Here is a 288358-nt window from a genome sequence, read left to right as displayed (position 1 = left end):
AGATCTAGTCTAGCTGGGAGTTCAGACATTGCCTTGAAATGACAGCCAAGCTTCTGTTCTTCATTAGATCTCATACTTTTGTTTTGCTTTGTAGCTCTGAAAGCTCTCAATGAAGATGAAACTTTTACCATCCTGTCCCTATCTGCAAGGAGCTGCATGTTCACCCAGTGCCACCCCTGTGGATGTAGCCTCCAACAGCCAGTCCTGCTCACTGGTCTGCTAGGGTGAGGAGCACAAGTTCAGTACACAACTGGTCTAACAGGTACCTGCTGCCAAAGTGCTCTCACCTCACCCAGGTCCTGGCCACACATTCACCACACTTCCATCAGATCCATCTAGTGACTACAGAGCAGGTTGATTTGGCTGGCAAATCTGAGGGAAAACAAAGGCAACAGATGAAGATGAGTCTGCAGCTGGACCAGAGGGGCAAAACTGCCTTTGAAAAAGACTACTAGTTTTAAGCCCATTTTAAAGGCAACACAAACTGATACCTCTGCCTTCTCTCTGCATATTTAGCTCCTTCCTAACCTCTAGCCTCCATGCATAAGTCCCTGCCCACATGTTTTAAGTTGCTTGGTTTTAATTATTTTCAGTAGTTTTCATTTTTAATCTACAGTTTAAAGTTCTGTGCTCCATGACAAATGCAGCCTTGGCTTTTCCCTGGCATCTCTAGCAGAGCATCTTTTTTAAAGCAGACACACTCGTTTGGTCTTTGCTACAGCAGTGTGCACGTTAGTCTTCCAGTCAATTTCACGGTGATTTAGATTATCAGAAATTAATTCCAAACAAAGCTAAAAACATTCTGCTTATTCTCCAGCTCAGCCTTGAAGGACCGTGTTACTGATGGGGATGGTGCACTGACCCTGGTAGTAGGGCTGCTGTCCTACACAAAGTGACTGATTCACCTTGTGACCTCTGATAGGCAAAAAGTTAGGTCTTCCTCGAAGATAATGTCCCAGACTTCCTCTGTAGTCACCAGCGGCCAAGTAATTCACCTATTTTAGATCCAGATTTGACAATCTGATACATTGCCCTGTGGAGCTGACACCACCTACTCATTCTTGTGGGGCGTGCCTAGTCAATCAGCTCTGACCAGCTGCAAAAGGGTGGAAGCTGAGGGAGAAGAAACTCAGATAATGGAGTTTAGTCAGAAGGGATTTGTTTCTGCAAAGCACTCCGAACTCTGATGGTGGTTTTGGACAGAGCGCCAGCCTTCAGGCTCGTTTCCAAAACCTGAGGAGAAACCAAGCATAAAAAGAGCAGGGTGAACCACTGCACCCTACATTTGTGAAGGCTTAATGCTTCTTTTTTGACATTTAATGACCTATCCTGTTCCATATTTTTAAAGGAAAGAGGTAAATATTACAAAGGAAAATACAAAAGGAAAATTAAAATATATCCTAATATTGCACTATCCTTACAGATAGCATGTAGATCTCAAGAAATCCAATGTTTCTAGCTTTCCAGCCGCCATTAAAATGAGATCATGAGACCAGCAGTTCAATGCTTAGCAGTTTTCATACAGAGAAACACAAACTACTACACAAGGGAAAAACAGGACCAGCTTCAAAGATACTTTTTGCACGTATCATTGGCTGGAGGGATGGCAGGCTTAGTCTGTCAGTAGTATCAAATGTATTTTCCCTGTGACTAAACTGCAGGTAAAGCTTTCGGTGCCTGTGCACTGCATCACTGCTACAAGCACTGCATTGTCAGAAAAAAATCCAGAAAAGGAAACAACTGAAAAAAAAAACCCCGTGAGAGAAACAAAGCAGAAGTGAGAAGAGCTAATCAAACCTCTGGTTTTTATCTTCCCAAGGTCATTTGCTGCCTTGGACCATGCTATCATGGTCATGATATAAATCACAGTAAAGAGGTATTAAATTGCCCATTGTCTATTCCACAACTTTATTTACACAAAGAACACTTCTACAGCAACTGCTGAAAAATATCCAGAGCCCATGAAAAAGAATGGAGAGTAAAATCCTCTTTACAGAACTGTTGTGCCATCTGGTTGATACCATAAATGTAAATACTACCCTTTAACAAAAAATCCCCAGCACATCACAGGTTTTTCTCAGTCATTTCTTCCTTCAGGGCTTCTGCCTTAAATTTAATAAGCAGTACAGGTTCTGAGATTTTTTCACATATACATTATTTAATAAAACAATATATATTATTTAATAATATAATTATTAAATAAATGTATAGAAATATAAATATCCATAATACAATATATTCATAAATATAATTTATATTTATCATATTAGATTTAATTATATTTATATTATGTATTTATATATAGTATATAAATTTATATAATATATAATATATGTAAATATATGATATAAATATATATTTATTTCATAATTATATATAGTATATAAAATATATTTATTTAATAAGTATATTATTAAATAATACATATTATTTCATAAAATAATATGTATTATATATCCTCTAATATAATCATATATAATATGTATAATTATTATAATATGTATTATATATAATATGTCATTTAATAATATATTATGTTAGTTAACAGTATAATTATTAGATTAATTTCTATATTTATATAAATATATATATATGTAGACCGTCAGCACCTTGCATTTTGCCCAGCATCATTATTAAGAAGAAAACTACAACGTCCCCTTTGTAAGAAATTCACTTCCCTACTTACACCTGTGTTTTTATAGACCTGGGACATTGCATGTAGGCTTCAGCTTAATGCAATTAACAGTCTCCGGAAATAAGAGCACAACTAATTCTGTGTTCCAGCAGGATTCCTATTTTTTATTCTCCCTTTATTTGGAAGCAAATGCAATGCTATTTGCAATAATTTTTCCCTACCTTTTATTTTTGGAAAGCAGGCAGTTCTCTGCTTATATTTAATTCTCTTAACTGAAGCTCAGCCTGAAGGGCACCATTCATTCATTCTCTACTGCCAGGTATGCCTGCTCTGCTCAGATGTTACACTGTCCATGTTTCCCCCCACCCCCATCACCGAGGGTCAGCTCTGACCCTCCATACCTGTATAAAAGCATGGCCTCCTGTTTATCCCATTTCTCATGGCCTCTCACTTCTCTCTGCCTACATGGCATGTCAGGGCTTCAGACCCAGGAAGGGTCACCCAGCCCAGCCCTTTGCTTTCTGTTCATCACAGACCATAATGACTGTGGCAAAGTTCAGGCAAAAGGATATCCCTGAACACTTTTGTTGTTTGCTGTCTATATGCAGTGCCCAATTTTATAACCAGATCTCATGTTCCTAAACTTGCCATGACTGAGGCACCAGTGTCCTGTAAGTTATTCCTTCCATAATGTTAATATGGAATGATGCATTTCTCTGAAAAGGATCAGGGAGACTTGCATTGCAGTTACAGAGAAACTGTTAACTGTGCTGCTGATGGAGCAACAAAACACCATGTCTCTCAAGCCTAGCACCAGAAATGCTTACACATTCATTTCCTTTACTGTTCAGAAGTTATAACAGCATTCCTAAACACAGATTTGAGTCTAGCTTTGCAGGATTCATATTCTGAATTCAGAATACATAGTTCATATGTGAACTATGGCTCAAAAATACAGAGTACTTAACTATAGTTCATAAACACAGAATTCACAGCTCATATTCCCCACTTTAGTCTGCAATGCTCAGCTGTACAGAACAATCCTTTTTATTCCTGCTTTCATCAGTGCCGTAATTTTCTTAGGATTCAGTAAACATAATACTGGGATGCATATGGGAGGAAAACATGGAGCATTAGAAGCTCTCATTAAACATTTATATTATCAGATGTAGATTGACTGAGACTACGGGCTGTTATGACAGGCATTTTTTAACAATGGTAAACAATTCTTGCTCTGTATTGTTTACAGCGTGTGTCCAAAGACACAGGCTGTAAGACACTGTGAGACACTCTGTCTCACAAGCACAGAAGCCCAAGCTGGGGGAACGGATACCTCACCCAGCTCTTTGGATATACATGATAACTCAGCCTCTGAAGTCTTTGTTGGTCTGGCTACCCAGCTACAAACAGTACAGTGTGAACATACACAGGTAAATCTAAATATCTTGTCTTTCCAGGGTATAAACTAAAACATTATAGCATATACCCCTTTACAGGATATAAGCAAGTCAATATATCCTCTCCTATCACCAAAGGTTCTTCTCGCCTTGCTTTTGACAGAAAAATATCTGTATTTTAATCAGAGATGATATGTTGTTACAAATTAGGGTTATAAAGGAATCCAGCCAAAGAAAAATCTCAAAGACTACTTTCCTGTAATAAGAAAGGAAAGAGTAGCAAAAGCCTCACATGACCCTTTTCGCATCTTCTCTCCTCCTGTCTACAGGAAAAGTGCTTTTATCTGTCCAGAAATGGGAACAGAGAGCAGACTCCAAGCCCCATGATGCAGGAGAGCTCTCTGCAAACCATGGTGATTGTTATACTCTGTAAGACAGTGTACAAGTCAGTAAAAAGTGCCTGATAGTCTGTGATAGTCCATGTCTATACATGGAGTTCGGGCATTCGCTTTTGGTTCAGTTCAAAGGTGGTTCTTGTCCAAGTTCCTTCTCTGGCACAGATGAAGGCCTCATTTCTCATGAGGTACCAAAAGAGGACTGCCGGGATGTACTGATTTTTGGATACTGTATAGGCTTTGGATCTTGAGAGGACAGTCACTGGGCCATCTCAAGGTGATAAAATGCTAGAGATGAAGATCCTCTCCTGGGGAGTGGCAGCCTATCAGCCTCTGTGGAAAGAGTATAACCACAAATTACAGTCACAGGCAGCATCTGCTGAGCCAGTCCTCCTCTCCTACCTGTCTGCAGAGAGCTGCTCACTGAAGCACAACCTAAAGCATGAAATTAAATAGAAAACCCTAAACCTCCTATGTGTTGTCACAGCTAAGTTGGAATCAAGGCCCGAAGCCTCCCAAACTCTTGGTTGGCATCCTGAGAATAACATGAGAATGGAAAATCTTTCAGCAGTCTTCATATCGCTCAACATACTATTTAATAACACTTTCCAAGGCTTTCAAGGAGGATGGATCCTGATACAATCTTGCTTGTCACAGTATCATTTATGGTCATGCAGTTCTTAACTACCCCAAAGATAGCAACTAGGGCTGTGTAAGCGACTGGTCATGAATTTCACAAACCTCCTGAAGAACATCTCATGGCAAGGATTTTTGTAGTTTCGTTCTGAAATGGATGAAAGTACCCCCTTCTCTCTGCTTTTTTCCATTTGTTGTCCTCCCTTTTCTTTCAGCACTCCTCTGCTACTGTACTTAGGAAGCTCACAAAGGACCCACATGTACTTTCTTTGTATTACTTAACACTGTGCAAATCACATACACTGTAACTCATCTTCTCAGTAAAATATTCAGGCTTCACCTTCTCCATCTGCTCTCGTATGGAAATCTTGCTGTTCTGCAAATTATTTTATTACCTGTTTTGAAGCCATTCTATGTTTTCTGATTGGTAGCCAGAACTGAGGAGAAGATAAGGGGTTTTTCCAGAGGCAGCTGTATTTACTATTCTTTGCTCTCCCAGGAACAGTATCTGTGTATGTGCTGCTAGTTCGTACTCCAAAACTCTTTAAGATCACTATTTTCTTTCTCTTTCCCAGTTCCTGGCTTTCCAGAGCCAGTGGGAGTTTTCCCTACCAGTAAGGGGAGAAGCCTGGGAACAGCTAAGATGGGACCACAAGGAAAAAGAACTTCAGAGCTGGGAGAGACAGTGCCACATCACCTCCTTACTGCAGCTCCTCCAGAGATGCCACAGCTCTGGGATATAGGCCAAAACAGCACTTACCTTGCAGAGACTGGCAAACTCCTCACATTTCCTGACCTAATGAGGAACATCAGCAGCTCCACCTGCCAAATGCAACACGTGTGTCCCTGCTTCCTGGTACAAGCCTGCATCTAAAACCAAACTGCAGCTCCAGTACTGCAAACCAGTATGGGGCCCTTCCTGTCTAAAGGGAGGGGTTTAAAATGATTGTTAATTGCAGAAAGACTGGCAATCTCCCCATTAACCATTCTGGGGATGGGGGAATGCAACCAATCCCAGAAAAGCTAGTGTTTACTATTTCTGAGACTAATTCCCTGCTTTGTGTCTCAACAGGAAAATAAGTTTTCTCTCCTTGATATGGTTAGTTAAGTATTCTAGTTTTAATGTCACAGAAAGACACGTTTTAGGCATCCTGTACTGTGCTAGACTTGTGGGGAAATACATTTTTAAAAGAACTTTACATGCTTCTCTTCATTAATGCAAGGCAATATTTCTTTAGTACTTCAAGTTGCTGGAGAGAAGAAAAACCCATCTCTCTTTTCCTCTCAGGGCCCCCAATCTCCTCCCAAAAGGGTAAATATAAAACCATCAGAAATAATGATCCATTTCCAACATGCTTTATTACTTATAGGGACATACGCAGTCAGCTTTCCTTTGGATTTATTTGGAGATTAATTAAACTTAACATGTAATCAGGCATTAAGTCTATGAGCATCTTATCACTCTACTAGAGGAGCTAAGAACTGGAGTACATGTGTGCTATTGTGCTCATTCTTTCACTTGGGGAAAGCAGCAGGACCTAAAAGAACGGACAATCTTATCCCAAGGTTCAGGTTTCCTACAGGAGCTTGCAAAAGCTGTCATCAGTCTTGCTCTAGACTCAGCACCGCTTTGACATTTTGTGAAACTTCAAGCTGAAAGAAACTAAAATTGCTTTTCTGCTTGCTAAAGGAGATGTATCAACAGTACGTTGTCATAGTAAACCAAGGATGAGAAATGGCTGTATTCTTATCTTACAGACATCATTCATCCTGACTGTATTTCCATTTTCTTGAAGTGCAAGAATGCACTTTAAAACACAGAGTAAGAGAAAAAAACGTAAACAACCAGGAATGCCATAAAATGACCTGATTAAAGAATTAGCATCTTAGCACAGCTTCAGTTGAATGTGAGATCAGCCCCATAGCTCAAAGAAATGCAGCAGCAGCAGCAGCTGAGAGGCCACTGTGGCATTGTGCTGAAGCAGCATGCAACAGCTGGGCAAGGAAATGCAAGTTGATGACTGTCTTGATATGCACCACGTGGCCCAAATGAAAGCCCGATTAACCTCATCAGGAAATAAATGCAGCTTTTTAATTTACTCAAAACATACATATTGGAGCAATGACTCAAGGACTGGGTTGGTTTGATTTTCACTCAGCTGTCAAGGAAGGCACAAGTACAGGTGATTGTTATGGCTGGTAACTACTAATTCTGATTTGTGCAAAGACACAAAAATCTGTGCTCCAAGGAAACCTCTTTGCCCCTTGCTGTTGTAAGTGGGCAGAGCTGTAAGGTCTCATCCTGCTCACAGCACCTCAACCCTGTGAAACCAGGCACTTCCCAGGCACAGCAGTTACACCTAGTACAACATCCCTCCAAACCCAGTCTGTGCAGCCTCCAGTGCAGATACATATGGGTACACACTTTGTCCCCTGCTTTGTCCTACTCAGGGACTGCATCAGTCATGGTGCAAACACTCAGTAAATGCTTAATAATAGTAATAGGACTGATCTATCAGGTAAAATATTGAACTTGTATTGGAGTATTGGTGGTAGCTTCTCTCCAAAACTTGAACTTCATAGGAAAACATAGCTAAGTGTCACTGACCAAAGTCCCCATAGCTTGGTGACAGAGCTTTGTAACGAATGTGATGGAAGACTTTTTAAATGTCAACCTTATGCGAGGTGAGGTTGCTGCCAAACAGAACTGCGTTTGGGTAAGCACTGGGGGGCCTTGCGGTTTTGGCCATCCCTGATAAAACCAGGGTAATTTAATAATTTAGAGAGTCCTGTGTTTCCTTCTAACTTGGTTTTAATAGCTGAAGCCCTTCAGAACATAATGTTTATATATCCACTTACGAAAGCAAATTAACCAGTTCCTCAGAAAGACCATTTACTTGATCTTTTTTCTACTCTGTGCATTGTAACTAATTATGAACCCAGGATTCACAACTATTAAATTCACCTATAAATTCAGAAGTTGCCAATAAATGAATTGTAATTTACTAAAGAATGAAAGATGGACAAATTTATTCAGATAGATAGAATAAGAAATGATCCAGTTCTTTGCTGAAGTGTTTAAACTAACACAATGAGTAGTGATGTCTGAGTCAATCTCATCTTTAAGTAGTTTTCACCCCATTCAGTTTGACTTGGTATATCCACTGTATTCCACAGAAAAATCCCCACAACTCTGAAGCACAGATGGATGGAGCTTTTAACTGCACATTTTAGAATTCATAGATGGTGTCAAGCACAGCAGTTCTGGCTCCATGTTTGGGGACCTGTTATCTCCAGAAATCCAAACTGCTAATCATAACAATTCAATCACTGGATCACAGGAAACATGAAGGAAAAAATCAATAGATCTTGGAGCATCTGTCCTGAATAAGAGATGGAAATGTGCAAGGAAGAGTGTGCATAGAGATGCCTTTTGTTTTTTCTTAAACTGATGTCACTATGTACAGTGTATGATGTCAGAAAATACCTCTGCTAATACTTGTTTCTCCGTTAAGATTTCCTGGTAACAGATGACAATATCAACATTGCAGGCCAGGTCCTCCATTTCCGTATTCTGGTTTTGCAATGAGTTGATCTATGCCTGCTTCCAGTTTAGGATCACACTTCATGTTTTCCCTACCTTCAAATATAATAATATCATCTAAGTTGTGTTTTAAGGTATATAACTGACTGGTCAGTGCTTATTGGAGAGTGAAGTGCTGTGTTGCCTTTCCAAGGTGCCACCTTTTCTCTTCCCTGTAGCATAGTTAGTTCAGTACTGCAGTTCCCTGTTTTTTTCACTATGGTGAACATCAGGAGGCCTGAGTGATTTCAACTTTGCTGTCCTTGGGAACAGAACAGAGGCTCCTTCACAAGCTGCAGGACATGGATGCACAAGGACCAGTTTGGACAGATTCAACAGATTTTTAACTAAGTTTGTGCCATGAACCTGACTCAGCTTCCTTATACATTCCTCTTTAGGTTTCCTTCTGCGTTTCATTTCCCCAAGCCACTCATAATGGCCACTGGAGTGCAAATCATGAATAAGGTATTTGATGGCTATAGAATAAGCATAACCATTCAAAAAATCCATCTGTCTTCCAGTACTGGAGAGCCAAAGATTGAATGGACTAGTGGTGGCACCAAATGAGACCAGTATAGTGACATACTAACTCTTCACACTGTCATTTTCCCTACAAAACACAGGCCAGAGAGTGGCAGGTCGGCACTCGGAGAGAGGAAGAGAGTAGGAGAGAGATTAAAGAGCCTCTGGTATTCAATGCCTGTGGATGACAGTTTCAAAAATATTTCTAGGGATATACTTGGCAGCCACTTGCCTGCGATTTCCGTCTAGATACAAATAAACAGCAAAAGCACATAAACGGCCTCTTATTAAAAGAGATATAATTATCTTAATTTTCATACACATACAGAGACAGTTTACAAGCCGGCTAAAGCATGGCTCCCATCACGGACCCTTCCTCCTCCCCACACCCCAGGACAACCTACCCGTCCAGCAGCTGGTACTCACCCAGCAGAAAGGCAAGAATTGAGGCCAGGCCCTTTGCCATGGCAAAGTGAAGTGGTTTGTGCTCCCCTGGTCCTTTCACCAGGCACCTGCCACCCTAAGGTTTCAGAGAGGGTCCTGGAGTCATGGGACATTTAGGGGATGTGTTCCCAATGTTTTTAAAGAGGTGTGAGTGCCTCTGTACTCCAAGATCCTCTGAAAATCCTGCAGTCACAGACCCACAAATATAAACCAAGTGACAATTTCCTCCAGTGTGCAGAGACTATTCATCTCTGGGTTTGAAACCTAATTCCTCAGGAGAAAAATATTAGGTTATAAAGAAAAGCATAGATAAATGAATGGAAGAGTGGAAAATAGCAGAAGAAAATTACAAAAGAGGGAAGGATGGAAAGAACAGAAACAGGGAAGCAAGGGGGAGAAAGGAAAAATAAAAGCTGGAAAAAACTCTTTCAGTGTCTTTCTGTTGCTTTCTACTTGGCTTCTAATACCTGTGCTCCTTATTTTTGGCTTTTTTCTTTGCCTGAAAAAAAAAACAAAGCACTTATAGGCGCCCAAGGGAGAAGAAATTGAGAGTTCTGACTCAGAATAGGTGCAATCGACTTCTGCTGGCTCCATGGTCCAATGCCAGCTATGCACGGCCACCCCTCTTTGTGATCTCTGCTGGACACCCAGGTTAGGATGCTGGGGGAAGCAGGGAAAAGAAGGAGCAGCAAAAAAAGGAGAGAGCGAGGTGCACAGGGCTTTGGAAGGAGGTCCTGGCATGGGGGAAGACAGTCAAGCAGGTGAAAAGCATTGGACTGGCCATGCTGCAGTGGCTACAGGCTGGCTGAGGAAGCTCTTCAGCAATGTATGGCAGACCACTGCTGTCTGAGCTGCTGCTGGTTCCAGCCAGCAACTTTATCTGGAGATAAAGAACAAAGGCAGGAGAGGAGCGGAAGGAAGGAAGCAGGGAACTGCCTCCTGCCACCTTCTAACATCAAATGGCCTCAGGACTTCAGCTTGGGAACCCTTTGAAGTGTGTCATAAGCTCATAAGCTATTAAAGTGGGCAAAACCTTCCTATTTAAAACAAAAAAAGTTACATCAAACTAATGACACCATGGGAATGTAAGCCATAATCCCTGAGCAAAAGAGAAGCCCTGCTGACTCCAGCAGAAGGATACCCATGCTCTACAGAAGGGGTGTGAAGGAGTACAGCAGTGCCCTTCATGATTTTTCTCCTGATTCCAAGGATTTGCCATGTGTTGTGAGCCTTGCCAATCATTTGAAATGTGGGCAGCTCTGGACCACCTCTAAAGCAACACACATAAAACAAGGAGGTTTGTAAAAACCAGAGTCAACCCCACTGCCCTTCTCAAACTCTTTGGCATACACACGTTTCAGCAGGGCAGGGATTTCAAGTAAGACTACGCAGCATGCATTACCAATCTGAGTATTGATTTAACTTCTTTAAATGACCTGACATACTACTGCCACACAAACTAATACCAGGTACTTGTAAAACAGGCTGAACTCAATCACAAGCTTAAAATACAAATGATTGTCATACAGTCAACCCTCAGATACAGGTGCAGAAAGTACCATTGCAATTGAAACGTGAGATAGTAGCTCAGAAAGTAGACTGATAAAAGTAATTCATTCACTGAATTAAATAACATCCTACCTACAGAATGAATAGTAATTATAGGTATCATGAAACAGAGTCACACAGTGTCACTGAGCTGTAATTATATTTGCTATATGAATGCATGACCGTGGTGTTGCAATGATAAATGAAGAAGATGAAAAGCAAGAGTAAAATCCCGGCTCAGGAACCGAGTGGGTGGAACAAAGGCAGGATGATACCTATTCAGCTTTTGCCATTTCACCATCTCCCTGCCGGAGGCATATTTCACATGTTTCTGGAGTGAAAGTGCTGGTGTGTGTATCTGTACCAGGATGATGCACATGCTGCTCTGGCTTATTATTATCCCTGGAATGTCTGCTCCGTGCTGTTACCAGTGAGAGGCAACCTCCATAACAGGAGTAAACTGTCAGCCACGCAGATTCTGCATTTCCCCTGCTGTATATTTGGTTCTAGTAGGCTTAATGTTAAATGCACATATACTGGGCTGGTGCCAATGCACTCTGCCCCTCCTGGTCCTTTTCTGCCTAAAGCTAAAGAACTGGAAGGAGGAGGGGAGATTGTTTTTGTTGGGTCTATGGTTGTTGGGGCTTTATTTATTGCTTTTGCAGTGGCAAAGCTTGCTGATTAGCTCTGTGACCTTTCCAGTGCCCAGTCAGCTCAGAAGAGGCATGGGAAAGGCACTAAGAAAAAGAGAAAGAGAGCTGGGAGGAAATAAAGCATGGGAAAGTAGTCTGCAAAGAAGAGAAACAGGATGGGAGAAGGAGATTCAGGGAATCTGGTCAGAAAAGCAACAAGTACACCACGGTAGGCCCTCTGTGAAAAGCTCACCTTTCCAGTCACAGACATGGCATGCTTTGTCTTTATTCCCAAACCTGGGAGAAATAAAATGTGGCTGAAGTTGTGTAACGCTGCCATCAAGCGCTGCCAGTGCCCCAGGCTGCAGACCCACCTCTGCACCTTAGCATATCCTACCCCGGAGCAAGATCACCATCCCAGTGGGACCTGGTTGTCACCAGCCTTTGGGCAGTCTCCTGAGCTGTATTTCCTTACCAATGGAAGTCCTGGCATGGCTTTACCCTACGGGGTGTGGATCACTCCTCCATTTTTGGTTGGGTTTTTTTTAACAGCTCTAGAAAGAAGTTTTCTTATTTGCTAAACACATTGACACCCAGTTGCTTGCTCTTGGGCTTGAGAACTGTGTGGCAACTGGTGTCTCCTCCCTGGAAATGAGATATTGTTCAGCCCACAAGGGAGACAGGGTCATAGGCCAGTCACAAGGATGCTGGTCAGGTTTTGCTCTAACAGTCAGCATAGTTAAATTTGAGGAGAGGCAAATTTACTATGTTTAAAAGCAAGTGGAAAGTTTCATTTCCTTCAACCAGATAGAAGGGATGTTCTTAGAAAATTTTCAGACTTGCCCTGGTTTTGTTTTGGGTTTTTTAACTGGATAAAACCATCAAATTAATATTTTAAGACCCTTTTCAAGACCTCCCTCATAAAAAATACAATAGGTTGAATAATACAATACCAAAAAACATACATTCAAAAGTCTCAATATACAGAAAAAACCTTCATCCTTCTCTTGGTTCAAAGCAGAGCTTTTCTTCCATATGATTCTAGTTCAGAGATGTGTGCAAGCCTCTCCCAGGCCAGCTCATTCCCTTCTGCGGGATAATGCTTTTCTTCTCAATCCATTTATCAAGCTTCATTAGGGAGATGTCTGAAATTTTTTCACTAACTAAACTGATAGATTTCGTAAAATCAGAGAATCACAGAATAGTTAGGGTTGGAAAGGACCTTAAGATCATCAAGTTACAACCCCCCTGCCATGGGCAGGGACACCTCACACTAAACCATGTCACCCAAGGCTCTCTCCAACCTAGCCTTGAACACTGCCAGGGATGGAGCATTCACGACTTCTTTGGGCAACCCATTCCAGTGCCTCACAACCCTTACAGTAAAGAACTTCTTCCTTATATCCAATCTAAACTTCCCCTGTTAAAAGTTTTAACCCATTACCCCTTGTCCTGTCACTACACTCCCTAATGAACAGTCCATTCCCAGCATCCCTATAGGCCCCCTTCAGATACTGGAAGGCTGCTATGAGGTCTCCACGCAGCCTTCTCTTCTCCAGGCTGAACAGCCCCAACTTCCTCAGCCTGTCTTCATATGGGAGGTGCTCCAGTCCCCTGATCATCCTCGTGGCCCTCCTCTGGACTTGTTCCAACAGTTCCATGTCCTTTTTATGCTGAGGACACCAGAACTGCACACAATACTCCAGGTGAGGTCTCACAAGAGCAGAGTAGAGGGGCAGGATCACATCCTTCCACCTGCTGGTCATGCTCCTTTTGATGCAGCCCAGGATACGGTTGGCTTTCTGGGTTGCGAGAGCACACTGAAGCTGGCTCATGTTCATTTTCTCATCAACCAGGACCCCCAAGTCCTTCTCCACAGGGCTGCTCTGAATCTCTTCTCTGCCCAACCTTTAGCTGTGCCTGGGATTGCTCCAACCCAGGTGTAGGACCTTGCACTTAGCATGGTTAAACTTCATAAGGTTGACATCAGCCCACCTCACAAGCGTGTCAAGCTCCCTCTGGATGGCATCCCTTCCCTCCAGCTTAGCAGCTGAACCGCACAGCTTGGTGTCATCGGCAAACTTGCTGAGGGTGCACTCAATCCCACTGTCCATGTCAGCGACAAAGATGTTGAAACAAGACCGGCTCCAACACCGATCCCTGAGAGACACCACTCATTATTGGTCTCCAGCTGGACATTGAGCCATTGACCACAACTCTTTGTGTGCAGCCATCCAGCCAGTTCTTTATCCACCGAGTATCCATCTATCAAATTAATGTCTCTCCAATTTAGAGAGAAGGATGTTGTGCGGGACAGTGTCGAATGCTTTGCACAAGCCCAGGCAGATGACATCAACTGCTCTACACCTGTCCATCAGTTCCATAGCTCCATCATAGAAGGCCACCAAATTGGTCAGGCAGGATTTCCCCTTAGTGAAGCCATGCTGGCTGTCACCAAGCACCTTGTTGTTTTTCATGTGCCGTAGCATGCCTTCCAGGAGAATGTGCTGCAAGATTTTACCAGGCACAGAGGTGAGACTGACTGCTCTGTAATTCCCTGGGTCATCCATTTTCCCCTTCTTGAAAATGGGGGTTATATTTTCCTTTTTCCAGTCTTCGGGAACTTCACCTGACTGCCATGATTTTTCAAATGTGATGGCCAGTGGCTTAGCAACTTCATTCGCCAGCTCCTTCAGGACCTGCGGATGGATTTCATCAGGTCCCATGGACTTGTGTATGTTCAGATTTTTAAGATGGTCTCGAACCAGATCCTCTCCTGCAGTGGGCCCAAGGTCTTCATTCTCACATTCCCTGTGTCTGCTTTCCAAGACTTGGGTGATGCAGTCAGAGCCTTTGCCAGTGAAGACCAAGGCAAAGAAGTCATTCAGAACCTCAGCCTTCTCCAAATCCAGGATAGCCAGCTCTCCTGATAGCTTCCTCAGGGGGCCTACATTGTCCCTATTCTGTCTTTTATTTGCTACGTACCTATAGAATCCCTTCCTGTTATCTTTCACACCCCTAGCCAAGTTTAATTCTAACTGGGCCTTCGCTTTCCTAACCTGGTCCCTAGCTTCCTGGAAAACATCCCTGTATTCTTCCCAGGCCGCCTGTCCTTGCTTCCACCTTTTATAACACTCTTTTTTCCCCTCTAAGTTTCCTCAGCAGCTCCTTATCCATCCCAGGAGGTCTCCTGGCCCTTCTGCCGCACTTCCTTCTAGTTGGGATGCAGCACTCCTGAGCTTGTAGCAGGTGATCCTTGAATACCAATCAACAGTCTTGGGCCCCGCTGCCCTCCAGGGCTATATCCCATGGAACCTTACTAGCAGGTTCCTGAAGAGGCCCAAGTCTGCTCTCTTGAAGTCAAAGTTTGCTACTGAATAATTACAAAAATAGCTTCCTTCAACTTAACAGCAGCAGAACGGACTGAAATGAGTCACAAAAATAGTCAGGCTGGCTTTTGAACGTGCTTCAGCAAGAAAAGTGCAGCTGAATTTGATAAAATACAGCCACTTTCTCTGCTGACTTGCATTCTCAGGAGAAACTGCCTTTCAAATCAGGTGAATTTGAAAGGAAATCTTTGATACAACACACGGAATAATGTCCTGCATAGCTGAGGGAGTATAAACAAACAAATGCTGCTTCATTATTTTACTGTAGCTATATTTAGTTAATATTGAATGGATGATTTGAAAATTTAATGTAAGGATTGATAGTGGGGATTGTATTTTTAGTCTTGATCTGCAGAGATACATCATTACTAATTAAATGCTGCACCTGCTGAAGCCAAGTAGATAGTATTCTCCTTTTCTTTATGCTTAAGGTTTTTCAGTCAGATTTCTGGAATACTCAGAGTAATAACAGTTCCTGGGGAAAAAAAAATAAAAATCTAACTACTGATTGACGTAGATGGAAAGATACAACTATTATTATTTTTACCTATGAAAGCAAACCCTGAAAGTTTAATTTTGCTTATGTGGTGTTTCTGGACATTTTTTTTGGCTTACTCTATGGAAAAGCATTAAACTCCAGAAACCTTCCAGATGAAAGATTTCAATGAAAAACTACTAGGAAGGGATCTATGTTCAGTTTTCAGTCTTCCCTCATCTTCCAGGCTTTTCCTGATCTGTTTATGTTGCTTCCACCTGCTCTGAAAAATTTCAGCCAGTATTTCGCATTTCTGATAATTAGAGGCCTTTCTTTTGGCACTGGACAGCAAGTGAGCACAGCACTGAGCAGCACCTGTGATCGCCTTCCAGCAACAAACTTACCTTGGATGCATATGGACTATGCTGTCTGTGCTTCACCAACACTGGCCACCTTCAGATGAGGATAAATACCAAAATCAAAAATCCATAAGGAGCATTCAATGCAGCCCATTAGAAAAAAAACTATGTTTTTCAAATGCAGTTCATTACTAGTAGCACGCCAGAGGGTCGTTATCTTAGTTTTTCTACTTTCCAACTTGGAAGAGCATCTCCACTTGGGCACAGTGACCTCTGATAGTTCATAACTACAAAAAGAACAACATGGGAGAACTGCAGATCTTTGATACAAATGCGTCTGGAGTGCCAAAGCACAGTAATGAAAAGGTGAAAATCCTCACCTGCAGATAGCTCACCTTTAAGGACTGAAATGGAAACTGTATGGGTGTTTGTATAGAAGAGAGTTGCTGGTCCCTGTTAGTATGAGCCCAATATGGCACTGCTGTCAGTGTAGGCAGTGAAACCTGCTGGCTCGGTTTCCACCATCACTGGTTTCCTTATACCTACTAGCAAACATGGCAGAGAAATATTTTGTCTTAACCATGAAGATGGGCCCTTCTGTTTTCATATTCCTAACATCAGTGCCTAGGCGGGACCCAATTAAGAGAAGTGCCTCTCCAAAAACTCTGGTGTGTGAAACAGCTCAGCTGGGCAACAAGCGGTCAGAAGCCCCAAGGACTCACCTTAAATGAAGGTCAAGTCAGGCATGTGCCCAGGGTAACATACATGCATGAGGGAGAGATCCTCAAGCCCCACAGCAGCTGGAGGGTACCACTCCAGTGGCAGGACCACTTCCTAGGCAGCAAGACACCATGACCAAACAAGCTCGCCTTGACCCCTCCAACTATCCATCCTGCTCTGAGAAGGAGCAGGCCCTCACTGAGAGGCCTTGAGCTGGCCCTGGTTATGGATATCTCTAATGGGAACCAACAGGTATTTTATCTGCTTTAGCCCTCTTTTCGTAAAGAATCTACTAAAGCCTAGATTTTGGACCTCAGGCAAATGCCTCATGAAAATGAGTCTTTCACATACATGCTTTTTGCCATCCTCCAGAGACCATTGGTTGCTCTTCCCACCACTTTTTGTCCCCAGTATAGTACTATGTTCCAGAGTTATCTCCCATAGGAATCCAGGCTTTCATACTCTGTCTTTGTATTAGCCCTTAAAGTCTTTTGGTGTCAGAAGTGGTCCAGTTCAATAAGGCAATTACATTGAAAGACACAGGAACAAAGGAAGTAACTAAGTTTCTGTGGAGCAGAATCAATTTGCAGCAGATGTATGTATTTCAGCTACACGTAGTGCTTACCTTGTATCGAGACCCAGAGTCAGAGGGTCACAATGAGAAGTCCTGTTCATTTCCATCAGTCAGTTCTCTGAGGTTCAGGGGAGCAAAGCTATCCACCATGCATCTTGGAGGACTTTGTCACATGCATTTCTAAGTTAAATGGTGTTCAGATACTGAACAAGAACTCTGACAAGGAGAAGAGAACTAAGGGGAGTTTTAGGTTTCACTTTGCTCAGACTATTAATATAATATAATCCTAGCTCCCCATTTTCTCCCATTCTGCATAGTTACAGAGATTTTTTCTTCATTCAAAATGCAAATCCTCAGAGCTCCCTTTTCAGCTCTTGTATAACTTTGGAGCTGGCTGAAGCCCCATGACACCTAAGATCCCATCAGTAAAGCTCTCTGGTTGCTTTAATTTCTGCCTCTGGGCCTGCCCAAGTATACTTAAGTCCTGATAGCCCTGAATAACTCATTACTTCATTCCTACAGGGATTCACAGATAAGGTGTTCCTCTTCTAGCAGTGGTATCTGCTAACTGGGATCCCATGGGAATTTTGAAAACCCAAAGCTAGCACAGACCATAGCTGCAGGAAGGGGATGGTGGGGCTGTATAAACTGCCACTGCTATAATAAGGGGGGGGGGGGGGGGGGGGAAGGAGCAGGGAGAAGAGAAAGAGGGGCAAAGTATTTCCTAAGAGCTGGTTTTGGTGGTTTTTTGCCACTTCTGGGTGTACCAGCAAATCCCTAGTCTAAATCTCTCAAAAGGAGGATTTCACTTCCCAGATGAATATTACAGACAACAGCTGGGCAGCCACACAGGTAATCAATGCCTCAGATGACCAGCACGAATGAAGGGAAGTGTCCCTGTTATTCATGATTTCACATTTGCCTCCTGTTCCTCTCTTCACATTTGTTGCTGACCATCTCAGAAAATCTCTGACTCTGCATGGCAGCTTTTGTAGATCTAATTAGGCACCTAATTAGACATCACTTAACCAGATGGTTCATTTCACTGGGCATCAGGGCACCTAAGAACTAAGCACTGAAACACTAAAATCAAGTTCTCTGCATGACTTGGCCTGTGCTTTGCCAGTGAGCTTTGCCTGGGAAGCCCTTGGATGATAAAAAGCTTGCAAAGCAACAAATCAGCCCTCTAGATTTGATTATGCATATGCATTAGTAATGGGAGTAATTGCACTGTCTCTGTCACATTGCACGGTGTACTCACTTGAAACTAAGCTGAAGAAATTCCACCAGCAGCTACAGGAAGACAGACTAGATAAGTAGACACCAGGTGCAATGATGCTACAAGTCTGTCATCTCACCTGCTCTGGTAATTAATGGCCACAACACTCACCATTCAGATCATGATCTTCTCCGTCACTCCCTTCTAATGAACACTTACAATCAGACTGTCATCCCTCTGCAGGGCATACTCCTGTATGAAAACTAAAGAGCTGCAAGAGGAAGTTTATTTTCTTGCTGTATATTCACTAAAACCCTTGAATTACCTGACTGCTACCCTCATAGAACAGGAACATGCATTGGGTACTCACAGTCAAGCTGAAACAACCCAGAACTCACATCGGCACTGCTAGTCCTGTGCTGCTGTGCAAAAGATAAAACAAATATGCAGGGAAAAAAATCCTGTTCTGTTCACTCAACAAATGATTTAAGTTGAACTGAACTTGTAAGGCAAACCATAAGTGTTCCCTGTAGGCACTGTGTAGTGTTACAAAGTGCTGGAGATGGTTTGTATGTGTGACTGGCACAGGCTTAGAAAGAGAAGCTTGGTTCAGTTCAGATTTGTGGAGAAAAGTAATTTTTCCTTCCTTGCTAAACACTTGCTAAGGCAGAGCACTCTCTGTTGGACGTGGTTTTGCCCATTTTGCTGTCCTCTGTGGTCTCTCAGAACAGTTGGTGCTGCCACCTTGTTTCAGAATAGTCACTTACCTCCCACAGCCTTCTCCTTTCTGAAGGCCTGCAGGTGTTTTCATCTTCTTTGACACCATGCCAGGTTTTAATTCCTTGATCCCAGCAGTAGCCTTGGAGGTCTCCAAATGCACCCAGTGTCCTCCAAGCTCACCCTCCTCCTGTCTATGATTTTATAATTAGTAACTCAGAAAATAGCAAATAAAGGGTATCTGGCACAATTATTCTGTAACTTTCCTTCAGAAATACAGTCAAGTTTAAATATCCATGACAAACTGCTGAAGAAATATATTTTCAGATGACACAAAAATATCGCATTCAGAGAAGGATGTGTAATACCACATAGGAATTAAGAAAATACCCTGAACAGCTGAAATGACAATGCTACTTTCAACTTGAGGTTTTATTTAAAATTACTAGCAAAATAGCAAAACTTTAGGAGTTTAATTCCATTAGTATTGACAACATAGAATCATAGAATAATTAAGGTTGGAAAGGACCTTAAGATCATCTAGTTCCAACCCCTCTGCCGCAGGCAGGGACACCTTCCATCATAGGCTGCTCAAGGCCTTGTCCAACCTGATTTTAGACCAGGAAAAGAACATGGAAGAGAAATTCTTGACAAGGTCACAACCCTATGATTTGAACATGATCGAAGTTAGCTGTTGCTGGCAAAAGGGAAGTGTGTTTTGGAGTGTGTACATATAGGCTTGTACTGTGATCTGGAAGAAACACCAACCCTTTTGATAAAAATGGTGTGTCTATCACAAAGCATAGGTAGGTCTCACAAAGGGAGGTGCTGATGGTAAGCACTGGCTGATCTATGGAGCTGAAAGAACAGGGCAGCTATCATACCAATTGTAAGGACAGCAAGCAGAACACATGCTTCAGCCACAGGGTGTGTTGTGTACAGGTGACAGGGTAATAGAATGACTTGACAGAAGCTGCTTATGCAAAAAGATTTTACTATCTGACTCTCCATTGTCTTCCATGTTCTGCTGACATTTGTCTTGAGGAACAAAGTTCAAAATGAGTGTGTAACACAACTTCAGTAGAAAACTGTGAATAGTATGTGTGCTCCAAACCTATTTTTCATAAGTGCAAGCAAATATAAAGATTGTAGGACAAAGAAGAGTCAACACAGTTGTGTATGGAGCTTGAGTGAGTGACACCAACCCCAAAACAGAAAAGATCAAAGTGCCACTCTGCATACATACATGCTGACTGTGAAAAACACGTCACATTTATACTCAACAAACCTTCTAGAGCTGTTTACTTCAAGTAAAATGGTATGCTTGTGGATAAAATAAGTTCCTGCTACTTTGCCTTTTATCTGTCCTGTACAGCCAGGGCAGCCATGAGATAGTTTATCTGCATCATCAACTTAAACACTTTTGGCCAGAACACTGGAACTAACAGGGGATTTTTGAGGAGTACAAAATCTATTCTCCATTTACCTAAAACACATCCCTATGGTCGTAAGTGTGGAATGAGCCATACAGCAAACAGACTGCTCATGCAGATGCACACTCAAGATCTAAATAATGTAAGGGGCTTTCAGCACAATTAATTGAAGCATTGCGGTCATTATCTGCCAGTGTCCACCTATCACAATAGGGAATGCTGTCCTTCTGTCAAACGTCCCAAATTATATACAAATGCATTCTCTCCTTTGCTGTGAAGTTTTGTTTTTCTTCTGAGAAAAACATCTATTTCAACATCTACTTTTAAATATTTATTGGTGAATTTGCTGTTCTTCAGTATTCTTTAACATTTCAGCTGCCCCCATCCTTTTACCAGAGCACATTAGTCCTGATTGGTGGAAGACTAGGAAAATGTTGTGTTTGGGTTTGGGGTTTTTTTTATACCCTTGCTCAAATCAGTGTGATATAAACAGTGTCAGTAGCCAGTGAAGCCTGTGGTTCCTCATCAACACAAGGAGCAAACACAGGCAGGACTTACTGGCCTGTGGGAAGCTCCAGCTGAAACAGTGACAAACTGCTGCTGCTGCACTTGGCAACCCTTGAAGAGGGTAAATATACATATATGCATATGTATGCATGTTTGTATGCATATACACACACATATATATGTGTGCACACACAGAGTAAAAGAGGAGGAGGGAGACAGGCGAGTTTGTAAAGTGAAGGCTCTCCCTTCACAGAATTATCTGAATAGTAGAGAGAGCTTTGTAAAGCTGAAGGCAGTGCTGGTTGGAGGGATGAAGCTGGTGGGGTCTGCTCTTTAGCAAGTTCATTGCAGACATAAGAAGCCACAATCCGAGAGTGAGGCAATACATAGGATGAAAAGCAGGGCAAAGAGGGGCAGAGCAGGCATGTGTTGCCCTCAAACTGGTTCTTTTTATCCCCCTGCTGAACATGTTCCTGACATTTAAGTGCTGCTGCTGCTGCTATTGCCAGTGCTGGAACAGGGCAGAGCCTACTCCCAAATTGCTAGGAGAAGATAACTACCCTTTGGGACTGCAGGGCTAAGCAGTATATGGAGGAAAAAAAGTCCAGTCATCCTTTTCCAGTTCAGGGAATACCTGTGAGCTCTCCTAAGAGGTGACCTAAGGATAATTTATTGTGCATTACGTGTTTATTAAGCACTAGTACCCTAATTAAAATGATTCACAATCCTTTTTTAGTTTTGCTTCTGTGTTATCCCAGCCGGTGGTGGCAAATGGAATGAAGGAGGGATTTTAATGCCTCTTTATATGTCTGACAAAAGACAGCTTATGTGCTCTAGCCTGTCCCAAGGGTCAGGTCCAACTTTCGACGCTGCTGCTGCCACTGGCTCATCAAACACCCTCAGCTTTTAGGGCCAGATTTCCTTTGCAGAAAAGATGATGAAGGACAAAAGGAACTTCTTCCCTCTCAGTCACAAGCTGGCGGGCAGCTCCAGCTCACCAGCACCAGCTTGCTGCCCAGTCAATTCCAGTGCCAGCATCACTCCCTGTGGAGCTGCCAAAAAGGACTGTGGTGACCCAGCTGTCCTGCAGTGAAAGGGTGACCCCATGGTAATGCTGTGCACCAGCCAGTCCTGCCACCTGCATCTTCTGCCCTGGGGCCAAAGTGTTTTCTATGCATGAAACAGCACAACTCAAGTTGCAACCAAATACTGCAGGTAGGTAGCGAGTACTATATCACCCTACTTAAACAATATCAGCCTTGGGAACTGTGTGTGTGATGCCAATGTGACATCCCAGGTTTTCCTTGAAGTAAAACCAAAATTCAAGACCTTGATCTTGACCCCGAAGGGAGCCCAAGCCCCCCTGCGTAGGCAGCCTACCTCATTACCACCATGACAAAACTCAATGACATCATAGGTTTTATTAGCTAGTTTGAAGCTCTGTACTTTGCCTCAGGTTGCTAAAGTGCTCTGTAAACACTTTACTGAGCCACTGAGTGGCTGATTTATAGTTCGACCTCAAACCCAGCCCAGATTTGAAATGAGATTCAAAATATTTCAGGCAGGTCAAACCCACAGGACTATACGTCTTGGAAGTTCTCAGAACAAATCCCTGGGGCTTTTATCTAAACAGTGGCATATACTGCAGTTCTTTGATGCATAAACTCTGGTATTCACCTTCCACCACCCCTTCAACTCATACCCTTGAAACACAGCTTTCAGAATGGATCCAGTAAGATTATAAATATAAAAGCAAATATACTAAAGTCCAAATGACTAAAGTCCAAAGCCTAAGCATATTTAAGATCACAACAAAATTAGCAACACTCATATAAAGCAAACTAGATGAAAAAGCAAAAAATAATTGTACGAAAGAGATGAGAGTAAAACAGAAAGGTTGGGAAGAGGAGTGCCAGTATGAAGTTTAAGATCCCTGCAGAGCTCAGTTTGAGTTGTGCCCTGGGATCTAGGCTCAGATGGAGCCACGTGCACATCTTGCTCTGCCTACAAGGAGCAGCAAAATCTCTGCTGACACCCTGCAGTCAGCAGCTATATCTATTCTGGGGCTCAGTGCAAACAGACTTTGTGAAGGAGCAATGAGGAAGGGAGCAAGAATAAAGGCTATCACCTCCAAAATCTACACGCACTTGAGTGGGAGATACTGCAGGAACAACATGGCCAATACAAATCCCAGCAGAAGTCCTGTCAGTTCTTCTTACACGTCCCTTAACCTGATTCTCTGCCCCACCTCCTCCTTACCCAGGCAATATTTAGCAATAATCTCGTAGTGGACCATATGGGATACTCACAGAGAATTTTCTATGCAGGAGAAACTCCCGATGATAGTGCACAGATTCAGAGGGGGTCATCTCTTGTTCCTACAGGGAGCTCCACTGAAGCAACGAAGTCAATGGGACAATGATGTTGCTGACCTAGCTTACATTTAAGAAATCAGCAGTGACCTTCATTGCCAACATTGCTCAGGAAAAGGCAGTGTGAACAGGGTGCTTTCTAGAAATAAAAAGACGTGTTGCACCCCCAAACTGTAGTGAATGACATCTCCAACTGCCTTCTGGTATCTTTATTAAGAAGTTACTCTGAGCAACCATATTCAGCAGAGAGCTTTAAGATTTTGGTGACACAAATAAGCAGCAGCAAGACGAGCTGTGGAATAGGTAATAATTTATACTGTAGATAATAATAATCTCTGTCTATTATAGCCACCGTAGAGTGTTACTAGGAGAGCATGAGAAATATTGATATCTAATTGAGTCACAGTGCGATGATTTCTTTTGCTACCATGGTCAGTTTGAATTACAGTAAGCTTTGTACATAAATTATTAAAGACAGTCTATGCCATTGTCCCTGTATTTTTAGGAAGCACTATTTTCATCAGCTTTCTTGGCCATACAGGAAAATCTTTCATATCGCTCATTAAATAAGAGGATGTCTTCCACTTCTTTAATAAGTACAAAGGAGGCCAGTAAATTGCAAGTGCATATCAGAGTTTAAAGGCATTTCATACTAACTCTGAAAGAGAGTAAAACCAGCCTATGCTCAAAATATTTCTGAGGGGTCCCAAGCAATGGCAGGCACATCAGTCAGGAGTAAACCAGTGCTACACATGCAGGAGTCCCTGCAATGGAGCTGTGGCAGCTGCTGGTCCTGCAGAATGAGGCATATGCATGGGGACACCTCCATATGACAGTGCCCAGGCTCTCCTGGCTGCACTGGGGAGAGTCAGCAGCATGTCTCCAAGTTGTCTTAACTCACAGCAAATAATCTCCCTTCCTGAATGGGGGTGTAGTTTCAAGGGTATGGAGTCTGCGCATTAATCCATCCCTCTCCATTCCTGCAGGGGGGACAGGCAAATGCAAAACTCCCCGGTTTAGCTAGGAGTAAGTAAAATGCTCTAAAGCTGCTCACCACGGTTCAGCCCTGCCAGGAACCTGCATTAGCCACTGGCTGCAGCAGTTCCCCCATCTCAGGGTTGGGGAGTAGAACACTGCCAGGGCTTTTTGGAAGTCTTTGTGGTTTCTACAGTTATTGGATCGTGCCATGAATAGGTCTGCATTTATTGTCAGCCTTGTGATGCTTTCAGCTCTCTCCTTGAACACAAGCTTTCTGTTGTCTTTCCAAAAAGTAGAGCTGCTAAGCAAGGAAATTACTGGGGAGGCCTCCATGAGTACTTCTATTCCTCGGCAAATCACAGCAATCAGTCTAATAAAGAGATTTAACAGAAACTTGCTAGTAACTTCATTGCATTAACTGCACACTACCACGGTTACACTAACTCTACCATTCTGTAAATCATCTCACCAGAAGACCCTGGATTTTCTGTCACCTGCCTTGCTCCTCTGGCATTAGCTGACATGAGGCTCAGCCATTCTGCCCTTACCCCACTTGCCACTCTGCTCTGGAGGTGAGGAGCAGACACAGCAGAGAGGGGCAGGACATTAACAGTACAAAAGTCCTAGAGAAAGCAGATTGGGAGCCACGTGTATTCATTTCTCTGCTACAGTAATACATGTAAATATAAATCTGACTTACTGTCAGCAGGCAAACACTGTATGCCAAATTTGCTGGCAATACATCAAACCCCCTAAATAGGAGAGACCAGGAGCCGCGCGTGGGCAGAATGGACAAGCTGCAAACTGGCACTGGCTCTTCAAAGAGTATGCTGCCAGGCGTGCAGCTCAAGATCAGCACAGGGGAAGGTAAGCTGATGAAGCAACACCATGTCTAGCCCACTGCACACAAGATAAGAGATTGATCCAGTACAGAAATCCTACACATATAAAATGTTAATGAAGTACATATTGCTTTTGCACAAAAGAGGAAAAAACTGAGACCTTGGAGAATTACATTAATTCCCTTAAGATTCACTTAATGTGTATGTTACAGCAGAGGCACTCACTATTAAATACAAGCCATTTACTAAGTTTTCCTTACATTACTGTAATTTGCTCTTTTTAATGGCTTTGCTTTATTGAAAAACTTTCATGTTAAAGTTGATGGTTGTAAGTCATCCTTCTCATGGAGAGAAAAATTTAGTCAAATACGCAAGGTGGGAGGATTACAACACCCTTAAGTTAAACACATGCTTGAAGCACTCTGGTGGATGGCTGAAGTGTTAACCAATTTACTGGGGCTGAGCCTTGAGCACAGGTAAACTTCCCACTCATCCTTAGAGGGTGAGCTTGGACACAGGTTCCTGTGACAGCGTCTGAAACACAATTCAAGCTTCTCAACAGTGATTATAGAACCAATTCATGCTTAGGTCCTCAGGAAACCAAGTCGTTAAGAAAACAATATCAGCATCAAAAGGCTTCAGTTAACAGCGATGATCAAAAGGAAACTTTACCTTTTTTCTTCTTTTTTCCTCAGCATGGAGTAATCCTGTAAGAATTCTTTTTCAAACCTGGCACATGGATGCAGAGTTTGTTTTGTGTGATGGATGCTGTGATTTTTTTGTAATTATTTACAACCCTGTAAAGGCATATGGTGCAATAGTTGCTCCACTGATGCTCCCAAAGTGGGAGAGGGTAATGCAGGAATTGGGTGCTGACAGCTGAGGTCATCTCATGCTCACACTGCTATTGCAGCTTGCTTGTACTATGCACCATCCTGCAACATGTGCCTCTCTTATCTCCAGGTATGGAGAAAGATGGATGAAATCAGGACAGTGAAGCACACGCTAAAGGACTGGATTGTTCCGGCAGCAGGATGGTTTTTTGCTATACCACACTGTTAATGCTGAATTTATTTGTAAACTCTGGGCTGGTCTTTGGTATATAGCAACTGTTTTGCACATACATAAGCATGCAACTTGCTAAAAATAGGTACAGAATTAAGCCAGTACTATCACAGTGTAGTCAAACCCGTCATTTGGCAGCATGTAGCATAGCTCCCCTGCCAATTTCAGTAGCTGGGACAGGGAGGTGAGGTGGACTCTGCGCTGCTGACCTGCACACGTAGTTACAAGTCGCCTTCCAACCTGCCTAATGATGAGAACTTAATCTGGAATATGCACAGAAGGAAAAACCACTAAGTGTGATTGCACCATTTCAATAAGCCTAATGAGCTAATAAAGGTCAGTCTCATTAGAAGCTCTTCAGGGAAGGATCCACTGAAAGAAATTAAACACCAACCTAATTTTAACAAGCTGTCCTCCCTCGCCTGCATCAGACACTTCAAGGAGGAATCGAGAAACCAAATTTCCTGCGATGAAGGAAGGTGTTGATAGACAGGCATTGTGACAATAAAAATGCATTTCTTAGCTGCCAGAAGATCATTCAGCATCACACTGAGGGAATCTGCTTACTTTCTGCACAGGAGATAATAGTTTCCTTGGGTCCATAAAGCAAGCTTGGCCCTGAGGTACATCTTCTGTTTGCCTCTCTGCTCCCCAGAACCCAGAATCTCATCTCCCTTCCTGTCCTGGGCAGTCAAGCTCCTACCCAGCACCCCAATATGCCATTTTCCTTTGGTTTCAGCACGCTCTGCCTCCTTTAGCTAAGTGCTACTAAAGACTGTTGTCTACTCATGGGTCTGCCATCCTACTGCCGGGATATCTCAATTCATGCATTCATTCACTAAAGTGAAGACCACTTCTGAGTTATGTCTACCTCCTGCTTCCCTCCTCAGGAAAACCTACCTCCAGAAGTCATAATGTGTCACAGTACAAAAATGTGCAACTAAGTTACACCAAATATTTTTTCAAAACATCAAACAGATCTCTGCCATAGCTCCACATTAGTCACCCCAACTAAAGGAATGCCTTCAGCTTTTTCCCTGCTCTGAAATAGCTTAGATGAAGGCTGTAGGTGGGTTGGATTTCCCCCCATGTTTCTAGAAATCCCTACAGCATAAAAGGGATAGGGAACAGGTCAGGCCTTTTTGAAAGCTGGAAGTTTAACTGAGAAAGGGACTGACAGCTCTGGTTTGAATCTGGCATTGGAAAAAAAAATAAAAATAAAATGCAGTGGTGAAGGAGGGGAAAATTATTCTCTGCTTTTTCCATAACTAGGCCAGAAGCAGCCACACTCCTGATGCTAAAGTATGCTCTAGTTCCAGCTGTCCTCCCATTTTCTATGGTCTTTCTGCCACAGCAGATGCCAGACACATGGGGAGTTGGGGGAAGAACGGGAGAAAGTTGTTGCTTTGGACCCAGATACCTATAACTTTTTAATAAATCAAGTTCAGGGACTCCAGAGGAAGAGCTTTACTATAGCTTCTTGCCTGAGATCAGCAAAAATTGTCCTGAAAGGCACAACCATTCCACTGAGGCTGGGCTAGTGCAGAGATTTTCCATATTGACAGTCACAGGATTGGACTCACCCTATCAGCCTTTACACAGATACACAGACATCTATTGCAGGTCTGTACAGGAGGTACAGGGATCTCTTGGCAAAGCAGAGTAGTAAATGCATAGGAAGGGTGTGGATTCAGGGAACCCTCACTTCCATTGAGGACCAGACTAAAACAGGATAAGCTTTCCCACATGGGCTGTTGTCCCTCTTGTGGCTAGATCCGCTCCACCAGAAAGGTCTGGAAGAAGTGACAAGTGGTCCAGGAGGTCTATACAAATAAGATGCATTTCTGCTGCTACACAGACAAAGAAAAGGAGTGTAATTACTTTACCAGTGCTCAGCAGGCCCTGGGGATCCCGAGTTGTGCTTTTGTGGGTTTTTTTTACTGCTGGACAACTTCCCCATGGGATGGAGCTGGTGGTGGCTGCTGCAGCATCATTCACTCCTGCTGGGCTCTATCTCTAGATGTTTCATGCAGCTCCAAGGGAAAAGAATTAAAAGAGACTGTAAAAACCTCACAAGCATCCTTTAAATGCTGCTGTCTGTGACAAGCAGCACAAGCGGGTGTCGTCCTTCCCCTACTGTGGAAAAAAGAAATACATTTTGAATTCATTCATCCTTTCATAGTAACCACAACAAAGATGAATAAAATACATTCAAGTTCATTTTTTATTTTTTTAGGTAGCCAATATTTTAAAAAATTCCCTGGAATCTTTTGGGGGTTATCAAGCAAATAAACGAAGCAACCTCCCTACATTCAGATTTTTAAATGATTTCCTGTCAAAAGGCTTTGGTTTTCTTTGCTTTGTCTATTTTATTTTTTTTTTTTTGTTACTAAAATAAAAAATTAACCTCCTCCTCAAGATTTGCCTTAATAACCAAATTTTACAGAAAATTATTTGAACTATCACAACTAACTCTTTTCAGAGCCACAGAGATCTTTCTGACTGATGCTCTGCCTTAGTGCACAGAACTAAGTTACTGCTGTCATGCATCTTACAAAGGCAACATTGGGAGGACTTTGGGTTTTACGTTTGTCTGTTTTTAAAGACACATTTTAAGGAGCTTTGAGGCCCTAAAGTGGCCCCTTTGCTCCCAATTAAGCAGTAGTTAATTATGGAGACTGTTTTTCCCCGTTTGTTTTTATGCAGAGATGTTTGCTAGCCTTTTCTTCCCGGTAAACTCCAGTTTTGAGCCTCGCTGGCCAGGGGCAGCTCTGCATTCAGTGTTGCCTTGTCGCTTCCCCGTCTCTGCCTACCTTTGTGATGTTTTGGAGCGGGAAGCGCAGCCAGCAGGCAATAGGCAGGGAGCTGCTCCACCCAGTGGGTGCAAGCAGCAGGTACCACACAGGCTTCCTTAGAAGAGCATAGGAAAACCCAAGGCGGGGAGAAGTTTGAGTGAAGGGTGCATACCCCTGTCCTCAGGGGGGGGATCACATCCCATCACATCCCACCTTCCAGCTGCTCCAACTCCAAGTGCGAGTGATGCAGTTGGTAAATCAGGTCTGAATCCACAGCAGAGCTGTACCCAGTACAGTTTGTTACTCGCAATGTTGAAGCAGGATACTGGTTTGTTGCCTTGGTCTGTCTACAGAGGCTGTGTCACCTGCATGAGCTCTGCCCTGGCCAGATGAGGAAAGTCAGGGTCCCCAGGATGACACCAGCAGGTCAGAAGCCTCAGCTGGCCATCCCACCTGGGAGCATGTGGGACCCACAGCCCTGGCAAGGGAATGATGGGACTTCCACTGCAGAAGGGAGGCAAGGCTCGTTATACCAACAGTAGCATGGTGTGAATGCATTTGTGGTAGTCTGACCCCATGAAACCTGCTGCAAATAAAAGCAATCGTCACTTTTAGTAGTCCCATATATCAAAGCTTGTGTGTTGAACACACATTTCCACAGAGCATAATCACAATGTACTGATAGATGAGGTCAAGAAAAAACACTTCTGCCCGTGCTCTGGCCCCTCAGTCTTATGCACTTAGCATTAGGCACAGTCAGGAAGGGGTTTGCATCAGTCAATAGAAGTGGTTCTGCAGCCAAATGATACTAAGCCCAGGCAGAAGTGCTCCTGCTCTGCTGACTCACCCAGGCAGGCAATCCAGGCCAGCCTCATTAGTGTCAGTTCTAAAATGTTAACAGCCCAATCGCTTGGGGTGGATCATGATCGCTCAAAGGATGGACAAGGCCAGAAGATATCCAGTTTAGAGAACTACTTTAAGGTTGAAACTAAGTACAGCACTACTCTGGAAGGAGGTAAGCTTGGACACTAAACCACTGAACACTAGAGGCTGCTGAAGAATAGTCGTAGTGTTGGATTTCTGTTCATCCCTTTCTGCAAGGGGATAAAACTAAGGGAGATTTCAAAAAGCAAGTTGTGACACAAACAGCTGTGAATGGAAAAATGTTTTCTATGCTCTTTACATAAATGGGCCAGTTAAGTCTTGACCCTCAGATGTACTTTGCAGGAGATTAAGGAGACTCTAGGCCACCCCAAGCCAAAACAGCTCTTAGTTCATGATCTAAAGCAAAGTGCTGTCACTATTACTATTTGATAGCTTTATACTGCAATGGCTGTAAGATCATCAGGAAAGTCCATCTGAATTGTACTGGGTGCCACTGAGATTTATAACTGATGGTGCCCCATTGAAGCATCTCCAGTGCCTCACAGCAGGCAGGCAGGACAAGCACTTGCAGAAGATGGTTCAGTTTAGTGCATAAAAAGGCATGTCAGGCACTGTTCTCTGCTGACCAGAAACTGAGATGGAAGCTCTTTGGTGCCTTCCTCCTTCAGGTGTGGGTGCAGGGAGGGCCTGGCACATCAGGCAACTTCTCTGCACTCATCTACCCCAGGCTGCTAGGAAGACACTGAACATACCACTTTAGAGGTCTCGGGGAGCATGGGAGCCTCGGGTCACTCAGGGTTAGGCATTCATGGAAGGAAGACTTCTCACGAACAAGAGGACCTGGTCTAGAGGAAGAGGATAAGAAGTCAGGGGAACCCATCCCAAGCACGCCTCCACTATGGCATTAAAACAAGCTTTTAAGCAGGATCAGCATCTCTTCACACCTCCTTCCGCATTCACATCAGGTTTTAACAGTTCTTCCAACTTGGGCTAGCTGGCCTCGTGCAGACCACACACTCAAGATGACTGCTGGCTTTGCATAATTAACAATGTACTCACCTTGGCAATGTGGACGCACTCAAAACACATTTATTTCAGACTTACAGTGTTAGGTTTTATGAAACTGTTCCACAGCTACTGCCCAGATGAACGAAATGGTTGTAGAAAGGTGTAGTTTCCCAATTGCAATTACACACGTACTTGTTCTCCACTCTGCAACACTGCACAGTGCTACCTGTACACTGACTGCAAAATACTTGTGGGACCGAGGAGCCTTTTCAACCTGGCTTCAAACCCTGAGAGATCTCCTCTGTGGGGCAGAGGAACCCCATCTGTCAGGCATGACCAAAGAGGCCACTTTGACCTGAAGGATGAGCCCAGCAGGAAGACAAGATGGTGTTCGTCAAGCTTTTTCCTTGAGTGTCAGTGATGTCCACACCAGCCTGGTTGACTGCATCACCTTTTGGCCACCTGACAGATCCTTTGGCTCTTCATGGTGCAGCTGATGGACTCCCTGAGAAGAAGAGCCTGAAATAATCTCCACTGCTAAGGACAGAGCAACACCTCAGTGTTTAATTATCCTGCATCCTCCTTGGAAAAGGAACAGCCTCATGTTCACGGCAGTAGTGATGGTGCAAAGTGCTGCAGCTGTCAGAAGGACAGGCAGGACTCTGCATGAGTTGCTGCAGTCATACTGCCTTTTTCCTATCACAGCATTAGCGGGATTTTGGGGAACTGCATTTGCTTACAGGGCATCGAGTGCAAAAAATCAGATTCTCAAAACATGTGTGCATTACAAGCAATAATATAACAAGGATGAAAGAGGCAAAATTCATCAGAGAAAGACACTAGCTTGGCAGGCTACCTGGTTGCATTCACTCACCTTCGTTTTGAAGGCAGGAGTGGAGTCAGTTTTAGGTAGTACCTCTACGGCTTTGCTGATCCACATTTCCTTTTAGCAAAAGTGAGACAGGTACAGGAGAAGGATGAACTCTGAGCAGGTAAATGCAGTTTTGCCTCAGATTCTTGCTGCTTGTTGCCAGAAAGGCTAAAGTGTACTACATAAAACCCCATTACCACATCTTGCATCCTGGCTTTACTCTGCTTGCCCTGGGGGAACTGTTGAGATAGACATTCTGCAGCCAAATCTGTAAGGACAAATTTTTCAGCACTCATCAAACTGCTTGTTCTTTTTCAGCTTGCTTAACTGAATACAGCTGAGTGCTTCAGCTGGGAGCCTGCTGCAGGAAAAGGGCTGAAACAATTTGACAATGATGGAAAATGACATACCCAGGAGGAAGAATAGGTTGGCCTTCAGGACTTTGCTGTGGCACAGGCCTACAAAGGATATGCCTCCTCCTGTTGCCCTTTATTCTTAATTACTGTGCTGAGTGTTGCTGCAAATCTGTGGTCCCAGGCAGCAGTACAGCAGCCCCACATTGCACCTTGGATCCAGTGAGCTGCCACTGCTCCTAGAAAAGAGCCTTCTACATGTGGCAAAAGTTGTGTTTCACAAACTCTGCGATCAAACCAAGTTTCCAGCTGCTCATGTACAGACAATACATTCCAGAACCATTTTCATGCTTACATAAGTTCACTGGAAGCATGAAAAACAGCAGGATTTGCTTTTAGCTGAGGAACACTTACAGCAGCAATTTTATGGATCATGCTTATAGGTTAAACTGACACCACCGCCACCTCACGCCCAGCTGAACAACTGAAAAGTTCATCCCAAGAAACACTAAGGCACAGACAGGGTATGTTCTGCATCTGCTGCTGCTTTCAGATTAACAACCACATCCATTAGCCCGCAACAGTGGATGTAAAAGCAGGAACTGCACATTTATCACTTGACAGCTGATTACACCTGCTGAGAAGCTCTGCTGTCTACAGCCTTGATTCAGCGCAGCAGGAGGAAAATAGCCTATGACAGCCACACTATACATCTAAAATCCTTCACAACTATAAAAAGGTAGGAGGAGAAACAGGGATTGAGCAGAGCTGCCACATATAAAAAGTTAAAGGAGTATTCTTGAGAAGAGAGCAGGGTTTGCAAGAAAAGCAGGGTATGCAATTCTTTTCATCTCAGCCTGCATCTGTGCAAGACGTGAAGCAAGAGAAGAGGGAAATAATGCAAAAAGAGCATTACATGCTTTCTTCTACCAGAACTTCTGCCAAACCACCAGCATGCTTCCTTCTTTATCGTGACAGCTATGCAGTATTAATGGCACTTACTGAGAAACACACAGAACCTCAGCTGCAGAACCAAAGATAAATCAACCATGATTCCTCACAGAAACAAATTGCAATGTCTATGCTTGAAATAACATACAGACACATAGATTAAAAATTGTAATTGCAAGCAATGAGACCTTTTTGCAGCAGACAGCATTGGGGCCCACAAAGCAGAACAGTTACGGTAACTGGGCTTCAACTCAGCTCTCAAGTCTGTGACTGCCCCACCTCTTCCCATGGGGCCAGGAGAAACTCAGCTCCCATGCAATGCTTTTCATTAGCAGAGGGCACTGTTGCTATACAAGGGCTTTTTATAAGCAGATTTCAAAACACTTCACAAGGGAAGCGGAGCTCCTGTGCAGGTTCTCCTCACTGGGAACCTGAGGCAGGGACATTAAATCACAGAATCACAGAATCATTAGGGTTGGAAGGGAGCTCTGGACATCATCTGGTCCAAACCCCCTGCCAAGGCAGGGCCGCCTACAGCAGGTTACACAGCAGCATGTCGAAGCAGGTTTTGAATGCCTCCAGAGAGGGAGGGCTCCACAACCCCCCTGGGCAGCCTGTTCTGCTGCTCTGCCGCACTCAACGTAAAGAAGTTCTTCCTCATGTTGGGGTGAAACTTCCTGTGTTTTAGTTTGTGGCTGTCGCTCCTCATCCTGTTGCTGGGCACCCCTGGAAAGAGGCTGGCACCATCCTCCTGACACCCGCCTTTGAAATATTTACGTGCATTAATGTGATCCCCTCTCAGTCTTCTCTGTTTTCCTCCAAAACGACCACACTGCTGGGGAAAAATAGCACAAACCTCAGGAGCAATTGCCTGTCCTTGTATACAAGAGGCCAAGCTTTTTGCTTAGCTGTGACATAGCAGGGCTGTGTCCAGCTCTGCAGGTAGAAGAGCCAGGAGGTAACAGTGTTTGGGGGCAAACAGCCTCCTGGATGCTAGAAGTGGATGACAGCTTTTGGGGAGTGGGGAGTTTAACCTCCGATGAACCCCAATGGACAGGCAATGAAAAGCAAAGGAGAAAAATGTTCCTGGGACTTCGACCGAGCAGCGGACTTTTTTCTTCTAACGTTTGGTTTTCCACCTCTCAAAATACAAAAACCCCCGGCTATATTTTTTAAAAAGTAATTTTTAGGAAAAGCTCACCCCATCTCATTTTTACAACGAGAGGGATGAAACCCTGGCACAGGTTGGCCAGAGAAGGGGTGGATGTGCCATCCCTGGAGATATACAAAGCCAGGCTGGATTTGGTTCTGAGCAACCTGATCTAGTTGAAGATGCCCCTTCTCCTAGACTGGACTAGGTGAACTTTGACAGTCCTTTCCAACCCAAACGGTTCCATGATTCTGCGATTGTCAGAGACGCCTCCCAGGAGTATGACAGTGAACGCCATCAGCACAGCCCTGAGCCCCGTGTTTGCCCTTTGGTTTTGAGGTGCATTTACATGCAACGGCCACCGACGACAGGAGGGGTGTTTGGCCAACGTTTGTTCCTCACGCAGGGACCGAGGAAAAAGGGACTGACGTTAGCAGAAGGCGGGGAAAGCACATAAGGAAGGGGGAGGCTGTACGTGAAGAGGCACCGGCAGACGAGAAGCCGCGGGCTGGTCCGGAGGCACCCGGCCCGGCCGCGCTGCCCTGCTCCGACCCGGGGCGGCCCCGGCTGGCCCGCAGCGGGAGGCGCGCACGGGACCAGAGCACGGCAGTGCGCGCCAATGGCGGCAGGCACCGGCAGAGGGCGCCCCAGCCCTGCCCAAGCAGCGGCGGCCACGGCGCCTCGGCCGGGGCCTGCCCGCGGGCAGCGGCGCAGGAGGGGCCGGTCCGTGCCGGCGGGCCCGGGCCTGCGCGCTGCGGCGGGAGCGAGGCCCCGGCAAGGGCTGGAGCTGCCCCAGCCCCGGCAGCGCTCAAGGCCAGGCCGGACGGGGCTTGGAGCAGCCTGCGCTAGTGAGAGGTGTCCCTGCCCGTGGCAGGGGCTGGAAGTGGATGAGCTCTAAGGTCCCTCCCAAAGCAGCCCGTGATTGTATGAATACAGCCCATCCTGCAGGCAAAGGGTCAGTCTAAGTCCTACAGACCTGTTATCAGGGACCAGACTGACCACAACACCTAATCAGCCCCTGAATCACAGGGGCAGTGTAGGCACCTCCCTCCCTTTTCTTTCATTTTACTTCGGGGGGGGGGGGGGGGGAATCTTCCAGTTAGCAGTGCTTCACAGCCCCTCCATGACACTCTCGACCCACAAAACATTATCTGTCTCTCTCAGACTGTTTCCATGCAGATGCAGACCCAGACTTTTGATTACCTGTGGCAGGTAAGAGGACAGAATGCCATGCAAGGCCAGCCAGAAAAGTCTTGGGAGGTGCCTGAAACCTCGGGGGGGCTGAATCAGCAACAGCTGAAAGTAGCCTGTTTCAGAGTACCATACCCACTGAAAACCATCTTTGAGATACGGCAGGCATGTTCTGGTCAAACTATGGGAACTGCCCTTATACAGAAGATTCAGATACACCTGGACTGGTTATTTATGACCCTGTGTTCAGTGGACTTTGGCTAGAAGAAGCTGACATGGGAATGAGAGAGCACATGACACCCTGTCGGTTGGTCCAGAGTGCCCACTGACACTTCTCCAACTCAGAACAAGCACTTAGAAACTTTGTTAGAAATGCTGGCTTTCCTCTACCTTCTCCTAAACCTTAGATATGCAAAAACTGCAGGGCAAAGGTCAGGTGTTCCTGAGGTGTTCCATTCTTCATCTTTGTAATGATCAAAAAACCATGGTACAGACCAGGCTTTCACGGCTCCTATCAGACTGCTCTTACATCCTTACAAAAGTTGGTATTCTCAGCCATGTCTGATCCCTCCTACTGCATCAGGCTACCTCCCAGCTGCCTGGCAGGCCACAATCTGCTCTACTTCTCCTAGTTCCTGTCTGCCACTGAAGGCACATAACATCACAATCTGACAGCCTTGCGAGTGCCAGAATCCCAACCAGTGTAAGCCAGCACATCCCAGCTCCAGTGCAGAGCTTCCTATTAACTTCAGCCAGCATGGACCATAAACCCTCTCTGCTGCTGAAAGTCCTTTCCAAGTCGTGGGGCTTTTACCCTACCTGAGCAGCTCTCAGCCATTGCAAGGCTGTTCCCAGAAGCGGACAGTTGCTAAGTGAAGTGTTGGAAAGTGGAACAGAAGTAGCCTTGTAGCACTCAAAGATGTTTGGATCAGGCTATTTCAGGAGTATTGAGTACATCTGAAGAAATCGTAGCATAAGGAGGAGCAGTTGGGTCAAACTTATTATCTGAGGCCAAAGAGAGTAGGAAAGTCCTGAAGTCAAGTTCCAGGCTCTGCCCTGGCAATAGCTTACCACTCACTTCTGCTTGCTTAAATATGGAGAAAAGGTGCCATGAACAAACATTTTTATCATTGTCTGTCAGTACCCAAAGTACCTGACACAGCAAGAATAAATCTCTCCACAGAGACCATGTAGCCCTAAAGCACATTTGGGAAATAGCTGTCAGGCCTCATGAATAAAAAGTGAATTACAAAGTGCATTAGAGTATCACTGTGTCAGCTAATACCCTACTAAGAGTTTCTGGCTTTGTCACAGATATCAGATAGAGAGAAGATCTTATTAGAACTAGCTCATCCTTTGGGAACACAGCAGGATTAGATTCTGTAGGATAAGCAGAAGTTCTTTGTTTTACATGGGCAGGAAAAAGCTGTGATTTCCCATCTGCAAGGTCCTAAGGACAGAAGTGCCCAACAGTTGAGCTGGACAAGTGCTTCTCTACTGTCCAGAGCTTTACAGCATTACTGCAAGCCCAAAGGGAAAACAGTTCCTTGCTGGTCAGCTGTCATTTGACTTGATTACAAACCTGCTATACCTACCTGGTTTCAGTCGCCTCCTTTTTTCCCCCATCACCTGGCAGCATTCATCCCTGGTTTCTCCACCTCTGCCAGGGACTTGTGAATATCCACAGTGAGCTTGCTCAGAGCAGTGACATCCACAAGAAAGGGAAACGCTCTGAAGAGATAACCCAGGCACTAACCTCTCCCTTCAGCCAAAAGTGGGGCTGAAAATTGGCTTGCAGTTTGTCATGGCACTGAGGAGCCTCACTCACAGTGAGGTGTTAACATGGGGGTCTCCCAGAACATCTCGCCAGCTAGGAACTTTTCTGGTCCCTCAATACACCCACTTACCCATTTTCTGCCTTCTGCCTTGTTCTTCATTCCAGAGATTACTTGCAGGTCCTTCTCCCTTGATAGCTATATGTGCCCCAAACCTGCCTTCTCCTCTTCCTGTTGTGGTCAAGGACACATTGGGTTTTCCAACTTCTTCAAGTGCACTACAAGATTTGGTAATCCTCCCCATTTCTGGGGTTTCTCCTTCCAACTTGCTGCCTAGTTGTTAGGTCCCCATTCCTTTCCCCGTTGTAGGAGCTCTGGGCAACCACATCCCAACAATGCTCCCACTTCCAGAGTGGAACCTTTTCCGTATACACATCATCCCTCAAAGCATTTGAAGACAAAACAAGACTGTTCAATAGTTAAGGTGTTGTCTGTGTGGAATAGGAACAGGTGGATAATGGAGGCTGGACTTCACTGTGAAGAAGATAGCTGAGGTCTCTATTTGGCAGCGCTGTAAAAGCCAGCTCTGGCCTTTTCAGGCTTACCTATCTCACTCTGTCTTAATAAACATCGTCCTGTGTGGGCTGTACACAATTCTGCTGTCAGTCGTTTTCATTGCCATCCATTCCACTTTCAGTTGGAGGAACCAAATATTCACTGAAACAGCAATGAATAAAAAGGAACCTAAATGACAGTCATCAGGCTAGAAATTCCCATCCTTGAGAGAATACATATTCTAAGCCAAATGAAAGAGATCTAAAGAGAGAAGGTTGGAGAATACACAAGTTAAGCTAGTAGTCTTGTAGTCAGGATCCTTCCCTGGGAGATGCAGTATCAAATCCCCTTAATGAAAGGAAGCAATGAAGCAGAGTTTCAGCATCCTTGACAAACTCCATACCCACTGGGCTGTTTGGTAAAAGGGAAGTAGTACTAGCACTTTCTTTCTCCCTTTCCACCTCCCGTGTTCTCTCCTTGCTGAAAACTGTTAGAAGTCTATGAAGCAACCGTCAGGTATGTGGACTCAGAACATAAACACCTGCTTATCCTTGGCCTTGCAACATGCTTCTTCCCCAAAGGTTCTCTAGGAATTTAAACATGAGGAGTAGATGAATAGTTAAAGGATGGGAAATAAAAGGTGGAAATAAGCAGTGATCTTTCATAATGGAGGGAGTTCACCAGGGCAGTATCAGAGGGATGAGTTTTGAAGGCTGCAGTGTTCAGTGAAGTTGGTAAATTATCTGGCAAATGAGTGGGTAATAAATGTGACAAACCTCCTGGTGGCATGAAGATATGCTGGCTAAAACCAAAAAGATTATCTGTGAAGAGCTGCAAAACAACCATATGCTGCCTGGTGACAAGGTGAGAAGACAGCAAAAAAACTGCAACCTAGAAATTCAGCATCATGGACATGAGAAAAGCAGTGTTGACCTCACTAGATCAAGACAGGCTCTTAAGCGGATTCTTAGATTCCTGGTTTTCTCAGAAAAAACATCAATTTAGATTATGTTCTGTAGCAATTAGAAAATGAAGTGTTAGGAATACTTTGGGAAGTGGTAGAGAACAGAACAGAGAAAACCAGGATAACACGGTGGTGCATCTGCATCCCAAAGACAGCATGCACTTCTGATCCTGCCAGCTGCAAAAGGATGGAGCAGAATGTAAAGAGCTCAGAGAAGAGTAACAGGAAAGATCTGAAAGTGCTTCCATACAAGAAGTTAAGACTAAGATTGGAAAAGAGACAACTGAAGGATGATACAATAAGGATCTTTTGAATCATGAATGGTTTGGTGACAGTAAATAGGGAGCGATCATTAATGTCCCTGCCTTGTATGAAACCAGGAGAGTCAGGTGAACTACTGGTGGAAACTCAGAATAAGCAAAGGGGGAGTTAAGTTGTGTTAGTCTTTTTAACTGATAAAACGTCTAGTTTTGTTGTATTAAGTTTCTGTTTCCATGCAAACGAACACAAGTCAGGCAGGTAAATTAATGAAATTTAAAAAAGGAATGCCTCATCCATTATTTTCTGACATAAGAATGTAGACATCAGAAATGTAACTTGTTCAAATACAATGCAAAGGGTCACACTGAGTTGCAAACCAGCATGATTCAGTGCTAGAAGACACACAAATTCAATATTATCTTTCTTCAGCAAAACATTTAAAAAGTCTAAGCACAGAAAAGAAAAACTCCATGTATAATGGATTTTGGTGCATCCAACAGCAGTTACGTTGAACGTCTAAATTCATTTAAGTCACTCTCCTGATTTATTTCTTATTGCCACATCATGAACACAGAAACGTTCATCCAAATCTCTCAGCACAGGGTGCTACTGCAATACAAGCCAGAGCCAAACCTGAGCATGAGGCCTCCCCAGCCCATCACTGCTGACAAGGAGAACAGCCTCCCCCAGCACAGACCAGCATGCTGCAGGGTCCATCTTGCTGGCTCAAGACATGGCCTGAGGACCCACATCCCATCTGTGGCAGCCTGTGAAAGCTCTCAGTGCATCCAGCACGGTGCAAATATGCAGGGGGAGCTTGTTAGTGGCTGCAGAGCTGATCAGCTCACTCCCCCAAGCTCTGCTTTGTTCCCTGACCCAAAGAGATGCTCTTCTGAAAGCACAGCTCTTTCCTTCAAGCCTCCTGTTTTGAACTGACCATGGCTACAAAGCCCACAGTTACAAAGCTATGTAAGAGGAAACCTTGCTGGCTTTCCCCCTCACATGGAGACAGAGGTGAAGTTCAGAAGCCAGCAGAAATTCAGCATTTCACCGACTTCAGCACCTTGTGAAACTAATACAGCCTTTATCTGTGTATTTGGATACTGCCACCTGATCTTTTCAAGTCTGCCCTGTGCAAATCCACTAAGATAAACTCTATTTGAAAATGGAGTAGACTGCAAGTGGGCAGTATGCCTTAAATCCTTCACTCGAAAACAATCCTCCTGAAGCTGAAGCAAAATTTTCTGTGTTCCCAGAGGCATGATCCAAGACTAGTTTGTCACTTCTTACTTTGGAAAATTCAGTAAGGGAGACAGGTGTGTGCTTATATGCAGGGCTTCACTCTGCCTCTCCCTTTTCTCATCATTAAATGGTCAGCATCCTGGATTTTCCTGTTCTGCTAGCCACTATGTTGCTGGGAAAGCACCTCAAGGGCTCTTGTCCAGGCTGGCTGTGGCTTCTCTATTGACTGTTGCATGAAGAACTTGTCTGCCTTTACTTGACCTCAGACAGGGATGTTTTCGCCTCCCAGCACTTTTCTGTGAGGCACTTCCCACCATTTCTGCCCATTCCAGCCACGAACATGACATGATGTAGGTGGCACAACTGAGACCTGCAGGAATGGCGGGACTTGGAGAGGGCATCTTACAGCAGACCAGAGACCCACACTGCATGCTCTGATTCTACTAAGTCTCCTCTGTGCTGGCTGAGGTATTACCCGTATTTTGGCTAGTAAAGATGGCTCAGTTAAAGAACAAATCTGGTTAAAAACTACAGGATTTTAGCGGAGAGCTTCAGCTGAGATCTAACTGGGAAATCAAGGCAAACAAATCAGAGCTGTGGAACTAACGCTAGTTTCAACGTTGCTTTTAGGCCATGGAAGCCTTGAAAGAGAAACCACAGACAAGAGGGAGACTCGTGTTTTCCAAGATTCCCAACATTTTGAGGCAATTTCTTGCTTGGTGCTTGAACACTTAGAATACAGTGCAGCTCTCAGATGTCTGCCCTCAACAAGTAACTTCAGGACATCTTGAAAACTTCACACATAAATAATTCTCCAATTTCAATAGTCCTAAGTATGGCAAAACACAAGCAAGCATTGAGAGGCAAAGAGTAGGCAAGAAGTTATATGTATTCTCTGTCCCCTTAAAGCAAGGAAGGACACAACATCTGCTAGACAGTAACACCATTAGGACTTAGAGGTTATGGTGACTGACTGGTCTACCAATGTTAAGCAGTCACAAGGGCATGTAGGGATGGGACAAGGGGGAATAGTTTTAAACTGACAGTGGGTAAATCTAGATCAGATAGAAGGGAGAAATTCTTCCCTGTGAGGGCAGTGAGGCACTGGCAGAGGTTGCCCAGAGAAGCTGTGGCTGCCCCATCCCTGGCAGTGTTCAAGGCCAGGTGGGATGGGGCTTGGAGCAACCTGCTCTAGTGGAAGGTGCCTATGGCATTGGGGTTGGAACTGGATGAGCTTGAAGGTTCCTTCCAACCCAAACCATTCTATGACTCTAAGAATGGAATTTATCAAATGCTTGTGCACAGCTTGAAAAAAAAAATATTAAAAAGTGCTGCAAATAATGTTAAAAGCAAATAGATGCATATTTATTTACATTATCCCACTATCAGGATCAAAAGTGATGGGTTAGGGAGGAAATGAGACTGAAATCTCACCAAACTGCCACCCACGGTATGCCTGCAGCAGCAGCGAGCTGGGCTGAGCTGATACCGTGGTGAAATGCCAGGCAAGCACGTACCAGTTGTTTCTGCTGCATGTGGGCAGACCCATCCCAGGTGTTACCACTGGCATATGACTCTTTGGGCATGACACAGCTTGTACCTTCCATACGGATAGGTTATCCCTGAGCCTCCCAACTCCAGCAAACTTAAGGTGAGATGCAAAAATCCAGTGAGCAGTCAAGCTCTTTTGTTCAACCAAGTGCTCAAATTGCTTGACTCAGTGTGCCTTTCGGCTCAGCCACAGGCAGCCACAGCATTGCTGCAGCCACAGCACTGCAGTCACTCCTGCAGCACAGTTGCAGTCACCAGGCAAAACAAACTGCTGGAAGGCGAGTGCAGGAGCAGGCAGGAGGGAGCAAGAGGAAAGAACAGGAATGCAGTTTAAAACAGCATCAGGATACCCCCGTTTTTTTTCTCCCATGGCATCAAACCTCTCTTTAGTTAGTAGCTGGCAGCATCTGCCACGATCACAACACGAGGTTAGGAAACCACGTCCAGTCCTTGTCCTTGACCATGCCCGAGTTTCTGTCTCCAACTTCTCTGTGTGCCAAGCACTGATGTGCCTCCTTCAGCTGCCGAGAGCACCATCTGCCCAGCAGCACTGCCTCCCTGCCTGGCAGCATGTGTCCTTCTTGCAGGCAGTGCAGAGTGAAACAGAACCTGAGGGCTCGGCCTTGGTTAAAGCTTAAGTGGTACCGAGTACAGGAATAAGAAACCTCTATAAAAAACCTCAGAGGTTTTGTGGGGGGAGGCCATGCAGATTGCTGCAGCACCCTGATTTTACTCCCCATAGCAGCTCCCACTTGAGTTGGCCACATTCTGCCATGCCACGAACAGCCCAGCGTGCTTTAAATCATTCAGACACCAAACATCTTGGAGAAACACAAGCTGTTTGAAATCGCCTTCTGGCAGGAGGCAGGTCCATGCAGGCACAGTAGAACCCAGAGAGAGGGACTTGCCTGCTGTGACCTTGCATATCAAGATCATCAGCTCCACTGCCTTGGGGAAATGGGACTTCAAACCCAGACCTTGGCCTCCAGCAAGTCTGACTCACATGAACTCTTCAGCCTCACTCCCGTCATGCCCAGCCAAAGCTAACACCACTGTGAGAAGGGGCTCTTACTGCAGAGCTCATAAGTCAGTATTTCTGTGAGCTTTTTCCCCCCAGCACTGCCTCAAACAGCACAGCAAGGACTTCCTCACCACAGTTAACATCAGGAAAAGGTAATGGCGTCTGTATAAGCCTCATCATCTCATTGCCCAGCTTCTGTCCATTAGTAACTGCCTCAGTAAAGCCCACACCTCTGCTCCACCTGCAGCGATCGAGGAGGGACAGTGTCATCTCTCCTCCAGGGAATCCAATTTTGGATTGCTGGTAAACAGCAACCGCCTCTGTTCCCCTCCTGTCTTGCAGCAAAGCAAGTTGCTCACATACAGGACTAACACCATTCTGAAGTGTCTGATAGGAGACAGTCAACTGCTTTAAAAGAAAATTTGTTAACTGTCAACCTAAAAGACGGGATTATGTAAAGGTTTTAAAAACAGACACAAACCCTCCCTGGTTTATGGGGACCTTTTCCACCAAAGGAAAAGCTGAAGGCTTTCTCACAATACCCATTCACAGGCTGCAACACAGCTTCCAACAGAAACAAAAGGCTACCATACAGCAACGATGCTTTTCGAGGAGTAAAGCCTGGATGTGTTCCATTTCATCCCCTCATCATCTTTCCCCTAACCCTGTTAACTAGCTCTCCAGGCCCTTTCCCACCAACCTCTCCTCTCACAATCCCAGCTCCTGTGTGCCCCACAGCTTGTCTCTTACTGGAGCCCAATACCCTCTGACCAGTTACCTATACCATGCTTCATTTCTGATAGCATTATCCATCATGCATGCTTGGCAGCAGCCCCTCCATGGTGACACCTTCCTCCCACCCCCAATTTGGGAATTTGGAGAGAAGCCACAGCTGGCTACCCAAACACTGCCACAGGAGAACAGCATCTTCCCACTGGAACACAGACAAAGAACACAAAACTTGTCAGGAATATAAAACATCACTTTCTTGGGAGAAATAGGTGAAACAGGAAGGCAGCCCCAGTCACCCGCACTCCTCCCACAGCCACCCACTTTCTGCTTAGGCTAATGATGACTCAGGCTGTAGGAGATGCTTGCCAGTTAGATCCTGCCCTGCTCTAGGCTGACCTATCGCTGTGTGTGGTGGCGCGTGGGAACCCCTGGCATGAATTTATCATGAATGTGGGCAGGGCAACTCCTTGACCTGCAGGAAACTGCTTCAACTCCCTTACCAGTATCCAACTACAAATGGTAAGACACCATCTAGTTTTCTTTCTGAGATTCAACTCCCATTTTTCAATCAGGTGCTACCACTTGCTCTTGCTGCTTCAGAGCTCTCTTGGTTTGATAACTTCACTGCTATAAAGAGATGGATTTTCTTGTCCCACATGCCTTTTAAGGATCCATTCAGTGAACCTGGAAGATGCTTTCCTGAAGACCAGCCTAGTTCCACATTTCTGAGCTGTGCATAATGCTGATCCACTGGGCCAAAAGAAGATTTATCCAAATCATGTCCAAGGTTATCTCCCAAGTCAAAGGAGATCTGGAAAACAAAACAAATGGAGTATCTGTCCCACCCCCTAAAACTAACACCTAACATTGCAAGCTCACAAGTTCGGTTCTAGGATGCTGAAAGCTGTGCGTGCCCTTGGGCAGATACTTCAGGCAAGTTTGGTTTTCACTTAAATCGGCTTCAGTTTTTTGAAGTAAGTTTTAAAATCCTGGTACATGATAAAAAAATCCATTGACTTCCTTTGCTGTATCAGCCTGGTGAAGATCAGAGTCACTATTAAAGGAGCAAACCCTTAGAAAAATACATTTGTGCAGAAATACAAATGAGAAGTCCAGGGATTAAATGCATGTATACATACCAAGTAATGGCCTTCAAAGGGATAAAAAGTAGAAATATATGACTATGATAGGGAATGGAAACATTTCTATCGCTAAGCACTGAGAAAAGTGATACAAGAAGAAAGCAGGGACTAATGGACCCTCTGAAAAGTCTTAAAAAAACAAAATCAGAAGAAAATTGTTTAGAAGAGCCTTTAAAATGAGTTTTATTGTCAGAATTTTACAAGTAGCCTTCAGTGGCATCATACAAGAACTCTGTTGCAAAACTCTAATAAATAGTCTGCCCCAAGTCCCAAAATATTTTTTGAAATAAAATAAAAACCAAACTTAAAAATAAAAGAGAATAAAAGCAAAACTTCAGGATGCTCAGAGATGTTAGCAATATTTCCCATTTACAAATAATATCAGGCATTATATAAATCTCCTTCATACAAGTCATTAAAAAACCCACAACATTCTAAACCTTTACAAAAGCACTCCAGAAATAGTTCCAAAGAGATCCATTTCCATGACAAAACATTAGAGGAGAACTCCATGGGGATTAGCATCACAAATTAAGTTTGAGGTTGAGGTGTAGTGTGTACTTGTGTGGAGCAAGATTAAGAGCATGAAAAGGGATTTGAAAAGAGCATGGAAGTTTTTCCTGACAAGACTATGCCTGATGATTTTAATCTGTCTATTTGAGAATGTGGCAAAGGGGAGGGAGTGGATGCTCTTGACGTTAACCCCCAAATAACACTGCACTTTATGCAGGGCAGTATTTATTAAGGTATTCTCAGAAGGGAGTAGAAAAGGTTTCTGAGCACGCTGCACAGTTTAATGCCTGTGCAGACTGCAGCGCTTAGAAGTTGTATTCTGACACCTGAAAGCTATTTTCTGGAGAGGTAACATGTTGTGGCAAGTTAGCTGTTCCTTCAAAGAACAAGAAATTAACTTTCCTGGCATGAGGCAGTCTGGGAAATCTCTCGCTAGACTGTTTCACTGGGGACTGGGGATTTCAGAGCTCCAATCCTATCACAGCGCTTTGAAAAATGCACTTCTCTAATTCACCTTTGCATATTCCTCTGTCTTTCATAGTAAAGGATTTTTAAGACCTCTCATATAATAAAACACAAATTTAATACACATTTCTCAAATCTGTTGTGATTTGAGAAGTCCAGAGAAATGGAATGGGAGGGCAGGTGCACAGAGATGCTTAATATGGATTTTCATAGAAACAGTTCAGGGGAAAGAAATCTTAATCTCTTTACAACTTCAGCTTAAGTCTTCTGCAGATATGCAAGCAACAGATTCCCCTGGAAGGGAAGGGGACTAAAGCGGTACAGCAACAGTACTTGGTTCTCTCTCAGCCTGCCTGACATGCTATGAACTGCAGCATGCCTACTTTTGCTGTTTGTAAAGGTACTTGCAGCCATTGTTTCCACGGGAAACAAAGGCAACCAGAAATGCTAATGCAATAGATGTGTTGATAATGTGCCTTGCCCATGGCTCACATCTCTAATCTCTCTCCAAAGGTTACGATGCTGGTTGTACTGTACCATACACTATGGACACACATTCTCTGTAAAGTATGGGAAGGTAGCACTAGCAATCAAGCGCAAATTGCTAAGGAGACACCTAAAACATTGCATTACATCCCCTTGTCTGTGGCATACTTCAGAAAACAATGTAAGTAGAGCAGTAAAATAAACATTTCCTTCTAATCTTCTAGATGTCATAATATTTGCCAAAGCTGCAAGGAAAAGCAGATTACCTGAAACAGAGAGAAAGGAGTTAATGGAAACAAAGGCAGATGGAACAGCAAGCCTGATCCCACCTCCAAATCATTTTGTACATAACAGGTAAAGAGACAATGTGCAAAAAATAGACATTCACATTTTAGCAGTTAAACTTTTATTTTACCTTTTTAAAATTATTTACTTTGTTTTTTCTACAAAAGGCAGACATTGATTGTTGATCTGCAATTGTTCCGAGTGCGCGCAGAGATGCAAAAAAGGGTCATTGGAGGATGAAGGACAGGGAAGTGCTCTGACTATACTTTCACATGTCATGATTAAGGTGGCATTAAAGCTTAAGTCCCAGGAATAATATAACAGATCATTTCCTTCCCCGTACACTGTTCTCAATTCATATCAATCGTGTTGAAAACCCATTCAGTGAATTTCTTCAGTTTCTCGGTTGCATTCTGGGATTCCTCCTGTAACCTCAAGTTGTCTTCCCGCAAATGTTGCACTTCAGCCTGAAGACTGGCCTTGTCCTCCTTTTCCTTAGGCATGAGGGAAAACACAGATCTTAGTAGAAATTTTAGATCATGCTTCTCACCCACTTAGAGAGGCAAGGATCTATTTAAGAGAGTACAAGCATCACTCTAAGGATTTTACGTGCAATAACACATGGTTTTATATCTAAGAGTAGTTTTTGACATTTCATTCCTCATGTTTTGCTTGAACGAGCAGAATTTCTCTATATTAAATTCTAATACAGAAGCTGGCTCCCCAGGTGGTGAAAAAATTGGGCATGTCCTGTTCTGTATGCACAACATGAGTGTACAACTGCTGAAGGTCAACTATATAAGGGATAGGAAATATTCTTGCAAATACTTCCCCAGCTAAAAGACTTTTCCTGTGACCACAGGTGATCCTTTCTGGACCAAGCAGGCAGTAATGCAATACAGAAAATTTCCACAATAGAAATTACACATTTAGAGAATACTGTCAACTTTGCAACAGCAGAAGGATATATTTGCATGGACTAGCTTTAAGCCTTTTGCAACACCACCTGAATAATGAGTGAAGGTACTCTGCATCGCCTTCCTAATTTAAGCAAAGGAATCAGATGCCTACAAATTTAGACACTCCATCCTGGCCTTGCATAATGAGAAGAACAGCCTAGAAAAGTAGCAAAGAAATGTCTTGTTCTCACACAAGGATAAGACTGTCACAGGCTCAGGCATGGCAAAGCAGGATTATGCAGTTATTAGCATCACTTATCAGCGCTAAATGTGTCTTACAGATTTCCTGTAGATGGAATTTTTACCTTTCGTAAATCCTCCTGCAGCATCTTCAGCAAACCTTCCAGTTGGTCCACTTTAGAGGCAAGAGTTGGGGGAGATTCTTTACTGTTGTAAGCAGGAAACAAGAACAGGTGTTGATATGATGTACTATCTTCACACAGGGTAGCTAAGAGCCCAGTGTGTCACAAGTGGCTTTATGTAGGTATGCGCTCAGGTACACTAAGAATTCACAAAATGAATACAACTTAACAGAGTACATGGAACATATGCAGCATGGTTATCAATAGAATGAATTTATCTCATGGTTAATTGGAGCCAACCCACCACTTGACTTCTCTCCACTTCTTTTCTACTTGTATGTGCCCTAAATTACCATTGCTTTGGACACGTTCATGCAGATCACGGACAAGAAACAACCTGCAAAAAAGGTTCCAACTGGACTTATGTTTCTTCTGTTTTCACCTCCCACCCATCTTCATAAAAACTTGCGAAGAGTTCTGTGAAGCCTGGAGATGGCTTCCAAATAAAGATGTTCCTGCTCTTTTCCTTCAGTTGTATCTGAGGAAGCCTGCATTATCTGGTGTACTTACTTACCCTGTATAAGGCTTTATCTGTGCAGTAAGCTGGTCCTCAGCCTGATCACTACTGGAGGCAGCACTCACAGGTCTGTGATTTTCATCAGCAGCAGCAAAGAATGAAGCTCGCTGAACTGAGAAGGCAAACATACAGCAAAAAACAATGACAGCAATAATGATTATTTGTTCATGCATAGCGCAGCAGCTACACTGCAGGATCTCAAAGCAATTGAAGAAGTCTGTCTCAAGCAAGATAAGGTGATGATGCAACATAACGATACCCTCTTGACAGAAGCAAACTGGCATTGCAAGTGTTTGCATCATGTTCTCCACTGTACTGGATTCAATAAGCAAGCACTAGCTCTGGCACAGCACTGCATGCTCTCATGGATCATGCATCACCCTCAGGCTAAGCAGCTCTCCAAAAGGGAGATGCTGCAGAGAGCAAAGCTGATACCCCAGTGGTGTTTGCACTCCACTCAAGGCCAGTCCCAGAAGAGGCAAGAAACTAAGCCAGAACAGCAGCACCATGCAGAACTTCTGAGTACAACTGCATGACAGTACCCAATAGCTCAGTAACTATATTTAGCTTCCTTCAATCCATAATGGATCTCTATCTTTAGCAAAGAAAAGCTCACTGTGCCCAATTTACATACGGAAAGTAAAATGACCAATGCAATTTTCAGAACCCAGAATTTTTTCCTTATGCCTTAGAAAACATTTGCAGACTGAAATGTGAGACCTCTTTCCTGCCTTATGTCTGTACTTTCTGTCCTGTCATTGCTCAGATGTTTTAACACATCTCTAAATCACTATCACATGTGGTGTGACTGTAAACTACCAACTGCCCCTAACTCTGGAGTTTGCTAGCACAAACAGTAACAAACACTTTTTCATTTAATAAATTAACATATCTCTCCCTCAGCAGCTGTTGGTCTCTCACCAGAAATAGAACACTATCATCTTTTTCTGCTCGGCAGATTTTTATTCTGTGCTTTCAAAAAGGCTAAAATTAACATGCCTTGGTATTTGATAGAATTTTTCCTGCTCCTCTCTTTTTTCCTTTGAATGAAAATATTGAAAGCTGGTTAGCTCAAGATCCAGGCACATTTTGTTTCGTCTGGTTGCAGATTACACTATTTGTGACTTTGAGGGCTTGTGCTGAAGACATCAATCAATGATACAGAAGAGGGGTGTCCAGGATCACAAACTGTAATTTAGGCTGCTTGGTACTTGTCAATCCCTACTGTCAGAGACTAGAGACTGGGATTATGTTGACATCAGACAGCTGCTCCCTCTCCAAGTCAAATCTGAATGTATTTTTACAGCGGTTAGATGAAGGTGTTACCCCGTTTTTCTTCATCTGAGCTACCAGTTTGTTACCTTCACCACACTGACACTGTTCACAATTCTAAAGATAAACACAAGTGAGTTTGGGGCCTACGAAAGTGAGGGATTCAGGTTAATGAGGACAGTCAAAACCTAACCAGAAAAAGGTGTTCTTTTAAACAGAAACTGCCCACCCCAGTGAACTGCATTAAACCCTGGGTTTCATCCCTATGTAATGCTGAAAAAAAAAACATCACTACAAATCCATTTCCTCTTGAAGACTAAGGCTTACTTAGAATACTCTATCTCAATTCTGCGCAGCAGAAATATGAGACATGCTGATTCTACAACTCCTATGGCAATAGATCAGAGCACACAAGTATGTCTTGAACATCAGCTTAGACAAGCACTGTCTTAATCATGTATATGGCTACTGCCAGAGAACAGCCAAGAATGCAAGTTACTTCAGAGCCTTCTCCAACCATGCAGAATAATGTCTAAAAGATTCAGGGTCAGTGAAAACAGTTTTATGAAGATGGGACAGCATTTATGCAGAGACTGGGAAAAGACACTTCTGTTTAATGCACCTAAAATGACTTTACCATTGGACTACAGTAACTGTAAGGTAAACTCCCTTTGGGCTGAAGGGTATTTAAATTCAAATACACCTAGTCAGCATACAGTTCAGTTTACTAGGTGACTGAAAGTGCCACAGGATCAAACGACACTTACGTGCAAGCTTATGCATTCAGAGCATGCAAAGGGAAGAATGGCAAAGTATATACCAATGGGGCATATTTCCCAAATTACCCTGGCAGCGTGCTTCAGCTGCACTACACTTCTTGCTAGTGCAGTAAGCAAGCAATCATTAGTGTGCTCATATGCTTCCCCCCTGCTATTTGACTTGACTTTTGCACTTTTGTGTCAGATGTCTTTTCCACCCTAGCTGTCACGTGTGCAACTGCTCTATATGACAATTAACTAGTTTCAGAGATTTGGTCAAACCATAGCACAGAGGAATTCCAGTACGAAGAAACTGCATTGGAGCGTTACATACAAAGCTTGAAGCTGTTAAGACCCGAGTTGCTATTTTAAATGGGCTTAAGCTTCAGACTAAGTGGAAACAGTAAAAACAAGAATCAAGATTTAAAATGCCAAACTAACAACAAAACCAACAAAAGAATCAAGATTTAAAATAACAAACAGCAAAACCACGCCTTAATGAAGCTTGCACAAAGATCGGCTTTCTCAGTACCATATTCTGAAAACTTACCTTCAAAGGCTTTGGCAGCATCTACCAAGTTTGACCAGTCCAGATCAGAGGCAGAATCAGGCAATGGCATAAGACCAGGGTCTGGCATGGGCTGCCGTCTGTGCTCCTGGATGTCTGTGAGGGAACTATCTGAGGCAGAAAATTCTCCTAGAGTAATGCAGAACAGATTATAAATTCCATAAAAGCCCTTCCAAAATTCCTATCTTAATACCAATGCATCCCTAATCTTTAATTTTTCTGGGATAGCACTTCTGGAACCAGAACTCAGTAGAATGTTTGATCAACTGTAGTTGACGAGATACGGCATGTTACAAGCAAGCTTTCTACGACAGTGCTTCTCAGTCGGACATTCAACTCCTTTCTAACCTGCCTGAATCTTTGCAGGTTAGCACTCAAAAGCCAGTCTCTGCCTCTTCCCAGCACTGGGGCTGTGGACAATACTCTTTTACCCAACAACTCTTGTCTCTGCACAAGCTGAGGGTACTTTGGAGGGATCTGCTGGGGCTTCTACACTCCCTTGCACCTATTTGCTCCTGTAAAAATACAAAATTGTGGTGTTTATTTCTCCTCCTCTCTTTACAATCTCATAAATCAATGGCAGCAGACTTAGACCTACCGAGACGAATCAGAAGAAAACTCTTAAAATGACCTCCAAAGTACTGCACATCTCCCAGCAGTTTAGTGAAACCTCTTAATCTCTATTGGCAAATACCACACCAACACATACCAACGTATAACGTAAGTTGGTACGTGGCCCACTACAGAAAAAACATTGGCAAGCTTGAAGGAAGGATCTAAAGTCCCTGCATATTTGTGCAAACTGGTGCCAGGCAAAGTGAAACACCTGAATTATTGCCATAATTGGGAAAGACCAAATTGTGAACAAACAATTATCTACTTTATCTCAATTTACTGGCTGAACAATTAAAAAAAAACATGCAATGCCTGGTCAGGTAGCACATGTGTAAGCTCAGAAGCAGCAGCGACTTGCTTCCTCATGCCTTCTGTCAGGGCATAAAGTAAGTTATGAAGAACCTGTAGGTGGTATTAGAAGTGCTAGAGATGTAGGGGTGAGCAAATGGACTGGGCATCCGGGAGGAAGCTGCGGAAAAGAGTGAAAAATCCATTTGGAACACAGAGAACAGACAGACAGCATGGTGTCTATCTAATAGCTTCAGCTATATAATACTGCTGCCTGAGAAGCAATGACACTGCATTCACTGCTTTGCTCCAATATCTTGAAAAAATATTTTTTTTGGCTCTGTAGGTGTTTAATTTTTGTAAACATAACTTCAGCTCAGTATTAACACTGAGGATTCTTGTATTATCTCCCCCCAAAGAGAGCAGTTATTTGGGAAGTTCTTAGCAAAAAAAATATATACAGTTAGTGGAAAGGTACATGCAATTAGAGGGGAAAAAAGTAACCATTTGAAAAATCACCTCTTCTAAAAGTGTGAGATGGATTGTTAGTTGAGATAGATCAGAATAATGCTTTTAGCTCACTGTTTTCCCTCTTCAAAAAAACTGACGGTGTTCTGGAATGGCTGGTCTTTATTACTAAGATATGTGAATTAAAAGAATTTTGAATAGCTGGAAGCCAACAAATACTTGTGGTATTAAATATCCAGCTCTACTTTATCTTTCTCTCAGCAAAGATAAGTGTGGGAGGAGAGACAATTTATGTGTCACTCAAATAGCTGGTCCTTTTATCACGCAGGCCCTACATGTTACAGAAAATGGAAAATCTTGTTTTGTTGACAAGTGTAGAAAGCTCATGTGCTAGGACAAGTAATTGGTTTGGTGTGCAAGGGAACGTGACAGTGAAGGAAGGGTTTGTGGTTTTCTTTTTGGAACCTACAGTCATCTACATGAAAAGAGACTTTCCACGCTACTTTCCACTTCTGCTCAGATGTCATCATTAATAGTTTGACCCAAGCCTTCAGAAGCCAAAAGCACCAGCCAGTTACAAGCGTAACCAAGTCTGCAGAGTTATTTTAGTGTATATTAAAAGCAGAAGTGAAGAGATCTCAGTTTCCTAACTCTTATGCAAGAAACATGCTGTACAGAAACAACAGCTCATGAAAATGTCAGGTTCAACACTGAAAACTGATGCCTGGTGATCACAGACAGATGAAAAGCATTTAAAATAGATTTCTTCAGCAGCCTTCACTGTCAAATGTATCCTGTGGATGCGAATACAGACTTGTGTTAGGGCCCACTATAGTGAGTTGAATCTATTGATAGCCTTGCGTTTAACTCTTGAAACATACTAAAACATGAATAAATCAGAGCAGATATGTACTTCAGAAAGTACTGCAGAATCCTACACTGCGAGATCTAGCTCTATTTCTGGAAAACACATTTAGTACACATCTAGTTAGGAGGTACAGTCAGAACTTGTGAAAATTCCCTTTCTCACCAAGTGAGACATTCACATGCAGCAGCACACAGCCTATCAGATAATCCTACTGAGGCTTTTCAGTAAACTCATGGGTGAAAGCTGAGTGCCTTCTTGACAGCATTTTACCAAGTAACTTTTTCCTGTTAGCTGTTGATATGTGACTAAAATAAGTAACTCAAGCCCTGTAAAGTGAATAGGATAAGGGAGTGAATTTAATATCCGGTGCAATAAAAGCTGTATCTGGTGTAATCGTACATCCAAATATCCACTAGTGTTTTATCCATTTTTGTATCATTATTTTCCTAACACTATTTTTTTCCCATAATCCCACACTAAACTGCCACCTGAAGCTGTCACTGATGGATAACCAGGTATACATTGTTTTGCTTGTTGGTCCAACTGGTCCAGATGACTCCTGGAAGAAATGTTTTTTTTCTCTCTCCACAAGGAAACTGCATGTCCAGTCCTGCAGTCTTATAACCATTGAAGCGAGGAAAAAAGAATTCCCATCCTGTTTTATGTTTTCAGGCATGTGACTTGACTCTATTGTAGCAAATTCAAGATGGAAGTACTACTTACTGTAACAAGCATTTTCCTTTAATGTGATTCACAAAAGATTCTTTTGAAAGTAGAAAAATGGGAAATACACCTACCATGTAGTGATTTCATTCCCAAAGTATATGATGGTCTCCGTAATGGCAGCGACTTTGGGAGAGAAGGGTACGTGCTGGTGAATAGTACATCATTTGGCATGGCTTGGTCCAAGAGTGAGGCCCGCGAGGTGAAGAAGTGGTCCCTTTGACCACTGTAAATACTCTCATCTGACAAAGTCCTTTGCAAGGCACGCCTTGTGGTAGGAGTGCTGGGAAAGGGAGACTGACAGGACAGAGTGTGTGACTATACATTCATAGAAACAAATAAAAAGAAATGAGAAAGAAAAAAAAAATCAATAAGGAAACTTCTGGAGTCTATGTTGAAACTTTTTTTTTTAACTTTTTGTAAAATAAGAAAGCAAGTGTTAACACAGTATTTTTTCAGTGGATAGCAAAAAGAACTAGAAGAATCTGCTTTTAAGGGCGATTATGACTAGGCAACATACATAGGTTTTGATCAGCCTATCTCACATTCTACCCTTTAAATGCCCTTCAAACTTCTCCTGAAGTGGAAATCTCAGGCAGCCCTTGCAGATTCTAGAGCTGATGTGTAGCAGAGATAATGCTTATAGAAACAGACTGAATACTGCATAAACCAGAGTTCTCCCTTGTGCCTGGGGGAGGCTGCCTACCTGCAGGCAGAGCACCAGCAAATGCTAACTAATTAAAAGTCTTGTATTATTGAACAACCAGGAACACCCACCACTGCTGTGATTCTTCAGGATTTGAATCAAAATCAAGTAAACAGTCACGTGAGTAAGAGAACTCATGTCTCACACCCACCATCATCCCAGCTTCCCTCATGTTACATATAGGTGAAAGCAATGCTGTGGTTAGGCTGGAGTTACATACTCTCCACAAAGTGCCAGTGAGCTGCTATCAAGAACCCATAACCAGTCTCATCAGTAGAGACACTGATTTTCATGAAACCTGTAACTATCTCTAAGACATCATACTTCTTTGTGGGTTGGTTGTAATGTGGTCCAAAGGCTACCATGGAGAAATGGCAAATAGAAAGGAAGATCTCACCATTCTCATTTGCTCTGTAAGCAAGTTTAAACAAAAAAGGAGCTACTACAGTTTCTGAGAAAAGTGATTAAACATTACAGAGTTGCTCATTTGCACATAAAAATAGTTCTCTCAAAGACAAAAAAAAACCCAAACATTTAAACAGACGGTACTCTATTCCTGTGATCAAAATCCCACACTACAACGTGGGAGAAAGAGCATGGAGGGGGCATTATTGGTACAGTACAGTTGGAAGACAATCTGCTAGATTCTCCCCTCCCCCCCATAGCATTACAAATGTTAATATTAAAAGACTACTGCATGTTTTGGGTTTACAATTAAGGATTAGAAACAGTTAAAATTACTTCCAAAAACCTGCTATCATCAAAAGACAAGGAAAGAAGGAGAAGCCATATCCCCATGCTGACTTTCTATTACATCAAATTCTCCCTTCTGCGTTGCCTCACTCAGGACACATCCGTCACACTATGAACCTTGCATACTCAATTAATGCTACAGAAATGACAACTTCTGGTATGCAGATGTCTCAGTATTACATTGAGGATCAAGCTGCTTCTTTATTCTGAAATTTAAAAGCTCAGTCAGAAGGGCCATGTTATGATCCAGTGATATCTCCCAGTACATGTCCTGAATTGGCAAGGAAAAGAAAGAGCTGCTAAGTCAAGCAGCAGTTACTCGAGGGTGGTATTGTTCACTTAAGTGTTAAATTAGGAGTTGGAACCACAAGTTAATACCAGATGTTGAGATTAAAAGGTTGCACAGGTATGAACATCTGAGTCGGAACAGAGGCAATACAAGTAGGAACTGTGTTCTGGGGATAGAGCAGAGGGAAGAAACCAGAGCTGTGACTTGTCTGAGAAGATATAATACATAAGTAATAGGTAAGGAGATAAAGAAGGCTGGGAAGATAATGAAAAGACGCACAAGACACAGAATCACAGCGTAGAACAAATTCTGCTAACAAACAAAGCCTTTGGCAGCCAACAAACAGGAAGGAGAAGGATTTATGGTCTTTATGCTGTCAACCAAAGAAGGCCATTATTTTTTTTTTTAAATGTCAAAAAAAATTTATGCTGCAAGAGCACCTTTTTAAGATGAAATATAAATCATGCAGTGGGCAGAAATGACAGGTACTCTTAAAATGGAAAAGATTTCATTTATTGGTGTGATAGAATGTTATTAACTTGCTGAAATTTATCAAAAGTGTAACCTGAGTTAACATACTTACTGCAGTTACCAAGAAACAAAGATCAGGGTAAGAACTGATTCAGTAACACCAAAGCAGAAAAACAACAAACTTGGGAACATACACACTTCCCAAGGTCTTCAGGTCACCTCTTTAAATAAAATGTAATGTCCTGGAATAAGCCCCCTGCTCAAAACAACCACCAGGAGATGCTCCCATCACCCGTGTCCCACTCAGAACTATCACAAACCTATGAAACAGGAATCTTGCCAGTCAAAAGTTTTTTGTCCTTCTCTGCCCTCAAAGGTAACATCTGAAATAATCTGTGTATGGAACCTAGCACTTACAAGTTTTAATAAGCCACCCTGTTTTCACAAGCAAAGAAGGAGGCTGGAGCTCTCTGTTCTGCATAGTTGCTGTGGAAACCATTTGGGCTTGAGGTGGTAAGCCTGAGCTGCTCAGTACATGTACAGTGCCTGTACACGGAGACCGTGGAAGTCAAGATGTTCTCTTCAAAATGATAGATGCTTCAAACTAACATATGCCCTTTTGTGTTACTATACACATTTAGAAATTTATCAGGAAAAGTTTGTAACCATTTATTCTGTATAAACATTTGCTTAAGTTTAGGGAGCATTCTTGATCCTTGTGCAGTTACATGATTAAGAGGCATGAAAGTGTGCTTTTTGCAAGGAGTTTCAATACTGTCAACATGTCACTGTCTAGCGATGTGAGTAGGGAAGAACAATTCAAATGCATAAGACAACACCACAGGATTTTCCATGAGCCAGCAGTCCCAAATGTTCTTTGCAATTTGGTGTCCTAGTCTCTTTAAATTTGCACACAAAACTAACAAGACTGCACTGACTACAGTAATGACTGTATTTCTCTAGTAAGCTAAGTTTGTGACAAACAGATGGATTTCTGTCCATGATGAAAATGTAGGGAATTGCCTTGCATTTTATTTTCCTGTTATGGGTGAGAATAGAAAAGATCCTACCTGAGCAAGTCTTGAGTCCAGTGCAAAATCCAACCAAGTAAGCACTGTATGAATGAGCACTTCAGCTTTGACTGCTTTGAAAGCACTCAGCATTTTATGCACCAAAATCTTAAAAACTTCAGGGCCTTCTATCCTTTTCCAAACTGTGAAGCATTTGCTGTATTAGTTGATATGCTTCAGGCAGCAATGAACTCAATCACCAAATTCTTATAAAGTGTAACTTTACACATCTTTATTTTGTAACAACAGAACTATGACTTGGATCATAAGAGAACCTGTGCGTTGCTCTTCAGGTATTCTAAGATTTCACTTAACTGTGACAAGAGATAGCCAAGGGACAGACTCTCTCTTTAACGTACCTTAAAATTCTTCTGGGATTCCGGTGTTGGGCTATCAAGATCTATCAGTTTCTTCAGCTCTTCTTCAACGGTGGACTTGGATGCTCGTTTCGGTGATGCTCGTAGATCCCTTGCTGAAGCACGCAGCCGAGGGTGGGCCATTTCATTGCCATCACTCTGGTGACGTCTTAAATGAAATGGAACAGACACATTCAGGTCTCAAAGCCCTGGGGCAGGAGGCATGAATAAAACAAGAATTATAGCACTCTCAAGATTTTCAAAGAAAAACCTTAGGTAGGGGGCATGAAGGAGGGAAAGAGTTTTGCTAATTGAGCAGTCTCATCTTTATGAATACCTGTTGAAGCAATAATTTGTTTAAAAAATATCAACTAGCAATACATTTAAAGATTATCGTAATACGTTTTCACAATACGGAATTGAATCTATTTAAGTATATTCTGTAAAACAATAAAATATACAAATGTCTTCAATGAGCTCCAAAGTAGGAAATCACTTTTTCTTTAATTGTTTACCTGGCTTTTTATAGTACAACTATCACAAAGTTTCACCATCTCCTTTTTACAGCCAGTTATTGGTACAATCTAGGGGATACTGTGCTCAACCCAATAAAATAAAAGTCAAGATGGGTTGAATAAATTACTTTGAAACAGGCTTTCTGAACCACTTGCTTTCAAAGTCACACTGGACTTAAAGAAACAGCATTTTTGCTAGTAAGTTCTTTCTCAATTTCTCTTCCAAAAGAGATGGTTGCATATTGTAATGCAGAGAGACCTTTGCTTGCTTTAAGCCAGTTAGACCGGATACTGGCAGCAATCTTAACAAGGCAACATGGAGTGCCACAGAACTAACACAAAGCATGTGCAGTACTACTACATGGATGACAGGCTTAAGGAAAACTCATGCTCTACATTAAAAGGATTTTTAATATTTGCTCAAAGGCCATTTTGAGTCACCTTTAAGAAGTCCCAAGGAAAGATAAGCTTTAACAGGACTGAAATTCATATAGCTCTCAAGAAATGATAAAAAAATCTTTTACAGTTTAACAGGGAATAAGATTAGCTAACTTTCAAATATTTAAGCCTAACTGCAGAACTCTAGATTAGAGATTAAGTTCTACAGAATAATAAGCATTCAGTAGTCTTGAGCTCTTCTATAGAGAGAAGTGTCACAGATTTCAATGCGTCTTTACAGTTAAAAAATAACGAAACAAGAGAACCAAAAAGTAGTCTTACTTTCTTGAATCCATAAACCCCACTGAGTTTATTGTCCCTTCGGGCTTTTTCCATCCGATCAGATACTTGCTAGTAGCACCCTGGCGAGGGTAGAAAGTTCTAGGGCCAGATGAGGAGGAAGAGGAAGAGGAGAAAGAAGGTGCGAGCTGGGGAGAAGTAGCAGGATGAAGCTCTTCTTTTGGAGAGCTTCTAGCACTGGTGAAAACAACCGGGCTGGCAGAGTGTCGTGAGCTCATGGTACTAGGAGAAAAACAGAATAAAGAAAAAATTTGCCAAGTGTGTATATATGCACCTCACTTAACTATTTTTAAAGCAGAACTCGAGGCACGAGATGTTACTCCTGTCAATAGTGAGTAGCATATCAAAACCTATTCTCTCTTAAGAGAGTGTTTTCCACCCATTTTTCACTAAAAACATCTCATACAGTAATAAAAAACTTTGTAAGCAACAAGATCACTGTCTCCTCATTCACCAATGGGAAGTCTAGGGTTTACCTTCATTAGGCATCTTAAAGGTTATACAAGAGATTGTAGCTGAACTAGCCAAAAAAAAAAAAAAAAAAAAAAAGGAACAAACCCATACATCTTTCAAAAGAGGGTTTCCTGGTACCAGTCACAAAAAAAAACACCCTTAAACTAAGAAGTGTGAGCAGGTCTCTAACCTATACTGCATTTTCTCCAGACAGAAAAAAGACTTGACCAACTGCAGCTTAATTGTTGGAAGAAGGAAGAGGGCTGTAGATAGGAGCTACTTTTTAGTTATGCTGATATTCAAACCTGATACAACTTGCACCATATCAGGAGCACTAGGACTTAAGACAATATTTACTATAACAACCTTAAAAGGTCAGGCATTTCTAAGTACAGTTACAGGAAAACTTTGTGTACAGCCTTAGCACTGAAATAGCATTATATATTTGGAGACCAGCTTTCTATCAGCTCCCTCTACACAACTTAGCCACATTTTCATCCCAGTATACAACACTGCAAGGCAGGAATTTGAAACAGATGGCCCTGTGGTAAAGAACAGCTTCTGACTGAGAAATAAAAATTAGCTGGGAGGCTGAATAAAGTCACTGAATAATCTCTTCTTTTTTAGCTTAACAGAAAATTATTCAGCACTCTTTTCATATCTTCATAAAACAATGCATTTTCACATCTCTCACTGACACAGAGAAAGAATTCAAGGTTAAATTTATGTTGCCACCTGGGAAAACAATCTCACCTACATTTAGCATTATAGAAGTCAGTTACTTAATCTATGCTACTTGTCTGGCTCCTGCTGCAGTCAATGGAGAAATATCCTTAGGAGGTGATTCTCCTCATCTTAAATTAGGTGTCTCAGATACACAGGGAGAATTAATGTTTTGGAGTTTCTCCTCTCTCTCCACTGACAACAGATGGAGTCTAAAAAAATCACCTTCAACTATGTTTTATTTTCATATGGTGCAAATTAAGCACCACCAGTCCCAACAGTCAAGTGCTGTGGATTTAATGAGGAGTCTAACTGGACTCTAGTCTTCCCACCTCAAATATCACCAGCTGCTGCAGCCATCGCTCCTCTAATGTACATGGGGATGGCTGTGAAGTCCTGCACATCAAGGCAAGATACATGTCCCCATATGTATGCAAATCAAATGACAATAATACAGATTTACGTATTATAAAATTATTCTCTCTCCTCCCCCCCCCCCATCTGTACATCTGAAAGGCCCATACAAAAACCAGCAGATTGGGAAAATATAGAAAAAAGGTTTTCCTGTCCATCAAGCCCATATATTTGGCACTGCACATCACGACCTTCATATTTGTAACAAATACAAGTAAACATAATTTATAACAAGAAAGCAGAGAAAATTGATAGGGGGAGAGGCAGTAAATTTCTTTTCATTCCCCCTTCCTTTTTTAGTATTGAGATAAAACTCCTACACATGCTGAGTAAAGAAGTCCATCTGTGAGGCATCACCACCAGAAAATTAAACCGCCAAGGTCTGGGGAAGATGCACATCTATAAAGAAAATATAGAGAGCTATTTTGTTTGGGTTCCCCCCCCCCCCCCCTTTCTAAATGCACTCAAGAAGAAGTCTTTTGCTTCAGTGTAGGAAAAGGGAAGTTCTGATCACATTTCAGAATTCTTTAACCCATCAGGTTTAATCCATCTACTTTTAATCCATCACATCCACATCCACTTTTAATCCATCCACTAAAGGAAGTGCAAGTTGTGAGAAAACATTTCTTGGTATAAACCAGTAACAACTCCTAGACAGGCCAGTAGAGTTGCTCTTTAATATTACTAGGGAAAAGAGGTAAAGAAATGATGTTCAGAATGCTCTACATAAAATTTATACATTAAATGCATATGTATATGCATTTAAGCACATACAATATAATAAAATAGTATTTTCTTATATATTGTATTGTATAGACACATATTAAGTGTTATTATTTTAATATTTATTATCATATGTATCATAAAGTAGATGCCAAAAGCACCCTAGCAAATAAGCAGAAAAATTAGCATATGGTTTTAAGTATATTTTTTCTTTGAAGCGTCTTGCATTTTGAGCTGCAGTTTTACAACACAGTATTGTGGGAGGATAACCTGCTTCAGGAGCTATACGCAAACTGTGGATATGACACCCTATAAGTAAACACAGTCAGGACAATAGGATACTGACGGACATACTTGTTAAGTGAGAGCATATTTGAAGAGCAAAAGGCTTTGGATAAACTCTAGAGAAAAAAAAAAAACCCAGTCAGAGCTGGACCACTACAGTAGTGATGGGAAATGAGTATCTGACACAGGAAGCATGCAGAGGATCCCTCATGCTGTCTTGTAAGGATGCCTGTATCAGCTTGATCATATCTGGAAGAAATTCAGTCCTCATTCTCAGGACACAGAGATAGCCACTGTTGGTACCCCACCTCCCACCTCAATTATTGAGGCATCAAGGATTAAGTTAAGGAAAAATTCAAATACCACATGACAATCTGCAACAACTGCAGGTGAACCATTCATAAAAATATTATACAATTATTAAATAATATTTTAAGTATCTTCAAATTATTAAAAATAATGAAAAAGATATTTGACTAGAAATAGCCACAATTTTCCTTTCGGTTTTGATAAGAGAACCATAAGAAACTCTGTACAGTTTAGGTGGAAATAAAAGTTTGATTATATTTTTTTCCCAGGGAATTCATGCCATCAGCACATATGGCTTCATTTAATGACATTCAGCTATAATGACTCTGTATAATTACTGGCCTACATAATGCAGTTCTCCTTGGATGCTATGAGAAATCTGCACAATCATCAGGAAGGACGTTTGGAATGGGGGTGGAGAAGAAAAATAAAACCCAGCCAGAAGCTCTGCTCTAGAAGTTAATCACTATAATTTACATTTTGCCACCAAATCTCAGGTACAAGTTCTTTCATGCACCATTAAATGATCTGAAAACTGATTATTGCTCCTGTCTTCTACAGACACACACACTAATTTGTGGTTACTTTCTTTTGTCACCGAGTTCTTTTTAGGACCGAATTCCTTTTCTTCCTCAGAAGCCTGACTCTAAAGACATTACAGACATTTTGGCCTCCACAGGCAAAAGGTAAAAAAGTGAGAAGCAACAAAGGATAACAATTTAGAAACTGATAGAGAAACACCAATTAAGCTGTTCATTTCTCATGAAAAGCAGCCTGCTCAGAATCACCCTTTTGTCTCCCCCCCTTCAGGAAGAGGCAGATGTGGTTACATTTTGGAAGTGCCAGTTTAACAAGCCTCCAGCTCCAAGCTGTTGTGCTTCCATAGAAAGAGCTATGAGAGAGCTGGAAGCAGACAGCTGGATCTAGGGTTTCCTCAGGTCAGCACTGGTGTTCAATGTGCAATCACCAACTGAGGATGCCATCAGAAACAAAATGAAAGCTTTTTAGCCCACTGTGCCTTTCCTTTACTGTGAGGCATCAAGCACATGTTCTAGTCTTCAAAAATAAGAAATAAAGGAACACAAGCATCTTTTTTCTCTCTCCACCAAAATAAACAATGTGGGTGCAATGACTGCAGTATTTCTCAAGTATCATGCCCCATGTGTTCTACAAATTGCTACTACTCCTCTTTGTAAAGAGCTGCATTTTTAACATCTGTTTTTTAAGTGAAACTGCAAAACAAAAAACAAACCCCAACTGTTTTTCCTAGCATAAAGCCTCGGGAATCTTTATCTGGAAATATCAGTAACAGCCTCAAAAAACATGTAGAGATTTTTTATCCTCAGAGAAGCATCACATAAATGAATCCAAACCAGCAACAGAAAATAACATGTTTGGAGACACAACGCTACCACATGATGACAACATCCTGGACTTAAGTTAGCAATCAAGTTGCAAAGTATATGCACGGAAGACAAAGACGAGAGCTGTCAAATGTATGGCTGCCCTTCCAACATATTCTCAGCTTTTATACTGAACTATTCCTATTTTGTGCTCAGAGAAGAGCAAACCAGAACTGTAGATGTACGAAGATAGCATTCACTTTAGGCACACCTCTATGGTAAAGCTTCCAAGAGTTACATCTAATTTTTTGAGGGTTTGAGTTGCTTCTGAACAAATCCTTCCAAATGGAAATGTTACTGAGAACTGTGTAAGAATCTCCCGTAAAGCTGCTGCTAGTTATATTCAGACGTATTGCAGGGCATGCGGTAAATTCTAATGAATGCTAAAAAAATGAACATGCTTGTCTGAAAAAGGTATAAAATTGTCAATAACTACCATACAGATTTTAATCTTCAAGGGGCACATGCTAAGATTACCCAAAATCTAAGTCCCTCTGCACAATGTTGTTTACAGATTTGCTAAGTCCTTCATGCAACAATTGGAAACACCGTTATCAAAGACCTGGCTGGGATTTATAGCAACTGAAAGTGAACTTTAGTGCCAAAAATGGCCAACCAGGAGAAGCAGAAAACTAGAGCAGGACCACCATTAATAGCTTACTTAGTCAAAATTGCTATTACAAAGTACATGGAGACCAGATCGTTCAGCACAGTCTCTATGACAACCCTCTATTTGCAGCTACTGTATGAGTTGTTGAAGTGTCTGATAAACATCTAGCCTTGCATAAATGTAGCCTTGCTCAAAACGATTAGTAAAAATTGTTTCAGACTCCCAGTCTGTAGGCATTTTAGCTGCATGCTCAAACCTGAGGTGCCTCAAGAATAAAAGTGCAATAGTGAGGCTCCACAAGGCCAACAATTTATCATTATCATACCTGTTCCTTGAAAGAGCTGTGGTTTTTTTCTTGTTGCTAGTATGACACAGTATCGAGTATTTTTCAAAAAGCACGCTGAATACCTTTTGGGAAATAGGTTATGAAAATGGTCTAGAATATTTTCTGCCTCTGGCAGCTCTGTTTAATGTGTATAGTGGGTATCTCCCATCTGAGGTGTTCAAGCACATTACACACATGTATTTATATGCCAATTTTACTAGTGGCAAAACTGAGGAAGACAGGGAAGGTGAGTGTAATGTCATACCCACAAGCCTGCAGCAAAATGAGATTAAAATCTACATGCTGGCAGTCCCAAGCAACCTCCTCTCAGCATTGGTCATACTGACTGCAAGCAGATTTCTAAACAAGACTGGGTAAAAAAGTGAGAAACATCTGAAATGTGTACCTGCAAGACTAAAACAGATGCCCATTTTAAGCTGTTCATTAATTAAATGTACTGATCTCCTTTCTGATCCATATATGAACTGCAGTTGTTGCAAGATATTCCTTATGAACATATCACACACATCTGTCTTATGTTAGTTTAGTAGGAGCTGTATGGAATATACTCTTAAAGACATTCTTTAGTTATAAGCAGTAGGAGAAGCAAAGACTAAAGGTGGTCTTAATATTCAAGCATTCTGCAAATGTGAGATCTTTCAAAACACTGATTAACATAACCAGTCTCTTCAACATCTACTTCTCACTTTTGATAGTTCAGAGTGAGAATAGGAAAATGAGTGTGGAGGGGTCAATCTCCTAAGAGGTGAAAATTACCTTGTATGTGAGACGGCATCACTAAGACTATAAGCACTGTTCTCCCGTGTTAGAGGATTGGAGGCTGGCTGACTTTTGCTGTGAATATCCAGGCTCAGTGAAGACTCTGTCTTTCGGTCCATGTGGCTGTCCTTTTCTAATGTCCTGTCTGCAATGGAGACCACTTCGCTGGAGCTATGCCACAGTGGTGCCACTTTTTCTTTTGTTAGCCCTGTACGGGGAGATGTTGCTGCTCCCAGGGAGGCAGTGCTGCCATGGCTAGGTCCGTAGGAAGTGGTATCTATGCCACTATCAGCGGAAGTCCCTTGAAGGTAGTTGTAGCTGTTCAGCTCTGATTCGGTGCGCTCTCCACTGTCATACCATTTCTCATCGCTGTGAGCACTGGAGGCATTGCTGGACAGAGTATTGCTGCTGGAATGGCTGGAGTAGTGGCTGTCAGACTACAGAAGAAACAACAATCCAAAAAAAAAGAAATAAACAGACTTGCAGGTTTATTTCAGAATGATGGCAGTAAAGAGGAGGAGGAAATAAATAGTTACAAAGTCACCACTGCACAACAGGAGCTCTTCTACCTTGAGGGATAGGATAGATACATTGAGGAGACTAATAAGCTCTAAAACTTTCATTCCAATGTAATGCATGTGCTCTTCTCTGGGTGCACATAAAGAGCTTTCATGCGGATTTGGAAGCCATGTCTTAACTGCTCAGGGAAAGTCAGAGTTGTTTGTATTTTGTCCCAAAATATTTCATGCTGTTTCCTTTCAAGCACAGTTCTCCAATGAAATTGGCTGAGCTGTGTAGACTTGGTTTATAACTACTATAATTAAAAAGATTCTTATTTTAAGACTCCAATGTTTTAGAACATAAAATACAACCAATCAGCAGGAAGCACATGTTATTTTAATAATCCAATTGCCTATCAACAGGTTAAACTAGGGTGAAATAACCACTGCTCCCTCCTACCCCTTTGTAGGGTATAATTCTTCCTCAGCAGGAGTGCCCTTTTCAAATGGCCACTGAAATGCCATTTTACTAATCTGAAATTGTTTTCCAAGAGGCACAATTGCAAGGAAGGAAGCATTAATGGACTGCTTTTAAATTGTCCCATGATGGCATGCTGGTGTCTGGCTGGTTTGTATGTTCTGTCCTTGGTTACAACCTGATGTTATGAAGAAACTGAATGCCTTCAATTTCATAGTGAGCATCACTAGACTATACCACTACAGGAAGAATTTCTTGCCATATGCTCTTCATTGCTTAGTATCTCACCTATCTTTGGGGTATTTATACCCATCTGAATTCCTTAATTTTAGTTTGCATCTACAGAATTTATTTAAGTTCTGATTATATAGTCAGAACTGAAGCAGTTTTTTGGTAGGCAATGGACTTGTTTGCTGACCACATGGCCTTGGAATAAGGGAAGGGATGGAAAGGAGACTTAGAACCACCTTTCCTATCTGTCTGCCCCTGGAGTTTTACTGAATAGGCATGCACAGAGATCCCAGTTAAATATAAAAAATTAGATGCTGTTTCTGTTTTCACTGGAAAAGAAGGAAAATAGGGAATGGATGTAAACTGTGAGCAAGAAATCTCAGCATCCACTTCTTATTACATTAAAGCAAGAATTGAAAGAAAGCCAGGAGGAATATTAAATGAGTTGATCTAGGCTTCTAGTTATCTCCAATTAAAGCTACCATCTCCTCATTAAGAACTGCATCACTCCCCCATCCATCTGTCCACATAATAAAGATTTACTTTAACAATGACTAAACAAGAAGAATGCAAGCAATAATAATTCCACTGCTATGCTCTGCACGCAAGCAATGAGTTTTATATGACATTATTATGCATTTAAACACATCGCATGAAAAGCAGGTCAATCTAAATATAAAAACTAGCTTGTGCTCGTAAGAATATGGACAGGTGTGGTGATCGTGGGTTTTTTTTAAGTAATAAAGATGTATTGTTATGAATTAAAAGAAACACTGCCAACTGTACTGAAAGAAGAATGCTGGTAAGCAGGAGCAACTAAGAGGAACCAATTAAAGACTCTCTCACACATAAATAAGTGCAACTAATACTTTCAGTATAATCACACAACAACTCTGTATTTAGACAACTATATAAATAAAAATTGATACAGCTTACTGGGTAATTTAAAGTTTAAAAGGTGTGGGGGTGTTTAATTCTAATTAAATTTAAAATGTCTTGAAAATTATTTATGAATATTTATCTCTCTCTGTACATAAATCAGGAAGTGAGAGCCTCCAAAAAGGTGTGAATATCTAACTCTGCAAAGACAGAAGGACAGAATTTGCTGTTTAGATCTTAAACAAGAATTAAACAAGAATGGGTTGTGGGTTTTTTTCAGCAGGACTCCAGCAGACCTTTCAGACAAAGTTTTTCACCAGTGTGCAAGGTAGGTTATGGAAAGGAAGTAATACAGAGGAAAATGGAGAAATACAAACCCAAAAGCAAGAGCACTATTTTGTTTTAAATAAGCTGCTTTCCAAGTGTTGCATTAAAAAATATATTAGTAACTTTAGGTCTCACATGTGAGGCCTATGAATAGCTGTGTAAATTCCCACTAACTCTCTTCTTATCACAAGCTAACAGACAAGAAGTTGCTGTTCAACTGGCAATAACTAATAAATAGTTCAGTAGGCTGTGCTTAGCTGCTGCAGAATTCAGGGAACAGCAGGTCTGCTCTATTACTTCCTCCATGTTCTAGTAGAGAACAAGGCCTGAGGATTTTTTTCTCTCTTTCTTAAGTCACATTAAATATACTTTGAACAACACTTCTGGTATTGAGAGTCTTTGGAGCAAAAGCAACATATAAAATAATTCCTTTTTTAGGATAACTTACATGACCCTGTTTATTTGGAGACAAGTGAACAACAGGATCCTGTCTCATCAGTCTTCCACTGGGGCTTTCTCTGAAGGATGGCAGTACCTTTGATACTGCTGGGAGATGGCATGTTGGTTCTGCAATACAGCACACAATGATGTACTGAAAAGTATATGTAGTGCAAGAAGCTACAAATACGTGTAACCTCATTTTACGCTGCTGTTTTTCCAATACTACCCCAAAACTTTGGATACCTAATACGAAATTAATTCCAAATAAAAAATAAGTATACTGTGACAAAACACAGGTGAGTGAGTGAGGGCTCATTCCTGCCTGGCGTAAATCAGTACAAGTCCATGAAAATCCAGCAGTCACCATCCTGGCATTTGTTAGAACCACCTGAATGGCATCATGGCATTGGTACAGACTTCCCAAGGAAGTGGTGGAATCACCATCCCTGGAAGTGTTCCAAAAACACATACATGAAGCGCTTAGTGACATGGCTTAGTGGTGGCCTTGGCAACCCTCAGGTAAAGGTTGGACTTGATAATCTTAAAGGTCTTTCCAACCTAGTTGATGCCCCCCTGTTGTCCAACAGCTTTAAAGCAGAGCATTAAAGCAGCAGAACATTAATTTTCACAGTGTATTGACGTTGCATCTCTATATGTACATCGCCTATGGACAAGAGACTAAAAAATTACGAAGATCCACATTTTGCTAAATCATATTCTACGCAAGGCAGGATAATAGCAAAAGTCTACAGTGATCATATATATAAACACATTTTCTGCAGTACAACTACTACACATATTTCTTGTCAAAGTTAAGGCACATTAAATAAACATTTTCTAACTGAAGAGCCAGCAAAAGATTTGTTGAAATCATGATATCCCCTTAAAAATTGCTGGCTGTGAATGTGAAAACTGCATAGGTGTACCAAAGGAACACTAATTAAACAAACCTGACAAAAGTGGACAGAATTCAAGTCACTCATATGGACAATCACAGGAGTGCTCTATGACAAACTTTTTTTTTCCCAGGAGAAAACTGTGGAAGTGTAGAGGGTGTTCAGGCAGCCCATCAGGTAGGTAATTGTGTTCTCAGAGCCCAAGGCCAGTATTTTTAGAAGAATCCCAGTTGTGACTTTTTACATGAATCTTCCCTCCTGTGGTTATGCAATATTCTGCACTTCTAAAAATGCTGCTTTTAAGTAGAATACATGCTTATAAACATTAAGTACTTAATATCCATGGTAATTAGCAGTGCTTTCCCCAACACAGCAACAGTTTTGTTCATCCTGACCTGCAGCATTGCTAGCTTTTTTTAATTAAACTTTGCCTTTTTAATAAAAAATCCCCAAAAAACTATATAGAAAAAAATAAATCAAACTTGAATCCCCCTGGCAAGTGGTAGCAAGCAGTGTTGGTGCACAAAGTTCTTCTGAAGTTAAGAACTGGCCAGAAAGAAGAAAGGAGTGAGTGTGTGGATTCACTGTACCTAATGCTTTTATTTACCTTGAGACAGGTTATCCCAAGTAGAAATGTGTTTATGTGTCATAGAACCAAACTTTCACCTAGATTCACCAGACTGGCAATAAAGTCTCCAGTCAAAGATGCAGCTTCCAACTGCGACTCTATGAATGCAGGACAATACACAAGAGATAAAATACAGCGATTATATGTCAGGTCATATTTCTCAGCCTTTGCCAAATGCTGGAGCCATCTCTTTTACCACACAATTTTTCTGTTCTTTTTGGCCTTATTAATATTTCGCTAATATGGTGACATCTGACATAGTAGAACAGAACTTGTTGGCAGCTCTGCTCAGAGCCAGCACTACCACCCAACTGTTGGTCTGCAAAAGTAATGCTAAGCAAAAGATCATTTTTACATGTGTTGTTACCATCACACAGTATCAAAACATATGCGATTAAAAATTGTTCTGTCAAAATGAGAACTGCAGATCAGTATAATCACAGCTTTTCAGTGAGAAGTATGGGGGGAGTTGTGAAGGAGGGACTGACAGATGGCTTCGATAACAAGGCACAGATCACTGAGGTTGTGAAGGTATGTGAATAAAGCGTATCTTCAGAACCTGAGGGTGTCATTTGCCTTAAACTCCAACTGATCTTACTGAACCTTACTCTGTGTTCAACATTAATCCATTTATATAGAACAAAAGCTGTGATGCAATAAAATTATGATCTATATCGAAAACAGAAAAAATATGGAATTGCTTAATTATGGTAACAAAGTCAGAAAAATCCAATCTAGCAATCTTGACCATGGGGGATTATGTAGGATTCAAGGCTGTTTCCAGACAGGACATTTCCACTGGTGTCAATCTCACTGGTATCCACACAACTCAAGCTATAGCTGTAGCAAAAGGTCTGTGTGCAAAAACTTCAAATGAAGACTTAACAATGCAAATTCTTAGTAGCCAGCTGTTTTATGCAGTTAGTATGTTCCCTCAGCTGACAGCTTAATTGCCAAGTGCAATGAAAACATATACACTGGTGGAAGGCGATTACCAAGCTATAGATTTACTTCACTATTTAAACTTTAATTGGCTTTTTTTTTTCCATTTTATTCATGGTATTTACAGCTTCAATGATCAAACAATCAATTTGCATTTCTACAGCACCATTCAAGAAGGAGCATCACAAGCACTTTAGACGAACTGAGCAAAAATTAAACTAAGCCAAGCCACTCGGAGAGCAGCTGAGGTCAAACTAGTCCTCAACAGCACAACAAATTATTAAGCATGTCTACCCAACTGCTTTTAAAAGGACAGTGTTTCAGGGTAAAAGCATTAAGGTAGATTTAGTCCCACAATCAAATGAAGAACCGAAGTCAGCTCTTCCTCAGGTGATACTCACAGGTCCCAAGGAAACAGACTGCACAAGCTAGTACATGTTCCAGACCTAATTATTCATCCTAATGAAGAAGGTTAACTTTCAAAGACACTGAAAACACAGTGCTTAAGAGGGTTCTTTCTCTGCATGGAGAGGTATTGCCAAAGTCACCTTGTAGTTAGTACCACTTGCTGATAGCAAAGAATTAATTACCTACCCATCTGGTCAGCGATACTATCCTCACTTCTTTGCCAGCTGGGTGTGGATTTGCCGCTACCACCTGTATCTGATTGCGTGTTCTGCCTGTCAATGGAAGCAGGGGATCTACGGCTAATTCCAAACCTGTTGTAACACCCCAAAAAACAAAGCAGATAATGATTTTAAATATGCATAAATCTCACATAAGGGGTAAAGAGCATTTTTAAGAAGCTAGTGTCAAACAACAGGGCAGACCAACACATTGCACAACTGCTTGAGTGAATTTATAATTCGTTTCCATTTAATTTTGTGGCAGCTTTCAGGACCCCTGTAGCATCTTTAGTGTGTAAGATTACAGTACGTATTGATTTATTGAGCTTCTTTCATCAAGAACATCTGGTTACAGTGTATACAATTAAAAACAGACCAAACTATTTGGAAATAAAATTATTAGTTTTCATTTACAGAGATACTTACATGGAAAGGTGATCAGACCATTACACAGTTACAGAAAATTGACCACAATGACTAAAACGTAAAAGTTTGGACACAAGCCACAGAGGGAAATGAGGTGTGTTTATTATGAAAGGATATCAAGGATGGATCCTTTTAACTGGGAAATCACTACCTCGAATTGGTCAAAGAGAGCATCAGAAAGTTTGTTCGGGCAGTCCCACGGATCTCAGCCACTTCCGTGGGTTCTCAGCAAAAGACTAAGTAAGGTTATACCTAGATGATGCAGATATATAAGCAAACACAGCATGGACTCATTTGGGACAATACTGCACTGCCAGATATTTTAAATAAGTGTTTATAAAGCTAACTGCATTAGATACAGATTCCCAAAACCTGGGGATTATAAATTCTGGAAATTATTAAATTATTTGATCACAAAATAAAGTGGACTAAAGCTGTAGGAAAAGAGCAAGACATGTATACCTACTCCTGTAGAAGAAAGCATAAGAGAGCAAAAGGAAAACTGTGTTCAGTGGACTTTGTAAATGTTGTTAGATTAGTCAGGTGGATTTTGGAAAGCTCAATGAAGATACAGTAAACTCAAAGAGAATAATCTAATGACAAAGGAGACACACAATCCTTCTGTGCCATACTGTCTATATGCCTTATATACCTAAAAGGCTGTAAGAATTATAATACTCTATTACATATAGACCACTTAACTCTATAAAAATTATATCTGGGTTCAGAATTTACAGGTCAATAATTAAGAATTACTCAATAATAATGCATTTTTGAGGTGGCTTTTTTTTCCCCAACTCAGACACACCCTGAAGGAAAAAAACTTCCCAAAACTCTACATGCACAGAGTAAAACCCGAAAGAATTATAACAGACTGATACATTCTCTATATATCAAGGAGTTTCACTAAGCATCTAACGTAAGAACAGAAAATAAAATACCCAAACTCTGCTTTCTACCCACTCTACTACCTACAGACTGCCTACATGACCTCCACTGTAAAACAGACATCTGCCCAACTGTCAGAAAAGCTCAGTGTGGTTATCCCATTTGAAAGTTCATGTACTTGTTACACCAAATGAACCCACCAAAGCATCATCACGACTCAAAACAACAAAATCCCACTCCGATCCTTAAAGACAAGCAGTGTTACACATAGCATAGCTCCAAAATGTCATGTTTTGAAATTTGTCCCTTCTAAATTTTACCCAAAGAAGACCCTATTTCCCTTTTGTTTGCTGCTCCCTGGTACAGTCAACATGAAGTTTGATGAACAGAAAAAATGTAATGAAAACCTGGATATATTTGCTTTCTGAATACAAACAATTTACATTGAAACTGCATGAAGTGAGTAATGCTGCTCTTTTTCTATTCACACAAACTAGGTAACATTTCACTTAATCATACACCTGAATTAAACAGGATGAATTCAATACCAATTCAACACATGCATAGGAAGTCTAAATACAGCATTTCAAAAGCTGATTGATTCTTTAAACAGTGAGCTGAGGTAATTTTTCAAACTTTTAAGGCTTGGGAAGTATTTTGGGAAGAATAACTTTTAATGATAAATTAACTAGAAGTTAGTACCTAAAAGAAAAAGCCAAAATCCCAAGAAACCTTGCTATGATAAAGTTGTGCCGCATCAATATTTTACTTCCTATGCATTGTCCTCTTACCTAAATGCCATAGTGATAATATGTATAAAAGAAGTCAATGTTGCATTTGGCATAATCTATAATTTGAGTCTTTTTTCAAGATCAGAGATACATAAACCCAACATGTTTCTAATTTTATTTCATTAAAATCACTATTCATTGAGCAGCAAGAAATATCTTTAGACTGCATTTCTTATATGATGTGGGCTATTCCAAAGCAAGAATAATAAATGCAGGTGGTGCTATATTCTATGCTGCTTAAATATATAGCCCATTGGGGTATGTAGGAATGAACCTAAAAAACTTGAAGGAGAACTAAATCTGGAATAAGTTGTTTAACTAGACATTTTATATATATGTCATAAGAAGAAACCCATGATTTCATTATTTTTGAATTTCATTTATACATTCTACAATAATGTATTATATATACATACCTTCAGATAAACACAGGATAAGTAAATGAAACAGACATATGTACATCAAGACCAATCTGGATATTCTTGAAAGCAGTGAAGTTTTTGCCTATACCCCGCATAGGATATGGACCAATAATCTAGAAGAGGCAGCAGTTACTGCTCTTACCGATGTCTGACAGAGGTTGGACGCACACCCATGCTTCCAGTCATTTAAGTTTCACAAACTTCCCAAATCTGTCATATCATGCAACAAGAGAGAAATATACACACAAATTATGCAGTTGAGATTTCCTGCAATGGGAAATCTCAGGGACTGGCACACCTAGAGCACACTGGAGCCTCACCTCAGGAAGATTACCTTCAGGATGTGGAGTCTGCTAAGCCCCTACTGCACCATCTTAACAATTAAATGCTACAATCTCTCTCTCCTGTTTTAGCAACATATACGGGTTTAATCACTGGCCAGCTCTACCTGGTATATCAAACATCACTACAGAGTTGCCCTGAAGCTGGTGTCTGAGATGAATCTCAACAGAAGATGCATATGGAACTGCAATGATTTTTAGTCATGTGACAAACATTAGTTTGCTTATCGAGGCAAGAAAGTTTCCTTCATAATTGCATTTTTCCTTCATAATTACATTTTTCATGCTTTCCATTTAGGCTGGCAGATGATGTTTGAAAAGTCTTGAGTAAATATGATTCATGTGCACAATGACAGTATGGGAGGCAAAGTACTTTTCCTATGAGAACAGAACATAACAGTCAAATAATTGGAGTTTCATGAGTGATATTTCTTCTTTTTAAAAAAGCATCCAATAAGGAACATGCAAAGTTCATGCATTAATTTCTTCCTCCATTATTCCATTTAAACAGTGTCTTCTTGCACCAAATTAAAACTTCAAAACCAAAAGACTGTATAGACAACATTCCTAGGACATATCTCTGCTGAACTTGCAAAATGCTCAAAGAATGCTATAGTGAACATGTGTGTATAATTAACTTGAAAGATGGAAAAGGGTTGGGTTGGGTGCTGGTATGCTCTGAAGCCAATTCAAAACAAAAAACGCAGCGTGTCTGAAAGTCCCTTTCTACTCAAGCAGTTATGATTGTGATGGTCTAAGGACATATGGCAGCAATACCTTTTTTGTAGAGCAAATGACACGGCTGGAAAAGAGCAGACAAGATATTGGGAGCACAAGATGCTCTTCAGAATTCAAGGCAATAAATAAGTTCTGCTGGCATAAATGAGCCAGGAAGTAAGCAGTGTGTAAAGAGGTTAAGTGTTTTTTTCAGCTGCAGAGCTCTGGACACACTTCTACTTCCTTACAGCAAAGTTTAATGGGTTCAAAGCAAATCTCTTACTGTCTGTGGGACTTAAGCACAAAGTTAAATAATGACCGCAACAGGTTCAATAGTCTCATGTATCAAAGCCTTCACATAGGTTCACAGCAGAAAGGAATTAAAACCTCAAACTGAGCTGCAAGGAGAAGGACAGGGAAGACAAATCTTCAGTGCCCTGGAGCAACAAGCGGCACTTGTCCAAACACATGGCCAGAACAGCATTCTCTAGACTGGCAGTCCTGGGATGAAGGTTGGACTTGATTATCTTAAGGGTCTTTTCCAACCTAGCTGATTCTATAACTTTATGACACAGAGCACTGTCCTCTGACAGGCACCTAAACAGGCAAAAGACAGTGCCTTGTGCAAAACAGTTCCTGGTATTTAATTTTATAAATAATATGTATTTTTTTAGTAGAAGATACTTCTACTTTATACAAGATCCAAACCAGAATGAGTTACACACAATGACCTGCAACATAGTTAAGACAACTTGAGAGGGAAGCTTTGCAGTGTGAGCTATCAGCAGTTTTGCCCCTTTATATTCTCTACAAGAAGCAATTTGGAATGTTGTATACAGCTCTCCTGCTGCCAATATTTTTTTTCCCTTCTTGGATATACTTGATTTATTGCTCCTTTCAGTGTCCTCTGAAAATGATACAGATTTAATTTCTTTCTCTGTAAGTTGCCCCTTACATTGATATTGGATCACTTCAGAGAATTTGAAGATTTCTGGAGAGCTAGAAGACAGCACCTTATAACAGGATGACTGTGAACATGCAAAAAAGATGCTAGCTGTGGATGAATTACCAGTTTCTGTGCCTACACAGCTGAAGTCTTAGTTGCACTGAACACTACTTTGCTCCAACTATAAGAACAGACTGCAAAGTCCCAAATCTATTACCTAATTTGTTGTAGAATCTAAACCTGTGAAATGAAGCAATTTACAACATGAAACCAGTACCTTTACTGAAGATTTTTAAGTACATAAAGGTCCCCTTGTATAGTAACCTAAGCAGTTGTAGACTAGAATCAGAGAGGTTAGGTCACAAAGGGAAAAGGGGGAGGGCAAGAGATTTTTAAAACTTGACTTTTCCAAAAAGCATGACAATAATATTTGAAAACAATCATGTTTTAATGTGTGTAAACAACAGCTGACAGGAGGCTGTGGAAGCACTCCTTTAGTTTAATGTACATTACAACAAATGGAACAGTGAACAAAAGACTTGCCTAAAAAGAATATGAAAAAAGTCTGGTGCCTACCCTTCTGGCATAGATTTTTGTCTGTATGTGCCCCCACCAGAGCCAGTCTCACTTGAGGATGATAAGTTGCTTGGAGAATTACGGCACTGTTGCGATCTTGCTAAGGCAATGGATGAAACCGTGACGTATACATCAGAACCAGGAGACAATCTGTTCAGAGCAAACCACCCAGTCAAATCAGCAATATCATAGTGCAAAGCTTGATGGACAACATCATGCAAATTCTTACACCAGCAAGGAACACAGCATCATAGACACAGGAGAAATGAAGTCAGCTGAAGGATCAGACATTTTCCCTTATTAATGGTGAAATGAAATCAGCTGTGAAAAGCTGGATGCAGGGGAGTAAATGAAGAGGCAAGCGTGGGAGAAAAAACCTGGCACACACTAGAAAAACATCCCAGATTTGAAAGTCTTCATTTTTTTTTTTACAGATTGCTTGTAAGAATAATGAAGTACGACATTTCTCAGCCAAATACCAAAGAGAACAAAATATTTCTAATTCTCAAAACAAACTCTTGCCTGGAATTTAAACTAACTGTATCGAGCTGTCTATGCAAACTTTTCCAAGAATATCAGGCTTATCTTTATGCCACCAAACTTGTCCACATTAAATCACAAGGACTAAATTTATAAATACCTTAAAATAGAATCATAGAATAGTTAGGGCTGGAAAAGACCTCAAGATCATCTAGTTCCAACCCCCCTGCCATGGGCAGGGACACCTCACACTAAACCATCTCACCCAAGGCTTCATCCAACCTGGCCTTGAACACTGCCAGGGATGGAGTATTCACAACCTCCCTGGGCAACCTATTCCAGTGCCTCACCACCCTAACAGGAAAGAATTTCCTCCTTATATCCAATCTAAACTTCCCCTGTTTAAGTTTTAAAATCCCCCCTAAAAACTAAACATTCTAATATCAAATTATCTCAACATACCAGAACTCTGAAAATACTGACCTGAGTCATATGAAGCCTTCTCCTGTCAGAATAACCATACAGCAAATAAATGGGCTAGAACTGCAACACATGCACCCAGGCAGAATGGCTGGAAGCAGCAGACTTACACTATTCCAACTCGTATATCCTGTTCTGCAGTTAGCAAAAGGCTTTTGTTTTTTGAGATCATCTTCTGGTTTGTGCATTTTGTTTCCCAAAACCCAACCAAATTCACTGCTGCTAAGCTAGTTTTATTCTACTTGGTAGTGACTGAAGCCATTCAAAACTTCAGCAGCGATTTCAGAGTTTAAATTACATCATGCATCAAAACAGATACATACATCAAAATCCTACAGTGAATGCAAATCTTGATAATGTGGTCTAGCAAAAATAACACAAGTTAAACAGCAACTTAACCTTTATTAATTACAAAATCATATTGACTTCAGTGAAACACAGTTATCTCAGTACACAACTTGGTTCTGGGGGTTTAGAAGGTCACAGCCTAGACACTTCGTATCTGTAGAGGAGTGGCAGATTTTAATCAGCTCTCACCACAACAGTGTATGAACTTTTAAAGTTCAAAAACTCTTTCGAGAATGATAAACCCCTCACATCTCACTGATTTATGTTACTTACATCTGTGTACATATATCCAAAGAGCGTATGTGTATATATATCTCAAATGTGCATTCGACCCCTGAGTACTTTGCACAAAAGCAGTGAACTAACAAAATCTTAGGATGGGAAGAGCAGTAGGACTGGACCAAACATCTTGACCATCTGGAATTTCGTAAAATGCATATGACTCTCTTTCCCAGACAAGAAAGGAATGATCTAACACCTGACCATTACAAATATCATATCAAACCCAGTAATTCCTTTCTAGCCTATCAAATTGAATTTAACTTATCTCACATTTATCAAGCAACAATTCCCAAATATTTGATTACAAAGAACATGGTTCAAGGAGTTGAAAACTTGGGGAACCACGAGCCAAGCAGTTAACTTTCCCAGTGGCACTCTTATAAAGAAGAAAAAAAAAAAGTTCAGCCAACAAAAATATGTGCTTTCAATAACATTCACTCACTTACATAGGCACACACATTTAAAATTCAGTTATGCTTGCTGAGCAATACACAATTTAAAAGTATGACCTTTTTTCCCCAGTACTAAATTAGAATTTATGGCAAGGAAACCAATTACTTCTCAAATAATTTCTGTAAAATGATTTCCTGTTGGAAAATGCTTACATTTTCACTCCAGATTCAGCTATGCCTTTTCTTTACTTCCTATGCCTTGCCAAAAAGTGACAGCACTGTTTAGAGGAAATGTCAAGATTTCAGAACTATGTCATGGAGTTATAACTTTTTTTACAAAGATGACAGTCCTCAAGGGCAAACAAAATTGTATTATAAACGTGGTTTGAACAACACTAATGAACAACCAGTCAGGTAGGACATCCTATTATTTAAAGCAGCAATACATTTTGTTGGTACAGTTCACAACTGTACTAACAGCACTAAAAAAAACATCAACAGTGAAATACATTTCATTCCTTCTATCTGAAACTTAAACAAAACAAAAGAACTTTAGAGTAAATTAGCTCAAATTGACTTTTTGAGCTGCTTTGAAATCTAGTGAAAGGCACTTCCCAAGACAAAAGGAGTATTGTGTTAGCAGTATGCCCCTATACTTAAGATATTCTGTGTCTGCCTTTTATTTATAATTAAAAACCAGACTAAAACAAGCTATTATCTATTTCAAAAGACAGCTTTAAGAACAAATTCTGAAATGGTTAAGTGCATGAGTCCCATAATTGAATTTAAAAATAGGCCAAGCATCCATTGCATTAAACAGATACAATTTCACTGCAGTCAACTGAACTGGGATTATACCATGCATGATTTAGTTCTAAGAGATCTAGTTCATCCTGAAAGGACTTGTTGAATCTTGCCAAGCATGGGAAGAAAACCATCTTTTGTGAAGGCAGTGAGTGGGATGGGCATATGTTTATTTTGTTTAGCATGACAACAGACATCAAAAGCATGCTCTTGCTCCTAATAAATTAATTTCCATGTCATTAGCTGTAATATTCCTCATGTCTTCAGTATGTATAGGTATGTAATATACACACCATAGGAAAAATGTCAGTCTAGCACGCTTTGTGCCTATGGCCTAAGGCAGTCTTTAGTTATAAGATCATATACAGGTGCCACCTTCCTTTAGGACCTCTGTCCCATGCAGTTTTATTTTGTGCTATCACTTCTCCTGTAATTACTGAACAGCTTGGACGAGGAGGCGGCACAGGCTGGCAGAAGAGAAAAGACAGCTTTATAGTCAAGGCATTTCAGTGCTGACTTAGCAAATGGAATTCTTGCACTTAACTGCAGCACTCCAATATGACCACTGGCATATTCGTTAAAGAAAACTTTTCAATCATGTCACTAACTGCAAGTTTCTCAAAAGCCTTATTTGATTCCAAGGCCCCATCTACTTCTGAGTTGAAAACTTACCAAAGCAGCTGAAGTCAAGTGAAGCTGTAATTTGAATATATAAAAACTTAACAATGCTGGGCACACTTCCAAGTATGAGATGCCCAATATAAGACACAGCAAATTATTAGAACATAATTTCTCTCTCTACTTTTGTTCTTAATCTGAAGAGGGCCAAAGACATCTCTTCTCACGTAAGAGTTTTGGAAATTAAACTTAATTAATACCCATGAAGCATTCAGAAACTATAGTAATGGGCACCACTATAGAGCTTAGAGAGGAATTAGTAATTACATCTTTACAGCAGGATTTGAATGCCATCCAGTAAATAAGGGATGGAGTAATGACGAGGAAAATAAAATATTAAATAGCTCTTCTTTAATGAGCTGCATCCACTGTGTGAACTGAATGAGGCAGATGTCCTCTGTTAAAAGACATTCTCATAATTTAATCAAAGGAAGCATCAGAAAATACAGTTACACAAGAGTTCTGAATAAAACTGCACAGCAAATCTTAATTCTGGCATGCTTACCTTCCATGTGATTGATTTCTGCAGTCCTAATAATACTGTAAGATGTGACAGTTCAGTGAAAACACTGAGTCAATGCTCATGTTACAAAGAAACCAAACCGCTCAAGATGGAAAAAAAGAGCATCAGCAATTTTGGGGAAGGGGATAGAGAATGAAACAGAAAATGCAATTATGCTGTTATGTTGTAACTTCTCATATACCACACTGTATACCTGTTCAAATATTTTCCTTCAATTTGAACACTGCTCTTCAGAAAACATGTATCATAAGAAGATATACAGAAGCAGGCAATGGGACAACAAGAGGTAAAGAATGACTTCCGTATGAAGAAACACTGAGTAGGCTATATGGCTCCACAGATTATAGAGAATTTTATTGTATCTGCTTCAATTCCTCCAAATGTGAATTATACTGGATCAAGCAAACAGTGATTATTCATTATCCCTCCTGACAAAAGAACAAGTAGTAAACCAAACTCTCAAGAGCCCCATTAGCAAGCACCTGGATGAAGAGATAGCATCCACAGCTGTTAAACCCAACAGTGAAACACATCGGGCTTCAGGCAATCTCCAATAGCAGACAGCCAGGAGACTGGCAGATCTGGCAAGAAGTCTTGCTTTCTACTTGTAAGCATTTCTTATGCTTTCCCCTGGTCCCTTCTGGTGGACTCTCAGACAAGAGACCAATTCTTGACATGACACGGCCTGGCTCTTCTCAACAGTTTTTGTTATACAGGAGCTTGGGTTTACAGCCAGGTGTACTCAGGAACCTTGGTTTCCACTGCTACAGCCAGTTCTAGGTCCTGGCACCAGCAGGGAATGTGTAATACATCATCTCATGCTAGTACATGCTTTAATTTGCAAAATGTTATGAAAACTTCAAAATAGCTAATCTTCAAGCCCTGTGAGTAGGCAACGTGTGTGCTACAATGCTTACTTGACAGGTAGCAAAATGAACACCGACACTTGCTTGTTTGTATTAGGAAAAACGTCACTGACTCAAACTAAACAGCTGCAGATTAGGATTTTTATATAATATCAGGACAATTTAATCTAGAATCTATCTGCAGGAATTAACGTACAAACTATTATTGGGGCCGTTACTGTCACTGACTACCCACAGGCATTGTTCAAAGAGTTATGAAGTTTCAGGGCTGTACTCCGAAGTTCTCAGTGAGGACTTACATACTGTGGGATTTTGCAGCCAATGTTTGACTGCAGTCATGCCATAAATCAGTTTTCCATTTGGTTGAAATTATTGACTGTACTTGGAAACTTTTTAGTTAGAGCCTTGAGCTTTCATCTGGAACAGTGCTGAACTGCACACTGAAGCGCACAAGTCCAGCCACATGCTTTGCCCACTGGTTTTCACACTTCAGATGTCTGTTGAATCAAGTTTTAGTTAAGACTAGTTCCAATGTAAGTTAACTAAGAAGAGATTATCATCTAACACTAGCTCATCTCCTTTGCCTGCATTTGTTTCTTAAGGTATAGAAACCATGCGTACACAAAACCTGACAATTGAGGTGGCAGAGGAGAATGCAATCAAGCTCTAAAATTACATCTTCTCCAATAACATTAACTCTGGCATACCTCATGTATATGTGGTTTATTGTTGTTTTCCTTAACGTATCACCTTGATACTTACTCTGGGTTATAGCCTATATTGTGTCCCATGTGGACTAATTAATGCTGTGAAATAAGCCATAATTCAGATTTTATTGCATTTAGATTATTAAATTTTTCATTCTCAGTGTTGCAATAACATTAGAGATACAAGATCAATAAAGTTTCAGCTTATTTTTCCTGCCTACAAATATGTGCATCTATCATGAATACATTCAAGGAGCCAGGTTACTATGAGGAACAGGGAGAATTTAAGCATAAGTGAGTGAGTTGGATACATGAAGATACTGCCCTGGACCTTCAGAAACAAGTCTTGGGGTGACACAGCACCCCAGAAAGAACAGAGTCAAACACTGGAACAGAGTCAAACACTGGGACTCATTTCCAGAACAACCTTGTAAACACTTGGGCCAAAGAGCACAGCACTGAGTGGGTATATCCCACCCCCTATCACGTACCAGCCTCTGGGATGGCTACAGCTTATTGCACATGGAGAAGCCACACCACCAGGATCTTGGTTCTGCTGATGAAAGATACAAGACAAATTTAAGTACTCTGCCAGTTAGGGATAGGACTAGCCATTTGCCACCTCGGAATCAGGGACTGTCAAGGGACTGTCAAGCAAGCTACTCTCCCACCTACAACAGAAGTCTTCACAGGAAGGCAAGATTATTTATATATACGAGGTGAAATCCTCCTGGTTCTCAGGAGCAGTAATACAGCTTTTGGTTAATTTAGCATGTTTAAATGGACTGAAGTTTCACTCCGTATGCGCATTTAGGGCCTCTAGCTACATAGAGTGATCATGAGTCAAGTATCACTGGTAGGCAATTCAAAGAGTTATACTTGTACTCCCTGTACTCTGAGAGCACTTTGTACTCAAAGGGTGAAACACCTGCCTGTTATGCTGGTTTTGTTTAAATTAAATCCCCCAAATTGTATGTCATGGATATACTGCTGATTTGTTAGCATTAAAGTGAATACAATATCAGGTCTGATATGTCAGAAATACAATGCTTCTATTTCATTCTCTGAAATCCCACCTGCTGGAGCTATGGCTAATGATGGTACCAAACTTCTGTGGTCCTGGGCAACTGCAATCAGTGTTGGTTTCAAAAAATCACCCCAGATTCAGAGCTCAAAGAGCCACATGGATCAATTTACTATGGGTTTTTCAGCTGCCATGTCTCTTAAAACAGATCACAAACTATAGATTGCTGTTCCTTAGAGGCAAATGAGATCTGCTGTCATTGCATCCAGCTCAATAAATGAAGAATGTGCAGTCAGAAGGCAGGAGCACAGAGAGATAAATGCCAGATCCAGCCCCAAACCAAGTATTAAGTCAAACATCAGCAAGATTGAACTGTGGCTCAGCACAGAAACACAAGTGATAGTGTTACCCAGACCACAACTAAAGATTAAAATTGAGGTTACAGCTATAATTTAGAAGTGAAATTATTTATGGATGGTGATCCTCAGAGGTTAGTTTCCACCCACACTGACACTTTTCAGAAGTGAAGCTCTAGTGGTAGCAAGGAAATCTAAGGTATCTGTGCTGCATTGCTACTAAGCCATAACAAAAGTGATTTTTTTTCTAAAACCCCTTAAAATTGTTCTACAGAACAAACACTGCAGATAGACTGAAGTATCTATCTGGTATATGGTGAGGTACTGTTTATAGTCATGTTAATTAGAAGACCTTTTTTGGATCACAGGGACCACCAGTACAGATCCTGGTACCTACGTTACCAGGTTACCCTTGGTCCTCCATTTCTCCAACCAGCTGACAGCTGAGCAAAGAACAAGCTGTAAAGAGCAAAGAACAAGCTGTAAAGAGCAAAGCACAGAAGAGCACCATTGCTGCTACCTGCACCAGAAACACAGAGATTCCAGCCCCTCCTGAGATGACTTTATGCCATGAAAAATGTGAGCTACTGGTAAAAAAAATAAATGAGACAGCATTTAGAAGGGCTATGAAAAGCTCACCTTTGTTGATTTTAGGGATTTTACACAGTAAGTACCTGAGCTTCTGCAAAAGCAAAACTACTTTTATCATGCAGAGAACAGACTAATGAGTCTTGGAGTGAGCTTATTGCCTTTTCCCCCTCCAGTATTCTGTTAAAATGCCAAAAATGTATTTTTCTTCACTTGAACTGGGAACACATTAACCTCGTGCAGCTGCTGTTATATTTAAATTTGATCCAGCCAAGACTAACATGTTTAGCAGACAAAAAAGACGTTTTTCAGGCCTCCAAAGAAAAAAAAAAATATTTCCAGCCACACTTAAAAGCTACTTTGATAATACACTTTTAAGGATGAAAAGATCCAACAGAGCCTTTTTTGAGTAACGATAAAAAAAATTGCTAACAGAATGTCTACAGGAGAAGCACCCCAGCTACATGCCTTGAAAATGAAGGGAATGGAAAGTCAAAGGTTCACATTTTGAAAATAAATATGCAATGTATATGGAAATGCAATTTTCACTTTGCAAACATTTGTCAGGCCCTAAACCCCTCTTTAGCAGCCAGTGACTCGATAAATCTTGGATGCTTTAGGTATGCAACGTTGCCCACATAGGATTTTACGCACAAGAAAAACACAGTTATTAAAACCCCGCCTCCCTGTGCAGCCAAAGGCTCTCTCTCCTCAGCACAAGTCATGGAACTGCCAGCTTGAGACTCTAGACAAAACTCTTTGATTAATGCCAGGAAAAGATGGAAGGGTCTGGAAAAAGCATCAGCTCAACTGAAACTGATCCTCTGCCACTGCCTTAAACTGTGCTCAGGTATTGCTATGCTTTCCTCCATAACTACGGAGTGAGAGTCCACAGCACCGGACAGAGCAGGCAAAAACCCCAACAATCCAAACTCCTATTCCTTTAAATTCAGCATTGGCCTGTCTACAGCTGTAACAGACAGATATAGCCTGAAGCCGTGTAATTGTTACGTTGGAACAAACATGCCATTAGAGAGCAGAGTCCAGTGTCTCCCTGACTTCCGCAACCTTTTTCATGGACAATCTTATCAGGCTGACTGTGGTATTATTAGCGCTTTCAGTGTGGCAAATTCTCTTTTGCTACTCACACTGATGGGAACTTTAAGTATACATCTACTGAACTTATACAAAGCTACAACTGGGGGGGCACTTTCCAATCAGTTTGAGTGCAGAATTATAACAGCATCTAATGAAAAAGTAAGTAAGAAAATGAAGTCCTTACCAACTACCAGAATTTCTTAATAATGTGTCCTACATAAGTTTCAATTTCACCTTTGTACTTTCTTGGTCTTGGCTGTAGCATCTTTGAACATTCTTTTTCTTTAAATTTTCTCCAATATGCATCTTATTTCACTGCTTTATATTTTTCAGCGATGCAAATCATGATCAGAATCTGTCTACAGCTTTTTTTTAATTTAAGAAACTGTTCAAAGTAAGAAATACAAGCTACAAGCTTGTTTCCCTCTTAACAGACTCTGTGATAGACTTGTTGCGTTAATTCAAACAATGACAGTTCATTTGAATGTTATCAAATACACCTTTTCCTGTGAAAGAATGAAAATGCTGTGACAGGATGTGCCTAATACTTTTAGCTCAAAAGTTTTTAGTTTTTTAGTTTAAGAAAGAAACAAATACAACAAAAACCCCCAAACCACCCTGCAATGCAAACTTAAAAACAATCCTTTCTCTAGCCTAAAAAGTTTGAAAACTCCCAAATCAGATAAATTTGCTTTCTATGCCGGTCAGAATTCTCTTGCTAAACATCCCGTTAGATGCTATTTCTGCCTTGAGAGCTTCAGGCAATCCCACCAGGCCTATAAACAACCTAATTCTTCAAAACAGAGAAGTTCTTCAAAATGTAGAAGTTCAGGAACACTTAGATCTAAAAATCTGACGGTAACTCATTTGAAACTTAAATAACTATTCAGCAGTTTTACAATACCATCCAACACAGGGAAGCATAGCCTGACAATCCTGTAACACATTTAGTGGTTAATCATGCCAGGATAGGTATTTCCTCTTGGCTAATGTTTCGCTCATAATCATGTTGCCTTATAACTAATTAAAATGAAGATTAAAAGCAATATTCAGATAACTCAGACAAATCTATTGTACTTTTTTCCACACAAGATTTTGAGCCATTTGTGAAGACGACACATACCTCCTGCTCTCCAAGGGGCGCCCATCACTAGAGATGCTTCGAGGGATGTTGGCTGCTCGTTCTGGAGGTGCGATTTTCCCTTCTCCTTTCCCAATCCTAGATGTTACTGGACTTTGTATCTGGGATGGTACCTGAGCCACGTGAGGTCCCTGTCCTTTGCTTGCATTTCGCTGCCATTTATTATTATTCCGGAAGGGAAATTTGAATTCATATGACATTCCTTCATTCACTTTGTATTCCATCACCGGCATACGGTAGTTTTCTGAAGAACTCCTGGAAATGAAGAAATTTAAGATGCTGCTATAAAAAATAAAATAAATATATCCTGCTCACAAGGGCAGAAATCTGAAGACAGAAGCTGAACCAATTCTATGAAACAGTAAATGTAAGATTTTGTTTTTTATAAACATATTTAACAAATTTTAGAATCCCAGATCTATAGAATTGTTTAGGTTGAAGAAGAACATTGAGTCGGATCATCAAGCCCAACCATTAACCCAGCTCTGCCAAGTCTGACACTAAACCGTGTCCCCAGGCACCACATCTACATGTCTTTTAAACATTGCTAGGGATGGGGACTCAACTGCTTCTCTGGGCAGCCTGTTCCAGTGTTGGCCAATTCTTTCAGTGAAGAATTTTTTCCTAATATCCAGTCTAAATCTGCCCTGGCTCAACTTGAGGCCATTTCCTCTCACCCTATCACTTGCTCTTCTTGGCAACCAGGGCACACTGCTGGCTCATACTCAGCTGGCTGTTTGACCAAACCCCCCAGATCCCTTTTCCACCAGGCACATTTCCAGCCACTCTTCCCTAAGCCTGTAACACTACATGAGGTATTTGTGACCCAAATGCAGGACCTAGCACTTAGCCTTGTTGAATTTCATACAACTGGCCTTGGCCCATTGATCCAGCCTGTCCAGATCCCTCTGTGGAACCTTCCTACCCTCAGGCAGATCAACACTCCCACCTAACTTAGTGTTTGTCTGCATATTTACTGAGAGTGCACTTGATCCCCTCATCCAGACCATTGACAAACATATTAAACAGAACTGGCCCCAGTACTAAACCCTAAGGAACAACACTTATGACCAGCTGACAACTGGGTATACTCCATTCACCACAACACTTTGGGCCTAGCCATGCAGCCAGTTTTTTTGCCTAGGAAAGAGTACATCCATCTGAGCCATGAGCAGCCAGTTTCTCCAGGACAATGCTGTGGGAAATGCCATCAAAGGCTTTACTCAAGTCCAGGTAGACAACATCCACAGCCTTTCCCTCATCTGCTCATTTGTTCACCTTATCACAGAAGATTAGGTCAGTCAACCAGGACCAGTCTTTCATAAGCCCATGCTGACTGGCCCTGATGACCTGGTCGTCCTGTACATGCGGCACAATGGCACTCAGGATGATCTGCTCCATAACCACCCCCAGCACCGAGGTCAGACTGACAAGCCTGTAGCTCTCTGGATCCTCCCTCTGGCTTTTTCTGCAGATGGGCATCACATTTGCTAACTCTCAGTCAACTGGGACCTCCTCGGTCAGCCAGGACTGCTGGGGAATGATTCAAAGTGGCTCAGTGAGCACTTCTGCCAGCTCCCTCAGTACCCTGGGTGGACCCCATCTGCCCCCATAGACTTGTGTGCGTTCAGTAGTGTAGCAAGTCCATGACCATTTCCCCTTGGATTACAAGGGCTTCATTCTGCTCCTCATCCTCATCTTCCAGCTCAGAGGGCCGGATACCTGAAGAACAACTGGCCATACTATTAAATACTATTAAATACTATCAAAGACTGAGGCAAAGGCGGCTAAAAAATGGAAATGCCAAGCCCAAAAGATGCCCATTGCTTCCCGAGGAGGTACAGGAACAGGACAGCATAAAAACTAAAGTAAAACAGGTTATTATGTGGACTAATGCAGTCCACATAAGATACAGGGCAAACTTCTGTATGCATTTAAAATGAAAGATTTTGGAAAATATATGTGACCTTTATCTTTGGTGAGGATAATTTTGGTATTTCCCTTGACAAATGTATATACCTCTATGTAAGTTAATTTCTTATTGTGATTACTTTATCTACACATCATTATCTAATGGGAAGGAAAACAAAACAATCAATGCAACATTTTCTACTTCTAAATCATCCTCTAAGTGATTACACCATTAATTTTGACAAATATCACTTATCTCTTCCCAGCTAAAATACAAACCAAAACAGGTAACTTGTTACCTGTCTATGCTGACGCTAGAAGTTGCACAGTCTAATAGAAGTAGGGAAAGTGTAACAGTTGGTTCTGAGGTCTTACTGTCCACAGTATTCACATTTTGTGGTTTTACTTTGGCCTACCCTCTAGCCTTGACATGCAAATCAAGTAACAGTCGGAAGGCATGAGGTGTGGTATGGCTCTGAAGCACACATAGTTCAGCTTCATCTCAAAGGAAGTGCTTGTGTGCTCTCAGGCCACTGCACAGCAGATGGGGATGAAAGGGAGATTTCTTTTTAAAATCCGCTCACAACCTAACTAAAATCTTTATTCCCTTATTTTTTCTCATCATATTTTGTGTCTGCTATTATTTCCCTACTGATTACATACTCTAGTAGTTTGTGTTTCTTTTCCAGACATAGTTACAGTTTGAGAAGCAAGAATACACAATATCCTCTTGCTGCTGTACCATTAACTTCAAGGTCAGCAATAAGTCCACTAAATGACTTCAGTAGCAATGTTAAAATGGTCATGTAGAGAGATATAACCATAACAAGGCCTGCCTCTGTAGGGCATTAGATTATGAATCAGAGTATTTGGATATAATTTTATATCTGCTACTGACCTTGTACATGTGCCTGCTGGCAAGACATCTTATTTAACTGCACCCCTGCTCTTTCTCCAACTTCATGCCAATCATTTCTTTGCCAACCAATTTATTAGGATAGCGACTGCTTCTCATCTGAATGCACTACACCAAGCAGAACTGATGTTCATTTCAGTTACAGCCTGTAGAAGTTACTGTAGCAGAAATACTAAATGACCTCCAGAGGACACAATGAAAGGACTCCAATTTCGGAAAACTGATTGCCAAAAGAGAAATTGCTCTGTGCAAAGACTTTAGTAGAATATCTAGTAATATATGTGGAATAGCTACAAATTCGAGACAGTTCCTAAACATTAATGATTTGGGATACAGCAAACACAACTGGGAGCTGCTTTATGAAGTTTTATAACTAGGCAATAACCCACCATGAACATTTGCTCACTTGTCACTACAAGACAACAAAACACACTGATGTTGAGTACAGTATTTCAAAAAGTGCAGTAATTTCTCTTACTGCCATTTGGATCCACTAAAGCTAAGCCTGCTTTTGGCTGTACTTAATTTAGTTCAGGAATAATAGGAGCTGTACTTTCCACATATATTTTTCTGCTCTAATCCTTTTGCTGTGATTGCGGCTGAACTTTCCATTTGCTTGGGCTGCTAAATACTGTACAAAAGCTTTCCAAATATCTCATAGGTGACCTTATGCCACTGCTTATTTTAATCCCTGACATGTATTCTATTTTCCACTGACAACTAAAGGACAAATAAACCACCATTTCTCTCCCCTCCCGCTTTGCTACCAGTTGCAAATGGAGTTAATATGGCTCACAGTAAAAGCAAACGTGGATTCTTCTCTTATGCAAGCACAAGGTCTTTGCTTGGAGACACAATTTCATAGCAATGTAATAAATATGCATTTAAATTCAGCCCAACCTTAAGCATATAAAGATTTAGCATCTACCCCTATAAAGACATTGCGTGATTAGAATATGCAGTGCAAAATGCTCTCTCAGTTTCTCACTGAAAGGAATATACTGAACTTTGATAACTGTACTTGCTGCTTCTTGGCAAGCCAAGCATAAACCTTGAGCTAGCCCATAGGCAAATTTAGTCTATTAAAGATCATCCCATTTTAATCATATAGCATTCACAAGATATTAATACAGGATGCCAGGAACACAGGAATCAGATTCAGTGATGTGGCTGAATGCTACAAACAACTGCAGAGAGTTCAGATGGGAGTAGTAAAAGTTGTAAAAAGCTTTAGTGTGAGTTCAAGAAAAAAAATAAAAGAGTGACTTGATGTCCAATGTAGAAAAAAAAAAAACCACACTTATTGCTGCTTATTTCCCATTAGGCCACATTTTAAAGCTATAAAAGCAGTAATACAATTGACACAAGCCTCAGGCTTAACACAGATGGGAACTGAAAGAGATGCAGCAAGATCTACTTCTAAGAAAGAACTACAATTTGCAGCGATTTCTCTGGGCAGATCCATACCTTTGATAAACTCTTATCATCTACAGCCTTACTTATTTGTGACAGTAGAACATAAATCTATTCATAGCGTTCAAGAATTACATCTGCAGACACTGAAAACTACCAACAAAAGGGAAAAGGAAGGAGGGAAATGTACAATTAATTTTGATGCATCATAAACACACAACTGTCAACAAAAGGTCGATTTCCATGTGTTAAATTCATGGAATTTAAAGGATACACAAGGTTCCTTGCACATTTTATTGAGTTACAATATTCGGTATTGATATTCTATGGGGCATGGAGTCTGAATATGGGCAGTTTTTTCTGTCCTTCACCTTACAAAACTGGATGCTATATTAAAACTACGCCATGAGTTTTGGAGCCTGCTTTGGGTTCTGTGGTGTTTGTCTCTACCACCCCCTTCCCTGACCCCACAAATCGAGATGTAGCTTCAAGACCACATGCAGCTACTACACAATACCTGCGTGGTGTGCAGTCCTCATATGGGGGGACAATGACGACCTTCACTGTGACTGATGTTCTGAGAAGATCAATCATTTGCTCGTGGCTCAGAGTGGCTACAGCCACCTTGCAAATTTCCACCAGCCGACTGCCTTGCCGCAGTCCTGCCTGCCATGCGTAGCCATAGGGCTCAACATCTGCCACAATGCCTTCATAGTTTACATGGAAACCAAGCTGACCCAGGCCATTCCTACGCAGCGTCATCTCCACTGTTTCACAGCCCTTAGTCACAAGCTATAAATTGAAATGAAGACAGAATTAATGCATTGAGAGACCATCAGCTCTAGTAAAGGTTTAAAGACTCCATTTCTGTTCAACCAAGCAGCTCCCCAAGACAATGGGGGGGACACGATCAAGGAATATATAGCACAGTCTTGGGTACGTAACAGCTGAAATAGGTCTTGTCACTCAAACTAGTATTTTCATTAGTCTGATTACCCAAGTTCTGCCTGAAAACTTTTACTGAAACCACAAGAAGTTTAGAAGATACATGGCAGCACACCATGGAAAAAACACATGAAGTTATACAAGCATCTCTTAATGCTTTAGTAACCAAACAACCATTTTACTTTTCTAGCTGTTTCAGTAAACTGCAAGATTACCTTCAACTATAATGTGCTGGCAGCTACTAAGCACACTGAGGTCTATGCCAACTCTTCTACACACTCATGATCATGAATACTGCCAAGAGGAATTTAATTAGGCCTGGCTTTCTCTTTTTTTTTGGTCATCATACAAATACAGTTGTGAAATTTTAGAAAAGACAGTGAAACATAACACATTCATTTATAACCGAACTGGATAAAAATGAGCATAGACAGATATTTTATAAAGAGATACCATGCTTCATTACATTTTTAGTTTATCACATGCATTCAGAGAATATCTGAATGTTGCAATAGGGATTGGGACTGCACCCTACTGCAAATATAGTAAGTCAGTCTCAAAGATATAACAGTTTCATTTGAAACAAGATAACAAGCCTATAAAAGAGAAAGGGGAAGAAAACAAGGAAAAGAAATAAGGTGACACTTCTGTGTTTACTGTGCGGGAGCAATTTATGCAATTGAAGGCTCTCAGTTTCGTTGTTTTTTGGTTTTTTTTTTTTTTTTTTTTTAATATGGAGTAAGTTTTGAGACACACATAACAACCGGCTCAAGCCCTTACAGATTTCATGATAATCAGAACAATTTCAGGGAACCCAAGCATTACTTAAGTTGAAGCCTTTCCTGGCAGTGAGGTGAGAGAAGAAAGCAAAGAACTGGAACCAAACAAGAGAACACGTTCTAACCTCCAGCCTTTTGACGATCTCTTTGATATCATCAATGTTGCTGATGAAGCTCTCCAAAGAAACACATTCACCCCTCTCATAGAATATTTTGATGTTTGTGTCCGTTGAAGTCCACCCTATCACATCTCGACAGGAGCAGTTGAACACCACACTTTTTGTGTCCTGTTCAATGAGGACTACAAACTCATTAGAGATGCCTAGGAGACAGTCTATTTCCATACCCTTGCTGTAGTCTTTTGCATGGACACTCCATACAATAGCACCAGAACTATAGATCTCTGCTCCTGGGTAAGGCTTGGACTTTTCTTTCTTTTTTGAAGCAAGCGAGATGAAGGGGAACTTGCCAGAAGGGTCAATAGGTGTGTTGGTGACATTCTTCTCTGCCAAGTCTTTCAAGTACTCTTGACGGGTCCTGGTGGCCATCGCACGAAACTTCTCTGATTTATGAGCAGCATTCTCTGCATTAATGACTTTGGCTAGTAAGAAGTCCCTGAACACATTTGATTTAGGAAAAGTGACACCTTTCGGAATAGGTGGACCAAAGGATGGTACATCTCTGGATCTTGTCACAGCAACACTAAAAGAAACCAAAGAACAAGGAAGCAGAGTCTTTCACTATATGCAAATTCAGCAGGTTCTGAATACAGAAAATACATTACCTTTTTTCCCTAAACTCTGAATTTTTCTTTTCTTTTTTTCAGCAATATGCGATATTTACATTTTTTTTTTAATGATGTCCTCCCTTTCTGTTTACTGTATAAACAGAAGGCCACTTATTTTTGTATCTAGGTATTTTTGAGTCATTCTCAGTACCACAGCTAAAAGAAAGCTTCAAGTCCAAAACTGTGAGGTTTTTTTGATAATCATTCAAGTATGGGAGTTCAGAACTTTGTTTGTTTTTACTATAAACAGAAAAGTTCTAGCACTATTACAAAGGCTAGCTTATAAAATTTAGCTACCTAAAGTTGAAAGGCTCATCTGGAAGCAATGTGAAGTCTGTGATCAATAGCAGAAATATAGATAAAATAGACACATTAAAAAGATAAAGACAACGTCATCTCACAAGGCCAGTTTCACTGTGACAGCTGTCTTGCCAACTGAAAGCATATATACATCACACTACTAAGTATGTTTTAAATTTCTGACTGAAAACTAAACTAGCTAATATGGCATGCAAGTGATAGAAGCAGAATCCAATAATACTATAACTAAGAAATTTCTTACAAGTTTGGAGACATATTAGAAATAGAGGCTTTCTTTTTCAACTCTTCCTTTTAGTTTCCATATGAAGCGACAGACTGACAATCAGACTGCCTTAGGGAATGCTGACAAGCTTAGCTACTCTCCCTGGTCAATTCTCTTGATACAGAATGGATGAGAGTTGTTTGGTAACACTGAAGATTCCACATCACTCAAGATTTGCCATCAGAGTCCAGTATCAATCACCTGGCAGTCTGTCCCAAGAAGACATTGTAGTTCCCCAGTTTTGTGACAAGAAATGCTCCAACAGTTCAGATATGATTTACCACATATCTGTAACTGCATCTGAAAAAACAACCAGAATCCGGCCAAAATACCATTGCAATGGAGTTTTATAAAGAAAAATGTTAGAGGACTTGAACACTAGTAATGTATGTGGTGTTTTATTTGGAAGACTGGTATTATTTTTAACTTTGTTCTAACTTACCTGAATTCTTAATCATAATTCTGCCCCCTTCTACACCTTCCCAAACCAATACCTACAGAATACTAGTGAAGACTGGAGGAAACACCAAAAATTAAAATTAAGTCACCCAATTTTTAACCATATCGCCCGGGTTTGGGTGGCAGAGTGTTTTACTTGCTTTGGATTTGTTGTTTGTTTTTTATTTTTAATTATGTTTTCTGGCAACTGATATTCAAAGATGTCATATTTCCTTCAAATGTATGCTAATGTATCTAAAAGTACACAACAGGGGGTGCTCATGATGCATAGCTGTGATCTGACTCTTGATCATCTTCAGTAGTCATAAAGGAAGTGCTATTAAGAGACAGAAGCCTACACATTAAAGCAAAATTACCGAATGTAATGAAAAACTACCAGTGACATTTTGTTTAATTAGGTTTTCATTATCACGATCACGGCAATAAGAATTTAATTTGTAACAATTGCTACTGAAGTTTTGAAATGTGAATGATGCTGACAGAGAAGCCAGACCTTTGAAATATTTTTTATTTTAGTTGGGAGGAAGAATCACTGGCCAAGACAGTGTATGATTTTATTCTTTTTATGTAGTTTTTAATATAAAATCCAGTGCATTTTTATGCAACAAGGCTTCCTGTTTTGTCTAGAATTATGAATCTATGAAACTGTTCCAAATAATTCAGTTAAAAAAGAGGTCAAACTTAGTTTGAACAGTTTCCTAGAAAAACTTTTCAAAATGGAGTTCTACAAATTTAAATCAAGCATCTGCACTAAGAGGACAAAAAAAGAAAAAAAAAAAAAAAAGAAACACTTTAATGCTAAAGACAGTACATACACAGAACATACAATGCTCTGGTCGTTTCCTACCTCAAAATGAAGCATGTCAAGTGTTTTTTTTTTCCTACCTGCTCTCCATCTCAGTAAGTTTTAAGCCTGTAGCTTCCCTAACACTGAAATTCTCAAATTTTGTTCACTAATAGTAACCAGTAAGGTTCCAGCCCTCGTAGTTGTGAACACTTGAAAAATGAAAGCAATTTACAAGTCTGAAGGTCAGAAACAGAACCCTGAGATATTCAGATTTATTACAGTATAAGAAGTATAAATCTTTCCCATACCTTTTAAAAGAAATTGAAAATATGCAGTCATATTATTTAAAGTAATAATCAAAAGCAGATCTTTCTCTGAGTTTGTAATACCCAGTTCAAATGGAAAATGCATCTGGTAAGCCCTTTAGACGTATTTTCTACTTTCCCTCTATTTCACAATCAGATGCTGTACAGAATAAGAGCTGAAACATATGTCTAAAAGTTTAAGAACAAGGTATGCCCACATAAATTATGTAGCTGTGAAATTTGTCAATAAGCTGCCTTAAAATGAGTAGCAACATGAATGTGCCTACTCCAGCAGAGTTTAATATATGTACAAACATCAGCATCAGTTCCACAAGTTCTGTGTGGGCTTTACCAAAAACTTATGGAAAGTGAAAAGCTTTTAAATCTTTTTATACGTACTTGAAAATAATGAGCAGACCATCTCAGATACTGCAGTCTTACCTCTTCCTCTAAATAAGCAGCTGACTGAGTGATACGCTTAGGTGAACATTTGTATTTCAGTAAAGACTAGTTAATCTTAAGGCTACTTCTTGCAATTCTTTATTATATGTTATTAGTGATTAGCATTTTTTATTTTAATAATATTAAGGTCACACTAAGTGCTTTTTTTTTTTTTTGCTACATAATGCTCTGGAATTTATTTGTCAGACTGAAATAAGAAATGAAGAAGCTCAGACAAAACATTTCAGAGAGCTTAGTTTTGTTCTGAAAGGTTAGTCATACTTTTTCACTGTCTTAACTTCAAAAATGGAATGTAAGCTCCTGCATAAATTATCTGAACAAAAAGTGAATTCATAAGAACCAGTATAGAAATACTCTTCTAGCACATTCTTAATGAAGAAGATAAAAAGGAAGTAAGAACAAATTTGAAAATAATTCCCAAATTTTTTATATATACATATATATAGAGAGAGAGTATGTGTGTCTGTGTATACCTATACCCTAAAAGCATTGATTTCATCATTAGGTGTGTTTCCTTTAGAAACTCATGCATCTATTTCCTTTTAGAAAGCGTTCTAAATTCTCACGAACAGCAATTCAATCCCTTGACCCCTACCTTTCATTAAGTTTCTCTGCTGAGAATTTAAAAGAGGACTGACACCTCCCTTTGCACTCAAATTTCATGTTTTCATTGAAATTAGCGATAGCTACCTGTAACAAACGCTGTCAGTACAGGGACCGTGCACTCTTACAATGACAAAGACATGCTGGAAGTGGGATCGAATGTTCTTTGGGCTGAATGGTTGTGCTCCAGGCTCCTGGAAAACTATTGTCACAATATCATTTCCAATATGTCGTTTTCTTAGAAGCTTTAACAAAAAAAGATGCATACATTAAAATGCAGTTGTTTCACAATTTTCAATTATTTATGTCTCATTATTATAGATACTGGTTTTTTTTTATTCGAAATGAAAGCTGAAACATGAAACAGTTGAGGATATGACAAGTACCAGAATCTTAGTTATTAACCTAGTAAATTTCAGTAAAAAAAAAATAAATAATAATGACATGGGCATTTTCATAACAATTTCATTTCTACATGTAATATTCAGTAAGATTGTTTGGAAAAAATTAAAGCTGAACAAAGAGGAAAAACAACAATGAAACCTGATAGAATCAGAGTAATCAGTGATACATGGAAGGTGAAAGACATTCCTCTCTTTACATATTTCTACAAGCCAGAAACAGGTTCTATTTGAAGTTGAAGATATTTGTCACTATTCTTAAGACACATTATAATAATTTTCTGACAGGATTATTTCAGTAAATCCAAGACTACAGGGAAAGAGAAAGTAGTATAACATTTACTGTACAAAAGCAAGCTGTAAAGGATGCTGTGTTACCTTTTATTGTCAAAGGACGTTTCTATTTTACTTGCAGAAACACAAAATAACATTGATTCTAGCATAAAATGCATGCATCTCATATGCAACAAGATGGCCTAGTATTTAACAAGATCAGGTACTTCAGAGTACCAAAGCAGGTTAGCCTACGTGTCTCTTCACTATAATAGAAAAAAATTAAAGCAAACAAACAAAAAAGGTATTTTGTCTCGTGTCTTCCTGTGTAATATGCTGGATAAACTGATTCTGTGCATATTTAAGCTCCTAAATGCAATCCTTTAAGTGCAATTTGTTTTGCTAAGGAAGGTTAAAAATCACGTCAAGTACTATGTCCCTTTTGACATAAGGCATTAACTGTAACAGAGATGCACTACTGACATTATTGTATATTTACATACGAGTTTCAGTAAATAATGCATAATTAAACAGAAAAGTGTCTTGGAGAAAAATCTACCTATGATGTACCTACAGTGATCTGCTTTCTCATCTTCCCAACACAGAGATGGCCAGTTTTGATACTTTTGATTCTTTGAGGGTTTTCTTTGCTAGTAATAAACAAAAGTTGTCAATACTGTTCAACAGCTCAGCTACTTCTGAGATGGAAAAAAAGTTAATTTTAACTACGCATGGTCTGTTTTACCTGTTGCTTGTTGTTTGGAGTATATGGCAACATAGTCGAAACGTGGAACATGATTTCATAGTCCTTGTACGTTGTGTATAGAGAGTGAGTACCCGTTGAATCAGCTGCAGTTAAAGAAAAAAGAGAGAACCAAAACATTATTTTAAAAAGTTTAAGAACAAAGAGTTTCCTTATTTTCAAAGAAAATCATCAGGCAAGGCAAGAATTATTACTTATACTTGATCCTAGCTGAAATGTTAGCAAGTAAAAACTTACACAGAGTTTATTCACCTGCCAAAGAAAATGACACACAGAGATGGCAAGTGTCATTTTGTCTACTTTTTCCAATTAAGAACTTGTTAGGAACAGGAATCTACCAGAAAACATTATAAAACAGCCTATTTAAGAATGAAAAGTGGTAACAAAATCTGAAATAATTTTCAGACACCACCTACTATCTCAGGCTAATCAGAATGAAACTGTACTGTAAGGAATGTGAAAATGGCTTCAGAAGGAAAGGTAGATACTGTGAATGAATACTATGATCTCATGCATAATTAAATATCAATGGAGACATAACCCACAGTATATGAAAGAAAAGAATGGGTTCTTTAAAACTGAAGTATCAGGACTCTAAATGAACTGTAATGAAGTCAGAGAAAACCTTCACTAAAACAGAAACAGTCAAAAACCCAAACAGGATGCTAGCATGCTGACAATACAGCTGATGACGGAAAAAACCCACAACAATGACATTATGATGCTAGTATATTAATCAAAGGTACCCTCACCTGTTTTGGTTCTGGCCACCCTGTTTTAAAAGATACAGAAGAAAGAGAAGGGATCCAGAAAAAGGCCACAAAAACCAATTATATATGGATAAAGAAATTTCCATGTGGAAAAAAAGTGATAAAAACTGGGATTATGAAGTTTAGAAAGAAAAAAAGAAGATGGGATATTATTAAGTTTACAAAGTGTTAGTTTTAGGCAACACTTTATTACAGACAAATTGGGAACTTTTTCTGCTTTTTCTCTCTCTTAAAAAAAAAAAAAAAAAGACCTTGAAAAACGTTCCATGAATTTAAGGAGTAACACATTTAAAGCTGAAACAGTGAACATGTTCCATTATATTTAACTTCTGTCCACTGTGCAAAAAGCCCGTTTTCAAACAATTTTTAAAAATAACTCAATTTATACATGGAAAAAAGCACCCTGGTTATTTGAAATTATAGAAACATCCTACTATATTATATAATCTCAGCTATTTGTAGCAAAGTATTTTTAAAAGCTGTTAAATACTACACCTTGGCATTTTTTATTAGCAGAGAGATTATGTTACTATGGTGATAATAGCTCTTAGAATGCTGAGGCATTTACAGTAAAATAAATATACAGTTCATTTACCCAGCTTTTGGGTATAAAGCTTTAGCAAGAAGTTTCACTTTTCTGTCAAATAAAAGAGGGGCAGTTTTGCTGTAAATGAAAAGCCACAACACCCTCCATAAAATGGATGGTCTTCTAGATTCTACCTACACAGAAATTTTGCAATTCCAAATTATCTATATAGAAAAAAAAAAGGGGGGGGGGGAGGGGGAGAGAAAAAAAATCCTGGAATTGTATTTGAAACAAACAAACAAACAAAACAAACAAAAACCCCACATATCTCAGTTCATGTTTCAGTAAGATTGAGTTGGGGCAAAGGGATCCCAAAGTTGCAATTATGAAAAACTAGCTAACTGCTAAATATTTTCTTTTTAATGCTAATTACAGCAGCAGGACAGCTGAAAGGGAATAATTTCATCTTACACTCAGTTCACAGCAGCCTCTATCCTCTGCCCAATCACTACACTGCACACTGAAGGAGACAGATGCACCTGAAAGTCACCTAAACATCAGCATCAGTCCTTACTGGCTTTTGCCCAACTGACAAATATGCTGACATGTGCATCATCTTTCATACTAGAGCACTACAAAAAATATAACAAAGAACTGGATAGGGGGAGCTGGTGCGGAAAGAAAGGGAAGTGGATAAGAGAGATGGGGAAGGGGCCTAAAAGGGGTTGTGGTGAAGAAAAAATAATAAAGCAAATCTGACAATATATATGCTACAAGAACACCTACGCATTTAAGCCAAGCTTTCAATGTTCCTGGATGGACTTCAGTTTCAGACAGAAGAAAGTTCTCAGAACAGCACTGGTTCTGCAAACTAAGCAATAAATGCTCCAATGAAAATGATTTAATGATTCCAATTATTTCCAAGTACTTCACAGCTTAAATCCCTGGTATTCAAATCCAGCTACAGAAGTCTATATCCACTAGAGACTACGCATCTTTCTCATCATTCAGATTTCTTCTTCCTTACAAATCCAGAATACTACTTCTGATGTATACGACAGTAATTACAGGTCTAGCATTATATCAAATCACTGCCATTGCAGTAAGATCCGAGACTGCACACTGGCATAGTATCCAGCATTTCGAGGTCAGAAGTGGAAGCCAGCACTGCAATATACTTTGATTTCCTTGCATTAACAGAGGCCCAAAGGATCTAGAAATTCATTAGCACCTTTTTATACTGCAGACATCCCCTCTTGCTCTCAGTTTACGGCATACCTATTGATGCTGCCTTCACAGTCTTGTCCCATTGCTGGATTTGGTTACTTAGCTGATCTTTTCCTTCCACCATTATTCAGTTTTTAAAATTCACTTTCTTCTCCTGTCTTTCCAGATGCTTCTCAGTTATCTTCACAAGGACTGTCTTAACAGCTTCCTGTGTGTTTTTTCCAAAACCAGCAGTGCTCAGGACTGTGACCGACACCAACAGCATATTGTTGATATTCACCTTGCTGAAGCCACAGGGCATTATCAGCCTGCCCCTACATCAGGGCTTAAAACCTTTGCACTAGAAAACTGTGTAAAAAAAGAGTACAAGTAAGAAATCTAACCTAGTGTTTCGAAGAACTTGCAAGGAATTGCAGGAAAAAAAAAAAAAGATACTGATGAGGCAGGAGAAGGAACAGCCATTGCTACAAACTGGAGCAGTGCTCACAATTAAAGACTCAAACCTAAGAAGTTTCAGAGCTTAATGTTCCCCGTTTACCTCTGCTCTTTAGTCCTGCTTTATTTCGAGTTTCTCGTAGTTACTGGCCTGTCAAAGCAGTTCTCCTTTCTGTTATACGTGAGGATTACACCAAGCACTCACATTCAGCTTCTAGTAATTTCCAAGTCATTTTCAGACACTACCCTTTATTTTGTATCATACAAAAGTATATGTACAACATAAACAGAGAAATGCAGATGGACTTCCACCCATTCCCATTGAAGCTTCTTAAGCAGTCAAGGGACCTCTGACCTCCTTTGACTATATGCCTTCCTCCCAGTGAATTTCTCAGACCCAGCAGTAAATTATTCCATGCAGTTGGAAAGATGTCAAGTAGTACAAATTAAGAAATTACTCTTATTAATCTGTATTATTTCATTAGAAACACTGGGACTTACTGATAACCCCTAATAGAAATGTCAATTTGGAGTCCAGTAATTCCCTAGATTTTAATCTTTAGTATCTTCTGTGCTGCATTTATATTCTTCTCATGTCTTGACCAGGAAGTCACACAGTATAAACATCTAATAAAGAAGCCTACCATTATTAGCCACCTTTATAATCTCATCAAATAGATAATTCAAATTCCTACAACTCACATTAATTAAATCTTCATTTCCTGTACCACTCTGCTGGACACACACACCAGACTACCAGGCCTAGCATTATCTAGCTGGTTCAATTTACTTATTTAAAATATAGAGAAATAAGACTAAGTGAGGGGGAGGGAAATAAAGCATGTATTACAACTAGGAAATAAAGTAACTGAAGTTATAATTTGAAAGATTGCTATGATGTTTATTACTTTAAAGTGATGCCCATAAACTTCCTAGCAACCGTGGGATACATGACATTTTCAAGCTCTATTTCCAATGTAAAGTCTGCAGGCTGCCAGGAGATACTGTTTCCCCTCTGGTAATTCCAGAAATATACAAACAAAACTTTAAAAGTGGCAGCTCTTTCCACAGTGGTACTGGCAGAGATCCAAAGCTAAAGCCCTTGAAGAATCCAATATACTTAAATAGGCTTTCAGTTAACAGGATGCATGAGATCCCTCCTTTTAAGAATTGTCTCTGTTTCAGATACTTACCAATTAGGCCCCCAATTCTAAAAATTACCAAGAATAACAACTGTTCTGGAAGTGACTTTTGCTGGAACAATTTTACTTTTCTGAATTTGCATAAATTAAAAACATCTTGTGAAAATTTGCAGAGTACATACACAAATCAGCTTCCCCCCCGCACTGAGAAAATCTTTCATTGTGCCTTACACCAACCATCTGCTTTTCATAGGTTGCAAAGTATTTTCAAAGGCACAGGAACTAACAAAGTAGCCTACATAGCTCTGACCTTTCTCACAAGTTAATGAACAGACATTTGTTTTCTAAGAGCATCTTTGCCATTAACTGTGCTGACACTGAACAGAATTTTTATGCAGGAAAACTTCCTGAGCAAGAGCTATTTCATTACAGTGATCTCTAGCAACAGAAGAGCACAGAGCTGGAAAAGGGAAAAGCTCGCTTCCTAGTTGCAGACCTAGCTGTTTCAACAAAACCCTATAAACCTAAGTCATGGTAAGGACCACAACCATATCCTGTGCAGGCCTTTCTGTGTTTCTGACAAGGGAGAAAGGACTGATTATTTAGTGTAGCTCTTGAAGATGTACTGCCCACAGAATCATAGCACAGTTAGAATTGGAAGGGACCTTAAGATCATCTAGTTCCAACCTCCCTGCCACCTACTCTGCTGTTCAAATACTCCCCATATGAGATGCAGCTGTTGCTACCATCTCTGGTCTTTAGGCATTTGCCTACTACAAGGTGACTCCCCCCCACTTTTCCTATGCAGAATATGCAATAAGGGTTTCTGAATGTAGCTATCCAAAGAGCTTAGTGCTGGGCCCCCTTTGCCCATTGGCAGAAAGGAAAACACCACCATCAAGATTAATCACAGAAGTTTGCTGCCATTGTTCACATCTGCTGTTGTCTAAACCTCCTTTCTAAAAACTCATGTATGCCTGTTTCCTTGGTAAGCCTGAAGACAACATAACCTGAAAGATTTCAGATAACTTAGAAGTTCCTAAGCAGTTCTAGCTGATGAGGTCCCATGTACGTGAGTGTGTAAACCCTGACTGAAAGAAAATATAGAAGACCTTTCATTAAAGCAGTAATTCCACTCAGAGCATCCCCTTTTCTCTCCAATTACAGTGAAGTGTTCATGTAAAGCCTACCTGTATTTTTAGATATAGAGCTGGTAGGTCTACTGGGCAACATGAAGACATGTCAGCTGTCAATACTGCGTAGAAAACATTTGTTACAAGACCACCACTCTTAAAACCATGAGAGATTCAGTCAAATAGAAGTTTACATACCTATCCATTCAATGGGCACTATATTGTAGTACATAAGATCAAAACCTGACCAATTTTTTTTTCCAAATGTAAGTGGAAAATTCTGCTGCTTAGAAGAAAATTTCCAACAAGTACTTAAGACACAGTTACACAGTTAAAGCTTTCATGGGTATATCTGAACAGATGAATCAACTCTTAATCATACAGTATTTACATGTACTAGAAAACTGTGCAGACTGACACCAAAAAAAGCTTGCTTTTTTTTCCTCAGATGTCTTAACCAGAAATGAGGGAAGAGAAGATTTTACTTTATCTACTGAAAGTAATCAAGAAGGTCACTATATAAAGTCAAAAGCTACGAAAAGATAAGTATTTTCTGTTTTCCATAAACTTTTGATTATTGACCTAGCTTATTTTCATAACTGATAAAATAACACTCGAGGGCTGCAGGAAAGAAAAACCCATACAATATATTTCCAGTAAAGGCAAGAAAATGTTACAGCAAACTGCCTGGATCTCATCTGGAATTGCGTATATAATCCTAGCCACTAAAATGTTAGAGACTGAATTAAAACTTGGATGAGTGGAGAGGAAAGTTACCAAGTAATACAGCGTATGTGTGCGTGGACAGCAGAGAAATCCATGCCTCATACCAGTAAGACAGACTTAGCTTATTAAGGATAACAGGACAAAAGTATAGAGGAGACACAACTGCAACATGTACATGCTCTCAAGGGAGTAAATACAGAGGGAATATAAGTATTGCAACTAAAGGAAACCAGGCTCAGTGGTAAATGTGGGAGAAATGGCTATTAAGTTAGGTTTAAAACCACAGGAAGTTTTATAACCCTCTGATGATTAGGGCGATCAAGAACAGCCCAAAGAGATGGCAACGTGATCCCTGTAAGAATGAAGGCCACAAAGTAGAACAGTGGAGCAGTAAAGCAGAGCAAATTACTCTATTCATGATAGGAGACCCATGACAAGAGCACGGTTTTTGCTGCACAGAGCTGATGAAAGCTTTTCAGCTTTTATGAATCAGCTCCTTATTGAATTTCCTTTGCTGCAAGTGAGCAAAATAGCAAAAGATTTCCATAGGAACTGGTTACTTTTAATACTCAGAGAAAAAGAGGACAGGTCAAAATTTCACTGCGTATTTTTAAATTGATTTACAAATTGAATATAGCACATGCTAGCTGATAAACAGGTATTTCACAAGCTTCATTCCAAACGCAGGGGGTTTCTTTTATAGATACTGTCAAAGATCATATTTCCACTGCGATATGGTTTGCAGTTAAAGCTGATAATATAACTGCCAATTCCAGATTAATTTCCATAACTCAAAAGAAAAATCATAAAGGGAGGAAAATATTTGATAGCACGAGTAAGGCAAAACTGCTTAGAAGGAAAACTACATGCAACAGACAACAGAAAAGCAATGGATCAGCTTGTCAAGGGCGTTACACAGATGGGTTCTCAAAACTTTTTTTAGTGACAGACAATTAGCATATCATTAAAAAAACTATGACCTACCAACTGTATTGATTACTTGTTAGGCAACACACTGATGATGGATTTGCAATGCCAATAATGGTTCCATATTTACTGGTTTATTGTTGCAGCTTTAGTGATAGCTTCATACCAAATTAGCACAAAAATCCAATAATGATCAGAGTTGAAAGACCGTATGAGTATGGATAAATTTACATACTTGCTCTGCTTTCACTTCTAACATTGAGCAACTATCTTCCTTTGGCAAAGAGGTTATCTTTAAGAACTCTATTAAACATCACTTAGTGATCACATGATGTATTTTGTTCACTTAAGGGTGAAAAAAATTTAAATGAAAAAGCCTTACTCTTTGTATCCAGCTGAGCACGATACTTTTCGAATCCCTTGAGTCGAACTCTTTCTCCCAAAAGCTGAAGAAACTCTTCAAAGGCTGGACCAGCTGATTCATTATTATACATTTCCTCTTCAGTGCTCTGCCCGGCTTTGCAGTACATGATACCCACTTTAAGTTGGTAACTTAACTGCAATGAGAAAAAGATTAAAATCTTACATGTATACCAAATGATGCAGCAACTTATTTACTGAACTCACTTAACATATTTTAATAAACCCATAACACACAAAGAAAAAAATACCTAATTATCAGTCTAATTTCAAATGTTAGCCTAGCTCCTCATTGTTTTCCACTATAATTGCCTTGATGACAGCATATTTCATCTGAAGATGTCAAAATGCTTTCTCAAGCAAAATAAACATTAACATTTCTTTTATTCAGGAGAAAAACACTGCAGCTTGCAAATGGTGAATGTCTTACATTGAGTCACATGGAAAGTGTTGGCTGAGAAACGCCAGGAACTTGACTCTCAGGCTGGTACCATGGTTACTATCCCATGCTAAACCTTCCACGCAGAAGGGTACGGCACAGCATGTGCTCGTTTCTATAATGAGTGACAAAATGAACATTTCCTCACTTCAAGGAGAAGATAAATATTTTTCTCATATTAGTGCATTCACCTGTTAGAAATTTTTAACATATCCGTGGCATTCAGTTGGCCTTCTCTGACTGAAATTCAGTAACAAAAAATAGCTAAATTGAGAAATGCTGCTAATTCTTTAAAGATACTATTTACTGGCAGAGATAGTCAAACATATTTGTGCTTTTTATGTCTATTTTCCCTCTAATTTGGTGCGTTATGTTCCTAATACAGCGGAAACTGAGGATCTGAATAAAGTAATTTTTCACCCAACCATAAGTGTGATCCTTCAAAGCAAACTGTTCCCACCCATTCCAAATTGATGCACACATAAGAAGAACCACATCTGTGCCTTTTATGTGTGGACTACATAAACAGAAGTTACAGAAGGGAAGCAAGCAGCACCCACAGCCACTTACTGCCATCTCCAAAACCAGTGTCACAGGCAGGAACTCTGACTAGCAGAGCACAAAGGAGAGCCATGGAGTAATTCACCAAGTAAAAATGCATACTTATTGCAAGGTAAATAATCTTTCCTCCCACACAGGAATTTCTGCAGACACTCCATTTTAAATAAATACCAAGCATATCTGCCAGAGCAAAATCACAAGCAAGACTACGAAAACTTGCATGGAATTCACAAGTCTGGGCTACAGGTTAGTGGGAACTGAAAACAGTGATTTGCAAGGGCACTGGAAGCAAAGTCATATGAATACACTGTGATTTGCTCTCAAAGCTTTTGTCACAGGTCATGAGACAGAAGACTCTGAAACTTGCAGGAAGATGTGGACACAAACTGGAACTCATTACTTTTAACTTATATTTACAGTGACATAATTTAGAAGCCCTCAGAAGTGGTCCTACCCTGCCTCTAATTGAAGTTAATTTTAAAATTAGACTCAAGATTGCAACTTAACTGCATTCTTCTTTTACTACAAAGGATGAATGATGACAGGGGTAAAGTATTAGCAGGAAAACAAGGAGGGGAAAAAAGAAGGGTAAATATCAACTTGGCATGATTATTCCTGTTAAAGCCAAGTATATGTAATGAGTCACAGTTCTAGGCTGTTTTTCTCCCCCCTACCCCCACCTTCAGAATGTTCCCTTATTTTATCATTTGACACAATGATTACCTGGCTTACATCTTCTAAATATGTCCAAACATCTCACAATAAAATGTGAGTACAGCATAGAATTACAGAACGGTTTAGGTTGGAAATGACCTGAAAGCTCATCTAGCTCCACCCCCTGCCATGGCAAGGACACTTTCTACTAGACCAGGTTGCTCCAAGCCCCGTCCACCATGGCCTTGAACACTGCCAGGGATGGGGCAGCCACAGCTTCTCTGGGCACCCTGTGCCAGAGCCTCATCACCCTTACAGGAAAGAATTTCTTCCTAATACCTAACGTAAATCTACCCTCTTTCACTTTAAAGTCATTGCCCTTCATTCTATGACTATACTCCTGATAACGAATCCTTCTGTATCTTTCCTGCAGGCCCCATTTAGATACTGCAAGATGCTCCAAGGTTTCCCTGGAGCTTCTCTTCTCCAGGCTGAACCACCCCAACTCCCAGCACATGCTTAAATCACTCTATTTCTTACAAAGGAAACATTCATTGGCCAACTTCCAAAATCACAACTGAAGGGGGAAAAGAGGGTGGGAGGAATCAGTTTTGTGCCTTGAAGTAATGTTTCTATTTCCTTTTCTCCCATTGTTAATTGTTTGAAATACTTTCTGTGTAAATATAAAAGAAAAATGCTCTTTCAGCATTCATCATCAAAAACATTGACCTTTAAGAATGAAACTATGTATTTTGGACACTGAAGTATTAGGTCTTGAAGCAAAAATATTTATTGGAAAAAAAGTATTGAGCATATGCAAATTAATGCTACAATTTATTATTATGATTATTTACTTCAACTCTCCAGTCACTAAAAAAAAAAAAAAAACCAAAAAAGACTATGAAAATTCACAACAATCATCAGTATGCACAATGCTAAATCCAGATACAAATAAATGCAGGTTTTATTAGTGAAACATTCTGCATGATCACAGACGCTAGATGAGGTTTGCAGGCACATCTATCAACTCTGCATAGCTAGCAAACATGATCGCACTCATTGAGAGCTTATTGCCGCACAGTAGGCCAAACTTAGTGCCTTTGTTGACAGGGCTATGTGCTCACAGAGAGCCTGGACCAGCTACTGCTGACACGCGGGGAGGAGAGAGGAAAGGTAATGAGAGGTGGCCCTGCTGGTGCTCCTGCCAGAACAACCGTCATCAGTTTCGTATCAGCAGTAGCAGGTCCTGTCCTGGACCGTTCTAGAAATGTTTCTTTCTCAGATATGCTCCCTGTCCACTCCCATGGAAATACGATGGGTAGAAGTGTTTCATGGGACCACAATACCTTAGCTGCACTGCTAATTACAACAGTTTCTAGTCATTTTATTTAAACAAGTTAGGGCCAATAAAACTATTCGTACCAAGCACACACATGCTGTTCAAGCTTCAATTTCAGGTGAAGGAGTTGCTTTAAGGGCATAAACATAAATGTGATCCACAGCATCGAAGAGCAACCAAACAACTGTCCTTTATTGGTTTGAAAATGTCACAGCCTAAGAAACTAAATAAGGACTATGCAAGGAACAGGATATGCCTTCTAGCTGCGTTTTATTTCCTGAACCATAGGAAAAAAGGGTTTTCATAAGGACAACACATGCTCATTTACTGAATCAAGAAAAGCAGATCCGGGGGAAGAAAGGCATGCAGTCCCCAGTACTACACCTTCTTCTGATAAATCTAGGATCCTCGGAAGTACATTAACTCCAAGGAAAAGCTAAAAAAGGAGCTGAAGGACAAAATGTGCTGTGGCAGAACTCCTAAAGTAGCAGCTTCATTTTAATAAACTAAAGGTATTTACATATTTATGTGGGAAAAGTGCACTTCAAGTATTTGTCAAGCACCCAGAGAAAGACAGCAGAAAGCATATCTTGGATTTAACCAGTCAGCAAGTTTCTATTATAAATGAGGATTTATATTAAAAGCCGAGTGACATCTCATAATATTTCTGTGAATGAGGAACTGCAATAAGGATAAACTTCTACTGGTATAAAACAGTAATTCTGTGATATTCAAATTTTTAAATCATATTTGGGAGCAAACCTAAAGTTGCCATGAACTCTGCATTCAATGCAAAGATTAGTAGATGGTAGTTAGTCAGGAAGCTATAGCACAGCCCTACGGAATGATCGGATTGCTTTTTAACAGAACCATTTTAATGAATGCATTTTAATAAAGCAAATAAAAGAACAGCTAGGTGACAAGCAATGTGGGCCACATGCACAGAAAAGCAGATGTTACCATGACTCCAGCAATTGAAGGGGAAGTAAAGAGAATGTAACTTATGTACATCACCAGTGCCAAAACTGGGACAAAAAAATATTCCCATTCTGACACTGGATGCCATATGCAGATGATGAAAGAGTACAAGAGACAGAGCTCAGCCATAAAAGTGATTCAGAGAAAATACATTACAGTGAGAAAATACATTACAGTGAGACCTGAAAAGTGCAATCTGTTTAGTTTATCGCAAACAAGACCAACAGATTATTTAATCACTGAGTACAAAAACCTCTGCTGGAAAAAAAAAAGTCACACCAAAATGACTTTTAAGATGTAGCGGAGAAAGATATCAGAAGTCTGGAAGCTGAAAGCAGACAAATTCAAATAAAGAAATGCAAATTCTTAAATATGAAAACAACCAACTGCTTAAAATGTGTCTCAAATATAAAATAAAGATAGCCTACCTTGATCGTAATAGGTGTATGTGAATTTGACTTAATGAAGGGGATTACTGGATGAAATTTAATGGCTAAGGCAGCTAATGTCACTTTATACGCTTAACTCTTTAATTTCCAAAACATCTTATTTGCTATATCAAACAGGCACCTGTTTATGCTGTAATGAAACAGTGAGACACTCAGCAAGAAGTGATAAACATTCTGTGTACCTAATTAGTAGAGCAGCTGTTACCCACATTCCTCTGTTAGCTTGGAATTGATAAAAAATGCAGCTTCTAATTAGTACAGTGTGCTTATCTTCTTCTGTTAGAAGTGTCAAACTGTTTCATTACCACAATACTTTGATGCAGATACTACAGTTTTAACTATCACTTATCCTCAATGATTTTCAAAAGTCTGAGTAGTAACAGAAAACCATACTACAAACCATATTGTGGAAGCAGTGACATATAGGATATGCAAAAGAAGGATAATTTAAGCTCACACTTTTATAGAAATAACCCACTTGCTAAATTATGTTTCAAATTAGGCATTTATTAGAAATAATTTGCAATTCTTTTAAAAAGAACATTCTGCTAAGGTTGTTTTTTTTTTTCTATGTGAAAATTTTCCCGTAAGTACTACTGAGATTGCAGGTTCTTGATGACCATATCTGGAAGGTACTGATCTTCAAAACCAAACCAATCACTTATGGAACCAGGCTGAATTAAATGCCATTTTCTTTCTTGCTGAAACAGAAAACATTGGAAAAAGACTGAAAAAATATATCCTTGAGTATTCAACTGCCTGACAAACTTGATTCTGGATGAAGGGCAGATTAGGTTTGTGTAACAAATCATTAAACTAAGTATGTGCATATTTGGAACCACTGCTCCAATCATCCAAGGAAAACATACAGGCCCTCCAACTTATAAGCATCACAGGATAACTTGGATTGGAAGGGACCTTAAAAGGCCATAAGAACAGTGACACTGAACAGCATAAGCATGTACAGATGCTGTCCTTTTAGCAGGCTACATGGTAAACCCATCTCCCCTCAACCTTACTTATTCACTGGCTTACTGCAGTACTTTTCTCTGGAGGAGTTGATAAATACATGGAAAAAATACAGCTTATACAGAGTATAATTTTTAAGAGACATCTAACAAAGCTTTTTCTTCATAAAGTCTTAAAAAAATGGCTTGGGAACAGAAAAAAGAACTCCCCTAGATACGTAACTGGCTAAAAGACAAAAAGGAGCTGAAGAAAACATTCAGTGCAGTAAGGCAGGGATCTGAATTTGGACATACAGTATTCAATACACTTCAGCAATCTGATAGATGCGATGAATAATAAAGGAATTAAGTTTGTTAACATTACTGAGTTGTTATTCCTCTACAGCACTGGAGTTGAAGTCTAGCTATGAGAAATACCAAAGGAACTTATGGACAACAGTCCATAACTGGGCAAAAGAACAGCAGACGAGCTTCGGTGCAAGTAAAGCTTCAAGTGACTCACGTGGTACAAAGATACTCAAATTTGTATTTGCAGCAATGAGCTCTGACTTGCACCCCTAAGGAACAGGACCGTAGGTGCTCATGATGCACGCTTTCAATGTTCAGTAGTAGCCATAAAGCAAATAAAATATCAGTGATTATTAGAGAAGGAGGAGATAAAGCATACTAAACCAGAATTTTCCCCATTTTAAAAACTACTGTTTTGAAACAACTGTGGGAGAGGAGGAGGAGGAAAACTGGAGGAATTCCAGAGAGGCAAAAACATGATTAGAAGTACAGAACAACTTCTATGGGAGAATGACTAACAAAACTAGGAGTCATCAAACTGGGAAAGCAGAGGTGCAGAGCCCTATAAAAGCCTAAAAGCTATATCAGGAGCTAGGAAAGTATCACTCATGCTCGTCCTGTTCTTGTTTCCTTAGCCAGGGACCCACAGTTGGTCACAGTCAGTCACAACACTGAACTGTACCTACCATGGGCTGACCACACACAACCAATCCTGTGTTAGTCTGGATATCCTGCAGTAACCACAGCTACTCATTTCTTCATCCTCTTGCATCATGATCTTGGTGAAATAAATGAGGTTCTGAAACTAACTAGAGGAGAAAGTGTTTTGCCCAAGTTTTGCTTCAGGTAGGTATCTATCCGGGGATATCTTTATCTGGTCCATATTGATAAGCAAACCACAAAGTTTGCTATCAAACCACAAAAAGCTATCAAAGTCTTCATGATAGTCACCTATAAACCTGTTTAGAATAGCTGTATTCTCTCCCTTGTGGGGCACATAATTAGACATTTTTCAAATTTCTGGTGGCAATGTTAGACTGACAGCAAAAAGAAATCACGTAGATGTTAATTTTGTGCAGAGCAAGCTAATCATGAGAAGCAAAAAGGACAAAAAAAGAGGGTCTTCGTACTCAGAACCGTTAAATGCCATTGTCAAAGTTCTTAATAATAAAATTCACTTTACTTGTGGAGTTTCATTTTGCTAAGTCTAAGCTATACAGTTAATGAGCCTTGGTTCCATCTTCAAGAGACCAGAGTGCTATCACCTAATCAAAAACCTCTTGTATGAAGAAGGGGCTTAGAATATTTTGCCATGTAGTTTGTTTCAGGGGAAAAAAACCCCAAACAATCAAACAAAAAAAAAAAAAAAAAAAGGAGAGGAAAAAAAAGTAGACAGGCAGCACCCTGGTAATGGCTATGCCAATATAACAGTACAAGACATTTAGAAACACGGGAAACTTTGATTCTCATGATAGTAGCAATGAGAAAACCAGAACAAAATTTCCCCCTCCCCAGTCTTTGAAAACTAATCAATCTTCTAAAGTAAATAAAAATGGACAACTGCCATAACATTAATCTAAAACTTCTAACTACTTAGAGCAATGAGCTTAGTTTCATACATACCAAGTAGTCTGCTAAACTTGGGGGAAGACATGCAACATAATTCTCCCCTAGATATGACAGGCTTTAGTTTAAATGAGGCGTTTTAATAGGCTAACTCTAATCACTTAAAGCTAAAAGGTAATTCTGCAGTTCATGGCTGTAATCTGACAATTGAAGACAATTTGTCTCATTTCATAACTCTGCACTTACCCCTTGTTCATCCAGCTTCATAAGCTGTTCTGTGACTTTCGGAGTGTTGAAGGCCAGCCTTAGGCAATGGATATTCAGCTCAGGAACCACATACTCCAGCACTTCTTTTAGGGGAAGTCCTCTGGCTGTGCAATGCTTTGCAGTTGAAGGGATAGCATCTTCTAGCACAGAACCTCTTAATGTCATAAGCTAAACATATGAACCAGAAAGAGCTTATATATTTAATTACGCACTGAGAAAAGGTTGATTATCAATAGCAGTGGAGCAAAACACACTCTGTCCCCAATTCTCAGCAGACTGAGGACATTAAGTAACTTATGCTGCGTGAAACAGACACTGATACACAAAATGTCACCAACTCTGATAGCTAACATTGGTCAGGGTATTTCAAATGATTCAACTGTTTTAAGTTTTACAAGAAACTAATGCTTGGAAAAGATTATTAGTATTATTCCTAGCACAGCAATTCAAAGCATAAAAGTACACTTCTCAGGCCTACCCAATGTGACACATAAAAGTGGAGGAAGTAATTGCTCTCATCTTTGCTTGCTTCTAGCTAATACAGCTCCTGTAAATTTCTGAAGCTTTACCCAAACCAACCTTCATCATTACCTCTGTACTGGACGTCACAGAGTAACTCACTCACTGATATACTGAACTGTAGTCTGTGTAATATAAACACGTGGCATAACTTTGTCAGATTTCTGGATTATATGTATGTAGAGGAGAAAATTCTGTTATTAGTGCTGTAAAGCACACAAGCCCCACTCATACTCCCTGGTTTTGCCTACTCACTTCTAGGTTCTTTTCTTGTCATTCCTGAACTGCTTACCTCACTGGTTCTGAATATGATCCGGTAATTGTACTGAGGTCCATTTTCTTTGATTTCATCTGGCTTCTCTCTTCTTATACTCACAGCTACTGGACCCAGGTTCTCATCTGCCCCAAAATAGTTCCAGTGTTCTTGCATTAAGAAAAAAAGAAAAAAAAATATAAAACTCCATGTTTTTTCTTACATTTCAACTATATTTTCATGCTTAGTTGTTACATTGGAAATAAATTGCCAGCTCTAATAGTCAATAAGGGTATGTCATGTCTTCAGTGGTACAAGGACTTTATTCTCGTGCTTCAGTTCTCTAATAAACTCTACTCATACAAAAAAGCTGAAATTCAACATGTCATCTCTGCTTAAACAGACCTAAACCAGGACACTCTTACATTGGCTCCTATATGGAAAACAGTTTCATTCACATCGAACTAAAGTGCAAACAATCCCACACCCCTTAAAAATAATAATAAAAAAAAAAAAGGCAGCCAAATGCATCAAAGTGGGAAGCTCACCACTTTACGTTAAAATAGGAGCAGCAAGCAATTGTACTTGCAAAGGATGTAACTTACTTATTTTTGTATGGAAAAACCAGCCAAACAAGTTAATTATAAAAGGGGGGGAAGTGATGAAGCTGAAAAAGAAGTTAAAGACTTGTTTATAGTAAAAGAAAAAAAAAAAAAAAATCAAAGCACAGTACCCAGAGGACAATAGAATGAAGTGTGAGAAACAAAGTGACTCGCAAAAATATTTAAAAGGGAAATGCTGAAGAACTCCAAGTGTTAAATTTAAAATATTAAGAGTAGAATCTAACAGTAGCCTAGTTGGGATGGTGGCAGAGAGAATACAGAGCTGCAGAAATTGTTCAGTAACTGAACAGCAGATTATGTGAGATACACTGAGACACATGTTAAAGCCCAGCTTTACATTAAAAATATTAGAAAAATGCATCTACAAAAATTAAAGCTCAAGACTTTAAGAGATCGGTGTTGAAGGCTCTTCTACTGAGCCTCCTGAGCATAATGAACTATCTTGACTCATTACAGAGGTACATCACCATGAAGGCATCAATATATAAAGCTGTTCATATCTCAAATGACAACTGAATTTAAACATACAATACCTGAATGGAAAATTTAAGAGAAACTGACAAAAAATAGAAGTCAAGCATTGTAGAAGAAAAACAAGTCCTAGGTCATCACGCCCCATATGCTGCATATCTGCATGTATGAATGAATTTATTCATGCACAAAAATAGAAAGTTAGAGCTATCTGAAGATTCAACAAGAAATGTGAAATTCAGTGAGAAAAAAAACAAACCACCACTGTCCTGAAAGGAAACGTACCCATCCTTCCTGAACTACTATATCAGATTACTTGTTATTCTTACAACCACCAGCGTTAAGAGCAGCCTAATATGAACTACTGTGCTATTGAGATAAAATGCAAAACATTTTGGTATCACCAATAAGAAATGAATCTTTAAAAATAACCAAAACCAGATCCTGAAATACACTCTATCCAAAGTGAAAGGCAGTCACTTCTCCAATGAATGAATCACTTGTGGTGTTAAACATTTGAGCGCCTCATTTTTTATTCTACTTATCTTTTTTAAATTATACTTACCACTATAGTTCTTATTATACTTTCCTCCAACACATTAAATGCCTTTCAAGTAGGTGCCCTCTCCTTAGGAACTTGCTTGTGCCCCAGAATTACACCTCTTAACACAGCTGTCCAACCCTTTTAAGCACTTGGAGGCGCTATTCTATTCCCCAATATCTGGTACTTCATTACTCTTTCCTCAATGTTTTCAATTTAAGATTTCAGAGCACGCAAGGCATAAAAGAAACATGCTCACAGCATTATGAATCCTGCTTTCTATCAAATTCCGCTGCAAGCCATCAAAAGCCAAGACTGTGCACAGAGGTAATTAAGATTCAAAATTCTTTTAATATCTTGTGGAATTATCCTGTAAATATTGGCATAAGTTTTGGGTGACTAAATTAGTCATGAGTGGGGAAATTATGAATAAATTAGACCATCCATATAAGCCTAATTAAATCTTTATACTACTCCACTGATACGAGCCCTGTAAATGTCACAGAGATCTTCTGTTGTTTAAAATCCCAAACCACCTTATTAGCACCCTAGTTTTAATTCTGCCTCTATCAAGTAACAGGTTCATTTATGGCAATTTATGGTCAGTGCAGAAGCACAGTTATTGAGAATGTGACATTAGTTTTCTATCAGCATGTTGCAGCTTCCAAAACCTGAGACAGCTTGGCCATCCCCACACTAAACAGCTAAGCGACTTAAAAACATTCATACCTTTTCTTACATAATAGAAAATTTTAAGGAAAAAAGGTATGTTGGCAATACATACTGGAAAGGTTCAAAAATTACAGTAGTTTTCTGTACTGACAGCTGCACAGATGATAAAATTTGTGTATCTTGTAACCAATGTAGCCTGAAATTCAGAGTTTTCTCAGGAGAAATGATTCTACATCTTGAAAACATATTTAGGAAGGCTGGTAAGAGGAACATTTGAAGCTGCATGAAAATACACATACAATTCTCTATCATTTGATTAAGGTTTTTGTCTAGCTCCTATTTATTTGGAAAAATGCACAATCGGGTGTGGAATGTGACACTTCTCTGCTAATCAGAAAAGTCTTTTATCATCTTTCCTTTCTTTCCACACCAGGCAGTTGTCCTTGCTCTCCTATGTACCACCCCCCCAGCCCGTCTTCTATCCACATTGCCCTCTCCTCTATTCATATTTACTACTTACACTTTCATTCTTTAGCTTCATCTGTATTCTCTTTGTCCTCATCTATCCCACCTCGGTATTCAGGCTACAGTGCCTACTGCCTTCATGTCTGACTACATCTCCCTGAGGTACAGAAGTTCTTTTATCTCCACCTCATTTACCACTACACCCTGGATTTCCTTGCATCCAAACATTTTTCTCTTTCCTGTAGCAGGAAAAGCAGTAGCAGAATATAAGAGCAAAGCTTACTATTCAATCCAAAGGTAGTTAATTAGGAGTTTCACTGTAAACGCCAGGGCTACTCTACAACTATACTTCTAGAATTTTTTGCCAAACATGAATAGCACAGAAGACAGCTTTTTCTTCCACCCTACACAGAACCTCATTGAGATCAACCATTCTCAAGCTCGACATTATTTAAAATACCACTGAAAATTATTTAATTAAAAGACATTCAGGAGACAACTAGCAACAGCCATAAATTTAAATATAAATCCACACAAAAAAAAAAAATTTAATTGCTTATATCTGGTCATTATAAGAGACTATATATATTTTATAAAATAGTTAAATAATATCATTTAATTCAAAAGACACTTGCAGTGGAAAAAATTAAGTGTAAATACTCATTTTCCTGGCAGATATTTATGAGTTTCCTTTGCAAAGGGAATCCAAATAAAAGCACTTGATTTTGAGTGAGAAGCTGCTTCTATGCTTTTATCATATTTACCTTTGGATATCATGCTCAATTGATGTATTTTGTGTAATAAGACTGGAAGTAAAAGTCTGAATCATTCTGAAGCAGAATGAAACTTAGCATCATTTTGCTCTTACCCCACCACAGCATTTATAGTACTGGGAAATTCTTCCCAGATGTTCTCTGGAAACGAAGAGGGCAGCATTATTAGACATCAGTCCTACAATGTCTTCAGAGTGTTGCTCATGGCCAGACCGATAACTAAATTTCTCTAAGTCTAGCCACACATCTGAAAGCTACAGATTTGGGGATAGAATATGCAGCAATTTAAACCATTACAGCAAAGGGGTTTTTTTACTGGCTGCCAGCAGTTGAAGGAAAGCTGACCAACAGCTCATTCATTCTAAAATCACTTCAGGAAACCATTTACTTCTCAGTCAAGTCTTTCATTCTAAGCCAGTAACTCAAACTTATCCTAAATAGTAACAATGTCAGCAACTACTGCCTGATGATTACTGCAGCTAAATGGATGCTCTTGGTTCTACCCATGACAACTGCAATTCCCAGCCACTACTGGGGGGACAGAGAGAACAGACAGCTCCTTTGGAATGATGTGCTCTCTCTCTTCTAAGCAGAACTTAAGCTGATATAAGGATGATACAAGGAAGAAGTTCTTTACTGTGAGGGTGATGAGGCGCGGGCACAGGCTGCCCAAAGAAGTGGTAAATGCTCCACCTCTGGCAATGTTCAACGACAGGTTGGGCAGAGCCTTGGGTGGCATGGCCTAGTGTGACGTGTCCCTGCCAATGGCAGGGGGGATGGAACTGGATGATCTTAAGGTCCTTTCCAACCCTAACTATTCTATGATTCTATGATCAAGTTATAGACAAGCTAATAATCATGGCTCTCCTTGAAAAATACTTGAATATAGAATCATAGAATAGTTATTGCTAATGATCAACCTGTTAACCTAAATGTACATTTAGATGGCTTCATCCAGAATACACACACAGATCTTTTACCCATGTATGGGAAAGGAACTGAAATCTTGGTTATAAGTTATGGCCAGACATTCAGAATTTTTAAGTAGAAAACAAAACATTAGAGTACTATGTAAGTCCGCGGTTTGCTTGTGTCTTGAATACTATGCCCTGTTCACAATTGGAAAAGGTTCAGAGAAGGGCAACAAAACATAATTGGGGGAGGAATAATATGGTTGAGGCTTTAAAAATAACACACAGCAAGGAAAGGGGAGAAAACCGAACACTTTCACACCTAGCAGTGAGATGGTTGATCTGATGACCCCAGTTTTCATTCTGGAAGCCAGGAGACAAAGACAGCAAAAATTGGCTCTTTATGCAGTCAAGCTGCAGAACTCCTTGCTGCTGCAGGAGTACTCTGAATGCTGAAAGTTTATTTGGGATAACAGATGACTGGATAAATGCCCACAGGAAAAGTCCAAAGACTACTAAATACGAATTACACTATCACCAGGTTAAGTGGCCCATTATCTACACATCTCCAGGTGGCTGGTTAAGTTTGCCTGGAAAATATTGCTATGCTTTTACCTACTCCCCTACTCCTTCCTCCAGTATCTGTTGTTGGACTTTGCCAGAAGATAGGACTATAAGTTTTGGGTTGACCTAAGACAACTCTTTTCTTCTCTGGGAACTATAATTTTATGCTCAGAAATAGCAAGTTCAAGGATTTTGCTTCTCTTTTTTTTTTTTTTTTTGTTTTAAATAAACTGAAGCATTGCACTCAATAGTATGAAATGAATTGTGAGGTGTAGAAAGTTATGCATTTAAGTAAGAATCTCACTTTCTCACACAAAAGGTACTTCTTTTGGTGGAAGGTATGAAAGGCTCCTCCTTTCTATCAAAAAATACATTATCTCAAACTGCAGTTCATCAGCTCTCTTAAGGTGCCTTTTCTTGGAAGATGAGTTGCAAGGTTTTATACTCACATTAGTCATAGGACAAAAAAAATAAATTCAGAATGCTCTAAAAGGTAAAATAGTCCAGAAAGGCCCAAAACAACTGACAGGTAGCTTCTTGATATCTTCTGTTTCCTCCCTCTATTGTCAAGTAAAATTCAAACAACGAACGTCTTCCTTTAGGAAGTTCCTCCTATGTCTAGTTGTCCTTTCTGGTCAAAGCTTAATTTTATTTCAAGGTCAAATTTCTGCAGCTTTCACAGATTTGTTCTTGTGCTGGCTTCCCCATTTTGTTGTGGGTATTTTAGCACTAGTATTACCACATATCATAAGTTCATGTGCTTATAAAAGTCTTAAACATTCCAATTTCAAGTCCCTCTATCAAATTATACCTTTCAAAACACACCTTTAAATAGTCACCTTGCAAATACACCTTTTGCAATATAAAAGTAGGATTCATCTCCTGTAAGTATTAATGTCTCCATCTGAGTTAGCTGTGCATGAACCCCCTATAGCGAACTGAGGAAAGTAAGGTGTATTGACCTGCAAGGTTTATTTCTCTCTGAGTACATAAGCAGTCTGCACCAATACCTCAGATATAAAGTAGAGGATCTGAACCCAGCCTTGGGAATTAACATTATGATGTTCTTTTCCCAATATCTGTACCATTTTTCTAACCTCCACTAAACTGTCGCTACCAGTATTTTCACATTTAGAAGTCTGGACACCAGGCCAGAACATTATTTAGCAATAGTTTTACCACTGCTCTGCAAAGAGACAACTAACATGTTGATTTCACCTTGGTATTTCCTTTACATAAAAACGCCCATCCACTTGCACGCATCGATGAACCTATGAGACTCATCCATAAATGTCACATGCAAATATTTTACACTAAAGATATTCCAATTAAGTTGGACCGCGTTAGTAATACTCCAGCTCCCCCATACACTGCTAAAGTTAGAGATACAGCCATTAACCACATAACAATACCGGTGAAGAAGAAATTACTACATCCATATAATTAAAGATTTCAGTCAAGTCACCATCAGCATCTCACCAAATTACCTTGGAGAAATTAAAATTGATTATATCAATGCAATGGATTTTTTTAAGACACAAAAGATTAACAGGGCAGAGATGTTTTGTGACTAGACCTACTTTTCATTGTATCATGCTTATTGACATCATTAATGAGTTTTAACTGACAGTTCTTTGTTGATACAGTCCCAAATTACCACCTTGGTTATTTCAAGTTGGAATGAAAATCTAAAGGATTACAGTTCTCTGGGTCATCGCTTTTTATTCTTTTCAAGCTCTAGGAGTGCTTCAGTAGTTCTCCAATTCTGTGACATTTTTCTGGCTTGAGATGTTTAAAAGTTGTCATTGCTGAATCAGAATCCTTTGCTTCATATTAAGACTCCAAAACTACCCGAGGCCTGCTGACTTGACTAGCACCACTGAAACTTGTCTTTTGCCACCAAGTATTCCATTCATATCATCAAGATCCAACCTCCTCTTCAAACTAGCAAGTTTCTGCATCATTACTTGCTTCATGCTATAAAAACTTTGAATTACAACTGGCTTCCTTGATCGTTTTCTTTTCTTTCCTATTACGCTGTTTCAAGTTTTATCACTATACCATCTGTTTCAGATTAGCCTGAAGTTTGCTTGGGGAAAGACGGTACACTGGGTGGTCAATAAAATGTGTTTGGTTCTTGTAGAACTGTGGGGCATATCTGATGAGGCTTCTGAAGTACACTTCTTTTCAGACAGAAAAATCTCTGGTAGAAACTATGCCCCTTGCATGTGCCTGCTGGAGTGAACATGAGCACAATGAATCTGAAATACAGTTTTAGGGCTGGATTAGGGAGGGAAAGAAAAATCACAGCTTTCTCTTTCAACCAAATCTACTCTATACATATACTGACATTTTTATACTCGACTGCCCCTCACCAATACCCTTAGGACTACGTTATGTCAGTTTTATCTAATTCATCTTAATTGCAACTAGAAAAAATGGAGATAAAATGGTGACTGCCATTGTAGTAGCATAAGGGTGTGATTTCCCTTAAGGATAAACCAAACTAATACGTTGCTGTTGCTTAAGGACTAAAATCCCACCCCTTTCTTCCACTGTTCACTCTCACTTCTTACCAGGCACTAGGTAAGCGCACTTCTCTGACTGCAAGGAAAGTTGATTTGACTCACTAAAACTAAAGAGAAATAACCCAGCAATAGACAACAAATGTATTGGAATGGAAAGATTTCTACTTGGTTAGTAACTGAATGGGCTTATCAAGTTTTCAGAAAACAAGAGAATTTGCACAAGGAAGGAGGATGGAATAGTCTTCCCCTTTTGTTCTGAAATGCTGTTAAATCAGGTCAGCTGTAACATGAAACTGCACCTTTAGCTGCTGATTGCAAAACTCAGAGTGGTAAGGAATCAAACTGTTCTGAAGGCAGACAGATCGGAAGGCAATCACAGGCAAAGCTCTCTAACCTCAGGCTCTCCCCAAACACCTCATCCTATATTCCACATATGGATTAGCTATTCTCAGGAAACCAGCATTTTTCCTCACTCCTCTGTCTCCAAAGAATGCAGATTAGCACTCAGAAACCACGCAGCAAATGCTACCTCTCAGCCACAGAAAGAATGCAGAAAGAGAAGACTATGGTGTGACAAGAGCCACCGAATCAAGGTATCATGAAGGGAAGAAGAGGCAAAAGATGGACATACTTTGAAGAAAGGGCAAAATGGGGGATGAGACAATTAGCTCTAAGAGTTAATAAATTGAAGATTTTTTTAAACTGACCATCCACTTATTATAACCAGACATCCCTGTTGTGTTAATCTGCAGGAAACAAGCTCTTTAGAGCTGCGTTCACTAAAGAGATGAAACCCAAACCTGGTAACTGGTAGCTAAGGAAAAAGCACTCTTCAGGTTAGTCATTAGACTAAGTTTATCCATCAGGAGACACCATAGGAAAGCACACAGTCCTGCAGACAGAACTCTCAAACTTTAAAAGGCTTTTTGATCATTTTCAGAATCAGAAAGAACAGGCAGTAAGATCTGCATCTCATGGTGCCAGCATCATTTTGGTGAGGGGAGATACCTGGGTAATATTTGGGCTTTCCTCGTTTCTGTAGGTCAAAAACCTTTGATCTGATTTGGAAATGATAAACCTTCATTTCAGTGGAACCATGTATTAAGAGAACTGTACTGTTTTTTCAGATACATTATTGCCATTGCAAAACACACGCGTATACAGAGAATATTTCTTTCTACAAAATATGACAAATAAGAGGTTTCTGTCTAGAACAATGGCTATAATGAAAATTGTGAGGACAACAGATTTTTATCTTTATATATTACTGTCTTAAACTAAATATAAACACGTTTTGAAATGGATGATTAAAATATCAAAATGTCCAAAGACTACTGTAAATGCTAGCTTTGCAAGTAGCCATTAAAGTCTCAGTACACCAAGTCTTCACGTGGAAGGAAGGAAGTTCTCATATTTTAGGATTTTATTTTCTTTTTTAATCTTTGTGAATAAAACACAAGGATAAATAAAATTCACCTACCTTTCTGATAAAAGAATTTTCGGTAATAGTATGCACCAAGGTCAACATGTTCAACGATGTATCTTTTCACTCTGTCTAGATGCAAGATCAGATTCTCCTTGGGAACTTCCAGAACTGCTACTCCAGCATTCGTGCAATGAGAACTCAGAGTCGACTCAAATGAGGCACTTTCACATCCACTGAAGGAACCCGAATTAGATTTGGAAAGGCTGATCTTCCTCTCCCCTTCCCCACCAATCTCATTACGAAAATAAGGACAACTCATCACCAGCTCATTGCTTTTATCGTCCCCCTGGTCCATATTGAGACTTCCTTTTGAATTCAGGTCTTCGGTGCTGCCCATTGGAGAATTGAAACTCGCAGAGTGGGACAAGGGTCCAGAGACAAGTGATGCTACCGCAGCAGCAGATGCACCTGTGGTTGTGTTCCTTCTTTTTATGACATTATGCCTGTTGATTGCAGCTTCATTTAAATCAAATAAAATACTCTGTACATCATAATGAGCAAAACACTTTGGACAAGTCCAAGGCTTGATGCTATCTTCTGACCTGTTATCTTCAAGATCTGAAGACTTCCCAAGCTCCCCTTCACCTTTGGCATTGCGCAGCTTACGAAAAATGGACGAATCTCCTGTCTCTGATTTTGAGCGTCTTTTGAGTGGCTTCTCCCTTTCCTTAAAGAGTCGCAGGTTTTCTCTTTGAGTAATAGGTCCATCTATCACATCTAGAGAGAACCCTGAGCCTTTGCTTCCACTGGCAATCAGGAGTTCACTGAGCTTACTTGTGGCTGGGCTTCTCTGATCAGACTTTTCATCTTTATAGCCCTTCAGTAAGTCAAAGAAACTTTCTCCTGAAGTTCCCTGCTTATCTATGGAAGATGTGCTGCCATACTCCCTGTGCAGAGATGGTCCGGATTTAAAAGTGGGTGAAATACATTCATCAAAACTATCCACATCAAGCTCACTTATGGTAATGTCGCTGTTGCTGCGCTGTCTTATTCTGCGAAGAGCTTTCCTTGGAGAACTGGGATAGCCATCAGGTGTAAGAAACCTGGAGTCTAGATTCTCAGATTGTCTGGTCTTGGTTTTAAGTGTGCTCTGGATGCTCTTTAACATGACAGAATCACTAGCATTCAGGTTAACAGAGCTTCCCTGACTCCCAGGACTGCTTTTAGAAGACATGCTGTCAAGGCAACTTGATGCATCAATATCTTGACTAGATCTGGTTGTTTCCTTGATATTCTCCTTCCTCGGGGGCCAATCAGCAATCCTTGCCCTGACCCCCATTTTAGGGACTCCAGGGGTAGAGGTAACATGATGGGGAGTTTCACTGCGAGGAGGTCCAACTGGCGCCATGACTGCAGAACCTAAGCTGCCATTCTGTGACCTAAAGCGCCTCATATAAAAGTCATCCGAGTGGACTTTTGAGGTGCCATCTGTCCCGACTGATACCCCAGTGGCAACAGCCCTTTCGGTCTGGGACCGCTTCAAGCTGGTCATGATCTTTCAATATGCGCAACTTTAGTAAGTTCCAAGAGAAAACACAGTCATTTCTGCTTTTTAAATGTACAGTTCTCTGCTGGAGAATAGACTCCAAAATATACAATGGTTGCATGAGATCTTAATCATGGATATTTAAGGACACAATTAAATGCAAGATGTCTAGAAAAATTCAGATATTCAATAGGGTTTGATAAGCAGTAATTCCCTTTAATTTCTGCATTTTAAGAAGTAGCCATGCTCCAATACATTCAAACTGGTTTAACATCACTTGCGTTCCAAACTGTCAGAGTTGTAATCCGATCGCTTATGCTTCTTTTAAGCCTAGAACAGAGAAAAATGGAGATAAAAGCATTAATCATTTCCTACAAAACTTTTTTGTTACTAAAGCTAGCAATGTAATTATTACACAGAATTAGTATTTCTAACACCCATGCTTTTACATCTCATTGATTGTCATCTCAAAAACACAGAGTTGTGTTAAACGGCAGTTAAGAGTTTTCCAGATATTGTTGGTCTGCTATGTAAAAAAAATATTACTCCATTTGGATCCCACAGCAAAATACATTTATTGGTTTCTCCTTATAAACTGGTTATTGATACTTTTTAGTTGGGTTAGTTAACAGATATTCAAAGCAGAAGTAAGGAACTGATTTCCTCAGCTGAAGGACACACAGAGCATTCATTTACTGCAGAAATTGTAGAAGAGTCAGATCAGGACTCCAAATTTTGTTTATAAGTGCTTTGAAGAACTTACCGTTTACAAGTCATACATCCTTGGCTGCAATTAGGTATTAACAATGCCTATTCAACTTTGTCTTTAATGTAAACAACTATGATATGCCAACAAATAAAAGGAAGAAAGCTAATTAACAAAAAAGATTACAAAGTGATAATAGAGAATGGCTGTCAATAACATTTATTCTGTGTTTTGCTCAGCCCTATTTGCAGATTAGCTGGATAGTCCGGAAGCATGTATTACCTCTGCCAGAATTCACAACATATAAAGAGACTCAAGTTAAATAGAAACACATACTTTCAAGTAACTTGATCTGAGAAGTTCCATTTATTTCCCTAGCTAACAAAATAATGTCTGCTGCAGCTCCTCTATAATCCATCTTTACGAAGCCATGGAAATTAAATGCTTTCCCATGCCTCATCAGGACTGAAGTGATTACAAAGCATTCAGTGCACTACCCTTTGAGGAGATAAAATGAATGATCCACAAATATATCCTTGCTGGTAGCAGACAAAAGCATGAGACTGTCAAGATACAATCTTTCATTGCTGTGTACATCCTTTAACACAAAGAAGTTAATAATTTTCAAAGGCTGAACCAATTACACAAAATGTGGTCTTTAAATATTTGCTAAATGTGTGCAGAGAGATGCTGCTGAACCAGCACCACATGGACAATACAGTATTGTCTACTAATCAAGGCTTTCTAATGCTTCTGGCAGAACCAATACTTTCTGCAGTCGTTTCTCAAAACTATGGAGTATTTTGCTCCACACTAGTTAAATATCAAGCCAGGCAGGACACTTTCTGCACCCAAAAGCAGCATGTTTTAACTTTATTTGCCATAGACAGCACTTCTTCGAAATAGCTTCTATGTATATAAAGCTAAACACATAAGAACACTTAAAATGCAAGCTGACTGCATCACATAGCAGTGCAAATGACCTAAGGTATTAATGTATTCGCACAGCTATTTACGTAAGCACAGTTACTTTCCCTGCAATTCTGCTACCATGTCACTGCTGAAACAGTAGTTTTTTCCTATGTATACAATTAGAATCGCTTTAGAAAGGCAGTCTATCTCTGCAGCTCTTGCAAAACCACTGAATTTTCAGCTGTAACTACACACAAATGTCAGACACTCTCCAGTGAGAACTGATCAAGGTGATGAAACAACTTCATGTACAATCAGATCAAGGAAGTTAAAAATGCAGCTGCTGTGCGCCACCACATAACCTGATGTTCTGCCCACGCTTTTCAACTGCGCCACAGCAAATATAGTTAATGCTCTATGAAACAGGAACAGTGCGCAGCCCTGTCTAAAGGGCTATGCAAGATTGCTTTAATAGGCAAAATGGAAGTAAAATAGAATTAAAACTGTTAAGGATTTAGGGCAGAGGGAAAGCAGGCTAAAAGGGATAGTGAAGGAAGAATGAAGTTGAGGGTGGAACACAGAACTGGCTGAAGTACAAGTGTCCACTACCACATGCTCCTTTTCACATCCTGCAATGAAACCCAAGATTACTGTCCCTCACCATTTCCCTTCCATCGTAAATATCTCAGAAAGCAAAGTATACATCTCTTCCCCATCCCCAAAGTGCTGGGACTTACAGAAACAGATAACCTACTAGTACTAGTTTCTCATTAACTTAAGGGCAGAAGTTCACAGAGCACTTCTACAAGTTGCCAAGCTTGGTGGTGACCGTAAGTGTTCAAATACCACTAGCTCTCCCCATCCCCAGATTATTTTCCTTTGAAACTTTCCAGAACGACAATCATAAATAATTAAGGATATATGTATATATCCTCATACATACAATGATATGAAAAAAAAAGTTTTCTGTGAAGCTTATTCTTGACCTGCTGTATGTATGGTACAGTAAATTACACGACCATACAGTACTTTTTCCAAGGGAAACGCTTGTTCCTGACACATCATTAGGGATGTCTCACTCTGGGGACCAGCTGTTTCATGCTCTGCAGGTTTCTACAACTGCTGTAGCAGCTGGAATATAGGCAATAAATGATTAAGGTAATAGTTAATATCACATCCTGAAGAACTGAACTCCACCCTAATCCACGTCTATCTTCGTATGAATTAAATCACTTAAGTCAACATTTTTTTGAGACTGTAACTACCCATCTATGGTGTTTTTCCTAGACCCTTTTGTCCTGGTGAGACCTGGTCTGATCTAAAAGGTTCAATTAGCTCTAATCAAAATAAAATAGAAACATTACATTTGACAACATTAAAAACTCCTAAGGCATATGTCCTGGGTACACTGGTCATCAAATTCAATGAAAAAGGAACAGTAATGGCAATCTGTATTTTGATATTTTTTCATATTCATTGCTTGCAAAACATGATGCAATGATAGGGTGAATTACACTTGATTTAAATGAGCATCATCTGTTACCAATAACCAGATGATATTATGAACTGGAAAACCTGCAGAAAGTTAAATATTAAGTAGCAGAATCACTAACACAGAATATGTAATCTATTCAAATTAGTTGTAACTGCAAGATAGGTATGGTGCCAACTTCTAAAGACAAGACCATTAATTATGAAGAGTATCCTATTTTGTTACTATTTCATTATTTTAAAAGTATTATTCAAGGTCAACCTATTTATATCTGTGTGAACAGAATATGGTGAGGACAAACAACAAAAAAACCTCTATGATTTTCCAAATCCATGTGAACTTAGTGAAGAGGCCAGCTAAATACTCAGATGAACAGCTACATCTAAAAAGCTGTAAATGAAAACCATATGCAAAAACTACAAAAAGAGGTATATGAACATTTACTACTAATTGTACTAACTAAAAATCAGTTAACACAGAACAAGCTTGGAAAGCCAACAATCTGCTTATCAGACTGCATGCAGTAACTAGCAAAGCAGCCTGTGTTCCAAATGGGTCTCAAATCCTTGAGACGAAGTTTACACATTGCTTTTTACGAACACTAGAGAACTTTGCATCTATTCTCAACTCAAAATGTACTACAAGCCTTCTTTCATTCTTTTCTATTTACACCTTTTTCATCATCCTGCTCCCTTCTCCAAAACTGGAGTTCCAGCTGTAGGACAAAGAACCATTCTGATCAAATTTCAAAGGTCCTTGTAGATGAATACCAAGGTAGTTTTGCAGTCCTACATCACTCCCAAAAAGGCTGGTAAGTCAAGAGATCTTGATTTCTTATTCCTTATAACTGAAGTTAGCCACCACAAAATGAAGACCTACCAGTCAAGACTCCATCCATAAGAATTTGTATTAGAATCATAGAATCATAGAATAGTTAGGGTTGGAAAGGACCTCAAGATCATCTAGTTCCAACCCCCCTGCCATGGGCAGGGACACCTCACACTAAACCATCCCACCCAAGGCTTCACCCAACCTGGCCTTGAACACTGCCAGGGACAGAGCACTCACAACCCCCCTGGGCAACCCATTCCAGTGCCTCACCACCCTAACAGGAAAGAATTTCCTCCTTATATCCAATCTAAACTTCCCCTGTTAAGTTTTAACCCATTACCCCTTGTCCTGTCACTACAGTCCCTAATGCGAGTCCCATCCCAGCATCCCTATAGGCCCCCTTCAGATACTGGAAGGCTGCTATGAGGTCTCCACGCAGCCTTCTCTTCTCCAGGCTGAACAGCCCCAACTTCCTCAGTCTGTCTTCATACGGGAGGTGCTCCAGTCCCCTGATCATCCTCGTGGCCTCCTCTGGACTTGTTCCATCAGTTCCATGTCCTTTTTATGTTGAGGACACCAGAACTGCACACAATACTCTAGGTGAGGTCTCACAAGAGCAGAGTAGAGGGGCAGGATCACCTCCTTCGACCTGCTGGTCACGCTCCTTTTGATGCAGCCCAGGACACGGTTGGCTTTCTGGGCTGCGAGTGCACACTGCCGGCTCATGTTCATTTTCTCATCGACCAGCACCCCCAAGTCCTTCTCTGCAGGGCCGTTCTGAATCTCTTTGACCAATCTGTAGCTGTGCCTGGGATTGCTCTGACCCAGGTGTAGGACCCTGCACTTGTCCTGGTTGAACTTCATAAGGTTGGCATCAGCCCACCTTACAAGCGTGTCAAGGTCCCTCTGGATGGCATCCCTTCCCTCCAGCATATCAACCGGACCACACAGTTTAGTGTCATCGGCAAACTTGCTGAGGGCGCACTCAATCCCACTGTCCATGTCAGCGATGAAGATGTTAAACAAGACGGGTCCCAACACCGATCCCTGAGGGACACCACACGTTACCGGTCTCCAGCCAGACATTGAGCCATTGACCACAACTCTTTGTGTGCGGCCATCCAGCCAGTTCTTTATCCACCAAGTGGTCCATCCATCAAATTGATATCTCTCCAATTTAGACAGAAGGATGTGTATTAGAAAGAAGCAAACAGAAGCAGTTGAATAAAAAGTGTTTTACTCAAATCAGCTCAGTAGAGTAAAAATCCCCTCAACTACAGCACACTAATCAGTTTCTACATTGGATTCAGGTAGCCAAATAAGACAATTCAACAACTACTGGTTCAGATAAATGGAAAAAAAAAGGAGATCAAGCCTGATACATGAATTCGTAGACCTGCTGTTACAATTATTCCTAGGTGTAGTCCATGTGGGATCATGCTCTTTCTCTTACAAAGCAAAGCAATTACCCACAACAGAGTCTTACTTGAAGAGATTAAATAATTATTGTTATCTGCTGGGAACATACTGAGACTTCAGATTGTAGGATCAGGGATGTTAATGATCCTAATACTCTGACGTTGACAGAGATAGATTTGGAGGCACCAAATTATTCATGATTCATAATGTTCCAGATGGAAGGCTTCATACTTCACCACTGGCCCTCATTAAAAAGCAGCACTTTACAAATAAAAATTTGGGAATGAGGGAATCAGTTTTTACATCCTAGAAAAGTCTCACTTTTGCCAAACCTCCTAACCACTCCCCTGCATCACCCTGAGGAGGGTTATTATAAATATACAATACAGGATGGTAAAAGCAACATATCACCAGGGGTATTTTAAAATAGGGAGAACTGTAGAATAAGGAGCTCAGAATAACATTTTATAGCCTGTAATTTTTAAAAGCATAAATTAAATCATCTCTATTCCACATGGTTTACTGAAACTTAGCCAACTTAGGAAATGCAGCGCAATACAAACACTACAAGCAGTAGCCCTTGTTAGCTTTTACAGGGAAAAGAACTGGCATTGCCATGAAAACTGAAAACTAGCAGCTCTTACGAAACCAAAAAAATAAATGAGAACAATGATAACTATTTTAAATATGAAAGCTTATCTATTTGTGTCACAAATTCTTACCTGAATTATAATACAGATCAAATCCCAGGGGCAGGGGGGAATACTCATTTATCAGCCAGTTATATTATTGCACGTACAAAATAATGTCTCATTTCATAAAACTAATTCCTCAGAGGAGAAAAATTCAATTTAATCTTTAGAAATACCTGGTTTTATGTGGCTACCTATTATTAAGGTAATCCTTTTTTTTTCCAGGATTTCTTTCATCATTATAATTGAAGGCAAGTTAAAAGGGTGACCTTTCAGAGGAAGTTCTTTTCAACTGAGAGGCTATTTGAAGAATAGAGTTCAGTATCTTACTAGCTTACAGTTTTTATTTTTATTACCCTTAGTGGAATTGCTGGTTTTGCGTTAACTGAATTCGTGACAATTGTCAACTCTGTGTACTAGGAAAGACAAAGTCCCCTAAGTTTTCTTTCTCTCCCCACCCCAACTGTTATCTACTAAATTTTGCCACTGATGTACATGTCAGCAAGTCGGCATTTCTGCCCTTTTCTCTGAATGTTTCTCTGCTCCCTAGCCTTTGGAAGAAAATCTTTGCTCTAAGGAAACTGAGTGCCATCAGCTGCCATATGCACAATGACCACTTGCACTGATCTGCTGATTTAATGATGCTTTATTCCTAAGTTCATTATCTGTTGAAGTAGCCCATGCTAAAATGCATGAACTTTAGCAAGGATACATGGATTTTAAGATGTAACAGTAATTAATGTGAATTACTACCATCAGTTTCTGCACTCCTGCAGGCAAACACAAGCTTGCTCTGCAACATGATGAAGGAACTGGAGGGCATGCAGTCACTAGAGAATGGTACAAGGTTGAGTTCATGATGTGGCACAGCAGGATGTGCTCCCTCAGCCTTTGAGCCTGGCTAACCGTGGTTGTAAACCATTGGGTGGCTCAGAGCACAGCAAACCAGCTGGCTTCCTGGTGCAGAAAACCATGAAGTTATACCCAATAACCATACTCACTTGCATTCAGTGGTAAAATGTTTGTGATGTAACAGGATGGTAAAGGAAGCATAATGAAAGCTATAAAACTCAGAGAGTTAAAGGAACACAGGGGACAGTAATACCCCACCTGTGCATTTTAATACATATTGCTCTACTGCTATTTCCCACTCATTATAGAATCATAGAAAAATTAGGGTTGGAAAGGACCTCAAGATCATCTAGTTCCAACCCCCCTGCCATAGGCAGGGACACCTCACACTAAACCATCCCACCCAAGGCTTCATCCAACCTGGCCTTGAACACTGCCAGGGATGGAGCGCTCACAACCCCCCGGGCAACCCATTCCAGTGCCTCACCACCCTAACAGGAAAGAATTTCCTCCTTATATCCAATCTAAACTTCCCCTGTTTAAGTTTGAACCCGTTACCCCTTGTCCTGTCACTACAGTCCTTGACGAAGAGTCCCTCCCCAGCATCCCTATCAGCCCCCTTCAGTTACTGGAAGGCTGCTATGAGGTCTCCATGCAGCCTTCTCTTCTCCAGGCTGAACAGCCCCAACTTCCTCAACCTATCTTCATACGGGAGGTGCTCCAGTCCCCTGATCATCCTCATGGCCCTCCTCTGGACTTGTTCCATCAGTTCCATGTCCTTTTTATGTTGAGGACACCAGAACTGCACACAATACTCCAAGTGAACACTACAGCATCTCAAGCCAGAATTTTGTCCTCTGTTTTCACATCAATTTTATAACTGTTAATCAAGACAATCATATCACAGTACTCAAGCAACTGCTGCTGAGGCAAACCCTTTAAAACTCCTTTTAACTGAAACAGAGGGAGAGAGAAAAGGCACTGCACGTGGTCATTCCAACTTCGACACTCAGGTTCCATTTCGGTACCAGTGTCACTCAGCTAATTAAATGCAGAATCCCTTTCCTGGAAGCTAACTTACAGGATCTGGGAAAGACAATCCTTACTGTATGCTATACTGTATTCTATTCCTGGAATGAGACTGTTAACAGCAATAGTTTATTTTTGAAAGCAGCACTTGCTCTCTAGAAAGCAATCTAAACCAGTGCCAAAACACAAGAGCAAAATACTCTAGCTCCCAGATACCATCTCTCAAGAAAGCTGATTTTCAGCAACTACAAAGAGTTCCTCTTACACCTCCCCACCCCCCACCCCCTTTTTTTTTTAAGGAGATGTTCCTCTTCAGTGTTTCTTTCTCAGTTTCTAGGTGTTGATGTATTGCATCCCTGCATAATGGTTCCAGGAACAAACAGACTGTTCTCCCTGGCATGCAGACTCTTGTAAAAGTTGCTTCTTCGCAAAGTGCCCAAGTTAACCAGTGACTAACTCCCAATACTGCAAGATTGGCCTATGAACAGTCACAAACCAAAACAAAAAAAAAAAAAAAGCTAAAAAACAAACCCCAAACAAAACGGGCTGACACATGCTATGGGTACAGTTCAGCGTAACTGACATAAATTACAGTAAGTATCACAGATGCACTTGCCTGAGGTTTGCATCCTCGTTCATACTTCCATAGCACAAAGGCTCATATGGCACCCTCCTCCTCCTCCAACCCAGCCACAAGTTTGTCTTGGCACCAAAGTTATTCCGGAAACAAAGACAGAGCTGAGCCTGTGGTGTCTTTGCTGCACCACTGGCCGTGTTCCCGCCAGCAGGCAACACCACGTGTCTTGTGACATCCCACATCATTTTGCCAGTGGTTTAAGATGTTTTTCCCCAAACCCGTTTTATTCCTTTGCTCTATCATGCTGCAGTCGCTTCTCCCTAAACTTCTGGTTTGCCGAAAGAATCGCAAGAAGCTGCTCTGCTGTCTTCATGAAAGTCATCAGTTCCCAAACCTCCACAGAGTGCCATCTCTCCACAGGTTGATTGATCACAGAGTCATGTGCTTAAGGGAGAAACAAAACCAGCTTTTCAGAAGTGAAAGCTAAATCTTACCTAAAAATAATAGGCCTTTTTTCAACAACCCCCATATTAACCATCTAGAGGGTGTTTCCTATTCATACACATTTCTGAACATGCTACTGCAACTAAAGGTCCTGCTTTAAAGGTCCTCCTGCAGTACAGAAGAATTAGAAGCACGGAGATTATTAGATGCCCGCATTATGTTTCCCATTCCTGCACCAGCATCACCCCTTCACCTGTACCCAGGCCTCCTCAGCAGCCTATCACATACTATCTTTTCCCTCTAAGCCCTTTTGAAAGTGAAAAACAAGTTCAGACTATTGCTGAAATACAGTATTGTGAAGGTACACAGGTAAAAAATGATCCCTTCCCATATAACCTATTAAAAAATGTCCACTGGTCTCTCTAAATGGTATTCTTTAATGATAGCACAGAATTAAAGCATTTTCCCCCAAAAAAAGGTGTTCTGCTTTTGTGCCTAGGTATACATACCATGTGTATTTTTGCATACATTTATCTACACATATTTACAGACAAGATGTTAATGCTATCTCTCAAAATCAAGTTTGAGAATACTCTTGACAGAACTACATAAATATAGCATAAACAAACTTCGTAATTAACCCTCACATCATTTCTTCAATAGTTTAAAAAGAAACTACTACTAATGGTTTACATGGCTGATAAATCGGCATTCACTACTGTTCTACAAAGAAAAGCAAACAAATTTAAACCTAACACCATCAAAATTTTATTGCAGATTTCTAGAGGAAATTTTGAATTACAGAACCTAATAGCCTGGAACAGGCTCCGTGGCAGAAGAGTATTAGGTATTCAGATTAATCAAGCTTTGGTCAAGTAAGGACAGCATGAAAATAATGATGCTGAAAATCACATACCAGACTATAAAGTCATACAAGGGCTACAGAGTAAGAGAGATATCCTTCTAACAGTTCATGTGTTTGAACAGATAAGGAAGAATGTAATCCTCAAATAATCCTTGCATGTAGTACAGTGGCTTTTGTTCCAAATGACTGACACACACAGTCAAGTGTGCAACACCAAGAATGGAAGTCAACTAAAAGCCTTAAAGGAAGATACAGACCTGTAAGCAAAAACTGGAACATTCATATTGAAACGCACTTAGCTGGGCTGTCCACAGCCTACTATTATAAATCTGTAAGGGAAAACAACCTAAAAACTCAGTCATATTCTTTTCAACAATGTGCCAATTTACTGGGTTTTTTTTTTTTTAATGACAAGTTTTGTATTACTGTACTTTTAACACCTCAAAACAATACTGATGTATCAGTGTGAAGAACTTGGTTTAAAAGAGCAGAATTAACTAAAAAACAAACAAGTCTCCCTTAATAATAAAAGTAGGTTAAAAAGGGGGTTAAAGAAAAATGTTAACTGTGTTTTTAGATACTGATCTTCAAATACCAAGCCAATAATTAGTAACCAACAGATTTTATACAAAAGTAGGAATAACTTCCAGCAACACTTCACTTTCTCATGTTTTCCATTATTTTCATTTCAGTTAGCCCATGAGTTCCATACTTCGCCTGCAGTCATTTAACTCTCAAATGTGCAATCCCATTTCCAAGCCAGGCTCTGACGTCCTTTCAGTGGAACACTGAAAAAGGCTTCAGAAGTAGTTATGTATTAATTTGCAAAGGATTCTAAAGCACTACCACTAGGCAAACATCCAGACCAGTATTTTACTGATGTTGGTAGATTACTGTATGCTTATTTCTCCAACATACTCCACCCCAAAGGGAGAAACTGAACATTGGGTGCATTCTTCTTTCTGGAACCATGTTTTGTGTTTTCTGAAGCCTACTTTATGCCTCCATGCAAATAAAAACTATAACCATATGAAATAACATTTTTCTTCATACAATTAAACTGCTCATGCAGAAGGTGTGGAAACCGATTCAGTAAGTCAAGACATATTCTTTGGGTGGTGCTTATGGCAACAGCTCTCAGTCCTCCAATATAATGGACATTTTTAAACTAAAAAAGTTATAATCTTTGTCCAAGGAATACATTATTTGGTTTCATTCAGAGCTAAGCATGGGGATCATCCCACTGACCAAAAAGGAAAACCATCTTAGTTTACTATGACACACATGAAGTGTGTATCTAAATTATAAGGCACTATAAATCTGACACAAAAAAAAATAAAATAAAAATCAACACTCAAAGCTTTAGGCTTCTAACTCTTATGTAACATAAGCAGGCGTATCAGAGATCCCCAGAGAATTCACGGTGCTATTTTTGAGAAAACACATATAAAGAGCTTTTTGTCCTTTTGACAACCACATGTATTACACAGTTATTTTCCAAAATACCATCTTTATGGCTATAAAGGAATAAACAGCTCAGCCTCCAGACAGGACTCCATGTAGCTTTTCTTGCTATTTTTCCTGTAAATACTTCCAACATCCTTTAAAATTAAGACTAAGAGAAACACTGTTTTAAGCAAGGATTCACCATTTTGCAGGGTATGAAGATCTATTAGAAAAATACAGATGGGATCTGAAAACAACTGAAATTAATTTCTGAGCATAGCATCTGGTGATAAATGTGTTACAACTGTTAATTATATTGCTTTAAAAATTGAAAGGGATGTCTGAAGCTTTCAATATGAAATGCAAAAGACTGATGGATAAATCAGTAATGAGATCTAAGCACCTAGCAGAGGACAATACAACTACACAAGCCTTGTACTCTGCTAAATGAACAAGTTTTCCAATGACATTCTCATTTTGCATATGGGAAAGCAGAAGAACAGGAGATGAAAGCCAGTCTGGTTGTACATAAATTATTATTCTACATCTAAAATGCTTCAAGTATTATCAAGGGTGAATAAACAAAGTGGAAAGAAAAAAAAATGCAGTTAGTCAGCAGAAATCTGCATACCGCACCATTGCAACATTTCTGGCTTAGAAAATAATAAAGCTAGATATAAATATTTTGGTTGATTCATTTCTTGGGAGCACTGCACTATGAGTGGGTGTTCAGGTTGGATTTCAGCAAACTGAATAGAGGAATAGAGGAAGAACTCTCTCTCTTTATATATATATATATATATATATATATATATATATATATATATATATATATATATGGAAAACTGAGGGAGGGTTTTCACTACTTAGAAATTCTCCCTTGTGTAGATACCTCAGCATTGGCCAACAAGTAGATGACACCCTTTGGTTTGATGATGTAGGTACATTATGTTCTATAGTTCTAACATACACTATATAATAAAAAGCAATAGAAAACATTCAAGTAGGCATTACTTAAAGACAGCTATAGAAGTTACCCACTGAATGCACAGAGTTATCTCCAGTAACTGCAAAGTGAAAAGAATACCTAGCTGACCATATGCATCAATTCTTAAGGAGTGACTGGGGACATTTGTGCACAATGCATTACATAAAGCAACCTACAGAGAACTGCAATACAGGGACAAGCAACATAAACAATTCTGGTCACGAATCCAGACAGTCAAGCTGGCAGAGCAGGATACAAACTGAAAAGAACAAGCAAGGTGGCACTGACACCTAAAAAACACACTTTGCAATTTAAATAAGAATCAGTCTATTACAAGCACACATATGCCAGCAGAACTGGCACTTCATCTAGCCATCTTTAAACATAAGAGGCAAATTTAGGTGGATGGCTGGACGTTGCCAGTTTTCTCAAAGCAGAAGTAACCTTGTATGTGTCTTAACTGTCCTTCCAGCCCAGACCAGTGAAATTTATTCTTTAGAAGTTTTACTGTCTTTTCTGTAAGCTGAGTTACAGTATCTGGCAAAAACAAGAAAAATAAACCTACCTCAGAGTTTCTGACTCCCAAACATGGTCCAGCATGTCTACTTGAGGTTTTTGCATTAAAAACTAAGGAAGTGCGATGCAAAAGCATTTTTGCCTTGTCTGATTTCTTTTTTTCCGGCCATGGTCAGTAAAAGGAAATATCTACATCTGTTCCTGGTTTACATGCAATGCAAAACACTTCATAAACTGAAAACAGATTTCAAATCATTTAGATTCCAATACCAAACCTTCAAAAGCAAATTACCTACAGAAAGTACATGTGTGGGTGTATTCCTGTTCCACTGCATCAACAGCCTTAATCAGCCTTGCATACTATTTCTGATTATGGTTCATTATATAAAATCACATTGATAACAGTTCAGCAAGAACGTTTCTTAACCCTTTCTGAAAAAGAGAAATACCATTCTTGCACCAGTTTTCACAGTGGCGGAGTGCATATGACTGCAAAAGCCTTAACAGACAACTTTAAACCCCAGGAATCGACTTGAACTACCCATCAGTATAGAGGCTGCGGCTAGTCACTATGCCAGGCATGGCACAATCCTCCTCGGCTCCACTTTCCACCACAATCCCCAGATCCCAAGAGCCTCTACAGAGAGTAGACTCTGAAGGCTAATGCTCACACAAAGTTGAAATGATTCCCAGTGCACCAGCTGAAGCCACATCTCCTGTTCACAAGCTGAAGACCCCGCTACAATTTTTCAGGAGTTTTTAGTAACACAAACAGAACTTTGAAGTCAAATGTGACTTCTTCAATTCACAGGGATGCATTCTCTTCAGCATGCACACTTCCTTTTTTGGTCCTGTATATACTCTTCTACTACTGTGAAAGGCGACTTTTATCAGTATCATGTATTATCTGTTAGGCAGATTGATATCTGAAAACTACTTGAGAATGTCACTAACTGTGAAACATCGCAAATAATGTCTTGGTAGGGTTTGTGATCAGAAAGGGAGTGCACCTGTGCTCTGCATTCTTCTTGTGACATTTCAGGATAAATTAGGTCTTGATTTCACCCTGTAAAGACTAAATGATTTTATACATCCTTCCATTGCTGTTGAAAGCAAATGATCTTTCTGCACTGGAACACCAAGCTTCTCTGGAGACAATTTCTAAGAAAAACACTAATCTTTCATGACAAATTCAGCAGCTGATTCAGTACCCAGCATGATGTTGGCACTACTGAGTCCTTGTCAAAAAGCAAAATCTCCCCTCTGTTAAGACAGTAGCAGTGTGGGGTCTATTTTCACAAGCATCCTCCAGCAAAACCTACCCCAAAATGGAGGGCGCCGGACACAGGCAAACGCAGTCACGTCATACCTCAGTCAGTGCTTTGCAAGTGCACAGAGACAGCACCACCACCAGCAGACTTCTAAACTTCAGATTCTACATACCTTTAAGAACTCTGCTGTGCTACCATTATGTCACTAGTAAAACACAGGGTGTCAAGCCACTGCCTCTGAACCCAAACAGAAACAAGAGGTGTCTCTCATGGGACTAGACTGAACAAAAGCTCCTCACTGCCAGTGGGGCAATTGATGAATTTCCACAGGCCTGTTGCAAAGGCAGACTTCCAACAGATGACAAACCCAAGCAGATGAGGAAACCAGAGCTCCCAAAACACAATTCATCCTCTCACTGAAGGAAATATTCAATACCCACAAAAGTCTAAGCCTCCAGGATTTTACACAAAGATGCCAGCGTAACTAAGCTGACTTACGGGCACGTATGTGCTTGGCAAAGGAAGGAAAAAAAAAAAGATAAAATCAGACCCTGTCAGCTCAGTTTGGGTTATAACCCTCACTGAACCTCCTCTAATCCTCAAGCCTAACATGAGCACAGCAACGAGATTACAGCAGACAAAGCTATTTGGAGCAGGTCACACAGCGCCAAAAGCTGTTCCACCTGAAAACATTGCATGGCTAGTTCTATGGATACTTTATTTCCCACTTTGTTCTTCATCATAGCCATCCAGTCATCCTTACTAAACTCAGTGAGCCAAAAAATTGGGTTTTGAGTAGCAAGAGATGGCTCAAATGAAACCAAAGTTTTAAAACTTCCTGGTGAGCATGGACCCCTAAGATCACAGAAGTACTCCAAAATACTATTTTTGTAGTGAAAAGATTTGCTTTCCTTCCAAGTAAAGATTTTAGATATATCTCTGCTCAGCTGTACTTTAATACAGGCTTGCCCGAAGTTCCACTGAGGATTAGTGATCACTCTAGATGCAAATTTCAAACATATAAACTGTGAGGAAAGAATAAATAATATCTCTCTGAAATTAAACACATGAAATTACTGATACTTGAGTAGTTCATTACCTCAGAAGTGGGAATAAAGTTGAATCTTTTCTCTTAATACAACAACAAAAAAAAAATTACTGGAAGGCAAAGAAATTCTGCCACGGCGCAAACCAGATTTTTGAGCCTTTACACGTCACATACATAATAGGCTGGTCACTGTAACGACTTCATAAGGTAATATAACATAGATGACAAGATTTCTCAGAAGACATTTGTTATTACCCAGGATGTTCTTGACTGGTTAAAAATGGTGCAAGTCTTCCATGTGATCATTAAACACTAGAAAAATAACTAGAATTAATGTCACCGAAAATAGTAGATCAAAACAGAATGATGTAATGGAGAGAGAAGTACTGCCTTACAGATCTATTACAATTCTTTCTGAACCATCCAGTATGAGACATGTCTGTTTCATATGTGACTGATTTCCCACATCCTGTAATACACCCATAGAATTATAGTATCAACTAGGTTAGAAAAAACCTTTACTATCATGTCCAACCACCACCCCAGGACTGCCAGGACCACCACTAACCCATATCATTGAGGGCCTCATCTACACAGTTCTTGAATTCTGCCAACCAGCAACCTAAACAGGCCAAAGTCAGCCCTCCAGAAGCCTAAGGTGGAGGTTTTGCTGACCTTCTTCCTAACTTCTTCAAGGCCTGAAAACACAATCGTTTTGTGATCACTTTGCCCATGACAGCCTCCATTACATCAAATACCAGTCCCTCTCTGTGAACAGCAAATCTGTCCAGGCATCTCCTAGTTGATTCACCAACCAGCTGGGATAGGAAGTTTTCTTCCACCACCTCCAAGAAACTCCTGGATTGTTTCTTCTCTGCCGTGTTGTACTTCCAGCAGACATCTTATAGGCTGAAGTCCCCCTTGAGAACAAGAGCAAGCGGTTGTGAAACTTCTCCCAGTTGTTTGAAGAACACTTTATGGGTAGCTTCATCCTGGCTGGGTGGTCTATAACAGACTCCTACCAGGATATCTGCTTGGTTGGCCTTCCACCCTTGATCTTCACCCACATTCAGCCTCCTCACTCACAACACTGAATTCAAGGCAGTCGATGCACTCCCTGACATACAACACAACCCCACCACCTCTTTTTCCCTGCCTATCCCTTCTGAAGAGCCTGTAGCCATTCACTGAAGCACTCCAGTCATGAATCATTCTACCACATTTCTGTGATGGTGTGTATGTCACAATTTCCCTGCTGCAAAATGGCTTCCAGATCCTCCTGTTTGTTGCCCACATAGCAGGCATTGGCATAAGCACACATAAGCTTCCAGCAAGCCTGGTATAATCTCCTTCCCCTTCAAACCCAGTTTAAAGCCCTCTCTAAGAGTTCTATTAGCTCCTGGCCTAGAACCCCTTCCTCACTTTGGGACAGGCGTACCCCATCAACCACCAGCAGGCCGGGTGCCATATAAACTGATCCATGGTCAAAAACTCCAAAAATTTGACACTGACACCAGTCACGGAGCCAGGAATTAGCAATAACTTGATAAAGACTGTGAAAGAAAAAAGCACCACCAGAAGACAAAGAAGGAAATCCTAATGAATGACTAAATGGAATAAGGACAGGATGTAACCAAAAGGACTTTCACATGATCACTTGCACAGAGAACGTTACCAATACTGGGGAACATGCAGCTCAATACTGTTATGTATAGTATGGAAAAAACAGTAAGACTCCAAAGTTTGATGATGACGATTTGAGGTGGCAGCAGAAGATTCAACAGCGAGGAGATTCAACAACAGCTAGTTGCAGAGGTCTCTTGAGAGAGAATTTGAGAGAGAGAATACTGAATTGCATGTATCATTTTTTTGCTTCTTCATTGTTGATAAATACACAGATGAGCAAGGGACATTTGCTAATGACACATACAGCATGTCAAATGCTAATCGACTTCTTGTAACTTAAGAAAATATTGCCAGATACTGCAGACAGATCTCTAAAAACCTTAGTTCAAGGCTCCTAGGCACCAAAAAGCAAAAAGAACCTCAGACATTCTGAAAGGAAGAGGGGGTCTGGAGGTGGGGTGAGTAGTTAATGTCCTATGAAGTCATGTCTACTGAAATGTAACAAGCAGTTCTGTTACCCTAGAAACAGAAAATCTCTATAAAGCAACCAACAAGTGTGCATGATTCAACTATGACTCCCATAACTTGCAGCATTAAAAACTTGGCTATTACTTCTGTCTTGAAAATATACCTCCCAAAATCAAAATGCTAACTCACTGAAATGGCTTTAAAGGAAACAGTCATCAGCTCAGAGCAGGCAATAAACCCAGGAAGAAAAAAAAAAAAACCAAACAAACAAACAAAAAAAGCGCCAAAGCAACCAAAGTAAGGAACATACTGTGAAGGGATGCCAACAGCAGGTTTGGGGAGTTACAGACTAATGCAGCTTCTGGAAAAATAAATTACTTTCAAAAAAAACTAAGTTAACTTCAAAATACTCATTTAAGACTTACTGCTCAGGCACCACCTACTCGCATGACTGACTGTCAAATCACAAAAATAAGCATTTTAATGTTTCAGTAATTTGCAAATATTTGCAATCACAATAAGAGGGCTGTATCTAACAAGAGTATTTTAAAAGCTAGTTTAAGGACCTTTCCTATCACAGCAACTCCCCTAATAAAAAGCTCTTTTCCTGAAAACCTTGTCTGTCTTTACCCTACTAAAACTAAAACACAATAATTTAAGTCAGGTTCCTCTGGTGAGACTTTGGCTCTCTCCCCACTGACTATATAGATGAAGCCTATAAAACCACGTTCACTAGGCTAACATTAGCTAGTGTGAGTGGGGCCTCCACCCACAGCTCCCAAACAGACAACATTTTGACAAAGCCATGTGAGATAATAGGAAGATGTAAATGAGAAACAGAAGAGTGGAAAGGTACCAGATTATTTTAAACAGTCTGAGAGGATCTGGGTAATAAAAAAAAATAAACAGAGCAAAAAGGATGTGCCTGAGGAAGACAGAAGCATAATAGCGCTTTTTTTATTAATGTTATTTATCCCATCCATTCATACATCACTTCACAGTGAAGCTACTACAAAGCTTTCTCTCTAAACCAGAAAGGAAACCTTTGATTTCATGGTGAAAAGCGTATTATACACCCAGCTACATCATCAGTAGTAGCTATCTTTACATGAAAAATCTGCACGTATTAGACGTTACAGAGCTGTGTGGTTCCACTATGCCACCGTACTGTATAACTGATGTTTTCAAATCAGTCTGTAACGCTGACATATTATAAGTGACCCTGTGCACTGGGAACAGACGGATATTGCCATTTTTCAAACAACATTATTTCAGAATTGGTATCAAATTGCAAAGTCATTGCATTAACCCCCACTAACTCTGTTTTACTTCAACAAGAAAATTCCCAAGAATAGCATCAGAAAATATTTTAGCTGCAAGTATACGTGGAATGGAAGGAAAGAGAGAAACAGCAGTAAGAGGAAAAAAGCAGAATATAAGCTGGATGTAATAATCTCAGTTACATGATGCTAAAATTTTCCAGTTCATTACATTTCACAGACCAAATATGATGGGTATTGCTTCTGTGAGTAGCAAGTTTTACTGAGCTTGGTTACATCTGAAATCTTTGTGAAAGCTACCCATGTTTCTAATACAGACTGAAGAAAGACAAAATAAAATTGGAGGAATAGAAGAATGTTTCAATTCTCCAGTTCTTATTTAGCACTGTGTTTTCATCTAAATTACGTACCCAAAGTTAATTAAAACAACCCTATCTGACTAAAGAATTTGCAGAAGGGATCAAATTAACTTTTAAAAAGAATGTTTATTTTAAAGTGCAATAATTCAGAAATTTACTTCATTTTTTGGATGCTATTTGCATTCTGGTACACTTTCTGCTGCAGTACATTAACCCGCAGCACTTCCAATAATTGCAAAACCGAACTCACAATAATGCATCTACCCCTACCTAGTCAGAGCTCCCTTAAGATTTATCTACAGGAAAAAAAAGCTTCAAGAACACAGGCCTAAAACTGAACTTTACAAAGGCGGAAGGCAACCCACAGTGCAGAGATTAAGTACAAGTCTGATAAACAGAATGTGAGTACATCCAAAAAGATTAGCTTCCAGTTTTCAAATCTAGCATGAAAAGTTAAGTTCCGAAATAGAAAAGTATTTAAAATAATAATAAAAAGACGTATTTTTTTTCACAGAAATAGTTATGTAACAGCACAGCAGCTAAAAAATAAGTACTATTAAAATACACCTTTACCATCATTCCTATATAGGAATTCTTATATAGACAGGCCAAAAAACATTACACCTGCATTGTGAGAAACAGGATCAGTGGCTAATGAATTACTATATTGGTTTTTGAGTTGCTGGTAATATATAATGGTATTGTAATCTGGTGAGTAGTCTGACCAGTTGATGACTGATAATGAGAATTAGTGGCATCATAAAGCGCTGTATTTCTAGGTTACTGATCCTAACAAATATTTCAGATCAACAGCCTAACTTCCAGCAGAGAAGCTGTATTAGCACATTATTCCTGCAGCTAATGATCAGAGAAGAAAATGAACAGAGACAACCCTTTGGTGCATACAGAGAACTAATCAGGTATCTTGAAATGCTTGTGCAACATTAAACATTTTAGCAACAAGAGTGAGGGAGAAAACTTGAGTAAAAGACAGTATTTTTATACATGAGCTGGCAATGTAAATAATTTCTTAGTATCAATATTGCTATTCAAAACAGAAGTAGACAGTACAGTACTAAAATATTTTGCAGTTAAAAATCAGTTCACATACAGTGAAAATGATTGGAAATACTCCTCTGCGCTCTCAGAAGCAAGGGCATATGACTGCACAACTGAGGGACGCTTCAAAAATGCAGAGTTCTTCCATTTGGCTTTAAAAGCCTTGATTTTGGTAAGACAAGGAAAAAAGAATTTAATTTTTTCCTGGTTATACTCATAACTGCATTATGACTTGGTGATCCTTTTAATTGACATCATTTATCATACATAGACAACAACTAGGAGCATCTTTTTTTGAGAGCAGGTTATCTTCACTCATGTCTGGGAACTAACAGGTTAAGATGACCAAATCAAACTACAGGCTCATAAGCATCTCTCTTTTAAAAAGTGGACTGATTTGTTGTCAGCCCATACTCACCCTACTCTTGTGCATAACAAAGCTTTATTGGTAGAACTTGGATTAATATAATTCATCTTCTAACTTGTTAAATCTTTAAAATGTAAATATGGAGATAGGGTGACGATGACGGAGGAGCTACTGTTAAAATGTTTTAAGGTAGGTTGTTTAAGTATAATAAAGATGACTTAACTCAAATAATTACTTAAAATAACTACTTTTATACATAAGCACATCAAGCAGTACTCTGGGTTATGCCACAGAAGTGCAATAGATTGATATCAAATTCTTTAAGCAAATGGAAGGAAAAATGTTCTAACGAGCTCCTGTTATCAACAGGCTACATTTCTGGCCAGAGAATACACTACTGGTATGCAGCATGCTATGCATTGCTTCTCTGATGAGCTCATTAGCAAAAATATAAATAGACTTCTTAACAATACGGATTTCTCTTCAAGATACGGGTCCATTCTGCATCTTTTTACATTGTAAATAGTAATAAAATAATGTACAGTCAACCACTAATGCAAGACTGAGAGAAATCTAGCATGAAATGATCAGTTTATCTTCCACCCAAGAAATAATCACACAGGTATATTCAACATAGTTCCATATGTTTCCAATAGCCTCCCCATTACCTCAAAACCAGTGCCAGTTTGTTGTTTTGCCTTTTTTTTCCCCATCCAAAAATCAAGGCCCAAAGTTGATAAAGATCCATAAAGTATTTCATAGATTCAGTTGCAAACCTCAGTAGAAAAAGCAAAACAATCAAGCCCTAGAAATGCAGTTGCCATATACAAATGTGCAGAAAGCATTAACAAATCAGTAATACTACGAGTTCTTTGTGAAGTAGAGACAGAAACTTTAGTCACTGCCTCCAGCAATCTGTACAGCAACTGGTTTTCTTTCCATGTTCCTTCCTGAGGATGCACACAGAAATGAATCAAAGCTTTTCACAATAGATGAGTGAATTACCCTGATTCACTTATCAAGTAAAAAACAAAATAGAAACATGACAGCCATGTATTTGAAAGATGGAACATCGAGTTGCAAACGTAACCACCTCCTCCTGTTACTTCTAAATGAGATTAACTTTTTAAATTCTACTAAATAAAGCACTGGAATGCACTAGCAATGAAACAGAAAATACTGGCTTGTCCAATAGCCTCTTACTAAACCATCTAAAGAAATCTCAAGAATCAGGTATCTCTTGCACTGAGAAACTGGGTATTTCAGTATATTGTAAATGGTAAATACTGTCAATATTTGTATCTCTACCTGATTACTCACATTATTTGATGAGCCTGAAAAGGTTCAAAACCAAGCTACAATTTGCAACAGGTTTCAAAAAAAAAAAAAAATCAATGAAATTTATGTTTTCAACCTTAACACGTCACTAGAACTAAGTAAAAATTGTATAAAATCCTATTACAGCAATAGGGGCATTAAGCCTCCTATCTATGTATCATGCCATCTTTATTTTTAGGTTCAATTTTTAGAGCTCCTGTACTATATTCTCAGCATCAGGCATCCACTATTTCAGTGACAGAAGATACGAAAGTTCGTAAAAGGCAGTGGTATTTCAAACATGTATGGCCCACATGGATGAACTTACAGTAAATGGGGAAAAAAAAACCCCACTGAAAGTAGAGAACAGTATGAAACTAAAATTTTTAATCAGTCTTTTGCAGAAGTTTACTGTTTGCCCCGGATTAGTATCTGATAGAGAATTTGCTACAGAGATTGAGATTGGCACACAAATCCTGTGCATCATTAAAATCCTACTCGGAACATTCCTGTGTGAAATCTCAGTAATGCACAGAACTTGTGCTAACCATTCAATAAATATACAAGTGTACAACGTAGTAACAGCTTGATCAGCCATTTTCAAATCTGATATCCTCAGAGCTATGGGGCATGACAACCATTTCTGAACTAAATTCTTTTTCTCCAATTTCTCACAAATTGAAAACTTGTAGATTTTCTAATTTGCAAAGTCCTGGAGCTGGTTCCATAGGCCAATTGTTTAACAACTGTTTATGGTACTTTAACAGCTGCTTTTCATTTACAGAAGTTGAGGCAATTATGATCTGGAGGACAGCATTAATCCTAATCAACTCTGATCCCACTGACAGAAAGAGCTGGATCCTCACTTCACTGAAGATTTCTCAACTTAGTGTTTGATTAAGAGCTGTCCTGCTGGGAACTGTGTTTATTTTCAGTTGTTGCCTTGTGCTGCCATGGGCCTCCTGAATATTCACATGCATGTAAGAAATTTCTCAGAGAAAGCAGGAATCAAGGAATCCCTAAAGTTACAGAAGTCTTCTGTCAAATGTAATTGGTCACGATTGTAGTACTCACAAAAAGAGGAAAGATTTGGGTAAACCGCAGGATTAGGAGCAAGTCTACACAGACCAAGGAGCCTGCATTCTGCTTTGTACAGTCTTTTCCTCTCCTGTCTTGCCTTTCTTAAACTCAGTGTTTTTTCTGTGTTGGTTTGTTTTTGTTTGTGGGGGGTTCTAGAACTGGACTCCAATGATTATAAATCAAAGATAACTGAGAAGTTCCCATGCAACCACAGCTTTATTTTAAGAAAAGCATAGGCTCCTCCTTTTAAGATAATTGAAGGAAGAAACTCTTCAAAGACCACTGGCTTTAGAAGAGTGAAGTGAAAAGTGGATTGAAAAAGATGGACAAAGCAAGTGTTGGTATGAAGAGAACCAGATGCAGCATGGAAAGAAACTAACCCATCACCTCCCTCCCTGCAGACCCAACCCACATTACAAATGGCTGCCGAGACCAACAGGCCCCTTTATTTGTACAGGCCTAGCACTCTCCTCTCCCACCCTTCTCAAACACTACAGCTATAACCAATCCTGCAGATGCAGAGTGCCTGGCAAAGCGAGAGGCAGCAGCACATTTGGCCACCCCGCATAGATCACCCAGCATAGGTATGGTATAGATTTTACCTAGCTTCTCCTCAGCAAACTTTTGGACTTTCCTACTTCACCACCAGTTCTCAACAATTTACTCTATCCAAGAGCTTTATACCTCTTGTCACCAATGGGAACTGGCAGTCAGTTAACACCCAAAATGTTCGTGGATTTTTGGGGTTTTTTTTTTTTCCTTTGAGCTTCAGAGAGGAGGGATTAAAAGAAAGGCATTGATGGATGGACAAGTCTCATCACAGAAGTCTCACTTCCTAGCAAGCCCAGGCTAAAAGCAGTCCCCGAAAAAAGATCTGCCCCAAGAAATGAACTGAACGACAAGGGAAAAGATTTACATAGTACAAATTCTTGTACGTTGATAAAAGAGCAGAAACTTCGAAAGGAATACTTGTCAAAAGACCCAATCCAGCAATGCCAAAAGGAAGGCTAGGAAATCTCTGCATGACAGGGCTGCTTTTCACATGTCTTTAAAATGTGAAGGCACTAGCTGGTAATTGATAAGAGTGAAGGAGATCCCACCCAACACCTGCTACAGCAATTCGGTTTAATAGCAGTCCTGCTCCAGCTTTGACAATTACTCCCACACTCCCCTGTGAGAGACTAATGGTTTGCTAAAAATAAAACAGAGATTAGCGTCTACAGCAAGCTGCCTGAGATACGCTATTTGACAGAAGGCAATATTCATCAACCTTGTGGTACGCTTCTGTCCGGCCTTCAATTCAGAGGATTTCATCCTAAATCTATGGATTTAGGATCTGGTTAAAATGGCAACATGCAATATTACTTTTTGTTCATTTTATTATGTTCTACAGCCTGCACCTTAGTATGCAGTAATAATGTTCATACTTATGTAGTGGGGAATAATCCAGTACTAACATCGGTTTGTGTGTAGTGGCTTCTAAAAGCTGAAATTGTCGAGTGACACAAGATGACAAAGCAGAACACAAACCCCAACTGTACCAGCAATTCACAGCATTTTCACCAGTATGCAAGTCTTGCCTTTAGCAAGCAGACGAAGACTTGTCAAGTCAGGATGGGAGGGAAGGATGACAAAACCAGCAGAAAATACCTTTTAATTTTTTGCTGAATATGGTATACAATATGGCTGTCAAAACCATCAATCAAGAGCTTGTATGTAGGGTACAAGTAATGAAGACAGCATCAATCTTCCAAGAAAATTGTTCTCACCCATTTTAAATTAAAGCTGAATAACAGACCATAAAAGCAGCCAAGAAAGAATAATATGTAAGAATGATCTAGAAGAAAGAATTTAAAGACCAATGTACCTAATTAGTTCTGTAAGAAAAAGTCTAACTTCAGAATAAAAAAAAAAAACAAAAATACACAGATGTCAAGTTTTGCCTTATGATAAATACTAAGAATCTGAATCTGTAGCAGGAAATCTCTCATCTTTTCTCAAATACAGAAAAAAGGCTCTATATGATGAGCCAGGTACTGTATACAAAAAAAAAAAAAAAAAGTTATCTCACCCCAAACCTACAAACAACCTTGAGCTTGTTTTATGGAGACAAGCCAAACGAACTCCATACTTCAAATCTACAAGATAGCTGACCTATGTCACTCAGAGAAGCACTTTGCATGAATTACAGTTGCTCTCAAAAAAGAGTGGCCACCATACAAAGTCGAGTGGGTTAGGCTTAAGAAAAGACATGAAGAACTACCGGTCTGGATTTCCGCCTCAGAGACAATCACACTGAAATTTCAGTCTGCCTAGGAAGATAAAAACGGGCAAAACTCCATTTGTTATTCATCTGTATGAAAAACTCGCATCTAAAAAAGGGGACATGACAGATGAGACTACTATCAACAAATACATCTTCCCATACAAGTAGAATGCCACCAGATCATAGGTGGTGTTGTCAAAAGGTGAGCTCAGACAGAAGATCTGAAGAACACACACTCAACTCCATAAGTAGAAAAAGGAGGTTTGATGGTGGTTAAGGGGCAAGAGAACTGCAGCCCAAAAGCCTTAACTCAGGCTCACTTCTGCCACACATTCATCTCTAGCAGGTGATGTACAGGTTAAGGAGGTAGTACTACAGCATTCCACAGTTCTTCTATCAGCCTTGAGATGTGGTGCCCAACACCTAGGTTTAATAATCATTGCATAGGAAAAACATCCATCACTTTCAAGTCACATTTTCTCTACTGCCTTTATTTAGTCTCATAGCTAGAAAATCTCTAGTATCTGTATACTGTCTCCAATATATTCATCAAATAGAAACCTGTTCAAAAATGACTAGAATAGAGATAATATTAAATATTAATGCATCATGGAGAGAGGATCTTTCGTTATGGTCAACCTTTGATTGAAAGATGAAGGTACCACATGGTAAGGATATTTAACCTATGGAGGCTTTAATCACACAGAAGCTTTTAGGATTTTATACCTCAGCATTTATACTTAGGCAAGAACCATCAAATAAATTGCATTAAAATAATACTAATGCCTCTTGGTATCGGGCCTTCTATTGATCTTTTTAGCCTCCAACAAAACATTACTGAGGAAGCTACAGTTGAAAATGTAAAGCACAGATTACACACAACTCTACTGTAAACTCAATGATAAACTTAAGAGGCAAAATAACAAGTTTTAAACTCAATTTTCTGTTTCATGATTTTCCTCTTCAAATCCTTTCCACTAAAGGGACAGAGATTTAAAAAAAAAATAAAATAAAGAACCCACCATAACAACAGAAAAACACGGCTTAAATGGTCTGCAAGACTAACATTCATACCTCTATAAAAGGATCCTCTATAGAATAACTGTGCAATCCCTAGCTGGACAAACTGCATTTTACATGGGGGGAAGAATAATTTAAAGATCAAATTGGCAAATGTCACTGTTGCCACAGAAATTTCTTTTAAGGATAGCAGGGAGAAAAATATTACCAGCTTGTTCACAATGAATGCCTCCCATGTGATTATTTAGCACACATGAAAAATAATTTGTTGATTCTAAAGCTTGTATTGATTCCAGATAATCTGCCTCTGCTTCTGCATCATAAAGTACTGATAAGTGCAAAGAAAATCCCTTTATTGTACTTTACTAACATCCAAATGGTGTTCTCAATTTCTATTTTTCACAGAAAAGCAAATGGAGACAGAATATACCAATTTATATTCAATTTTGTATGCAACATCACATTTTCTTTTAATCAACTAAGATTCATTTCAGTATTTCACACAGTGGAAAAAAAAAAAAGTTTATTTCAAACTTGATTGCAAAATTACAGAGTGACATGGATCAGCTTTTGATGGAGGTACTGGATGGGCCAACCAGGGCTGATGCACAGCTGGATCTGCTGTTCACAAATCAGGAAGACCCGGCTGGGGATGTGATGCTCAGTGGCAGCTTTGGCTGCAGTGACCAGAAACAGAGGTGGTTAAAGAGCAGTAAAGAAGAGGAATAGCAGAGCATAGGATCCTGGACTTTTTAAGAGGTGACACAGGAAATACAGACACCCAGGTAAATAAAAAAGCTGACTGAGCTCCAGGGCAAAGTAAAACAGTATATAGGAGGTAGAAGCAGGCAGAGGTTACAAAGGAAGAATCTGGAAACACTGCCCATGCACACAAGCAGTGTCAGGAAATTCAGATATGGTACCATGGTACCACCATCACATGGAACCATCAGTAACCTAAGACATCTAGATAACATGAGACTAAAACAGAATCACTATTAAGTGGAATAGGAAATAAATACTGATAGAGCCAAAAGAATGTAAAAGCAACCTTCCATCCTGATCCTTATTACTAGCATTTCCTCCAAATTTTATTTGTCTTCCTCCCTACAATTTCTTTCGTGCTTAAAAACCACAATGGAAACACAAGCAAACTTCCTAACCTAGTGATTCCACGTCTCATACTACTGAACTACCTTCCCTTATTTTTCTCTGCCACCCAGCTTTTGAGAGTGTTCCACACAGCTCCACAACATGCCCCAACTCTTCTTCTAATAAACCCTGGTATACAATGGTACATAATCCGCTTCAGAAACAGCAGACCAATAGGCATTACACCTCATAGAATAAGGCTCAAAAAAACAGGTTTTCCCTTTTCCTTCCATATTGCATTATCCAGTCATTTAAAAACATGGGTATACCATATTTCAGGGAAAAAATATAAAAAAAAAAACACCCTCAAACTTGGCTTCATGTTACATTGCCAACCTGTATTTGCTTAAAATCCTAAAAAATAAAGTCTCAGACTGAAAAGAAACAAAAAAAAAAGAATCTGCATTAGTGTTTAATCTCCAAGTGACTATAACTGACCTATAGAGAGAAAATGTCTGTTTGGACTTTGAAGAGCAATCAAGCCTGCTAAGAGGAAAGCCTGAAGTTCATAAAGGACATACTAACTCAGAAGGTGACATTGTAGCTGTTCAGATGCAAATTTCTGGCAAGTAGATAGAAAAATTACGTACACTTTTCTCCTTTCAAGAAAGAAAAAGAAAACCCAAACAAAACCAGGAAAGCCAGCCAAAACTGTTGCAATTACACTGGCAAATGTGGCATAACTAAGTTTTCAGAGTGAGCTGGCAGCAGTGAAAAACTTAATGTACAACAAAGTAATTTTAATTTTTGAAGCCGAAGATTACATGACTCAGCCTGTACTCATCATCTCTATAAAGACACTGCTCTGCTGCTGAAATGTCAGCTCCTCAGCTTCGGCACCCGGCAGAAACTGAAGCACAGCGTTTGCTTTCTTTCATAACTTAGCTTGCATTCTCAATAGCTATGTCCTTTCTGGAAGTTTGAAGTTAAGCCAATGCAGCACTCAACCCAACACAAAGTCACACAAAGAAGAACAGATGCATTTCCTACCGTCGCATTCTGCTCCATTCAGCTGCGTGGTAGATTCCTCTAACTACCATTAAATTTGGTAAGCAGTTTGTGCTCCTCTCACCTTCACCAGTACCGAAGACAGAGCTCAGTGTGTAAACAGAAGTTTTTCCTCATCAGCATCAATATGCTTACTGTTTTTGAAGACAATTACTTGCAGGTCCTCCACTTGCGCACTAAAGGGTGCAGACAGACAGCATGCACCGGAATCCAGAATAAATTTAGAAGTCTGCTTCATCACTTTTTTTTGTGTAGGTATTTCAGACCGGTGGTTTTCACCACCGGCTGAAAAGCAGTCACTGGGGTAAGTATTCAAGTTGCAATATATCGCAGTGTTCCATCTGCAATGTCACTAGGGCTGACACAAGTGGTTTAAGACTTAACCGTTTCGAAAGACTGCCAGACATGATATTTTGTATGCCCTTTTTCAGCCTCCATCAGTCCAGATTTACACATTAATAAGCACTACACCACTCATTAGCTTCAAAGTATAAAAACCAGAGTGCCATTCCTAAATATTTCACCATGTTTATCAATTCATTATTTTAGCTTCCAAACAAAAGCCATTAACGCAATTATCATATTGCTCCTCAGCAACAGAGGTTTTATTCTACATATGATACCCTTTCAAATATAAGCAGCAATTAAAAAAAATAAAAAAGGCCTCAGTATGCATTTAACACTTACCTTGTGTTGTTATGGTAACTAAATATCTCTGAAGAAGCAAGAACAAAAGGGGGGAAAAAATCCTACTGCAAACCCTCCTATAAATTCTGTAGATATATGTATTTTCTCCACTGTAAATTCAACCGAATGCAGTGCAGTATTGCTCTAAGCATCACATCCCCCCCCCCCGAGATGTAGGTAAACACTTTAAAATGCTAATGGAGATCCTGAAGCAGAAGCAAAATTTGATTCCTCTACAAGGAGGATGGCTTCTCAAATCAGTTGTTTCATGAAACCATTAAATTACTAAATCCAGGTGACCTCTAAGAGGCTTCCAAGGAATCTCTTCATTCAATTTCTCTGGAGCCACAACTGGAAAATGTCAGAAAACCTTAGACCAGCTAAAAGGGGGCAAAATCACTCTCTTGAAGGATACTACACAGGATAAAGAGAGACAAGCCAAGAACTCTCCTCCTACCTCCTGCATCCTCATTTCCAGAAGTTTTGGTGAATTTATCCCGGTTTAACTGATACCCAAAGAAAGCAGAAAGCCTAATAACAAAACTTAAAGCAAATCAAGTCTTTCCAGCAAGAATTGAGACCAAGTGTCAAGGAGATTTCTTTGACTATATACATATATTTATCAGCATTTTATGGATTTGAACAGGAATTTATGACTAAGTGACAACTACAGACTCAAATGTTTGCTTTAGCCAACCCAGAATAAGTCTGAGCATTTAGGGGAATGTCCTTTTCTGGAACTAAGTCCTCTGGTTTAAGTTCAGTATCCGTGAAGTCTCCTATCATAAAGTTTTGCCTTATAGCATTATTAGTAAACACATTGGCATGACTACACATGAGGAAAGTTGCTTAAGTTTTCCTGCAGAGGGGAAATCAGGTTAACAGTACTGTCAATAGTAGCAATCAAAGACAGTGCCTGCTGATACAGTGTTTCAACTTCTGCAAGTCCCCTTGTGTAAATGCGAACATTTTTAAGGCCTACAAAGATAAACCACTTTTCTTGGAATTTGCTGGATCATATTCAAAGTAAGTTGAAACAATCACACTCAAATGTCATTGCAAGAGCCATCTTACTGACCTTGTCAAAAATGCAACGGTAAATCAGTTGTACTATCTACAAAGTGATGTTTTAACTGTTCAACCTACTGCTAGTATGTGTATTACAAACTACCAATACAACTCATCAACGAGGGTTAAAAAAAGGCAAGCTACTGTTTTTAACATTTGCAGCATGTACCAGCACCCAACCAAACCACAGTTTTAGGAAGGTTACAATATACATGCAACTTCAGCATTTCATGCTGTCACTCAATGAATTGACTACAGAGCTATCACTTCAAGTACAATCGCAGTCAACTTTTTACAAAACATTTGGTATAATGTTGCGCACTGCAGATAAAATATGCCACAGAAAGCATATTTAAACAATGGGAAAGGTAAGATAGCATCTCTAATTGTGACCCTTGTGGTACTTTAAGCAATTGGAGCTCAGACAGAAAAATGCTAATGACAAATATAACCTTGAAACATGAGAATAAGAGACAACTATTAATAGATGGCTAATCTAAAGTCTCGCTTTACATAATACACAAAATTGCAGTAAAATCAAAGTTCACTAACACCAATGATGTACTTCAGAGCTCTATCTAGGCTGAAGATAACAAGCATGAAAAATTCTCAGAATTTTTAAAGCTCTTTTTATCTGAAGAGTTTATTCTTCACACCCTCAAAAGCACCATTTAATGATAATTTGACATTCCCAAAGGGAAGTGAAGTTTGTGCTGACCACTCGTGAAACTACTGAAGTTGTACTTTTTCCTCTCTTCCCAGAGACCACAATGAAAACATAAGGCTGACGTCTTCATGACAAAACAACATCTGACCCAAATCCTAAGCAAAATGTAGGAATTCAAGTGGCGGGTCGTAGTAATAGGGGACTCTACTTTGAAAGGGACGGAAGCACTCGTCTGTCGGCCTGACCCCGTCTCAAGGGAGGTGTGCTGCCTACCAGGGGCATGGATCAGGGATGTTACAGAGAGGCTGCCTGCTCTAGTAAGTTCCACAGACTATTACCCGCTCCTGATGATCCATGTGGGTGCTAGGGATATAGGTAGTAGTAGACTGGGGACCATAAAGAAAAACTACAGAGCCCTGGGAGAGGTGGTTAGAGGCTCCGGCGCTCAGACAGTCTTTTTGTCAATTCTCCAGGACACAGGGGAGGAGCAAGAATAAGCTAGGAGGATTGGCCAGGTTAATAAATGGTTAAAAGGGTGGTGTCATAATCAGGGGTTTGGGTGTCTTGAACATTGGACTGAAGTTTGTAGGCCAGGTCTACTGGGGGCTGGTGGAGCTGCTCTGGTAAAGAAGGGGAAGAACAGTTTTGGTAGGAGGCTTGCCAGACTGGTCAAGGAGGCTTTAAACTATATGTGTTGGGGGAGGGGGGCATCATTCCATCCCAACACACCCAGTCAGTTGCCAACACCTATAATAAATGCTCGGAACAATGTAGATATATTCCAGCTGCTCCAGCCAACGAGACAGCTTCAATTGGAGCTCATCTCAGATGCCTCTATACAAACGCCCGTAGCATGGGGAACAAACAAGAGGAATTAGAGATGTGCGCACGTCTACGGGGGTATGATATAATAGGCATCCCAGAAACATGGTGGGATGGCTCCTATGACTGGAGTGTTGGAATGGAAGGTTACAGGCTCTTTAGAAAAGACAGGCCCGGCAGGCGGGGAGGGGGAGTTGCCCTTTATGTTAGGGATAGGCTGGAGAGTATGGAACTCTGTCTGGGGACAGGTGAGCAGTTTACAGAGAGTTTGTGGGTCAGGGTTGAAGGGAAAACAGCCATGGGAGACATTACTGTGGGGATCTGTTACAGGCCGCCTGATCAAGGAGAACCTGTGGATGAAGCACTCTACAGACAGATAGGAAAAGCCTCACGCTCGCAGGCCCTTGTTCTCATGGGGGATTTCAACCACCCTGACATCTGTTGGAACAATGGCACTGCCCGGCACAAGCAATCCAGGAGGTTCCTCAATTGTGTGGAAGACAACTTCCTTCTGCAAGTAATAGAGGAGCTCACAAGGAGAGGTGCCATGCTTGACCTCGTGCTCACCAACAGGGAAGGGCTTGTTGAGAATGTGGTACTCCAGGGCAGCCTTGGATGTAGTGATCACGAGATGGTAGAATTTGAGATCCCCAGGAGAGTGAGAAGAGCGTGCAGCAAGCTCACTGCCCTGGACTTCAAAAGAGCAGACTTAGACCTCTTCAGGAGCCTGCTTAGTAAGGTTCCATGGGATATAGCCCTGGAGGGCAGGGGGCCCAAGACTGTTGGTTGATATTCAAGGATCACCTACTACAAGCTCAGGAGTGCTGCATCCCAACTAGAAGGAAGTGCAGCAGGAGGGCCAGGAGACCTCCTTGGATGGATAAGGAGCTGCTGAGGAAAATTCAAAGGAAACAAGAGGCTTATAAAAGGTGGAAGCAAGGACAGGAGGCCTGGGAAGAATACAGGGATGTTGTCCGGGAACCTAGGGACCAGGTTAGGAAGGCTAAGGCCCAGTTAGAATTAAACCTAGCCAGGGATGTTAAGGATAATAGAAAGGGATTCTACAGGTACATAGCAAACAAAAAACAGACTAGGGACAAAATAGGATCCCTGAGGAAGCTCTCAGGAGAACTGGCTACACAGGATTTGGAGAGGACTGAGGTTCTGAATGACTTCTTCGCCTCGGTCTTCACTGGCAAAGGCTCTGACTGCACCACCCAAGTCTTGGAAGGCAGATGCAGGGACTGTGAGAATTAAGACCTTGAGCCCACTGTAGGAGAGGATCTGGTTTGAAACCATATCAAGAACTTGAACGTGCACAAGTCCGTGGGACCTGATGGAATCCATCCGCGGGTCCTGAAGGAGCTGGCAAATGAAGTTGCTAAGCCACTGGCCATCGTATTTGAAAAATCATGGCAGTCAGGTGAAGTTCCCGACAACTGGAAAAAGGGAAATATAACCCCATTTTCAAGAAGGGGAAAACAGAAGACCCGGGGAATTACAGACCAGTCAGTCTCACCTCTGTGCCTGGCAAAATTTTGGAGCACATTCTCCTGGATGGCATGCTAAGGCACATGAAAAACAACAAGGTGCTTGGTGACAGCCAGCATGGCTTCACTAAGGGGAAATCCTGCCTGACCAATTTGGTGGCCTTCTATGATGGGGCTACAGAATCGATGGACAAGGGTAAAGCAGTTGATGTCATCTACCTGGATTTGTGCAAAGCGTTCTACACTGTCCCACACAACATCCTTCTCTCTAAATTGGAAAAACATCAGTTTGATAGGTGGGCCACTCGGTGGATAAAGAACTGGCTGGATGGCCGCACACAAAGAGTTGTGGTCAATGGCTCAATGTCTGGCTGGAGACCGGTAACGAGTGGTGTCCCTCAGGGATTGGTGTTGGGACCCGTCTTGTTTAACATCTTCGTTGCCAACATGGACAATGGGATTGAGTGCGCCCTCAGCAAGTTTGCGGATGACACCAAACTGTGTGGTCCGGTTGATATGCTGGAGGGAAGGGATGCCATCCAGATGGACCTTGACACGCTTGTGAGGTGGGCTGATGCCAACCTTATGAAGTTTAACCGTGCCAAGTACAAGGTCCTACACCTGGGTCGGAGCAATCCCAGGCACAGCTACAGGTTGGGCAAAGAAAAGATTCAGAGCAGCCCTGCGAAGAAGGACTTGGGGGTGCTGGTTGATGAGAAAATTAACATCAGCCGGCAGTGTGCACTCACAGCCCAGAAAGCCAACCGTATCCTGGGCTGCATCAAAAGGAGCGTGACCAGCAGGAGAAGGTGATCCTGCCCCTCTACTCTGCTCTTGTGAGACCTCACTTGGAGTATTCTGTGCAGTTCTGGTGTCCTCAACATAAAAAGGACATGGAACTGCTGGAACAAATCCAGAGGAGGGCCACGAGGATGATCAGGGGACTGGAGCACCTCCCGTATGAAGACGGACTGAGAAAGTTGGGGCTGTTCTGCCTGGAGAAGAGAAGGCTGCGTGAAGACCTCATAGCAGCCTTCCAGTAACTGAAGGGGGCCTATAGGGATGCTGGGGAGGGACTCTTCGTCAAGGACTGTAGTGACAGGACAAGGGGTAACGGGTTAAAACTTAAACAGGGGAAGCTTAAATTGGATACAAAGAGGAAATTCTTTCCTGTTAGGGTGGTGAGACACTGGAATCGGTTGCCCAGGGAGACTGTGAGTGCTCCATCCCTGGCAGTGTTCAAGGCCAGGTTGGATGAAGCCTTGGGTGGCATGGTTTAGTGTGAGGTGTCCCTGCCTATGGCAGGGGGGTTGGAACTAGATGATCCTGAGGTCCTTTCCAACCCTAACTATTCTATGATTCTATGAATTCCAGGCAACAGCCATTTTGCAAAACTTACAAAGAATCCAATTACATTCACACTTTACATTTACCATGATGGTAATTATTTCTCAGCGAGATGCGTTAGGAAAAGGATGTTATCTCAGGTGTGAGTAACAGCAGAGGTGTTGAAAGCAAGGTTTATGAATGTATTTACAAATATTTTACATCTTTTCAGTCTTTCGGACAAGATGATGTGTTACTGGACCAAAAACTGAAGGGACAAAAAGCATCAGATATTTTCCATCTCTTGGGCTCACAAGACAATAAACATTGCCCCAGCTGTAAAGTTAGATGCACTCTCTGACCATTGACAAACATTTATTGTCAGCATTTCTCTCAAATTTTGTTAAAAACTACAAGTTAGGCAAAGTTCTGAAAGCCCTTTTAGATCTGCTAGATAGGTCCTTCCACACCTTTTAAAACTAGCATTTTATAGTTTGCATTGGTAGCACACCCAGATTCCAGAAGGCATATTAAGTGAAGGATGGAGGGGAAGCTAGTGTTTAACTTGACACTAGTTTGGTGGTCCAGGCAATTAATACCCATACGAAATCACACAGGGTAAATTAAGCAAAGCTTAACAACTATAAAAAATTTAACTCAATCTATTAAACTGTTACTCAGTAACCTTAATATTCTTCCAAATTACTACTAATGACTCAAGCTCCCCAAAGGCAAAATCTTACAAAGCAATTATTTTTGAAGAATTAAGGTGGTTCTCAATGCTCTCAGAAATCAGTACACCAAGAAATGACACCATACATATTTTACTACCTCCCTATCACTTGGAAATGGGCCATATTTCTCATTTCATCACACTCCAAATATAAACTCTTTACCCTATTTTACTTTTTTTTTTTTTTAAATCCAGGAAGACTTTAATGGCAAAGACCATTTTTAAAAGAAAAGTGAAATAAGAGTTTCATCACTATTACCCACTTCTCCATAGAAACAATCCTTAGCAAAAATGGGTTAAGCCACTTAAACTTTGAACTGCACCATATAGCTTTCCCCAAACCACTAGAGTTGGATTGAAAATTAAAACACTGCTAACCTCAATGAATCATACTTTATCCCATTAAGTGATCAAGAAACCAAGACAACTCTAAAAATGACATTAAAAGAAAAACGGAGCATACAATTCAAAGGTATAAACCAATTTTGGTCCAGGAAGGAAGTATTTAGAAAAACCCCTAAGGACTCTTTGATCAGATTAGGAGAGTCACTTCAGCCACAACACCCAGGTCATGCCTGAATTTAAGTTGCTGGAATACTTTCATACAAATTTGAAGAGTGCTCACCATTGCCTAATGCAATGGAAGCTGGAAAAAAGCCATCAAGTTCAGCCATACTTGTCAGTCAAATATTAGCACTGCATTTGTTAAATAAAAATGAGCAACGACTTTTGCTCTTCTGTCAAAAACGTAAAAGCTGGAACAACTCATTGATTTTTATTGACTCTGTAACTTCCCCAGTGATCACAAAAAAACCCCACTGTGTTATTTTACATCACACATATTAAAAACAGCCTGGCTGATTTAGTTTGCTAGCCGAATACATAAGGAGGGTCTTCTCCAAGAAAAAGCAAACGTTAGAAACAGACTGAATTCTCTGCTGAATGACAAAACAAACTGATTTCCTGTGGCAGACAGATCTTATTCAGTCATATCATTTAATTTCTCTTTGTGAAATATTTGAAGGGTTATTACCTATGATGATCAAATAAAGATATAGCTCCAAAAACATTAATGTCTCACATGCTTTGTAAGGAGATCAAACAACAGATTTTCTAAGGCTGTATTAATAATGCAATAGTTGTATAACTGACTCGGCTACACCAGGGCATAAATTTAGGATTGAAATAGGCTTAGAACATATCAAAAAGATGAGAGAGAAATTCTTGGGAGAGAGAAAGAAGGTGAAATTTCCTCCAATTCACTTGAGGGAAAGGGAAATTTCTTCAAACTATGAAAGACAACTTAATGAGCCTCTGTAAACTTGATGTCAACCTTCAGAATTAAAACTAGTTTCATTAATCAAGCAGTCCTGAAGCAAAACCTTCAGACCAACTAGAAAAGAAACGGGGTTAAATGGAGCTAGTTGGGTAACTACACTATCATCCTCTGAGGTATCAGAGAAGTTATGACAGTTCATATGCTACAAAAGTAAATGTTAGGGAAAATGAGGAGACAGGGTAAATGCCTCCCATAAGCCTGGAAAGAGAGCAGAACCACAGCGTTACCAGGAACTTCTGAGACTCTTATCTACTGGAATACCAGATTGAAACTAGAAACTTAAAGCACCAAGTCAGAGGACTCTGAAACATAAGGGGGACAAAAATGCATTAATTTAAGGCATGCAAAAACGTTCATTATGGGTCTGTTTCTGAGACATTAACAGCAGTAACAATCCTGTTTAGAAAACTCAATCCTGACTCCAATCTACACCCTCCTGTTGGTCATCTCAAAGACCTGACAACCCAGATTATACAGAATTCCTGCAAATTGGGAGATTTGGGAATATTTTTATCTAATGCAGCTTGGACCAGAACAAGCAGATTTACTGACAGGGGAAGAAAAACGTAACAGATCCCTATTGTTAGAACAATGATCAAATTTAACACAGCAAGGCAGGAAGAGAAATTGCTTTCAAATCCAGCAGCACAAATGTTTGTTTTAACTGATAACAAATTACTAACAGTTTACATCAACAGAAGAATAAACTTCATTAAAAAAAAAAAAATCACACAAAACCACAAAAAAAAAACAACCAAAAAACAGAGCACAACCCAAAAACTATGCAATCTACATGTGAAATGTAACAGAGCAGACCATTGACTAGTTTAATGATTTTCAAAACATTCACAGACACAGGCATAGCACAGTACAATTCCTGTCAGAAAAGTCATCACAGATCAATTCAGACAGCTGATATTCCAAATTGGCAGCTGAATCCATTCAAACAGGGAGTATTTACCAGGATGAGTAACTCTACACCCTGCAGAAGTACTAAGCAGCAGCAAGAGATGAAGCCCAAAGATCAGAGTGCTTCAAAGCCATGCAGAAAGCCATGGGAAAGGACAAACTATATTGGCGTGGTAAGACAGAGAACAGGGCAGGGTGCATCCACAACAGTGGACTTGGCCAAGGATACTCTGCTCTAGCTAGAACAGCTATCACATAGCAGAAAATGATAAATCAGCTTGCTGGCTGTTTATTTAGCAGATACAGCATTACTTTCACACGAACATGAAATACTTCATCCTGTCTGTAGCTGCCTTCCAAGGCTTTTCCATGCAGTATGATCTACCCTGACAAAATCCATATGTATCAGGAAAAAAAGCGACTATGGGAACCTGAAAGTGAGTTTCAGTTTAATTGTGAAGCTCTACAAGCGATAGCACAGCAGAAGAGAGAATTAGGTAGATGTGAACTGCAAAACCATAAAATCCATTTAATCATGGAAGTTAACTCTTTGAAGTAAGAAAAACTCCCATGTAATAAAAATGCGCTACATTTTGAACTGGAGGAATCTTAGTTAAAGAGTGTGAAATGTTGGTAAAGCCATCTAGCCTTGTGAACCACCAAGCATATCAATATTTTCAACAAGAATAAACCATTTTTAAGAAAAGTCATCATGAAAGGCATTCTAAAAAACACATCTGCAGCTTCAAAAGCTGGGATATGAATACCATTTATTACTAAGACTGCCAAAAACTTCTACTACAGAACCTCATTTCAGTTGACTACAACTTCCAGTCTGAACAGACGTACTTGTAAACTCTGGCTCATTAAAGGAACGTGGCACAGTAATAACAGCTCAAAAAAAATTTTCTCTATATATTATTCTTGTCATTTCGCATCTTCCCACACACCAGATATTGACATTTATTGCAACTCCTGGGAAAAGATTGGGCAGGTGAGAAACAAAATTAATAACTGAAGATGTCAACTTCAGAAGCTTCAGAAAAAAAAAAACTTTATATTATACTTAAGAAATATATAAGATACATCTGTATAGAAATATAGTTGTACACCAATATAGATACCTCCATGTATCTAAGAAAGATCAACTATCTACATACAGGTAGATACCCTGTATAGCTCAGTGGATACCTGAAAGAAAATTTTGGCCAGGAAGGAGTCAGACAAGCATCATTGTGCAGCAACAGTTCTACAACAATTTCGGAACAGTATAATATTGGCAAAAAACCCACAAAAAGCAATGAATAAAATCCTGCCGAAGTGGAAAATGGTGGCAGATTTGACCAAATAAAAATCATATGCACAAAGCCAATTTAAGAACCTCTCAGATATATGTTAAACCATAGTTCTGTAAATATATTAATGCATATTACTTCAGATAACTAAATAAAAGTTAACACTGTTAAGCATCTTTGAATTCAGCCTTCTACAGAAGCGCTGTTTCATGGAGAACAGTATGAAGAATAAACCCACTGTTAAGCATCTTTGAATTCAGCCTTCTACAGAAGTGCTGTTTCATGGAGAACAGTATGAAGAATAAACCCACTAGCTTTTAACTAAAAACCTGCGTAATTTCATTCATATTCACCTTCACTTTGGTAGTCTGTCAGGTTACTTATTCATACTTATGCAAACAAAGATCAGCTAAAAGTTCTTGCATGGATCATAATTTTTTATTATAACATTTACACTAGAACAAGCAACTGTCACTTTTCATTCTTCCACTTTGCTGTGAATTTTACTGTGCCTGACTGTTGGAGAAGACCAAGTTATAACACTGGTACTACTGAACCAAATTTCCTTGCAAAAAGACTGCCTATGCAGTACTGTTATTAAAGCCATCACTGAATTTATCACTAAACCACGTATCTTCAGGGGTTCAACTATTACTTCACCACTCAACTGCCAGTGATGACAATGAGAAAATCAGGACACTGATTTTTTTTTTTTTTAAGACAGCTTTTTATTAAAGTAATAGCTCACTGGATATTAAAAAAAAGAGTCAAACACATTGCAAGAGAACTTAGATGTCAGTAAGGAGATTTAGTAAAGAACAGTGTTTAAAGGCAAAAAAGATATATTTAATTTTGCAGAAAACTCTAAGCTCCACAACTGTGCACATACACAACCCTCAAGACAACAACCACTTGTGGGGTGTTTTCTGAATACAGCAGAACCATGTTACAAAAAACTATTTCATAATAAAATGTGTCAGGAGAAATTCTGGGGTAGATCTGGATGGACTTTTTGATTGTTAATACTGTTTTTCTTCTAATGATCCAATGTAGTTTAAAAATGAACTCAGACCAAACAATTCTAAAGAGATACAGCCCAGAAAGAAATGTCAGATTCTTTCTTTAGTTCAAGATACCTAAAATACACCAAACTCCACCTTTCCTTTTACCACAAATACCTTCCAAGCAATTTGGGTGTGAAGCATAAGGGAAGCAGCAGCTGGAGGCTAGAAGACAGCTGAGCATCTGGTAGAATCGATTTCCTTAACACTGCGACATAACACGTGCCATCCATTATAGAGATTGTTCACTTCATAGAAGTGGTGTGTCTCCTTTGCTAGAATCTACAGTTTCAAATGCTGAAAATTCTTGTGGATGAGCATGTGGTATCTTTGGCAGGGTGGGAGTGAGAAACAAGCTTGAAACACGCTCTTAAGCGGCTTAAGATGCGCAAGAAGTTCTACTAACACACTTTCACCAGAGCAACCTATAGGGCTAACATAAGTAATCATTACAGCAGCATGACACTGAGCTAAAAGCAGAAAATGAAAAATGCCATTTCCCTACAGAGAAACAATAGTCTCATTAATTTTTTAAAAACTTCAAACATATAGATTTTAACACTTCTCTACAAGTAAAGAAAGGAATAGATGTAGAACAAGGATGATGTTTTCTCCACTGTCTGTAAGTATTAGCAGATGAAAGACAGCATACTGAATGGAGGACTGATGACAGCAAGACAAGGGTAAATGCTAAACAGCCAAGGGAGAAGCTTTAGGAGGAAAAAAAAAATAATCTTGCTTTTTCGGCAATATTTTCTTTAAATATTTGTTTTGAGGAATTACGCAAGTTTCAGTCAAGTATTTCCCCAATTTTATTGTAAAGATTAAAAGAACAAGAGTAATATGTGGCATGCCTCTTGTACATCATAAAGCAGCTAAAATTAGCCCTTTGCAGGTTAAACAGCTGTAAAAAGTCATGAGCATCTGATTAACTTAACAGGAAACAGACTGCTGGGACCAGTGCACAAACACTACAAAGCTCTCAGAGCCCCATCAATATGCCTTAGTCCTGACCTGCATATAATCACCTTCTGGATTTGGCATCACTGATTGACTTACTTTTGCTTCCACAAATTGCCAAAGGTCTTTCTTTTTAACCCACTCCATTAGGAAATTGTTGAACAGCTTTCAGCTGTAGCCATATTTTTTTGTTCATGTCTGTGGGTAACAGCATTAGTAAGAAAATATATTTTACTAACCAGGCTTCTTAAAAATAAAAACAAAACCCAACACATTAGTTTTAAAACTGTATAAAATTTTACAAAGACTTGTTAAAAGCACATTTCATTTAGCCATTAAAAAAAAGCAAATAGTATTTATTATACATTAAGCACTACTATGCCCTGAGGTTTCTGCTTAGAACTCTCACATGTAAATGCAACTGATAAAATGGATATGACTCGTTAGCCAAAGCAGAAGCAGCAGCTGAGGAAATGTTTCATCCTTGCTGTGATGCAGCATGGTATCATGCTTCTACTGTTCCTACTTATGGAGAATTAATTCCTGAGAGGGCATTTAATTAGCTCCAAAGGTATCCATGAGGTACTTATTTTACAATAATGCAAACGGTGTAGGTAACCCTATCCATGGGTCACCATAAAGTTGACTTCTTCACTGTACAGTAATGGAATGCCTTAAGGAGAATGACAAGGAAAACAGGCAGATGTGGATGCTGTGCCACCACAGTCAAGGTGAAATTCAAGACCTCAAGGGGACAACATCCTGTTACTCTTAACAAAGCAATGTTGCTTCACCAGCATTTTTATATGCATTTGACTCACAATTATACAGAAAAGATTGAAAATGCAGTGGTCTATCATAGTACTTCATATGACATGGATGTGTCATAAGAAATATGCTTCCCTTCTTGTGCATAATCCATTGGCATTTTCCTTTTAAAGACAGTATCCAGTAAAGTTCACCTTAAAGACAATCTCACTATCAACAGGAAAGCTTATGAAGTGCCCCAACTAAATATTTCTCTTCCCTAGTGATAACCTTATGCACATATCAAATAGCCAAATTCACAATCCTTTCAAAATGAGTTCTCTAACAGGGAAGACAATTTCCTCAGTGCTTTCTGTATCAGGGCCAGAGACACACGACTCAGAGCCATCATACAGACTATGGTTATGTTTTTGCCTGTAAGCCCACAAAAGATCATATAAGATATTGGGAAAGCAAAAAGGGATTGACTATTTTCTCTTAGCCAGCCTTTGACTCTTTCTGATAGTTCTTGCTATAAAAAAGTAAGTATAAAAGAGTAGTTTGTTTTTTTTTTTTTTGTAAACAAATGCTTTCTTGTCTGGACTAAGCAGAATCCAGATTCACACTGAAAGGTCAGCAGCAAGGGAAAAGTGCAAGAAAGCAAAAGGAAACTAACAACACATCACTCTATATAGCATTTTTCATAAGAGCAGCATTATTCTATTGTGTTTCTACAGCTGATGCAAGTTTAGAATAAAATCGCAGTCGCAAGTAAAGAGCAGGACATCATTGCAGTAAGATTACAACAGCTGGAAAGGAAAAAGGAGGATTTCACTGACAGAAAGACAGTAAGAAAATGATCACTCATATAACTTTAATCTCCAAATTCTAGTAAACAGCAGTAAAGACAAAATTTCTATCTACAAAGGCTCTGAAAGTTGACCAAACTCTGAGCTGCTTTAAATTTCCCAGTGTCTTGGCTGGATTTCAGGGCTAGCAATCCTGCTTGACCCAGCAAAACTCCTTCTGCCAGAACCAAAGTACCAAAAAGTATAGGCAATACCTGCTTAACAGCTGCAACATAACAGCTACAACATAACAGCTACACAGGACACAGGGGTCTGTGGACTCTTCCAAGTCCCCAGGATGCCACAACACCACATTTCATCAGTTGCTATCAGGGAAGCAATACAGCACCTGGGTGCTGCTGCCACACCAGCCCTTCACACCAGCACAGACCAGTGCTACCACCAAAAGCAGAAGCCAAATTATGTCTCCCCTCTAAGGCATACATAGAATACTGGGCTGGAAGGGACCTCAAGGATCACCTGGTCCAAACTCTCCCCACAAAGCATGACCTAGACTAGATGGCCCGAGCACTCTATCCAGACGAATCCCGGGAAGATTGAAGAACTGATGCAGATTTGAAGTATGCACCAAATTAACAGCTTGAAGACAAATTTCAGCTCATTTCTTACTCAACTCAACTAACCAGTGGCACCATTTCATAGGAGAAGTGGCCATGCAAGAGCGACATTGTCTTGCTCCCACAAGAAGTCCCTGTGTAAAGCATAAAATGTAATTAGTTGGAAAGCACACTGCTTTCGTCTTATCTGCAAACAAAGATGAAAGCTTGTGCAGAAGTAAACTACCTTCTGCGAAAGACAAGAGGGGAAAAGCATTAAACCTATACCATTACAGCTACTGTGCATGTTATAAATACCACTTATAGACAGACCTGCTCTCTGCCCTGTTTTACAATGTGAGCAGATAACCATCTTTCTAAGTGCAGGAATTTAACACTTACTTGAGAACTCTGTAGCATTCCCTAAACTAAGCTCTGTCACCAGAGGGCACGTGTGAACCCCATGTGCACCAATACACAAACCAGCAGATCAGGGTGCATCTGATATATTACTACACGAGTAGCATTCATGATTCAGACTAATGATTTTCATTCACCTACACAACACTTTCATGCAGGCAAGAGATCTCACATAACAGGGAAAAAAAAAAAAGGCAAGTTAGATATGCTTGATGTACTCTTTGTGGGGAGCACAGCAGTTTACTGTAGCCTAGCAGTTAATACTGCAATCCACCTTCAGTTTTCCCTAAAACAAATGATCAAATAAACCTTCTAAAACATCACAACCAAAAGACTGATCTGGAAAAGCTGTTGAATTGTTATTTTGACAATTTTTTCTTTCATGTACTTAGATTATTACTGTACAAATGCCAAATTAATTCTTTAGATAATCGCCACTTGCTGCAAAATCTCTGCCTCATTCACCACACTGATCTGTATTTGACAGCATTATACTTAATATGTTAATTACTAAAACTAACCTAGACAGCAGTACTTCTGACTTTGTATCAAAATATATATACCATAATCAAGACCTTTCCTTGAAAAAGATGCGTGCAATTTGAGATGCTGGTGCTCAAGGACAAAATTTAAGTTAGGAAGGGTAACCCCCACATGCCTTTACAAACTAAATATTCACAGCAGGAAACCACACCTTTCATAAAACTCAGTGTCAGTTTTATAAGGGAAATAACTGACAAGAACTCATCATCTATGCAAAAAAAAAAAGTTTATCAGTCCTTTAGTATAAAACTGATTTTCACAAAATGTATGTATTTTCTTTCAGAAAAGTTTTAAATATAAAGTGGACATTAACAAACTGCCATCAGACAGGCTTAGGGAGCCTGCTGTTCAGAGCTGGGGTTGTTCAGCCTGGAGAAGAGAAGGCTCCAGAGGGACCCTGAAGCAGCCTTCCAGTACCTAAAAGACTTGACAAGACATCTGGAGAGGGACATTTTACAGGCACAGGCATTGATAGGACATGCGGGAATGGCTTTAAACTGACAGAGGGAGATTTAGATCAGATATTAGGAAGAAGCTCTTCCCTGTAAGGGTGCTGAGGCACTGGCATAGGGTGCCCAGAGAAGCTGTGGCTGCCCCATACTTGGCAGTGTCCAAGGCCAGGTTGGATGGGACCTGGAACAACCTGGGTCTAGTTGAAGGTGTCCCTGCGGGTGGCAGGGGGTTAGAACAAGATAATACTTAAGGTCCCTTCCATCCCAAACCATTCTATGATTCTGCGTTGTGCTTATTATGCATGCAAGGGGAAAAAAAAAAAACACCAAAAAAACAAACCACTAAAAATAATGTAACACACTGGTATTCATCTAGCTGGCCACAAGCATTTTGCACAGTTTCTGTACTGAATAGCAGCCAATGAATCTCTTCTGACAGATGATCATTTTATTTTCATTTTGAAATTCCTCTCAGCTTTGAGGTTTCACTGGAATCTCCTTTACTGAAAAAAGACCTTCACTTTGCTGTCTGCAGTGAAGTTGGGAAAGCATGTCTGCACAACTTGAAGTGCTGACTGAAGCTCACTCCGCACTAGGTCACTCAGGTGCCAAAACCAACAGAAAAAAGGAGATTCTTCTTACCGTGGTCAGAAAGTGTGCCAACATGCTTTCACCATTTCTACACATATAAAGCCAAATTCATGAGAAAAATTAATAACTGCCCCTACACACTAGGTAATGTAACCTTCAGTAACATCTAATTGCTACTATTTCCCTGAGCTTTTATATTTTCAAATCTTTTTTCATGTTACTTGAGCTTTCTTCTATTATCTCAGCGTCCACCATTTATTATTCAAGCAAAGACGAAACTCTCATCACCATTTTTGCAGTTCAGATGCCTACTACTTTAAGAAATTAGTATAAGTGAAATATGCATTCCCAGAGAGATGGCGAAGATGTCCTTTTTTCTGCCCCAATAAAGTATCCTTTAATTGCTTCATACTCTTTACAGCTTTTACAATTGTGTGGTATGATTTCCCAAGAACAATAGTATTTGTAGGTGAAAATGCAGGTGAATCCTTCCTAGAATATTTAATAGAACAAAACCTAAGTCTATTTTATAGAATAGAGATTTTCGAAATATAAAAAGGTGGGCTCTTCCACCAAAAAGTTTAAAACAGTTTTTTTCTTACAGAGTAATTTTCTAATTATAATTTTTTTTTTTGTTGTTTGAAATAAATTGGTTATTCCATATGTCTATAAATGACATTACTGATGGCTTGTAAAGAAAACCCTTAATAACCCACAGAATAAACAAGAAGCAGAACTATGACAGCTGGGTATCCAACAATGCCATGGGTTGCTGGCTCCCCCAAGCAAGCAATACAGAGGAGGATTAATTTCCAGTAGACTTACAGTTTGTTGTTGATTAGTTTACTATAGTAAGTACACTTAAGTTGGAGCCAACATGCTCCCCATATCCATTAGATCTCTATTTTCCTCCTCCAATACTACCTAGAGTGCCCACTGCAGTTCTCCCAGGCTTCCAGCTCAAACTGTAATTCATGCTGCCATGTTTTAAATTCCCTGTACCCTCTCCTCCTGAATATCAGAGATTCCTAGTGAATCTCCCGACGCCTTCCGGCTCTGTGCCCTGTCTGCTCAACATGTCAGTCCTACAAGAGGTAGGCAAACAGTACTGCAACTGGATTGACAAGACACTGATCAGCCCATTTAGTGACAAAGTGCAAAAGAGAAACCACAAGAGGATTAAAAATAACAGATTAACTAGAAATATAGCCAAAATGACAACAAATCTACAACATATGACTAAAATAAATCTGAAGTCCAAACTGGCCATAGAGCAGCAAGTACATAATCTGCACTATGTAAGCACAGATGCTACTCATTCTTCTCTCCTGTTGACAAGTTGGCTGTAGACTTATCTAACCTTAACAATGCTGCACCAAATCATCCCATAACACAAAAATTGTGAAGCCACCACCAATATAGAAGTCCATCTCTTGGTAATGAACTCATGCTGTCCCTCATAAATGACAGCATGTGGTCAGTTAGCAAAATTAGCCCACTCTCCTGGTGGGGGACCCACCACAACTACCCTGACTTCCAAAGCATAAGCCAGCATCTGAATACTTTTTGCCTGTAAAACATAACAGCATGGAACTGGAAATTTCCAGTTTCCTCAAGAAGTTGACTCAAGCACTTTGCATAGTCTTATGTAGCTTTTAACATCCTAGACACAAAAAATTCCTGTATTGCCTAATCTGTGAGATCTGTTCACTAAACACTCTCAACACAAACAGCCAGCTCAAAAATCAGATCTCCAGCATTTTTAAACAAACTTCTTAGTAACGTTTTAGAGGCTTTGATCCCAAGCAAAGAATTCTTGCAGACTTCAGAGTAAATAGTATCTATTACCAGGCACTTGGTCTCCCCTCCAAGCAGTTAAAAATGAAAGGAATGTTGTTTATCATCCTAAAATAGCTCTCAGTTAAACACTAATCATTACCACTGGAGAAAAAGACAATTTCATTCGTATGGCATTTGAGTTCTACCCTTAAAATACTGTGCATTACAGGTCCTCCCTGCCACAGTATTTTGTGGTTTGACATGCATTTTAAAATTCCTCTTCCCATAATTTCTCAATTTCTCAGTTTCACAAAAATATCTTGCATCTCCTTGGAAACCTGAACACAACAAAGACTGCTGGCTCTAACACTTAGAAGCAGGTTAGAAAAAGAACTGTATTCCCTTACTAGTTAGGATAGGTTTCAACGCTTGATTTCTCTTTATAATTATCTAACAAGAATTTGTTTCTCTTCCCCCCTGCTATTGTTTTTCTTACTTGACTTCACAGCCACTCAAACCCTATTAACTCCTTCAATACTAACTTGCACTCACCTTGAAGTTTCGTAAGTTTCCACGCATCTATGAAGAAAAAAATGAGCAATTTCAGGTAGCTGGCAATACCTAATCAATACTGCACTAAGTAGGCCTACCCCTGCAAAACTGGCAAAAATGAAGAAAAGACCCCTTTTGCAGAGATACATAACTATAATCTTACATCTACATCTATTGGTTTCTATACGAATTGCTTTTGATCAGCAGAGGATACCAAAATACAGCAAACTATTTCTTGGGGTTCAGTGCCCATTACCTGCCAATACTGCAAGCTTCATACTTGCTTACATATTAACATTGCTGCTCTTGCCAGCAAACACTTGCCCCCAGTTCACAGAATCATAGTATAGTTAGGGTTGGAAAGGACCTTAAGAACATCTAGTCACAACCCCCCTGCCATGGGCAGAGACACCTCAAGCTAAACCGTGTCACCCAAGGCTTCTTCCAACCTGGCCTTGAACACTGCCAGGGATGGAGCACTCACAACTTGCCCTGACACAGGTGTAGGACTTGCACTTGGCTTGGTTGAATTCATGAGGCTGGCACTGGCCAATCTTACAACTGGTTCATCAAGCCTTTAAATTACCATTCTCACTGCAGTAAGAGATGAAAGTGGTGCTTCTCATTTTGGATGCAGGACTGCCAAGGGAAGCACAAACACCCCCTTATTCCCAAAAAGGGACTCACCCCCAGCTTTGTAATTCTGTGCTACGTTCTGCTCAGACCAGCACTGTGCTGCAGCACCGTTGCAGTTTAGACAACATTTGCCTTGCAGGGACACCTTTACCATCGCAACAAAACATATTTCTCCACTAAAAACTAATATTCTTCATACAAATTATACATCTTCAGGGCGTAAGATGAGAAAAATTCTCTGCACAGCAATCAAAATTGTTTTCTCAACTGAAGCATGGTGGGAAACTTGAATCATCCAGTTATTGGAGTTTAACTGAAGGCCTTGTAGAGACAGCAACAAAGAATAACAAGCAGCATGGAAATATCAAAATTAAGGGAAAAATCAGTAGGGTAACATTCCCCTAAAGGACAGAAAATAGCACATGAAATGAAGAGCATGAATTTCCTTCCCAGAATGCTGTAAGAGCAAGAGAAGGTGTTCAACTAAATGGAAAGCTGACAAGTTCATCATCAATAAAAATATTTAAAAACAAAGAGCAGGAAAAGATACAAATGTCTGAGTTTCAGGACACAAACCAAAGTAACAGGGTCCCAGAGAGCTATACCTTGGAGTATATTATTGTCATAGCATGATAGAATCATAGCATAGTTAGGGCTGGAAAGGACCTTAAGATCACCAAGTTCCAACCCCCCTGCCATGGACAGGGACACCTCACACTAAACCATGTTACCCAAGGCCCTGTTCAACCTGGCCTTCAAAACCTGCCAGGGATGGAGCATTCACAACATCCCTGGGCAACCCATTCCAGTGCCTCACCACCCTAACAGTAAAGACCTTCCTCCTTATACCCAAGCTTCCCCCATTTAAGTTTTAACCCATTACCCCTTGTCCTATCACTACAGTCCCTAACAAAGAGTCCCTCCCCAGAATCCTTATAGGCCCCCTGCAAATACTGGAAAGCTGCTACAAGGTCCCCACGCAGCCTTCTCTTCTCCAGGCTGAACAGCCCCAACTTCCTCAGCCTGTCTTCATGCGGGAGGTGCTCCAGTCCCCTGATCATCCTCGTGGCCTCCTCTGGACTTGTTCCAGCAGTTCCATGTCCTTTTTATGTTGTGGACACCAGAACTGCACACAATACTCCAAGTGAGGTCTCACAAGAGCAGAGTAGAGGGGCAGGATCACCTCCTTCCACCTGCTGGTCACGCTCCTTTTGATGTAGCCCAGGATACGGTTGGCTTTCTGGGCTGCGAGCGCACACTGAAGCTGGCTCATGTTCATTTTCTCATCGACCAGCACCCCCAAGTCCTTCTCCGCAGGGCCGCTCTGAATCTCTTCGCTGCCCAACCTGTAGCTGTGCCTGGGATTGCTCTGACCCAGGTGTAGGACCTTGCACTTCACAGAATCACAGAATCCCAAGGGTTGGAAGGGACCTCAAAAGATCATCTAGTCCAACCCCCCTGCAAGAGCAGGGTAACCTACAGTACATCACACAGGAACTTGTCCAGGCGGGCCTTGAATATCTCCAGTGTAGGAGACTCCACAACCCCCCTGGGCAACCTGTTCCAGTGCTCTGTCACTCTTACAGTAAAGAAGTTCTTCCTGATGTTAACGTGGAACTTCCTATGTTCCAGTTTACACCCATTGCCCCTTGTCCTATCACTGGATATCACTGAAAAAAGCCTAGCTCCATCATCCTGACACCTACCCTTCACATATTTGTAAACATTGATGAGGTCACCCCTCAGTCTCCTCTTCTCCAAGCTAAAGAGACCCAGCTCCCTCAGCCTCTCCTCATAAGGGAGATGTTCCACTCCCTTAATCATCTTTGTGGCTCTGCGCTGGACTCCTTCAAGCAATTCCCTGTCCTTCTTGAACAGAGGGGCCCAGAACTGGACGCAATATTCCAGATGCGGCCTCACCAAGGCTGAGTAGAGGGGGAGGAGAACCTCTCTTGACCTACTAACCACTCCCTTTCTAATGCACCCTAAGATGCCATTTGCCTTCTTGGCCACAAGAGCACATTGCTGGCTCATGGTCATCCTCCTATCCACCAGGACCCCCAGGTCCCTTTCCCCTTCACTACTTTCCAGCAGGTCAACCCCCAACCTGTACTGGTACATGGGGTTGTTCTTCCCCAGATGCAAGACTCTACACTTGCCCTTGTTAAATTTCATCAAGTTTCTCCCCAAACTTGCATGGTTGAACTTCATAAGGTTGGCATCAGCCCACCTCACAAGCGTGTCAAGGTCCCTCTGGACGGCATCCCTTCCCTCCAGCATATCAACCGGACCACACAGCTTGGTGTCATCCGCAAACTTCCTGAGGGTGCACTCAATCCCACTGTCCATGTCACTGACAAAGATGTTGAAACGAAACCGGTCCCAACACCAGTCCCTGAGGGACACCACTCGTTACTGGTCTCCAGCCAGACAGAGCCATTGACCACAACTCTTTGTGTGCAGCCATCCAGCCAGTTCTTTATCCACCGAGTGGTCCATCCATCAAATTGATATGGAACTTAGAGACAAGAATGTCGTGCGGGACAGTGTTGAACGCCCTGCACAAGTCCAGGTAGGTGATGTCAACTGCTCTACCCTTATCTGTCAGTTAAATAGCCCCATCATAGAAGGCCACCAAATTGGTCAGGCAGGATTTCCCCTTAGTGAAGCCATGATGGCTGTCACCAAGCACCTTGTTGTTTTGCATGTGCCTTAGCATGCCTTCCAGGAGAATCTGCTCCATGATTTTGCCAGGCACAGAGGTGAGACTGACTGGTCTGTAGTTCCCCGGGTCTTCCATTTTCCCCTTCTTGAAAATGGGGTTATATTTCCCTTTTTCCAGTCCTCGGGAACTTCACCTGACTGCCATGATTTTTCAAATATGATGGCCAGTGGCTTAGCAACTTCATTCGCCAGCTCCTTCAGGACCTGCGGATGGATTTCATCAGGTCCCACGTACTTGTGCACGTTCAAGTTCTTGATATGGTTTCAAACCAGATCCTCTCCTACAGTGGGCTCAAGGTCTTAATTCTCACAGTCCCTGCATCTGCCTTCCAAGACTTGGGTGGTGCAGTCAGAGCCTTTGCCAGTGAAGACTGAGGCAAAGAAGTCATTCAGAACCTCAGCCTTCTCCAGATTCAGGGTACCCAGTTCTCCTGAGAGCTTCTGGAGGGGGCCTACATTGTCCCTAGTCTGTCTTTTATTTGCTACGTACCTATAGAATCCCTTCCTGTTATCCTGAACATCCCTAGCCAAGTTTAATTCTAACTGGGCCTTCGCTTTCCTAACCTGGTCCCTAGGTTCCCGGACAACATCCCTGTATTCTTCCCAGGCCGCCTGTCCTTGCTTCCACCTTTTATAAGCCTCTTGTTTCCTTTGAATTTTCCTCAGCAGCTCCTTATCCATCCAAGGAGGTCTCCTGGCCCTCCTGCTGCATTTCCTTCTAGTTGGGATGCAGCACTCCTGAGCTTGTAGTAGGTGATCCTTGAATATCAACCAACAGTCTTGGGCCCCCCTGCCCTCCAGGGCTATATCCCATGGAACCTTACTAAGCAGGTTCCTGAAGAGGCCGAAGTCTGCTCTCTTGCAGTCCAGGGCAGTGAGCTTGCTGCACGCTCTTCTCACTGTCCTGAGTATCTCAAACTCAACCATCTTGTGAATGCTGCAACCAAGGCTGCCCTGGAGAGTCACATTTCCAGCCAGCCCTTCCCTGTTGGTGAGCACGAGGTCAAGCATGGCACCTCTCCTTGTGAGCTCCCCTATTACTTGCAGAAGGAAGTTGTCTTCCACACAGTTGAGGAACCTCCTGGATTGCCTGTCCTGGGCCGTACCGTCCCTCCAACTGATATCAGGGTGACTGAAGTCCCCCATGAGGACAGTGGCCTGCGAGCATGAAGTTGTCATAACTGCCTATTGTAGACTTCTTTGCATTATCATTCCAAGCATCTGTTACTACCCCTAATTAAACAATAGATGGTCTGACCCAATACAGCAATTCCTACGACCCTGTATTTATCAGCAGGTGGGGAAATTAACTTTTGAGGTTTCAAGCAAGCAAAACAATATCAAGAAAAACAGATAACTAAATAGGTCTCAAAGCATCTGGTACATGACACTTACTGAAAATAATGTTCTTTAGTATTATATACTATGTGTTTTCCACAGTCTCCATATAAGAAAACGGCCTTCCATAAACTCCACAAGATGCAACCATGACTTAACTCCAGAAACAGATATTCTCAAGCTACTGAGTCCTTTCTCATGTTAAACTAGTAAAGAACAGCTATTCCAGCTTGTCCTGGGTTTAACAGTAACAGTTAGTTTTTCTTCTTCTTAGTAGCTGATGCAGTGCTGTGTTTTGACTTTCAGTCTGGGAACAGAGCTGATAACACCAATGTTTTCAATTGTTGCTAAGTAATGTTTATTCTGACTAAGGACTTTGTGAGCCTCATGCTCTGCCAGGGACGAGTGGAGGCCTGGAAGAAGCAGAGACAGGACAGCTGACCCAAACTAGCCAAAGAGGTATTCCATACCACAGCACGTCATGCCCAGGGAGGTAACTGGGAGTTACCCAGAAGGGCACAGGCTCTCTTTTTTTTTTTTTTGGGGGGGGGGGGCAGAATTGAACTCATTCAGCAGTGGTATTTTATTCTCTTCCTTTGTTATTTTCTCTTATCAATATTATCATTGGCGGTAGCAGCAGTGATTTGTGTTGTACCTTAGTTACTGGGCTGTTCTTATCTCAGCCCGTGTGAGCTGCATTCTCTTGATTCTCCTCCCCATCCCTCCAGGAGCGAGGTGGGGGAGGGGAAGGAAAGAGAGAGGGAGAAAGGAGGGGAGTCAGTGAACGAGCTGTGTGGCTCAGTTTAAACCACGACACAGCTGTACAGTGAAATCTGTACAAGTGAAAGAAGTCAGCAAGTTCAGAGAGAGGCCTTTTTCAGTAAAGACTTCTGATAATGTCATCACACACCAGTAAAAGAAACAAAACAATACAGACAAAAGAAATAAAAGCATAAGAAGGTATCCATCTGCCGATATGGTTTAAGTGCAGGTTGAAAACACACAGGTGCACTGTCAACAGCTAAACTCCAAAACCTGGTAATACATAGAGAAGACAAAATAATTAATCCACACTATAAGACAATCTAAGTGAGACAGGTATTAGACAATAAGGCAGTAGTACCATATGAAAGTACACTTTAAATGTGTAATGTCCCTCCCTCCAAGTAAGCTTACAAGTTTAACAGGTGAAAAGGTCCCTTCTGGTAGTATGTACCTGTATGGATTTTTTTTTAATACTCTGTTGGGAAAAAAAAAAAAATTAAATGTTAAAACAGGTGAAAAGTTGTATGCTGATGAGTCATGGAAGCTTCTGGTAAGAGTATGTTCTGAAAATGTGCATTCCATTAGGAAAGTCACAGGGAATGAGTTAATACACACTTTCTTAAATTAAGAATCAACTGAAGGAGATTAAACAAGGAGGAGGCTGGTTACTAGGGCAATCTGCGTGAAGATACCAGAAAGATCCTCTTCAGTTTAACTCAGAAGCAGCATTCATCTGGCACCAGCCACAGCAACAACTAGTCAACAGAAGAGAGCCTCCCTGCAGCATGTAACAGGAAAGCACCTTTTCTGTGGCTAACACAATTTTGATACCATTACTAAGGAGAGTAAATTTCTTGAAGCATCCTATATGAATCTTACTAATTTTCTTTAAAAAAAAAAAAAAAAGACGGATGAGCCAATTTCTTGTACACAGCAAAAATCTCCAGGCAATTCCTCTAAAGGAAAGCTTAACTCTCCAAGGCATTCCTATGCTGCAGATCTCCAAGATGCGGAGAGGAAGATCACCCTCGCTTTCATCATCCCTTCCTTATTAGGGATGTGGACATCCTTAACCTCCATCACAGAAGAATTGCTCACAGCTCTCCGCACTTGTTCTGAAAAATTTCAGGATTTGGGAGGAGGAGTTGGAGTCAAGGTATTAATAGTGTTTAATTCAATTCATTTCTGCTGATTTTAAGTAATTTCCACCACAATCTCAGAACTGATTTGTAGATACATAGGTTTAAGGCTATATACTAATAAAGCCTTAAAATACACTACTGAAAGTTTTTTCACTGCTACTTTTTTTTTTCAGACCACTGTACCAGTCAATTACCTTGTCAAGCGTTATTCTCCTAAGAGTTACAACCTACTTCTACCATATCTAGTAAGCTGTGAAGTGCTCAACTTTTGGCAAGGCTGTCACTTAAAGTGTACTCCCACTCACAGAAAACCATTAGATGTGACTGGTTCAAGTCAAACTCCCCATCATTTGGTTACATGACATACTTACTAGAGCCACAGACTCTGTCGGTGATGGTAACTCACTAGGGTGCCAGTTAAAAAGCACATTTCATAGAATCATTTACTACTGAAGAATAACTTTTTCACTCTATATAGAAGTTTAAAAACCCCAAACCAAAGTAAAAGAAATCCATTCCATTGTATGAAGCTAAACATCCCCTTTGCGCACGACTAATGAGGGCACATGCAGGCAGAGGAGCAGAACAGGAATAATTACTTTTGGCTTGAACCCATTATGCAATTTCATTAATTGAAAAGTATTCAAAGGTATTCTTAAACATGGAAAAAGTGACATAGAAAAAAAACAGATCAAATGGATTTCTGGAAGCACCTTAGGGGAAAGTGAGTTCAATACATACAAATGACAACAACTGAATATATGAAGTCACCCTGTACTATGTTTAAGCAATGTCATCCCTGGGCGTGAATGCTCTTACATAAATTTAAGCCCATCGTTCAATTTATCTTGCTATTTACCATGAATATTTTTACTTCCGGACTTACCTTTTCTAAACTGTAGGAAAAGAAACACTAGACAGTCCTGTATTTTCTACAGTGGATTTATGATTTCACATTTCACAGTATGGAGACACAATTAACTGGGCACCTAAACAAGCTGGAGAAAATACTATTCAGAAATCAGCTGGTCGCCTACAGATTTCTATATCAATCTAAATATATCTGCATTAAGTATTGATTTGTTAGACGATATTAGTAAAACAGTTCTGATAATTCTGCATTTCTGAAATTATGAATTCTTTATTCCTCCAGTTCTTCTCAGTGAGTTTAAAAATAGAAAGTAAACAAGCTTAATGCATCCATAACAGAAAATGTTAATGAAACCCATAAAAAGGGGACTACTGAGAAAAAGCGAAAGCTGAGATTGCACATTTCAGGCAATCTGGTGCAGAGTTGTAAGAAAAGAGACCTACAGACTGCCCCTGAACCCAGGCTCCTTTCAGATAGCAGACTACACTCTCACCCATAACAAGGGTTTTCAAACTGCCACTGTACATCCCTGGTGACACAGGATTTCACTGTGGTCAAGTTCTGAGAATATTACACCACTTAACAGCATCTTTACCTCCTGCTCTCTCTCTTGAGGAGGTCAAGAGAAGCAAAGCAATAGACAATTCATCAAAAGAACTAGAAAACAGAGTTAGCAGGAGATGAGGTTTAACAGTTCTCAAGTTATTGAGGACACAAGAAAGCCCTTTAGATCTAACCAAGGAAAATAAACACTTGCGAAAGGGAGAAAGACAAAGTCTGCAGCATGCTCTTAAAGGCAATGCTTAAGAGTACTAAAAATAAAATATTCATAAGGCAATAACAAACTAATAAAATGCAACCCCAGCCTCATGTATAAATCTCCCATTTAATATACAAGTCACTGTGGCTTGTCCCTTCTGGGTTTTTTTTAAAGCTTTCTGAGGTCGTCCTCTTGTACCTACTGAAGACACGTTCTAAGATAAAGTGCATTGTTATGGCTGATGCAGAAACTGTGCTATAAAAATTGCATATGAAAGTTCTTATTGTTTCTCAAGCTTGTATTAGCCACAAAAGGTAAATTCTACATGTTTTTATAGCACAGTAGAATATAAATATTGTGACTGAATGCCCAGGAGAATTAAGTCCACATTTCTGATTTAGCCTACATGTTATTGCATTTGCTATTGTTAAGGAGGGTGCAATTCACGGGTACATTTTCACCCATAAAAAATTAAAAGGAAGTTCTCCAATTAAAATATTTTCCCTACGGATACAGTACATTTTAATGTGGACACATGAAAAGTGCTATGGTGATACACTGACAGGCATCTGAAAGGCTGACAGCCAGCAGATCTTTATAAAGAAGCAAGTATTTTACAGTGATTTAAAAAAAAAAAAGAAGAAAATATCCATACAGCAGGAGCATTTGCTTATGTCCAGTTACCTTCAGGAATCACTATAAGGTTGACTATCATAATAATGCTGAGGCTGCTTTGTTTTTCTGTAACAATTTGAATTGATGCCTCCAAGAACAAATGTTCTTATGAACGCTGCTTTGAGGTTTTGATGTAAACCTATCATACCCAACCCCTGTACGTTAAACATGGCTGTAAGCACTGAAATTTAATGATGGGTAAAGCAGATTACTCCAAAGTTTTTTTGAAGTTTCAAATCTTAACAGGAGGCTGACGGAAAAAAAATCTTACCCAAATAAACTTTATACTGGTGTTTGCACTTGCTGTTCTGTCAGATGTGTGTTTGTATATTGTTTCTTACAGAAACACTTTCAAGTTGTTACATCTGTAAATACATCCCCATTGGAATAAGTTTGCTGACATATTCTTAAACACACAGCAACTTTAAGCATCTGTTACATATATTTGATGTCTCTGCTAACGATAACTGGAAAGCAGAATCACTAGTATCTGTGATTCATACTAATATGAAAGAAAAAAAATCCCTCCTGGATCTTTAAATGCAAGGCAGTTTCTGTTTCTGTGAAGAAACAGGCAGTCAGCACCAGCTCATGAAAAACTACCTGCCTTCTTTCAAGACAACCCTTCCATGAAGCCCCAATGCAATATCCTTAGCCCCATTAATCAGACACACACATCTAAGGGCAGAGCTCTGAAAAGCTTAAAAGAGATGCAAGTGGTTGGGGCAGGAGGGGAACATGCACAACCTTCCACACCTCCTGCAACCAGAGCACCACGGGCACACAGAAAATGAGCTCTATGCCACATGAGGCAAAAACATAAATAAGGAAGGAGGTTAATGACTGATGCTAAATGGGGGCAGCCCCACTGATGAGAAGTCAGAGAGACTAGCTGTCATCCTGCCTGGTCTAGAGACCACCAAGACTACCAGATTCTTCCAAGTTGACCTTCAGGTTTTCCATTTTCTTTGTTTGATTATTTTGTTCAGCATCTTGTAAGGTACTCTGAATTATTCCTATACTATGGGTCAACTGCATAGTTATTCAAAATACTTTGGTCTACAGATGACTGACACGCTAAATTCCACTGGTGGTTCACACAGCACAACCTGAGAACAAACACCAGTAAACCATATGAAAACAATAGATGTTCTTCAATGGTTTCTTTAAGTAAATTTGATGGTTTACATCCCAGAGTTAACAAGCTGTTGGCTGACTTTGCTTTTCTAAACTGCTCCAGACAAGCTTGTTGCTAACCCATCAAATAATCTGCTTAGTCCCTTATGCCCCCCCCCCCCCCCCCAGTTACTTTACTGAAATGCAACAGCATATGCTCTTAAAAACACTACAACTCCATACTGGTACTTTTGGTGATGATTTCCCCAATCACTGGCCAGCCTACTTCTTCGTTGTCTTCAAGTCCATAAGACTGAACTTTAACAAACAAATTCAGTGCCATTTTTACAAACTAAAAGTAACACTGGATAATTAGATGAAATTGCAGGTATAACAATCATATTCATGAAATCAAAATAGTTTTGGTACAAGTACAGAGTATTTAGATGAAGCTCGTGGAAGAAAAAAGGCAGCTCTGTAGTTTTTGTTGGATGCATTGAAATCAAACATTTTGTTAAATCATCTACTAGTTAAAGTTCCTTCACATAAATTACTCCCTATACTTTTACATCTGAGAACCAGGTTTCAATAATCTTATTATCAGTTGCTGGATTTACCATTGAGAGGTTTATGCAGTAAGCATCTGTCACTCATTCCATGTATCAAATGCCTGATGAGAATTTAAAAAAACTGAATTATGTAGAACATAATAGAGGTCACAGCTGACATTTTTATGACACTACTACTAAATTCATACACTGCTTTCATAATCACAGGCCAGCTCCCTCTCAAAGGATATCTTGTACAGTCCACTTCCCCCCCCCCCCCCTCCCATTTTGAGTAGTCTGAAAAGTAATTCTGGTTTTCAGAGATGCAAGTCCTATTCCTTAACTATTCTCTAGGCCACCTGGATGCAGTTTTCAGATATAGGTGCCGCAGGAACTGCTCAGTTTAGTTCAATTATTTGTTTTTTTACATTATAATAGACAAAAATCTTCCCTATAAATAGATTAATACAAGGACCTGTTCTAGTGCAAGACAAACACACAGTCTTCTGGCCTTTTTCTACCTGAAAAACAGTATAAAGAACAGCCATTATTCATTTAGCTAAAGAAAAAGTCATTCACACAATTCTTTCCAAACATTAGCACATGTATAAAAACACAATTGGGTAGAAACTGTTAGTGAAAGGTAGGAACAAACAGGTAGTACACAACCACAGAAGTTTCAATCCAAGTGAGAAACAGCACAACATCAATCCGTTACCACCACAGTTCCCAAGACCTTCCCAGTCCAACCCATCCTCCCTCTCACACCATAGAGGAGGGAGAAGCAGGGATGTTTGTCTTGCCCTAGACCATTCAGACCCGAACTATTCTGTGATTCTATGATAAATCCCAGCCATCCAATCCCCCACAAATTAACAAGCCAAACAGCCTTCTGCATCCCTTCACTCTCTCCCACCCCAATCCCTGTAATTCCAGCTGAAGTAGCTCTGGTTCCGTCTAACTCAACTGCCCCTTTCCACACTCTGGCCCTAATTGTCTTCTCCTCCCCTCATCTCAGCATCATTTTTCTGGCTTCAGGAAGAAAACTAAGGGTTGAAGAGGAAAGAAGGGAAAACCCATCTCCAGTGCATGCTGTATGACTTCAGTAGGCCCATCATATGGTAAAAGAATTGTTGTTTTATCAAGTAAAGGCCATATTATTTTCCAGAGGCCACAATGGGGTCCTAACAAGAAGACGTGCATGAGCAGCTGGCGATACAGGAGATACCTACATCACAATCCCCACAAAAAAAGAATATAGTTATGGTACTACACACACTCTTAACTTTCAGTGGCCAGAGAATACAGTTCTTCACCTGGACAGTCTCCTAAAATGTGCTGCAGCACAGGACTTCTGAGAATTATTTTACAGTGGGAAAACACACAGCTGTATTCTCCTAGACTCATTTTTCTGCAGTGCAAAACAATGTCGACTGTATGTATCTATAGCCTCGGAGCTGTCGGAATGCCACCCCATTGATCTAACCAGTCTGTGTTAGGGACAAAACAGATATTGACATCTATGAGGCCCACAGGGACTGAGCTGGGAGCTCACGCCAAGCCCAGGGCTGCAGTTTAACATAATGGCTTCAGCCCAGCTGACATCCTGCTCCTGCCAGAACAGGGAGACTGAATCCTGCCATCTCCCCCTTTCTCTGTTTCTGGCCTGCAATCATCTTGCATTACAGATGCATTCAGCTTCCAAACCAGAAGAAAGCTAACCCAGCAAAAAAGCCTAGAGCAGTCTTTTTGCTGAGATGATGCAGAAGATCAACTTACAGTTAAGTGTGAGAACTAGGAGAGGAAGAGAAGAGAGAAGAGGAAGAGAAACAAGACTTCAAGCTTTCAGGGTACTGCTTACCTGTAATGCCAAACCACCAGCCATAACTTCACAGACATTTTCAATAAATTTTACTGTATCTTAAAGATTTTAAGATCATGTGTATGCTAAGTTGGAAAAGAAAAAGCAAAATAGAACATATATATATATATAAAAAAAAAAACCACCAACTTATGGCTTAACTGAATTAAAATTAGCCTGCATTAAAGCACTCAAAGGAACATCTCCTTGTGAGGGCAAACACATCTAGCTCAACTTAGCCCACATATTCCTATTGCTTAACTATTTGTGAAGCTGTTTATTTCCCTGAAATGTGTTTCTAAATTGAGAAATCTCTCACAGTTCCTCTTATTCAAGCCAAAGCAAGCTTTGTTACAAGCATGCATAGTCCTTCATTCATACTGCACCACATACTGCAAACACCATCTCAGTAGCCACTGCCTACTGCTGGCTTTATACTACGACTTTCAGAATGAAGACAAAACACAATTTTTAAGGAACTGACTAACATATACAATGCATCCAGAGTGTGAAAATAAGTATTTCTAGAAAAGAGGAGTTTTAAAGACTGGTCTTCACAGTATTCACGTCTAAAGAAGCAAAAGCACATTCTTCAGCAATTCCAGAAAATCCCTACTTCCACAATCCAATGTAAATAATGGATCTAAGTGCAAATGAAGATCTCACTGGGTGCCCATCTTCGTCTTGATACACCTAGGTATTCGCACAGATCCGGTCAGCCATACTCCTGTGCTGACCTATCAGGTTCTGAGGCTGCTGGCAGACCAACTTAAGCAGGCAGCTCAAGTCCCTCCCTTTTCCTCCTGCTCAAAATTTCTGAACCAGAAAAATAAATCAATCCCTTAACTCTCCTCCAGTATGTTCTCACAATCCAAAGTGGGGTTTTGGCTTTCATTCTAGTGCCTAATCCCAAAACACAGCTGTAAAGTATAAAAATCAATTAATAATGTTTTGATAGAAGACAGTGCACCCAGACACTACACAGGACAGATTTACTATTCTCATCATGAAATACAACATCCAGAAGTCTCCAGAGACTTGTTTTTCCACAAATGTTGACAGAGACAAGTACTGCTTTTATTATCAATGTCTAAGCTTATAATAGAAGTATACTATTCATTTCAAATGACCAAAGCCAAAAAAATAAAGCTTCCCCTAAGCATCGATCATTATTCTCAATTATGAATCATGAAAACTGTATTATGTGCTAAATACATCAAGCTTTTAAACTGTTCAGACTTCTCTGCACACCCACATTCCTATTACTGCATTCAGCTAATTCACATCATGAATTTTATGTTCACATGAAAGACCTCCACTTCCAGATAGATGGTTCCTCTTGGAAATAACACAGGCATTTGAAGAAGGGCATGGGACATCTCTTTTCAAAGATGCAGCAGCTGGTATAATAGAGACAAAACTAAACAAAACAGACAGATAAAATATTCTTGTTCAGCATTAACTAGTTCAAGACCTAGAGAGCCAGTGAACTGGAGAACAATATTCCTGAAAAAATACCTTCCACTAAAAGCTCAGCATTATCAAACAACAGTACTTGGTTCAAGCTATCCAGGACTTTTTAAAACCCAACAAGTGACTATCTGCATTTTCCCTATCCTCAGAACCTTCTTTTGTCACTCATTCCTCCTTGTTGATTATAAATCAACTTCCTCCCACCTTTCCCTGTCTTGTTCCCTCCTTCCTCTTCTTTCCCTTTTTATTTTAAACAGCCTCTGGCTCCTACAGCCTTCCCTTCCTCAGCTCTGAGAGCAGGCTCTCTATCTCCCAGCCTAGCATCTTCTCCTTCCTTTCTGTCCTTCACCCTCTGGTATCTGAACCACAATCGTTTCCTCCCTCCCTCTGCTCTGGATGCCAGCACAAACAGCCAGAACAGATTGTCCCTGCACCCTCATTTTGCAGACCCACAGCTCTCAGAGGGTGGTATCTCAGAGGTAAGTGATGTGAGGAGAAGACACACTCAGGCCCTGCAGCCACATACTGGGGTAAGCTCAGGCGCCCCACCAGACCCTGCAAGGTCCAGCCAGTGTTGCAAAACAGTGAATGAAGCAAAATTAGGATACTTCAGCAAAATTAGATGCCAGAACAGTAAACCCAAACTGAAAGTGTGAAATCTGTCCAAGCTGAAAGTCTTTCACAAAAAGAAAACTGGGACAGCACTTCCACAATAAAACAGCCCCTAATTTCCAAGGGATGGCACTCTTAAAGCTACTCAACAACTGTAGATTTAACTAAACAGAACACTGTTTTTTTCCCCCTACACTGCAAGTCCCAGAGCTCTGACAGATGAGTCAAGACAGCACTGACATTTAAAGAACGGCATCTAAGGCAAACCATCGCCAATGTAGACTTGCCCTGCTATGCCAGGCTGAGAACCTCAGCAGATTAAGGACGAACTCTGCCTCCTGTTCAGCAGAGCAGGAGAGGGCATGCAGCTGTGGGCAGTTACCCTCATTCATCATGCAGTCACTCCAAAAAGGATTATTTTAAAGTAGAAAAAGAATCTGTTGTTAAGAATTTGTTGTTAGGCAAAACCTTAACAACAGTTTCAAGAACTAAACTGTACAGTTGCATACTGTGTGGGACAGTTTTACCCATATGCATCAGAACCTATCCTGAAACACATCCCTCCATGAAATAATCTGATTAGCTGAACTAAAATGCCAGAGAGATGCCCCTTGTCCTTAACAAGGCAATACAAGCACATGTGCTATGCACTGGAGTTCAGAATTCACACACCCCTCCTTTTCTCAAGGGTGAAAGACCCTCGAATAACCATGAAATCAGCAGATGGGAGAAGCCATGACCACCCCCTCCAAAGGGGGCACCAGCTTAAAAGCATTCAGTGAATTAACATGTAGTCCAAACTCAAACATGTTCTACTTAGGTTTTTTTCCACCGTTTGCAGTTCAGTGGTATAAGCTGGATATACTTCATCCCTCGGTAGCAATAACAGCTGAGGTTTTCAGGTTTGCTTTTTAAGTCAAAAAAACAGAACAACTATAACTACAATTCAAGCAGCAGGATTTATTATTTCAATAGCTGTTCGCAAGTGAGATTAATTTAACTAATGATGGGGAAAAGAACATAAATAGCATGGAAAAAAAAGAAAATAAATCAACCTTCACTCATAAAGTGCAACATTTCCCTAAGTTCAGTAACATAATTCTGTTGGTTTAGGTCTTGCAATTTTTATTTTTAGCAAATATCCTCAAATTTTCTTTCTGGTTAAAAAAGGGCAAACTTGTGTAAAACTCTGCTGCACAACTACATATTCAGTCCTCTACCCATTTGGAATTATTTTCTACTTTTTTTCCCACCTAGAATGCCTTCCCAGACATAAAACAGATTAAACAGAAGTTATCAGAAAACCTACATGGAAAAATAGACTAAACCAGATTGAATTTACATCTGTTTGCCTTCCGTTGCTTTCTACTGTCCTGGTTTTACCAGCGTAGCCTTTACAGGGAATTAAATAAAGGAAGAGATACAATACCTTTGTGGAGCCGGGGTTTGTGTGCTGTTTGAACGGTATAATTGGCAGCACTAGCAAAGGATGTGCAATGCCGGTTCAGTAATTCACAGAAGAAATTTGTCAAACCATTCAGGAAAAGAGCCATGAGAGATCTCTGGACAGTCTCCAGCCACTATGACTTCAGCTTTCAGCACATGTAGCTGTGTTACAGCTATTTCAACAGATAATTTTGAACCATGGTCCTTGACTAAGTGATTCCAGTCATTACAGGGGAAGACCTATCAGCCAGGCCGTTCCAAGATCTATATTACCAAGTACATTAATCAGATACCTAGCAATACTTTATATTGCTGAACTTACAGGAGGTCTGCTCAAATGGCAAACATAGAACAATAAAAACAGTCGCATAAGCCACTCATTTGTCTGGCTTTTTATATCTTTGCAAGCCAAGAGCCTCCTTCTCTGCACTCTTTTATACTGCTCTGACTCAGGCAAGAAGACTTTTCAGTCCTAGTCTTGTCCAGACAGGAATGCAGAAGAACACCATACATGCAAGTAGGTGGTTTGCAATAACAACATGGGATTGGTTACTCCATCCAAGACTTCCTGAGTGAAATACCAGTCCAACAAAGCTCTCCAAGATAGCTTTTGGGGTGGTAGGCTACAAATCACACTCACATAAAACAAAAGATGTGGAGTGTCATCTTTTCAGTTTTGAAAATGACAACACTGCTTTCAGGTTCAGTAAGAATGAGTTACTTAATGGTGGCTTTTCAACAGCATCCTGACTTGGACAGCCTACATCAATTCTCGATCTCACCCAGGCCATCTCACCAGTTGTCTCTACAGAAACAACTAAACACGGTGGCACATAGCATTGCCAGCCAGTTTAGAATCTGGTTGAGATGAAGGACCCTGATACTGAGGGCTCCATAAGGAAGAAACAAAGTTTGCAAAAGTAACACTCAAAACATATTCTCCTGTAAAAAAAAAAAAATAAAAAAATCTGATTGCAGAATGGTTTGGGTTAGAAGGTACCTTAAAGATCCTCTAAATTCCAAACCCCCTGCCACAGGCAGGAACGCCTTCCGCTAGACTAGGTTGCTGAAAGTTCCATCCAACCTGGCCTTGAATAATATCCATGGCCTCTCTGTTCCTGTGCTTCACCACCCTCACAGTGAAGCCTAAACTTCTAAGCTATTACTGATTTGCTTTGAGAACTAGTAAAACACAGGAGATCTCAGAGCAATACAAAAGAGGGTCCATGACCTTTCACAGTGGTGAAGGAGTGGGAAATTACTTAAGAAATGGTAAGACAATGTAATTCTGATGCTTAGAAAGATTTTTATATGTTACTGGTGAAAGAGAAGAGGGGTAAAAAAATCAATTTAAGTTAGAGTAGAAAGACAAATAACAGTTAGGAAGCCACATCAAACCAACATAACACTCTCTTGGATAAATGTCTTAGTGAAGCAACAGGTGTAGTTTACATACCTGACACTTCTGACACTGTTCGATACAATCTGGAGACTGTACATCCAAAATAATCAGTGTATATCAGCATAACTATTAGAAAACTTACTTTCAGAGAACTAACACAGTGGCTCAGTATAAAAAAAACAGAAGGCATTTCACATTGGTTCAGATAGAACTTGTCCTGCAGCAAGTTTTGCTTAGTACTTTCATTATTAATTTGGGTGATCAAACAGAGGCCCCCCCCCCCGAAGAATCCAAAAATACCAAAGTGAGGGGCAAGAGTTGCAAGGACTATGGAGGAGGAGATCCAGATGAGCATGGGAAGTCAAGGATTCTAAAGCTGAAATGATCAAAGCCTCTGCAAGTGAAAGCTAAGAAAATGCTGTAAGTCTGAAAAGAAATAATTAAAGCAAAAAAAACTCACAAAACAAAACACCACACAGAAAATTAGCCATCTAAAGAGCAATAAAGCAGAAAAGTACTTGGGGGAGCTGTACTGGATCACAGACCAAGTATACATTATAAACCCAATGCTGTTCCCAAAAGCCAAGTATCAGTCTGGAATGTGTTAAGACTGAGGCACAAGAAGTCAAAGTATTTCAAGTCTACTTAACACCATTGTCCTTGCTTTAAAATACCATTTAGATCTTTCTTACATATTCTAAAGAACAGATCCTAAAAAAGCTGGTTCTAAGGTTACTACAACACATTGACAGCAACTGAAAATAAAACCTCATCTTCTTTATAAAGTTGTGTATATTTGGATTTCCAAGAGACATTAACAGTAAATAAATATAGTCTTCATGTATAAACTCATTTTTGTGAATTACTTTAAGTGACAGTGTACATGAACAGATTTGTCTTCCCCCTTGAACTCCCTTCCTCTAACACAAGAGTTCCTTCCAAATTCAGTCTCCTCTTTGCTTGGTCTTGTAAAAATAACATGAAGTACTTGAAAAATTAATTGATGCATTTACCAAAAAAGATACACATGCTACTGCTGATACCCATAACAATTCTACTGCTTTTTCACATTTGGCAAGTCACCCTAAGCAGTCACAGTTCTAAACCACGTTTCAATGTCAGGGTTTTTTCCATTACGGAAGTAGTTACATTCTGATTCCATCTCATGTCATACTTACATTAAAACAATTTAGACTTGACAGAGTTGTCTATGCACACTGATTTTAAATCTTATCATGCATGTATTTTAGCTCCTTTTTTTCAGCTTTCCTGTGAAACAGCAGTAATATTGCAAATCATACTTCACCAAACCCGACATGTATTTACAGCAGTACAGACACTGAGCATCTATCAGAGTTGAAGTGTCAACAGCACATACAAAAGTATGACACCATCTTTCAGCCTTTTAAAGAATTCAGACTTTCATCCAACTCTTGCTTAGATTTTACACCACCATGGCTCCAATTCCTCCATCAACATTCTTTTCTGCTAGAAATTTAATACTAATATGTTACTCATATAGACAGCAGTTTCTATGAACCAGTAGATCGAAACAAAGTCCAAACACACACTCATAATGGCCATAAAACTAGAAATAGACAGCATTCCCCCTTTTCCTTAAAAAAAAAAAATGCATGCCTATTTACCAGTTCAGAGATCTAAAAGCCAGAGTAACACGAAAAAACAGTCTGAAACCCCAAGACTCTTCATATATTATGTGAAAAATATTTGCTATATCATGTGAAAATATCTGCTGAAGGAGAGAACAAGATTTTGATTACATCTCCAGGTCTACTCTAAATCATCTGTGAAAACAGACCATGAAGTCTGGGTCTAACAGACACGCACGAAAAGGAATGCAAACCTCCTCCATCTACAGGAAGAATACTTGCAGTACTGCAAGAGTAAAGAAGGTAACGACTAGCATATATACAAAAAGGGGCTATTTCTCTGGTACTACAGACAAAATGCACTGTTTGCAGATACTCTAGCACCCACTTGCAAAAACACAACTCAAAACATCCCTATTATCTATTTGGTGTGTAGAATAGATTTTTATAAAGCTTTAAAAACAACCCTTCACATCTCTTTTGCCTTACATTTGCAATCACAGAGAAAACATCAAGAATCTAGCATTCAAGTTAGAGAAAAACATAAAACACCACAAAACAAGTTACTGCCACAAGTTATCACATCCACCTGAACAGGGAGGCACCATTACACCTGAAGGGAGATAAATGCTATCAAAAATAGGGAATAGCAATGATGTTATTCCCTATTTTACCCTACAGAAGTCTGGTCTCTGCACTAACACAGAATTTCCATCAGAAGACAATTCTAAAAGCGTCTATCACCTACATTTTGTTATTGTTTGGAAACTTGAGATAGTTACGAGCTCAGCACAGTTTGTTCTATCACAACACCAACCTTATTCACCAACAAGTCTCACAACCACCAATTCCCAGGTACAATAAAGAAATTTGTGAAGCCTCAATGCTTTTAAAAGAAAAAAAAAAAAACACAACAAAACAACAGAACAAAACTCACTCTGTATGGAGAAATCAATAATTAAAACTGACAGTAGTACAAATCACAGTGGTGATTTCTCACAGGTAAATACAAGCTCATGGTTCCTGGTCCAATATTTTCATTTTTAGATGACAATTTTTCTACACATCAGGTAAATCTTTATGTGTCCAACCTCTTAACCACAAAGCACAAATAAAGAAAAAAGAAATAAAATCACATTAGAGAGCATACAGCTGTCTAAACACCTGCTGAAGTCCAAAAAAGAAATCATACATTACTGTAAAGGATTTCAGTTCTTGAAAAGGCTAGCCAGAGGCCTCTCAGTATCATCAGTAAAACTGCCTAGCTCTGAGGTTTGTTTTTTGAGTTGGGGACAGGGACAGTTAAGCTGCTTTTTCAAAGTATTTTGTCCAAGTAAAGATGATTTTACATAAGGTCCCATTCCAACAAATTAAAAGTTAGTTCATTACCTGCCAGAATACAAAAAAGCACCATAAGGGTTTATATATAAACTACAAAATACTGGCCTATGTGTTACATTTTGTATTAATTGTACTGTTATGAGAAAGGTCAACGATGCTGGTTTCTCCTGCTCTTGACTGCCACAGATCTATCACTACCCTGTATACTCTTACCAAGATAATTCATGTACTAAAAACACACACAGCAAAAACCCTAACACTAATAAAAGGGACTTCAGAAATTAATTACTAGATCTAGTAAATAATACAAAGAATTTACAGGACTATCTTACACAAAGTCATCTTTGTTTCACGTAAACTCATGGCACTGGAGATATGAGCTTCTCAGCTGCTCAAAACAGGAGCAAGACTTCTCAAAACACCACATTTTCGTGTAATATGAAATATATTTTACACAAGATACCAGGTAATATATCTGTGCCCTCTACTTTAATATACTTTCATTCTAGTACTACAAAACCGAAAATAAACAAAAAAAAAAATAACCAATGTACATATGTATGCTCCTCTGCCAGAAAGCACAAAAGCATTTTGACGTGGCTGTTTCTGATTTTAGCTAATACTTACTATTAAAACACTTCAATAGAGTTTCACAATTTCTTGTCAGATGTACCTGCTGTACAAACACTATTTTTCAAATGCCAGACCTGAAATTGCAGGTCTGCTCACTTGTGCTAAAAATAAACTAATACTGTAAGCACAAAGTTAAAATGTAAAAAAGCAAGCAAAAACAGATTAAGATAAAAGCTGTGTTTTATTCCTCCATGGATCAACTGAAATAAAAAACATAGAAGACAGGTATTTCTAAATTCACATCAACCGTGATTAGGATGATCCTGAGCTGCACTGACAATCGAAATGCCAAGCAAGAAGTGATGTTTCAATACCTCACTGGTCAGTTTAGAACTGGAACATAATCACTGCACAGGTATTAACCTAGAATTATTTTTTTTAATAGGTAAAACTGCATCTGCAATCGGGATGACGGAACAGGCAGCAGGCTCTTCTGTAAAGCTCAGAGCTGCAGCACCAAACCCAAACCTCAGCCTCAAGAGTTTGTTCTGCTTGAGAAAGGGAAGAAAAGGGTGTCAGTTCTCCACAGTTTACCTAAGGACAAGGAAGAAAACATCTCATTTTTGCCATAATAGCATTATGCTCCACCCCCCCACGAAAAGTCTGTCAGGAAAACACCACCAGTAACTGTGGCCCCCTTTGGTTATAACATGCTAGGCAGCTCTTGTAGCACCTAAAAATTTTGTTTAACGGTCATACTTGTGGACACCTTTCAAAGCAGAATTTCAAAGTATGTATTAATACACTTTAGCAATTTCCCCCACACAGTAAAACTCTAAGGGTCTCTAAAGGTTTCTTACATCAATTTGATTCAGAAATGACTCATTTAAGGGAAATGCTAAATCTCCATTTTCATTTAATAGTCAGAATTAGAAAATCGCTTAAATCCTGATTATATAAAAATGTCAGAAGGTCAGCCACAATCCTCTTTGCACTGTAGATGAACAATTCCAGAAGTGTCCTTAGAGCACCCAGGCTATTTTGTTCATTGGCTGAACAAAGTACGGGCAGAAAGTATGTAACTGCATAACTATCCTCCACTAATGAAGAGCCATATTATTTGGTGAATATGGAGTAACAGTAAAAATGGTAATAAAAATGCAGCAGAAATGCCTTTAGACATGTCAGTAGAGGTTTTATTCATCTGGGGTAAGCATAGGAATGTTCGGGAAAGCCCTAGCCATGCAATTTTCCAAACCCTGGAAAATTTCACATGCTGCAATGATTCACAGCTCTGAAGCACCCACTGTTACTGTACCAAACAGATAATCATATATGATAAGCAGACTCATTACCAATACTACCTGACATTTCTCAGTTCTTTGCAGAATTATTTACACTGAAGATTATAAACTGATGGATATCAATACCCACATACTTAAAAGCTCATAAAGAAAAAGCCCACAACACCACCCACCTATAGACAGCAGTAACAATTATCCTGTAGGGAACACTGGTCCTTTACCATAAAAATGTAAAAAAAATTCTACCTTCAATACCAAAGCAATCCTACTCATTCCAATTACAAACTGCTGCAGAATTAGAAATGATAGGAGAATGGCAACAAAGAGCAAAAGGTACTGGATTTCCTCATTCAGAGGGTCCTGATCTGAAAGCCACCAGACATTAAGTAAGTCTACAGCTACCAATCTATCTTATATTCCTCCATTTACATCTGTTCTGTGCTGTCACAGGCAGCACCATGAAGACAGAGGAAACTTAGATTTGACAAAATACAGTAAGCTAACTGTAAAATTAGATTTCAGGATGAAAGACAACAGTTAAGTGTTTAATGTATGAGAAAATGCATCCAACTTGTACAAATATTTAACCAGCTCTTTTGAATATCTTTCCAGTATCTATAGAGATGGCTGCAAGCCTCAACATTCCTTTCTACATCCAAACCATTTTAATAAAAGCAAAGCTAAAAAACCCAGACCAGCCCTTACTAATAAAAGAATAACAACTGCTTTGCAGAATAATCTAAGAGACTACTTAGCCCACAATTTAATACCACAGCAAAAACATTTAATAGCCACTGCCTTTACCTGCTCTTCTCTCAAGTTTTCAGTATTACTAAATCTACCTCTGCTTCCCTTTTATAGGCAAGGACAGATGCAAGGAACCAAAATTTGCAAGGAGCCCATGTCTGACCCCTTTCACCCTCCCACAGCCGAGCATGTAAATGTTTAAAGAACACTATAAACCTCTGATTCTAAATTAATCCTAGCTGGGATGGCACTCAGGCCCCAGACATTTCGCAGCTCATCTTCTTTCAAATAACTCCTCCCAACAGCCACTTGTTTCCAGAGACGAGAAGCTGAGGCCTCAGATACTGCTTCGTAAAGAACGGTGCACTGGTTCTCAACCTGAATCTTTCTCCTCAGCAAGTCTCTGCAAAGAGTTCTATAGCACAGGTGCTAGAGGAGAGGAAGAGAGGAATAAAAAGACAAAGCTATGCTAAAGAAAATATATGCCTAAGAATAGTAGAGAAAATGAAGGAAGGTGTTCAGAGAAAGAAATAACACAACAAAAAAGAAATATTAAAATTAACTTGAAGTTCAGATTATTCAGTGCTTCCTCATATCCTGAAAAATCATGTCTATACTACTACCTGAACATATAAACACTGTACCTCTGAGCTATGGGCTTTACAAGCACATTACCAAGAGTGCAGCAGCATGAGGAAGCAAGAACAGCAGTGGCTGTTCCTCTAAGGCATGACTGTCGCACAAAGAAATAAAGGAAAAAAAAAAAATAAAAAGATGTCTTCTCCAGTGTTTCTTGTGTCACAGCTACACAACCATAAGCTTCCAAACAACTCAAGGTGTGCAGGACCAAGACTGGCTCAACAACCAGATGAGGAAACAGCTTTCCTGCTTTTGTTCTGCCCACATGTGGAGTGGAGGAATTGAAGGCACCAAGGGCTGGCCAGGCAAGCACTGATCTAAGGTGCACCTGAAAACAGTTAACACATCCAGACATACAGCTTCACAAATGACAGGACACTGACATGGACAAAGAAGAGGAACATCCTGAAATGATATGGAAAGTCTGCATGCACACAAAACACCTAACAGCAATAAAACCAAAAATTCCACCATACTGTATCACACCTTAGTTCTATTCAACCAATGTCTCAAAGACTTTTCCACCATGGATTTCTCAGTTTAGAGAAAATTCTCACGTATTTTCTAAAATACATAGATGTAAAACTTTAACTTGATGAGAAATCTTGCTCCTTCCCTTCTATCTCTACTGGAGATGGACAGGCATGGGAAACACTACAGCTCAAACACATGAAGACATTCAGGTTATTTCTGTGAAAATATCATACATAAAGCCAAAGCTGAGTTTTTAACTGCCCTGATGAGTTAGAAAATGGTTTAAACTTCTGCAAACTACAAACTTCCTTTGTTTAAAAAAAAAAAAAAAAAACATAAAATAAAGAGATGAGATCTTAGTGGTATCAACGGTCAATATAATAAATAGCATTGCTTTGAGGTCCTGAAGAACTGTGTATTAGTACTGAGTCTTGATATATGGAATATATGGAATGAACTAGTGACTGATGACATTCATCTAACAGCATATGCAAGGCAAAAAAATAAAGAGGCCAACATGCTAAAAAACCCATACAAATTAACAGGAAGCACTACTTACTAATTATACTACTGCTACAAAGAAGACAGACTTCCTTTATTCAAGGATTCATGTGGAAAAGACAAGGGTAATGGGTGCAAGTTATTCCTGGAGATTTCAATTGGACACAAGAGGAAAATTTTTCACAGTGAGAACAGTCAGACATTGGAATAATTTCCCCGGAGAAGTGGTGGATTCCCCAAATTTGGACACTTTTAAGATTGAGCTGGACAGGATGCTGGGACATCTTGTCTAAACCATGCTTTTGCCAAGAAAGGCTGGACCGGACAATCCCTGAGGTCTCTTCCAACCTGGTAAGTAAGAGTCTGTGACAATGCAAAAGCTATACAGCACCATTCACATTATGATGTTCATATACTTTTATGTTATGCTATATACATAAAAAGACATGACTAATGCCTCATGGTGACAAGATCTGTAAAGCTAGCATCACACTCTCTAGTAGATGCTGATCTTTATCTTTCATCAAGTAGAGCAGAGTCAAGTTGTGGTTTTGCATTATGCATAAGCAGTGAGTACAATTATACTGAAAAGGAAGCTGATCTCCTCTGATCTCAGGTGGAAAGTATGAACTCACATCTTCACAGGTGACACCTCTGTGCATTACTCCAACTTCCGAGTTCGCTTGCTTGAAACTGTGTACACAAAAGAGAACTCACACCACGCAGTTGTGGCTAATCTCACACAATCCGCTAACATTTAAACAAGCAAGATACCAAATAAGAGAGCAAAACAGTTACATTTGTTTGGCACAGAAAACTGTAATTAGTTCTTGATTTCACAGTTCAAGAAGGATGCTGAAGAACCAGGCAAAAGAAATTAATATCCCTACAGAAAGAATACAAAGAGCAAGAGAAGGAGGGAATTTGATCTTTCATCAAGCAGAGATACAAAAGAACCACCAATTACTAGAAATTATACCTAAACAAATTCAGGCTAGAGATAAGGCTTCTTTTGCTTTCAGACAGATTGAATCATTTAAGAATTGCTCATTTTCAAATTCCCAGAAATATTCTCATCGAAACTGGATGCTTTCCAAATAAATGCTGTATTTCACCTTGTTCGATCTGAAGCAGGTAACTTTAGGAATTCTAATAGTCAATACAGTTATAGTAGTAGCAGTTGCACATGTTCTCAAAACACTTTATAAAGGAACCAAGCATTTTCCGTCTGCAGGTAAAAAAGCAAAGCAGAGAAATAGCACTAAGTCAACAACAGCACATGAATGAAGTTCAGAGTTTCTAATTCTACTTTTGCTACTCTGTGGTCCCTTATGATTTTGGGGTTTGGGAAGGTTGTTGTTTAGGTTTTCTTGGAGAAGGGAGGTAGTCTGGTTTTTGTTGGCTTGTTTTGGGGTTTTGCTCTTTTGAGGTTTTGACTGGGTTTTTTTTTTCTGTCCATGAACTTACTTTTAGCTCCAATTCACAGATTCTCCTCTTGTTCTGTGTCTCAGATTTAATTGCAAATTTTTGGTACTAACCTGCAATGCATTTTAACTGCTGAAGTCTGTTGCTATTGAACTTTAAGCAGTACAACAGCATCCTATACTTTAACAATACACAAGCTGAGCTATGGAGAAAATCAAAATACCAGGGTTGCTCATTCTTCATCAGCCAGTCCCACAAAGTGTTAATATAGCAGGAACAACTACAGAAAACATCTCATTAATCAGTGTGCTTTTGTAATCATGCATAACACCAGGTCCACAGTTACTAGTTCTAAGTTATACTATATTCCACATTTTAAAGACAAAATTAGGAAAAATTCATACACACAACAATACATGCATTTAAGCTACCAACAGCTCTCCACATTTACGCAAGCTACAGAACTCATAATATTGAGTCTTACAAAATCCACTCTATTTCCAGGGCAAAGGACTGCAGCGATTAAGCATCCAGACTCCTTGCCAGTCTCCAGCAGGCTATGCTAAAATCCATGCTGTTAAATCCTTGCAATCTTTTCTAATTCAGGCTAGCTAGATTAAAGCTAACTTGGGTGTGCCTAACCATTCTGAAATCAGGAAGCGTGCACATACAGTCTATGTACCCTCATTCTTGGCCTGTGTAGTCAACAACTGCCTGCAACAGCAAAGAGCACAGATCATTACAATCCATACCACTAAATCTTCAGTCATTCTAAACTAGGAAAATAGCCTAAGACTCTTGCCAGTTTATGGGTAGGTAAGAATTAATGGAATCCAGGCTTTCCTCTTTTCACTCACTCATATAGATACGGTTTAAAGAACAGTACATTCAGAAGTCTCACGAACAAGGAACTGAAAATGAGACTTTTTTCCTGAAGACCCATTTCCTATTATAATGGACATATTTAGTTATTAAGAACATTATCCAAGTTTTTTTGAATGGTCCAACTGCAATTCTCTAGAACTGCACTACACTAAATTACCTCCAACTATGACACGCTAATTTTTGCCTATTTACTGCACTGGTTAAGCATAAAGGAAGGTTAAAATACACTAAGCACTTTTTATTTCTTTTCCGTTTAATGACAATATTGTAGTTATCATTGAAATACCACAAAGACATCACAGAAGGCAGTCACTAGGTTGGGAATGTTCACGCATGAGTAAGATCCAATACCCTTATCCCCTCTGTCTCTCAGGTACATGCATACAAATGAAATGCATACATGCAGTCCTCAAGCAGCATCCTTTCTTTACAAGAAGCCCAAGACTAAACACTAATTGCGGGGGTTTTTCCTAATTTTCTTCAGACTTCTCAGGGAAACAGCTTGAAGTACAGACCTACACAATCCTAGCAACACAGACCCTTTGTATAAATCAACTAAACCTTTGGACAATTAGGGCAGGGGGGAGGTAAACCTACAAAATATGAGAAAGGAACACAGCTCTCTAAATCTCCTCCTGGCCATGCAGAGAAAGGGTGGGTACCCATACCCATACCACTGCCATCTCCCATTACAGAGTATACAGCATTGTGTACTCAACCACATCACCTGAAAGGGCAAGAAATAATCATTGAGGCAAAACCTTTCCCACCCCAACCAGACCTTATCACCATGATAAATGAAGCCATAAGGCTTCAACTCGTCAACAGGAAAAGAATAGTTAAGATAAAACCAGCAGCTTTAAACACTATCCTACAAAAGAATAACTTAAGGTCAACATCAGCCACTTAGGCACAGTGAGCACCTCTTCCTGGTCCTTCCCCCTGGTCCTCCCCTCTTTATTTTAAGCATAGGTCAAGAAGACATAAGCTATCTCAGGTTAAGCTGTATAAGTTTCATTCCATCTATATTACCAAAAGAACTTGGGGAACCTAACAGAACAAAGTTTATGCTGCTGAGTCTTCCACATAAAGATCTTTTAAATTAGATTTAGTATTTGAAACATAAGCAAATGTCAGCTTTATTGGAGCACGTTATTGTTTCTAAAAAGGCTACCTGTTAACATGGATATGTTTTACTAAAACATTTTACTCCCAACCATAAAACCTGCTGTCAAGTTTCAGTAAACAAGACTAGGTCTATAGGACCTCTAGTTTACAAGCTCATAAACAACGAGAACAGTTACTAGTGAAACAAATTAAATTTTAGATACAACTTTGTATAAATAGATCTGTTATGAGCTAGAATTTCATTATTTAAAATAGTCCACTGGGAAACAATTTCCATTAATGAACAAAAATTACACATGTAATATAAAGGAACTTACCACCTTCACTAAGTACTTCAGTGGTATACCATGGTGACATCATCACTGGCAAAGTTAGTTTAATTACTGAGACATTCTTTATGGAAAATGTATGACAAAAACCCCAAACTATAGAATCCAAATATAGCGGGGGGAGCGGAGAGGGGGGAGTATTCCCTTACTTTCCACCAATAAGTTAAATTAGCAGCTGAGAGACTCCTTTTACTTCATCACTCAAGACAGCATTTTTTCACTGTTCATGCCCCACTACACAGCATTTAGGATCAAAGTATGTCCCGTGAGACCACAAACTTCAAAAGCAAAACAAGACAGAAGTTCTGTATGGTGTGCTGGGAAAGAGATGGACACAGTATTTTCTCCTCTATCTATAACTTTGAGAACTACATACCAAAGAAAACCACAATAATGACTGCATATAAAAGCTGACACTGGAGTGCCAAGTGAAGAGGTAAGATGATTCAAGGGGAAAGTAACTAAAACAGCTTTTTCCAAGGGCTCTGGATAAACAAAAAAAAAAACGTTTGTTTCCAATACATACATGTCCTCTGAAGGAAAGGTTTTGTTGTTACAATAAATCAAGCTTCAGGGGCTAAGCACTCCACTACCAACACAATGTAGCTTTGCTGACAGCATTTCAAAAGAACAGACTTAAATTGACACATTAGATACAACAACATTGTCCTAAAGGACTGCAACAACTACAGGGCAGGTTCTCTCAAATAAGAAACCTATTTGTTTCTTTAGACATAGCACACCGATGAACTTGCATTACAAGGAAGGTTTTTTCTTTAGTAGCTATGTTTATTGCACTGCTTGTCACTTCAGACAGGAATTCTTTTGCATATCCTGCACCTACAGCTTTCAACATCTGTTAATAAATAGATCATTAAAATCCATTAAACGGAGAAGGTTGCGTTTTTACTGCCTGGCTGCAAATCAGCGTACACACTGATCCAAGTTCAGATGTCAACGCTGCTCTCCCTGCAGTCCCCAGCAAGTATTACAGTCACCTCCCTTCAGGCAGCAGCACTACGGATTGCCCAACATGTGACATTAATTCAGGAAGCCCATCCGCATGAAAACAAATCCACCCCTACTCATTTTGCAGGGCCAACACCACTGCTCCCCATCCCTCCTCCCTCTACCCAAAGCCACACACTGCAGTTTTCCAACCTTCTTGATCCAGGTCATTACACATCTGAAAAAGACTTGCATTTGATACAAGGCAGAGGGCAAGCCTGCACAGGTGGACCCACAGCATCTTGCACTTTCACCATCTTTTTTATAGTTTCACAAGCTCCCTAAAAATGTATTTCTCTGTGAAAGAATAGATCATGTACTAAAAGATAGTCCTTTTCAAGAACTGGGCATGTTTAGTATAATCATCCCTTCCTTACAACATGAGTTCAGTTTCACACGTAGATTAAAAGAAACCACCTACAAGAACTACTGTGTTTTAGAAAATGTGACAAAACAGGCATTCTGTCACAGCCTGAAAAGAGTCCAACCTGCTTTTACGAACACTTCCACAAATACCTAGTAGAAAGGGGGAAGGAAATATTCATCTAGTCCCCTTACATCTCTCTCCTGAGAAAATCTCTTGCATATAGAGGATGCATTCAGTGACAGACTGGGATACAGTCTGGCACACAGCAGCAGCCAGCCTACCTGCTGGAGACCACCCCTTCCGTATTGTACAGAACACTACATGCCATCAGCAGTCACAAAGTCAACACTGATTTTTGTGGCAACTGGCACTACTCCAAAGGGTAACTGTCACACAGTACAGAAAGTGGAGCATGCACACTTACCTATCCAAATTCCTGAGAAGGCAAGTACACACAGCTTTAGCAAAAACTCCTGGTGGCTGTCACGATCAGCTTCAGAGGAATCATGCCATGGTGAGACCTAGAAGCAGAAAGACCACGGGTATGAACAATATTTGAAAGGGAAACAAACACGTTAAATCTTTTTCAAAAGGGAAATGGTATTGTGGAAACTGTGCTAGTTAGAAGTCAGAAGCAACAAAGACTTACAAAACTATGAACTTACTAAGTTTATGCAGCTAGCTTACTCATTTGAGAGAGCTTGCATGAGAAGTTTCTTAATATAACAATCCTAAGCTTTCTTTTATCACCCTTTTTCTGAACCACATTATTTTCTTCCAGAACACATTCTGGCAAACATTTGGTTACACCTGAAAGGGGACATTTCACAGCGCTGTGGCCCACTTTTTTCTCACCGTTTTTGACATAAAGGCCAAATGCAAAGGAAAGAGGGAGGTTAAGTCACTAACTACACTCCTCTAAGAAGTCCCCAAGTATAGCAAGGAAAAATGGCTCAAAGCTAGTCCTTCATATTTACCAGGTCCTGTAATAAAATCTGTACTGTTTCAAAATTAGCCTTAATATCTGACCTCTGTCTATTGCTACAAAAGATGACTGGAGCCCTCTAAAATTAGACTGGGCAAACAGATGTAACCATGGCGATTCATACTGCAGTCCCGAGAACTCTGCAGGGGCACAAACTGGAGGTAGAGCAGAGACAGTGAATTTCTGTCCTCTCCTCCCACCAAGCTCCAGCGTTACAGGAGATGTGTGGTGAATCATATCAAAAAGATGGATTAAAATCCAACTCTAAATAAGGAGACTTGAGGAGATGACCTAGATCATTTCTCCAAATCTGGTTTTCCCCAGTCCAGATCACTGCACAGCTACATAAGAATTTGTGCTGACAAAAGGCAAAGAAGGCACAGGTCAGGGTAAGCAGTCAAGGACAGCTGCTTTCAGCTGCAATACCATCATAAGCTGCACCTAAAACCATGGTACAAGCTCTATTTATTCTGTTATAGTGATCTCTGAAATTTGATAGTTTGATATGCAACTAATTTTTAGTCATCCATTACTACTATCCCAATAATATTTCCAGACAAAGTTGAATAAAGTTTGAATAGTTGGTGGCAAGAACATTAGTATCAACCAAAATTCTGTAAGAAATGCTAGACATCATTACAACAGAGCTCAAGAAAGTAATTGTTATCTTACTTTAAATAATTAAAATACAGCTTTCAGAGTTGGTTTTTTTAATTGCAAATTAAGTTTAGGCTTATTGACAAGATACTATGTGAAATTAAGACCCTGGAAAACTAAGAAACATCATCAAAAGAGCTGCAGTACATATCACATGCAGCAAAAGCAGTCTCCAAAGGTCAGAGAGAACTAAACTCATATTTAAAACAAGGTAACATTCCAAGAAGAATTGCTTTCTAACTTTCATACTATCAACAAACTGAGCCTGTCTCTTTCAAGTAGAATCATATTCTAACCTTGGGGCAGGAAAGTTCAATTATCGCTCAGTGTAATGAGGCAAGTAAAAGGTTTAAAATCTACCTGCTTGCAATTGTTACTGACATTTTGGCAAGTCATTTGGGCAGCAGGTAAATAAATCATTTCTTCAGGTGGTGGCCTTCTGCTCAAAAAAAGATTTCCTTGCTTTCTTCAGGGTGAAATTCTTCACCTATTCAAGCATTACTAAGATGCATCATAATTCCAGCCCAGAACTCTCCATTTTCTTTGGTGTTAAATTATAGACCTGCTGTGTAAAGACAACTTTTTTCTTTTTTTTTTTTTTTGGTAAAAGATTGCCTGTGAAGCTCAATTGTGATTGGGAAGGCCGCCTACACAGCACAGAGGGTGAGAAAAAACACACTTGCAGAGCTGAAAAAACATTGGTGTGGGCGTAAAGAGGGAGAGAAGAACAAACTTTGTTCTGCTGAAAAAGGCTATTTTCTTACCTCACCCTTGAAAGAGCTAAAATGTGTTCCTTGAAAAGAATTCAAAGGATTGTTTGCTAGGTTCCAGATGTCAATATGCAGCACAAACAAAATGAGGAATCCTTGCAGATTCATCCCCCTGGCTTCAGAATCTGCCACCTACCCAAGGAATGGTTCACTTCCCCCCCTTTTCTACTGCATCCTGCAACAGCTGTTCACACAGAGCAGCAAGTCACCTGCACATCAGCAGTCCAAAGCCTTATATAATTAACAGCATCAGAAAGCATTAAAATTGTAGCCAAAGCCTTTCCAAAAAGGGGAAGGAGAACGCTCTCTAGAAACACTAAGAATAACTTGTATTTATTCTCAGCAGAATCTATCAGTACTTGGAAATCCTGACAAAATAACTACAAGTACAGATGTTCCTTTCTCAGTTTCTTTCCCCCCTGGCCTACACAGCCTTCAGTCCATTCATCTTCCCAGAAAAGCAAGCAGGCCTTTGCAGAATGTCCTATTAACTACTCTAGATTTTCAAAGGAAAGAAGGCATGAGCATCAGAGGAAAATATCCATCTAAGTTTTCTTTAGGAAGGCACCACCTACACATGTACACTTTCTAAACAAGTGAGTCTACATGATGTGTTCCCGTGCCATCACAAACCTATGAAAATATTTTTAATAGGTCTGTCTTTCCCTTCCCAACAAAAACAAAAGGCTGTTGACATATGTGCATTAGCTGATTATTACTGTAATTACTACCAGAGGAATGAAGACAGCCAGGACAAGTTAGAATAGAATCATAGAATCATAGAATAGTTAGAGTTGGAAAGGACCTCAAGATCATCTAGTTCCAACCCCCCTGCCATACCCAGGGACACATCACACTAAACCATCCCACCCAAGGCTTCACCCAGCCTGGCCTTGAACACCGCCAGGGATGGAGCACTCACAACCCCTCTGGGCAACCCATTCCAGTGCCTCACCACCCTAACAGGAAAGAATTTCCTCCTTATATCCAACCTGAACTTCCCCTGTTTAAGTTTTAACCCATTACCCCTTGTCCTGCAACTACAATCCCTGACTAAGAGTACCTCCCCAGCATCCCTATAGGCCCCCTTCAGATACTAGAAGGCTGCTATGAGGTCTCCACGCAGCCTTCTCTTCTCAAGGCTGAACAGCCCCAACTTCCTCAGCCTATATTCATACGGGAGGTGTTCCAGTCCCCTGATCATCCTCGTGGCCCTCCTCTGGACTTGTTCCAGCAGTTCCATGTCCTTTTTATGCTGAGGACACCAGAACTGCACACAATACTCCAGGTGAGGTCTCACAAGAGCAGAGTAGAGGGGCAGGATCACCTCCTTCGACCTGCTGGTCACACTCCTTTTGATGTAGCCCAGGATACGGTTAGCTTTCTGGGCTGCGAGCGCACACAGAAGCCGGCTCATGTTCATTTTCTCATTGACCAGCACCCCCAAGTCCTTCTCTGCAGGGCTGCTCTGAATCTCTTCTCTGCCCAACCTGTAGCTGTGCCTGGGATTGCTCCAACCCAGGTGTAGGACCTTGCACTTGGCATGGTTGAACTTCATAAGGTTGGCATCAGCCCACCTCACAAGCGTGTCAAGGTCCCTCTGGATGGCATCCCTTCCCTCCAGCATATCAACCGGACCACACAGCTTGGTGTCATCGGCAAATTTGCTGAGGGCGCACTCAATCCCACTGTCCATGTCAGCGACAAAGATGTTAAAACGAAACCAGTCCCAACACCGATCCCTGAGGGACACCACTCATTACTGGTCTCCAGCCAGACATTGAGCCATTGACCACAACTCTTTGTTTGCAGCCATCCAGCCAGTTCTTTATCCACTGAGTGGTCCATCCATCAAATTGATATCTCTCCAATTTAGAGAGAAGGATGTTGTGTGGGACAGCATCAAATGCTTTGCACAAGTCCAGGTAGATGACATCAACTGCTTTACCCTTGTCCATCGATTCTGTAGCCCCATCATAGAAGGCCACCAGATTGGTCAGGAAGGATTTCCCCATACTGAAGTCATGCTGGCTGTCACCAAGCACCTTGTTATTTTGCATGTGCCTTAGCATGTTGTCCAGGAGAATGTGCTCCTAGATTTTACCAGGCACAGAGGTGAGACTGACTGGTCTGTAGTTCCCTGGGTCATCCATTTTCCCCTTCTTGAAAATGGGGGTTATATTTCCCTTTTTCCAGTCATCGGGAACTTCACCTGACTGCCATGATTTTTCAAATATGATGGCCAGTGGCTTAGCAACTTCATTCGCCACCTCCTTCAGGACCTGCGGATGGATTTCGTCAGGTCCCATGGACTTGTGTATGTTCAGGTTCTTGAGATGGACTTGAACCCGGTCCTCCCCTACAGTGGGCCCTAGGTCTTCATTCTCATAGCCCCTGCGTCTGCCTTCCAAGACTTGAGTGGTGTGGTCAGAGCTTTTGCCAATGAAGACTGAGGCAAAGAAGTCATTCAGAACCTCAGCCTTCTCCAGATTCAGGGTACCCAGTTCTCCCAAGAGCTTCCTCAGGGGTCCTATGTCGTCCCTAGTGTTTTTGCTTGCTACGTACCTGTAGAATCCCTTCCTGTTATCCTTAACATCCCTGGCTAGGTTTAATTCTAACTGGGCCTTAGCCTTCCTAACCTGGTCCCTAGCTTCCCGGACAACATCCCCATACTCTACCCAGGCCGCCTGTCCTTGCTTCCACCTTTTATAACACTCTTTTTTCCCCTCTAAGTTTCCTCAGCAGCTCCTTATCCATCCAAGGAGGTCTCCTGGCCCTCCTGCTGCACTTCCTTCTAGTTGGGATGCAGCACTCCTGAGCTTGTAGTAGGTGATCCTTGAATATCAACCAGCAGTCTTGGGCCCCCCTGCCCTCCAGGGCTATATCCCATGGAACCTTACTAAGCAGGCTCCTGAAGAGGCCAAAGTCTGCTCTTTTGAAGTCCAGGGCGGTGAGCTTGCTGCACGTTCTTCTCACTGTCCTGGGCATCTCAGTTTCACCAATGAAGTTCAACATGAGAGGATGCGCTGCAGGGAAACAAACAAGCTGCTGCTCCTATGGCACCAGACCAGCCTACAATCTATTTGCAAAGCTTACCTCAAATGGGATAGGACTCCTGCACCTCATTTCCTTGAGTGTTGAGGTATTTTCAAAGCCCTGCGCGCCTAGCAGTTGACTGAATTCCTGTACCCACATTAGACTGATGCAACAAAGCCTACAGAGCAGTACTCCTGAAAGGCCACCTCCAATCCAAGCTTTCACAGGGCTTTAACTTTCATCTCCAGTCAAACATATGCTGTCACTGAGGACACTGAATGCCGGAAACTGATAAGCAACATTACTACAAAGTAAACTTCATTTTTACAAATCTTTTCAACAATATGATTGCTGAGCACTAATGACTATTATTCATACAGAAACACAGGTAGGACAGGATTGTGAAAAGCACCAAGCCAGCTGACTTGTACAAACTTATATGGCAAGCAAAAAACAGCACAATCAGAAGTTACAGCTAAGCTCTTAAAATTACTCTTAAAAATACAATGTAGTTGCTCCTGAAACTGACTGAGGCACAAATTCTTCTGGATCAGAAAGGCAGATAATGATGGAGTATCAAAGGGAGGTATAAAAGAAGGATCTGAAACATTGAGTATAAAATGGTGAAAAACACAGAAGCAAGAAAAGAAGGCGATGTAGACACAAATACAAAAAAAAAATAAAGGCATATAAAAGGTAGCAAGAAATTAAATCCCTTCTTTTAGGAAAATTATAAAAGAAGGTATATAGACTTCCACCAAACTTAGAAATTACAGCCATCTTGACTTTCAGCCTAGTGAATAGCAAAATACTATGTCTGACACCATAATACAGCCTCTCTACATTCTAATACACATATTATTCTAATAAACCAAAACCCCATGAAAATATTACACAACAAATGAATCGCATGCATAGAATTTGCATCCTAATAAAGCATATCCTTTCACGCTCGGCTTGTCAAGCTAAAGAACATTTGCTTCAAGAGTCACTGACAGAATAATGTGATCTCTCATATCCTTCCATAAATTTCACTTTTAGGTAAAATGAAGTTTTATTTCTCCTTAGTGAGAACAGAAGAGCTCAAGGTTAAGAAGGCTGCCTTTTACCTCAGGCTAAGATCTCCAGTCAGACTAAGGCTATTACACAAGACAAAACCCTAGAAGAGCATGGAGGGCTGTCAGGGGATTCTGTCCTGCTGCTGACAGCAAAATTCAGAGAGAATATTTACATTTTGCTTTTCAGATACCAAGACCTTCAGGAACTTCTCAGAAATATGTCTTAACAAGGAAGAAAGCTGAACTAGTAAAACCTTTTTACCTGCTTGCATCTTCTTGTAAACCAGTAGTAAAGAGCCTTGAAATTGAGTTATACTTCCATTTTTTAATGAAGATTCAGCTTAGGTTGGGAGGTGTCTGGGTTCTCATTTTCTGTTTTGCCTTTTTTCTTCTCATCAAGAGTTAACTAGAAGTCCAATTAAGATTTACAGCCTGATACAAATTCAAATACCTTTGACATCATAATTATAATAGTATCAATCAAAATCAGTAACATTACATTTAATTCATTAACTACTCTACTGCCCTGTCTACAGGAGTCAATTACTATAATTCTTGACATTTTTCTTAAAAGGGGTAATGGAACAAAATTTTATTTAAATTAATTTGACCTGAAAAGGCTTCTTCTGATGTTCAGATCATCATTTTTGTGCAGTACACCATAAATTTTCCTGGCTATTCACAAGCACAATGGCTTACACACTTCCACACTGAGGCCAGTTTTCCAGCCACACAATGTATTACTGTAAGTGTGTAAGTGGCTTCATGTTTACCTTTAATATAATTGCATGTCCTACAAGTGAAATACCTATACCAAGAAAATACTCCTAAGTTGAAAGCGCTTCTAAACTATGAACTAAAATTTTTGTCCAGTCCTGAAGTAAGTGAAGTAAAACATCAAGGAATTTACAGAGCACAACCATGAAAATGGGACCTTTGGAGATACCCCTGACAACAGTAAGCACTCTAAAGTAAGGAATGCAAATACTTCAATTTGAAATGGAGAAAACCAACAAGAAATGCAAACAGTCCATTTTTTCCTCCCTTACATGAAGTAGTGACCCACCCTTTTTGCTGTCCAATATTCCCTCTTTAAAATCAGGTTCTCTCTTCAGATAAGTTATCCTATTGCTTTTGAGCCTGGCCTGCTTTCACAGCTAAGCTCTAAAAGAAGGATAGAATTTGCCACTTCAAGAGTTACTGCTGCTGAGTGAAGAAAAAATATCTGTCTATGGCAGAAAATACTGAAGGAACATGGATAACAGGCAAATTCAGCAAAGAATTTGCAAATTCACAATTTGAAAGCTCACTACTTTTCCATTTTGCCTCCCCCACCTAATTTTAATCCATTTTTCTCCTGCTGAAAGAAATGAAAACCTGAGCCAGCATCAAAACTGACTTCTATATTTGGAATTTTAAAGCTGTTTGCCAATGGAAACAGAGGAAGCACCACAGAGAATTTTCTGTGGTTAGGAAGCTTTCCACTGATAAGGGTTCAAAGTGCTTTGCAGATAAGGTAAAGATCATTAAACCAAATACAAAGAAAGGCAAATCAAGGAAAGAGAAAGAAAAGGAGTTGCTCAAGGTCAATCAGCAGCCAAATGGCAGTCAGAAATATTAGTCTTCCAAATTCTACCACCCATGGCTAAGAACCTGTCCTGGGTTGAGCAGCAGCAGTCATTTTTCTCCTTCTTAGGAGCTAGTACAGTGCTGTGTTTTGATCTTTTGGCCTTGGAACAGTGGTGATAACGCCGATGTTTTCAGTTGCTGCTCAAATGTTTGGTCTGGCCAAGGACTTTCTGAGCCTCATGCTCTGTCAGGGAGGAGGGGAGGCCGGGAGGAAGCAGAGACAGGACACCTGACCCAAACTGACCAAAGAGGTATTCCATACCACAGCACGTCATGCCCAGGATGTAACTTAGAGTGACCCGGAAGGGGTAGTGGGACTGCAGGGTTGGAGAAGATATCGGTCGGTGCTTGGCTGGGGGGAGTGGGGCGAGTTATTGGTCGGCTGGTGTTAAGGTGTTGTATTCTTTCCTCTTGTTATTTCCTTTATCATTATTATTATTGGTGGTAGCAGCAGTGATTTGTGTTATACCTTAGTTACTAAACTGTTCTTATCTCAACCCGTGGGAGTTGCATTCTTTTCGATTCTCCTCTCCGTCCCTCCAGGAGCAGGGGGAGGGCAAGAAGGGGGGGGAGTGAATGGACGAGGTTTGTGGTTGGGTTTAAACCACGACAGAACCGTAATGACTTCTCTTTATATGAAGACTTTAATCAGCACTTTATATGTATTTTCAGTTCCTCAGTGTAAACAACAACACATTAGCTAGAGAATTTGGATGTGCAAAACAGGAAGGCAGAGAACTGCCTAAGAATGGATAACCTAAAAGCCATGAAGCTCTGTTACTGAACAGCACAGCATCAGTGTACACTGATTAGCCAGTGGGTTTCCACTGGCAGGTACTAACTTCTGTCAAACAAAACCTGAAATCTCATTTCCTCAGTCTTTCACAGTATACCAGCCATTGTTTTACCCTTTGCCACAGAAGGTGTTTAAACCAGGACTACCCAGCTGTAGATGTCAGTTGACTGCATATATGCTTTGAGCACCACTTCTATATGCGTCCAGTCTCCTTCACAGCACACCAGAAATATACACCATACATCTGCTACAGAAGGAAGCTTTATAATGAAAGTTATATTGACGTGTACTGCCCATAAAATTCATTAGAACAAGCATTAACTATGTCACTATAGCTGAAAAGTATCTGAAATATGAAAAATTCCACTCTGTGGAGCAGAACTTACTCGTCTTCAAAAGCTTTGAAACTCTCTCAAACTGAAAATCCTAGTAATATCCAAGAGTTTCACACTTCATAAATCATATCTCCTATCCCTAACTCAAAATCCAGCTATAATAAAAAGACAGTTCTTGAGCTAGAAAATTTTTTTGCATATATAACCAAACAGACCTTCCGTCAAGGAAAAGAAAATATTCATCTATGCCGCCTTTGAGATAAATCAGAACTCATTATGTCAATCCTACAGGAAGAGACGAAAAGTAATTCAAGATACACTCTCCTGCCCCACTCAAGGTCTCAATTTTCAGTGAAGAAGCCTCTTTTATGCTTGCATTGTCTGGGAACTGATAATCTGCTATTTCATAAAACACAAGCACCTTGCGTCTTCATCCTGATTTGACTCACTCGGCTGACTTGGTAATTTCCATTAGAGCTGGGTTTCTCTACCCATTCAAAGACCTACATGCTCTTTGCTAGATTAAGATAAAACTTGAAAGGGTTCTTTTGCCTGTTTCACCAGTAAAATTACAAAGTATTTTGTACTTTTATCAGTAGGTAGCTCATTTATCCACATTTCAAGAAATACTGTTCTATACACAATAGTTCACAGTTGTGATCTTGGTCGTGCAACTCCTCAGGAAACAAACAAAAAAAAAAGCATTTTTCTGTCTCCTTAGATGGCATCAATATTCTTACAGCTCGTGTAAAAAAAGTTTGCAAAGAATTTATTGAAAACAGACAGTCTAGCTATTTGACCACATGTCTAAGAGCCCTGCATAACTCAAGCAATTTTACTTGTCTGTTCTGCAATTTTCCCATTAATGAAAATAATATTTACTTCACAGGGGTCAGAATGATTAATTTTCATGAACAGCTTGAATCTAAAACAGAGGGTGATTTGATAAATCTCTGAGGAGAGAGGGTGAAGGAAAAACGGGCTGGATTTTACACTCCTTTTCAAATGAAAAAAAAAAAAAATAAAAATTGAGTTGCAGAGAACCAGCCACTTCTGCATTTCCAGGAATATTAGCAAAATTATACAATTACACAATGCAGAAAATTCAATGCTTATATAATTTCTCAAACTACATGCCCAGCCATGACCAGCAGCAGACTCTTCAATGCCAGATTTTTATCTGAACAGACAGGTTTTGGAATCTGACTTGAGTCTTGGTCATTGCAAAGTTACTGCAGTTTCACTGATTAAATAAGATGTAAGATTTTGAGCTCATTTATCTGTGAGAAAAAAGGGAAGAGCTGCAGAATACTATGAACATATTACTTTTAATAAACCCAGGCGAAAAGGGAAATGTATAAAAGTACCTCATGAATCCAGAGACTATTACTACAGCTAACTATTAAGGATTCATGGAGGTCTACTCCCCGCTTCAACTGTTCAACCCAAGGACAGTAAAATTACCCAGCCCACATCAATGTGCTACTTAATTATTCACAAAAGCTATTTTTATGGTGGTCTCACTGTTACAGAAGCATTCATTCCCAGGCTGACCAGGTATAGCTGAGAATCTGGTCCACACATTCTTCTGTTAAAAATAAAGTGATTTTTAATGTCTGGTTCTCCACACAGGATTCTTGTATTTCTCTTTTTTGTCAGTAAATATGAATTCCAAATACATACTTTGCCTGCTTTTGTTTAGTACAAGCAGCACTGTGAAATCAGGCTCCTTAGGTAAGTTACTTTTGGTATTTAAAATAATTTCTGGAGTATGCCTGATAGAGAATAGAGTCTCAAGAAATACAGTCACTCTTAAAGCAAGTATCTGATGCACTGACAGACAGTGCATTGTACAATACATACCAGGTAAGCACAGACTAAAACCAGATACATCACCTGTAGAAGTACCATGATCTCAAAGTAAATGACTATTCACAAGATGCAAGACTGAACCCAAGAAAGGCAAGGTGGCTATTTTGCTATTAATTTTGGCAGGGGAGGGGGCTAAAATAGCCTGTTTGTGTCTCTGCAACTTTTGCAGTTAAAGCACTTTAACTAACACCCTCAGATGCAGAAAAAGTACACTGTTGAACAACTCACGGTTTTAACACCAAAAAAACTTGATACCCTTGTTTCTAAAGAAACTGCAATTCTAGGAAAGAAATTATAATAAGAAAATTGTTAATATGGGAAATTATGAAGAAACAAAACAGCAAGGTTACCCATTCTTAACAAAGTACATGAAACTCCATGTTTCCATGTTGCCATAAACTAAAATTATACACTTCAGTAAGTATTCATTAGTGGAAACACAATCTACACATAGAAAAGCAGAAAAAAGTGACCAATATAGCACAGCATAAAAGGTGGCAACATAGGTTTGGTTGAGGGTTGTCCGTTTAGATGCAGAAAACTTATTTATTTCACAAAATTATATTCTTCAAGCAGAGGTTCATGAATGCAGCACCAGGCCAATGCAATCAAACAGCAATTACAGAAGTTGCAGAAGCTACAAATGTTTAAAGAACATGAAACTAAAATGGAAGGCATAACACTGACAATTAGAGATGCCATTAAGTATTTTCTTTTGTCCCCTTAGGCCAGAACCACAGAGGAGGAGACATGACACCTCTGCCAGCGGCAGCCCTCCTGCAGCAGGCAACCACGATGCTTTCCAGCAGCTCAGCCATAGCAGAAACACCCAACTCACCCATCACACAGAAGCACCCACTGTCCACATCCATTTCTTAACCAAATGCACTCTGCATACTGGACATCGCCATTAAAGAGGAGAAAATTCTCTAATGTTACACCAGGCTAAAAGGTTCAAATGTAAAAGAAGAGTTAGTAAAAGAAGCATAAAACCAGTACCCATTGCAAGTGAATGTTTCTTTTTAAGCAATTTCACAATCTAAATAGCATCTTTTCCCTAGTCAATTTGAGTCACTGTCCATCAGTCAAGAATACACAGGAACAAGACAATTCTTCACCCGCCTCCCTGTATCCTTTAGGGCAGAACATGACTACTCCTCTAAATAAATGCCTTGAGAGAAGCCTGTTATAATGATTCATTCAAGTAAACATGCCAGCAAAGGTTTACATTCCACCAGTTGAATGTAAAAATAAGTAATGACTGTAAGTCTTGAGGAGAAAAATATTTTTTGTAAAAATACTTGCCCGTTCATATCAGACAACTGAAACACTGCACAGCCCAGTGAACTATCATAACAGGAGAGCTAGAAATCAGTACTATAAGGAAGAAGTTATGGACTCCACATAACATGTCATTCCTTTGACTACACAGATACAGGAACATGTCTTTGGCCAAAAACAATTCATTACCTTACATTAAATGAGAACAAACCCAGTGACAAGCAATTGTTCTGAGATACTGTCCACATTATTCCTACCTGTAAAGTTTGGCTGCATGCCTGCAGTGAAACCCAACAAGCTTTACTTGACTCTTTTCAATTTTTCAGTTGAGATTAACTCTAAAATGCACTGTCTTGAAAACACATGGACAAAGCTTCAAACTATTTCACAAGTAGGAAAACACTTTTCAGAAAAGACTCTCAGCTGTATTGTGGCGATGTGAATTACTCAGGAGCAGCTAATCTTTTCCTTCCTCCATACATCTGGAGACCAATTTTCAAAACCTATAGAGTTGTTATATGATGCCACTGACAGTGTCTACAAAGAGCCTAGGACAGGGCTTATATTACTTTTATCCAACTTCAACAATATGACAGCATCATTACTACAAATGGATGATGGTTTGCTTCCAATGGCATTTAGGAAAAGCATGGGAAAGAAAACATTACTAATGTATTGCATTCAATCCAAACAATCTAGCACACGAACATGGGGCACAAGCACAAATTTAACAAATCCTACTTATAAGAATAACAAATCCAGACATACCATAAGTGGAAACTGATTTCAGAAACATCCTATTAAGGCCAAAAGGGCCAAACACATTATATAGCACGTACATGTGTGCTGGTGGGGTAGAGCTCTCTTCCCCCACCTTCTTTGGAAGTGTTGGCTTTCAGCAGGATTGATCCCTCACTTCAGCCCACCCTGCAGCTGCACACATCTGTAAGCAGAGGAGGTAGGAAGCAGCAGCCAAGTTTGAGCACGAGGAAGACGCACCCTTCCAGGTACTGCATCGGCTCATGATGTGGCATGGCCTCACTGCTGCACCCTGAGCTTCCAAGGAGAAGTCTCAGTTTTAATGAGAAAATACAGATCCTGCCCAATACTGCTATTACCAAGAGCTGAGCTCAGACACCAGCACAAAAAGTCTCACCCCACTGGCTTTACTAGTTACCCCAGACAACTATGCATTGCTTTGAAGAAAAACACCTGAACTTCAGCTGAAATACTACTTTTATCAGGTACAGGCAAGCTTAAAATCTGCCAGTAAACTCAAAAGTTAGGTTTCGATGTAGTCTGACTCTTATTCCAAGAGACTCAGCAGAAGCATCTGGAAAAAAACTGCAGCAGATCTAGTTAACACACATGGCACAGTTTGGTTTTTTGCATGACTGTTGTACAAGGAAATAAAGATGAGCTTCCACAGTCCTGATGTCCTACAGATGGGAGACAAATCAAATAAGCCCAAACTGGTGCACTGTGTTAATTGATTGTCATGGTTTAAACCGAGTCAGCCTGGACCTATGACAAGTAATCCTGCAATTCATAGGCAAAAGTGCTCTGCTGAACTTGTTTTTAATGAAGGTTACAAAAGGTACTACCCAGTTTCAAATGCTTGGAGAACACAGCATTATTGGCATGTTCTATCAAAACATATTTGAAATCTAGAATAAAGAGATTCACCAGCCCATATGTCACTTCATTGTTGGGGTACAGAATAATTATCAATTGTAGCTTTGATTTGGTAAGCAGAAAGGTCTTTTCTTGATAAGGGAATGTTTCCAAATCTAAAGAGATGTATCTTTATGCTATTTAAGAGAGTACCACATACTTTGTAAGAGGATGACCTGAACGGATTTCATCAACAAGGTCTCAACCACCTCAACCACATAAAGCCAATGTGTTAGGAAAACAGTACTCCGCGGCACAGGGAAGACACCATACAGCGAAACCATACTGAACACAGGGTTGCCATCACCATGTTCATATAGCACTTTATGATACTCAGATTTTTAACACATTTCTAAGACTTTTACAGACATTTTGTAAAGATCGGTTGCACGCTGCATACGCAAAATAGCAGTTAAGATACCCTAGAAAAGCTGTCAATAGTAACACAAAGTTACTTTGTATCAAATTGTAACAAGCTTTTGTACAAGATTGGTTGCACGCTACATACACAAAATAGCAGTTAAGATACCCTAGAAAAGCTGTAACACGAAGTTTACTCCAGAGGCAAGGACCCCTATCACATTGCTCAGTCAGTTCTTTTTTTGCAACAGGGTCTCAATTTCTGGTCTCAGATTACTTCCAAACACAAAAATTCCTTGCTCATAAGTACTCCTCAAACCTCCCTGGCTCTCTGAAATATTTTTGTATCAATGAAGCACAAGTAAGTGTTTCTTCCCTTATATCTAGAGTCAACACACAAAAAACTCCTATCACCAACCTCACCTGAAAACCCACCTGCTACTTGAGTGCACTTCTCCACAATGGGAGTGTTTACTTTTACCCAAAAGAATGCTCCTTGCGATCCCTGCACCAGGCAGCAGGCTGCAAACATGGTTTTGCTGAGAAGATGGAAATACCAACACTGCAGAAAGCTCTGAAGAAAAACTACCTTCACCAAACCATGCCACTGGGATATCATGTGCTCAGAGATTCAGTTCTCTGCTGCTCTTCTCACTCAAGCATCTCAGTTTTGTGCTATACAAGTTACAGAAAATAAGTCTTAATATGTTGCAAATCAAATCTTAGCTAACTGTGCATGGTGATTAGAGGAAAACAGAGCTCATACAAAAGGATCATTTCAGGAAAAAGCAATAGCTGTATTTACAAACAGAGGTAAATAAAGAACATCAATGTAATGAAAACAAAATTGCCCTACCAAATAAAGATAACAACAAAAAACCCTTGAGACGCGTGATGTCACGACTTAAGTCCTACATCCCTTCCTCCCTGCAGCAGGCAGTGAGAGGAAGCACCAGAAACACCTGCGAGACCTTATCCTCTAAGCAAAATCAAGGTAAGCTATTCCAAGTCAGTTCACACCAAGAAAAAACATGCTGTGTGTAATGGGAGACTCATTCACATTCACTAATTTGCCAACAATTGTCCCTATATCTGGAAGGAAAAGGAAAGAAATGGGAGAAAAGCAAGATGCCAAACCCCTTACTTGAATACATTACTGGCTAAAGCCTGCTTTCTTTTTTCAGGTATTTTGTGGACTTGAAGTTTCTAAATATATCCTCATACTTGAGAAATAAAACCTAAAGCTTTCCAATAATTTACCTTTAGCTACAGTTCTTAGTATTGTCTTCATCATGCTTATATTCACAGCACAAATACCACAGTGCAGGACTCACAAAGGGATTTTTTTTTTTGCAGCTGTATTTTTTTGAGGTTCACTTCACAAACCATCTGTTTCTCAGAAAAATACATACATGATGGCATATCTGCCTGAAAACAAGCTCTCAAGTAAAAGATTCTGCCTTCTTCTTCCTTCCTTTCAGGCCTTAGCTGGCAGATGGTCAAGAGGATGTTTATAGTAATAGAGGATGTTTATCAACCAGCCTTCATAGGTTAAAGAGGCTGGTGCCTTAATAAAAACATCTGACAAGGCCTTTTAGCAATCAAAGCTACGGGATATGTAATGCATTCAAATAACTGTATTAAAAATACTTGGAAAATACTGCTCTTAAACTCACATCTGCAAAGCTGCCTTTTTACACTACATTGGTCTAAATCCCCAAAATAAGACCATTACTCAACTCCTGCCTTAATTAAGCTCTACTTCAATTCAGAGTAAGTCTCAGCAACACTCATGAAGTAAACAGTCCCAGTAACTTATGGGTTTGAGAACAAAATACTTATGAACTCCTGGTAGCCTTCATACTTCGATTTTGATTAAACATCCTTACTCTTTTCAAGATAAAGTGAAAGTCTGGTACACTTATTAACAAGGTCATAATCAGATTTGCGTAACATTGTGATGCTAAACAAATAAAAACAAAAGTTGCACTAGCACACTGCCTTTGCATGGGCTACAGAAGACATTGTTCAAGTCTACAGGCCAGGACTAACCCACATTCTACAAATAACTTTCTTATTGGAGTCTTTAAGCATTCCTCCTTACTGTCCTTTTGGGAAACAGGAATTGCACCATTTCAGAGAGTCAAAACTGAGCTAGGCAAGCTGAGGGTCAGAGGGTCTATCGCTGGACACACTCATTTCTCCCAGGGTCTCCACAGGGCAGCCAGCTTATAGCCCAGTACTATACATATGAGGCAATTGTCACTGCTACAGAATCATACTCCATTTTGTGCTACTGCATCTTAACAAAATTGCAGCTAGTCCTCCAATTACTCACTACTGGAAAAGGAACATCTTAACAAGTAAAACATACCCAACACCACCATCCCATACTGTCTCCCCCCCAAAAAACACCACCCAAAACACACCCACCCACAACGCACTAAGGCCCAACTGCCCAAAGGGATACACTTGTTTGAGAAAGCACTCTGACACATACATCCAAGTCACACACAAAACCTTTGCCCTACAGGGTTAAATTGTCAGAGGGCAATTCCAGCTTATGTTATCCTGGAGGAAGCAGGAACTGCAGAGGACAGGGGTCTTGGCTTCTCTCACTCTCAGCCCTTTCATGTGCTGTCACCAACAGCCAGCTGGTAAGATGGTGAACCAGATCAAGAAGGGCAACTCAACTAGAACCTGAAATGTCTTCTTTGGCAGGTTACTTTTAACAGAAAACCATTTCCATTTAAGGTTGCTGAATAGCTGTCAGAATGCCAACACCAGCAAGAGGCTACACAAGCAAGCACAAGAAGAGAAGACCACTGTTTTTGTCAGTAACTGAGTTAATTCTGGCTGGGTTAAAGTTACCCAGGGAGCTACAGTATTAATTATCTACATTCCCATAAGTCATTTTCCAAAGCTTTTGCTTCTATTGAGCATTTTTACTATCTTATGCCCAACACTGCCTAAACCAGGAAATCCTGTTTTCAAACAAGATACTCTTCCACCACACCACCAGGTACAGCAGGGCCTAATCCAGCACACCCAACACATAGCCATTAAACCCACTGCCCCATAAAAGTACATCTCACACAGATGAAGAGGATTATAATCCACATGAAACAGTTACTATAGACACTGCTAGTTAAAACTTCAGGAAAGGGGTGGTAGTACCCATGATAAAGGGTAAGTAAGCATTTCTCAGATTTGAGACAGTGCAACTGATTCTCTCCATGCACTTTTTTCTTTATATCAGCAGAACTGATCTAAGACTTACTATGCATATTATTATGAGCTGACCATTCACAAAGTGACTGCTCATGAAACTGTCTACTACTTTAACCTTTAAAAGATGTTAAACTGTATTTCAGCTCCTAAAACCAGCCCAATATTAATTCATGAAATATTTTTTACCATTTTTGTATGAAATTTTATTAATATTTAGGAGTTTCTTTTTAGATGTATAACTGCTAAAGGTCTAAAAATACTAATTGTAAATATCTGTTTCCCTGCAGGGAACAAATTCATGCTTTTAAGAATTTTTAATTGTCTGTGACCTAGCAAGGATAACTAGCGTACTTCTCACTGAGTACCATTCTTGCTGATTGAAATACCTGTAATTTCCCTGTAGACCAAAGCAGATCTTATCAAATGACTACTATGCCCTGAAGAGGCCATAAATTATTCATGATATGCAGTGACATGATACCATATGGGGAGAAATGAAGGTGGAAAAAGAATATACATGATGTCAGCGAATTGCAATTTGCGTTTAAATGGTATGCTATCACCGATTTCACCAGCAACACACAACTGAAACAGGTAAGTGACTTGAAAGCTCCCATGTGAACATACATAGTTCAAAGTTTACATGCAAGTCACATCACAGCAACACGCTCTTACCTAGAAGGCATCATTAGTTCTGAAGTTAAAGAGTGACTTGGCTTTACAAAGGCAAGCAAATTAATCTGTAGATTTTAAACCTTGCAGTATAAAGAACTGCGAGTGTAACTGCACCAACAAAGATACAGAAGGCTACCTAAGCAGCATATGCACTTTATCAGAGAACCAGAAATCTATTCCACAGATCAAGCTAAGCAGCAAAACCCTAGAACTATATGAAAATAGTAAAATCACTGCAGGAAATACTAGATAGGATGGACTTCGCAAGCACCACAGCTCAATGTCAGATCTCAAGAGACTACAGGAACTGAAAGTATGAGGTATGAACACATTAAAGCCCATAGCAGCTGGACAGAGAAAGAGAACAAAAGTATTGTTTCTCATAAAGCAGAGAAAATTGGGGATCTCAAGTAGACAACAGTAACTGCAACTCTACATATACTTCACTCAACATAACTAGAATCCCACGTCAGCAGGCACGCCACCCTGCCTAGCTTTACACATCTGCAGCAAGGGAAAGTTTGAGCTAACCCAAATTACCTATTTGTACGACAATGATATTTGTGCCTCTGAAGCTTTTTGCCTACCACATGCTGACCTTGACATTACCAGCCAAGGCACTGGTGGGAATAATACAATGCAAGGCAAGCAGCAATTTGGAAACATGCAACAGAGGAAAGAGACAAGAAGTGCACAGTAACAACTCTGCAAATCAGGATCAAGTAGCCAGTCTCAAGGGGAATACTAGTGATTAGAAATGATAAATTTGTACACTAATGTTTCTGTAAGTACCTTTATTTTGAACTAAGTGTCCAATCTTTCTTTGCCTCCAACTTACACCATGCTACATGCTGTCACTTCAAGAGGTATCCTAAACTCAGAGAAAAGAGGACAACCCTGAAAAAAGCAGGTTAAATTGGAGCAAGTTGTGAAACAGTAGATGGAGACATCTACTTGCTACTTAAGTGTGAAGACTACATCATAGATAAGTCCTTCTGCTTCTAACAAAGTGTTCATAAAAGGTAAACCCAAAGAAACAATCATCACTAACAGATTAGATTTCCAGGTCTTGCGAGAAAGGGGTAAGGGAAGAAGCTTTGCACTGAGTTCCTGAAACAGGCAAACAACAACAAGAATTACACAGTGTCATGCATGAATACAGATTAAAGGCTGTTGCAGGTTTTTGGCTTTTGTGGCTGGAAGAACTGGTCACTCAGCTTATGCCAGATTAAAATTAAAGCTTCAGACACAGATAACTTCCCTGCTTTGCAATAAGGGAAGCTAGTGCCCCAAGAGGCTTGCCAGTTGCTCTACAGTCTCAATAACGTCTCAAAACCAGAACAGAGGCATTGGCAGTTCTCAAACTGGCTTCCAGAAACACTACAAATTCAGGATATTTTTTACTTGTGAAAACTGAGGTAACTGCTATTTAACCCTTGACAAAATACTACTTTAAAAAGTAATGTGAAAGCATCCTTGCTTTGGGTCAGACCTACATAACTAGAATATTAGAGATTATTAGGAATTTAAAACTACTTCCAGATACTCTGCTCAGGGAATTCTGACTATTCTCAAAAGGTTGCTATTTTATAGCTAGAAATCAGATACTTTCAAGGTGAGTTTTTCCTCTGCCCTCCAATACTGCTTACACTGTATTAGCACAATGGTATTTAGTCCCACCTGACCAGCAGTAGTATCAGAGATGCAGCTAAAAATATATCTGCAGGATAGAGGGTCACATTCACAAAATTAACTAGTTCATACACAGGGGTGCATAAGGAATAAGAGATCCTTATTAGCAACTGCACTGCTATGTTGTTTCTGCATTACCACTATCACAGAATATACCATCACATATTCCCCAGTACTAATGAGCTCCATATAATACATATTCCCAAAACATCCCAAATCTGTATGTAGGCAGAAACTGCACAAGCTGTCTATGGAAATCCATGTGTGTTGTAGTAGGATTCAAACCAGCGCATCTACCAGAAAACTTTATCTGTAAAAATATACTTTGAGAATAAAACTTCTCTTTAAACTCTGCTTCTTTAAACCTGGAGCAGGAATACAAAGTCTGTTTTTACTTGAAGGTATATTTTCAGTATAATATGCTTCCAGATTTGAAATACAAAAGAAGAAATGAAATAAATCGATTTTAGCTACTTCATTTAAAACACAGGTGGAAAATTCTACCCCAATCCTATATATATATATATATATAAAGCCAAAACCAAAAAACACGAAAAAGACAAACAACTCCTCCAAACTCTCAGGCACATTGCCTTGCTTCTCCTTTGTAAGTGTGTAGGAAGATAAGACTAGTAAGTAAACAAATTGAAAAGCTACAGAGCAGTCCAAGGCAAATGTTACCTTGTGTAAAAAAGAATGTATGGTCAGTCTTTCACAGGAGGCTGAAACCTTCCAACTTGTTTTGCCAACATAAAATAGCTTGTTTATAACTTAACTGACAAATGAAGCAAGGAACATCTCACTTCCCCACCTAAATATCTCCTGGCTGACTTGAGAAATCCACTCACAACACCAAGCCAAATGAGGAGTGTTCTTTATTGCTTGAAAAACAACTTTTGCATGCCTCTCAAGTAAGATTATATTTATCAATAAAAAGCTCATTTTCAGTGATGCCATGCAGCTATTGGTCCCAGGCACATGCTTGGAGAGAAGTACACGTCCACTAGTGTGGCACAAGAAGGGCTAATGCAGCCCACTAGGATCACAAGGCAGCTGTTTGCTGTGGTTTATGTATGCAGAGCTCCACCTCTCACTCTTCTCTCTTAACTGGCAGCTACACCCAGCCCTGTATAAATAAGTTTCAACTGAACACCACTGTAGTTAATATTTTCAGGTTTGGGTTTGCTTTTTTGTTTTGGTTTGGTTTTTTTCATGATAACTGATTCCAAATTTTCCATTTGTAGAAGAAAATGGCAGTTTCCTTTTCAGTCCTACTGTCCGGGCAGCTAAGCATAAAAACAGGAGATACTGCACTAGGAGACTGAACAGGAGAAATTAACTAGGAGATATTCTTCCATTCTAAGATAAACTAATGAAACACCATGAGTAGGAGTTATAAACCCAATACTCCCTCTGCATACACCCTGGGTGTGTCCATCACAGTCAGGCCTGGCACTCCCTATGGCTGCAGTTCTGATCTGAAATTCAAGAGCAGAATTGTTGTGGTTGGACAGAAATGAAGCAACAGAGACTGCCATATTCATTTTTCTCACCTCACCCTTACAAGATTTTGGAGCCATGACAGAACTGTAGGAAGTGGTGCATGATTGCTCCTAACTGCACTGCATGAATTGCCTCTGGTGCATCCCACAAGTGGAACATGCAAGACCCACTCAGACATCTCATGTGGAGTGGTTTTTTGTATATTCAGGCCTTGATTTTCAAATAGCCAGAATTTCATTAAAGTTATACCCTGTCAGTTAGCATGGAACCTATCCACAATAGGTTTCAAAGTAAACAGATGAGTCACTGAAGTAATCATGTTCCTTGAGACTGTTCTGCAGTTCTCATTACCGGGAAAGGAATTTGGAAAAGCAAGCAGGTTAGAGAGATGAATAAATATAACTGCTTGACTACAAATAAACCCATGCTTAAGTGTCAAGAACCTATATTTCATCCCTCTGTTAAAAAGGAAATATCCCTCAGAATGGAGATTTAAATACATGTTAGAAGATGACTGTTGTGCTCCTTCTAACATGCTTTGTATCAGAATACTTAAATCAGTATATACATAAGAATTCTAGTGATCAAAATACAAAAATGCAAGTAATGCGAATAAACCAACAGATTCGGATTGTGATAACCCAGAAGTGAGCTACCTAGTGCTGAAGACCAGCTTGAAGCCTCCACCAACTTCAGATTCTTTCCATGCAGCATCATACTATGGTTGATTTTAACTCTGGTATCACTTCAGATTTGGCTCCCTGTTTACCATGCATCTTAATAAAAAAATCTGACTAGAACACCCTGGAACTAGCACACATCATCTAAAAAAAATGAAATAAAAATGCACATTCTTTTTCAATGGCATATCTGACAACAACATGAAGGTCTACAAGAAGCCTTGACAATAAGAACCTTACTGAAAAGAAGGAAGAATCTGTGTGAGAACAGCCAGATTTAGAAAATGAAAGAACACACCTCTTATGGAAGGCAGAGAAGAAAAATCAAAATGAGGATTATTTTGAATACCAAGACTTCCCATTTTTATAAAAATATTATCTGTTTCATACATTTTGCCTATTATGTGATGAATTAACATTTAGAGATTTAATTTTTAATAACAAACAAAAACTCTCAAAATTACTGTCTGTATCCCCAGCTTCCAAAGTTATATGAACAGATGGGAACACAACACCCAGTATTGCAAGATGACATGTATCCACGAATCTATAAAATCTGGATAATGCAAACTTTTGCAATACCCCAGTTAAACAGAACACTTTAGAGCTTTACCTCCGTTAAAACAAGCTCCAGAAATGATGTAAAGGTATGATTAAACCTTCTCAGTTATGGACAAACAAGTTCTGTCTTCTTGTAACCAAGGTTTGACTTGGACACCAACATCTGGTCATAGAGGGATGTGCTCTGATTACTTTGGTTTCAAAGTTTCAGAGCACCATGTGTTTTCCTGAACTACAATGCCCCTCTCCCCACAGAATATTAGCTAACAACTCCCTAGAAATACCAACATCAAATTTACTGCCAAATTCAGTATTGCTCTCTAGCTTAACAGATTTCTTTCTCTTGGAATATCTCTTGGCAGTTACAGTTGACATAGTCAAATTTACACTCCTCTAGAAGCTAGACAGTCTTCACTAGTTCCTGCTGTTGCAAAGGGTAACAAGAGCAAGGGCTCCAGTTCACACATGGCTTTTGTCAACATAAATTGAAAATTCAGATGGGAATTTCAGCTTTAGGCTAAGGTTAAGAATGGCTTTTTGATGGGCAGTCTCAACCCAATTATTGTAAAAAAAAAAAAAAACTGGATGCATGTCAATTTATTGCAAGCCCTTTTTCTAAGAAGAGACAACCCAAGATGGGTAGGAACATCCTGTCTAATTTTTCAACAGCAAAGTACAACCCAAAGCAAGAAGTATGTCCTACTGAAATTGGTCTCAATGGAGCATTTCGCTGGAATGCAAGAAAGCCAATTACTGGGAGCTCACAGCCAGACTGCTACGGTATTCCACATTCATAGTCTCAGGCAACGTACAAACATACGCAATCCACCAACCCAGAACAAAAGCACAGTAACTTAATATTGCTCAAGAGCCCCTTTTATTTTTATGTAGACAGAAGCATACTACTACTAAATCAAGACAGAAATGACAAAGAGACTTTCTTATTACATTAAAGAGTAGGTATTCTTGCCTTTCTCCAACTCCTAAATTACCAAATGCTGAGAGCAGTCACCCAAGGAGTAGGATGGTATTAGGACAATGACACTTTCCAGGTAAGTATGCTTAGACCAAAGGTGAGGAAATATTTAGTGAATAATCAAGCATATGATTTTTTATATAAGCAGTCAAGTTTTGACTAGCCATTCCATTCCTTTTAACAAGCAAGCCAAGCATCCAGGAACATTTCTAGGTATAGTTAGGTACTCGTCAATCAAAGCAAAGGGGGGAAAAAGGATTGGCAAATTAAGTAACTACAAATAAAACAAACAAAGCATGTAGTCTGCATCTCCACATAATAATACATATATCTTACCTTACCAAAAGTGAAGACAATACGAGGTCATGAAGAATGAAATGAGTGGTTCAGGTGAAGAGGGAAGAGTGCTAAAGCACAAGTAATCCTTACCCTTAATTTCCTTAAGGGAAAATGGATGACCCAGGGAACCACAGACCAGTAAGTCTCACCTCTGTCCCTGGCAAAATCTTGGAGCGGATTCTCCTAGAAAGCATGCTAAGGAACATGAAAAATCAATGAGGTGCTTGGTGACAGCCAGCATGGTTTCACTAAGGGGAAATCCTGCCTGACCAATTTGGTGGCTTTCTATGATGGGGCTACGGAACTGACAGACAGGGGTAGAATAGTTGACATCATCTACCTGGACTTGTGTAGGGCGTTCAACACTGTCCCACATGACATGGTCCATAAATTGAGAGATATCAATTTGATGGATGGACCACTCGGTGGATAAAGAACTGCCTGGATGAGCGTGCACCAACAGTTGCAGTCAATGGCTCAATATCCAGTTGGAGACCAGTAACAAGTGGTGTCCCTCAGGGATCGGTGTTGGGACCGGTCTTGTTCAACATCTTTGTCAGTGACATGGACAGTGGGATTGAGTGCACCCTCAGCAAGTTTGTGGATGACACCAAACTGTGTGGTTTGGTTGATATGCTGGAGAGAAGGGATGCCATCCAGAGGGACCTTGACACGCTTGTGAGGTGGGCTGATGCCAACCTTAATGAAGTTCAACCATGACAAGTGCAAGGTCCTACACCTGGGTCGGAGCAATCCCAGGCACAGCTACAGATTGGTCAAAGAAGAGATTCAGAGCAGCCCTGCGGAGAAGGACTTGGGGGTGCTGGTCGATGAGAAAATGAACATGAGCCGGCTTCAGTGTGCGCTTGCAGCCCAGAAAGCCAACCGTATCCTGGGCTGCATCAAAAGGAGCATGACCAGCAGGTCAAAGGACGTGATCCTGCCCCTCTACTCTGCTCTCGTGAGACCTCACTTGGAGTATTGTGTGCAGTTCTGGTGTCCTCAACATAAAAAGGGCATGGAACTGCTGGAACAAGTCCAGAGGAGGGCCACGAGGATGATCAGGGGACTGGAGCACCTCCCGTATGAAGACAGACTGAGGAAGTTGGGGCTTTTCAGCCTGGAGAAGAGAAGGCTGCGTGGAGACCTCATAGCAGCCTTCCAGTATTTGAAGGGGGCCTATAAAGATGCTGGGATGGGACTCTCATTAGGGACTGTAGTGATAGGACAAGGGGTAATGGGTTCAAACTTAAACAGGGGAACTTTAGATTGGATATAAGGAAGAAGTTCTTTACTGTAAGGGTTGTGAGGCACTGGAATGGGTTGCCCAAGGAAGTTGTTAATGCTCCACCCCTGGCAGTGTTCAAGGCCAGGTTGGTCAGAGCCTGGGGTGACATGGTTTATTGTGAGGTGTACCTGCCCATGGCATGGGGGCTGGAACTAGGTGATCCTCAGGTCTTTTCCAGCCTTTACTATTCTATGATTCTATGATTAATAAGCCGTTCAACAGGTAATCAAAAGTCATTTAGTTTTTTTCAGTTCTCCACTGGATCTTTCCATCTGTGCATTGTTTTGTAGATAAAGTTTATTGTGAGGTGTCCCTGTCCATGGCAGGGGGGTTGGAACTAGATGATCTTGAGGTCTTTTCCAACCCTAACTATTCTATGATTCTATAAAGTATCCTTTCTTTCATTCCCATCACTGAGCAAACCAATGAACTCTGATGCTCAGTCCCAGTTACCTTCTCCACAACTGCTGCACATCCAAAGGTCTTCCAGACCACAGATACCACAGAGGTCCAGTGATAGTTCTTACAGACCTCAAGAATCCAGATGCCTTCATTACTTACCCTGAAACAAATCACCAGTATAAATACAATTTACTACACAGGACAGGAACACCTGCAGAGTTTGTATAAACTCCACCCTTGGAAATAATATATTGAGTCCTAAGTCACCTAAATTCACTTCAGCCTGTCACTGGACTACACAACTTGCAGTGGTCCTTTCAGAAAGGCCATTATTTTTCAATATCTTAAACTTCCTCAGTTTTGATTGTCCACATGGCAGAAACACATTTTCAAGCACCCATATCTTTCTTTGTACTAACCAGACAATTAGTAAACACACATGTAATTACACTTAATAATCCACTGGACTTTCTTCTGCCAACACTTTAAGAAATGCAATTTCGACTACAAGCACCAAAACAGTTCCAAGTTTATTGCTATAGCCATTAGTTATGAGTCTTATTATATCAATGGACTTTCCTAGCTTAAACTTACTGTATTACTAGCAGATGCTTTCTTTGTTAGATAGTACTAGTATACATTACAAAAGCAGCATTAGATCTGATTTACTATAAAATTTTGGACAAGAGATGAACAAACAAAAGAAAGTCTAGGTCCAAGACTTCTCATTTTCAGGCTTGAGTATTCTGATGTCTATCAGAACAAATTAGAAGAGCAACCATTCCCAATTCTTCTTCTCCACATTCACCATTATAATTTATCAATGAAACACATTTTGTAACATCCAGGACAAAAAAATACCAAAGCAATTCTGGAAATATGACTTATGAACTTAAATTGTATGCTAAATGTGCACTTCAGTGCCAAATCACAATACTATTTCAAGATGCAAATACGAAAGTACACCTCTGTCTTGAGGTGTACCATTTACTATGACAATATGTTTCAGCTTTAAGCTATCTAAGTATTACATTCAAACTACAAATTCATGGGAATAGCCCATCCCAGAAAGTAAAGACCTTTTGTCAGTATCTGCTCCTCCTATAAGATCAGATCAGTTGCTGTCAAACCTGAAAGTCGTACTGTAGGAAAAGAGAGCTGACCAGTTTGTTTCCCTACTCCTAGCAACAGGAAGAAACACTGCCCATATTCCAGCTTCTGCAGGCTTCCTCCAAGCAATTAAAATTTTAATTTTGCTTTAGTACTACTGAGAAGGTCCATGCACTGTTGCACAAAAACCATATCATTACCTTGATATGGTTTGAGGTTGAGGTTTACACTTAAAATTGAGCATAGCTGCTTATAAAGCAAGAAAGACCTAGCCTTTTAAACAACCACTGCATTACTGAAACCTCTACTAGCATAACTCATCTCTACCTCTAGTTTCATGCTTTATTGAAAGATGCATAATTTCTGATTTACTTACTTTTATAATATATCTCATAATAATGAAGTGTGTGTGCATATATATCTCTCTCCCAGAATGAAAGCTTTACCCACTAGAACAGCAAACACAGCCAGGGAGAGTAATCTATGGCTTTTAAGTTAGGCAGAAGTATCTTGACCTCTAAGAAGAAAACAACAAAGCGAAGCCATGTGAGATTTTTAAGAGTATCCATTCTGAGGATCCTAAGAGCAAAACCACAATGTTCTGTCTCTTAAGTAGGAAGGGAAAGCCAGAAGAGAAACAGGACTGACATAATAAACATTCAGGAATAACAGTTGCAGAAGTGGGAAGCTACATGGGGGATTTTGGAGACAGTCTGAAGTGAAAGTGTTCCCAGGTCTGTGATTCCCAGCATGTGAGCTTGTGGCATGTCTTCGTATTTCTACTGTCTCCTCACAACAGACAGCCTGGAAAATTAGGCTCTCCAGGTTTTAGAAAACAGAAATAAAAGTACTCTACAAGGGGACGTCCTATATACCCAGAGAATGGCACAGCCATACTAAAGCACTCTTGAGCACCAAATTAATACAACCAATTCCCCTTCTAAAAACTCTTGTTCTGGATGGGATAGAGTTAATTTTCTTTCTAGAAGCTGGTACACTGTTGTTTTGGGGTTTGTATGATAATAATGTTGATAACACATCAATGCTTTATTATGTTGTTATGCAGTGCTTACACTAAGTCAAGGACTTTTCAGTCTCATGCTCTGCCAAGTGAGCAGGGGCACAGGAAGCCGGGAGGAAGCAGGGACAGGACACCTGACCAAACTGACACCTGGGGAGTCAACTGGAAGGGACTTATCACTGCTCTGATCAGGCTGCGTTATCTGTCAGCAGGTGGTGGGCAATTGTGTTGGGCATTACTTGGTTTTTCAGTGGTTTATTCCTCTCTATTTCCTTTGCACTGTTATTTTTTTTTTTACTTTATTTCAATTATCAAACTGTTCTTATCAAAAAACACAGTTTTTTTACCTCCAATTCCCACCCCTGATTCTTCTCCACATCCCACTGCAGGGAGGAAGTGAGCAAGTGACTGCATGGTATTTAGTTACTGTCTCAGCTTAATCCACCACAAAAAAATACATATTACTATTTTCCAATTTCAAATGAATTAGTGAAACCAGTGAACCTCTTTAAAAACAATATCTATATATGCACACACACACACATATATATATACACACACACCCCTTATAAAATGCCACAGGTATGACAGAAAAATACACTAAATGGCCATTTCAGTCAGCATTTCTACTTTTAACCTTGACAGTTAAAGCACCAAATAGAAACAGCAAAGATAACTTGTTAGTTGAGAAGAATCTTTCTATGGAGCTTTTGGTTGAAGGAAGGATTTCCTTCATGCATTCTTTTCTTAAAAATCCGTGAAACAGGGCTAAAGAGGCAGCTAATCTTATTTCTTTCAGATGTTAGTTCAGAATTAAGAAGGAATATTTGCTTTCAACGTTGAGCAGCTTAGCTTGCAGGTTCCTCCCTGAAACAGGCTTGGCTATTACTCAAATCCATCCAGCTGCAATGAAGCGCCCAACTCCCCCTCGATGAGCTGATGAAACCCAAGAAATGTGTTATAGAATCACATTGGCAAACACCAGAAGGATGTGTGCATGCATAAATACAGCACATCATGATTCTCTCTTCTAGCAAGATAGAAAATCTCATGTAACAAGTTATGCCACCCGACTGTCTAAAGGCAGTCTGTCTTCAGCCAGCCAGAATGAATGCTTCGACATGTCATACCATGCAGATTTCCACAAAAAACCGACCACACTCAAGATGATTTAGACAGCAAAGCGCACAAGAATTATGTCTGAATAGTCACAGAGCACTTAAGGAATGTGAACACAATGATCACGAACAGCAGCTACCTGAAAAACAGGGTGTAGCATAAAACGTGTTTAATTTTATGACACACAGCACTTGTATTTCTGGAGTAAGAGCATCACAATGTTCCTCAAAGGACATAATTCTCTATGGTTGTGATATTAAAGCATGCATAGGAAGAATTAAATACTATTAAATACTTGAATTACCAGAGTACATAACAAGTTAAATCAAGATAGGGCCTACTTCATATTAGGTGCAGCACAAAACAAAGCCAGTTCCCAAGATAATTACCCAGACTACTTGTCGTACTGCAAGCACTAGGCAATTAATATTGAAACGGTGCTGTCTCCGCCAGAGGGAAAGATGCCATATAGTTAAGGATGTACAAGTTCATTTTCTATTGTGCAAGCCTTGTTTGGATTACTTGTTTCTATCTCATCTGCATAAATTCTGTAAAGTTATCATTTAATTATGCAGTACATAAATCCCTGTGTTTCAGTTGGTTTAAGCTGTTGCAGTCAGTGCAGAGGAATTCATCTGTCTCCCTAGTAACACACACCTGATCCAGAAACTCAACTCAGGCACAGCAACACAGGCAGCAAAAGCAATTTGTGGAAGTGACTTTAAAAAGGCCTTTACCCACCAATGAAGAAAATCTGCTCCAAATGACTAAATTCACAGCCTCATTCTGCAAAGCTCCCCACACTGCAGCAACGTTCAGAAGCATTTTCCACCAATCTAAGCCAAACTACTGAAGCTATCCTTCCCTGATGACGGTAAATAACCAAACCAATTTTGTAATCACACCAGGAGTGGTGTTACAAAGGAAGTAACCTGGCCCTAACTTAAGACATCCCTTGCAAGCTAACTCACCACACTGTGACCTGGTGGTCCTCAACCACCACTACCTGAACAAACCATGGTGCAGGACAGTGCCATCCTCTGCCCTGGCTGCTAATCATCACAACAGCTCCAGCTCACAGCCCAATTGCCACACCAGGGGCAGTCACTGACCTAATTTTCCCTTTGACCATGACACATGGATAAGTACTGACAAATATTGTTGTTAGCATTCAAGCAGAATATTCAAGTCACTGTCCCCTGATGATGAGGCACTCGAACAGGTTGCCCAAGGAAGTTACAAATGCTTCATCCCTGGAAGTGTTCAATGCCAGGTTGGATGGGGATTTGCACAACCTGGTCTAGTGGAAGGTGCCTGTGCCCATGGCAGTGGCTGGAACTAGATGAGCTTAAGGCTCTTTTCAACTCAAGCCATTCTATGATTCTATATCTAAAGTTAATTGAGAACAGGAGGGAGACAGGAAAAATCAGTCCAGGTCCACCATGAGATCAAAGGCCATGCAGTTTATCATGCTGCCTGAAGATGAACTTCTTCAAAGCTAACATTTCCCCAGAAAAGATGCAGAACTGCAATACACAATACATCCAACAGTCCTCAGAAGTGACAGCACCTATTTCTACATGTGGTTTGAAAAAGAACACCATCAAGGAACGAGAAAAAGTTCAGAAGATTCTGCTTTATTGCTAGGAAGCTTCATACTTGGGCAGCACAAGCTCCTTCTGAACTCCCTGGCAAAACAGTTGTTTCTAAGGGGGGTTTTAATATGCAAATCTCTTGCCTTTAATCAGTCACAACAGATCTTCTAATCAAACTCTGCTCTAATACTCAAAATTAGAGCCTTTTTTCCCTCCAAGAAACAAGCAAGTTGCTCTTTCACCATCCAGCCAGTTAACAGAACAGTCAGGTTCTTCTTAGAAAGGAAAAAAGAAAAGAATTATTTCTTTCCTATCAACTGGTACACAATTTCTCAGCAAGAGTTCCTCAATTCAATTCTGTTATTCCAATGAAGGACTTCTTCCCCAAAATTGTGCAGCAGAGTAGCTGTGAAAGGTAAGATATTGATTATGATGACCATTCAGGATATGAAAAATTAACTGTCAGGCAAATATTTGATGAATTAGTTCTGCAAACACAGGAAAATGCTCTTTCAACTCCGATTCTCTGAGTATTTACAACCTCTGAAAATTATCCCATACTTTATAAAATTAATCAGTTAAAAATCCCCATGAACCAATTTTAAAATACATGCAAGAACTCTAAAGCATGTTTTCCCGTTCTGCTACAAGTAGCAGCTGTCCTATTTATCTTTCAGGCTTTTTACTCCACACTGGAACTGTTTACACATAAATTTTGACAGAAGTGGGAGAACGTACTTTTAAAATAAAAGACTATATGATTCAAAAATTGAAGATAATATCACAAAATAACCTTTATAAAGAGCTATAACTTTCACATTGTTTTGAGCTTATCTCCATAAACACTGTGGGCTAATTCCATTTAATTAGAGAAAGCCAGGTTGCCTTCCAGGAAAATAACAGATTAGCCTTCACTTACAAAAAGTGATTCTTTGAAACTTTTAAATATGTATTTCACCTCCACAAGTACTTCCCCTCCCCACCATCTCCCACACAGCCCCCATCTGTAAGGCTCTACTGCCTAGCAAATAAGACAAAAATAATGCCCTGCTAGCAGTCATTTGGCCAAATGATAGCACATGAAATAACAGGTAATCAAAGAACTAGTGAAACAGTTTAATGGCTACACTGCTGCAGCACAGTTTTCACACACCATCTGAGATACACAAAATGCTCTGCTGGTGCCATGAAGGTAGGTGGCATTTCCTTGAAGTTACAGCATATTTTATGTATATACAAGTGTGTGTGTGTGTGCGTGTGTGTGTGTGTGTGTAGATAATACATAAACCTAGCAAGATTCAGAAGTATTTAGGTATTTGTGAAACATAACAACTGCAGCAAATAAAGATAACACCAGATGCCTGAGTTTTGAAGCTCCCTCACAGTGCCTTCCATGCTCCTTTCTACCATCTTCTCTTTGAGAAGCCACTAAAGAAAAACAATCTGAACGAAATATCATCAGTTAAATTCACACACACCCTAAATGGATGAAGTCAGATTAATTCAAGATACATTACCTAACAGTTGGCTATCACCACAGACTGTAACCTGACAGACGACTTCTCCCTTCCACACCCTGTCCCTTCTGGTACCACTCCACTGGCTTAGCTGACCTGTGCAGTGTCAAATCAGACATAGGCTAAGCATCATGAGAAGGAAGGAATGGGGAAAAACAAGGTACAGGAAAAGTAGTTATGGAAGGTTTCTAGTTCTCTCATACTAGGGTTTGTAGCTTATAGATAGCAGATATATATTGGTCTCTCTGGTATCACAAGTAAAACCGACAACTCCATGAAGCACATAACCCATAAAGAAAAAAGAAACCAACACATACAATGCTCATACACAGTGTCAAAAAAAAAAAAAAAAAAGGCTCTCTTTAAAAAAAAAAAGTCTTCTTTAAACTCAGAAAGTTTGACTTTCAAAGGGCACACAAAGGCAACATTTCCCAGACTTTGAGTCTCAAGCTTTTGTTCCAATAGTAACTTTAATTGACTAGCACTCAAAACTTGGAGTTTAATAAAAAGAGATCCATTTTTTTTAAAGATGACAAGATTAATATTACCTTTCCATTTCAAAAAAAAATGGCAAAAAAACTACAAGACAAGAAGTAATGAATTTTCAAAGCAGGCCCAAGAAACTTTATGACAGTGAAAAGAAAAACTGGCACAGGATAATTGTATCAATGCTACCCACGTTACTCAGGAAATCTTCTCTTGTTAACATATAACAAATATTTCCACTTTCTTTTAAAGCCTGTTTGGTGTTACTTGGTACACATGAATTTTGGCCTATGAAACTGCTGAAGTTTATATCAAAAGGCATGCTTCCTTGTAAACACCACAAGTTTTAAAACCTTACCACTTTTTATCATTGAACAAGGAGTGTTAAACCACCTGTTGCATCTTAATGGCTTTGTTCCCTTTCTGTATAGCTTTGTCCAAAAAGCATCGCTACTGCCCAAACTGAAGTCTGTTGTCTTTTATCAAGTGGCTGATGAGTTTGTTTTCTCCCACGAGGTTTTCAACTACATTGCATATGTCGAACTTCACAAAGAGAATAAAGTGCAAATTTAATCTTAAAATTACTAAGACTGAATAATTTTCATGGGATACTATATTTTCTGTCCATCGTCATCTTCTTACCATGGGTTTATTCCATCTGAAAATTGCAACTCATTTATTTTTAATGTGATACATGATCTTTGTTACATTAACATCTAGACTTAAGCAATATTGACTCCGTTAACTGACAAAACTCAACACATGAATTACAGCACTCTCTGCTAGTTAACTAAATAAAGTTTGTATGAAAACTTTTCTCGTTTTGTTCGTTTTAAAGAGCAAAAGCATGGAGCATGGAACCAAGAATTGCAATGTAAATGAACAGGCTGGTAAAGTATTTTAACTTCACATACTTTACTAGTGTTATATTTTAAGCTAGAGTCAGGAAGAAGGTAGAAAGCTAACCCAATGACATGGTATGTGATAAATTTCTAATTGCCTTTTGCCCCCAGCCTCTGAACTTTGGCGTCATTGACAATTGTACAATGACTTGAAATATGAGTTGGCAATTGCTGTTGGTCTCTGTACACAATTCCACCGCATCAACCAAATCTTTCATCAAGAATGAATATGACATTTGTTTTCTGTAATTCCTGTAAACATTGTCATGCCACTGACAAAGGCTTCCTTTCTACAGAAAACCTGTATTTCCACAACTGAGTGCTGCACTTTTCAATTCTGCCATAAGTAAACTGAGCCCATTCTACCTGAACGTACAGATGGTTAAGAAGAAGCAATCCATGTCCTACTGCAATAAAGCATAAATTTTGAATGCCTTAAAATATGAATCTACCTTGAAATCCTTTTCCCCTCCACCTGGAAAAAGGATATCCAACCCTTTAAACCTGTCAATCATGCAGGCAATAATAACAGCACAGCAGTAACAGCAGGTCTTAGCACTCTCACCAATTTAATGGAGAAGTTTTAAAGGAAGGTTTGTAGTTCCCTTAAGAGAAAAACCCCTGTTGCTGCTGTTGCCATCTTGTCACCACCCAAAAGAAATTCTAAACCTAAGGCCTGCTTTACAACAGTTCAAGCCATGCCTTTATGGCCTAGTTTACATCCATTTTCCTCATGCTCTCCTTTTTGTTGCATTTCCCAGTTAATTTTTTGCAGCTACTTAAAAATTCTTGTTTCATCACTTATTGCCTTTGTTAAGAGAAATTTCATTCCACATTCTATGTACTGGAAGATAAAAATATTCCAAAAAAAGCAGAAAGGTGTCTTACATCTTTTTCGTATCATAAAGACCTGCAGAAATATTACTAGATACATAAAACATGGAGTCTTATCTTCAGAAGTGTAATGGTGTCTCTTGCATGCTGAATTAATTTCTTAGCAATTTTAAGTGCTGTTAACACTCTGAAGTGCAAAGAAACCTAAAACGCCAGTGAAACATTTTCATACATTTAACATAAGTCTACCGCATAATTCAGATTTTTGTCAAATCACATGGCTAAAAGGTGATCTACAACTGCATTCTGTCCTCCACTTCAACCATGACACATGTTTCAGTTACAGGAGTTCTACACTTACCAAAACTTCCTCTGATAAACAGCCTGTGAAACAGTGCCACTCTAATTGAGCTGAAAGTTTAACTAATAAACCAAAATCTGTTTCACTTCAGACAAAGAAAAGTTTCATGTGTTAATGAAGAAGATGAAGACTTTGGTTCGGGCTGCTTCATTTCTTCACTCACTACAAAGGCATTGTTTAAATACAGTATAAGAAGTAATATTGCTGTGCATTTCTCAAAACCACAATGGAAAATTTATTGGAGAAAGCAAGAATTTATTGTTTGGTGGCACCAACTTAGGATTTAAAGAGATTTTTTAAAAAGCCTTTGGGGAGCAAGTTAGTATTTCTACCAAAGCAACCTCTTCCTTCTCTCAAACTATTCCGATGACAAAACTCTGAAGAGGAGTCTTGTTCATCACAACCCTCCCACAGGTAAGCTCTCATACAAATGATGGTTCTCTATTATCACTGTTTTTCACTATATTCCAGCACTACTATTGACAATTTTCACATTAAATGCCACCCACATTCTTCTGACAAACCACGTGTTACTTCTCTGGCAGAATTCTTGCCGAGGAAAGTACTCCACAGTCAGCACCATGGTAGGTAAGTTTCTAACTTCTCCCACCGGCTTCTGCCTCCAGCATACTGTTTCCACCTACAGGGTTCCTTTTTTCCCTTAATACAAAAAGGAAATTAGAAACTAAAGTTCTTCAACAAGAAATCCACCCAGAGCTCTTACTACCAGGCCATTTAACATATCCAATTCATAGCCCTGTGGCAGGCAACAGACAGCAGGGCAGCCACCACCATCTGCCTCCTGCAATTCTGCTGGCCAGCTTCTGCAGGGCAGTGTCCTTGGCCCTCCTGAGCATGACTTTCCATCACACCCAAGAAGTTCCCTACCAAGTCCCAGCCCAGGTTCAGTCACCCACAGCTGCCAGAGACAGCTCCTCAACTCAACCTGCTCAGGAACATCTTTTCTGTTGCAAAAGAAGCTGGGGGCATGTTAAAAGGAAAAGCAACTCCAGCCAAGAGGTTACCATAGTAAATGAAGATCAGAAAAAACAGGGTGGGGAAATTGGAGTCTGAGGTTCAAAACCAACAGCCACTCAACTTTACATTGGGAGAGGCAGTGTTGCTCTACAGTTGTATGAAGTTAAGCAACCAGTACTGAAAATCCCGCAAGTAAACATTTTCACCAGTTACTGGAGGCTTTTCAAAAAGAAAAAGTTAAAAAAATATTTTAAAAACCCAATAAGTTTTCAGATATATTTGCAGCTAGATATTGGTTGCAAATGTTGGTAAAAGCAGAACATGGCAGAACCAGTTTAAATATTTTTTTTAGAAGAAGCCAAAACTGCATACAGATGGCACTACACTTTTTCTTCCTCCCTTTTCAAGTGGTAGATATGCCTCTTTCTTGTTTTGTTATTGATTTAGAAAAAGCTAAAGATTAGGGGAAGCAACAGATTATGTTTAAATATAAAGACAGCGTCTGAAAAACAACAAAGCCTTAAGTTTCACAATGCTCTAAGAATAACATTGCCAACTTTTCTCCTCCTACCCTCTATTATTCCGCGTGAAATAATCACACATTGCATACGGTCATTAATCAAAAGCTTCTCAAAGCTTTTTCACAAACATCTAGTTAGGCCTTACAAAAGGAATAATAGTTTTCCATCTTTCCAAACAAAGAGGAATCACAGGCAGGGACCTGATCCAAGACAGCCCCATGTTTCAACCAGAACCTGTGTATCCGTTCCTCACTGCTATGCTGCCTGGTGCTCATTTGATTGCCCTTTCCAGTCTTCCTCATTCACTACATGCTTTTAAACATACATCTTAAACCTATTTAACAGATCAGTCTAACTGCAGAGAAAGTGTTCTCCAAATAAGCAGCAGGGTTTTCTTTGTATTAGGACCAAAACATATTGCACAAAGTATTCTAATTACATCTGAACAACAGTACTGCTAAAAACCTGTCTTAAACAAGCTGTTGAGCCCAGCAACGCACATTGAGATCTGCAGGAACTGAACATGCCATGAAGCTTCATGCCACTAGCTTCACTTAAAATTGAGATTTTAGCCACTTCCTTTCCTTGAAAGCCTACTACAATGAGAACACACCTGTATAACAGACCAACCCAGGCTCCATTTCAGCAATATTCTTAGGAGTATTTGGGACCTTTAAATGCCCCTTATAACCCAAACTGTTCTATGAACCATTCTACTATTAATCAATCAACACTACTTAAAATGAATAATTAGGAACATCAAACCCACCCCCTGCATGTGAAAACTGTAGGAGGCAAAGGTTAAATTTTGAAAACAAGACACTTTGCGGTCTTCCTCAGACATGCTATTGTCACCTCTGCATATAATGGAAGCAACCTTGGTTGTCATGTTGTGCCCTACAGAACAAGCATTTGATGGAGAACTTAAGGCAGAAAAGGAGAGGAAAAAAATCTAACCAAACCTCACTGTGCAAATCCAGGTCCCAGGTATACTGGCTTTGTACACCATCAGTTTAGCTGAACCTATAAATATCTCAAACCACTTGCTTACAGCCAAGGATGATATGAGAGAGACCTAAATTAGCAAGAACAAAATCAGCCAGGCAGGTTAGGCAAAGAGCCAAGCCAGCCTATCTTACAGAGACAGCACAGAGACAGCACTCACATAATCCATGCGGCTGAAATTGGGAAGATGGGGAGGGGGAACTGGGAAGAGGTGGTGGGATAAACACAGGACCTTTTTCAAAGACACTTCTGGTCTGTCTCTATGTGGTATTTTTCTCTGAGAATTAGAGAAGTCATACTGCAGTGGCATGCACCAACAGGTGTAGACTTCTTTCTCACCTGCACAGAGGTATAAAGCAAAGAATTATACGGTAACTCTAATGAAAGTATCCAGCATTTTAAACCACATCTTCCCTCCCACCTTCATAAAATTTTCTCAAGAGAGGCAGAAAGTAACCTCTAATAAAGCTTTGTATAGACAAACTCCTTTTCGCTATAATGTTTTATACTTTAAAAATAACCACATGCCTGAAAGTAATTTACCAGATATTAAACTTAAAATTAAAAGGCAACACCCTTTTCTTTATGGTGACCTGACAAAGAAGGTGAACAAATAAATAAAAACTTCAAAAAACGCATAATAAAATTTACAATGTTCATTACAGTACAGTTCAAGCTATTATTAAATAGCTAGCATTGCAGCTGAAGATGCAATATATCCTCAGAGTTTAGAAATGCTTAAACAAGCCAAAGCATCCAGTCCTTATTTCACTCCTCACTGCTCCTTATCTTTTCAGAGAGTGCTTTTCAGAGATTGCTTTTTTTCTTAGAGTCTCATAATTCTGTAGAAAATACATTTAATTATGACTGAGCAAAAGCAATCCTCTAGCCTCCAGATCCAAAACAGGCAGTAGTTTTGACAGCAAACTGTCTATTATAAATAGGGGGGGAAGCAACTGGAGCTCTTCCATACCAACAGAGTGGCCAGATGACCCTGGATATAGCCCTGTCCCACACCATTCAGAAGTCACTTCAGTGTTTTCAGCTCAGTGACAAAGTAAACCCAAGATCCTCCTAAACCGAGACACAAAACTATGAATTCCTAATGAAACAGTGCATTCAGCACCAGTGACAGAGCACATTTCATTGCCATTTTTTAGATAGAAAAAGAATACATCATGTTCACAAGGCAATTATGAGCATCTGCACCATGCTCACAGTAGCACTCACGTCTACGCTCTGGAAAGTTATTTTTAGCATATTCATTTAGAAATCAACCCTATCTTTCCTATTTAACAGCCCAATAGTGTGCTATTCTGTACCAACCACAAGATTTGGTTATCTAAGGGGCTGGACAAACAAACATCAGCAATTTACTTTAGAAAAAGTAATCTTAAGGGGTTTTTAAATGAATACGAACAGTAACAGAGCTAAGTCAAGTTCCACTTCACAATTACTCATTCCTATGAACATGTGCTGACATTTTTCAGCATATGGCCTTTTTTCTGAAGCAGAATCTCAAGTTAAATTTCACGTAAGTGACTTAAAATTGTTTCCCAGCACTCTTGCTTTACTCTTATCTCTAACAGACACAGGACTGTAAGATTTCCTGATAACCATCTACTTGGAAGCAAGCAATAAAGAAACTGACACAAATCCAGAGACATTCTGCCACTTTTACTTTCCAAATGAGCATACTTGATGCCTAGAAGAAGCTCTACTGAATAGCCTGGTTTATTTTTTTTTTCTAGAAGTACAAACAGGAAAGGAGGAGGATACACATCCAGAATTACCAGAACACTGTTGCACCCTAACCCTAACACAGTCACACAAAGCCCCTACACAAGAGTCTCCTTCTCTTAACAATACTCACATGTTGTGACTGTGTCTGCTTCATACCTTTCTTTCTGCAGCCAATGAGCACCCAATCTGAACATCCCTCAGTCTAGCACACTACTCATTTCAGAAACATTTGCTAATTTCACATTTACCACTGGTTTTAGTTGAGCTCTCATTTCAAAACATCTGTGATGAACAATCCAACAACTGGCTATCAAATCTTTTCATCATAAAAGTGTGAGAATATTAAATGCAATAGCAATCACAACATTGATGAGAAAGTATAGCAATCCACAGATATAAACAAATACAGGACATCCTTTCCATAAGGAAGCCCAGGAACAAACAAGTTACATAACGCATTTTATAAAAAACATCTAGTTAAGGTGCAATACAGTAATCTTTTATGAAGGTATAGCAAGCAAAATACCAAACAAGAAAATAATGAATTGAATACGCAGAAAATGCTGTGTACTTTTTGAAACCAATTGTGATTTAGATAGTCCCCTTATATGACATTTACTTGAATACATTCCCTCAAAAACATACTGTAACCAGCACAAGGTAATAGCTCTTTTGAGTTGATATGCTTTATCACTATTTAAAATTAAAAACTTATTTTTATTTTTTACTTTAATTGCACAAGCCCTGTCAGCCAATACAGCGTTTTCTTGTCTTGCAGATTTTTTATATTCAAAAAAAAAAAAAACCACACTGACCTATCATAATTCTCCGCTTTCTGAAAATATTGGTCAGATACAAAAAGGAAGTTGATGCAACAAAACTGTAGAAAATAGTTCAGATTGTTTTTATAAAGGATAAAAAGGAAGGAAGGAAGAGAGCGATTCAGAATTTGAAAGCTTTTTTTAAAAAGATTTCCGAACACAGTTGAGCTCATTAAGCTTTACATGGCTGATTATATTAAGATGTGCAAAAGCAAATTTCTGTGACACCATAAGCAGTAAAATACTGAAATTTCACAACTGCATTAGGACTACCCAGCACTGCACTGGTTGGCAGAAGATGCTCTGGTCTCAGCCACACAACCTCACTCCTCCCTTGTATCCACACTAGTATGTAGTAAGCAGCAAGTTGGATCACTTTGCTGCTCTGAGAGGCAAAAAATAAAAGTAGCTAAAAAAACCAAAGCCTGCTCAGACCCACAGCCTGGTGTGATTAACTGTCTATATGCCAATCTAACAATACTATTCCAAGGAAGGCAAGTATAACACTTCAGCAGAAAAAAAAATTATGTAGCAGCAGTGCAATTTTAGGTTGCCTCCTTGATAAAAGCCTCAACCTTATGGTGAGGCACAGGACCGGGACCCTGTTTTACCCTTGGCTGAAACCAAAACTACACAGAACATTCTCCAACTGCACGTGCTGTGGGAGCTGCCTTTTGAACATGATGTACACTTAGAGAATTTCAGGACTCAGTTCTGCAACCTGCTACACAGGGCAAAGCTCTCCTTCAATACAGGTTTTTAATTTTAGAACTCTTTGTGAAATTTTAGCTGAATTACTTTTTTGCTTGTGGTTTCAGAACAATGTGTTTCCACCACCAGGGAAATCAGTATCTGCGCTATAAAACTATGTAGTAGAAAATGGGATATTTAATGAAAACATTATATTCTCAGACGTTTCAAATCCCACTGCATTCATTAAATAACTTACATGATTTACCCTTCACCCCACCTTTTGTGCTCACAAACTTTAAGAGCCTTATACAACTACCACAAAACCTGGGTCGAGGAACATAGTGACTTTAGTACTATTCCCTCTTGAGGCAGCAAACCAAATACTGAATTGCAAAGCACCTAGTAACTCTAAAATTCTAGTTGAAGACAGGAGTCAAAGAACTTAAAAGAACTAGGTAATATTTACTTTCAATATTTAATGCTTACTCAGCACACTTAGTGAAATGTTTCATTTTGGTTTTTTTTTTTTTGAAAGATACCACCCACAATTCAAAATGCTTTGGAAAATATTATGGTGTCTAAATGTCAAAAAACACCCATCAAGCAACCGTTGGCTTTTATTTTTCACTATTTATATACTGAAGGACTAACTTTAACAGATTCAGCATTGTTGTTTTTTCCTTCCACTTTTTGTGGCTTAATCCTGGCATCAAAAAATTCCATCCAAAGGATGGCATTTGTGCCGCCAACCCACATACACTTTTTGGCAGGCTACAAAGAAGTCAGTGCTCCTCACAAAGCAGCTCTGTGCTACATGGGGACTGAAGCCAGTAAAATATTACGCCAAACTGAAGCCTAGTATATAAGGCGTACGCAAACATCAGAATCCATACTCTGAAAATTAACTTCTCTTGATGAGTAACAAAGTCTTTAGGCCTTGTAACTCAAAACAAATAACTTTAAAATGGTGTTTGTGTTACCCCACCCTATTTTTCACTGGAAAAAAACCCACTAAAGAACAGAGAAGATACAATAAACACTCACAGCAAGCATGAGCAAAAATAGACTGATGATTCCAATGCAAGATAGTTCTCTCTCACACGCCTTGAAGTAATTATTGGTTTCAAAGCTCTTTGTCTATACTTTGACATTGGAAACAGATGAGGAATTGTATCTTGAGCAGAAGGAAAGATCAGTTCATAAAAAGGATAAAAAGAACAGTACCGGAGATCTGTGCATTGAGTTTGTCCCTTATAGATGCATACAAAGTGATAAAAGTTTTACAGCTCATCTTTTGCAGAGCAACATCCTTCTGATAGGACCATTAGTAGCAGTGAATGAAAACATTTAACTAAACATGGTAAGAGACACACCATCTTCTATTCCAATTCCTCAAAAGCTGATTTCCTGAAATCCAGTATTTCCATGCAGCTGCAAGCCTAATTCATAGCTCAAGCTATTAGATGGACTTTGTTACTCAGATTTCTATAACCAGACACTTTTCAGGAACAAATGGACTTGTTTGATAAAATAGGTTCATTAACCAGGCATGACAGTAAACGTACAGTATGCAGCAACTCTTTTGTAGAGTATGAAGACGATAAGCACTCTGAAACATGCATATACACATATATAAAAATACATGGTTACGTATGCTTATAATAATACATATTATTACAATAATGTAGAAGCCAGTCTTGGTGGAATAATGTTTAGCACAGGAACTAAGTACTCAAGCTGTTCTGTATTGCTTCTTGTTTCTACCATTCTTCTAGGAACTGGGAGGGAAAAACATATTCTCTTTGATAATTACCTTCGTGGTTTAAACTTCGCACCTTATTTTTATGCACCTATATAAGGTAAATGAAGTTGGATCACACTATTCGGCTCTAAAAGATCTTCTACCCCTACTCTACACAGTAAAAATAGTTACCATGCAAAATATCGGACTGTGCCTCCACAAAGAGAAAGTGGGCAACTTATAAATGAGGGCAATAAATAGAAGCTCAGTGCACATGATCATGGCCACCGCAGTTGTATGATGCGATAAAAGTCTTCTGCTCCTTATCCATGTAGAACTGTCATCAACTCAAAACTTCCTTGTTTAAACATTTGTATATTTACATGAAATTATGCTGTGGAAACAAGTGAATTTCAAAGGTGGCAACACTCCCTTTCCCCCCCACTTCCCCCCCCACCCCCGATAAGCTTTCTGCTTTTGAATTATACTTCTTAAAAAATATCAATGAAAAGCCACTAACATATTTTGCAAAACACAAGGTAAGACATTCGTTTATAAGTGTACAATCAAAAGTCACTATAACAGATCATTCAGCTATTTCATACTTTAAAGATATGTTTGAAAATTGTCCCTCAGAAATAAGAAACACTTTTTGCGAAGAAAGTTTCAAATAAAAAGTTCACCTACCTTAGAAATGCAAACTCTGGAAAAAAAAAAAATGAAACAAGTCTAAAATTAGAATTCTTACTACCAGTACTGATCTCAATGTAATTTGTTATCAAGTATAACCAAAACTACAACAAATAATCTTTGGCAGGATAGCACTGTACATTAATTGGTCATAGCAACAAAGCTTTGCTTTTAAACCCTTCTGATAACGAAACCTTTCTAGAAATCTGAGAATACAATGCTACTTTTTCTTTATGTGTCAGTAAGGCTTAGTACAGTACACAGGTGAGACCCTGAAATATCAAACAGACCTGCTCCTGACTTTATCTTCACTGGCAGAGTCACGTATGCTAAGGAGGCTTTCAGTTTTACAATTTTTAGATACTTATTTTTTTCATTAGTGGACTACTTCAAATACGTTTTAGTCAAAATCACTATTTTCTGTTTTAGCAACTTCCCAATTTTAGAATCTTACAAGCTATCCCTAAAATTTTGTATGTTGGTTTAGAAGATTAAAATCCTACACTAAATCTTTCAACCTCAGTAGCCAACTGCAGCTTGCCAAGGGAAGTTCAGAAATAGAGCCCTTCATTAAATAAATACACTGTTCTGCACCAGGCAGCCCACAGAGATCCAACTCCAGTGCTAAACGCTATATAGTGTCAACTGCCACGACCGCATAGCTAGTGAGGCTCAACCTCATCTACAATTAAAATGTACATATATTATATTTGTTTTCTTGAATGTGTTAAGGATGTCTCAGATTCCTACAATTAATTTCAAGATATTTTTATTGCCAGATCCATTAACTAATGTCTTCCTCATCCACAAAAAACTTGCCAAAATTTCTTTACTGGCACACAAAACTCCAAGTGAGAAGAAAAGTCTTCTTGAATATAGTTTCAAAATTAGTTTTATTATAGCCTATTACACAGAGTAACATGGCATACTGAGATAATACTGCTTCTGTTTTTAAAACTCAGATTATCATAGAAGTGTAATGAGAATGTAATTACTTACATCACCTAATTACAACAAAAATATATTTAAGTTGTTCTTTTATCAGTGAAGAACCAGTATAAAAAATAATTAATACTATTTGTAATGTAGGTTAGTCATATCACACTCTCTACTTCCTCCCCCAACAATTAACAAGAAATAAATAGCAGGAAGTAGTATTATTCTTTATAGAACAGAGAAAGTAGGGTTTTTTCTGAATAAAATATGCATACATATGCAAATATATAAATATACATCAACGACAGTGGAGCTTTGTTCAAAATCTAGAAATAGCATGCAATTTCCTAAATTTCATATTCTCCTAGATTACCCAAAACTGCTCCATTTCTAGTAATAATGGCAGCCAGGTAATTTGGAGGGACCATTATTAACTTCCTGGCTGAAGTAGTTCCCAGATTAATTTCAGTTCCTTACAGTAGTCAATTCACAGGTTATCTTCAGCTCCTTAAGATCAGCTTGGAGTTTATGGTCAGCCTGCAGTCCACATGTCACCTCCCTGTACAGAAGTTGACATGACTAACAACAAGCATCAGCAGAGCAGGCCAGTAGCAATAAATAAAAGAACCCTATAAGCATCAATTTCAAAATAAAAAGCAGATACAAGAGTATTTCTTTGGGGAAATTTACCCGTAAAAGCTTTTAGGCAGGGTTTTGGAAATTTTTTGTTTTCCCCACCTTCATAATACTAAAATCTTCAAGTATTGTATGTAAATTTATCTTACCTGTAAACCATCTTATCTATGAAAGCCAAGGCAGATTCTTAGAACTGCTGCTGAACTACAGCAGAGTCCCAGGACCTACCTTGGTATGGAATATAGAAAGTAGTAAAGGACAAGCAGTAATCCAAAGCATAAAGCAGGTAAACTGAAGGCATTCAAGTGCACAGAACATGTCCAGTTCATTTCCCATCTTCCTCACACTTCAGATAAAACTGTATTTGATCACTGCACAGCAGTTATATGATCTGGTACATTTTTATGAAAAATGCCATTCTGTGTTTCAGTACTTGAGCTGCCACCAAAAGAAGTTTGACTGATTCCTTAAAGCAGCAGAAAAACTTAAATAAAAATGTATGCTTGCTGACCATCTGCAACAATGATTTAGGATATGTGAATTCATTTTAAGGTAGCAAGACTGTTGAAAGAAATTCCATGGGAACCTATAGAACAATGGAAAAAGCACTGTTATACTATAAAAGATTTCCTTAGTGTATTACTGAGCAATAATTGTTTTGAGGGCACACTTTGAGAGATCAACATACGCATTTTCTCCATCAGGCACTACTTTTAACTATAGAAGCACCCAGAAATAAAAGACTAGATGCTTTGGTAGAAAGCAATGCAGCCAGTGACCGCAAAATAAAGTCATTCTTAGGTAAAAGTAAAAGCATTACGTGTCCCCAGTATCCCCATGATTTCATGACCAAGAACAAGTCAAAAAAGGAGGATTTTCTCTTTGTGGATACCAACAAGAATCTTTGGAGGATTTGTTTGGTTTATCTTGCAGTCACATAATTATTTTTTGTGCAATACAAGAGAACAGACTTATCTCAGAAGCATCACAGAGCATCATTCTGTAACTGCAATTAATTTTCAAAAGCAAAATTAACTTACACAACCATTATCATCCATGAAACGCTAATTACATTAGGTTTGTGACTTCTCAGAACATCACTTGAGAATTAACATGTATCACCCGAGACACTAACAGAAACAACTTCACTCATGTACTACTTCACAAGCATATTTGACATTTTGCAACCCTAGAGGCCAGCCAATAATTTCCTTTTTCATGTTTTATATTAGTCTCATAGAAATACTTCTAAAGGCAAACAGACTAGAATTTTTCTAAGCATCTTCCTCTTGCTAAGTGAAATGCAACATGATGCCTCTCCGACAGCCCAAAAATCTATTGCAAGCTACTATTTCACATTACCATACTGGCTCTCAAAACACTCATACTAGGCACCTCTACAGTAGTACAGCTCTGACCAGCTACAGGGACTCAAGCCAGTTACTGGAACACTGGCAGGTCTAAAATGTGCCTGTATACTTGGAGGATATTGATTTACCCAGTCAGTGAGGGTGAGGAGGAAGGTTTGGGGAACACAGCACCCTGGGAGACTTCCCCACCACCTGAGCACAAGGAAGACACAAAGAGCTGCCTCAGTTGTATCACAGTCTACATACATGGTTAAACTTAATAGCAGCCACACATTTTATTCAACAGTTTAAAGTGTTCAAACAAAAGAACCTGTTAAGTAAAGCTGAGATTTAAAGTACGCATTCCTTTCAAAAACTTCATTAAATCAGCTTCTTATTACACAGCAACCACAAGGAACTGTTTACAGTATTAAAAATGCACCTTCATAAGAGCAAACAAGTCAGGGTGTGGTTGCCTCACAGCTGGCAGGGAACGTGCGTCTTTCAAATATTTCCAGTTCTACTGTGCGGCAGCCTGGGCAGTATAATGAAACAGAGGCAGCATAATGAAACAGGTTAAAACGCATTCAGAGTTATCTCATGCTATTGCCACAACTACAAGGTGTGTCTTTCGGCTCTGCTAGAGATATTTTTATTATTCATCTTACTTTGCTTGCCTATTCAAAGAAAAACATCATCATTTCATTACAATAATGTACATCGTAAAGCACCCTGGTTTCCAGAAAGAGTGGTCCAGCCATTTAAGACAGTTTTAGCATACAAAAACTATTCAGTGTGATATATCCAAAAAGCTCAAGAATATACACAGAAGTTAAAAAGAACAGCAAGATCTCTCACTGAAGGGTCTTAAAGAAACCAAGTTCTCATAGGTTGAAAGAACGACAAATTAGCTGGAAATTATAACCCATCAATAAATATGAAGTAGGAGATAAGCAGAAGCAATGAGATTTTTTTCAAATTATGACCAAAGGATAAAATAATAAATAAAATAAAAATAAAATAATAAATAAAATAAAATAATAAATAAAATAGGGAATAGGATGTTGCACTGATCACCTTCCTCAAGGATCTACACTTTGACCCATGCTCAGCAACATGAAGCAAACTGACAGATACAGAAACTTTTATAAGCTTTGCAAAGCTAAAATGTGTGAGATTCAGACTCAGAATTAGTCAGAAGAATCTTGTCTGAAAGATTCTGTGAATAGCTACAGAAGCTTTACACAGTGACAGGCTGATTGTGAAATCAAATCCATTGCCAACAAATTTAAAAGGAAGGGAAAAAATAACCTCAAGTGAATCTACATATTAACAGGCTTCACATTTGTTAAGCCTTCAGGAAGAAAAAAAACAACTGAAGTCACTATGGATAATTCACTGAAAATATCAGCTTTCCACTATCAAAAGGCAAGTGAAAAGAACTGGGATACTTTAGAAAGGAAAACAAAACAGAAATCACTGCTACATACAATCTACCATCACTGTTCTTGACTACTGTTTGTCACTCACATTGTTCAAAGATAATAGAGAGACTAGAGAAAAAGCGACAAACAATCAGATTTCATACTAACAAAAATTAGGGACAATTACAGCCTTGGAAGAACTAAAAAAGCAACAGTTAAAATCATGAACACAAGCAGGAAAAAGTTAACTATGGTATTCAAGGATTGGTGACATCTCAATAATCAGAATTTAACAAGAAATTTAAAAGCAACTTTCTTCTCCACAATATATAATTGTGACCACAGGACATCATCAAGATCAGGATTATAGTTTGAGTCAAGAAGTGAATTCATTGAGGATCAGGCGCTTATTAATATAACACCCCAAATCTGTCATCTGCAGCACTGGCAGTCCTGAAGCTAGCAGAAAACTAAAAATAACTGCTTGCAATACAACATTTCTTACATTTTTAACCTCATAGTAAGAATTTAAAAAACAGGGGAGAGGAGAGCTGTTATGAACAGTTTTAGCAGTATTTAAGTCTTAGATTTACCAGACCCCAAAACTGCCACAAGTAAAACACTTTCAAACGACAAGCATCTAAGCCACTCTCAGATCATCAAAAGAAGTGTAGTTCTCTCATTTTTCAGTACTTACAATATTCAGCATTTCCTGAATGTGATCAGGACTCTCCCCTATTAAAGTTTCCTGGCCACCATTTGGGGCAGAATAGAGGGTGGAATGTCACAAGGATCACAAATGAGTCACCTGAAACCACAGACTAGTAACCCAAGTTGAACAAGACGCTTCAATAAGGAAGCCCCTATAAAACCTGAAACAAATCCCACACATTATTGCATCATCAGAAGATTTGTATTAGGTTGAACTATGCATGTAATGAATTTTTTTTTTTAAATAAAGCCTGTGATACTGACAAGATCATGCACCGAATTCTTCAACTGCTCAAGGCTTGCATTCAATCCTTATAAACATCTGTTATTTGTAAAGCACATAATTTAAGATTATGCAATTGCATTATGGCTGCCCCAAAATATTATGTGCTGAAAACACCAAAGCACTTACAAACAAAGCTTGCCAAACAAGCATTCCATAAAAACCACAACTCAACCACTACTTGAACTAAACTTGTTCAAACTAGACTGAAATACAGACGTAAAGCATTATGTTCCTAGTAAATTGCAAAATAAAAGCCAGGAAAACAAAAATGACACACCTGTTAGAATGCACTCACAGAAGCAATCTGACACACACAAAGATGGTAGTGACACCCATGCTGTTGTAACACAGATTTGAAGAAGGAGAATAAAAGAAAAACAGAACAGCAAATTTCATTAAGGAACATATAGAAAATTCATAAATACCTCAGATTACTCATGAAGTTTAGGTGGGTTGATCCCCCACCTCCAAATTGCACTCACAAATTAAAAGAGTGATGCATTCCCAGCAAAGGGTGAAAAAGGGGAAAAAAAATGAAGGGAAAACCAAGGACTGTCACCTTTAGATTTCACAGTTTAAAACATAAGTAGATTATTCTCATCCAACAGCTGTGTATTGTGTAAAGAAAGAGACTTTGTCTTATCCCAGTTTCTAGTGTCCAAAATGACCCACAGCAGCCTCAGTTAACATCCTCACTGCAGAAGGATATAAAAACAAGAGAATTACAGAAAAATTGTGGCTGTGAATTCTCTCAGAATGAGACAGCAGCTGCACTATACCCCCAAAGTTGCGGTTTTTACAACCTATGTTTTTTGTTTTACAAATAAAAGTTATACCAACTTTCAGATTTTCAGATAAGCAATTTCCTTTTCCAGTTCTATATGCTGCTCATTAAGAGCATATTTACTAGCTTTGCTGGTCTTCAGAGAAGGCAACACAGAGACACCTAAAATCACCACATTATTTTTAGGATGTGGTCTGATGAGCAAATCTGCTGCTGCAGCTTCTTGCCTCTCTACTGCCTTCTCAATTGTGCAAGCATGTATGAGGCAGAGGACAAACTCAATGACTTGTACAGCAGTGACATACCCAGGAGGGAGGCCTAGAAGCAAAATCTAGCAGTAAAAAAGGCCAGTCATAATGCAGTTTCAGGTATAGATCTGACACACAGGTCACCCTAGCTCATCATATTACATTAAGTTGCAAGTCCCTTTCCTCAGCTGTCAGATTTGGGAGACATTTGTCAACATCAAAAGTACAGAGGAGAGTGAGCGAAATCCCAGCTTCCAAAACCTGCACTTTTAACACATTTCAGTCTTAGGTGCTTATGTGAGGTTAAACAAAACAAAACCAACCAACCAAACAAGAAAAACAAACAAGCCCCAACACAAATATATTTCATCTTAACCATGTATTGCTCCTTTGGAGACTCGCTAACATTCACAAGAAGAGGGCCGTTTGGTATGCAATAGATTAATAACAAGGGGTAACTCCGTATAGTTCAGCTTAAGTAGTGATTCCCTAAGAAGCTTGTAAATTCACAAAATAACCTATCAAAAATGGCCCAAACTGCAATTAAAGACAAAGTATAAATGATTTAGGGAAGAATAACTGAACTCATTTGTGCTGAAGAGTCTAAGTACTCCTCAAAACAAAGCACTAAGGAAAACGTTATTAACATTTTCAGTAATTTTCTAATCTGCAAGGAGCAAAGAGGACCTAAACTATTGTTAGCTTATCTGTAACAGCAGCGAGTAGGTTTAAATGACCTTCACTCTTCCCTCAGCTGTCCTTGTTTTAGGAAACAGGATAAAGATCCACCTGCACACAGGCAAATTACTTTCCCCCTGCTCCATCATGTCAAGCACAGAAACTCTTCATGTTTAAAAAGAAAAATTAAGCTAAATCCATGTTCGCACTGCACTGCAGGAATTACATTTTATTTGATACAAATAAAAGCTTCAAAGTGTAAAGTCACTATACTAAGTCAATTCTGCCACAGGATTATCCTTCCTGTCCATCAAGAACTCTCTAAGTTCCCTTTTTAAAAAGCCATTCTGCTTTTGAGTCCATTAACAACATAGAACTCCCAAGAACAAAAGGTCAGAAGCTGTTACAATGAATCACCTATAGCTATGAAGCTAAAGAAGTCAAGAGAAATAACACAGAAAAATCCAGTGCAGTTTAACTATACACTGTCAGATAGATCTTCAGAAGAAACAAGAGGCTTCATTCTCAGCCTTCTTCTGTTTAAGCTTTTTCACAATGTGAGCTTTCTACTGCTTGCCAAAAAAATTATCAGGCAAAACTTTAATATCTGACAATAAAAAAAAGCTTTTCAAATTCAAATGACATGCATTTTAGAGTGTATCAAACCCAGAACAACTCCCTGAAGTTACTCCTGAGTCATGACACCCATATACTAATGCCAGTTCTAAAAAAATGCTCTACTTCCCCCAGTTTCATAGCCAACACAGCACTTTGAAATGTAAGAACAAAGTGAAGTAAACAGACACCAAACAATTCACCTTTCCCTCAAACTTGGCATTCTGCCACCGTGTACCTGTACTGTGTAAAACATTTCATGTCTGCCAGTATCATTTTCAGTTTTAAGTACTCAGAACGATGATATTTTGTCTTACACTAGGAGAGGAAGACTGAATGTGACTGCTGTCTTCACCCTTCATAACTGCCTTTGTTCTTTCCATTTATGTAGCAGGAAGCAGCATATTCTGTATTACAGTAGCCAAATACCCACAAGGGTAAGGTTTATGCAAGATAAGTGAATTCTTACCCTGCTCATCAATTCCTTTAGAGAGCTGCAGGTTCACAAAATTCTTCAGATTTTCATTCCTGTCAGAGTTAATATCTGGTCAAGTCCAAAGAATGGTTTTCACCTAAAATACATCAAAATTTCAAGATGTGATCTTATGGAAACAGCATCATGACACACACAGACATACATAAAAAAAATAAAAATCCCTTTTTCCTCCAAAGTATGTACTTTAAACTTGTTCATTTGTAAAAGGCTTATCAAGAAAAATTTTATTCATATCTGGAACCATATAAGCAATTGACCAATCCACACAGGGAACTGAAACTGAATTAGAGTACATGGCAAGTTCAATTATGGATGCACCATATGCTTCAATAGTCCTTCAGTTATACAAAAGGAAATCAATTTGTGCAATTTGTTCAAAACAAAAAAATAGTCCCTTTTGGCAAGATCACCCTTCACCTGAGCCACCGGTTTCAACTTGCGCTGCTGAAATATCACCCAGTCACATCCCACAGTAGTAACAGCAACAAGCACTGGAGTAACTCAGCCCTAAACCAGCTAGCTCTGCTACAGGAACAGATACATTAAGATGGCAAGAGAACTTGCCAGATCCGTATGTTTGTTAGCAGAAATAACGCATGGTTTTGTGCTTGGTGGTGGGTGGTTTTCCCCCCTTTCCTCTGATACTTAATGGGACCTTTAGTAAGGTCTGCCAGCAGTGGTACAGCAGTAGCCTTAGATGAACAGACCTACGTCAAGTTTTGTAACTCAATTTCCCTTTTATACATGACCTGAACCTGCAAATCAAATTCTAAAAATGAAACATTTATGTGCCTGCAAATGTATATAGCCAAGAAACTTCTTACATGCAACTTAACTGACAATCATGATCGCAATGAAGTACAAAAAACTGCAAGCATTAATAACATTTGTTATTAGCTTCAATTTAAAAACATGGAAATGTTATTATACCTGGAGCACATGTGCCAATATTAGATTTTACTTCTGCTTTACTGCAAGGTAGCATTAAGGCATACCTTTCAGGAGATGCAGTGATCAGTAGCCACACTATAAAGCAGTATGCCAAATCAGTAGCATTTTTTCTTGGAAAAGGCTACAAACCGAAAGGCAACCTGGTACAGGTCTGGAGTTCAACAGCAGCAGACCCCTCCTGCCCATTAATTTCCTCTCCTCTACCAGTGGCCATTAGTCAATGGTTCAGTTAATGACTGTTTGATCCACTTGCTTAGTATGGATGCAATTATACAAAGAGGAACTTAGCTTTTAAAACCAGCCTGCATTTTATCCACCAAAATGCATAAAAACAGATTAATGAAGCTAGTACTCGGTATCATATATTTTCCCACTAGTGAAAATAGAAACAATTGTCAAGAAAGGATAAAACTCATTAACTGAAGCAATCTTGCACAACTTCTCAAAAGCATCAGCCTAAATAAAAATTCATCAGCAATGCTGACTACCTGCCCACAAAACCTTACATTGCATTTGCAGAAAAATACTAGTGCCCCGCTAGTACCTTCTGCTCCTCAGCACTGGAAGAATTCTATTTGCTCAAGCAATTTTTGATCAGTCTGAAAGTCACAAGCAACTAAGAACACAAATTTATGATCAAGTGTAAGAAACTGTAAACAGGGTCATCCCTTACAGTTTCATGCATCATGGACAGTGAAAGCACTCAGCTTAAACCAGGCTGATGCATTACCTTCGGCGAGAGGCATATCACAGCCTGGGATATGCCTCTCTAGGCACTCCACGGTTAAGAGCACCGTACACGTCATCAGTGAGACACTGAACCTTCTACAAGCAAATGGGCACAGGAAGAGCAGCACTACCACTCTGTACAATTGTCAAGGAAGGCTTTTTACCAGGAATTTCTCCACTTTTCTGCCAGCTTTTTGAGAGGGAGGGTGGTGTTACATGGTTTTTGAGGCTTTTTCTGAGGGTGTGGAGATAAGCTAAAATCATTTACATTTGCTAGAATTTTTCCTTTGAATTTGCCAGTTGGGAAGCTAGAGACTAATTCTTTAGTCTCCTACAGAAACAGGACATTCACCTTTCCTACAGTTGTTTTAAAGCTAGTTTAGTTTCCATAATTAAATCTGCATCTGGTATATACTAAAACACAAATACAGACAGTGAGATCTCCAGATTCAACATTCTTAGCAAAAACAAAAGTGAGCCAACTTAATGCACCTATTCCAGCCAAGGTGTATCTTACATGTTTGCCTGGTATACCACTGTCCTAGAAAACAGTTTTAGACTAAACCCCACATACATGCAAGCCTCCCTCTCTAACTAAAGACTGGCTTAGGCTCCAAGTCAAATATTCCTAGCCATTCTAACATTCTGGTACTAAGAACATCCGGCAGCAAAAATAAAGTTCAATAATGCACTTAGTTGCAAAGAAAGAAAACTTAATTCAGGTTTACCATGCTGCAATTTTCTTCACTTTATCTGTCCTACAAGCAATTCCACCTAGACAGCAGTTCACACAAAGTAAACTCAAGTCTGAAGTAATGAGAGTTTTATGTCCCTTCCTCCTAATTGTATCTTCCAATTCCTCATCCTCAAAGCACAAATACCATTTGTATTTCAAGATATCCAGGAAACCAGGCAGATCTTCACTCAAAAACAAAAACATTTCCACAGCTTCCCATATAAGATACCTCTATTTTGTATAAATTAAGGCAGAGACATCCAACTCTAAAATGCAGCCTTGTTTTCTCCTGAAATGTTCATGAATTACACGTATAAACTAAGAAGTAGGTTGCTACAAGTTTAATGAGTTTTAGTTGACTCACGTCTACTATAAATATTATTTCAACAGTAAGGATAGAAATCTGAGCAACAAAAGCGAAATCCATCAAAAAGAAGCAGAAAGTACCACTGTTAGCTATACTCATACTCAGCTGACAAGCCTTTTCACTTTCAGTGTCATTTTAAGAAGCTCCTGAACAGTGAAGTTTCTATAAGAAATGCATTTAATTGTTCCCAACTTGAAAGAGTTTGTAACCATGAACCCTTCAGGTGAGCAAAGGGTGGGGAGAAGTCAATTTTCACCTGCATCCAACATAAAAGGAAACAAAGGTTAAAAAAAAGCAGACATGCACTACTCTCACGGTTTAAAGACATGGCCTGGACAAGGCTTTGGCTACAGTTTTAACACAGACCAGCCTCTCATGGACAGTGCACACTTGTACAAGTTGTTTTAAAAGAAGAAATTATTATTTAGAAAGACCACTCTTGTCCCTACAGAAAACGAGTTGCAGGTGCCTTACAAAAACAAGTTTGTCCTGTACAGATGGTAAAAAAAAATAAACAAACCTTCCTCATTGGAATAAAATACGCTCCAAGAGGTAGAAAACTGGAGTTAAACTGAAAATCCACATGACAACCCACGTAATTTCACAGCAGATTAAAAGAATCAATGAAACAATCCAAGAAGCATGAAGCCATTCAGAGAGGCACTGTTTACACTTTTATCTCATCTATGTCCACTGATCAAATTAACAGAAAAAAAAGAAACATTGGCAAGACAGCAAGAGAGGCTCAATTAGACATAATTACTCCTGATAAATCTTTTCCCATGAGGTGAAAAGCAAGACAGCTGTGACAAGCCCAGGCTGCAAGCTGATTTGTCCTTACATCCTGAAACACTACATGGTATCTTGCAAACGAAGCAAGTGATTCAACCTGCCAACAGCCCATGGCACAAGCGCGGCAGATACCAAAAATAATGTTGTGCAGGTCCCAAGAGGATTTTAGCTCAAGCTAGTCTTTGGCAAAAATCAAAGTGAAGAACATTACCATAAGAGCAATCCAAAACTAAGCCAAGGGTCTGAATGGATGACCTCAACTTTGCACCAAAACAGATCCATCACAGCTAGCTTCTGCTCTGGCAGCACCACCCAGCCTGCTGGATGCCACAAGCTATATGGGTAAAAGATACTGCAAGGGCAGAGTGTCTTTTTCCAGTAGTTACATGAAAGACTGATCCATGCTTGACAATAATATACTCACCGTCTCCTCCCTGTTCCCCACCACCATTTTTGTTCCCCTAATCCGTGTTTCTGAGAATGTCCACTTTCCCATTTCTTCCATAAAGATTTATTCTGGTATGACTTTTACAGACTTTTAACTATCATGCATTGAAATATAGTGCAATGCACATCCCTGCATGCAGATCAAACAATCAGTAATTTATAAATTGAAAGTAGGCCTTAAGAATAAAGAAGGCAGAAAACTACTTTTCTTCCACTCAAAAAAAACAGACAACCGCAATGGTTTGCTTGATGCCTGATGTCAAGAAAAACAATGTAAACCAATATAACATGCCACACAAGGCAAAATACATCAGTAGAGTAACTAAAATGATGTGTGACTACCCAGTTCAATTTAGATAGAAAAAAGTTTTAGAGAGTGAGAAATATATTGATTACATCTGAGGCTGTGGGAAACAAGTCTGGCTACAAATCAGACAAGCTAGACAATGTAAATAAGCCTTTCTGGAAAGAGTGATATGGTAAAAGAAAAATTATTCACAGGTTCCTCACAAGTCAAAGAATAAAAACAGGCATTTCTGAAAATGCACTATCTCAAGCTGTAGTAAAGATTAAGTTAACAATATTTACCCTGCAGTGCTTGGCAGTGCTCTGTCTAAATCTGGTAAGTGACATTCCACATGCTGAATAAGTGTGCCCGGTTTCGGACTGCTCAGTGTAAGAAAGATGGACTGAAGCAAGTTCAGCAGAGAGATCACCAAAGGGATTAGCAGGCTGAAGTACATAAGGAACAAGGACAGGCTGAGACACTTAGGTCTATTACTCTGGAGAACACCTGGGGGATCACTTTCCTTTCTGTACCTACCTAGGGAGATTATAGCACAGACCAAGCTAAACCCACTGTGATTTTACACCTCCACTTTACACTGGCCAAGCTTTCAGCAGGGCAGGTTGGACCGGAGGCCCCTGTTTTAGCCTAAATCACTCACAGGTCTTGAGACTACCTATCAAAGTTTTCATCTCAATTTTCACGGCTGCATCCTGATTATTCAAGTTATTGATTCTCTCTGGATTACTCAAGTTATTGATTCTCTCTGGATTACTCAAGTTATTGATTCTCTCTGGAGACACTCAAAACCCATCTGGACACCTTCCTGTGTGACCTGCTCTAGGTGGCCCTGACTTGGCAGGGGGTTGGACTACATCTCCAGAGCTCCCTTCTAACCCTAATCATACTGTGTGATTCTGGGAATTACTGCAGCACAGTAGAGAGAGCTACAAAACACTGGCCTTGAAAACCTCACTCATTCCACACTAAAACCACCTGTGCATCATATTTGATACAAAACAATGTCACCTAAAAGTACGTTGTACAAATCACTGTAAAGCCAAGCTATGCTTTAGCTACCATTAGAAGTGCGGTAAATAGAACAATGAACAGCAAGGCACACAAAATAAGAGTTTTCCTGAAGAAATACAGTTCAGACTATGGTACCAACATTTTCTGCAGGTACAGAGATGAAGCTGTGAACTGTCTTCTATGCATTTTTCCCCCATTTTCATATGAAAAAAAATGCTACATTTCCAGAAAGAAAAACAGACGTCTAGCAGACGGGTTCACATGTATGGATCAAACTAAATGCAAGATTCAGTCTAAAGCACGCATTTGTCCGCCTTCCACAGAAAGAATGAACACTTTGGTGAATACCTGCAAAAAGGCTATGTCACCTGCTTCTACAGGCTAGCAAGACACTAATGACATGGATGATATTTAAAAGCTTTCAAAAAGTGTAACACATTAGATAAATGTTGTATCAGACAAGCAGATCAAAAAAGTGATTTTGTTATTCTGTTCCTTATCTAATGGACAGATCCAACAAGCAGCTCCAGCTTGCAGTTGCTATGTAGCTCACAAACAGAAAAATAATAAACATCAAACAATGAAACACAATTTCTGAATAGCACCCTGGAGAATCATTTCCCTTGACTCCTGACAGGCACTGTGCTGAAGCAGTGCTCAGAAATACAACCGCAGCACATAAAACATCAGAAACATCCTGTAAACATAGAAAAAAAGAATACTTTAATGGCAACTGAACACTGAAACAGGTCAGAGAGACTTGTTTACAGAGTTTCCATCTTCAGAGATGTTCAGAACTCAACTGGACAAAGTCCTGCTCTAGCTGACCCTGCTTTGAGCAGCAGGGTTGGACTAGAGGATCTCCAAGGTTCCACATGTGCAGAGTCAGTGAAGCCTCCGTAAATCCAGGGAGGTCTGTATACACACATCCACAGAAACTAAGCTATACTTTCATAGCATTTTGAGTGTTTTGTTTGATGCCTCTACCATATCATAAACTTAAGTTACTGAAATCCAATAACCAAGCCAAGGAAACACTCCTCAGCTCAGGGAAGATGTGAACACAAGACAACTCCTGTTTCACCACACATGAAAAAGAAGAAACACTAAGAGAATTCTCTCTCCCTCTTTCTAAACATTGCTGATAAAGGCCACTATTGGGGAAAAAAAAAAAAAAACAAACCAAAAAAAACCCGCACTTAATCACAAGCCTATGAAAGTGTTCTACCCTTCCCCAAAGGAAGGTCAAAAGACTTTAAAGATCCCAAGAGAAGGCCAATTCATGCATTGAAACACAAATGACAGCTCATAAAAGAATGAGGTCAATTACTGAGAACTCCGAATATGTAAATGCCTTCAGAAGGAGCCCCAATTTCCAAGCCCTGTCTAATAAAACAGATCCAAATAGAACATTTATGATCTCATTAAAATCTCTTCCTCTAATGGCACTTTTTTTTTTATAAGCATTCTCCAAATAAAGATTTGTGGGTTTGTATCTATCACAGAATCACAGAATAATTAGGGATGGAACGGACCTTAAGATCATCTAGTTCCAACCCCCCTGCCATGGGCAGGGACACCTCACACTAAACCATGTCACCCAAGACTCTGTCCAACCTGGCCTTGAACACCACATGGAATGAAGCATTCACAAATTTTTGGGCAACCCTTTCTAGTGTTTCATCAGCCTAACAGCAAAGAACTTTCTTATATCTAAAGTTCCCCTGTTTAAGTCTGAACCCATTACCCCTTGTCCTGTCACTACAGCCCCTAATGAATACTCCATTCCCAGCATCCCTATAGGCCCCCCTCAGATACTGGAAGGCTGCTATTAGGTCCCCACGCAGCCTTCTCTTCTCCAGGCTGAACAGCCCCAACTTTCTCAGCCTATCTTCATACGGGAGGTGCTCCAGTCACCTGATCATCCTCGTGGCCCTCCTCTGGACTTGTTCCAACAGTTCCATGTCCTTTTTATGTTGAGGACACCAGAACTGCACACAATACTTCCAAGGGGCAGGAAAGAGGGGAGGTGGGGAAGTGAGCTGCTGTGTGGTTCAGAGTTAGCAGCTGGGCTTAAACAACAACAGTGTGCCTTAGCATGCCTTCCAGGAGAATGTGCTCCAAGATTTTGCCAAGCACAGATGTGAGACTGAGTCATCTGTAGTTCCCTGGGTCTTCTATTTTCCCTTTCTTGAAAATGGGGGTTATATTTTCCTTTTTTCCAGTTGTTGGGAACTTCACCTGACTGCCATGGTTTTTCAAATATGATGGCCAGTGGCTTAGCAACTTCATTTGCCAGCTCCTTCAGGACCTGTGGATGGGTTTCATCAGGTCCCATGGACTTGTGCACACACATCAAAAAGACTAAAAACAATACAAGAATCTGCTTCAATAGGACTGAATTATTTTTTCCCTTTTACAAAACTAGAAATAGGCTTTGGTTCTGACATAACATTAAGAATGGATGGTGAACAAAATGAAGATAAATGTAACAAAGATTAGTGTGTACCACATCTGACAGCATCCTTCCATAACCTTAGACAGTTGTGATTGTAGAATGCATGCAAAGTTCAACCCTTTTTTTTTAATCATTCAAGCACCGAATAAGAACAGTGTTTTAAGTTATTTGCTACTTACAAATAAATTTTAAAAGTAAACCTCCTCAAACACTGGTAAATTGTCAGGAAGATGCAGAAGATGAAACACTGGTTTTACAACCATTAACATCAAATCTCTGCACTACCACATCATGCAAATCAAACTTATCAGACTTAGGCGCACGATCAAGTTTTTTCAAGTGTACCAGAACACGAGACCAAACTGCTATAAGCGGCAGGAAAATGCATAATATCTACTCCAGTATAAAATTATAGCAGTCTAAAATACTGTTTAATGCAAGTAAGTCATGCTCTTACCTGGTATACATTTTATTTTTGCTTTAATTGAAGCAAATAATATCTATACAGAACAAGTGGTAACTTCAAATCTCTCTCTCATATTTGACATGTAAGAACACACACTCCAACTGAAGTTTCTAGCATGTGATGCTGTTCATCACACAGCTTCTGTGGCAATTAAAACCAGCTCTTGCCACTGCTGGAACTCAATTTCACCCACCCAGCGATTCACTCACTCACAGGCATGAGTAAGGGGCTAGAACAAAAGCCACTGAATTCAAAATACCTAGGAGGTCAGGGAGAAAGAAGCATTCGAGAAAAGCAGACAGGTAGGCTCACGGAGAACATAACCACCCAATCTAGCTTCCACAGAAAACCAAAAACTTTGAGGGCAGCCTTGACTCAAACCTATTACCAGAAATCTAGGATACTGCTATACTGCAATCTCAGCAGTGACTGTAACACAGCACTGACGCTCAAGTTAGGTCTAAGCTGAAGAACGTCATCCATGCATTTTCTAGCAGATGGAAACTAAAGCAGAAGAACTGGAAGCGACGATGTGAGGCACACTAACTGACTCTCACAGGGCACGATGTCAGCAGAGACAGCCAGGCAGTACTTCGTGTGTAACTTCTAAACACAATTCTTCCTGAATGCTACTTGAGAGCGCACACCAGATACTCACCCAGATTTAAAGGAATATCTTAGAATACACTTTAATTGCCTTAGACCTAACAATTTCTACATGTTTGCTTTACTTACTTTGTGTGCTATTATTCTTTCACAATTTTATAGACTACCTCATTTTCTATTGCTACAGGCCAAGATGTGCAAGAGTTCACCAAGATAGGCATGTCTAGCAGGCAATTAAAATCCAAAACAATCTATTCCAGTATTACTTTAATTCGTAGCATACCAGCTATTATGCTGGCACCACTGATCTTCTGACCTTTGAGCTAAAACTGCTGGACTAACACCAGAGTCAGAAATTAAACAGCCACATTAGCACAACACTGTTCCCAAGCTCGGGAAGCTCCACTGAGAAGGAAGACAAGTCAGCTCATATGCAATACTGCCAACAGCTACTGCCATTAAATGCTATCTGCCTGCAAGCTACAAACAAGCATAATGTTGCATTGTGCCATGTAGGTCCTGTGAGCTAAAGCTATAATAATAAAAAAGCAAGAGGACAAGTTTGAGCACAGATCTGTAACTCATGATTTTGTTCAAGTCTGCTAACAGACATTGATGTACAGGAGATCCCACAAGGCTAGGTTCTGCTCCCAGTAAATAGCAGGGTTTGAGCTGTGCAAAGCCACTCTTTGGAGCAGAAAGTAGACTGCAGACAAGTGCAGACATACACTAGATTCCTCAGAACTGGCTCAAGAGTCTCCAGCAGAGCTTTACAGCTACTTATGAATAAATTCATCCATAGCAAGATGAAATCTAAAGCCCAAGGCAGCTTCTGCTCAGAACACTGCTACAGATTTCTCATTTGTGTGTTAAAACAACTTGCCCAAGGGCATTTGCATTTCCTTACTCCACAAAGTCAATGAGGTAATGAATGAATATGAGGCACTGATATTACAGTAACATCACATCAAAATACAATCTCATTAGTAGCCATAAATAAGTGAAGTCAAGTACACTCAATGTAGAGCAGCACAATTACCACAAAACTAGGCTGCACGACATTAGCTATGTACATAATTCCATATTCTGCCTAAAATGTCAGATTAGTGCTCTAGCCCTTTCCAGTCCATGAAAGTACAGACAAGTATAAACACCTGTGTCAGCACTCTGATTATCCTGCTTGATTCACTTCCAATATTTTGTTGGTTTAGGGGTTTGTTTGGGTTTGTTTTTTTTTTAATCAAGTCAGGTAGTATTGTCTAAACTGGAAGCATAAGCAAATCAAACATCATCCCAAAAGCAATTCTTTCTGTCACCAGTAAAAACAACTTACAGAACCTTCCCCACATATACCCCTTACTTCCCCAGCACCCTTTCAGATGCAGAAAATAAGCAGAACAGGTCATACTAACTTTACCAGAAGCAACAACCAATTCCTCTCGTAGCTACGAGATAAGGACAGCTGGTTTTTGTTCACAAGGCACCAAGAATAGTACTCTCAAAGCTGTACACTGCTATTAAAATTGTCCCTTCTCCCTGCAGCCAGGTCTCTGACCATCTACAGTCTCAGAGAAAGGAGGTGGCTGAGACCAGGTGATCAGCTCCTAAAGGGGATAGCTACAGTTCAAGGGGCATGCTGTAAGCCCTTCTTAATTACCTTTTGTCTGGAAAAGAGTCAAGCAACTTCTCAGTACAACTATTCAATGAGATAATAACAGTTTAATTTCACAAGTAGTTTTATTAATACTGCATATGTTCATCTTGATGACATTCAGCACTAATTAACATAGCTAAAAACTGAACAGCAGTGGCACTTCAATACTATCCTAAGTCTTAGGTTCCAAATTTTGATCACAGGGATAATATAACACATTGCCTTGCAACACAGGGTGCCATTATTCAAGTGACTAACCTACCTGAAGTTTCCATACATCTCAAGAGCTTTTGGCACCTCAGATAAGTACTAAAGTGATAACAAACAAGGGTTACAGCAAACAAGACAGCTACCTCTATTAATATTTTTAAGGCAGAAACTCAATACAAGAACAACAGTCACTCAGCACTAGCCCAAGACTTGAAAACAAAAAAAACACCACCTTCAGACAGGCAATCTTTCTACCTGACAAAATTGCTTTGTACCTCCAACATGGAAAGGTTTTCATACTTCTTTTATCAGCAAAAAGAAAATAGTGTAATGCAGAAACCAACCACTATTTAAGGGTATTTTGCATTATACTATGCATGCAATTACTTCATTTTCAAAAGTCGTTTAATGTCAGCATTTAATACTACTTTACCTGCAAGCACACAACACCCACATACTGTCGCACAGCCAAGTTTTTATTGCCACCTATAAAATGTTACTGAAATAGAGAAGTACTGTTCAAGTCCTTTCCTTTCCCCATGTAAAAAAGTGAATATGAAGGACCACACGATCAGGCATACTGTCTAAGATACATTCTCATGCATCTTACCCCTTACAAGTAATAAAGTACTAAATTTGTAGCCAAGTTTCAAGTAATAATGAATCCTACCCACGTTTTCTGTCAACACCTGGGAAAAAAAGGTAGTCATTCTGGAGGAAAGCTGGATTCAAATTTAAGAAATTAGTCACAATATTAAGCATTTAGCTTCACCTTTACAGACTTGTGCTGATTCTTCTCCCACCTCCCTTCAAATATGTCTTCAATTCTTCTTTCACTTGTAAGGCTAGAGAATCAGAGATTTTTGGACTGTTCCTTTCTAAACTGTAACACTCAGAAAAGAGAGGAGGAAACAGATGGTGATTCACTTCTTCATACAGTTTCACCAACAAGATTTAAACAAAAATGAAAAGATTACTTTTTCAGTGCTTACCAACCAAGCAGTACCAGTTATGGTCATTCTGGATGCTTTAATGCCATGCCAAAGGGAAGCTCATTGTTCTGCCAAAAGTCTTTTAGTCCGCCACATTAGAAAAACTGACAGCTCTAAGGCAAGCAACACTACAATCATTTACAATTCCTCCTCATCTGAACCCAACTTTTTCTAGCTAGTCAATGACCTAACAATTCTTATGGTTATTACCCTCTCCAGCTTCCTTAATGTTCACAACACTACCTTCTAATATGTTCAAAAGAAAAAGTGATCAAAGTGCTACTTTATTCAAAACCTGTCCACTAGCTCTCCATTTCACCAATTATTTCAAGTTTGACCCTTGTTAATTTTAATCGCTTCTTTAAATTACATGTAACTGAAAGATGAAATGAGGATTTTATCTTCAAATTCCTTCTTCAACAACTCCTTAATTTTTCTCCTTTTAATCAGTTTGTGAGGCCTGTTTTACTCAGCTCCAAGTCACTTAATCTCTTCAAGATTCTCAAGAGTTCTCAAGAACTGAAGAAACCCATCACCTAAAGTTAGACTCCATCATATTTGGGAACATTTGGCACTTGCGTTAAATAGCTTTGGGTTTTGTTCTTTCTAAACAAAATGCAGGCTTACAAAAAAGGAGCAGCAAAAGGCTCTCCCCTCCACCAGCACTTCAGATGTTCTCTATCTCTGAGCATCTTGCACTTTTACAAGAGGCAATGTTTACCTTGCATGTGATTATTTTTCATGTGGCCAGCTCTGTACAACTGCTAAGCTGTTCTCAAATTGACTGTGCCCGCCTCCCCAATTTTCAGAAGAGATGCATTATATCTCTGAGTTAAAGAACATATTCACAACATGTGCACTCTTGCCCTCGGCATGCATAAAGTTGCTGGCAGTTTGAGGTATGTCATTACACTTACGGTCCAAGAACGAAAACATACTTAAACTATGCAAGAATAGAAAACCTCAATTCAGCTGCTCAGGTAAGCACTGACTTACATACTAAAAAACTGAGTTTTAATGATGCCAGCAATCAGCAGATAATGATTAACTGGTAAAATAACAGTGATGAGAACCATTCATAACATTTAATTACCGCATATCATCATACCTTTGTTTTACTGGAGATGTGCTTTAAATTACCAACAAATTTGAAAGTCTTTACTGCATCAGCACTACATATACAAGTGATTACATCTGAAATACTGCACACTGTTGCATGTTCACACCCAATTCTAATACTGTTTGGAGACAGAGTAACCTCTTGTGTGCTCAAATGTTATGTAGCACATTAATTAACCTTGATTATTTTCTGGATGAAAATAAAAGTACAATAGCACAGGATTAAAAAAAAAGTTCCTGACAATTTTAATGCAAGATAAAAACCCCTCGTAGCTCTGGAGATCATCTGGCTTTGCCTAGATAAGAAGGTAACTGCATAATAAGGTAAGAATTAACTTACAGCTCCCAAATTATGCCACAGAGCTTATCCCACAGTTTGAATAGCACAGTGGAAGTGTCTGTGGTAGGCAGTACTCCAGAGTACCATGACCATTCATCTCACTGTACAGACATGACCTAAAAACCCACACAACCTCAAATCCCTAACAGGCCTTTTCAGTTTCAAATAAATGGCATGTTTTAAGAGTATGTTAGCATTTTTCATTTGTTTATATTAACAAAGGCATCTTAGCAAGATTCGCCTACCATTTCTCTGTATGACAATGCAATGAACAACACTAGATTTGGGACATCATAGGAATTTCCAAGTTATGTCAAGTACAAGTGAGTAACTACCCTGCAAGATGCTGCAGAAGTCAACATGAAGATTTAAGAAAACACACAACTGACTTTGTCAACACTGCCTTCTTCAAAGACTGCACAAGGGCAAAAGAAGAGAAAGAGTAAAGGAAACTGTCTAAGGAAAGGACAAACTATGCAAATAGCTTTTACATAAGTATCTCTCCTTCCCTCACTCCCAAGTGTTTGCTTTAGCAGAAGCTGGGGGAAAGCATCAGGTTTCACTCTTTATTCTGACTGTTGTATAATCAATACAGTGCAGTCTATTGAACTATTTTACTCTGATTCATGCAACAAGCTGTTAAATACAGCAAAGTACAAGATCTGTGTCAGTATCATGTCACTCATAAAGATATATTTATTTTCAAGGCATGAGAATGTTAAACCAGAACTATCTTTCGCACAATTATGCGGTCCTTCTGCAGGGACTGGAAGCATAAAAACCCAATTTCAGCCCTTCTGATCTGAAAAGAAAAGAAGCAGTGGAAATCTCAGCCACATTGAGGAGAAGCAGGGAAGGCCTTCTAAGATCATTTTCCTTTTTTTAATGATTGGTAATTCACAAAGTGAAGACAGAAATCTCTTCCACAAAAACAAAACTAAGATATCTTTAAATAGTTCAGAGACAAGAAGGCTTTTGTGTAACAGTAACACATTTAAGCCTGCAGCTTGAGTTTCATCACCCATTGTCTTTTGTTTTTTAAAAAGCAAAGTCATGCTACAGTCCAGAAATGAGGAGGAGTTAAATTTTTGCCACAGTTTCTTCAGAGGGCAAATCTGTGCTCTGGCCCTCACAAAATAAAAACATTCAAGATGTGTACATTTCCTCTTACATAGGCCTCTTGGGGGAAAATAAATAAATACACCTCCCCCTTTCTTGCATGCCCACAGATAAAGGAAATAAGAGTTTCCTGTTGCAGGTTTGCAACCTGAGAGCCAGCATTAGGAAGCTGTGAAATTGACACCACTGCTAGTGCTGCTACCAGAGTATCCAAGAAAAAGACATCAAATGGACTGGATACCCAGTAAAACTTTCACATTAGTTGAAATATATATTATATATTATAACAAAATAAATATATACACACATATATATGTATGTTTAAACTGTATCTGCACCAGTATTCAAGCAGTAGTGCCCTTCGAGAAGGCCCTTCAGCTATTACTAAGTAGCAGTCAGCAGAGCCCAAAGTGATGTAACCCAGGAGTCCAATCTCCTGCTCCAAGCAGGGCTGACTATCACATTGCATCAAGTTGCTCATGGCTTTGTCCTGTCAAGCTTTAGAAGTCTTCAAAGATGGAAATTCACCAGTCACTCTAGGGTGGTCCGTTCAATGCTTAACCACCCTGAGAATGATTTATTTTACTTTTTATAGTTGTTTTGGTGTGTATAAACTGGATTTCTCCTAAAGGAAACCAAGGAAAAAAAATTCCTTCCCAAGAAGTTCACCAAATGTGGTCCAACCCTGCATGGTCATAAAACCACATCTGTGTTGGGGACATCCGATTTAGGGGACCAGACTAAATTTCGCCTAAAGTAAAGTCACTGAAATACTAACAGCGTCGCTCTGGAAGACTTCACTGCCCCCATCTTCAGCCAAAGACCCTCTTCTACTCTGCCAAATTATTTGCTATTGTTAAGACCAAGTGACAAAGCCACACACAGAGGTAATAATTTTGAAATTAGATGAAGGAAAGAAGCATTCTTTGAAACAAAAAGAACAGGGGGGGAAAAAAAGTTACAAACCAGAAAATTATAATCTCTCCTCCAAAACACCAGTCATCATGGAACTGCACCAAATACTTCATATGAAGGTGTGAAGTACAGTTAGGATTTTGAGTGAGTGTGGACTAAGACCAGTATCTTCTTCAGACCAAAAGAAACAGGCAATAATGAAAATACAACTTCAATCATTTAAAAAAAAAGTCCCAAGAACAATGTAAATGTGTCCTTGGGGCTATGAAATATTTGGTCAAACCCACAAGAGTATGTATTTTAAAATGTTTAACTCTTTAAAAGAGTTGTCTGCCACCCACAAGAAAACCTAAGATACCCATCAGAGCTGCTGACGTGAACAGCTGGCATACAGAAAGTTCTGCTACCACAGCAGTTGTTCTAGAGATATTATCGGCCAGCATTAAAAAATGTTCACTATTAATCCTATTTCACATCACATCAGCATACAATAAGCCTGCCATTTCAATTCAAAGGTCAGAAGACAATGGATTTAGCTGATGGTGCCTTAACATGCATTGTGACTCGAGAAATGCAGAGAGCAGAGCCATGCTACAAAACCAGCTCTTGGTACTCCTGGAACCCCATCGTCCACCACACAGAGGCAGCCAGCAAAGCAGGATGCCGAGCAAAGGAAGATGGTAGGCAATTTCTCCCACCCAGAAAAGCAAGCATTAAAATCTACAAGTTAATACCAGCCAAATATATTAAACATAACTAAGTCTCCCAAGCAAACTCAACAGGTAACTTTTCTCTAAGTTAGGCTCAGCTTCCAAGAAGTGCTTTCCAGCAGCCTGGAATGAGAGCCTGTTTTCTCCTGATGTCAGCTAGTTGAGGTTTCTAATCCACTATGTCATCATCAGTTGGGAAAAATCAAGATATATTTCAGGGTTAACTTGAAATCCTTTCACTGAGATAAAACCCCAGGTTGATGCACAAGTTCAACATTAGCATGTTTCTCTCATAGCTGCAGTAAAAACCAGTCTATCTAAGGTCTAAATGAGTATCCTAAGGTTAAAAAATTATTACCTCAAAAGGTAAACAAACACAAATTGAAATAACCACCACCAAGAGGATTCTGAACACTGAAACAAACCATATGGAACCATGACGAACAACCCAGCTTTAGAACAACTGCATGCCAGTAGTTTATATAAACTTTGACAACTTCCAAAATAAAACTTGGGTCTTCAAAAGGCACTTCGCTAATCCTTAACACCTGAAGAAGTGTTCTCCACTTTCTACAGAGCCCAAGATCAAAGGCAAAAGAGTATTAAAACATCAATAAAAATTTCAAAGTGCCTCTCAGGCCTAAGCATAGACCACTTTTCCCAGTAACAACTTTTCCTTATGCATTATCTTTATAAATAACCCACATTCAGGAAAGTCGTTCTATACAGCCATGCACCTTTTAGAAACTTGATCTCTCTCAAAAACTGACATCCGCCCACTCTGCAGGCAACATGAGCTACTGCTATTGTACTCCAGCATCCAACACATCGAAGATTAAGTAGGATGAAGAGGAGAAACCACGACTGATTTTGATCCTACTAATTAAACACAGGCCTGCAAGAGAGGATCCACTTACACAGTCAGACCTTTGAAACAGCACTGACAAATACTCAGCAATCATACAATTCACCAGCTATCAAGATTATGAGAAGTATTATGTCGCCACATTTAAATTAAGTGCTCTTTAAAACATGCTTCCATAAAGAAAACAAAGACTTGCAAATGCTTAGTCTCACTTAACACTTACCATAAAAGACATGTGGCAGAATCTAAATCAAACAGCCTACCCATCAAACTGGTGCTATAGAATTCAAAATTAAAGAGGCTGAGACAATTACATAATTTAGCTTTACATATTCAAAGATAGACATCTAAAACCATTCTATCTGCTGATTCATGTTCAAAAGCACAGTTAAACAACCAAGCTTTTCTAGTGCCTCTGCAACTCCTAAAGGGTTTCCCCGAAGTTCAGAGGGCAAAACTACTACCAAAGCTAACACCGAAACTGCTATAGACTGTGAGTCCTGCACTGCCAGCTGCATAAGGACTGAAAAACACAATTAGTCAAAACCACAAAATTATTACCACTCAGCCTCACCAATGCCCATCATCTACAGGTTTAAGGCTGTGTCTTTAGTTAACCACTGCTGGCAAGGTTCCACTCCCAGAAAACATTGATTACCTTTCATTAAATAGAGAGTATCTCACCTCTCATAAATCCTTAAAATCCCACTCTATAAACCTCCAGCTTGAGAATCCTCACTCCAATGTTAAACTGAACTCAGTGAAATATAAAGCTTAAAGTATTTAAAAGTTGCTATTTAGAGGGATGTACTTGATTTCAAGAAACTGAAGTGACATCTCCCTGGAAACATGAAACACTGAACAATGTGACATTTTTATCCCCTCGCAGAAAGACAGTTAATATATTATTAATTTTATATGCCAAATCAACAAAAGTCTCACCTAGCAGATTTTAAAATATATGCATTTACACTGATAAAAGAACTGCACTTATTGCTATATTTCTGTCATAACAAGAACTTAAATGGGTTTCAGAATAAACTCATAAAAATCTAAGATGGATAATGAAGTAAACAAAGATATAAAAAGGTGTTATAATAAGATACTAAAACATAATTAAATCATGCTTTGACTTTTTAAATATTTAAATTAAGAAGCTGCCGAGGAAAAAAAGGAATATACCAGAAGCCAAGAAGGCCAAGGAAACAGATCAAGACTGTTTGCCAACTAACCAACACATGGGGTCAACAAGAATAAATTTAAACCTCTGAAAATGTCAGCATTAGGGAAATCAAGTTGTACAACTGAAATTCTGATGAAGGCAGAAGCTCTGCTTCTTCATTCCAGTAGGGCATTCAGGATTTCTAACCAGCAGCAGCAAGAACTCAATAGCTTGCAGCAAACCCCTTGCTGAAGGGATTAAACTACTGATAAGGAGAAAACAGTTCCTTTTTTCTTCTCTATAGTGCACATATTACAGGACAAAACAGATCAAGGAACAGAAAAGAAATTCAGCTGGGCCTCAGCCCTTTCTCTTAGAAGCCCACCTCTCATCTCTCCAATGTATATACAAAATTATCCACCTTAACTGGAAGAACATGACCTTTGTAAAATCCAAAGTAACTAGCAGGAATATTCTATATTCTTAAAATTAAGTTTCAATCTCCTATCTTAGAAATAAAAAAATGTGTTAAGTGTGTGTTAATTTTAGCAGAATTCATAATTCTTAGACATTTTAAAGGATGTATTTGAGACATTTACAAAACAGATGACAAAAAGCTACGTAAGAACAAAACATTCTTGAGGCAGCAACAGAATGCTTATAAGCATGATAAAAAAAAAATCCCCTTGAAAACCAGGGAGGGTGGGAAGGCCACATTTGGACATGGTTTTTAAAAAAAACAGCTAGACAAAAGTTAATCTGAAACTTTAAAATTATGTATCTGATAAACATGAGAGAGAGAAAATGCTCCTCAAGCCAGGACCAATTACACACAAGTAAAAATTACAATCGTGAGTGAAATCACAATCATATATTATACAAAAAAAAGGTTGTGAATTACATGACCCCATATTAAGGTTTTTTTCCGACCACAGCTCCTCCCTTTCGCAGCTCTGTGTCAGTGCCTACCTCTACACCTGCTTGCCTCTTTAATCAAGCAACCTTTCACAGCCCTACCATAGTCAGAGTTGACATCCCATTTTGCTTCTGACTTCATGATCTAAGAGGTTCTACAAACCACAACTGAAAGCTAAGTATGCGTATCCCAAGCAGCAATGTTAACACTAAGCATTTTATTAGCATCAGTAGTACCTTCTTAATACACTGTTGAGCAACTAAGCGCACATCCTTTAATCTACTAGCCATAAACAAACACTGTTAAAATACGGGGAAGAAAACCTTCTGTCCCAAGCTAACAATCAATGAAAAGAAGACAGTATTTACAGTGAAAACAAACAAACATGAAACTTCTTAGATTTGCTTAAGCAGAACATAAATTTTTCATAACTAAAAAAAGATAAATCTGAAGTTCCCACATCATTTCTGGATTAATAACTGGTATGGCATCGGATGGCCTAAGGCATAAAAGCCTTAACAGTGAAACACAACTTGGAGATCTCTCTCTGCAATTACAACTACCACAAACATCTACCTTCGTATTTCCACCTGTTTCTCCCACCCCTCCAGCTGAAGGGGAGCAGAGGCCAGCCAAGCAAAACCTTCCAAATAAATAACGACCAAACTCCCCACCAGAGAAAACACAGATGTTTATTATACAGTTAGTACTTGCAGTAACAACACACAAAATATGGTGTAGGGGGGAAGACTCTTTTCCCTTACACAAAGCTGGTTTATGTCTTAAAGGAATCTAATACTTAATTCGCATAGAAAACAAAAAAAGAAAATCTACAATCGAAACTCCAAAAGGACTGCTTTCTAAAGAAAACACAAATCTTCATGATTCATCCATACGGACCTGAAAGCTAATGAAATGTGACACCTCTACTCTGAAAACAAATTTGCATTGTGTTATCAACTCAGGGTCCCTGCTCACAGATGCACTTCATTCAGCACACAGCAGTGGGTTCATTAAAGCGGCATCACTAACACGTTTAGAAGCGATCTTGCAAGCAAAAATCTTTAAAAGCGATTTTGTAATATTATCCAAAAGCCACCTATGTATTCTTCTTTGGGTAAAAACGTGCCTCCTCCAAATAAAACATACACATATTGTGGCCAAGGTTATACAAGGAGATCTTCCTTAACCTGAGCAATTCCCATTTCATACCACTGCTTCACCAGACACGAACGGGTGAATGCCTCATTAAACGAGCCAAAGCTGCATCACACTTACTCAGTGCAAATAGAGTTATTTTTAAATATAGCATGAGGACATTAACATCAAGACTTCATACAATGTAAAACGGGGGAAGAGCAAACAAACTCCTCGTTGGAAGGTTATCCCTCTTCTCACCCACCTTTCCTTGCTTCCCCATCTCCTCTTCCTCCCTGTAAGATCCAGTTTAAGGCATTCCACTTTTCTAGGCTCCCAGTGAAGAATCAAATACCATCCGCAAACATTTTGTTCCTCCACCCCCTCCCTCATGAGCTGATGAGCAGGCAGCGCATCCCCACCGGCAATGAATTACCTAACTGTTACCATGACCGAGTCCCCAGCACCGCCTCGGAACAAAACCAGCACAGCTCCCCCTCGCCGGCTATCAGAAGTGAAGGACGAGGCACCGAAGTGCAACTCGCAGCAACACACAAGTTACGCGCCGAGCCCCGAGCCGCCGCCACCGCTGCTCCCGACCCCGCAGGGAGCGCGTCCCCCGCCGCAGGGCAGCGGCCGCCCCCGCGGGGCTGGGCGGCAGGGAAGAGCCGCGAACAGAGCGGAGCGGCGCACGGAGCGGACCGCCGCCACTCACCGCCGCCTCCGGCCGCCCGCCCGCGCTCCCGCCGGGGCACCGGCCGCGATGCTCCCGCTCGGGGCTGCCTTCCCTAGAGAAAGGGGCACCAAGCCGGAAAAAATACCCGGCTCGGCTCTCCCGCGGCGGGACCCGCGCCCGGCCCGCCCCCGGCCACTGAGGGGCCGCCCCGGGCAACAGCTCTGCGGGCTCCGGGCGCCCCCCGCCCGAAGGGGCTGCGAGTCAGCTTCGCCCGGGCCACCAGCCCTCGCCAGCCCCGGAGCCGGGCAGCGCCAGGGCCGGGGTCCGCTCCCCACACACCCCCCTCGGTCAGCGGCACGACGGCTCCCCGCGCCCGGCTCCGCGGCAGCGCGCCGGCAGGAGGAGGACGGCGCACAGCCTGCCCGGCTCGGCGCTCCCGCTCGCAACTCACCCAACAAAGTTGCGGCGGCGGCGGCAGCCCGCAGCTCCGCTCCCCGCGCCGGGCTGCGCTGCGCTGCGCTGGGCTGGGCTGTACTGCACGCCCCGCTCCCCGCCCGCGCCCGGGATGAGCTCACCCCGCCGCCCGCTCCGCTTCAATCCGCTCCGCCCCGCCCCAGCTCTCGCGAGAGGGGCTGCCCCGCCGCCCGCGCTCTGGCGGCCCCGCGCGCGTTCCTATAGCAACGGCCAAGCGCCGGGCCTAGCGGGAGGCAGAGGCCTGCGCCGAGCCCGGCCGGCTCCAGCCGCCCTCCGCGCCGGGAGCAGCCCGCCCGCCGGCCCCGCGGGGAGCGGGTTTGGAGGAGGGGGGCTGGGCGCTGAGGCGGTCAGGCGGATGCGCTGGGGGGCGCGGCTGCCCCCGGGGGGCGGCGGAGTTAAGCCCAGGGAACCGCCTCGTGGTCCGTGGCCAGCGGCGGGGTATGTGGCCAAGGTCACGCCTAGCAGCGACCTGTGTGTGTGGGGTCGGTAACTAGACTCTGTGGGGCATGCCCTGTACACTTTAGTTTTGCCTCTCTCAGAACTTTCTGTCTTAATTGCTTTTATATATATATATATATATATATATATATAAAAATCTTTTAATTTATTTTGATCATTACATTGCATTCCAGCCTCCTGGGGACCTGAAGGGAGAAGGTCACTTTAGCTACTGACACACAGGCAAAACCTTCCGGTACTATGCAGAAAGTAGATATTGAGCTCTTTTACTGTCTGCCAAATCAGATTCAGTTCTCTTGCCTAGATATCCACTGCAGGTAACAAATCAATGACATGCAAAAAAAAAGTATGAGCATACATCAGTATCACCCATTGTTCTGCAGGAACACTGCTCTGATTTCAAATGGCCAGCCTTTTGAACAAGGTCAGCAGTGGGTAACCCATTCTGGGTACTCTCTTTGCTGTCACTATCGTCCTTGGCTTGAGAGAACATTAATAATCTTAATTAAACAAATGTAAGTGAAGCTATCCCTGAGCTGTCTCTGAAATTAGGACACTCCAGAAAACATCTCTGATTTGGGCTGGCGACATTCCAGCAGTGTGGTGATAGCTGGAGCAACCGCGCTGTGGTGAGCAGCTGATCCGCCGCACAGATGTTAGTTTCACCCTCCTTCACTTCCCTGGAATGGACAGCAAAGACCCAACAAGACTTTCATGTGGATCCAAATGGCTTGCCATCTTCTGAAGGCGTTCCTAATGGATCTTTAGTACTGATGTTCAGATACCTCAGTGTTTGGTACCGTGAAAATACCTGGGTGGATTTCCAAAGAGCAATCACTCTCTTACGGGTTCCTCAGCTTGAGGTCATGACTCCTGCAGGTGTTGCAGGGCAACAAAACCACTCCCTATCTTCTTGCTAAGGAGAAGCAATGTTCTGGGTGGGTGAAGAACTGGTCTCTGTGCTACTCTGCCATGAAAAAAAAAAAAATAAAAAGAGACTGGCAATCCAGAAAGACAAATATGAACATTTTCTATATTTAAATACATTTATATCACCAACCTGAAAAGCTTTTTGTATTTTACATATAAAAGTTTTTGGGGTCAGTTCTATCCTATATCCTAAAAAGGAAAAGGTGCTGGATGTGACTGCAGCATTAGGAACCGTGGGGTGCAATTACCAGATTTGTTTTCCTCAGAAGAACTCAAGATAGTGAGGCTGTGGCTTGCAAGCTCTTTAATGAGGTTAATGAGGCTAGCGCATTCCCAAACTATTTCTACGATCTTCCTTCACACAGTGATGCTGTGTCAGATCATAAGATGAGGGAGATACTCGGACACACAGGGAGGGAGAAGCATCTGACACCACTAGCCCAGCCTATGTGCTATCTGAGGTGAGGCTGCAGTGGAGGCACACACCCTCTTGGCCACAGTCCAGTGCAGAAGCTGGTTCCTGCTCCAGGGCCCCTGCCATCTCTGCCTGAATCCAGGTCTAAGAGGTCAACATCTGGTAGCAGGGGCTGCCAGCATGAGGCATGGACACGCTGCTGTTCTCGCCATGTTCTCCTTTGGTGTCTAGAGCTGTAGTTAGGGGGGCAGCAGTGCTCAGGTGCAGTGCTTGTTCTCAGAGGTCCCTGGGTATCCAGAACTCGTTTATTTTCTTTATATTGAAGCACAAACAGTTTTGTGCATTTATAATTAAGCAATAATAAACTAGGTTTGGTGAGGAGGAGAATTCAGAGTTTACCTCCTGCATATATAAGGAAGTTGCCAGAATAGCTGATGTAGAATAACAGGAATAAGAGGGCTTTTATTACAAAATAATTACCTTGCCTCAATAATGCACAATTTATTCCAGAACAAAAGGACTCTCTTTGGTAGAGTGCTTGCGCACTGGCCTCTGCTTGACTAGTTGTTACAAATGGAGGATGCACAGTTGGCATTTCAGTCAGTTTCCCTGTGTAGACAGGCCCCAAGAACCCCAACATTTTCTGAATGCCAGCCCTTCTGCCACTGATTTGCTGTGTTACCGTAGGCAAGTCACTTCGGTTGTGTTTTAATGTTCTCATTTGAACAGAAAGGGAAAATGATACCGTTATTTACCTCAGAGGAGTGAGGTGAGAGTAAATTAATTAACATTTCTGTTGCTCTCTAAAGGTTTGCCTTTATGAAAGGGTAAGTAGTAGCACTGTTTCTGATTAAGGCTGGCCAAAGCTACTGGAAGCACAGGGAAAATTTGGCTAAGAATCTAAACCACCCTGAAACAGAGTGCATAATTTATTCATTGTTCAACAATGAACATCTGAAAGTTTGTATACAGCACACCCTTCCAAGAAGCATTACAATTTGGATATACAATGTGCCAGAAAAATAGATTAAGTAATTCACATAGAGATGGTGTACTAGAGCCCAAGATCAGTGAGTTTCAGGATATGAAAAAAGTCCATATTCTCATCTGTGGTCTCTGGAAGTCAGTATACATGGGGAAGATTTTAGGGTCTGTCCTGGTTTTGGCTGGGATAGAGTTGTACTTAGTTACCAGCAGGATTTAAACCACAACAGAGTCTTACAGTATTTCCTAGCATCATTGGCTTGGGGGGTTTAGAAGTCTTTAGGTCTTTAATATGGATTATTCCAGTGATCCAGTTTATAGCACATAAACAGTTACACTGCCATAAAAAGAAAAACAAAACAGTTTTGGTTTAGGGCACCTGGAGCAGGAATAAGAGGCACCTTCTTCAGCCAGCTTTGGCTGAAAGGCAGTGTCTTATGAACCATAACTTCTGTGTTCCTTTTTTTTCACTCACCTTCTCTGACAAAAAGTAGCTCTAAACACTCTCTGACTTCACCAGTTACAAGTCTGTGCACTTGTATGGTCATGTTTGAACTCTTTAAGGGACTTCACAGGACTTCAAAACAACCCTCTGCATCTTACCAGAACTCACCCAGAAGTAAACTGTTCCATTTAAGTGGGATGGGTAATTACTAATTGTTGAAGTCATTAAAACTCAAGATGAGAAATACACATTAGTTGGAAGTGGGGAAAATGAATTTTTTAATAGATGTAAAGAAATGTTTCTGCCTTCAGTATATTTAACATAGTAGAAATAGTGAAGAATTTGTCTCAAAAGGAAGGAAGGATGCAGGAGCATTTGCAACAAAGCAACATAGAAGAAAGTGAGCCTTAAGACTGGTGCAAAGGGATTGTCAAGTAGGAAGTGCAAAATGAAACGATCAGTGTCAAGTCTGACAGGCCAGAATTGTGACCTCTCAGTTGTACCTGGGCTCAGAGGCACCCGTCCATGCTTCACTTTACTCCTGCCAAGCCTGTCTGTCCTGCTTTGTAGTCAGTAGGCTCTTTCTCATAATTTGCAAGGATCCGCATTATTCTTTTGCATTTCAATGGACTGCCAAACCACTGGAACAGAGAAGAGAGGCCCAGAAACTGTACTAATGGGAAATGCTTAGTACTTAGACAGCTATATAATCCTTAGAAAAGAAATTGTGAAACACAGAACATGTCTCAAGTCTGCATTTATAGAGGCACCAATACCCATAGACATTAACTTTATGAATTAAGAAGGCTTTTCAATTGTAAAGGCAGAGGTTATTAGCTTTGTTTAATGTAAAAAACAAAACAAAAACTAAACAGCCAAAACACGTTTTATTTGGATGCACATCAGAATACTTAAGAATATTATTTTGGTGTTAGGTTTGTTTCTAATTCAGTGCCTGGAACAAGAACTAGTTCAGGATTATGGATCAACGTAGTCATAGTACTACAGGCTTAGGAGAAAGTGCAAGAAGGTAATTCAAAAGGAGCATTTGTGGAGAGAGGGTTCTTCTGTTTCAAGTTTTCAAGTGACGTAATACAATGCTACTCATCAAATCATACTATTCAAGTATTTAAAAACAATATAAGCAGAATTCCAAAGTTCTTTTGTAGACCGTAGTTAACACAAAACTCCCCTCCCATGATTAAAAGATGAGGGGTGAAAAGCCAAACAAAAGTAATAAATTCCAAATATCATCTGCTTATACTTTTATTTTAGATTTCTTGGGTACACACCCTCTACAACATAAATTGCAGTTACATGATTACACAACTTTCTCCACAGTTTCTCAGAAGCCTGGAACAGCTCCATACTTTCCTTTCTGCAGACTGTTCTCCACTAGCTCTGAAGACAGGCAGATGTGTTGCCAACTAGGCTGATGTAGTGTTCATCAGAACAGAATGTTTCACAAACAGCAACACATGCATTTCTACATCTTTCTTGTAAGGTGATATTATTATCTCCGTTTTACAGATCAAAGAATCATAAAGCACCAGGTTGGAAGGGGCCTCAAGGATCATTTGGGCCAACATTTCTAGGCAAGCATGACCTAGACTAGATGTCCCAGCACCCTGTCCAGCTGAATCTTAAACGTGTCCAATGCTGGAAAATCCATCACTTTTGTGGGGACATTATTGCATCGCCTGATTGTTCTCATTATGGAAAATTTTCCTTTTGTGTCCAGATGGAATCTTCTCAGGGGTAATTTGTGCCCATTATCTCTCATCTTTTCCATGTGACTCCTTGTGAAAACGGACTCTCTGTCTTCTTCATAGCAGCCCTATAAACACTAGAACAAGAAAATGGTGATAAGGTCTCCCCTGAGCCGCCTTTTCTCAGTGCTGAACAGACCTAGCTCTCTAAGCCTCTCACATGGCAGGCTTCCAAGTCCTTTGATCATCCTTGCGGCCCTTCTCTGAATCCTGTCCAGCCTGTCCACATCTTTTGTATAGCAGGGACCAAAAGTGAACGCTGTAATAAAGTGCTGAGTAGAGTGGTATATTGACTCTATCTCTGCTGGTGATGACCTTGATGATGTAACCCAGCATCCTGTTGGCTCTCTTTGCCACAGTTGCACACTGTTCACTCATATCAGGCTTGTTGTCCATCAGGGCCCCAGGTCCCTTTTCACAGAGCTGCTCCCCATCCAAGTAGATCCTACTCTGTGCTGCACTCTTGGATTGTGTTTTCACAGGTGAAAGACTTTACACTTGTCCTTGTTAAACTCTGTAAGGTTCTTGTTAGCCCGGTCTTTCAGCCTATCCAGGTCTTCCTGCAGGGTGGCTCTCCCTTCCAAAATACCCACTTCCCCACTCAGCGTCATTTGGTGTCACTGGCAAAGTTCATCAGGGTACATTTGAACCCAGATTATTTATGAAGATATTGAACAGCATTGGGTCCAATATTGATCACAAATGACAGGTCACAGCTAGAGAAGGAGCAATTTACCTCCACCTTCTGGGTGTAGTGGTCAACCAGTTCCCTACCCAGCACACAGACTGCATGTCAAGACCATAACACAGTGTTATGGTTGAACAGCTAGCGATCTGTTATCTAACAGATGTTAGCTAAAACATCTAGCACTCGCTTTTCCAATACAGCTAGCAAAGGACAACTCTTCTTTTCAAATAAGCACATCTCCCCAGAAATTCACTTGTAAATGCTTCTGCGGATCAAACCCCAGGTACCCTGTGGCTTATCCGGACAGATACACAGGCACTGCTAATGGAAGATCTGTCTGCTACGTACCCTGCTTCTCCCTCCTGGCTGCCTATTCCTGCCCCAATATGTGTGCTGCACAGATGTTCGAGTGACTCTACAGCCAACTGACTCAAAGGACTGCTCCAGCTAGAAACTAACCCAGGAGGAAAAATACAGCTATCTTTCAGCCACATAAACTTCCTGATGTAGTTTAGAGTGTGACCTCGTAAATGCTTGTCTTGGTCCCAGAGAGAACGTGATACAGGAACAGAAGCAGACAGGCAGGAAGGCAGGTAGGTAGGATTCCTTTGCTCAATGGTATTGTCAGCTTACTGTGGATAGAAGTGATTGTTGAACTTTAGCATGAGGAACACAAACACATTAGTTTTGTTCAAGGACTATGCTTAAAAAGACACAGAAGCCGGAATAGAGTGTGGTAGCGATAGAAAGGACACAGTTTCAATATAGCTACCCTTTTACCCTGAGACTCCTGATCTCTGCCCAAGTCTTCCTTTCTTAACCACCTGTTCCCTTTGAGTCTTCCTTCCCTGTGCTTCTCTGGGACTGCTCCTCACTGACAGGATTCACACATGGTGTTCAAACATAATATCTAAATTGGCATTCCTCTTCGTAGCTTCCCTGAGCAGCTTATGTTAGAGAATGAGGTCCATTTTATTCTGCAAATTAGTGTACTGTTTAAGACAAGTCAGCTGGAAGGAGGAAATGTGTTTTGGTTATTGCTCCAAGGGTTGTCTCTACCTTTTATGAAGAACGCGTTCTGGAACATATTCAGAAACAGTCCAAAGACAGTGTCTCAGGACTAACTTTTATGCTTTTTCTCTGGCACCAGAAATCCTGTTTTCCTTTCTAGGAAATGGCAAAATTTCAGCAGAAGTCATTGATAACATTCTCACCAAGGACAGCTAACAGCAGCCTGTTTACGGCATGTAATTGGGAAGTGGGAAATGTAGCTGGAGATTCTTCAGGTCCAGAGAAAAATGTAACTCAAGTGCCACAGATTCAGGGAAAGTTTTGTCCACACAGAAGAGAGCAGCACCCCTTCTGCTGGTAACATCTTAAAATGAGAGAGTGCACTCTTTTACTTGTAATTAGCATTTATCTTCAGTAAAGAATTCCAGGCTCTGAAGACTAAGGAATGGAGATATCTCATAGTCTTATCTTGGACTACTTGCGGTAGACTCGTTTTAAAAGAGAGGAAAACAAAACTTAAACTGGAATGATTAATTCTGAAAAAAAATATAAAAAACCTTTGGATAAATTTCATTTTTGTATGTCTGTAACTGAAAGTGACTATTTTCTAAACTATGTTGTACACACTTAGCCTGAAATATGGTTTTCTAGCTCTCAGTTTTCTGAGCAAAATATAAAATGACACAGTTATTAACCTTTGGGAAACCTCTCCTACACACAACAGAATTAAATTCTACAGAAAACTGAATAACATTGGGATAAATTCCAAATGACTTACCTCTCATTTGTTTGATGGGTAGTTGGGCTAGCTAGTGCTTTTTGCAGAGCTGCCAATCACTGGGAGTTTTGGGTTATATACTGAGAACTGTCTTAGAATCAGAAATTGCAGTCATAGGTTTAAATTATTTCATGGCTTAAACTATCATGGAAGAAACAATTACTTTGCAGAGAAAGAGATGGTACTGTTATCAAGAAGAGTAATGTGGTATCAGTGGCTTCAACTTTCCATCAGAACAAGATGCTTCTTCTAATATGCCATTTAAATATATATTATCTATTTGGAAATCTCTTCTGTCTGAGGATTTCTGTACTGATGTTGAAACTTACACTCAGATCACCATAATAGATAGAGAGGGGGAAATTGTTATATCAGTTTGTTTATTCTGCATTTGGCAACTCTCTGAATACTCAGTTTCATTCTTTCCATAGCAAAGTGTGTTAGTCATTCTGTTGTTTGTCTGAGGATTTCATATAGCAGGAGGAATCTGGAAAAAGACTTCCTGATTCTTGAAATCCAAAAACTGTCAAAAAGATTCTGGAGTGTGGCCAAAATGTGAAATCTTTAGCCATAGTTTTTTGGAAGAGTTAAGCCACCTGTAGTTACTATGCATGTTGTAAAAGTGTATTTATACTCACAGAGCACATTAAGTCAATGAAGCAAGTTGTGCTAAGTAGCTATACTTATATTTTGGTTATTCAGCTGCATATGGTTCATTACTGTGGGTCACCAGATTTTTCTGTAGATCTCAGGCTTGGGCTGCATCTTTTATGTTGAGAAAAGACCTTCACATGTTTTGTCCACTCTGCCAACACAAAGATATAAGGGGAAAATAAAAAAAGAAAAAAATTGGAATTTCCTCTCCACCAGTATTCTTTCCATAGAGTTTCCATAAATGGGGTGACTGCTCTAGCCACCACCCTTGCATCCTTAGATTCCAGTTGGCCTTTCTGCCTCCTCAGGGTTGAAAATCTTATTGCAGGATTTAGAAGGCTACCTGGAAACAACTGATAAATTAAAATCTCATAAAATCACTTTGTGCAATCCAAAACTCAGTATCCACTTTAACCTTCTCTTGATGTGTGTGCATCAGGCTTCAGCTGGTTTGAAGACATCTTCCAGGTATTTTGTTAAAGAAGCCTCCACTGAAAAATGAGCACTTTAGAACTGTGATTACAGTTCAACTTCGAACTGATATTGGAATTCAACTTAAGAACTAGGAGAAAAATGAAGTAATCTTTAAAGGACAAAGTTCATCTGCTGGGTATATACACAGATTTTTTTTTTCTTTCTTTGCAGTTTATATTTCATATGAAATACATGAAAGAGGAAAAATTGCAATTTTGTGCTATAGAACTTCACTGTAAGACTCTTCAACATGCCGTAAGGGTACAAATAGGTTTTGGAAGCTTTTTATTAACTAGTTATGTTGTAATAATACCTATATTAACCGATACCTATAACCAACATAATTACAGAAAATAAGGAGTTATTTAAGGAAAATCAATGAGCATATTAAGTACTTATACAAGTGCACCAACAGATTTATTTTTGGTCCTAAGGAAGAAAATGGAAGGGTCTGGCCTACCCCAGAGCTCCTCCAGGTCTGCTGAACCATAAAAGCTTTGAAAGTATCCTGTGGCCTGAGAACGGTAGTCTCTGGTGAGATCCTCTCTCTACTTAATAAACCTTTTCTTCTCAAGGGTTGAATATGCAGTCATGCCTATTTGTCCTTGTTCAAGTTTCACAGAATTTCACAAGCAGAATCAATAAAATATATAATTCTTTTATTGTAAATTATGGTTTCAGAGTACAGAAATCTAGGGGTTTTTTATATTAATGTTCACTCAGTACTGAATGTTTTTTTAATTAGCTTATGCAATCATACAAAAATTCTTTTACAGGAGGAAGCCCAAGTCTGTTTCTGTAAACCTTAGATAGATACGGCTACAGAGCTTGCTGAGCATGAATGCCAGGCTGGGTCTTCGAGAGCCTGAGGTACTGACAACATTTTAAGATTATCAAATCCTGGTGGTATTAGAATCTCGGGAGAAAAAATATGCACAGGAGCTTGTAAAATGGGGCCTGTGGCAATTATCTGGGGGAGTGAACTGAGAAAAAAAAAATGGTCTGGAGACCCTGCTTGAAGAAAAAAAAGTCTTCTGCAATTGCCAAGGGACTAATGAACTGTATCTCAGAATGCCAGGCTAAGTCCTGCCGCCACAATACACATTTAATTTCAGTGAAGGCAGGGAAGAAATGTGTTTCAACCTTTTCAATTTTCAAATCTGGAAAACAATGGGGTTTGAGAGTCAAAGGTTTTTTAAACTGAAGAAAACATCTTTAATTTTCATTCAAGAAAATATAAAAGCCCTACAAAATGTCATATAAAACCTATTCAGAAATTAACGGGGCTATTTTACATGTATTCACCATCAATTAGAACTCGGAGGAAGAGTTCATGATATTCTTAGCAGTTCTGGTCTAGAGCAGCTGTCATGCTTGTACTTCAGGCTGTTGTCATAACCATAGAATTCCCCTTCTTGGTTTCTGATGAACAAATCTTTATGTTTCTTTCTGAGTCTTCTGAAAACCCTTCTGGGACTAAAATCTAACCCTGGCTGTCTTAATGAGACATCCTAATGACACAATTGCACCCCCTGACGCCACACTTAAATTTCCCCTCAGTTTGAATACAGTCATTCTGAAACACGTAATATTTTCAGCACTGGCTTTGGAGGAGTTTTGAGTTTCAACAAAACATTATGCTTCTTTTCCAACTTTCAAGCTTTTGCGTTTAAAAAGCCCCCATGATTTCACATACCATATAGCAGAATACTATGGGTTCTTTCAGTTCAGTGTCTCATAAGTCACCTAATGACACAGATGGGTCTGCTGATCTATTTATGAGGCACATGGATTGCAGGACTTCCTGTCTGGAGATCTTCCTAACAAATTCTATGATTTCTGCCCTTTTTATTACTATTTCAATTTTATATGGTTCATTTCTGTACTAGAGATACATAGAGAACTTCCATTCTTGGTATTTCAGTTAAATTTGCGGCAGTTGTTCTACAATATCGTGTGGTGGAGTTAATTTCTTCTGTGTAAAAAAGCATAACCTAGTGAATAACAGTAACTATGACTCATTAATCTGAGACATCTGTTGATAACCCCTGAAGTCACTGTGTTTCAACACTGCAACAGTTCATAACCCTTGCACAAAAGAAAACAGGGAGCACTAATGGATTAGTAACTTTTATGTTCTGGCCTCCTGTGATCTCTAGACTCAATAGAAATGTAAGAGTATTGTAAAAATGAAGTGTTAGTTGTCTAGACATCCTGTATGTGGCCATTCTCTGCGGTAGTTGCCCTGAGGTAGTCATTAGAATATCTGTATTTAAGCAGATTAAAGTTCCCTGCAAGTGTAGTTGTTGGCAATGCCCTCCAAATTGAAAGCAATAGTTATAAATGCAGCAGTGGCTTTTTCCTATCTTGAATTTTTTGCCTAAATACTTAAGTGGCCTTTACCAAGATTGGACTTCCAAGGTTACAATAAATGAATTTGTACACAAATGCTTTTTGTCCCCTTTTCTAATATATTTTTCCCTCTTTATTTCATGTCTTTATGACCTCTTCATTATAATTATTGACAAATAGCATAAAGAAATCATTATTTTTCTTCTGGGTCACTGCTTGAAAATTCACTTATATTAATAATTTTAAGCCTCAATGAAACAAATGTAACAATTACGTAAGGAGCAAATAACACTACATGCATTTTTGCAAGCGATCAAATAGTGTGATTGTACATGATCAGCATAACTAAAAATGCACATGGAATAATTTTTCAGGTTTTTCCTTCCTCAAATCCTCCACCATGGTTCTGGGTTTTTTTTTCAATCTTTATTGCTTCTAAGAAATGAGGGGACGAAAGTTGTTTGGTGAAATCCATCACTGACATAAAATTTGATTGACAAGGAGTTCTGAGATTTATGCTGGTTTAATAGAAACCAGGTTCCTGCTCTAACATCAGAGAAATGTGTTTGGCTAAAGGTAGGGTATGATCGCTTTTCTCTCTGCTTTTAGATAGGTCCCCGCTGCCCTTTTAAAAATGTAAACAAGCAATTAATGCAAGCACATAGAGTAAAATATTCCTGATGTTATTTTCCAGGTGGGAGCTTTAGCACTGTAGTGCTGTGTTCTGTGTGGGTATTAAACTTCCCATAACACTTCTGACTGTATTCAGTATTTGCACTAATGTCTTTGGCTTAAATTTTCTTTCTTATATTATATTATATAATATTAGTTGTGTCTCACTCTATACCCTTCATTTTACAAGTGGCTATATTGATGTAGGCTCTTTTTTTGTCAATATGCACATACTGCCACAGCTTAATGCACGTGACAGCTCAGTTCAGGGGCAGCCACTACTCATCTGAGCCATGGCAAGAATGGGATCAGGTTTGTGAAGAGTTTTGTGGCTCTTAGCACACACTTAACTGTTTACAATAACTTCTTATTGGCAGTAGAAGGATTTCTAGGTAACATGGTAACCTTGTTGTTGAACCTACCCAGAAACTAGTCTTGATCCTGTCAGGGTATTTTGTATAAACTATATGTAACCCTTTAGTGCTTGGTCTGCAGATAGCATTCTGTGCAGCTACCCTAAAATTTAGGGTATTTGATTTTAAGAATGCTACCTGAAGAGCAGCTACTCCGTAGCTACCTCTGTTATCTGATCAAGTTGGTATGATATCCTCTCCCCAGAGGATTTCTTTCCCCAGAGAAGAGACACATGCTTAACTGTAACAGTCCTGCAGAATTTAATATTTGTCCTACCACTCACATGCTCAGTTTAAGTCACTGTATGCAGCTGAAATGTGAAATGCAGCTCATCTTCAGGGTTGCTGGTAGAGACGTGAAAGAGCAACAATTCATATAATCCTCTTTTTTTTGGATTGACAAAGTGAAGTAAAAAAAGCTTACAAACAAGTAATGCTTACTTAAGGTGATCTTTAGAGGTCTAAGAACACTAGTAGCAGGAATCAGCCTCTTTTCTAACGGAAACTTTCTGCCAACTGATGCCATCACAGCAGACTTTTTGCTAGCTGGCCTGGTTGATTGTGTAATCTCCTCTACAGATCCTCTCAATGCTGCTTTAGCAATCAGCTAGCTGCAAGCACTTACGGTGAAGGGCCATGTTAAATCACTTGTCTCCCCTGATGAGCCTGGCTTCCCACCACTTTGAAAATCAGTCTCCCCAACATCCTGCTTTCCTGTTTAGCAACCCAAAGCACTGTTGGTGGGACACTAGATGAGCCAATATTTTACCATTTTATTTAATGTAATTTTTGTTATCATACTCCTAAAAACAGCCGTAGCCAAGAGGATCTCATGCTTGGATTTGTGGGGCGATTGTTGCTCACACAAAGATGGGTCTCTGTGGGTCTGACAGCAGTGGGAATCAATTACATTACCAGAGTGCTGTAAAAGGGGCCGCAGGATTTACAAGGAGTCATGTCCATAATGTTCATTTGATGCCATGGCTTAAAACAATATGGGAAAATAGGAAAGGGAGCAGTGGGATCTGAAAATTTTGTAAGACTTAATCAGACAAAAAAAAACCCCAAAACCCAACAAACTTTCAAACGGAGAAACAAGACTGGCAGGTGGCTGGATACCACAATAAAAGATGTCAACAAGGGCATATAAAAGTAGTAAACCTGAATAAACAGGGTATCGAAACTATATATTAGAACCTGGTGATAGTAAGATTTACCCAGTGATTATTCATTTGCCATCTTTGTTATATATTATGCCATGAGCAAGTGAGATATTCTGTAATATCCAGTTGGATTAACAGAAATCCTATTCATCTTGAAGAAAACCTCCCGTGGGCATCACATTCCTGAAAAGTTGTGCCACCAGCTGCAGAGGATTCTTATAAACTGTTGGAACAGGCATCTCCGTAATGTATTAGTGGAAGCTTTAAATATATCTCAGCAGGTTCTCTAGAGGAGATAGTGTTTCATTTCCTCTGCTGTTTGAATCTTCACAACTAGTGTGAGTGAAAATCCCTCATTAGATGTTCATGCGGGGCATCTTTAACATCTTCCACTACGTTGTGCATTTCAGCAACAACCAAGGTACACAAGCACCTCTTTGCAATGCACTGCATATTATGAACTTCAGCCGCAAAAGTGAAGTTACATGGATGTAAGCTAGCTGGGAAGCCTGATACAGAACCCACCATCACATAAAGACATAAAAGCAGTGGCTGAGCAATTCATTCTTCTGCAGATATGCAGCCCTGTTTACTGCAGTCTCCACACCTGGCCTTGCCATAGACTACTTTACAGTATAGTCTGTTGTCATACTATAGGAACTGCAACAGAAATAGGAAACTGGAACTCTTTGTCCGGAAACAGCCTGGCTGTCATTGCAACATACAAGAAGGAGGCAGGAATGAATGTTGCCAGTAGCTCAGTTTATTCCACGATACATCTGAAATGCTTTCCTGCATCAATATGACTGAGTGAACTACTGTTGTGAAATCAGCTTGTACCAATTCTTTCTGCATACCTGCTTAATTCCCTTGAAATCTCTGCCGCTCAGTTCTACCTATGTTACCAGTGGGCATTTCTTTTACAGCAGACAGTCTCATTGATTTTGCTGGGACATCTCCTGGGATCAAACCTTCCCTTGTTTAAATAGGAACAGCAGACGCTGTCTCTAAACATCTGCTGGCTGCTGGAATGGCTCTCTGATTACAAGCAAGCAGTGCCAATGAATGTAAAATTACTTATCAGACAACACAAAAAAAAAAAAAAAAAGAAAATATTTAAGAGAGTTACAGTAGGGTTGGGGGAAGGATAGGAAGGCATTTTGGAGAGATCACAAAGACAACATTGTCAAAAATTGATTTGGCTTATTCAAAGCACTAAGATATGTGATTGTGAGGAAATTGTAAGATTTCAATTTGGCTATTCAGCTTAGAGTTTCTTTAGATTCTAATTACCAATGCTTAAAAGAAAGCAACTAACAGAGAAAAAAAATGACCCTTTATGGAATCCTGGCACTTAAATCCAGTAAGCTTTGAGAGCATTATTATGAGAGTTTATTATATAAAATTATATTAGTAGCATTTTGTGTTAGGTAATTAGGACAAAATTGTCTTAACTGTGTCAATAGCTCTCACCACTGAACTGTCTTTGACCCACAGGGCCACTGTGATCTTGGAAAAATGTGTGCTTCAACTGGAGAGAGGAAACATTACTACATTCTTATTATGAAACCACAACATGTCCTTGGCCTTTGCTTGTCCTGAAGGTTTTGGAAAGCACGATTTAACCAGCCATTTCACTTCATCAACATGCTGGAGATGTGGAACCCCTCACAAAGGCCCACCACCACCAGCTTACCAGGAGCAGCTTAGATGTAACCCAGCATTACTGCAGGCTGGGGCTACACATTCTGTGCTGTATCTGGTACCCCATGCCCCGCAGGCTGCTCTGTGCATCTGCAGGGGACTGGAGATGGCAATGATGAATCACTAAGCTGGCTGCTTCCTGTACAATGCAAGGTTTTACAAAAAACAACATTGAAACCCAATTGGTTGGGCCAGCAGCAAGGGAAGTGCTTTTCCTACAGTACTACCAAGAAAAGGAGCAAGAGTGCGCAAAGAGAAGCCAGTTCCCCTCTGCAGACCTGACCCAGTGTGGCCAATGGGCACTGAACTTATCCAGTCTCAGTCCTAAAAGACTGTGCAATAACTGGGGCTGGTGCAGAACACAGTAAAGATGCTGTCAAAAGACAGAGCATGCATGAACCAATCCTTCCCTTCACCACCTGCTCAGGAGGGACAGTCACAAGAATCTGCTATATGATTGTCCCACTGTACCCTGAGAATGCTATCAATGGTTTTGCAGGTGGGTTCTCCTGCCTGTGTGTTCAAACAAGGGCCCCTAAAAGACAGGAGTGAGAGAAGGAATCTGACCAATGATATTGACTTTGCAGCCTTTTCATCAGCCCAGCACCTTGTTGCAACATTATAGAATCATAGAATAGTTAGGGTTGGAAAGGACCTTAAGATCATCTCGTTCCAGCCCCCTGCCATGGGCATGGACACCTCCCACTAAACCATGCCACCCAAGGCTCTGTCCAACCTGGCCTTGAACACCGCCAGGGATGGAGCATTCACAACCTCCCTGGGCATAATGCATACATTTCACCCATAATGTACACACAGAGTAAGCACTTCAAACACCAGCCATATACCCGGATCAGCATAATGAAAATGACCTTTCTCATTGTATTGGCCATTTGAAATTCATATCCAGATTCTATGTCTTGAACTCATCTTGAGTTATAACGTGTAACATAATAGACTGACATGTACTGCTCTGTCTTTCCTTTGATAGAACAACAACAAAAAAGTTAAAGAATGCCTGATTAAATCAGACACAAGCTTCCCACGGGATAAAATTAAACACCATTCTGCTAGTGCTGTGAAGGAAAATGCATCAGTTACCATTTCAATGACTTAATCACACAATGTTGGAAAAAGGATCAGCAGCATGTATGCCACAGCGATACTAACAGAAAACCCAAAGCTGAGAAATACAAGACTTGTGGTTAAATAAAGCGGAATTCACCTTTCCCTTTCTGCATGATCTTGGAGATTTCTTTTTTGAGGGGCGTTTTGTC

At 40.0% G+C, this 288358-nt stretch overlaps 1 protein-coding gene across 5 annotated transcripts; it reads right to left on the bottom strand.

The window, feature by feature from the left end:
- Positions 1 to 45044: 45044 nt before the first annotated feature.
- On the bottom strand, positions 45045 to 272238 carry SIPA1L1 (signal induced proliferation associated 1 like 1). 5 transcript variants are annotated; one of them, XM_065683010.1, is made up of 23 exons: positions 272148 to 272238; positions 250985 to 251087; positions 200336 to 200432; positions 121784 to 123605; positions 112795 to 112925; positions 111963 to 112151; positions 104437 to 104611; positions 97151 to 97254; positions 95819 to 95976; positions 91871 to 92447; positions 90539 to 90813; positions 85764 to 86036; positions 76015 to 76164; positions 70876 to 71000; positions 67823 to 67941; positions 64957 to 65396; positions 58917 to 59156; positions 57685 to 57850; positions 54111 to 54354; positions 51057 to 51203; positions 48474 to 48588; positions 47903 to 47984; positions 45045 to 47132 (listed from the first exon to the last, which is right to left on the bottom strand). In XM_065683010.1, exons 4-23 carry the CDS (start codon positions 123279 to 123281, stop codon positions 46989 to 46991), a joined length of 5352 nt encoding a protein of 1783 aa, XP_065539082.1. In that variant the 5' UTR covers positions 123282 to 123605; positions 200336 to 200432; positions 250985 to 251087; positions 272148 to 272238; the 3' UTR covers positions 45045 to 46988. The 5 variants fall into 5 exon arrangements, with proteins under 5 accessions (XP_065539082.1, XP_065539085.1, XP_065539086.1 ...); XM_065683013.1 differs by having other exon boundaries at positions 54111 to 54333; XM_065683014.1 differs by lacking the exon at positions 76015 to 76164.
- Positions 272239 to 288358: the final 16120 nt, after the last annotated feature.

The sequence above is a fragment of the Lathamus discolor genome, chromosome 6, assembly GCF_037157495.1.
Source record: "Lathamus discolor isolate bLatDis1 chromosome 6, bLatDis1.hap1, whole genome shotgun sequence".
Taxonomy (NCBI): domain Eukaryota; kingdom Metazoa; phylum Chordata; class Aves; order Psittaciformes; family Psittacidae; genus Lathamus; species Lathamus discolor.
The sequence above is the reverse complement of the archived record's forward strand: the minus strand, read 5'-3'. Positions and strand labels throughout refer to the sequence as shown.

What these genes read in the sequence shown, in the direction of transcription:
- SIPA1L1 (XM_065683010.1), bottom strand. Translation starts at nt 123,281, where the DNA reads ATGACCAGCTTGAAGCGGTCCCAGACCGAAAGGGCTGTTGCCACTGGG. An exon ending in TGAAGCTGGATGAACAAGGG is followed by an intron (nt 104,612 to 111,962) that starts GTAAGTGCAGAG and finishes TTCTCATTGCAG; the next exon opens with TTAAGTTACCAACTTAAAGT. An exon ending in TAGTATCGCTGACCAGATGG is followed by an intron (nt 67,942 to 70,875) that starts GTAGGTAATTAA and finishes GCTGTATTGCAG; the next exon opens with AACCAACATGCCATCTCCCA.